This window comes from Asterias amurensis, chromosome 9 (assembly GCF_032118995.1).
Source record: "Asterias amurensis chromosome 9, ASM3211899v1".
In the NCBI taxonomy this organism is placed as follows: domain Eukaryota; kingdom Metazoa; phylum Echinodermata; class Asteroidea; order Forcipulatida; family Asteriidae; genus Asterias; species Asterias amurensis.
In genome coordinates this window covers 21,696,776-21,978,146 of record NC_092656.1, presented here as the reverse complement: position 1 = coordinate 21,978,146, position 281,371 = coordinate 21,696,776, and the positions used below count along the sequence as shown (strand labels likewise).

General features: G+C 39.6%; 11 protein-coding genes across 18 annotated transcripts in view; 3 read left to right on the top strand and 8 right to left on the bottom strand.

Moving 5' to 3' along the window:
- Positions 1–7,816: 7,816 nt before the first annotated feature.
- On the bottom strand, positions 7,817–72,111 carry LOC139941470 (chondroitin sulfate synthase 1-like). The gene is made up of 2 exons (XM_071937990.1): positions 70,660–72,111; positions 7,817–11,383 (listed from the first exon to the last, which is right to left on the bottom strand). The coding sequence occupies exons 1-2, from the start codon at positions 71,458–71,460 to the stop codon at positions 9,755–9,757; spliced, it is 2,430 nt and encodes an 809-aa protein (XP_071794091.1). The 5' UTR covers positions 71,461–72,111; the 3' UTR covers positions 7,817–9,754.
- A 2,835-nt stretch (positions 72,112–74,946) lies between these two features.
- Positions 74,947–87,605, bottom strand: LOC139941738 (uncharacterized). The gene is made up of 10 exons (XM_071938355.1): positions 87,177–87,605; positions 86,196–86,325; positions 85,612–85,712; positions 85,120–85,184; positions 84,595–84,721; positions 83,138–83,313; positions 82,276–82,396; positions 81,496–81,594; positions 81,098–81,217; positions 74,947–79,994 (listed from the first exon to the last, which is right to left on the bottom strand). The coding sequence occupies exons 1-10, from the start codon at positions 87,382–87,384 to the stop codon at positions 76,990–76,992; spliced, it is 4,152 nt and encodes a 1,383-aa protein (XP_071794456.1). The 5' UTR covers positions 87,385–87,605; the 3' UTR covers positions 74,947–76,989.
- Positions 87,606–89,912: 2,307 nt separating this feature from the next.
- On the top strand, positions 89,913–115,199 carry LOC139941800 (SHC-transforming protein 1-like). The gene is made up of 13 exons (XM_071938421.1): positions 89,913–90,130; positions 94,132–94,395; positions 97,180–97,250; positions 100,443–100,500; positions 101,415–101,534; positions 102,707–102,760; positions 103,256–103,307; positions 104,466–104,592; positions 105,512–105,662; positions 106,097–106,292; positions 109,787–109,981; positions 110,249–110,730; positions 111,190–115,199. Exons 2-13 carry the CDS (start codon positions 94,237–94,239, stop codon positions 111,337–111,339), a joined length of 1,815 nt encoding a protein of 604 aa, XP_071794522.1. The 5' UTR covers positions 89,913–90,130; positions 94,132–94,236; the 3' UTR covers positions 111,340–115,199.
- A 954-nt stretch (positions 115,200–116,153) lies between these two features.
- Positions 116,154–157,538, top strand: LOC139942355 (leucine-rich repeat serine/threonine-protein kinase 1-like). 3 transcript variants are annotated; one of them, XM_071939201.1, is made up of 26 exons: positions 116,154–116,370; positions 132,289–132,422; positions 132,751–133,016; positions 133,472–133,547; positions 134,716–134,892; positions 135,744–135,889; positions 136,319–136,557; positions 137,690–137,838; positions 138,438–138,604; positions 139,260–139,475; positions 140,204–140,280; positions 141,338–141,562; positions 142,755–142,971; positions 143,379–143,528; positions 145,003–145,185; positions 145,509–145,790; positions 146,359–146,524; positions 146,751–147,021; positions 147,934–148,170; positions 148,903–149,132; positions 149,698–150,719; positions 151,156–151,491; positions 153,022–153,186; positions 153,984–154,103; positions 154,732–154,962; positions 155,340–157,538. In XM_071939201.1, exons 2-26 carry the CDS (start codon positions 132,377–132,379, stop codon positions 156,198–156,200), a joined length of 6,255 nt encoding a protein of 2,084 aa, XP_071795302.1. In that variant the 5' UTR covers positions 116,154–116,370; positions 132,289–132,376; the 3' UTR covers positions 156,201–157,538. The 3 variants fall into 3 exon arrangements, with proteins under 3 accessions (XP_071795302.1, XP_071795301.1, XP_071795303.1); XM_071939200.1 differs by lacking the exon at positions 116,154–116,370 and adding an exon at positions 121,990–122,172; XM_071939202.1 differs by lacking the exon at positions 116,154–116,370 and adding an exon at positions 129,595–129,667.
- On the bottom strand, positions 116,384–124,389 carry LOC139942357 (zinc finger CCHC domain-containing protein 9-like). 4 transcript variants are annotated; one of them, XM_071939208.1, is made up of 5 exons: positions 123,986–124,389; positions 120,241–120,758; positions 119,821–119,971; positions 119,191–119,355; positions 116,384–118,294 (listed from the first exon to the last, which is right to left on the bottom strand). In XM_071939208.1, the coding sequence occupies exons 2-5, from the start codon at positions 120,640–120,642 to the stop codon at positions 118,158–118,160; spliced, it is 855 nt and encodes a 284-aa protein (XP_071795309.1). In that variant the 5' UTR covers positions 120,643–120,758; positions 123,986–124,389; the 3' UTR covers positions 116,384–118,157. The 4 variants fall into 4 exon arrangements, with proteins under 4 accessions (XP_071795309.1, XP_071795308.1, XP_071795306.1 ...); XM_071939207.1 differs by lacking the exon at positions 123,986–124,389 and adding an exon at positions 121,766–121,873; XM_071939205.1 differs by lacking the exon at positions 123,986–124,389 and adding an exon at positions 121,722–121,852.
- On the bottom strand, positions 157,530–167,631 carry LOC139942356 (uncharacterized). The gene is made up of 8 exons (XM_071939204.1): positions 167,460–167,631; positions 166,235–166,449; positions 165,504–165,610; positions 164,867–164,911; positions 164,565–164,737; positions 163,743–163,801; positions 163,014–163,135; positions 157,530–162,577 (listed from the first exon to the last, which is right to left on the bottom strand). The coding sequence occupies exons 2-8, from the start codon at positions 166,420–166,422 to the stop codon at positions 162,075–162,077; spliced, it is 1,197 nt and encodes a 398-aa protein (XP_071795305.1). The 5' UTR covers positions 166,423–166,449; positions 167,460–167,631; the 3' UTR covers positions 157,530–162,074.
- Positions 167,632–178,327: 10,696 nt separating this feature from the next.
- On the bottom strand, positions 178,328–220,926 carry LOC139941839 (serine/threonine-protein kinase ATR-like). The gene is made up of 62 exons (XM_071938464.1): positions 220,815–220,926; positions 219,905–220,089; positions 218,749–218,843; positions 217,683–217,880; positions 216,321–216,491; positions 215,229–215,341; positions 214,733–214,824; positions 214,480–214,594; positions 213,785–213,918; positions 212,358–212,521; positions 211,773–211,924; positions 211,252–211,487; positions 210,891–211,026; positions 210,314–210,638; positions 210,053–210,120; positions 209,823–209,913; positions 209,333–209,427; positions 208,402–208,505; positions 208,163–208,261; positions 207,232–207,407; positions 206,405–206,537; positions 205,729–205,887; positions 205,366–205,462; positions 204,888–205,079; positions 204,339–204,431; positions 203,842–203,943; positions 203,200–203,295; positions 202,352–202,525; positions 202,037–202,194; positions 201,775–201,894; positions 201,096–201,315; positions 200,474–200,542; positions 199,797–199,934; positions 199,357–199,511; positions 198,359–198,548; positions 197,551–197,688; positions 197,219–197,402; positions 195,956–196,134; positions 194,775–194,880; positions 194,284–194,434; positions 193,258–193,414; positions 192,423–192,538; positions 191,737–191,934; positions 191,314–191,382; positions 190,655–190,754; positions 190,128–190,250; positions 189,018–189,196; positions 188,153–188,342; positions 187,763–187,873; positions 186,910–186,978; positions 186,235–186,321; positions 185,961–186,079; positions 185,429–185,558; positions 184,157–184,246; positions 183,486–183,593; positions 182,700–182,788; positions 182,237–182,305; positions 181,798–181,893; positions 181,421–181,574; positions 180,698–180,849; positions 180,103–180,208; positions 178,328–179,504 (listed from the first exon to the last, which is right to left on the bottom strand). The coding sequence occupies exons 2-62, from the start codon at positions 220,000–220,002 to the stop codon at positions 179,331–179,333; spliced, it is 8,202 nt and encodes a 2,733-aa protein (XP_071794565.1). The 5' UTR covers positions 220,003–220,089; positions 220,815–220,926; the 3' UTR covers positions 178,328–179,330.
- Positions 220,927–222,668: 1,742 nt separating this feature from the next.
- On the top strand, positions 222,669–230,243 carry LOC139941673 (ileal sodium/bile acid cotransporter-like). The gene is made up of 3 exons (XM_071938270.1): positions 222,669–223,834; positions 226,581–226,788; positions 227,561–230,243. The coding sequence occupies exons 1-3, from the start codon at positions 223,506–223,508 to the stop codon at positions 227,963–227,965; spliced, it is 942 nt and encodes a 313-aa protein (XP_071794371.1). The 5' UTR covers positions 222,669–223,505; the 3' UTR covers positions 227,966–230,243.
- A 3,334-nt stretch (positions 230,244–233,577) lies between these two features.
- LOC139941853 (sodium-dependent organic anion transporter-like) lies at positions 233,578–238,168 on the bottom strand. Its single transcript, XM_071938482.1, has 3 exons — positions 237,287–238,168; positions 235,621–235,828; positions 233,578–235,181 (listed from the first exon to the last, which is right to left on the bottom strand). Exons 1-3 carry the CDS (start codon positions 237,634–237,636, stop codon positions 234,768–234,770), a joined length of 972 nt encoding a protein of 323 aa, XP_071794583.1. The 5' UTR covers positions 237,637–238,168; the 3' UTR covers positions 233,578–234,767.
- A 2,110-nt stretch (positions 238,169–240,278) lies between these two features.
- Positions 240,279–269,453, bottom strand: LOC139941578 (stAR-related lipid transfer protein 5-like). Of its 2 annotated transcripts, XM_071938143.1 has the most exons (6): positions 268,996–269,453; positions 264,869–264,892; positions 262,881–262,930; positions 255,032–255,164; positions 251,876–252,090; positions 240,279–246,171 (listed from the first exon to the last, which is right to left on the bottom strand). In XM_071938143.1, exons 1-6 carry the CDS (start codon positions 269,269–269,271, stop codon positions 246,024–246,026), a joined length of 846 nt encoding a protein of 281 aa, XP_071794244.1. In that variant the 5' UTR covers positions 269,272–269,453; the 3' UTR covers positions 240,279–246,023. The 2 variants fall into 2 exon arrangements, with proteins under 2 accessions (XP_071794244.1, XP_071794245.1); XM_071938144.1 differs by lacking the exon at positions 264,869–264,892 and having other exon boundaries at positions 268,996–269,450.
- Positions 269,454–274,440: 4,987 nt separating this feature from the next.
- The window catches only part of LOC139942135 (uncharacterized), a 25,106-nt gene continuing 18,175 nt past the window's right edge, over positions 274,441–281,371 (bottom strand). For both annotated transcript variants that reach the window (XM_071938857.1, XM_071938856.1), the window contains exons 5-12: positions 281,346–281,371; positions 281,177–281,233; positions 280,718–280,787; positions 279,969–280,013; positions 279,343–279,557; positions 277,792–277,848; positions 277,296–277,368; positions 274,441–276,692 (exon numbers count right to left, since the gene is read on the bottom strand). The exon at positions 281,346–281,371 is cut by the window's right edge and continues 72 nt beyond it. In XM_071938857.1, the coding sequence (XP_071794958.1) occupies positions 276,241–276,692; positions 277,296–277,368; positions 277,792–277,848; positions 279,343–279,557; positions 279,969–280,013; positions 280,718–280,787; positions 281,177–281,233; positions 281,346–281,371 (995 nt within the window). In that variant the 3' untranslated portion in view covers positions 274,441–276,240. The remainder of the gene's footprint in view (positions 276,693–277,295; positions 277,369–277,791; positions 277,849–279,342; positions 279,558–279,968; positions 280,014–280,717; positions 280,788–281,176; positions 281,234–281,345) is intronic.

The following is a 281,371-nucleotide window of genomic DNA, read 5'->3' as shown; positions in this document are numbered from 1 at the left end:
ATATGATGTGGTTTACAGCCTTTGATATACCCAGATAAACATTTTCTGCTCTAGTAAGCGCTTAGCATACACAGGTCAATGTGAAAAGAGAATTGGTCTCATATACAAGAAGTATTCGCACATTTTCATTTTTTTTAATTTCTAAATTGACAGACACTATAAAAATATGATTCTCAATGCAATGGTATTTATACAAATACACTGTACAGGAATAATACAGATCAATGTTTAGACAAGATTACTTTCATAGAATTAGTTTAGTAGTTTAAAGTAGAATAACTCTATATGGCTAAGAAATTGTGATAAATTACGTTTTACTTGACAAATTTAACATTACTTGATCAAAGATTTTTTATCACCAACTTGTTCATAAAATCTGCTGAAGTAAGTAGAAATATTTAAGCTTAAGCATGTAACATGGACCATTTAAATATTAAGCTCAAAGGCAGTGGACACTATTGGTAATTACTCAAAATAATTATTAGCATAAAACCTCACTTGGTAACGACTAAGTGGGAGAGGTTGGTAGTATAAAACATTGTGAGAAAAGGCTCCCTCAGAAGTGAGTAGTTTTCGAGAACGAAGTAATTTTCCACGAATTTGATTTTGAGACCTCAAGTTTAGAATTTGAGGTCCCGAAATCAAGCATCTGAGAGCACACAACTTTGTTTGACAAGGGTGTTTTTTCCTTTCATTAATATCTCGCAACTTCGACGACCAATTGAGCTCAATTTTTCACAGGTTTGTTATTTTATGCATATGTTGAGATACACCAACTGTGAAGACTAGTCTTTGACAATTACCAATAGTGTCCACTGTCTTTAAGTAGCTAAGCACAACAAATTGTCCTCCTTTTGTTACAGGTTCCTGGTTTGAATGTGTATACCTAAAACACACACACGCACACACAAACCAACAACATAAAACTTGCACAGATTATCACATCTTTAAATCTTAAAAACAAAAAACAAGATCAGAAAATGAAAATATTTATATTGGAATAGAAATCCTACATCAATGAAACTCAAAACTAGTATAAGAGGAATATTACTGAACACTCACACTTGTAAATATTTTGAAGGGTTTAAGCATTTTTGAGTTAACATGTTGACATTTTCTTTTGGCATTTTCAAATTACTTTCATGAAAATACTGATAGGAAAGAATGGTGCAAAGTTGGTTTTAAAGACATTGGACAAATTGGTAATTGTCAAAGACCAGTCTTCTCATTTGGTGTATCTCATGCTTTTAATGCTAATTAAATGCTAATAATTATTTTGAGTAATTACCAATAGTGTCCACTGCCTTTAAGGAAGAGTACATTCGTTCAACTCGTCTAGCTTTCCAAGAAACCTTAGATCAGTTTATATCGCAGGTACCTTGCACAAGAAACGACATTTAAAAGTTGGGAGAAATTTACTTCAATGACCGATAAACCAAAGCGTTTGCTGACACATCTTGTTTCTAAAAAGACACAGTTTGACCTTGAAGTGGTAACTGTCAGGACATAATAATGCTTGTGATGTCATTATGCGTGTTAATCCCCCACTTACTACAGCGCAAAGCTAGGATGTGGATATAGTCTTGCTCCAAGGTGTTGTGAAGCTGATCCTAAGTCACAAGTCTAAAATCACCCCCAATAACGTCTTGAACAAAGACTAATGTGGATACTTCGTGGCAAATCCAGGAAGGGGGAGGTTTTAGGTCCTTCCTTTCCATTTCCTCACTTGCTTAGACTGTTCTCTATCCACATGTAACTTACACCGTCAATCCTATTTTTGTGTGGATTTCACAATCAGAATGTTAACAATTGGACATGGTAGTTATATCCCATCTGTAAGTGTCACTTGCACAGTAAAGCCTAGCCCTGGCGGCCTTACACTTTCGTATTATACTATAGTGTACAGCACAGAGGAAGAGTCCTATAAACGGCTAAATAAAGCCAACACACGGTCATTTCACACAATCTGGCTCAGTGCACCCATTTGATAATGCAGTGAACAGGTTTGTCTGTGAACAGAACACAAAACTTGTTGAACTTGCCTTTCACATTCATTTTGCTGTAAAGTCTCGGAATTATGAGTTCTGTCATTGGGCAATGAAACAAGTGCTTTTCCAGTACAGTTACATACAAACGCGTGCCAGCTTTGAAGCAACGACTCTAAATTGTTGTAGTCCAGTCCAGAACGTAAAGTCCGAGACCTCCCCTATTGTTCTGCTTGTCAACTTGAGCACAGAGCCCAAAATCAGGGAGATGCTTAAAAGGGCAAAAGTTGCTAGTAAAACAGAATTATGCTTACCTGAAATAAGGTTACCAGCCATAATACCAAATCACATTGCACTGGTATGGCCAACTGATTATTGATTAGCAGAAAACTATTAAGCAATGTTTTCTGCTTCAGCAGCCTTATAAACAATTGGGCACAGAACTTGCGACTAATTTGGCACAGAACTTGGGAGTACCTGATGCAAAGGAAAGCATACATCCCTTTGCACATAATATAACTCCTAGGTACAGTTTTTACAAACAAGATGGCCTCTAAAGTTACATAAACTGTTCACTTGATTTATAGTGTGCAAAGTGTCATCCCCCATTCAGGGACATGGATATTCCTTTGACCTGACCGTGTCATTCCATTATGCAGCCATCCTGAGGCAGCAGACACAATAAATTTATCGATTGTCGCTTCCCAGCAGGTAAGCGGACCCACCAGGCAAGTACCGAATAAAATTCCACCATTCCTCAACAGTTAAAGTTAAGTCAAAGATACCCTTTCCCAACATATCTGATATCATTTTACACGCAGCTTTGTTTCCGCCACTTTCGTGTTTCATAATTGCTCGAGTGCCGGTCTTGAACCCTTCTCGGGAGGAGTCCTATATTTTCGTATTTTGTTTCAGTTACCAATTAAAGAGAAAATATCCCCTCAAAGCTTCCTTTCTTTTCTAGAAAACTTGGGAACTTATATGATTTGTATAGTTCTGGGACCCCTACATAATGAAAATTGAGCAACTTGAAGAGCTACAGAGTAGAGCAGTACGCATCGTATGAGGAAACTACCAATATGATGCAAGCATCACCACAAAGATACTCAAACTCCCACTTCTAGAGGAAAGATGCAGGCAAGCTTGCGTAACACGCTCTACAAAGCCATGTACGAGCAAAATGCCTGGTAACCAATCTCAGACTATATCCAGCCAAGGCATTGCAAAACCCACCCAACAGCAACAACACCGATTCATACACCTTAGATCCAGATCTGACAGCTACAGACAAACATTCTTCCAAAGAAATCCATGTGACTGGGATGCGGTCCCCAAGAATATGTGCCCTCAAGTAGAGCAGTTCAAGGGAGCCAAAAGTGCCTTAAGTCTTTTTGACTTGCACATCCTACTTGCACAGCATAATGTTACGAGCACCTTGCACAAGCGTCCACCATTTAAAGGGCTGTGTTGTCATGATCATAGCAAAAAACTGCTTTCAAAGAGCTGCAAAAAGGAGCTTAACACAACAAAATTTTGCTTACCAGAGTAAGACTACCAGCCAAACCCCATGTAACATGGACCATTTATGACTGGTATCCTGCTCATTTCTGCTTAGCACACAGTTGTTAAGCAATATTTTCTGCTTAAGCAGCTCTATGAAATCGGGCCCAGGCCTATGGTGGCTGTACATGGAATTATGAACTCTTACCCAGGTAACTGCACACGCGCAACCTCCCTTCGTATACTATCTAAAGAGAGCCTGCGCACGCATGCAGTAACTAGGTTTAGAGTTCATAATTCTGTGTACAACCACAGGCCTTCTTTGGTCACGACAACAGTCACCATTTAAGGCATCATGCCACAATCCTGGATAAGTTGTTGCACAGGCTTTCAACAAATACCAACATACAAACAGAAACTGTAACGAAGTACTCTTCCCAAAACTAAATGTTGCACCATCTGCGGGTTTTTTTTTCTGAAGAAAAATCTAAGTAATGTTAAAACGGACAAACAGAAGCATAAAGACTGTGAGCATTTTAAAGGAAGAAGATATCTGTTTTTTATTTATATTTAAAAAAAAAAGGGAAAAAACATTTGGAGTACTTTTACAGGAAGAAATTAAAAGCACCATGTATCTATTTACAAATTGATAAACTGAAGTTGGCAATAAACTTAAAACTTTGGAAATCAACTTGACATGGATAATGAACATCTTTATAGCTTTACATATTACATGTAAGTACACTGCGACATCACCATCACACTCTCCCCTCCCAGCCTACATCTTCCTCTAAAATCAATAAAACTTCCCACAACAAAATGTCGCTGCTGACTGTACACTTGATTAGAGCAAAAACTCTTTATTCTAATTCAAACAGCTGCATCCATGTTTGAAATTTGAAAATTTGTTCCTTCACATTTGTTCCTTCGCGTTATAGAATACATAAAGCCCAATTCATAACTTCATGTAAATCGCGAAAGCGAAAGGAGTTTCCCCGCATCATAATCGGGAAACAAGGCATACTTGATTGTTTGCATCACGTAATTCGCTTCACAATCGCTTTTACATGTACATGAAGCATGAACTGTGCTCTGGATGCATTATCAGTAAATGTGCGTACTTTTGCGTGGGTGGTGACAAACCCTCGTACACACTTGCGTTGGTTTTTAAAACAAACGCAACTTGGCTGAAAAATGAGCATGTTCTTTGCCCATCAGAAGACAAAGCCTTCAATCCCAAAAATGCAAAAAATATTTTGTGTACAACAAAGAATCAGTCCTTTTGTTAATATATTCAGTTCATGTCGCACCATGTTTATGATTTCGTAAATAATTTCTTACCGTCCTAGTTATATCAAAATAAATAAATATTTATAAAACATAAAGATTAACTTTGACTATTTTGAGATGCACACATGATTGGTTTTCTTTTTTTGTAATTTTTTAGAATGATGTTAGTTTTTATTATATTATGTACATACATAGGTTTTAATTAAGAAAAACACATAAAAATACAAATTTGTTAATGACTGTCATGATTATCTCAAGACTCAATGGATGTTCTTTATTTAATGGAACATTACAGATTTGGTTTTGGCTGACAAAACAGTTGCTTGCAGTGTAAGCACTTCATGTAATCCACCATATACATAAAATGACAAACCAGTAGAAGTTTGAGATCGATCGACCATCTGGGTCACGAGAAAATACTGTGTATAATAAAGTTTTATGTAAATCTGTGATCTTAGACGATTCTTTTTTCCTAACCAGTTCTGTAATGTTCGTTTAAACACAACATGGTATCCTACAATTCTACACATGATTCAATCAGTAACAATATTAGCCGTGAAATTGGGCCATAATTTGTTTACATAAGAAGAAAAAAAGAGGGGGAAAAACCCTCTACGCTACAAAAGATATCTCCATATTTTTTTACATGTAGATGTTAAATTAAAATTTGCATTTTGGTCAAGAATATGATTTGGCTTAATACCCAGACACCGATTTTTGTAAGGCACTGTACTTTCCCAAGTTGTGTGAGTAAAAACAAATCCACAGGCATACATGTATAACTCAGGTAGGATTCGAACTCTCCACTTTTGCCATTCTAGAACAAATCTCTTACCGCTAGGCCACCGAGATAAAATGGTAGCTAGAGGCAGTTTGAACCCTACCCACTGCTAACATATAGCTACCGAGTAAATATGCCTGTACTTTTTTTTTTTTAAGACTTGGAAAGTACCAAGTTCTTTAAACACATCGGTGTAAGGGTAAAACCAAATAATAATATATCGCCATACTGTTGTTGCACTTCAGAATGTAATTGTACAAAATTTAAAAACCCACAAACTGAGAAAACAGTGTTTATGTTAAACCCTTTGCATCTTCAGAGGACTTTCCTGACTCTGCAACACCACAAACAAATATATAAAAAGAAAATGAAGGTTTTGAAACAATACGGGGTATCTCTTTCAACCCTTGATGGTAAGTTTAACTCCTTCAAATAAATATGTGAAAGGTCACTAAATCGGGGAGGGGTGGGGGAATGAAATAACAGGCCTACTTGTTCAGCGCTTTCCCTTAACAGTGGTCCGCTTGCCTAATACCAGTTAAAACACCAGAGGTCCAAACCAAAGTGGTCCACCGGCCTGTAAGCTTCGTTTTTTTAAAAGCAAGGGCACCAAGGAATTTTCTCCTTGGTGAAGGGCACCCTATGAGGAAAATTTTAAATTTCTACTGTATAATTTCAAGGGCACCAAGGCTATGACCAGGGCCCATTTTCATAGAGCTGCTTAAGCACAAAAGTGTGCTTAAGCAAAAAAATCTTTGCTTAGTAAAATCAGATTACCAGCTAAGACTCCACTCAATTGTTATGCTAAGTAAACAACAGCTAAATACCAGTCACAAGCAATGTATGTGGCATGACATTTTTGCCAGTAGTATGTGTAAAACAAGCAAGCTATTTTCGTGCGTAAGCGAATTTTTTGCTTAAGCAGCTCTATGAAATTGGCCCCAGGAGGCATGGAGGCAATTGCCTTCGTTGGCACTGTGAAGTACAAGGCCTGGGTATACCTGGCTAGTTCAGTGTTGGAAAGCATCCTTATTTCATTTGATTATGGACTTGTTAAAAAGCCATCGGACTAGAGAAATGACAAGCTAGCTGGTCCTGATGGCTAGTCACTAAAGAGGTTACTGGGTTTAACCCTGGTGTGTGCCATGATAAAAGAACACAAGGATTAAATATGAAAGGTATGCAATATCATTTTTTTAAATTGGGCTAAGTGATTGTTAGCCCATGGCTAGCAAAGGTGAGCTGTCATGTGCACTGATTTAGCTTTTGCTGCTACCAGAACGCCTACACACACAAATTCTGCAGTTTTCCTTTTTTCAGAGGGGAAAAAAAATTTAATTTGGAATAATGTCTCTTTGAGAAGAGCCGCGCAAATTATCTCTACTTCATGAAATCTTTTCAGAAGGACACAAATTAAATTTTATCTCTTTGCTCACAGAAAATGGAGCAATGAAATTAGGTCACACTTGATAAAGCCGCTCAACAACAGAACAAATTCACAGCATTTTTTTTTTAATTGTTCGCTTTGGCAGAAATGGGTTAACAAACCACAATACCATGTCATGGCTATTGTTTGTCACTGGCTCCTTGTTTGCTCCCACTTCATCTAACAAAAAGTGAGTTTGGTTCCACTTTTTTGTTTAAATGAAAGTTAAGTTCACATTGGCCAATCAAATAATCCCAATTTTCACTTTGACAAAGTAATGACAAAGATTGCAGAACAGCCCTTCAGAACTTTGAACACCTTGGTGTAAACAAAATGGAGTCCCACTAGAAAAAAATGTCATAGATTGAGAACATCTCGACTTTGAGCAATTGCTTTGATATTTGTGCCGTCAAGTTTTGCATCAGCTTTAAGAATTGACTGGCCTTGAGACACCTTTAGAGTGGAGACACCTGCATATTAGACTTGATTCAAGTCCCTTAATTGTGCGAGGTCCCTAACACACACGGTACACACAAGCATGGAGCCACAGTACAGACATATATTCCTAGTGCGCCCTCACCGACAAAACAGAGCTATTGCGGTCGCGGAACAGGTTGGGGAATGCAGAGCACAAAACAATAGTTTTCTGACGATGAGGCAAGGAATTAGGACCTTGCACGGGATAGGGACTTGAGTCAAGTCTACCTGCATCTCTCTAGCAGTGCCCCTGGACCTGGCTCGATCCATATAAATTCAGAGCACCATCTTTCATTAAATAGAATATCATACCTCAGTAAACCATGACAAAAGGAGTCACAACCCCCCCCCCCCCTCCCCCCCCCCCTTCCGCCTCTGCGTAATGATTTCTCTGAGGAAATTGTTCAATGGGACATCTGCAGAGAGGGAAGCGTGGTCAAATAATTGTGCACACCTCTGCAAAATGCAGTGAGAACAGAAATTGCTACTCGCACAAAAAAAGACATCTGCCATCAAGGTCTATGGGTGAATGCAGCACCAAACTTGGGTATGGGAAGGCTTACATCATTGGCCCAATTTCATAGAGCTGCTTAAAGGAACGTTGCAGAATTGGTAAGAAACAAAAATTGTGAAGATCACAGAATACATAACACTTACAAGGTCTAATGATGATGATAGTTGCAATATTTCTGTCTGAAATGTCATATTTGATGAGAATACGTTTGGAGTGTATCACTCAGAGAGCGTTTTATTCTTTTTTATTTCGGCATCGATGCAATGCAAAGTTTGTAATCAGTTTTTCACTATTCTCTCGTGACCCAGATGGCCGATCGATCTCAAACTTCTACAGGTTTGTCAGTTTATGTATATGGTGGATTGTACAAAGTGCATACACTGCCAGCAACCAGTTCTGTAATGTTCCTTTAAAGTCAGTGGACACTATTGGTAATAACTCAAAATAATTATTAGCATAAACTTTTCTTGGTAACGAATAATGGGGAGAGGTTGATAGTATAAAACATTTTGAGAAACGGCTCCCTCTGAAGTGATGTAGTTTTCGAGAAAGAAGTAATTATCCACGATTTTGATTTCGAGACCTCATATTTAGAATTTGAGGTCTAATTGAAATCAAGCACACAACTTCGTGTGACAAGGCAATAGTGTCCAGTGTCTTCAAGCACAAAAAGGTAGCTGAACGAAACAAAATTATGCTTACCATAATAAGGTTACCAGCTAAACTACCATATCACATGTACAATTTGTGAATGGTATTCTGCTTTGAGGCAGCTCTATGAAATTGGGGTCTTGGTCCCTGAGATTTGGTGCCCCCTTAAAACATATTCCAATTGGCAAATTGATCATCACATGATCCAGTCTTCTAATGGAATTGCCCTTTGCTCCAGAAAAAGTAGCTTGCCCTTTTAGGAAAGTCAAATTCCAGGGCTGAGGTTTTAAATAGTGTACATGTACGAATAAAACACATTTTTTCGCAGAAGCAGACTAAATTGGTTTTGATCAGCTACGGGTTGATTCTAAACAAGAAATAAAACTCCTTCACAGTTTCATTTCTTCTAATAAATAGATCGCCTCCCCCCAAAAAAATAAAAAAATAAAAAAAATAAATAGTTAGTGGCCTGACGTTTCAACCCTAGCAGAGTCTTTCTCTGTTAAGCTTTCGAGGAAGACTCTGCTAATATCAAAACGCCAGGCAACTAGCTGTTTTGTTGTTGCATAATAGCAAAGTTCCTTTCAGTTGGTTAAGCAGTTCGCAAAAGCTAATTCTATTTTCTCACAAAGTAATTCCATCTGGATACGTATGAAGCATGTTTCAAGGTTAGTTTCAAGTGATGATTTTGTTATGTGAAATATATCTATGCAGTAAAAACAAGAACTTAAATTGATTTCTTCCCTAATTTAAATTTGTCTTTAGACTCCTGATTTTGTAAGAACACAAACAATAATGGTTAGTGGCCTGTTCGACGCTATCAGAGTCTTTACCATAAGGCTATAAGATTTTTTTTGTGAGAACACGTCAAATTCGCCATTGTAGTCTGTCATCATACCCTCCCACTGTCACGCTCACTTCCTTGACACTGGTTCACGTAAATTTTTGATAACAATGCATTTGAACAAAACCTCAACACGAATAACAAACTTTTTTGTGAAAACAAAAAACTTGGGCCTTGGTGATCATGAGACGATGTCATGACTAAAATGACGAATACGTGAACTCAAAAGACAGTCACACAAAAAATATGTAATAAATAAGTTATTATCTACAACAGAACACCAGCGTTATCGCATCCGGCTTTCATTAGTGCTGTTCTCCTCGCTGGAATCGGTCTCCTTCTTTTGTAAAATCTTTGCCAGGTTTAGAGAGCTCCCAAACTGATTGTTCCTCGATCCGATACACATCTGGTATTTCTTAGGTTCTAGGTCTAAATCACACACAACAGGATGGTACACATGAATGAGCGAGGGATCCGGCGCGCGTAATATTGTCACGTTACTCGCGGCGAATTTCTGGTACAAGTCGACGTCCTCCATCCCCCATCCGATGATGCGAGTGTCCACCCCACCCGACTCGATCAGGTCGCTGTTGTACATACAGGCAATCCCGAACCCATAGCTACGGAAGAAACCTGTTTCCTTACTGATGGCGAGTTTGGATTCGGGTTTGACATCGACTCCGTACGTCACCTCTGTACTGTACTGGCCGAAAACAGCCGGGTAGTAGACCTGCTTCCCTCGGATCGTGTTGAGTCGACAGCGTGTCAAGAACCCTGGGGAGATGTGCATGTCCACGTCCACAAAGAACATCAAGGCCTCTGGCGGAAGTTGAGAAGCACCAAGGTCCAAGGCAAGGCCTCGAGAGAACTCCCCGCTAGCACTTAGTATACTCACTCGAGCTCTGGGATATTTGAGCGAGTATTTGCTCACGACTCCCGCGATGGCGACCGAGGGGTCATCTTGGGGGAGTTTAAATAGCACAATAAAAAGCCGGACGTTTTCGCCGGGTATGAAACATATCCTTTCCATGTTGGCCATGAAGCGTTTGAAGATTTCTAACCTGCCTGCGAGGGGCATAATAAAATTGATGGTCTCTTTAAGTTTTTGGCTTTCATGGAAAGCTATGACATTTGTTGTGCTTGTACCCTGGTCTTGCTGAACCCCGAACAGCGACTTGGATATTTCATTTTTAAATTTGGCTACACCACTCTCCACATTTGGCTGAGGGTCCGCATCCTTTGCAGGCGACTGTGCGCCTTCGACCACGAGTTCTAGCTTGCCGAAAGATTGCTGCAGATAGGCATGCCGGCGTACGGGTAACCGTTTACTCTTGCCTAAGTGCTTCTGGTACATGAGAAGCAAATCTAGTACGTAGTCGGCGCCATATGGCGGAACGACTCGCGTGTAACCGTACAAGATTTCCTTGAAGTCTATCGTTCTGCCCACTTTCATGGAATTCGAATTAATAATAGCCATCACTTCGCTCGCGATGCGGTCGAGGGCGGCTGTCTGATACTTTGGCATGCCTCGTTTTGGCGTGTTAAAATTTGTTGTGTACCAGTACTTCCCAAAGAAGTTCCACGTGATCACATCCTCGTGGCTGTCCGGGACATACTTTAGGAGTCCCGGTTGGAGCCCGAGTCTCTGGACGTGGGGATCCTCCTCCGAAACCGACCGGTCCTCCGCGTCCTCGTTTAAGAGTTGTTTCATTTCTAGGATGTGTCGGTAGTGGTTCATGGTTTTCATCCGGTAGTCCTTGATTGCCGTGGACTGTAGGTAGTTGTGTAGACGATACATGTAAGGTGTTCTCTTGATGGGGTGTAGGGTGATTGCGTTGTGGACATCGGATGACTCCAGACTACCAGTGTATGCTGTGTCCGACTTACTGTAGTTGTTGTAAAAGAGGGTTTGCATCTGCAGAACAGAAAAGAAACAAAGGAGTATGTTAACATTTTGGAATGAGGAATTTCATTTTTAAATCCTTACACCAATATGTGTTAAGCACTTTAAACCCTGTGCTTTCCCAATGTAAATGGCCCCCAAAATCCTGTGTAAATGCCCTCAGACAAATTACTCAGCTGGGATTCAAACCCACGACCTTTGACATTCTAGAGCAGATGTCTTGGCACTAGACTACCGAGCTTGTTAGAGGCAATGGACCGATCCGGCCTGTCAATCGAACTGTGCGCGTTCACCCATTTTGACCAATCTCAGCAATAATTGTGGTGCGTGCGCGTATATTTGGCACGCGCGGCAGAATCGTGCAGAATGTCATTGGGAGTGCTTGTACACGTGTCTTGCTCACGTGCGCGGTGGGCGGAGCTTAGTGGAAAGCCGGAACGGTCCATTCGAGTCCTATATACACTACCATTTGTTAAAACAGTACATGATTGGTCATTTTCAATCTAAACGACCACTGGTCATGAAGTTCATACCAGTGCCCACCCTTCAGTTAAATATTACCTTCTAAATTTAAATAAAGTTCATGCCAAGAAACTAAATTGAGGACCCCCAATCCCAGACGAAAAGAAAACTACCAGGTGGACCCAGGTGGATCCTAAAATGTACAAAGTATCAATTTGATAGTTTTGAGGCAAGTAAAAATGTTTCACATCCTCTAAAAACATTCGTCATTTCCATCCCATGGTACATATTGTTTAAAACTTCCTCCATGAATAAAGTATTCTTAGGAAGGCACAGAGGGGTCATGAGGTTAAAAGATAAGGGCCATCCAAAGTTTACAACATTTAGTCAAGAGCCAAAAAAAAGTACATCAGGGGGTCAGAGGATGTGTTCGATTTTAAAACATGCTTTAGAAAATGTTGACAGTTCTACAGGACAAAAAGAAGGGGGGGGGAGGGAGTCAAACAAGCAATCATGTTGATTATGCCTTGCATGGTGGCAATGTCTTCACAGGTTGATTGATGTGAAGAGGGAGACTGTTCCAAAAATGAGGTCCAGCAAAACCGAAAACTAAGTTGAATATAAATAAACACATCACTGGGGCTCAGACAGGATGTTTTGGGCTGCAGGACATTGATTGCCGGGGGGGGGGGGGGGGGGGGGGGTCTTGAGGGTACACACATTGGGTTCCAACATTTTGTGCGAAAGGGATAAGGATTATCAAAAGAACCTGTTGGTGGGGATGGTGGAATAAATTGTATGTATATGGTGGATTACATAAAGTGCTTTTTTGCTAGCAAAACCAATTCTGTAATGTTCCTTCAACAAAATAGTTTGATATTTAATAGCTCTGCATACCTTGTAAAAAAAAATAATAAGTGCTTTGAGATGCCCTGGAGCATGACAAAGTGCTATTCATAAGAACTGCATATTGTTAATGTTATTAATATTAGCAATCTCAGTAGCGCATTGTTTGAATTTTTATGTTTATTTATCAAAAGGTATAAATTCCCATGTTTGGTTTTCTGGAATCTGAGTGCATTCACTACCATCATCATGTTTCATCAAACACCATAAAATCAAACTGAAAATGTTTCCTCAAATTTGGTAATCCCATACACAGGTCTTGTAAGATTTTTTATAGCACCATAACTCTCCAGGACTAACAATTGTTCTTTGTATTTTAGTATTTGGTTGAGGTTTTGTCGTCGCTGCAGGTCGCCCCGACTCAAAGCGGCCGGGCGCTGTGGTCTTACTAGTAGGTATTTTGAGCCCGGATAGATTACCAAGGGAATGTATTGTTGTCCGTCACAAGACCAATGTTGTACATTTACCTGTAAAGTTGTCATAATCTTACCTCCAAGGAATGTTGACAATTGACATCTGATATGAGTCAACAATGTGCGTGTTATTTTGTCAACTATGCCCACATGAATGTAAACAGGTTACTATGGATTACCAAGGGATTGTATTTTTGTCCGTCACAAGACCAATGTTGTACTTTACCTGTAAACGTTGTCATAATCTTACCTCCAAGGAATGTTGACAATTGACATCTGATATGAGTCAACAATGTGCATGTTATTTAGTCAACTATGCCCACATGAATGTAAACAGGTTACTAGAGTCCTTATTGTGATCAAACTTCAAATACATGAGTCGCAGTTTCAATAAATGAAACCCATGGATAGATCAGAATGAGATCTGGTACAGGTTTCAATGGCGAAGCTTGCTCCCAACGATTGTTGCCAAACAAAAAACACTGTATTGGATTTCAGCCTGAGGAATTTACATGTATCTTGGAGAAGATTTCTATCTCTCTACTTCAAGTTCACCACAAATCAAATCAAAGGTTTTGGAAACAGAAGCTCTACATGTGGGTCTTTCTTGCCTTCATGACAACTTTTCCGTTGAAGGGGATATCCCAAAGGGGCATCATATATCCCCATAAGGGACATTTAACATCACCATATCCCTATTGGGTACCAATGATATCCTAACTGAGGCACAATAGTATCCAAACTAGAGGGACAAATATCCTAATCGGGATATTCAATAAAATCATTGGGGAACACTTATATATGACCCATTGGGGGACACTGATATCCCCATTGGGTACCACTGATATCCCGATTGGGAACACTTATACACCCATTTGGGAACACTTAAATACCCATTGGGGAACACCGATATCCCCATTGGGACACTCAATATCCTCACTTGGGAACACTTAAATACCCATTGGGGAACATTGAATATCCCTGGATTGGGCATCACTGATATCCTTATTAGGGAACACTCATATACCCATTGGGGAACAAACAGATTTGAGCCTCTGATATCCCAATTTGGGGACTCATTAGAGAACTCCGATAGCCCATGGTAGGTTTAATACTCCCACTGTGAACCCTCTGACACCCCTCATTGGCACTTTAATATTCCCCATTGGGGATATCTACACCCCATTGGGATAAGCTAGTTCAAATCAGAGTAAAATGGCCCAAATTAGACTAGTTCTTTATCACTATCCCCAATGAATACATTGGGAACCTCCACCCATAGCCAGACAGCATTTAACCTTACTGAACCCTGAAGAGAAAAGTTACGAGTTATTAGTTTTTTCCTTCGCAGGTTTTACCAAACCATTTAGCCGCTAATTGTCCCTGGTTCTAATCAGCAGAAGGCGTATGACGCATAGACTCAAATTGACGAGGGGGGTCACACGCTAAGCTCCAGGCTAAGCTGAGCTTACATAACATGAACCCACAATGTCAGTCATTCTGGGGACATGGTCGGCTTCTGTCTAGGAGTGCACATTCTACAGTCAGTTTTCAGAAAGAGTCAATTTTGAACAAACCACTCCCAACACAAAACAGGTCCCAATTGTATAAAGCTGTCCGGCAACAAAGTTTGCTCAGCACAGAAATACATTGATTTGGGTTGAACAAAGGCAAGTTTACTTAGAGTAAACCTCCGAAAACGTGCTGTTGCTCTACCTACTGAGCTATCAGTAACCCTATGTTGGTGATCTCCCTATTTTGTCAATATCTTTAATTGTTAGAACATTGAGTGAGAGAAAACTGGCACCCAGCCAACATAGCATGTACATCACATTGTTTCTATGACTGGTGCCCTACTACTTTTTTCTGAGCTAAAACAAAATATTATGCTAAACAATTTTGTAACAGTAAGCTCTCAAGAGGAAAAAACAATAGGTTTTAATCCAAGTTTTGAAAGAGATTGTTTGATGTTCCGAGATAGATAGATCCACATCGTAACTGCATAAATGTAAAGGGTACGCCCCGCCCCGCCCCCCCCCTAAAAAAGGATGAAGTTTAGGTGCATGAACACAGAACTAAGAATAAAGAGATAGAGCTTGCATTTTAAAGGCAGTGGACACTATTGCTAATTACTCAAAATAATTATTAGCATAAAACCTTACTTGGTATCGAGTAATAGAGAGAGGTTGGTAGTATAAAACTTTGTGAGAAACGGCTCCCTCTGAAGTGGAGTAGTTTTTGAGAAATCAATTTGAGTTATTTCCACGAATTTGATTTTGAGACCTCAAGTTTAGAATTTGAGGTCTCGAAATCAAGCACCTGAAAGCACACAACTCCGTGTTACAAGGGTGTTTTTTCGTTTGTTATTAACATGTATCTTGCAAATTCGACGACCGATTGAGCTGAAATTTTCACAGATTTGTTATTTTATGCATATATGATGAGATACACAAGTGAGAAGACTGGTCTTTGACAATTACCAATAGTGTCCACTGTCTTTAAACAGATTGTCAAAGGGAGATTGCATATTTAAGGCTTTACAAATCATCGAGAATTCCTGGCAGAGCATCAATTCAATTTATAAAAAGCTGTAAGAAGAAGGGCCCCAGTGACTATTGAGCGAGCAGAACACTCCATTGTACCAACAGCACCATGGCAACAAACCTAGGTCTCCGCTATAAAACACCTCATTAACTTCCCTTTTAGAACAATTTCACGATAATCATTGTTTTTAATGAGGGGCCTTCGGGCAGAACCCATTACTCAGTAATCATAAATGAATAATATCCACGTCGCAAAACACGTCACATTTATAATTACGAGTCATTAATCAAAATCGGGGCCCCCAAGGCCAACAAGCAGCGCATTGAAGAAAAAAATAACACATAAATTCACGCTGTTAATGATTTTCCCAAGAGAAAAACCAATAGATATCAGCGAGGGAAGTTGCAAGGCTGAATTATTAATTTGTTTTGCGGTGCAGGAGAAGTTACTCTGATATATATTATAAGTTATCACACAAGCGCGAGTGGAATACGGAAAAATAGCGCTTCTGCGTCCCATATCCAACGAGGCCGAAGGCCGAGTTGGATATGGGACGCAGATGCGCTATATTTTCCGTATTTCCACGAGCGCGCGTGTGATAACGTATTTATCTTCAAGCAAACTTGGCGCGTGACATAGAACACACAAGACGCATGGTAGAGATATTAGCCGTGCAATATATGTTTTTTCACCACTCCATTCTGAGAATCTGATTGGAGGATTAGCGCGTACTTGAAGATAAATATTTTTTAAATCATACTTTAAAGCAAAGTGTGTGTTCCTACAAATGCAAATCACAGAACTGAACAAAGTTGTTACTTTGGGATTTGTTTTCCTTTTTTTTTTTTTTTTTTTTTCGCGTTGCTTGCACAAGACTTCCTGATTTTGTTAAAAATGACTCACACTTTACTACTTAAAAACCTTCAAACTGATTACCGAACGATATTGAGCAGCGCATCTCCTAGTGAACATAAATGAGGGGCATTAGCCATTTCGAGGCATGGCAGAACAAATAACTGCGTCAGTATTTGGTTGGGGAAAAATTGGAAATGAAAATTCGTTTCGAAATCAAATTCGTGCAAAACTACTTCTTTTTCGAAAACTATATTACTTCAGAGGGAGCCGTTTCTCACAATGTTTTATACCACCAACCTCTCCCCATTACTCGTTACCAAGTAAGGTTTTATGCCAATAATTATTTTGAGTAATTACCAATAGTGTCCACTGCATTTAACCCTACACCGACACTATGGGACCTACAGCTTGTTAGTTTGATTGTATCATTAAAAAAAAGAACCACCTTTCTCTATGATTGTATACATCTACATTTACATACATGTAGGATTAAAAACAATTGAACAGTACCAAAAACCAAAGGTATACTTTGCCAGAAAGACCAAAGTCTCCAAGCTGCTCTTTGACTTGACAACAAACAACGCTCATTCTCTGCCAAGACACACACACTGTGACATGAACTTTGCCTTAGCTTTTAGGGGTTCGAGAATACTTTTTAAAGTGCTGATTGAATACTACTCCCACTGTGAACTTTGAATGTTCCAAAAATAAATAAACAGAAGACATCATTGTTTTGGAGAAGAGTAAATTAATTCAAATCTTCTGCATGGTTTTTCGATCAACAAAAATGGTTGATTCTGTCCTTTCTCTTTGATCACCCATAACATGAACACAAAACATGAACACTGTATGCCACTACATGTATGTACACATACATTGTCAGCTCTACCAATCATACATAACACATTTAACAAGTGAAGGAACAAAATAAAGTGCATTTATTTTTACAGTCAAATCTGTGTGGTGAGACTTGCACAGTCTGTAGGTCATAGGTCACTGGTCAGTCCAGACTACATGTGTCAGACATGTGTCCAACACAGAATTTCTCTGCATTCTGATAAGGCCTACCATGTTGTTTATCTTGGAAAATGAGGGACTTTCTGGTCTTGCATACAACTTCTCAACTAGGGGGATAAGTTTCACCTTGTTTTAAAGCAAACAAATAGTTAAAGGTCTGACGTTTCAACACCAGCAGGGACTTTTTTTAGCCTTCACGAAAGACTCTGCTAGGGTCGAAACAGCAGACCATTAACTATTTGTTTGCATTTATACCATAGGTCCTTTTAGTTGGTACAGCTAATTCTATTTTCTCTTTTTAAAAGCACTTTTATGCAGGGAACAAATTAATTTCTTTTGAATTTTTTTCCAAACGGGCACCACAGAAAGGGACCCCCTACAGGCAAATTGACATGAATGTTGTTGTTGTGAATAATTTCCATGCTTCGGTTCCCCCATGGATTACCAGACTAGACCCCAAAGTCTTGTAATTGAAAAATCACTTCCACTAGAGAATCCATATGAACAGAAAGGCGATTAAAGCTCCGAGGACTTCTTGATCAAATCATTATTTTTATAATAATAACTATGGCTTCTTATATGGCCCTCACATCAGTCACTCAGTGATGCTCAGTGCGCTTCGAAATTCAGCATTTTCCTGAAAGGTATTTATGATTTTGAAGTACGAGACCTATTCCTTCACTCAACATCATGTAATGGTTTAAAAGGTGCTGTGGCGCAATACGCAGCCGGTAAAATCAGGAACACCGGGCTAACCACTTCTCTGAAAGGGCAAGGGCACCAAGGTGTTTTCTCGTTTGTAAAGGATCCCTCCCTGAGGAAATTTCTATTGGAACAACACTTCAAGGACACCAGGACAATGACCGGGGGCAACGGAGGCAATTACCTTCATTGCAACCATTAAGTTCAGGCAGCGGCAGCGGCAGCGACAACATATACACATACAAGTCGTCGGACTACACTGTTCATTTTCTGCAAAAGCAGTTGTCAACTCATATACAGGATAAAAGAGGCAGCTTTTGGATTTCTCACCATTTCACAAATACTACGAACTTTAAGCAACAATTTGCTTCATGATATAATATGAAGTTGACCAGACCGGGCCAAATTTCATAGAGCTGCTTAGCACAAAAAGTCGTTCCTCCAACCCCAGCAAAACATTATGCTGACAAGAATTCACCAAAAATGCCAAGCCCCACCCTCAGTGACAGGCATCCTACTTATTTTTCTCCAGGCAGACAGTTTTTAATCAATATTTTCTGCTTGATCAGCTCCATAAAAATTACCGATATTTCTCAACAAGACCTTTCAATAATGGCCGACAAAAAATAAGATCTTAAGAGACGCTTTTTGACTCGAGACTTTTACTCTCACCATTCCTTCTTTAAATTAAACATCCATTAAAACGTCTTTACTGTCGGCCCTACGCGCCTTAACAAGAGATCGAAATGCCATTTACTACAGCCCAAAACAACCAGTGAGCAACTGAGTGTGAAATCCAGCATGGCTGCCGAGCAATTGATCACACGCTTCACTGATTACCAGTCAGAGTCCCCAGGGAAAACTTTCCAGAGCTTTGATTTCCTGAAAAGTACATAGTACGATCAGAACACCGAGTACCGAGAGTGTCTGCTGATCAACTTGATACAACGAGTATCTTGGAACATGTAGATGGCGGCCATCTTATCTGGTTGCCATCTTGTTTATCTACAAATGAGATTAAGGAAGGCCGTGTTGAAACTGGTGGCTTTGGCTATGGCTATTGCAAATGGTGATTTGCTATAGACCTTTATCAGTGTGTGGTCATCTTGATTTTACTCCATTCCTACTCATGTAAAACCAAACTGAGGCTGCGCAATGTTAGCATTCATTGCTGTTATTTGAAGCAAGGATTAATAGTTTAAGGATTAGTTGTTTTTAGTTGACTCAAAGTCAACATTTTTTTGAACATCATTTCTTTCTTTAACAGATTTTTAAAGGCAGTGGACACTATTGGGAATTACTCAAAATAATTATTAGTATTTTTCCACGAATTTGATTTTGAGACTTTGGAATTAGATTTGAGATCTTGAAATCAAGCATCTGAAAGCACACAACTTTGTGTGACAAGGGTGTTTTTACTTTCATTATTATCTCACAACTTCAACGACCAATTGAGCTCAAATTTTCACAAGTTTGTTATTTCATGGTTATTTTTAATGCATATGTTGAGATGGATACACCAAGTGAGAACACTGGTCTTTGACAATTACCAAAGGTGTAGTGTCTTTAACAAGTGATATTTAACAGTGACGTATTATATTCACTTGAAAAACATACGACTGCTGGTGGACTTGTCGGGTCATGAGTTTGATGGACCTGGGCTAAAATCGGAGGCCGCTAGCCTGAGATCTAGTAGCGCGCCCTGTTGTGACAAATCCAGGAGAGTCTTGAACCAAGACTAGTAGCAAACTCGAGCCCTGCAAAGTACCAGAACCGATCCTTTACACAAATATTCTCACCTGAAAAGTCCTAGTCAAGAAAACAGCATTGATGAAGAACCCTCAAACCATCAATATCATTTCTCACTGCTTCAAAAATGAAATAAGCTCATTACAATAACCTTCTTACCCCTTCAAAGATTTTCCACAAGCGTTTCAACTGAAATGCCCAATTGCAAAATCAAATCAAATTTGCCTTGCCCACTCCAAAAGCTGATATTCCGGGCCAGTAATGATATGAATCTGGTTTGACTCAATCAACAGTTCCAATCTGGCCTGTGAAATATCTAGGTTATATTTATAACCAGCACCCCCCCCCCCCCTGTCTTGTGTCTGTGAACTCTGTCTGACCTTCAAGTTCAACACACTTTTGTCTTCTTCTCCTTCCCCGCCATTTCCCTTCTGGTGTTATTTTTTTCAATTTCATTTTTCTTTTTTGAGTTTCCTTTTTAAGGCACACTGGACACGCTTGATAATTGTCAAAGACCAGTATTCTCACTTGGTGTATCCCAACATATGCATGAAATAACATTTTTGGGCTCAATCGGTCATCAAAGTTGCAAGAAAATGATGAAAAGGATAAACACTCTCGATGTACAAAACTTGTGAGCTTTCAGATAGAAATAAAAAAGGCTTTGGCTGAAGTCTTTTAATATTTGAGCGAGGTTTCTCAAAAACTATGTTGCTTAAGAGATGTTTCTCACAATGCTTTATACTATCAACATCTCTACATTGCTTGTACCAAGTAAGTTTTCTATGCTAACAATTATTTTAACATCTATTGAATTATTTTGAGTTTAACAATAGTGTCCAGTGCCTTTAAATTTTGCATTTGTAGGACATGCGCTTCATTTTTTTTTTTTTTTTTTTTTTTTAATAAAACAGCATCAGCCTTCCTTTAGTTTTTATTTCCACAGCCTCCTTGTTTCCGGCAGCCATGTGACACTTTTTTTTAAGAGCCCTCGTGGACTGTGATGCACATCTAACAGTTATAAATTGTTTGCACAAGATTGGTAGATAGAAAATATAAATGTTCGCAGATTTGCCCGTACTTGGTACAAAGATTTCCATATTATTCTCATGTATTCTGTCGTTCTGAGGGAAGTAGCATTTCCTTTGGGGAAAAGTGGTTAGCCATGTACACATATCCTGGCACAACACTTAAATGTCGGGCTATATTTAATGAACGCATAAAAACCACATGTATCGCGGTACCAGAAACATACATTTCCAATTTGGTGAAACCTTTATGAGACAAGGAAATCTAAAACATTAGTATCGACGCAATTTTGACACTATCCTAAAGCTGAAACAAGTTCCGATCATCCTGAGTTCTGTTAAAAATTAGATGATTTTTAGCGATCAGAAAAGAGGAGGCTGTTTTATTCATGAAAAGTACGCATCTCAAGCCCGCAGTCCTGTGTTTCATTTGTTGACAAGTCGCTATTGGTCTGTCGCGGTGATAGTCAAGTCGTGGTGGTGGTGTAATGATTAAGGTTTTCCATAATCGAATACTGCTCTTGCAACATCACTGCTCTCCCGCAAAGCTGCTGACTGCACAACATGAAACAAGTAGTCATGCGGGGGCAGTCTCGCGAGGACATCGCCAGTGTCGCGTGAATCGCAGAAAGAGACGGAACGCTATCACCGCGACAGACATTTAATTGTCAACAAGTCTATACAAAGAGAGGTTCTAGCCACCATCTTTGAAAGATTTTAAAAACTAGCATCTTTAAGAAAGTGATGTATGGAAACTTCACTTGAATTTGAAAGGATGATGTATCTGTATTCGTATAAAGTGACAGTTACTTTTACAAGTTAATTAGAAGAAAGGGCTTGAAGGAAAAGACATGAGGCGTGGGATGCCTTCATTTCCTATGAAGAGTTAACGACATGATGGATTACTGTATGGAAATTAGCAATCCGGAAAGTCATACAATCAATAATAATAAAAATGTAGTCTTATATAGCACAGGTATCCACCGATAAGGTGCTTAAGGCGCTTGAACAAAGAGCAACACTTCATAACTTTGAAGTTTTTGTAATGGATGAGACCGATTCCTGTAGCACCTTATATGGATTTACAATGTGCTGTGGTGCATTCAGCAGCCACAGCTAGAAACACAAGGACGTACCACTTCTCTTAACAAAAATTGTACTCGAATATTTAGTCTAAGAACAGAAAACCATTCTCAACTTCTTTTATGTGAGGTCATCGACCCCATGTACAAACTTATTAGCTCAAGTTAATTTGTTCATAAATTCAATACGTTTGTTTGTTCTGGGTTTTTTCTTCGACAAGCCTTGGCTTATTACTTTAGGATTGTGAAGTTTTGCCTCCGCAATATTGTACTTTGCAAGATGGAAGTAAACGAATTGAATTGAATTGAATTGAATTGAATTGGTGCTCAACAATTAACTGAACGCCATATGGGAACAAAAATGAATAGAGGACACTAGGGGGGGAAAGACAGGAGAGAAGAACTGCAACAACAGTTAATTGGACAAAATAGAGGCATTTCAAAACATCATACCGTGGCCTTCAATCATCCAGCAGTAGATCGACAATGGCCAGAAAAAAATCAAATCAAAAATCAATCTTGCCATATGTATGTGAGGAACTAATTCACTTAGCTTTGATTCAGAAATATTAAAGAAAGATATAAGCTTGTGGAGGTTAGACTTTGAATCTTGTGAAAAGGCCTTCAGGCCGTGGCAGGTACCATTTTGTTAAAAACACAAAACGTTGTCACTTCCTACACATTGGAAGGCTCTCTGATTGACACGCAGTGTATACGTACATGGGATTTGGGAAGAAAATACAGCAACATCTTTTGATTTATGGAGGAAGGAACACTTGCCCCCGAGTTGTCTAAAAACAGAGGCTTTCCTTCAAACTTTCATCTTTCTTTCCCCCCCCCCTTTTCTTTTACAAAAAACAGCTCAAAAATTTACCTCATGTACTTGTACATATAGTATACCTGTAACCTTTAATAGAAATGTAACCTTTAATACGATATATCTACAAAAAGAGCCACAGAGCCTGGACTTTCTACAGGCACAGTGTACATCACTGAGCTCAGTACACGTAGATTGGAAGAAAAAACATTAGAGATTCAACTTATCAGTTTGTATCAGAAATGGGGTTATTACATGTTTGTGCATAGAAACAGCCTCTAAAACTAATGGATATGAGACACAAGATTGCATTTAATTTCAGGGGAACGGTGGACCGATTCTGTAAAGTTTTTTTTTTTTTTTTAGTTTTAAAGACTAATGGACATAAGATACAAGATTGCCTTTGGCCTAAAGGAATGGTGGACCGATTCTGCAAAAGTTTGGTTTCTGTTCTTAGAAAGACTGATGGGAAATAAGACACAAGATTGCCTGCCTTTGGCTTCAGGGGAAATGGAGGACCGTTTCTGTAAAGTTTGGATTCTGTAGTTTAAAAGACTGATGGAAAGTAAGACACAAGATTGCCTTTGGCTTCAGGGGGACAGAGGACTGATTCTGCAAAAGTTTGGTTCCTGTTCTTTCAGTGACTGTTCCTGTCCAGGTGCATCAGAGTCAATACCACTTGACATAACCGGAACATAAACAGCAGGTCTGATACAGTGTACGATTGTACAACAGGGGGCGCCTCCGAGCCCCCTGGTCATTGCCTTTGTGCATCCTCAGAAACCCCATTAGTTATGCATGGTAATAAAGCCACACATACATGGGTTTGCCCTTAACTTTCTCAGGACAAGTTACATGGTAAGTTAAGTAGCTGTGGCTACAGCTTGCTCATCACGTAGACAAACACTGGGATGCCCATAGCAACATCCTCAGCATCAACCATATAGAATGTGCAGCCGTACCCTCCAATTCGAACACTGTCCGCAGAGTGCAATGATTCCGTCGACCAGTTGTTTTCAATTGACCAAATTTTACAGCATATTTTTTTTCAATGCTGTTCTTTGTATGGCACTTCCAAACTCGTATGCTTCGTTTTTGATTGAGCCAGGGCACCACGGCATTTGCTCATTGGTAAAAGGCACCCTATGAGGGAAATTGTAAATTTCCACTGGAGAATTTGAAGGGCACCGAGGCAATAACCAGAGGGCATGGGGGCTTGGGGCAATTGCCTTCATTGCTGTCTCTATTAAGTTTCACTATCAGCCCTGGACTTTAATTTGAGACCATAACAATCTGTGCAGGCAGTGATTTTACACAAAGTGGAATGTAATAAACAAGCCAGCAGGATGTAGTTCTGACTGGTATGGACCAATATTAAAATGGCATTTGGCCAGCAGACCACTTCTACAATGCTGATGTCATGCAAACATTACGTATGAACCAAACAGGTGTGACAGTGTTACTGTCATATCCCATAGCCAGCCTTGACAAAACAGAAACAAAGGCCTCTACTATCTTGTAAGAATAGACTGTGCAAATCTCGCGCAGATTTGAACTTCCGGGACCATTGTGGTCCCAACCTTATGGAGTTTTACGTTGGGGAGAATTTGTTTCGTCCATTACTTTAGTCTAATGTAGTTTATGACCATAAAAATGACATATGTTGTTAAAAATGTAATACTAATTAACAACATATATAAAATTAAAAATAAAGTCAACATAATAATGAAGAAAAACCGATAATTAAACTTGACCTCAGGTCAGGTTAGTTGTAAAAAATTAAGAATTGTGCCCATCTCCGATCAAGAAACTTACACAGACGCTTGTTTTGGCCGCGCGGGGTGGAAAGCCTTTTCATTGGTCGCTTGGGCGTCGGCTTCCTCTTTAAAATGCGTCACGCGTTTATCTAACGCCCTTGCGACCATCGTGCGTCCGCGTATAAACCAGCTTTTAGTAGTTTCACATTCGGGCGTAGATTTACAAAAGGGGTTTCAAAACATTTAAAATCAAACAAACATCCTTTTCCCAGAGTTTTACTTGTGTCCATACATAGACTTTAACCGATAATTGTGTATTTTGTTTAAAAAGATAAAACTTATTTAAGCTGCTCAAATGTGTATTTTTGTTGTTCAGATTCGGCATTAAGAATAAATTAAAGCAAAGATTTGATTCACAAAAAAATAAAGTTCTTCAGTTGTCGTGTTTTCTCGCTCCGGTGCGCGCGAGACTTGCACAGTCTATACCCAGTATTGCCCATGAGTTTTCATGAATAGGAAGTTGCTAAATTTGTTATCAAAGGTCAGTATGTCAGTGACCGGTAACAAATGCAAAGCTCACATCTGTGTGTACATGTGTATGTATTTTAGCATTTTGTTGAAAAGTTCAGATCAGGTGTGTGTCACAGGACAGAGAAAGGACCGCTGCTGTTACAGCAGGGAGGAAGGATCCAGCCGTCGATTTCACCAAACTTTTCCTTACTTAGGTCCGGATTAATCTTAAGACTAAACATGTAAGACGAGTTAAGTTCTATATCCATAGATGTTAGGACGCTCTAAACCCATCCTAACTTGAGATAGCGTTTTGTGAAATCGGCTGCTGGTGTAGGTCGTAACCTCCAACAAACTTTGATAGTCTGCAAAGTTTACAAACCTGTTTTTGAAGGAATAAGTATTTCTTGCTCAAATGTTTATTCATGGTCATATAACCTAGAATTACTTTTTTTTTGCAATTTTGTGCAACAAGGGTGAATTTCATGTACAAACATTTTCATGCAAAGAAAAGCCCGCGTTTTTACAAGTTCGTTATTTTATGCAAATGCTAGAAAACATCAAGTGAGAATACTGATCTTTGACAATAACCAAAGGCAAGCAGGTCTACGAAACTGGGTCCAGTTGAGCCATATTATCTATGGCCACTGTGAACTCTGCATTAACCCCAGCCCTCTACCTCCCCTATTTTTTTTTTGGGGGGGGGGTGGCTTACAATCTAATCATTTCTTAATCACACATCCTAAAAACACTCCAAACTTCAAGGGTTCTTACATGTACAAATGAATGGGGCCTATCTGCTTTATATCTGCTTACATTTAGGTTTAAAGACAATAAAAAAAAACAGCTTCACCCCTATCTGATGATACAAGTGATGTATTTGTTTTTGATGTTTTATCAGACCCTCATCCAGCTACTTTAACAATACATAAACTGTTCCTGGTCTGATCGGCAGCAAATTGCGCCACAGCACCTTTCAGAAAGCTTTCAGACTTAAAAATGCAATGGACACTACTAAAAAATAATTCTTGGTTAGCATAAAAACTTACTTGGTAATAAAACATTGTGAGAAATGGCTCCCACTGAACATAGTTTTTGAGAAAGAGGTGTTTTCTCACTGAACCTGTTTTTTTTTTTTTTTTTTATTAGTCAATGGAAACTTTGATGACTAATTGGGTCAAAGTTTTCACAGATTTGATATTTTATGCAATATGTTTTGGATACACCAGATGAGAATACTGGTCTTGATAAATTACCAAAGGTGCCCAGTGCCTTTACACTTGAAGTTTAAAGGAACACGTTGCCTTGGATCGGTCGAGTTGGTCTTTGAAAAGCGTTTTTTAACCGTTTGTTATAAAATCGATATGATTAGAAAGATGTTGTAAAAGTAGAATACAATGATCTACTTAAATATGCCTCGAAATTGCGTGGTTTTCGTTTTACCTCGTTGACAAACACGGTCGGCCATTTATGGGAGTCAAACATTTGACTCCCATAAATGACCGACCGTGTTAATGAAAACCGTGCAATTTTGAGTGATACTTGTGTTGATCATTATATTCTACTTTTAAATCATCTTTCTAACCATATGCATTTCATAACAAACGGTTTCAAATGCTTTTCATAGACCAACTCGTCCGATCCAAGGCAACGTGTTCCTTTAAGTTAACCCTGTACCTTTTACTGATAAAAAAGCCACCATGGCACAAAGTTACACCTATCCTATGATGCGTTATGATAATCTATAGAGCAATACAAACCATGCATTGAATCCATGTAGACACATCATGGAGGATTTAACTGTTTACGTTTGCGTGTGGCAGAAATAACACATTTCCTGTTGCGGCAGGGAAAAAAACTTGACACAGCGTGGAACATGACATCACTGTATTGAATTATGGGTTCAGGAGGACTCCCTAAGCCGTTGCATTATTATCACTACTTTAAGCCTGTGGTGACTGTCAAAAGAGTCAACAGTGTATAAAATAATGTCTTCATAAAAAAAAACACCCCCAAACAAAAGCAAGGTTGAATTTCCATCATGCTTTTAAAGCACTAGCAGACAACATGGGTAATTTTCAACCATTATTCAAGTGACCAAACATTATACATGAAATATACATGAAATAAACCTGATATAGTTTTGAAGCTCAGTTTGTTTAAACTGAGCTTCAAAACTATCTCAGGTTTATATCACACGCAATTTTGGTTGGTTACCTGCTGGTAATTTTTCAAGCTTAATAAAATTGTGCTTTTTTTATCAAGGGTGAAATAAGACCAAGATGTGAAACAGCTTGGGGGAGGGGTTACGACAAAGGAGAAGGTGGGCCCAGAAATTGCCCTTAACCTTTTCAGTGACTAGCCAGCAGGACCAGTTAGCTTGTCATTTCACTAGTCCATCTTTTTCACTGGTCAATTGTTAAATTGAAATAGAGATCTAATGTTTTTCAACACTGAACTAGCCAGCTTGACCACTTGGAGTGAACTTTGACTGGTCCTCATGTGTTTTTAACTGGAATTTGGCCAGCAGACCACTGTAAACGGAGAACACTGTATGGTCATCACAACAAAACATAACTAAAAAGTAAAAAACACAATTCTTGTCCATTTTAGTTGAGAAACCAAAAAGTTTGTTCCCCCATACAATCATTGTTGTTTTTGTTGGCTACAAATGACAGGAAATCAAATTTATCACTTTGTCTGGGAACAAGACAAACAATTAGTACAGAAACCCAAGTTCCAACACCAACCGAAAACCACAACACCCACCACGGGAAGTGTCTGCACAACTAGTAACAAGATATCAAGCACGCAACGATTATCTTTTACATTATGATTTAATTATTTCATCTTTGGAAGGGCAAGACCATTTTCATTTTGCAAAGGGCACTTCCATTAGAAAATCTTTAAGTCTATGGGAAAAAGTTTTGGAGGGGCACTAAGGCCAGGACATGGGGCAATGCAGGCAATGGCCTCAATGTAATTTTTCCTGAAGGGATATTTTTCTGAAGGGATTTTTTTCTGAAGGGATTTAAACCGGTCACCAGCGACCGGTCAGCCCATGGAAGGATTAATCATGAACGAATGAAAAGAAGGAATCGGAACAAACCCCCAAAGTGCAATGTACACATGTGTTTTATGTACATACATTACACATGGAACAATACAAATTACGTACAAATGAGCAGCTTGGTTTATCTTTGCTATACCTGCTTGTCCAGTAATTAGGTCCTCGTTGTGTGTGTCCCTTTCCAGCACGACCAACTTCCTCTTGTAAATTATCTTAATTGATAGGTCGTTATCTAGTGTTACCCTTTGTACCTCTGGAGGTGTTATCACACTGGGCACCTGCTAGTTAGAGATTACGATGTGCAAATGGGCAAATTAGAAAACCCTATTTGATGTAAATGTGCACATTAGAAAACCCTGCTTCAAGCATTCAAGCAATGCTGTTGGTTAGTGCTTGCTCTATGGTTAGTGCTTGGAGGTAGAATTGTGTGTGGGTGTGAATACAATATCATACAGCAAGGACTAGTACTGTGTACATACATATTCAAACCACAGACATACCGTAAAAGAACACAGTTGGGGAAATGTCCCCAGTTGGAAAGTGTAGTAAAAAAAAAAAAATAAGAGCTTCCGCAACAGGGTCCACTGTTGGGGAAATGTCCCAATATGGAAAGTATAGTACAAAACCAAATGAGAGCTTTCACAACAGAGTCCACAGTTGAGGAAATGTCCCCAGTTGGAAAGTGTGTTCAGACAAATGAGAGCTGTTGCTATAGAGTACATGTACAAACAAAAGAGGTGCAATAGGGTCCCCAGTTGGGTAAAAGTCCCCAGTTTGAGAGCAAGTACAAATCCAATAAGAGCTGTTACTATAGTAATGTACATGTACAAACAAAAGAGGTGCAATAGGGTCCTCAGTTGGGTAAAGGTCCCCAGTTGGGTAAAAGTCCCCAGTTTGAGAGCAAGTACAAATCCAATGGAAGATGTTGCCAAAGGGTTAAGTACAAAAAGGTGTTAACAATAACAGTATTTTGAGTGTGCATGAATTGCTGAAACCAGGTTATAAAGAGGTCTGTAAAATTTGTTTTAGAGCAGTACAGGCCTGATACTTCAGGGAGGCAACAGAGGCAATTGCCTCCGTTGCCCCTTGTCATTGCCTTGGTGCCATTGAAATGCTCCAGTGGAAATTTACAATTTCCTCATAGGGTGCCCTTTTCCAGAGAGAAATTGCCTTGGTGCCCTTGCCCTTTCAAAAACGAAGCATACAGCTCTGGCAGTAAATTAATTCTTTCTCAGTGCCTGGCAATTTGTGTTGGCTTAAAATGCGGAATCCTTGACTGGGGCAGTATTTCAGAAGAAGGGGGATTAGTACAAAACGAACATGTGTACAGTATATAAATGACGAATAGAGTGTTGTATTTTGCCTGCCAGGCAAAGCCCTGGAAAATACAGGGTCACTCTTTTTGAGAACTAAACATCAAGTCAAATCAGAGAAGGATAGTTGAGTACCCTTTAACTTAACCAGCCAAACTTTTTACATAACTTCTTAATTTTCAATGTCTGATTCAGTGACCTTGAGACCCCTTACCAGACAGCTACAGAGTAAAACGTTTTACACAGGTCAGCAATACGGGGTCAGCAGGGGTACTTCCTCTTGGGAACAAGGTTGACCTTCTAATAAAACTCACACCTGGATGGAATATTGTTAAGATCAACACTTTTTTCAATAAGTCATTTGCGAGTTTTTTACGACGTCTGGTAAAATGACTTGCTTAGTCACAGTGTACCGTTTACGTTTGAATTCCTCAGAAAATAGAGACAGTTGACAAGCATACAACTGTAACTTCACAAAAAAAAATTTTAAAAAAAAATTACCAAATTTAAATGATTTTGTATGGTATTTTTTTTTTTCCATTTTGAATGGTAAAACTGAGAATAATCAGAGGAAGTCAGCTCATCAGAGGAAAAGTTGCATGCCTGAGTTACTATGTCATGGTTCAGAGCAAGCTTTTGTAACGCAACCTCCAGATGAGCAAACCTTGGTACCATTGTGCCTTACACATCCATTCAGAATTGTGTATTCGGCGTCTCTTACGTAACTAAGCAAAAGCTTGCCCCTAAACTTGTGACATAGCAACTGTCTCAATAGTCTTAAGAATTCAGATTTAAGTGGTGACTCGCGATCGAGCACGTCATCATACCAGACAATATTCAAATCTAAAACGCAATTTGCTTATTTGCTGTAATCTTTTCTCGAACATGCATCGCAAGACCACAAAGATCATAACTTTCTTGATCCTTAGTATTTGATCTGCATATTGCAGTTCAAATATGAGCAACGTTTGTTTACATATCACAGACTGTTTATATACACAGAGTCTTGAACTTTCTCTTGTGTAAAAGAAGTTGTATGTCGGTACTTCAGTACTTCTCATTTTATAGCCCACACTAGTCCGGTCCAGCTGTCGCTGAACTTGGTATGGACTGCTGTTTTCCCGGGCCCAATTTCATAGATCTGCTTTTAAGAGCAGACAATATTCCTTGACACCTATCTGCTAACCAGAAAGGAGCAGGAAACCAGTCAAAAATTGTACATGTGACATGGTAGTTTGACTGGTAACCTTATTCTAGTAAGCAAAACTTTGTTAAATAATATAACAAAATCCCCAAAATGATGTGACTTAAAAACAGGATAAAGACAGCATGAAAAACTTTTTTTTTTCTCCTTCTCTTTATTGCTCTTACTTTGGCAGTATGAATATTGGATATAAAATTGCTTTAAAAGCAATACTATCCACCAGCTATACCCTCGCCGAGGTGTCTGAACCCATTGACCCAAAAGGGCAATCTAGCAGGTCTCTCTCCGTAAATAAACTGTACTTGGTAGATGCATAAAAATTCCCAATGTTATGGCAGTCTAATCCGCAACCTAATTGATCTGCCATGCAAAATATAATTGCAAAAATAATATTACACTCCCAAGTCAACCAAGTAAAAATACAAATTCTGAGTTGGTCCAAGTACACTATAAATATATTTGAGTTTTTGATCCCTCATGCCTTATCGCCCCCCCCCTCCCCTCTAAAAAGAGAGTTGAACTTGTAGTCTGAAGTCACATGTGATTTCATGTGTCACCATGGTTCAGTGGTTAGATTCACAGGACTTGCAATTACAAGGTTGTGGGTTCGAATCCCTACCAAGCTAACCTAAACCGTTGATTTCACAACGACCGGTTGATTTCACAACGACAAGAATAAGTATTGTCGTGTAGCTACTATTGATCACAATTTCTTGATTTGTGACATTCATAATCATAGATGTTAAATAAAGATTGGCTATTGCCAGCTTTGTGTTTATATCCCCTTGTGGGGGCTTGCCGAGTTCCCTCGGCGGGAAGATCATCTAAACAAACCGACAACAAACAAACAAACAAGCAAACAAAACAACGACATGTGGCTTTGCCCAGATTTAAGCTTCAATATACAAAAGGTTATTAAACCTCTCATTAAAAAACATGAGAACTATCTTTCCCGTGGATTCTTCCCAATTAGTGCCATGAACATTGTAAAATTGTGCACTTTCTATAAGTTTTCATTATTATTTATTATTATACAGTGCACAACATTAATAAAGCTGGGCCGGGTCCAAACAGAGAAGGAACATGTGATTGCTTTATTCCTGACGGCGCATCGCCCCAGGCAATGGGTGGGTGTGGGGGTGACAGGGGATGTCTCATCATTAGTAACTCATTCTAAATCCATAATAAAAACATCCCAGCAGCTTTAAAGAGATTGGTGAACATGCGTCACAAGAAATAATAATCAGCAAAAAATCACCGCAAAATGACCAGAGGAATAAGGGAAAAGAGGTTACAACCAAATATTTTTATTGAAATCAAAAGTTACATCCCCTACACACAGTAACCCTTCTCAGATTCAAACTTTGGGGCATCAAAACCGATATCTTTTTTACATAACCACATCACTTCAAAGTGAAATGTTTCTCAAATTGTCTTGTTTTATCAAAATCTGCTATGGGCCTCAAACCCAAAGTTTTGTATTGCCTTTAGTTTTAATAGTGGTTACAAAACGTCAGACCTGATACTTCACAGCTAGGCAACAAAGGTGGTTGCCTCCATGCAACGAAGGTGATTGCCTCCATGCCCCCTGGTCATTGCCTTGATACCCTTGAAATGCTCCAGTAGAAATTGACATTTTCTCACCAAGCAGAAAATACTTTGGTGCCCTTGTAAAACTGAAGTATACAGGCCTGAAACGTAAACCTTCCCTTTAAACTGAGTTGGCCTATTTTCCTGGAAGTTCGGAGTTCCTCACACGCATTTGCTAAGGATGATAACAGCCCGATACTGCGCCCTAGGGATCCATGTTTTCTCCTGAAGGCTGCGAGATATAACTGCACTTGACATTATAATCTTATGAGTTCATTCGGGTTTCAGGGAGATGAGACCTCCGCATACAAGACCGCTTGAAAAATACTTTTGGGTGAATGTTTCATACTCACAGTTTGCCGCCACCATATTGGCAAAATAATGTAGGCGATTTGAAATGCTCACTAACAGTGCCCAATTTCATAAAGCCTGGTAGCATAAAACAAATTGCTTAGCATAACAAAACTTTTTCTTGGCAAAAACATGTCGCCAGCCACAACACCACACAGTTACCATTGCTGTGACTGGTACCCCGGTCATTTCTTGCTCAGCCAAGAAATTTTCTAAGCAGAATTTTCTACTTCACGAAATTTGGCTTCGATCGCTTGAACAAAAATTGGGTTAATCATCTCATACAGCAGGAAAATATGAACAAAATTTCAGTAAATTGTACACTCTGAGAGACAGAAAAGTTCAAGAAGGTATTTTATGAAAATCCTGAAATCAGGAAAGCTCCTGAGAAACCAAACGCTTGGTAGAATGTTTAAGACATCACATCATAACATTGATGTTTTGTTGTTTTGACTTTTGGTCCCTAAATCTTAAAAACGGATGCTGTAAAATCACTTGAGACACTTCTGCAGGAACTTAAGCCCCTCGGAGACCGTTAAATTAAGTTTAATAATCACCATTGAAAGTAAAATTGTTGGGTTTTCGAATTCACTTAAAAAATTCACTTAAAAAAGAATTCATTTAAAAAAATTTAAATTCAGGACATGAACGTCAAATCAGGACATGGACTTTAGTATGAACTTCTTGGCTGATAGAAAGAAGGTTAAACCGCTCTGTCGTTTGTGGTTCAAGCCGCTTTGGACTCTACCTAGGGTTATCAACTTCAGTGAGTGCATGTAAGTATTCACATACTGAAGCTACTGAGAAAGGTAACACTTGGTACAAGATGTGCTGACAGGGGGTTTGATTGAAGCCAGTCATGTCTTTCTTACCAGCTTCTTTAAAGGCAGTGGACACTATTGATAAATACTCAAAATAATTATTAGCATAGAACCTTACTTGGTAATGAGTAATGGGGAGAGGTTGATAGTACAAAACATTGTGAGAAACGGCTCCCTCTGAATTTGATTTTGAGACCTCAGATTTAGAATCCGAGGTCTCGAAATCAAGCATCTGAAAGCACACAACTTCGTGTGACAAGGTGTTTTTTCTTTCATTATTATCTCGCAACTTCGTCGACCAATTGAGCTAAAATTTTCACAGGTTTGTTATTTTATGGTCTTTGACAATTACCAAACTTGTATCCAGTGCCTTTAAGGAAAATTATAACTTTGGTTTATGGAACTGCTCGATTGTTTTAATCCTACAACAGTTTCATTTTTTAATAATTGCCGAAAACTAGGGAGCGGTTATATGTCCCTGCAGGAAGAGTAATCTGCAATTGGATTACACTATCATTCAAATTTGTTGGGATAAAAAGAGATATTTTGTCCATAACTGGAGTACTTCAAAGTGAAAAATACATTATACTCTCCAAATCTGCTGTACTTCATACCAAGTAAAATTTTGTTGCCATTAATTTTCAGAGACATTACCAAACAAATACAGGCCCTTTAAGACCAACATTACATTGTTCCAGTGCACTATGGCCTGGGGTATGTGTACAGTACATGAGCATGCAGTATTCAGCTGAACATCAGAAGGTCAGTGAAATCGAAGTATAAATGCAGGTCAACCTTTGGGTTCAGTGTTCAGGCTCATATTCTAAATTCAATGACAGTTTATCTTGAAAATCTGCCGACACTTTTCACAAAGACCGTCATAAACTCGTACGAGGGATTAATGCTTCTTCCCCGATGGTTATGTAGGTCATATGGCAGTCGAGGCAAAAAATATATTCAATATTTGAACATATGCAGAGTAACTTTTAAAATGTGGTCAGGGCTACACCTTAAGCCTGGCGTACTTTGCCTAGTCAAAACTGCCATTGGCTCATAAACCCCACTTCTCAACTTCCAATGTACATGGTACTATCCTAATAGAAGCTGCAACTGAAACATACTGTACTTGTTATAAGATATATATTTGTTCCTTTTCAAATGTGAATAATAAGTATCAATATGTTTTTGTGTGAGGCGAGTGCAATAAACTGGTTTTGATCGCTACCAGTAAACTATCTGAAAGATTTAAACTTTGACAATACATGTTTAAAATTTGGGGTGCTAAAACTTGTCGGGAGGGGGGAGGGGGGCCAAGTACTTAATTCGACGGTAAGCAGAGTCTCGTGAAATTACATGTAGGCCCTGACAGTAAGCACAACAGTAGGATGGATCAACATCACATCATCAACAGCTCTAGTTTTATATCAATATCCGTCGTCATTTTCTGTTTTGTTGGGGAGGGGGACGGGGGAGGGTGATTAGAAGTTCAACGTCCGAACATTTGTGCCAAGCCAGGCAGCTGTCATAAAAGGGTGTGGCTATGATTATGAACCGCAATATTCTAGATTCTAGAATGCCAAAATATGATGCAGTAAGCGAACTGATGAATGAGTATCTGCAACTGCGATGATTGATGACCCATGCGCACGGCTGTGAGCAGTGTACGGGGATACATTCGTGTTCATTATCTATTTTTCATGAGGAGTGATGATATGAAAATTGAAGATGACAACTAGCTCGGGATCAAAATTAGGCCGCTAGACTTGTCACCCCACTACATTCATTACTGACATTTTGTACCACTCCATTCGTGTGCCATCTTGCTGTAAACAAAATTTCAACATTTGGTTTTATTAGACTCACGGAGGCAACAAAAGCAATTGCCTCCATGCCCCTGGTCATTGCCTTGGTGCCCTTGAAATGATCCAGTAGAAATTAACAATTTCCTCATATAAAGGTACCCTTTTAATACCAATGAGAAAATGCCTTGGTGCCATTAGCCTTGCCCTTTCAAAAACGAAGCATATGCACATGTAAGCCTGTCACAAGATCCATACTTATTGGTGTGCTTATTTCTCAACAACTCTACCATTTTGAGCAAAACTATTTCAAGGGAAGTTTTCCATCATTACTTTCTTCAAACCATGTAACTTATGTGCAAGCATGAGCATACATTTTGGCAAATCTTATCAATGATGCGCATACCCCTTAAGAGACAAAGCAGTGAACAAACGCAAGAGGAAAAAACACATACATACTGGGGAAGGGGAATATTTGTTCAAAGTATCAAATTTCAAGTGAATCACATTTAGGAGGATCAGGTTAGCTTGCCCTTCCTGTCACCTCAGGGACAGGACAAGGACCCCCCCCCCCCCCAAATCATGCATGTATTGGAGCCTTACACATAGGGTTTCGCACGTCCCTACCTGACTACTTGAGTTTTTCAGTCCTTACCTGACGACACAGGTTCTTCTATTTCTACCTGACAACACAGGTTTTTCAGTCTCCACCTTACTACTTAGAGGAACACATTGCCTTTGATCGGACGAGTTGGTCTACAAAAAGCATTTGAAACCGTTTGGTATGAAATGCATTAGTTAGAAAGATGTTTTAAAAGTAGAATACAATGATCCACACAAGTATCACTCAAAATTGCACGGTTTTCCTTAGTTTTACGCCGCGAACTAACACGGCCGGCCAATTATGGGAGTCCCATAAATGGCCGACTGTGTTAGTCGACGAGGTAAAAAGAAAACCACGCAATTTCGAGGCATGTTTGTGTAGATCATTGTATTCTACTTTTACAACATCCTTCTACCCATATGCATTTTATAACAAGCGGTTACAGACCGCTTTTCAAAGACCAACTTTCAAAGCCAACATGTTCCTTTAACTGTTTCCCTATCACAACCCTTCAATCAGATGTAGCTTTGTAATTGCAAAAAAAGGGGGAAGGCCGATCACACTTAACTTTTGTACAGTGTTTTTCAGATTTCTTTGGCAGTGTTTTGAAAATAAACAGAGGAAATCAGCTGATCAGCTGAAAAGTTGCATGCCTGTTCGATAGGGGGGGGGGGGTGTCTCCCAATCCACACAAACACTCAAGGTCCCTGGAAATTGTACATTACACCATGTACATGTTTAAACATCTGTATCAGGACACATTCCAGGTTAAATGAAGTACAAGTTCCTATCAACCTGCTTTTGTGCTTACCTCTTACCTCAAATAACTTCACAGACGTGACTACTACTAGTACAAACATGTCTGGGAAAAACATGTAAAGTATACTATTAAATGCATATCATATTTTAATAGTGTTAAAACACTCATGACTTTAAAAAAGACATCTTTTCAACAATACTTTGACTGTTGTGCTGAATTTTTAGTGACCTGGTTTTTGACAAACAGTTTTGGAGGGAAAAAAGTAGAAATCACAGAGCAATGTTTTCAGGAGAGTCGCGTAAACACATTGTACCTGCTAAAATAATTTGGTCTCTGAGACATATCACAAAAATTATTGTGACATTGATTTTGTAATTTCTCCAAATCTACATCACCTTGGCAAGTAATGTTTCAAGGGAAGTTTTCTACAATCATTATCTTCAAATCGTGTAAATGTAATGTAAATCTGTGAACATTGTGTTTTGTGTTGTACAAAAAATACCCAAACCCTTTAACAGCTAGTCAGCACATGCATGAATTCTGTCCTTGAAGCATGCAACGTTTTCCAAAGTTACGCCACAAAACAATTTCCACAGGTGAGGCTTTCACACTCATCTTAATACACGCAGGGGGATGATTTCATCCGGCAAATTTACATAATGAAATATATTCCTACTGAACATGTTTTGCGCACACTTGAATGCTAATACTGTGCAACAAATTATAATTGGGTTTTTTAAGTAGAAACTGTGAATTTCGTGTAGATTTTTGCTATCACTTTAGAACCTAGAAATATGAAGACAGACAAAATTTCTAACATCATCGTCAACAATTCCGTAATCTGGCAAACAAATTACCGAAACAAAAAGTCCTGATGATTGATCACTGTACAGCTTGACACTATTGAGCTTTCACTTACAATTTCAAGTCACTCTTGACATTACCTGCTGGACTCTTGGTCAGAATTGAATAATTTCATTTTACAACTTGGCCACTTTTCTGGTAGTTTAAAAAAAAATTGTAATGATTTTCATGTGAATAAATAAATCAGAATTCAGATAAAAGTAGGGAATAATATCAAGGCCTGTCAAACTAAAGATGATCTTTTTGTCTCTCCATTGTATGACAGTCTTCTAGCCTGTTGCGTTCTCAAGTACCTTAAATCCAACTTGTCTTTCAAGAACGGACAAACGCACGATCTCAAAGTATCCTTTGTAGCAAGAGTCCAGAGAGTGTTAGTAGACGCTCTAAGAAGTTGCCTTCCCCCCCACCCCCAATCATGTGACTTAACTGGAATTACTTGTAATAATAAGCAGAGGCCATTCGGTATGCAACATGGCAGTCTTGTCCATAATCTCAACTCGCTCTTGCGAAAACATTGCCCCGTTCCCAACCAACCCCCTATGATAATTCTTGATTAATAAACACAAACAAATATGAGACACTCCTCGTGCTCTGTAGTCTTGACACACACATGAGACACAAATTCTGCCATCTGTGTGTGGATTTTGACGCCCCCCCCCCCCACCCCTTGAAAATCTATTTGCAAACGTTATAAGTCATGTCTACATACCAGACCATTTTTAGAGCACATTGCAAACATTCAAATGTATTTGTTACCCATCAATCACTGGTTCATTACTGTAGACTTTTCAACGACAACAAATCTTGCCGATACTTATTGGTTCAAGCACCCGAAGAATGTTGTTTTGTCGTTAAAAAAATCTTAACGTTTTTTACAAACCAAAAGGTAATAACCCTAAAGGGAAACGAAATAGGTAAATTTCAAATAATTTGGTGTTGAACAAAGACAAATTGACTAGGGCAGGATGTGAACCAATGATCTCCAGATTAATGTGCCCCCGCTCTACGCTCTACTAACTGAGCTATGTATCTAGCCCTTTATATGGGGTCTTGCGTCGATATCTTTGTACTGGGGGGAGGGGTGCTAGTTGGAAGCTATACAAATTTTTACTGCCAGTGACATTCAACTTGACATGAATAACAGGGTTTACATACACACTGGCGTTGACAAAGTACACTTTTTTTCACATGGATATTTTACACTGTAAAATAATGTTAACCCTTTAGATACCTTAGAAGCCACAAGAGAATGTACTTTAATTATGACAGCTGGGGGTAAAAAAAAAACACGTAACTACACGCATGACCTTCCTCAGTTCAACCAAAAATTGAACACTTATAGACAACTGAAAAGGCTGGGAGGGTGATGGAATGACAAGCGTATCAATCATCCTGCCTTGAGGCTGAAATACACGAGTTGACATAAAGGTCTGAAACCAGGGCCCAGTTTCATAGAGCTGCTTAAGCAGAAAATATCGCTTCACGAATTTCTGCTAAGCAGAAATGAGCAGGATACCAGTGAAAAATTGTATATGTGTCATAGTAACTTGGCTGATAACCTTATTCTGGTAAGTGTAACTCTGCTTAAATTTACACTTAACAGACCCCGAGCATCACAAGAAATAAAAAAAACTACAGGTTTGGACACAATGTTGACTATTTCTTTCTTCCCTTGGTAACTGCTTTTAAATTACTTGAGAAGGTAGAACTAGTTGCAAACAGCTTTAAAGCCATTGGACTTTTTCTGAACAGAACAAAAATTAAAAGTTCACCGATTTACAATTAACTTTCAGGGTTTACAGTAGGTAATTGTGAAAGACTTCCCTTGAAATATTATTCCATGAAATGCTTTACTTTTTGAGATAACATTAAAACAATTATCAATTCTCGATATCGAGAATAACAGATTTATTTTAAACACATGTCATGACACGGCGAAATGTGCGGAAACAAGGGTGGGTTTTCCCGTTATTTTTTCCCCGACTCCGATGACCGATCGAGCCTAAATTTTTACAGGTTTGTTATTTTGTATTAAGGTGATACACGAAGTGTGGGCCTTTGGACAATACTGTTTACCGATGTGCGATTGCTTTAAACCGAAAGGACCTAGGCCTACATGTTTACGGTAAGATTGCAAAAACAAAAGTTAATAGCCTGACGTTACAAGAGTCTTTCTCAAAAGCTAAAATTCAACAAAAACTCTGCTAAGGTTGAAAGAACAGGCCATCAATTATTTTTGAGAAAATGTCCCAAATCAGGGAAAAAAAACTATGTAAAAAAAATTTGAAGATCAAAGGAGATTTTGAAAAAATCCTGAGAATCCGGGAAAGAAATCCTTTAAAAAAATCACAAGCCTGGGACGGTACACTGACACTGACAGCTGGCTTTCCTTTCCTGAGAAACCTAATGTCAAAAAGATTGTTGCATGTATCATGATGTCTGGCGTGATGAGAATTTCATACACCCAAGGGTAAGAAAGAAAGCACCTGAGCAGGGAAACAGAAGTACCCCCAAGGTGTCACCCCAGGTGCCTTGACTGGGAGCCATCCCCTAGGGTCAAATACGTGCAACAAACCCCCGACCCAAGAAAAAAACAAGACGTATGATTGATTATGTTACCATGGTGTTACTTTAAGATTGTATTGAAGAATGTTGTTTTATTGTTGTACACATTCATGAGTCTAGCAGAGGCAGAGGAGGAATTCTTATAACTATTTTTTGTCTGAGAAGTGTCACTTCGTTACAAGACTGCAGTAATGGTATATAACCTAGGATATAAGCACAATTTTTGAGCTTTTTGGGAGCTTTTATTTTTCCTCAAAAGGGCATGGCAATGCAGTGTTATTCCTGAAAGACGGGCTACAAGTCCAAGGCCAAATCCATCTTTTGTGATCCACTCATTTCCCGATAGATAGAGTTTTATTATTTTTATCAATAATACAATAGAATGGAGAGTGAAATCTATACTTGATTTTATGTCCATCTCTTCAGGGAAGTAAATTTGATTTTACTTTTACTTTTGTAAGTTGCATCAACACGGACTTAAATTTGATTTGAAACTTTGCATGGTGGAAATACGATCTAGTAAGGTTTGCGGTAACACCATGTAATGACTATCTCTAAATGAGTTGGGGTGGTTCTGAAAAGAACCGTCGGTTTCAACTCAACGTTTTGATCAGTTTGCTCTGATCATCTTCTGGAGAAAGTTGGACTCTGATCTAATTAGCTCGTGTCTAGAAAGTCCACCTCGTTCCAACAATTAGACAAACATTGTACAACAATGTTTGTGTTTGGATAGTTACTCTTTTTTGTCAACTATTGCATTTCTGGTTATAAAGCCCTTAACGGCAGTCTGGTCAAATAATAAAAGGCAAACAATTTGAACAGTGGTAAGTCTGAATGGCCACTTGAGCTTCTGAAAACTCACTTCACATACTGAAGTGAAAAATGTCCTGCAGTCCTGATCGGAATGTACCCTAAAACATGAGAGCCCAGACCAGACCAGGGGTCAATTTCACAAAGAAGGACTAGTCCTAACTTACATGTAGGACTGGTTCTAGATATTAAAATCTTAAGACAATTTTAGGCTCAGGTCCTTAGTTAGGATGAGTAACTCCTCCCAACTTGAGATAAAATGAACTCTTTGTGGAATTCACCCCTAGGGCCCAATTTCATAAACTGCTTCAGCAAATAAGAATGCTTTTAAACATTTTCCGCAAAGTGTAAATAAGCAGGATACTACTAGTCACAGATTGAAATACATGTAATATTTTGGCTGGTAACCTGGTAAGCAAAATAAATATTCTTTTTCCCTAAAGCAAATTTTACATCTATTAAACCTCATATTTCTAAGCTACTTTTTTTTCACTTGAAAACACTGGACACTATTGGTAATTGTTATTATTAATATTATTGATTGGTTTAATTTATAAATCTGAGGTCTCCAAATCAAATTCGTGGAAAATTACTGTTTTCTCGAAAACTACATTACTTCAGAGAGAGCTGTTTCTCACAATGTTTTATACTATCAACCTCTCCCCATTACTCGTTACCAAGTAAGGTTTCATGCTAATAATTATTTTGATTAATTACCAATAGTGTCCACTGCCTTTAAAGGAACACGTTGCCTTGGATCGGTCGAGTTGGTCTTTAAAAAGCGTTCTGTAACCGTTTATTGTAAAATGAATAAGGTTAGAAAGATGTTTTAAAAGTAGAATATAATGATCTACACAAACATGCCTCGAAATTGCGTGGTTTTCCTTTTACCTTGTCGACTAACACGTCGGCCATTTATGGGGATCAAAATTTTGACTCCCATAAATGGCCGATCATGTTAGTTTGCACAGTAGAAGGAAAACCACGCAATTTCGAGGCAAACTTGTGTGGATCATTGTATTCTACTTTTAAAAAATCTTTCCAACCATATGCATTTTATAAAAAACGGTTACAAACGCTTTTGTTTTGACTAACTCGTCCGATCCAAGGCAACGTGTTCCTTTAAGCAGCTCTGTGAAACTGGGCCTAGTTGAAGTTGAACTCTTTCTTTGGCAAAATTACAAGTACAGGTATGCATCACAAAAGCAATCTGTGCTGGATAGATAATTCAACGGAGATAAAAGCAAACTATAAGATTATATTCCACTGATAAATGATAACGTTACATTCCATAGACCATCACTGATATCTTGTTCAATGCATAGAATGTTATGTTCTGTGACTTTTTCCAATCAAAGTTTTTTTTTTTCATGATGGGCGTCCCTCATGTACATTATGCTTTTGGCTTTTAGAACTGAGCGATTGTTGTAATCCTATTATATGAACGAAAATCTTATATTTTCATATTGCTACATTAAAGAATTTGGGTACTTTTTCAAAATGTCCATAGATTTACATTAAACTTACAGGGTTTGAAGATAATGATAGTGGAAAGCTTCCCTTCAAATATTACTTACTGAGGTGCTGTGGTTTTTGAGAAATGAGTAAAACAATGTCATATAAAATAATACTTAAAAAAATGTACGTCTCATGAGACGAAAGTTATTCTCATGACATTGTTTTACTCATTTCCCCAAAACTACAGCACCTCAGCACGTAATACTTTCAGGGAAGCTTTCTACTATCATTATCTTCAAACTGTGTAAGTTAAGTGTAAATCTGTGGACATTGTGTTTTTTGTCCTACAAAAAGTACATACACCCTTTAATTTGAAGTGAAATATTTCTCAAAATGCTTTATACTTTGAAAGCTGCAGTATGCTTCTTCTTCTAAAACCCAGTGTTTTGTTTTTATTGCCATTAATTTTGCGAGTGATTACCAAACAGGTACCATCCCTTTAAATGCATAGAATGTTATAAATGTTTTTTTAACCAAGCAAAGGTTTTTTTCCACGATGGGCATCTCTCTGTCTACTTTAATGAGTTCCTTGCAAATTTCAGATGATTAGAAAGAGTGTGTGCACGTACATTACATGCCATGTGTAGAGGCACATACTGTAGAAGTCATCCAAAACACAATACTTCTATTGAATATGACACTAAAACATACACACATGTATTGGGTTCAATCAGGAAATAACTAAACAAACTCTAATTACAAAGTGGGTTTTCGGTTTCATCTTAATAGGACATTGCTAGGAGGCTCTGTTACCTCCTGTCGAGCCTGATTCATTACACTGTGTGTGAGCTTCCTCTAAAACTTACACTTATGATGGTAATAAGAGCAAAAATATCCAACCGCACTTGTATATAATGCATATCTGACTTACTACAGCTGCAACCACAACGCAGCCAGCTTAGATCATCCACATCTTCCCATCAGTTTATTGTGCCCAGAACCCATGCTGGGTCATTTGCAGATCACTCACTCTGCTATTCTGGACCAAAAGAATGGAACACTCTCCCTTACCACATCAAGTGTTTTCTATTCGAATAAGTGTATCAAAATTAATTTCATCCAACTGTCTTGAGCGCCTTTGAACAACTTTGGTCGATTTTGGCGCTACATAAATTCCCTCTGATTGATTGATTGATATCACTGCTAAGTCTCTATAAACACAAGCGGGTCTGGAATTACATTGAGGCTATGGCCTGCATGCCCCTGATCTTGGTGTTGGTGCCCCTCCAAGACTTTCCCATTGACCTTTAAGTATCTTCCACTGGAAGTGCCCTTTGCAAAATGAAAATGGCCTTGCCCTTTCAAAGATGAAATTCCAGGCCTGAACAAGATGTACACAAAAATGTGTGGACAAGTAAAACAAATTTGCTTCACTCATGAAAAAAAATAATAATAATGGGAAACCCCAACCCCTGATAGATACAAAACACATTTCAACGACGACGTGTTTATGCCACACATCACACAACTACACCAACCTCATCAGTCATAACACAACCGGAATTCATTAATTGCACCACTGGGGAGAAAACAGACAGTCAGTGACGACAAAAATGCTTCATATTTTCTTTTTTGCAAAGCAAGCTATAGGGACCCTTAAGTTCCCCAATGAGGCGTGAATGATGGATTCCACAACTTTCATATGGTATAGAAACGACACAATGTGGTACATTTGTACCTAATGTGGTAATAACAATAATAAAATAACGCCCTTTTTGGGTCCCACTGGCCCGTGACTGGAAACTTCATAGCAAACACTACATAAACATACATGTACACCCCCATCATAGCAGTAGTCGATGCTGTGATAGTTGAAGGCACAAGTGTGCTAAACTCAGAAAGTTCACACTTTCTGGAAAAAAACCTTGCCGTCCAAATAACACCATATGGCTCCTATTGGTAAAGTGGATGTTATTATTCATTGTTGGCACTGGATACAAGGCGCATGCCCAAGATGGTGGCAGCATGGCGAGGTGCTAGTTTTTGGTAACTTAGTGAGACCAAGGACACAACAAAAAAGGTGAAAACAAAAGACTCCATAAGGGAATTCTAAAGAAACCGTTACTCCACAAGAAAATTGGTGTACATAGCCAACAGGATAACTGTTAAGTGCAGGCATGGAAAGAACAAAAAGAATGCTCAAGAAGGCATGCATTTTTGAGAATGCCTGGTCTATAATTAGCGTAGCCCAAACAAATCACTCGGCTGCAGATGCTGTGGGCGAAATACACAAACACACAAAAAAAGCTTGATACTGACTGACTTCAACCCATTTACTTTAATTCCGCTTGAGGGGTAAACATGCTCCCATTTCCCATTTAAACCTACGTGGTGTGGTACTGTACTTAAAGGCAGGGTATACTTTAGGGTAATTGTCAAAGACCATGCATCCCAACTTGGTGAATCCATACATGTGCATGAAATAACAAACCCAGAGAGAGTTGCCAGGCTCAGTTTGTCCTAGAAGTTGCTAGAAAATAACAACAAGGAAAAACATCACCTTTGTTGCATAGAGCTGTGTTTACAGATGCCTAAGAAAGGCTTCACGACTGAAGCCTCTTTCAGATTCAAATTTTGGGATGAACAGATACCTTTCTCTAAATCTACAATGCAGGCCTTGAAATGACCCATGGCAACCACAGCAGTTCCTTTCAGGCAGGCGAGATGCTACACTGGTCATGACAATCTGGGCCGTATATTTCCCATATATACTCCAAAGATGCATTATAAAATTACGGCTGTACAAGTTTTAAGATTATGTCCCCTTCTTCCTATCAAAAGTTGATAAAATCGGACAGTGCAATCTACATAAAATGTGAGATTTGATATTTTCTTCCAATGAACTACATGTACATATAAGTCCAGGCTCTCTTATTCAAAATTAAGACTCATATGGAGCCTCTTGCTGTCAGCCATCAAGCAATGACCCAATATTACAAATTGAACATAAATGACATCATCACAAGCTCGTTGTGACATTCTGCACTGTCAGCCAGTGTGGATATGAGTTTGTAAACCCCTCCCCCCTCTCCCCCACCTGTTGCCGAGTAAATGTTGTGCTGTCAGATTGGCAGCTGGAATTACTAGCGATATATTTTTGGGTTTATTTTTTATTTTTTTTAGTACACATAAAAAAGTACACGAACATGAAACAGTATCTTGACGAAGACTAGAGCAAGCTATTCAAAACTTTGAGACCTCAAACAAGAACTCACTCCGCGGTTGTGAAGTTAACGATCCTCTATAAATTAAAGTAGTAGTCCCAACCAGCCGGTTTTCTACCTTCCGCCCAGGTAGTAGTTTTAAAAAGCAGGACAGTTCTTTTCAAAACTGAGAAGTCTCCCAGATTCCGAACATCTACTCCGCGGTAGTAGAATACAAAGCAAGACAGTTCTCTAAAGAAGAAAATCTACCTGGCAAGTAGAAACACACACATGGTGTTACCACAAACCAAATACATACTGAAGCAGTAGCCCTCAGTACATGTTTATTTACACATCGGCCTCGCACATGTTCTAGTGAGATGAAAGAGGGTACCAATCGCACCTCTGGCTGCAGCATTCAACAAACGGACACCAACCATCAGAAATCTAAGAAATGATTCAGGCATGAATTGTTTCTCTTACTCAAATTGTGTCACTTGGTAGGGAAGTCTTTCTCACAAAGTAAGTTTATGAATCTTTGGTGTGTTTACCAATCTATGACCCTAAACACAAATGTACCTTTGAAGCCCACATTTAAAAAAACAAAATGGCGGAGCCTAAGCTGCAGCCAGAGCCAAACTCAAGTTCCATTGCAAGTGACCATGACATAATTTCAGTTACACGTGATTTTTTTTCTTTTCTTCTTTCCACTACATACACGGAAGTGGCAATTTTTTTTCTCCAATTTGCAATCGGGAAAAAAGGAAGTGAGACTCGAAGCTTTACACAGTGTGGAAAAGTATCAGTTTTGTGACAGTTCCAAGTGGTTTTGACATTTCTGACAGTGTGTTCCGTTTGTCTCGTCAGAAAGAGAGAGAAGAAGAAAGTTCTTAACACGCAAAGTGAAATGTTCCCGAATTGATTTTTATCTCCCATGATTTAAAAACCAAAACATCTTCATCGCACAACAGTCATCACTTGCCCACACTGTACAAGCAAAAAGAGCCAATTATTAAGAGTTCAACTCATCACATGTGACAGACAAGGACGAATTTATCAGCACGACCTTTCCTGGACCAGTTCTTTTTCATTAAAATCTTACGCCTTCCATGTGAAAAAAAAATTGTTTTCTGAAACTACATCTTGACGAGAGGGTTTTGTTGACATGTTGGACGATACAGGATATTGTGTCACCACCAGTTACCCACTCCATTGTGATAAGACTGTCCACCAATTCATCGTCAGTGGGTAGAAGTTTCTTGAATCTTTATTAATCTTCCAATACAAGGGTGGGGATCACAGTACGCAGACTTGCATGTCCAATCTTACAACTTTTCGTGATGATATAGATTTTTATCTCAATTATGTCAAGCTTACGTACAAGTACATGGGTGCCCTAAGAGTGTCTTTATGCAATGGACCCCACAACAGAAGTTGTTGGTTAACCTGGACCCCACAAGGGAATTCCTTAGAAAAGTGAATAAGAGAACAACAATAGCAGGACCCAACAAACCTGATCCGTAAGGTTCTGGGCAAACAGAAGGGCCCCTTGTGGCACCACTATCTATAATCCCTCCTCCCAGGCTTTGAGTTTCACTCTCAAAGGGGCACAGTAAAGCCAGGTTCATACTTCCTGCGAATGCGAATGCGAATTTGACATGAATTTGACGTCGTAACCCTCGTTTCGCAGCGATATTCGCAAGTGAGTTGAGCAGAGTTGAACTGCTACGAATTATTCGTTGCGAATTTATGACGTCAGCATTTGCTTCACATTCGCATTCACAGTAAGTATGAACCGGACTTAACTTTCCTCTAGTAATTTTCGTAAGGGGCACTTCTACGAGGAAAGTTAAAATTTAGATTGGAACTTTGCAGAGGGCACCATAGCAAAAGCAGAGGGCACCATAGCAAAAGCACAGGGCACCACAGCAATAGGGGACTTTTGGGAGGCTAGGTGGCAACAGACTTACCAGGTAAACTCCATTGTTCTCGGTACTGTGTGCATGCTCAGAACTACGTAAACAATGGACTTTACCTGGTAAGTCTGCTGCCACCTAGCGTCCCAAAGTCTCCCAATGCTGCCGCCGGTGCCATGGGTTGTAGTTTCAAGCTATGCCCTCCTGTCTTTAAGCATGAGTGCCTCTTTTGACCATTCCCGTTTCAGGGCAAATGGCTATCTGCACTTCAATGGCATAATCAACTCTAAACACAGCTGACTTCATCCGGCCTTCGTGCAAATTGAGGAATAACTTATTTGTTTAGTGAGCTCAAAACATATGGATATTCGGACTAATCTAATTTCTGAGCACTCACGAATATGAAGGCAAGATTTCCCCTCGGTCTGGCGACCTGATTGTCTCTTGATTTTGAATTTCACAGATTGGTTTAGGGTATGGATCACATCAGGGGCTCACCTGAAGGGTAATTGTCAAAGACCAGTATTCTCTCTTGGTGTATCTCAACATGACATGCATAAAATAAAAAGTTTTGGCTCAATAGGTCATTAAAATTGCAAGAAAATAATGTGGAAAAAAAACCTCATCGCACAATTGTGTGTGCTTTCAGACGTCTGAAAAAGGGGCATTTTTTCAGATTCACATATAAAAATTAACCTCTTTCTCAAAATCATGTTACTTCAGAGGGGCCACTTTTCACAATCTTTTATACCATCAACAGCTCTCAGTTGCTCGTTGCAAGGTAGGCCTATAAGTTTATTATGCTTTATATTATATCTTGTTTAATTACCCAAGGTGTCCAGTGCCTTTATGCCTGGAGATGAATCTTAGTGATTATATAACAGTGCCAGTCAGCATGACACAGCCTCTTGGCAACAACAGGGACAGATACAAATCCATTTTTCAAGACAGCCTTGTGTTGTCAAGTTGCATCCCCAGAGGCAAAGTTATGAAGCAGACAATCATTTAGGGCGTGTACCCCATTTGGTGATTAGGCAAATGAGCAGTAAAAGCATACATGTACCTTCAGTAGAAATGCAAAGAGTAAAGAGTAATTGACATCCTCGGACCATGAGAAAGAACAAACAAGCATTTCAAAGAAATTATTCGAGTCTTCTTTCCAAGCTGGATAAAGCGGGAGTCTTTTATGTCTGCCCCCCCCCCCCCCCAATTTGAATTTGAAATCTGGACCTCCGAGATTAAACATTTCTACTATTCCCCCTATGGGTGGGTTTTGAACCAGGGTCCATCGAGTTGAAAGAAGCCAATGAGCGGACCTGATCCCCACATATGTTTCTACCATGCTGTGCTTTCAATAGGTTTTTTATAACGTTCAGCACTGAGCTTTTGACTGTGTGTTATGAGAAAAGGCAATAATAATAATAATAAGAATAATAACAGCATTTATAAAGCGCCATAATATTCCCCAAAAATTTGCTCAAAGGCGCTGTACATTAAAAGGGCAAAAACACATCAAACATTATAATAGCAAAACGTAGCCAAAACAGAAGAAATTGATAAAACAAGGCAATAATTTTTAAAGGATCCCCACATATGAACAATGATTCTACCATGCTGTGCTTTCACTAAGGTTTTGTGACATTCAGAATGGAGCGTTTGACAGTGTGTTATGAGAAGAGGCAAAAGGAGACTGCTTTCCTGTACCAATTGCTCAAATGCAAGGCTCCGAGTTTGCGGTGGGATTCGAACCAAGGTCCATAGAGGTGAAAGAACCCACTGATCCCCAAATATGAGCAATGATTCTACCATGCTGTGTTTTCACTAGGGTTTTGTGATGTTCAGAATGAAGCGTTTGACAGTGTGTTGTGAGAAAAGTCAAAAGTAGAATGCTTTCCTGTACGCCAATTGCCCACATGGCTCACATATATCAAACCACACTGCAGCTCAAGACAAGAGAGAGTTCCCACGTCTCAGGTGAGACAGAGTTCGTCTGGGGGTGGCGGGCGATAGAATCTGTGGACAGACCACAAACTCAACCAAACCCTGATTTGGGGCATGGGGGAGCTCAGTGGAAGGTCTGCTACCAGACTGCAGGCCAGACAAAACCTTGAAGACATCACAGAGGGGGGTGTTTTAATGGTGTTGCAATGTGGCAGGAATAGTGATATAATAACCTACAAAGAAGTGCCACGGATCCCCATAACTTTGTAGGCACAAATTATTCAAGTATGCCACTGCAAATTATAAGGATGGCAGACACAGCGAGAGTTGGCAACTGCATTTTTGATCAATTTTCAACAGCACAGCTGTGAAACCAGAAAATGAGGGAGGGAAATTGTTCAGCTGATCAGCTGAGAAGTTGAATGTCTTTATTATTTGTAGTCCTGGCTCAAGATGTCAGTGATAGGTAGTGAACTGTGTAAGTACACTCATAGCCTTGAACAAAGCCAGTGATGGAGATAGTTTTATTTTCTATGAAAGGTTACTATTTTTGTGACTAGGCAGTAGGACCAGTCAGGCAAGTTCTCATTAGTCAGTCATCTTTTATACATTCAATACTTCAAATGAAATAGGGATGCTTTTCAACTTTGAACGAGGTAGCTCAACGATTTTCGAGTGAACTTTTACTGTTCCTCATGTGTTTTAAGCGGCATTTGGCAAGCGGACCACAATTGAAGAAGAAAAAATACTACATGGTAAAGGTACATTGTGTAGCTCTGCGTAAACCCAGTGCGTAAAAACTGGTTCTTTAAAAGCTGCAGTTCATCCGAGTGGAATAACAGCCCACTTCTACATGTTCAACAGTGTAACTAACTAACTGGGGATTAAACAACCTATTGAACATCCCCCACCCAATATCTCAATAAAGAAAAACCGCTAACACATGTTAAGTAAAAATAGCTACTTGTTACTTAAAAGAAAATCACAGACTCTTGGGCGGGCGAACAAAGAGAGGATTTCTGCTCAGTTGGCTCAGATGGAAGAGATGGTAGCCGGACTATTGTACATGTATACAAGCAAAGGCTCTTGGTGGGTTACCCCTGCAGGGTCACTAGCATAAAGAGACCAGTGAAGAGACTGAAGCCAGACTGTTGGCCATTGTTGTGGTCATGTAGTCCTATTATCATGATGAAAGTTCTCAATTCTAAATCAGGATAATGTGATTGCACTCTAGTGCGGTTTAGAAAAACTAACATTCATTTTCCGTTTTTGTTGATAACTCAGCAGGATTCCTTAAGACAGGACGTTTGCCAAGGGTGCTTGATTGTTGGTGGAGTGCAGATCGGACACAAAAATGCTGTCATAAACCATCCAAACTTTGAGAACTGAAACTTGTGAAAAAGCTGAAACAAGACAACTGGAACTCATGGTGTGGGGAACTAGCGAAGTGCGAGTACAAACTGTGCGAGTAAAAACTGGGTAGTTACTTATACTATAGCCTTGATGCAAGTCTTCCCCTGAGATTTCAAGAGGTCGATTTCACCACAAAGATACATGTAGTTCTAACTTAGGACCAGTCCAACATGTAGGACTCTTTAGGAGTTATTAAAAATGTAAGGCTTGTCCTCAGTTTGAATGTACGACCATGGTAGGACGAATAACTTTTCCTACCAATCTTAGCAAAATCCACCCCCAGGCTGGCTAACATAACATTTACATACCCATTAATCAGTCATACCTTCATAAAATTCACAAATCACTGCCCTGTAATATGACTGGATTTATGTAAAACGAAACATCAAATTGTGCAAGGTTTGGCGTTAGGCCTACAAGGTGCTTCAGGGGGAGGACAAAATAACAGTAATCACTCTGGACAAACAGCTACAGGTTTGAGGACAGAAGGATCTTGAGACCCTTTTGACTGAAGTGTCTTTGCTTTTCTTCAGATGAAGGATGTGTACCGGAAGCCCCGTTACATAAGCATGGAGGCCAGTAAAGGAAACTGCTTTGTCATCACCAGTTTGTCACCAGGGCCCAATTTCATAGAGCTGCTAAGCACAAAAATTTGCTTAGCATGTACTTTTTTTCTTGATAAAAACAGGATTACCAACAAAATTGCTATTTATTGCATATATTGCTTGTTACTGGTAATCAGCTGTTGCTTGCTTATCCTGAAAATCACATGGAAATTTGGTTGGTAATCCCGTTGTTATCAAGGAAGAAATTTCATGCTAAGCAAATTTACGTGCTTAGCAGCTCTATGAAATTGGGCCCAGTTTGTTTGTGGGGACTTGCTCAAGTTCCAAGGGTACACAGTAGCAACAGTAGTGTAGCAACAGAAGTGAAGCAGTTTATACAAGTGCAATCTCATTGGTTTGGTGCAGGCAGGCAAGGGCCACACTTCATAGCTCTGCTTACTGTAAGCAAAAAATCTGTGTATTTCACAAAATAGAATTAGAAGAGAATTTTGGCCTGTGGGCGTGCCTACCCCCACGTTACTAGGCATTCTATATTAACAAATGGTTGTTATACGAAAGCTTAAGAAGTTTATTTATTCAATTAGTTAAGTGCTTCAACAACCTTCCTCATTCCAAAGAGCCAAGAACGATCCGCAAAGCACTCTTTAAACTGCTAAGCAAAGTGAGATGTCGCAATACAAATCACTATGGTAATACTGTCAACATGTCATCTTAAGATGAAGCTTAGCACTTTGTTGAAATCCAGCCTTGGACGCCGTACATATTTGTTGTTGGCCATCTTGAGACTGAGAAAGCTTGCAAAGTCTAGACTTTGAAAAAGACCTACAGACATTTTTATGTTTTCAACCACTCATCAGCCAGGATTTGTGAGTTTGGGTGTTGTATTGATGGAATGTGAAGAATCGCCGAGTACCACGTGTACAAACATAGGGCAAGGACCACTCAACGCATAGAGGAACAGAGGCAATTGAAGTGCACCTAGTTATTGCATTGGTGCCCCTTAAAAACGTTCCCAGTACAAAAATACTGATGACAATTTCCACACACTGACAAAAACACGACTGTGGTACATGTACACAGCCCCGCGGAGGCCCCAGGACTTCTTTCACCCCACCGAAAACCCATGGCACTTTCACACTGTCCCTCCATAAATGACACGCATCCTTAGTGATTTTCTTCTACATGTGAACGGAGCTTCGTCAACATGAAATTGGATCATCAGCAGGTCATCCATTTCTATCACATAACGACAAACAACATTCAAATCCATTACCAAAAGATTCACTCTTTGCTCGGATACACTGTTTAAGAAAATCTTACTGCAGTCCTTGGGAAAAAAAGTAGGATAATTGAGCACAAGGCCTGACCTAAATGTATGGTACAGGATTCTGGCTGTTTAATCATACTGTTGCCGATTTGTCCACAGGAAATCAGACATCAGATTTCAGCAGTAAGAAGACTATCATGGATGTTACTGCAAACACTGGAGAAGATACAAACTTACTGCATACACAATAAATACTGTATGTGCTTAATATATATACAAACATGAGTGCTTGACGTGTGTTTCCTTCCTGAATGAGTGATTTGAGGTCTTTCAGCGGGTATCAAGTTTTGCACTTTTGAATATACAGCATAACGATAGATACTCCACCAAGCAGAGATTTAAAACACTTGTTGGAATTTGTTTTGACTGCCAAACATTCAATTAAAAACACATCTGGACAATCCTATTTCTGTTTTAAAAGAAAAAAAAGAAAACAAACCTCATTCACAAACACTTTATACAAAGCACTGTCTGAAATGCACGACTAACCAAATAATTTCAAGACTTTTGTTTGTTGTCGGGCACCAGGCTCAGTTGCCACTGTGGCTGTTTGTGGCAATGAGTCAGGGCACCCCGCGGAGATCTGGCCCACATGTCTACCCGTGGAGAAATTGTGTTACTGAACCGAACAAGGACAAAATAATAATAACAAAATAATATTATAACATGGCCACCTTTGCAGCACAACTAAGAACACTGCCTGTGCTTAGTGTGGGGGGGAAAGGGTCTTTTGGTGCGTGCGCAAGAATGTCTTATTACAAAGGTTATGGACAACTACAGAAAGGTTGAAAGTTGAGACCAGGGTTAGTAAGTGTACTGCACTTTACCTTTTGAGAGTCTTTATATTTGGTACACACTGTGTACAATCAGTGTTCTTCCTTATAATAACAGTGGTCTTCCTTAACAGTGGTCTGCTTGCAAAATGCCAGGTTAAACCATGGTTTTAAACACACCAATTCCATTCAATAGTTCAGCTCCCAATCTTTTTTCTTTTAATGACATATAGATCGAAAAACAAACTGGCCGACTGCTGAAGGGGTTTGTCCTTAACATTTTCAGTGACTAGCCAGCAGGAACAGTTTAGTGTGTCCTTTCACTGGTCCTTCAGTTTTTACACTAGCCCATACTTAATATTAAATATGGATGTCATTCAACACTGAACTAGCCAGACCACTTTGAGTGAAGTCTGACACTGGTCCTCCTAGAGTTTTAAATAAGATTTGCCCAGCAGACAACGAAAGTTAACTTGTCCTGCTGGCTAGTCAACAAGGAGTCAACATGGAGGAAATCCAGCTTCCTCTTAAAAAAAAAAAAAAAACACAAAATCTGAATTTGATTTTTAACTTTCCATAACAGATACAAGAAACTGGTAAAAAATAGTTGTAACTTGTAATTTGTTATAACTGAATAAGAAATATATCACATTCCCTGTCCACTCATTATGTTCACTGGCAAGCTCCTCCAAAAATTAATTCTCTCACATTGCATACAGATTACAAGAAGTGAACATGCACTTCACTTCAGTCTGAGTCAGTGAATTCATCAAAATGTCATGTATGATTGTACTTAGCGATGTCATATTTTTGGGAAGATTTTTCTTTGATAGGGTGACGCATTCTTATCTCTAAAAATAACTTGACCTTCTCGAGGGAAAAAACATCTTACCAAGATGAAAGAAAATATACTTTGATCATATCATTGCATTCATGTTTAACCTGAATTTTCTTTTTAGTTTAAGAAAATCTTTTTAGTTTAAAAACCTGTGAAAATTTGAGCTCAATAGGTCGTCGAAGTTGGGAGATAATAATGAAAGAAAAAAAACATTGCCACACAAAGTTGTGTGCGTATAGACGGTTGATTTTCAAATTCTAAATCTTAGGTCTCGAAATCAAATTCGTGGAAAATTACTTCTTTCTCGAAAACTATGTCACCTCAGAGGGAGCTGTTTCTCACAATGTTTTATACCACCAACCTCTCCCCATTACTTGTCACCAAGTCAGGTTTTATGCTAATAATTATTTTGAGTAATTACCAATAGTGTCCAGTGTCCTTAAAGGGTTTTCTAGTTTCTTGACTACTTTGATAGTAGTGATAATTTTTACAGCAACATCTCATCACAGCTTGTGTTTCCCCATGGCGATCAACATTGTGAAGACCAGGGGAATCTGCAGAAGTCCAAAACACAAAATTAATCATATCCTACTTTGTCTAGGTTTGGTTCCAACAGGTCACATTATTCTACATTATGAGAACGACAGACAAGCCCAATAGCATTTTTCAAAAGCATTTATCGGTTAGTACCACTCTTCCTGGCTCTACCACACATTGTTAATAAAAATGTATACCTATGCAAGTGAGTACAAAACAAATAAATGTTTTGAAAAGAAAATCTCATTAACTAAAGACACTGGACACTGTTGGTAATTGTCAAAGACCAGTCTTCTCACTTGTTGTATCTCCACACATGCATTTAAATTAACAAACTGTGAAAATTTGAGCTCAATGGGTCTCGAAGTTGCGAGATAGTAATGAAAGAAAAAACACCTTGTCTCACGAAGGTGTGTGCTTTCCAATGCTTGATTTTGAGACCTCAAATTCTAATTCTGAGGTCTCGAAATAAAATTTGCGGAAATATACTTCTTTCTAAAAACTACATTACTTCAGAGGGAGCCGTTTCTCACAATATTTTATACTACCAACCTCTTCCCATTACTCGTTACCAAGTAAGGTTTTATGCTAATAATTGTCTTGAGTAATTACAAATAGTGTCCACTGCCTAAAAAATTAGCAAACAAACCACGGAGGTAGAAATATTTCTACTCCCTTGAACCATCATGAAGCTTTATAAGGGACAACTTTATTTTAAAAAACAATAGAATTCTTTGAATTCTTGAACAAAGATGCAGAGTGCCTCTAACAACGGAGGTGTTTGGCCCATGTTTTCTGTTCCTCTCGGACAGTTCCTATTGGACAGTGAAGCATGAAGGCGCAATTTCAAACACCATAATTCATGGCAAATGTAAATCCGTATTCTGGCAAATGAAAAGTCCCTATGTCTATTTAAAACCATTTGTGTAACGACAGCTTAAGAACAGACTACCGTGTACTGTACATTGTACACTACTGAAGCCTCTGAAGGGTAAACAAACAGAATGAAACGGGATTGGAAAGTGGACAATGGACAGAAGCAACCCAAAAAGAATCAGTCGTTGGAGAGTATTTGTCGGCAAAATGTCAAAAACTCTTCAGCAAACAAGTTGGCAGTTTTAACCCCCTCCATAACTACCAAAGTTGTTTTTGACATAAACAACCTTGCTTGACCATTCAAACATAACTTTAGAAATATCAACGGAAACTGACTAGGTGCATTTTTTTAAATTTGTAATGAACAAGGACAAACTGACTAGAGTGAGATTTGAACCAACGACCTCCAGATTAACGTGTTGGTTGGAGTTACCCCAATTTTTCTTTCTTCAACCCCAAATTATTTAAAACTCGCAGTCAGATTCCCTTTGATTTTTTTTGATTTTTTTTTCTTTTTGAGGGGGGGGGGGGGCTAGATATTTGAAACAAAAATTATAAAAAAGTTGCATCCCTTTTTAAAAGGTGATCCCCTGGATGCTGCTTCCCAGGTTGTATTGTTTGTATACTTGGGTTGGGATCCCTGGCTACAAGGCAGCTAAACAGTAAACACTACACAGTTGCATGGCTTCTGACTGGCAACCCTGAACAAAGATGTTGACAAAATACGGAGATCGCCAACTTAGGGCTATATAGCTCAGTTCTGTAAAAGAGCTACATGTAGCATGGAGGTCCTTTTTCCAAATCCAGCCCAAATCATATGAAGATATACTAATCATACCAATCATATTTTTAGGCTTTAGTACCCAGACAGGGGGAAGATACAGTTTACTTGGATTGGAATGGAACCCCTGACCGCCGCACTCTAAAACAATACATAATATAGCTATAGCTACGTGCATCTGTTAGACCCCCAAGTGTGTCCTATGTTGAGAGGCAAGGACACGCCTCCCTTTAACACTAGGCCTGGCTCACAGTGTCTAGTAGAAACTGCAATGACCTTGTAAACACAACCCCTCAAAGTTGCCCTGCGGGATACTAAAAAAAACCTGTGAAATCAACTTTATTTATAACACTCAACATTTCTTCCCAATACAGATGTAAGTAAGGATAAGGAACCACTTTTCAAAAAGTGCTAAATGATTTTCAGGTCTGTTAAATAATTAACCCAATAATTTATTGCAACCAGTTTATTCAGTAAACTGGTTGCAATCGCTAGCCACTAGTCAGAAAGAAACATTTATGACAATACATGCTTAACATTTCTGGGTTACTAAAACTTCACGTGGGCAAAGTGCAATGAACAATTGACTAGCCCAGTTGGCTACTTTACAAAAAGCTTTAAATGCCACACACCTGGAGAATCACTTATCAAGAAACAATTTAATAGACAAGTAGGCTATCTGTCCATCTCCTCATGTGTGCACAAAGCATACCTACAAGTTCTCTAATTGCACACACTGTAGAAAGTCTACATGAATAGCAACTGTACACATAAACTCCATGCAATGATGTTGACCAACATTTGTTGCCTTCATGATAAGACGATCAAAATTCCTAGAATGTCATTTGAGCTGTTCAACAGGTGTCTGTCCCTGTTGACCCCCCCCCCCCCCCTTGAGTAAATGATGATAGTGTGTGTGTCTTCAGGACAACTCTTCCGTTGGATTAATGTGGCTTCTCATAGTAAAACACACAGTTCCAGTGAATCACGCTTTATAAATGAAGGATATCTGAGTGCAAATAAGAAAAACATGTGCTGAATTGTGCGGCAGGATCTGCGCCATGTTTTATTAAAAAACCGATAACTCAGAAACTTAGAAGGATTTATCTTTTCATTTCCTTAGTCACAATAGTCCATTATTTTGCCGGCTTGGAAGCAACCGTTGCTGTCTCCTTTATTAAAGGACAATGTTTGTTGATCCTAACAATAAACAGGGAGTTTTTGGAGATGTTTTGAGTAATCTTGATTGTAAAGAAAACAAGTTTCGAAGCACGAAGAAACATTGAGTACTTGGAAAGAATCAAGCTCTAAATTGTTTCCAAAACACTACAAGCACATAACCATGACTACATACTCAACAACTGTCACTAATTAGCATTAGCAACTGCTCATCTTTTCACCACTTAATGTGTTAGTATTGTTTGAAGCTTTGGTGTTGAGAAATAAGAAGGGACTATACATAAATAGTAAACTTGCGGGTACAACCATGAATAAATCTCTGCTGAGTGAGTGTTGGCTCTGAAAAGAGCCGGTTTGGTATCGACGCTTCGAACAGTATACTCTGCTCGTCTTCAGGAGATTTATATTTATATTTATTTATAGTTCCTTCTTACTTTTAGTTTTTTTTTTTAAAGTTATCAGACAATATTTTTGAAATTACAAGTAGGCCCTATATCAAATTTAGCCCGTCAGTTTCCCTCTGAGTTTTATACAAAATATTTTCTGCTTGACAAAGCTCTAGCCTAACAGAAATAGAACCTAAGCTTGGGCGATACTGATTTATTTTATTCACGATATATCGCCGACAATATATCGCGATATTCGATATAATTGCGGTTAATTAAATTTGACATCATCAGTCTTCAAACTCCCAGTGAAAGTTGTAGAAGAGACAGTCATAGCATAAGAGCGGTGTTCTAATGACCTATTCTTCTGGTTTTACTCCTAACCTATGGGGTGTAAGATGTCTCAGCTAAGAAATACATCGCGATATTGCGATACTTAGTCGATATCACGATATATCACAATATATCACTATTTCGATTAAAACCAAATCGATCCGATATCAAAATCGTTTCTAAATTAGTATCGCGATACTCGATAATATTGTGGTATCGCCCAAGCTTAATAGAACTCATTGTCACAGTTGAATGGGGAAATAAAAACAACTTGTTAAATGTTTACAAAGGGATTATAAACCATGCATAATTATTGTAATACTAGTAGCATTTGTTCATCTGTTTGGGAATACATGTAAAGGTGAACAGGTCACAGTGGAACCATTTTACAAGAAAAACAACAAAAGGAAATTTAATTCCCGAGTGTCAGGAAATTGGTTATTTTAAGATTTACCCTGTGCACACAAGCACATACGTTAGTGCAGTATCGCTGTACAACGGATATTGAGACACAAAGGAGCATGTTGGCACCATTTTGTTTGCAGTGATTTTTTACAGGTAAGTAGGCCTAGGAATCAGTCAGTGTTTGCCTGCTGGCCAGCGACTAGTAAGCTGGTCATTTCACTGGGCCATCACCTTTTTCACTGATACATTTTTCAAATAAACTAGGGATCACTTTTCAACACTAAACTATTCTTCTGCATCTCAGCCACGAAAAACGCCCCCACATTATTAGCTATCACACGCCCTAACTCGCAATCTAAGTAGGCTGAAAGATGGAGGTTGATCACAAGAGGGCGCTGTTTGTAGCGGCTATCAGGACGGGAAAAAAGCCACAATCAAAGACTTGGAACCAAGTCTACACTGAACTAGCCAGCCACACCATTTAGAGGGAGTTTTGACTGGTCCCCTGGTGTTTTAAAACTTGAGTTTGGCCAGCGGACCACTGAAAAGGAAAAACGCTGTATGTCTGACAACTAATAAGTTGTTGGCCAAATATTGGCCAAAGCATAGAGCAGAGAGCAGGGACCAGACTTTGGTCAAAGCAATATTTGTTTAGCATTCACAGAGGGTCAAGGGGATTCTTTCTTTTCCTCTGCTTTCAATGTGCAGTCTACAACACATTGAAGATTGTGAGAATATGAAGGGGAAAAATATTACACTAGCATTAGCAATTAAGTTATGTCCAGGGGTCCTTATTGGTCTCACCTTGCTCCATATGGACTGACATACCATCACCACCAACTGGAATTGTACCCTCTTACCCTGGGCTTTCCACCCATGGGAGTTCCAATCCTGGGCTTCCTACCCCCTGCTCTTACAATCAAGCCCCACCCATCCACCCACCTATCCCAAGGACAGGTTTAGCCACTGCAGCCATTTCAAGAAAAAGAAGAAACAAAAATGTTGATTTTATTGGACCCAATTGTGATGGGAATGCAGTGTACACATGTTCCTGAGCTTCCATCTTTTATTAAAGCCATGATTAGAAGCTACAGCTGCAGATGCTCCTGTATCCTTCACCTGTCTGGGACAGTCCAGTAACACATGCTGTACCTCCTGGCTGCCTTAAAGACACTATTGGTAATCGTCAAAGACCAGTCTTCTCACTTCGTGTATCTCAACATATGCATGAAATAACAAACCTGTGAAAATTTGCGCTCAATTGGTCCGTCCAAATTATCTCTCTCTCGAAAACTATGTTACTTCAGAGGGAGCCAGGTCTCACAATGTTTTATACTATCAAACTCCCCATTACTCGTTACCAAGTAAGGTTTTATGCTGATAGTTGTTTTGAGTAATTACCAATAGTGTCCACTGCCTTTGAAGTCTTTTTTATTAGAGCCTCATTGAAGGCAACTTTACAAATGTAGTTGTAACCTGTAGTAATTCTTGATGATCTTCCCAATGTATGGCGTAACCATTACGTAAATTTCACTAAGTGAATTCATAAACTGCATTCATATTAGTTACCAGCCATCTCGCTGAAGAGTGGTTCACTGGTCAAACACCACATTGCCAGTTACAACACACCTGAGGGCCAGTCAATAATCACTCTACACTGTATTGTGGACCAGCTGGCTAGTTCAGTGTTGAAAAGCATCTCTATCATATCATTTGAAATTTTGACTGGTAAAAAGCTGAAATTGACAGAACAAGCTATTTGTCCTGCTGGCCAGTCACTAAAGAATTTAAGGGCAGACCCTGATAATAACGTCAAGAAACACGCTTGAGGTTAGAAAGTGGGGAACTTGATAAAATCACAGTTATTATTTGCTCTCATGCTCAAATTACATAGTATTTCCCAAGTGAACTCTTTTGTCACCAACCAGTCCAATTTAAAGCTGCATAGTACATGCAATGTTTTAGACAGGATTTAGTAAAAAGGGTATCAACATTTGCTGGAAATGTATAAACTGGCTGTCCAAATTGTTCGCTTACATTACCATAAATTTACATGCAAATGACAGAATAGAAATAAGTGTCCAAATTCAAAACTAGGTGTCCGAAAGACACCCTGCACCCCTATGTCTAATGAACCGCCTTGCTGTTTAAATGCCTGCCTCCAAACTCCATGAACTCCCCTTGCCATCACCCCCTTAGATACTTAAACCCTGTATGTTTTGTCAAGTATGCCCTTAGAGCCAGTAACCATGTTTCCATATACTAACACCTCCTGTAGCAACCACTAAACAAATCTCATAACCCCCCCCCCCCCCCAGGTTCTCCATCAAAGCTGAGCCTGCTTGAGGAAACCAAGATGAGGATATTTACACAAGAGACAAGAATGCACAGAGAAGCTAATGAAATCACAACAGTAAGCGAGTTGCCTTGTAATCTTGGTGTTAGTGTACAATCATTGAGGTGCGCACAAAAGGGCTTTTCTGCTTCTGTACATTTTTTTAATCACTTCCCAATGAAGCGTCACCTTATAATAAACTCGGCCGGGAAATCCAGGTGTGCTTTGGGAGGATGGGGGAGGCGGGAAAGAAGGCTTGTCTCTTCTTTCTCCTACACTAGACAAACAGTGACCTTAACACTGTATAATTGAACATCGGACACAGAGGAACGTGAAGGTGTAAATTAACCACACAGCTGCCAGCCAGACAACATTGCACATTATTATGATAGTGTTACAGACTTATCTTTGTCATCTACAAAGAAATTTAGCTTCTCAAAAATTTTACTGGACCAGATTATATTTACAAGAGACTAAAATTAAAATTGGAAAAATCATGACAGTCTACACAATAAACTGTTTTGACCAAGCACTAAGAAGACTGATTTCATTTGTCTTATGCGGAAATAAACTTTGATACAACAGAGTTGAAAGGTACTTACAGCAGTGAGGTATAGACCATATTATTCAATTGAAACAAAAAAGTGTGAGAAAAAATACATGTTAAAAAAAGTAATTCACATGATTCGTGAAGCAGTACTCTTTATTCTAAAGAAACATGTTCACTCTTTCAATGTTTCAAATCTAAAAAGACAAAAAGTGAAAAAGACATCCGTATCTGCATGTACCAGCTGGCAAAACTTATCATCATCATCCCTCCCTGGTGGTACTCACAATAATCCAGTTTAAGGTGGATCGCCAAATTGTTGGTCCTTTTAGTACAGAGAGCAACAATTTTGACATTTACAAAAAAAGAAAGGTATTAAAGGTGAAACGGTCCCCGCTGAGAAGAGGTCAAAAGTGGAAACAGGGAAGTTGCCCACGTCCTGTGTGCCAGAAGGAGCAAGATCAGATTGCCTCAAGTTGACTCAAAAGTCAAAGTATGTCTACACGTAGTTGAAGTTCTAGTATTTGGTATTTACTTGCAGTTTCTAAGCCGACCTGACTGCTTGTGCCTGTTAAACAAGGTGCAACACACTATTAATAGTGAGAAAAATGCACGCCAGACCTCCTAAATAATTTGTAGTCTTGCAACTTTTATGTAAATCAAAGATTGGAAGGTCATGGCTTCTAAGGATTGCTTCCTGACATACAGGCCTGATGTGTACTCCTCTCAGCTTGGACTGGCAAGGTGTTTTTTACTTTATTTTAAAGGGTACAGAATCTGTGAAGGAAGTATTGCTTCTCAAACATTTCAAAGGGCACTGAGGCATTGACCAGGGACAATGCTACAGCATTGACCAGGGGCAATGCTACAGCATTGACAGGGGCAATGCTACAGCTTTGACCAGGGGCAATGCTACATAAAGTATGGCATCAAAGATAATAGCCACAACTTTTATGGGACTCACTGATTTTTGAAAACAGGCTTTGTAAAAGAAATGTGATGTCATGGAACGTTTCAAGGGGCACCAAGGCAATGACCACGGGGCAATGCTTAGTATGTCATCAAAGGTAATAGCCACCAAAGAAGAAAATTTTCTTGGAGTCACTGATTATTATTATTATTATTAATTACGGCATATAACAGGACCCAGTTTCATAAAGCTGGCAGAAAATACAGAGCTTGACAAGTTTCTTTGCTAAGCAAACATTGAGTTGAGCACAAGCCACAACAGTGCACCCAACCTGTTTCTTGTTCCTGGTAACCTGTTTCTTCTAAGCAATGCTATTCTGTGCTTAGAAAGTTTTTGAGCTTTCAGGCTTTATGAAATTGGGCCCAGTCCTAGCCTGGAGTTAGAAGGCCCTGGTCTCTGTTGCCCCTAGTCTAATGGCCTTGGTGTCCCTTCAAAAGCTCATGAAAGACTTGAAAGTTCTTCCGAAGGAAATGCCCTTCACAAAACTTAAACCTGCCTTGCTTTTTCAAGGTAAAATTCCAGTTCTGTTGTTGCAACCAAACCAGTCTTCTATGAATTTTCCTGACCAAACTTAAAACGTTTTTCTACATTTTTTTTTTTTCTACTTCTCTCAGCAGAAAACAACCGAGGATCAAAGTTGTTTATTTATTCAGTGTGTGCATTTGTTCTATTGTTTTAGTAGAATGATATATTTGTGCGTCCTGTGTGGGGGAGGGAGGAAAAGGACAACGGGTCAAACGGGTCAGGGTACCTCCCTTAAGTTGTATAATGTGGTGTGGTAATAAAATATTACAGCCGACAAGTTGCAACTTTATAAGAAAACATGCGGCAAAAGTTGTGTTTAAAGCGATTGGACACTTTCGGAACAGAAAAAAAAATAAAAGTTCACAGATTTACAAATAACTTACAGGGTTTAAAGAAGGATGGTGAAAGATGTCTCTTGAAATATATATAAATCCATGAAATGCTTTACTTTCTGAGAAAACACTAAAACAATATCAATTCTCGACATCGAGATTTACAGATTTATTTTAAACACATGTCATGACACGGCGAAACGTACGCCAACAAGGGTGGTTTTTCCCGTAATTTTCTCCCAACTCCGATGACTGTTTGAGCCTAAATTTTCACAGGTTTGTTATTTTATTGTGATACACGAAGTGTGGGCCTTGGACAATACTGTTTACCGAAAGTGTCCAATGGCTTTAAGAAAAGGGGAGTCTAAAAAGTAGGTCAGTCAATGGAGGGAGGGTGTCTTCTTGGGCCGAGTGGTAGTTTCACTTCAGTGTTAACAAAAAAAACAGCCAAAAGATAACATCAAAAACCCAGTAATAAAACCAGACCTGAAAAGTATACAAGTTACTTCCCCTGAAGGTGTCTGGAATAAAAGTCATTCTCTGGGGATGTAATTCCTGTCAGGCCAGAGTTCTCTAGTCTGGTGGCATGTCATGTTGTGGTACATTTCTGGTACAGTTCAAGATTTTTATCTGCAGGACTTTGTTGTACTTGACAAAAATGGTAGGGGCGTCACAGATTTAAGATTACGAGCTGTTGTGGGATGGGTGCAGCTTCCAAACATAGTATATAGTGTTGTGTCTCTTTTTGGAAAACAAGGACAAAAATTATGCCTCAATGACAAGACAGAAAATGATTTGATATTTGAGACTTAAAAGCACAGGTTGGATACCCACGGGAAGGTGCAAGGACAAAGCGTAGGGACTGTTGGTTCTCAGTCAGATCTTAAATCTTATGGTCAGAATTTTCTTCGTAACAAGGCAAAAGCTAGGATACTGGGGACTGGGGTGCACATCCTGGCATCTAGGGCAGGTGGTGAGTTGGGGCATGTGTGGTTGTTAGGGGACATTGGGTGATAGTTGGGGACCAGGGTGGAGAGTGACTGGGGTACATTGGGACAGCATCAGGATAAGGCGTGTAAGCACCTGGTCACCTATTGATGGTCTACAAGGTGTCTCTGGTACCCTTATTCTTTACACACAACTATCTGCAAATGCAATTGGTCATTTCCTGACCTGGAGATGACACCCAGATAGTAGAAATTATTATGTCCAGGATGCTTATGTAACAAAGGATTCCACTGTGGCTTTTATCATGTACTTACTACTAGCAATGGTCCACTTACTGGTATTTAACACAAGCTGCCCTTTGTGTAGTGAGGACAAAACTCTTTTATAAAGTTCCAAAGAAAAATACAACAAGGTTTTTGAGGATGCGTGCAGATTTGGACTGGACCAGTTATCACTTCATGTTGAAAGATTCATGTTGAACGAGCACCTAGAAAAACAAGTCAGGGTTACAATTGCTATGTCCATCAAGCATAGCACAGAAAAAAGGAAACAAACTATCTAGAGATACATGTATGTTATGTAACTTTTACTAGAGACAGCGGAGGGACCCTGGGGAACTAAGGACTGACAGCCCATTACAGCTGACCTTCCTATCAGTAGACATTGTGTCACCTGATATGACGATGCTGAAAATTATGCTGATGATTGACGGGAAGCTTTAGATACAAAGGGGATTTTCTGGAATGCGTTTAGTTTGGCCATGGTTTAGCTTTAAAGGCCAAATAACAAATTTAAAATGTTTAGCGTCCCGCCTGCTACCTTTTTAGAAGCCGCCTTTTTATTTTATATTTATTTTTTATTTTTTTTAATGATTTTTTTTACTTTAAGAAAAAAAGATACAGTTAAGAAAAGAAAAAAAAAGATCCTCATCATTCCTTTTTTCAAAAAGGGAGGAAGCTAAACATGTTTTTGTTTTTACTTAGCCTTAAAATTGTTTTTTTCTTTTCTTTTAAAATAGTTATTAAAATTAAAAAAACATACATGAAATAAGGTCAAAACATTACCGATGCCAGCAGAGATAGCAGAGATATGTGATTTAAGTAACTTTTAGTTCACTGTTGGCGGGACAGACGTATCCCCATACTTCTGTTTGGGCACTGGCCTGGTGACCAGTCTTTTTTCTTTGTCTTTTTCTTCCACCCTATACTTTTTAACACGTGTTCTGCGCCTTTGATCATTTTGAATGTGTAATTCTGCGGGTTTCCCGCCAGGTTTTTTCAAAACTTTGGGCCATTCTAGACCGATTTTTGTGCAATCTACTGCATTCATATATAAATGTTTTTTTTCTTGATAATTTGGTGTTGCTAAATTCAGTGTGCAAAATTCAACAAGGCCAAATCAGTTGTATACAGTAAGGGGGTGTACAAGAGTAAGTACACTTGATTTAAAACTTTTTTCTTCCAGTACTGTGTAGGCCTAAACTTCACAAAAAAGAGGATATCTGTACAGTATAACTCTAATGTAATGTAATGTAATGTGCGCCTAGCAGGCTGTTTATGAAAACCAAATCTTCACGTTTCAGTTCGAAAATCGGCGGTCACATTTATTGTTTTACAAGAACAATGTAGTTTTGTCCTTTTTTTAGTCCAACAAGCAATTTTATTTGTAGTATTACTTTGTAGCATACCCCCTTTTTTTTTACAACAACCCTTAAAGGAACACGTTGCCTTGGATCGGTCGAGTTGGTCTTTGAAAAGCGTTTGTAACCGTTTTTTATAAAATGCATATGGGTAGAAAGATGTTGTAAAAGTAGAATACAATGATCCACACAAACATGCCTCGAAATTGCGTGGTTTTCCTTTTATCTCGTCGACTAACACGTCGGCCATTTATGGGGGTCAAAATTTTGACTCCCATAAATGGCCGACCATGTTAGTTCGCACAGTAGAAGGAAAACCACGCAATTTCGAGGCAAACTTGTGTGGATCATTGTATTCTACTTTTAAAACATCTTTCCAACCATATGCATTTTATAAAAAACGGTTACAAACGCTTTTGTTTTGACCAACTCGTCCGATCCAAGGCAACGTGTTCCTTTAAATAGACCAATTTATATAATAACAAGGGCCAAAGGTTCTAACAAAGTCGTACCTTATGGCCTTCACTGACAAAAAAAAAAACTAGAATTGAAAAAAAAAAACTGACACGTTCGTAAATTGTAACTTTGAATCAAGCAGTTAGCGAACAAACTACCCAACAATAGAAGAGCATTGAGCCGTGAGGCGTGACAATAGCTGCACTTGTACCAGTGTTATAATAATAACAAGTGAGACTTGGGCATTGGGGAGCAGACGTAATGTTTACTCTCCCATACAGTAACCAATGAAATGTGTTTACATAAAGTACAGTTGACTTTGAGTTGAACATATAGGATCACATTCGTGGCCTTGAATCCTTGGGGCATACATTATTATAAATGTAACCAAAACTTTGCACACTGCTCTACACTACCCATAGAGTTATATATAAGAACTAGAGCACACTAGAGATGCTTCGTGCACAAACGCCACGGGACCGCAAGATGACAAGCGCGTCATTCTGTACGCGCGTTGAATATGAAATACACATTTGAGTTTTTTTATTGAACGCTCACGCGATGCTGTTTGTTCAACTTACAAAATGGCCGCACAAACACACGCAGTGAGATAGCTGTTTTGTCAACTTAGAAAATGGCCGCCTGCGCGCATGCCGGGGCGCGTATATAGGCCACTGCGCCCTCTAGTTCTTATGTATAACTCTATGACACTACCACACATTTAGAATAGCCCAACTTGTTTCATCCTATGCAGGTTCAAAAATGAAATCGAAGGCCAGAACTTTCAGTCTGCGTTTATACGTCAATGTGGTTTTTGGTTAAACAAAGAAATTAGCCACGGACAATACAGCTCACACCTGCACAATTCACCAAACAAAGAGTGGTTTTTTTTTCTGAAAGTTTTTTCATGGGAGAGTAGTTGTCCTTGCACAGATATGGTCCATTGAATAGATAATGTACCACTTATTTACAGAACAAAACAAATTTCTCTGAAAATGTGAAATTTAGTTTCGCTTCAAAAAAAAGTTCCCTTTCAGTCACTCCTGAAAGATAACAAGTCAAGCGGAATTAAAATCCTGGAATATTTGGTACCATTTAAAAAGTTCTCCTCATGTTATTCTACCCCCTTCAAATATTTTCACCGGAACTGCCGATTATAGTACGTGCCCTTACACAAAATGAACACATTCAAGTTTGCTGCAACTGGGAAGAGCCGGGGGCAATCGTGCACATGAATGAACGCTTTCTTGCAAACTGCATAGATTCAGTAGTCCCAATTATCGTTTCCCCTGAACTGATTTATAATAAAATATATATATTAAAAAAGAAAGTGCACTTTAAAAAAATAGGTGTGTTTTCAATAGGATATCCTGTCTATTGCATCAATTCATGTGATTTACATTGCAAGTGTTGGTACTTCACTAAGCTCTCTTTCCGCTCACAGAGCTTCAGTAAATCTCTCCAAAAATAACGGCTCAAAATTAATTTCTAATCCAACAAGATGCTTACAGTTAGGAAAGGGGAAACAAGTGCATGGTATTGCTGTAAAAAGGATAATAATAGTGCTCCCTCAACATCATGATGCTCCATTTTGAATGCGTTTTCCAAGGGCTGGAAACCATTGATAACTGGAACAGGAATAGGGATGAAATTTGTTGTATCCCTTTAAAATCCCTTGTGGGAAAAATAAGCTGTTATTACTGGTGCGATGACAGCAAGTCTCTTACTTGTATGGTAGCTTTCACTTCCTTTTAACACTTGCTTGACGTTGGAAAAGCATGCTAGTGATACATCAATGATAAGTTCCTAGAACTCCTCTTTAAAAGTAACAAATCTTGACCTATCCCATAAATGTTCACCATTTGTCCTTGTAGACAAACAGAGGCAGCAGGCCTGGACTGGATGGGAGCAGCAAAGGTCTTGCCTTGGTGCCCCTTGAAATGTTTCAACAGAAATATACAATTTCCTCATTATACAATTTACATGAACAATATACATTACATAGCTAAGCTAGGTGCCTTAGGGAGGAAAGACTAAATTTTCACTTTTGAATGATGGTAACTACTAAAAATAATTGTTAGCATACTTGGAAACAAGCAATGGAGAGCTGTTGATAGTTGATTGTGAGAAACAGCTCCCTCTGAAGTAGCGTAGTTTTCGAGAAAGAAGTAATTTTCAACGAATTTGATTTCAAAACCTCAGAATTAGAGTTTGAGGTCCCGAAATCAAGCATCTGAAAGCACACAACTTTGTGTGACAAGGGTGTTTTTTCTTCCATTAATATCTCGCAACATCGACGACCAATTGAGCTCAAAATTTTCACAGGTTTGTTAGTTTGTGCATTATTATGTTGAGATACACCAAGTGAGAAGACTGGTCTTTGACAATTACCAAAAGAGTCCAGTGTCTTTAAAGTCACTGGACACTATTGGTAATTGTTAAAGACTAGCCTTCACAGTTGGTGTATCTCAACATAAATGCAAAAATAACCAACCTGTGAAAGTTGAGCTCTATCGGTCGCCGAAGTTGCGAGATAATAATGAAAGAAAAAAACGCCATTGTCACACAAAGTTGTGTGCTTTCAGATGCTTGATTTTCGAGACCTCAAATTCTAAATCTGAGGTCTCAAAATCAAATTCATGGAAAATTACTTCTTTCTCGAAAACTACATTACTTCAGAGGATGCAGCTTCTCACAATGTTTTATACTATCAACCTTTTTCCCATTACTCGTTACAAAGAAAGGTTTTTATGCTAATAATTATTTTGAGTAATTACCAAAAGAGTCCAGTGTCTTTAAGTGATCCTCTGCAGGCATGATGTTTCATTTTTGAAAGGGCAAGGTAACACTGAAGGTAACCAATGTGTGATCTTAACCTTTACCCCCCCACCCCCGGCGTTTTTTTGTTTTACTGCTTTAGCCTACCCTTTCTGAAACCAAACTACATTCCAACACTATGACAAGTACAAATGAGGTAAAAGCTAACCACATGATGTCAGTGTTCTTTGTGTTCAAGCTGACATACACAAAGAATGTTTGTGTTTGACCTGCAATTTGATATTAATTGAACTTGAAGACTTTTTAGGGATGCAAGGTTCAAAAGTTAAGAGAGGGCACAAGGTTTGCAACCACACACCTTTAATTTGTAGGTCACTGACCCATTTGGAAGACATCAGTATTCAAAACCTCTTATAAAAAATTCTACATTGAGTTACATAGTCACAAAAGAGGAAACAAACATGCATTTTATTGTTGGACTAATTTTAACTTTGTAATGGCTTTGGAGCCAAGATACACTGACCCATTTTGGAATATTTGGTATGAACTTAAAAGTTAAAAACCTCACCATAATTAAAAAATGTCTACATTAAGATGGTCACAAATAAGATCACAAACGTCATGTATTTTATTGTTGGACTAATTTTAACTTTGTGATGGTTTGGGGGGTTTCGGAGCTGAGATGCAGGGTTCAAATGATAAGGGGCGCAAGGTTTGCAACCACAAACCTTTGATTTGTTGGTTACTGACCCATTTTGGAAGATATTGGTATGAACTTTGAACCGCTTCTCCGCATAATAACAATATCTACATAAGTTGGTCACAAATAAGAAAACAAACAACTTTGTCATGTTTTTTTATTTTTTCAAGCCATGGCGCTGTGGTGGGGTTGCAAAATCCAAGTGTATTATTTTTTAATAAACAGCCCTACAAGTAAGTTTAGTACATAATATATACAATACATTTTGGAATACTTTGCTCTTAAGTTCTTAGTTCTTAAGTTTTTGCATTTTTATTATTTTATTATTTTAATTTTTCATCTGACTTCGCTATTTTAAGGTTGGGTGTCATCAGAAAGGGATATCTTTGAAATATTTTATTTCCTGTTAAGTAGGCTAATACCGAAATAACTCAGGAAATCCTGCAAAGACTAAATACGGTTAAAACAACAAACTTTACAAATTTTAGTTTCAGTTTTATCTTTTGAAGAAGAAATAAATGGTTTATACAAACCTCATAAGCCCACGTGCAATCGATCTCAGCGAATTTCTTGATACACCTTCCAACTTCCACATCTTCGTGAATGCTCCACATATTCTTGAGGCAGTAGCTTATATGCGGCACAACGAGGCGAAGAGTTTCCCTGCTAAAAATCATTCCGGGCCCGCCCATGCAAAAATTGTCCCCCGTTTCCAGGTTCAATAGACCGAGTTCTTCTTGCTTCCCGAGTCCCGCCTGGCCGATGAACAGGCGCTGGCTGCTGTTAATGGAGCGAAGAAAAGTTTCCAACTTGTCACCTCGCACGTAGACGTCGTCGTCGGCGCGCATGAACCATTCAAACTTATCGATGTAATGATCGTGCATGTGTTTAAGCAAGAGAAAAGACTTTTTCTGAGGAGGGTACGAGTCGTCGACCCCTTGAAGTCTCACGAGCGGGAGGTTGAGTCCAGGCTCCATGAACGACGTAGCGCTTGAATAAAAACCCACTTTGCCCGGGATTGTCTTTGCCCAAGTCCGATTAACAGCGACTGCACGCGTCGAGAGATATTTCTCTGCCGTTATAACACCAACATAAATTAAATTCTTTGGAGGCGAAGGCGGCACCGTAGAGTCCTGGGGTGCCGCCCTTGGATTTACAGCTGCATTGCATCTTTTATTCGCCATTGCTATTCTACCCATGGCATCGGACTCCAGGTCCATACCCTGGCGAACACGCAGCCATGTCGCTAACATAAAACCAAGAATCAGGCTCAGGAAAACTGTACCCAGTTCCTGTTTTCCTATTATGCGGCCCACTACACGACGAAGGGACATGGCTGGTTAAACCTCTCGCCTGGGCAGAGGATTCAAAACACCGCCTCTCCACGTCGGCAAAGTTCACTGGGTTCACCACCACGACGACGAAGTCCACCAAACACAGTCCCAAAACAGCAACATTCACACACTAAACACACGCAGTTTTCAAGCCCGAACTGAAACCTCGTAGCTTCGTCGTCAACTAGAAAGCACATACATGTTGAGAACTAACATGGTTTTTAAACTAAAATAAATCAAGGCAGAAGAAAATATTGAAAGTCCACGCTACAGATAGTTTTCCGGGGTTTAACGTTATCAACAACCCCGTCCGCCGCTGCAGTAATCGTGTACAATCACCCAATACACACTGCACGTCGTCGCTACACTACGTTACTTCGTGCACTTCCAAGTTCCAATACTTGAAGTTTTAGTTTGCAAAAGTTTGTAGTGTTTTTACGTACGGTTTGCAGCGTTCGTAAACAAGGAACATCGCGTTAAATCCCCTACCTGTGTCGCTGATATCAAACAGAATCGTAGTGCCACCACTGTCATCCGAACTATTGTCCTTTCCCGTCATAAACTATCGCCGTTTTCCCCTACAAAAGTGTGGACGATCTCTTTACACCGGCCGCTACTCTTTCAGTGGGCCGGCTGCGGTGACTTCCATTCAAATTGCTCAGCCAACCCACCGCGTACAACATGCCCATAACATCCTACACATGCCTACATTACATCCATATCCTGCGGTTGCCTGCATGCCCAAAACAACCCTGTGGATGTTCCATGCCTTTAGACACATTTTACGGCAGGTCACCTGACTAATTTACGTGTGGCACTGCTGAGTGTGGGGCTGTATGCTGCCCTCTATTTCACTAGGAATTCACTAGGAATTCACCACGAAAAGTGATTTTTATAGGCCTACAGCTTCCTTTTTATAGTTTTATTAATTAGTATATGATTAGCCTATGGCACGACGGGAGGAGGAGTCTGTTCCCCCCGCCCCTTCTCATTAAATATAATGTAGCCTTTCGGGATTTCCACAATAAACCAATAAACCACGGAAACTGACTGGGTATGATGCCCTATGAAATAAATAGGGGTAAAGACAGTCGACTCGAGCGGGAAGATTCGAAGGTTTGAAAACTACCCTGCAGACGGTTTAATTCCTTGCTCGATAGTAACTAATAGGTATATCATTCAGCGTTGAAAACAATGTTCTGTTGAAATAAATAGACAATAATGCAAAGTAGGCGAAGCACATAGGTAATCAAGCAATCATTGAACGTGTAAAGAAAACTGCGTGGAGGCAACTTAGACCGGGAGGGGCGGATTTCCTTTGAACAAAGAAAGTGCACTAAACAAACCTAATCCTAAGAGCAAACATAATCTAAAGGGACAAACAAAACTCAGACGGCTACTGAAAACCTCAGGAGTAGCAACAACTAGGCCTATAGAATAATTAAGAAACTATGTCACATAATTGGAAATGAGTGACTTTTTTGTAAGATTTTTTGAAGAAAAATGCAAAAAGCAAACGTGCACAAGAGCTAGAGTTTTCATTTGTCATAAAATTCAAACAGTTAAACAAAACAAAAAACATTTCAACCTGTGAATCAGCATGTCAATTAATTTTTCTTATTGATTGAAAACACTTAAATTTCAGCAAAGATCACTAATGTTGTCCGCGTTTTCGTTCAATTAGGTCGCCACTATTGGTAATTGTCAAAGACTAGACTTCTCAACATAATTTTGTATGCATACAATAACAAACGTGTGAAAATTTGAGCTCAATCGGTCGTCGAAGTTGCGAGATAAATGAAAGACTAAAAACACCCTTGTCACACGAAGCTGTGTGCTTTCAGATGCTTGATTTCGAGACCTCAAAATTCAAAATCTGAGGTCTCAAAATCAAATTCGTGGAAAATTGCTTCTTTCTCGAAAACTACATTACTTCAGATGGAGCCGTTTCTCACAATGTTTTATATTATCAAACTCTCCCCATTACTCATAACCAAGAAAGGTTTTATGTTAATAATTATTTTTGAGTAATTACCAATAGTGTCCACTGCCTTTAAAATTTGCCCAACCAGTCAGTTTCCCTGTGGTTTATTGTTTTTAATGTTTGATATTTAAAAAATTTACACACAAAAAACACAGGACATTTTGAGCTTTTTAAGTTCAGTGTAATCCATACAAAAACACTTGTGCATGATTTAATCCTCTTGCAACAACTGGATTAAAAATAAAAATCTCCAGAACCCTTCAACAATTTCAGAAAAAATCAACTAAAAAAAAATACTGTATTCCATTCTAAAATGTCTCAATACAATGTTTTTTTTTAAGTGGTTTTTTTTTTTTATACAGTTGCTAAGCTTCTGTTCACGTCACCCCAACACCAGGGTTATTTTGAAGCCTCCTCGAAACCACAGTCCCCACATGGTAGTAACTCAAGATCCAAATACGTCGATTTCACAAAACTCTTCCTAACTTAAGACTAATCTTAGGACTTAGGACGAGTCCCAACCCTGCACTGTAGCATGAAGACCTTAAGATTAATCCTAAGTTAGGAAGAGTTACTCGTCCTAACTCGAGATAAGACGAGTCCTAACTCTTTGTGAAATCGACCCCTGGACTCTCAAATATAAAGTTGTGTTGCTGAGCTGTACCACAAACAAATAAAAATGGAAAAAAAAAAAAAAAAACTTTAATTTGCATTTAATGGCAATGATTATACATGAAACAAATTTGTGTGTAGTTATGATTTTTCAAGGATACTTAAAAGGTATGCAAAGATAAACTTGCTATATTTATATACCTATGCTGCCATCAATGGCCCCTGTTGTCTCTAGGTTCGGCCTTGGTACCCCTTCCAAAGTTTCCCATTAACTTTAAGATCTTCCCCAAAGCCTGCGAGCATAAAAACTTGCATAGCACAAAACAATGCTTGCTATTAGAAACTTGGTTACCTACCAAAATGTCATCTGGTGCCCACTCATTTTTTGCTTAGCAAGGAAACTGGGTGAGAAGTATTTCCTACTTAACAGCTTTATGAAATTTGCCCCTGGTTACAACTGTTAAAAAGGATGTCCAGTGGAATTGATACACTTTAATGTCCACATCAGACATAGAGGGCGCTACATAGCTGACACAGACAATGTTTCTTTTCTATGGCAAGCTTTTTGATTTGTAGCAAGGTTATCTTTCACACAAGAAATCATGGACAGCTTGCTTTAAACTAACATCACCCCATGCCCAATCAACTATGGCATGACAAGGGCCCAAATAAATAGAGCTGCAATGGCACAACAAGTAGCCAAGCACAACAAAATGATGCTTACCAGCCGACCTGTCACATGTACCATTTGTGACTGGTATCCTGCACTTTTTTTGCCAAGTCGAAAGCATTTGAGCATGATTTTCTCATAAGAGTCTAGAGTATAAAGAGAGCATTATTGTACATGTTTTCCTATTTAAAAAAATGAACATCTGGATTACTGCACGTAATTGATCATCTTGCAACAAAATCGTAAAGATTTTATTAAATATTATTCAATAATTTTTCTAATTGCTTGACATTATCACAACTGTGCCTGTCTTTAGAAAATATAAAAGAAACCCCCCCAACTTAAAAGCATTTTAAGTTTTCTTCAAAACTGTTCACAAACAATAAAGCGAATGTTCACATATAAGCCAGGTAATCTTTTTGAAACAAATGCTGGACTGAACTTCTGTTCTCATGAAACACAGTATAAGAACTTTTAATTTGAATGAATATTCCCTTTAACCTCTCATACCTACTTAACCAGTTCGCTTTGGGATTAAAAACAATTTATCTGTAACCCAAATTTGCTTAACAGAAACTGGTTACCAGCACTCATTTCTTGCTTTAGCAAAGAACTCTGCTATGCAGTATTTCCTGCTTAACAGTTTTATAAAATTGGGCCCTGGTAATTTTTTCCCTCATAACTAGGTGCCAACTATTTTGAGTGACTGCTCTACTTCAAGTCCAATTTTCAAACACATTTTTAGTATTATTTTGCGATAAACAATTTAAAATTGTTGCATGCACCATCTTTTGTGATTTCACTAACCCAATGTCTACCTCCACTGCCATGCTCCTCAAGTAAGATAGTTGGGGCCAACTCTGGGCTTCAACAACATGACAGCATGAGTTGCTCAAACTTAAAGACAGTGGACACTATTGGTAATTGTCAAAGACCAGTCTTCTCACTTGGTGTATCTCAACATATACATAAAATAACCAACCTGTGAAAATTTGAGCTCAATCGGTCGTTGATGTTGCGAGTAAATAATATAAGAAAAAACACCCGTCACACGAAATTGTGTGCTTTCAGATGCTTGAGATCAAAATCGTGGAAAATCCTTCAGAGGGAGCCGTTTCTCACAATGTTTAATACCATCATCCTCTCCCCATTACTTGTTACCAAGTCAGGTTTTATGCTAATAATTATTTTGAGTAATTACCAACAGTGTCCACTGCCTTTAACCGAGAGACCCAGGATGGAGTTAGGAAAGCTTATCCAATGTACCACCAAGCTCCAATGTGTCTGTAAAGCTGTTACCACCCCACCCAAACTAAAATTACCAGCTACATAGAACAACAAATCAACACGGGGTCTTCTCAAAACCCTGGCTTGGGTTCGTCTCCGGCTTGGGCTTCGCACACTGCATGCAGTGGAAACGCAGCTCGGCCTTTGGGTCTTTACTTTTTTGGAGAAGAGTTTATTTTGCGCGCGATGATGGTTCGAACATCAGAGAGTGTATGGAACCAGAGCCCAGGTTTGAGAAATCGCCCCATGACTTGGAAAAACCAAAATGTGAATATCTGCTGCAAATAAAAATGGCCAAAGTGTCTTGATTGACTGTGAAAATTAGGACGAATAAAAGTAACTAGAAACTTAAGTAAAATTTACTTATAAGGGTTTTTCATTTGGTTTAAGCTGTGTTAAACAACAGAACGAGTTGAAAATTGTTAAAACAGAAAATGTGAATGAAATTTAGCTACAAGGGAAAGCTTTTAATAGCATTTGAAATATGACACTTGGTTTCTTGACAGTTCCCTAAAAGAAATAGGTTTTAAAAAATGTTTAAAATGCTGAATGAATAATAATTCTAATAATAATGATTGGAAATAATTACATACTTTTTTCATTTATGATTTTTAAAGACACCAGTATAGGAGTCGCAATTGTTTTGAACACCCCCCCCCACAAAAAAAGCTTTTAAGTTGCCTGCAAAATATTGCCCGTTTAACAAGTCCTTCCAGTTCCAACAAAAGGGTTCCTCGTTTCTCATTTTGAAAATGGCAGTTATTAATTTAGAGATCTCCGAGAATGAGTAACAGTTTTTCTCTCTCTGCCTTGGGCCCCCAATCTTTACTACAGCATAAACCCAAAAGAATAAACCTCTACATTTCAGCAACCCGAGCAGCTTTTAATAAGTGGCTTTAGGCAGTTTTCTTTTGAGCAAAGTATAAACCGTGATACAAAAAACCCCAAAACAAACCCTCAAACCATGATAAGTAACTCAGTATCTGTAGTAAGGTGGAGGTCGCCCTCTCTGTGGTGGTCCAGGCCGTTTGTGAGATCCTCCTCGCCAGAACTGGGGCTCCTCCCTTCTTGGAGGACTGTAAGCACCTGAATGTCTCTCTCTGTCCAGCCTGCCTCCTAGCGTTGAGATCGGAGCACCTCTTGGTTGAGGAGTTCCTCCTAATTCACTAAGAAGTTCCTTCTCTATCAGCTGCTGGGTGCTCCTGTAGTCGGGGTCGAGATGAGGACGTCCAGGAGGCTTCACCTCATAGTCCCGTTCGAAGCTGCTGCGACCGTACCCACGCCCTCGACGCCCGAATCCTCTATCCCCATCAGTTTGATATGTTTCATGCCGGTTGGATTCCATCCTGGGAGGAGGTGGGTACCTCTCATGACCACCGCCTCTGTATCGGGGCTCGGAACTCCGAAACGCAGGTACATCGGTCGGACTACAATTTGGTGGAAACCTATCTTGATAAGGGGTACGATTACGATCCAGTGTTTCTATCGGCCTGTTGTGAGCATAATCAAATTTCTCGACGTGAGGCGAGGAAAAGTCGTTGTAGCGGCCGGATGCAGCTGGTGATCGCGGCGAACGCTGAGAGAAAGGTCTTTCCCACATGTCTTTGGCTGTTGGTGCTTGGCCGAGAACGGGGATGCTACGCTCAGAACTTGCCCCAAGCACAGATATGGGTGAAGTGGGTTGAGGGACGTGCTTGTGGTCCGTGTCTTCATAAGAGAGTGATTGTTCATGTTGTTCAGTCTCATTAGAAGGGGTCAAGTCTTCAGTGTCGCGCATAACAGTCTCCACGGGAGACATTGGTATAGAGGTCTGCTGTGCGGTTAACGCAAACACAGGGTTATCTGGCATTGGTTCTAGCGGTGACACAGATGGGCAGTTTTCCACCTCGGGCGAAGTTAAATCACTTGGTGTAGGCATCCTCAGTCCTAGAGCTCCCGCACGCTTAGCATTTGGGGGTGGTGGACCTGGGGGAGGCGGTGGAATGCGTACAGGCATTCTAAGCGTTGTGTTTCTTATGGTAGGAGACAGAGCAGGCACGGGGGATGGGATGCTGTTTAAAATCGGCGGACCAGCAGAGGTTGCTGGAGTGTTGTTGACAGAGGAAATGAGTGGCCTGATCGAGAATTGATGAGGATGGCCAACTGGCATTTGGGGATGGGGAACAGGCAGAGGCAGAGGTTGAGGTTGGCCACTTTGAAAGGGGGGTAGGCCCCTCGGGGGCTGGGATAGACCACTTTCCGGAAAGTGTGGACCACTTGGGGGAGGGGGAGGACCACGAGGAGGGGGACCACTTGGTGGGGGTGGTAGTGGTGGGGGCCCACTTGGAGGACGAGGCAGGTCAACTGGAGGCGTGGGTGGACCACTTGGGGGCGGAGGGCCTCCTGGAGGTGATGGCCTCCTTGGGGGTTCTTCTGCTTGTGGAGGTGGCGGAACGTCATGATATTGTTCCTCCGGTGGAGGAGGGGGTATGCCACCATCGACATCTTCAGCTTTCTCTGGTGGCAAGGGGGGCGGTGGGGGTGGCTCCAAGATAATGGACGCAAGACTTGTAGCTGGGGGTTGCGGGGCATCCACTTGATTTATGGAGATACTTGTTGGGGTAGGCGCTGCAGGGAATGCTGGTTTGGTGTACGTCTTATGCTGCATGAGCCGTGCCATGAGGGAATGGGAACTGGCTGAATCATCGCTAGGTGTCGGAGATATTGCAGGCGGGCTCTCATCCGGTTCGACGGGTGCAGCAGCCGAGTTGGAGGAAGGGGTGTTTATCAGCTGGCACAGTGGTACCTTCTTTGATTTTTGATAAACTGTTGCCGTTGAGGGTGTGGTTTTCCTGATGGGAGGAGGGGGTGCACCTTCTGCTTGAAAGCTGCTGATGAGAGAACCGACAGCGAATGGTACACTAGGGTTGTTGTGGTTCTGCTTGATGTCTGAATGCTGTTGATTTACGCTATGTGTTTGAGGAGCTTGCTCTGTCTTAGCAGTGCTCTGTACAGTTTGCGTTAACATACTCAGACTACTGAGGAACGAGGAGGAAGGAGCTTTACTGCCGGTCGTCTGCCTAGAGCTTGTGATGATTTTTGTTAAGAACTCGATAGGGTTGCTTTTTGCTTCCTTTAACATGGGGCTGTCTTCCTGGGTCGGAGGCGTGCTGCACTCATCCCGGAGAGGGGTTCCCCCCGGTTTATTGCTGTTGCTAGGTTGGAGGTTTGATTTACTCTTGGCCAAAGATGCTTCTGTGCTACCCTTGCTTGTAGGAGCATTTGAAATCTGATTCTGGTTTCCCGAGGCGCTGGAGTGGTCGCTGGATATTGTCGGGGATTGGAAGCCTCCAGCCAGGGGGATGATACACGACGACTGCGGCGGCTTCTTCTTCTGCTCCAGAGGCATCTCCAGGAGGTAGTCTACCATTTCCGGATCGTATAAATCATCCTCGTCCAAAGGTACGGGTGGTTGCTGGACCACAGGTACGGGCGCCATTACCTTGGTTTGCGTCGGGGTATAATAACTCATCGTCGCTGGTTGACTCGACTGCGGTAGCATTTCATCTTGCAAAGTGTACGGATCCTCGAAGGGGTTATACTCTTCCGAGGCAGTATTTTGAGGAGGTACTGGCGCTGGAACAGCCGGGGGAACCGTTATGATCGGGCTCACCTGTTGCTGAAAGGCGTCCGAATTTGGCGCATAAGATGGGATGGTCACAGGGGGTAGCTCAGACGAGCTCTTGGATATGGGCTTTGGCGAATCAAATAGTTGTACGGGAAGCTTTGGAGCGTCGTGCATGACCTGAAGCAGGCGATCCTTGATGCTGCCGTACTCCTCCTGTCCGTCATCTGTTGTAGAATTCTTGGTGGAGTTCTGAGGGGGAGTTGGTATCGGGTCGTAGTCTGCCGAGGGGGAGTAGCTCGCGCCGGGAGGCGATTGATTGGAGAAGGGGGAGTAACTCGCTGTAGGTTGACTGAATGTGTTACGAGATCCCGCACCTGCGATTGAGAACAAACAATAGAAATGGGTTTCATTTGCAATTCAATAGAACATTTCATTACAACATTTATTTCCCAACGGATGCGGCATCCTAAAAGCCAAGGCTTGTGATGTGATGTGCCCTTTTGCGCCTTTGTTATTTTTATTGTCTGGATCGCCTTTAGATAGTGATAATTTTCGCTTTTTGGTTATCCGCAGGCTTGTTTTTTATTGCCTATTCTTTGTATGTTCTATTTGCCTGGAAATAAATAAATAAATAAAGTAGAATTTAAACTCTTAATCGAAGCACCTCAATTTTGTTTCAGACTCACTCCAACTTATTCAGTTGAAGATCTAAATGTTTTTAATCGCCTAATAAAAGAGGAATAGAAAGATAAGGCGTGCTTAGAATTTCCTTCTTAAAGGGGCACACCAATTTTCCTCTGGTAAGGGGTACTTCTACGAGGAAAATTTAAATTTGCATTGGAACTTTGTAAAGGGCACCACATCAAAAGCAAAGGGCACCACGCCAATTGCTGTGGGTACCGTGGGTTATTCCGATGTTTGGTTCCATTTTAGGTGATCAACATTGCTGACAAAAAAACGGAGTTTGTAGAAATTGCCTTCGAACAAAAGCCTTCGGTTGTTTGAGAATGCATGCTTCACACTTAAGTGGTCAAACAAAGCGGTCACAAGCGCTTGTTTGCGTCCCAAACAATTTGGTATTGAAAGGGTTAAAGGAACACGTTGCCTTGGATCGGTCGAGTTGGTCTTTGAAAAGCGTTTGTAACCGTTTGTTATAAAATGCATATGGTTAGAAAGATAATTCAAAAGTAGAATATAATGATCCACACAAGTATCACTCGAAATTGCGTGGTTTTGCCTTTTACTTCGTCGACAAACACGGTCGGCCATTTATGGGAGTCAAATTATTGACTCCCATAAATGGCCGACCGTGTTAGTTCTTAATGTAAAGGGAAAACCACGCAATTTTGAGGCAAATGTGTGTGGATCATTATATTCTACTTTTAAAACATCTATCTAACCATATGCATTTAATAACAAAGACCAACTCGACCGATCCAAGGCAACGTGTTCCTTTAAGCACTTGTGACATTCTTACCTGTAATGGTACTGATGTGACTGATGACTGGTGCAGACGAAGCAGACGACGATGCAGCATTCCTACTTCTCATTGCTGCTGAACGAGATGCTCTGGAACTTCTGGAAAGTGATGGTGCAGCTGTAGGAGAAAGAGTGGATAGGTTCAAAGTCAGATTGAGAATGTAGGTAAACCGTACTGTTTCACCTCATTGATTTAGTTTTCCACATTTGCCATCTTTAAACTTTAATTTTACCTCTCGAACACGTTCAGCCACAAAGTTACCAACCGTGCAATTTGACTCCCAGAACAGCTGGCTAAAAGCAGGGTCCAATTTCACAGAGCTGCTTAAGCACAAAAAAGTAGCTAAGCACACCATAACTGTGCGTGATGTCAGTGGCACAGATGTAAATACTCACCTACGATGGTGCCACGATGCCTGTCTTCACCTTCATCAGACAGCTCCATGTCTTCGACTTCAACGGTATCTAAATTGGGATCTCTCGGTGGAGTGGCTCCTGCAAAAATCAAGTTTTCATTATTAGCATAATTACATTTACTACATGGTATTTTAGGCATTGCATGAACCCGCACTCTTGAAAACACCAGAGCTTGAGACCGGTGGCCTAGGCCACCCAGTTCAACACTCCATTAGCATATGCACGTACTTTAAGGCCAACCTTGCAACAGAAAACAAAGTGCATGTTTTCAAGAAGGCAAGACCCTTTCCCAAATTGAAGCTACACTGTGGAAGTGTTGTGGCCGACCGATTCAGAGCACCGAATTCAAACTCTGGTGTTTCTGATCAGCAGAGTGTGGGTTTGAATCCCCAGCCGTGACACTCGGTGTCCTGAAGCAAGACACTTAACCATTGCTTCGTCCTTTGGATGGGACATTAAGCCGTTGGTCCCATGTGCTGTGTAACGCATGTAAAAGATTACCCAGTGCACTTAGCGAAAAAGGGGTTCGCCCCGATGTTCCTGGCTGTGGTTGCTGTATGCGCGGTAGCACCTTGTAAACCCTTGTTAGGTGCTACATAATTGGGTCTCACAATTCATAACTTCAATAACCAATATTTCTGTATAATATATATACTAAGCACTTTGAGTACCTTGTTTGGTAGATAAAAGCGCTATATAAGAATTCAATATTATAATTATTACAAACATGTTGCATTGATGCAGGACAACATAACTTACCTGGTGATGGAGCGTCCATTGTTGGTGATGGCATGGGACTATACGAATCTGGCAGCAACAGCTTATGTTCCTCGAGTCGCTTCTTAAGGCTTGCCACTCGCATTCCAAAGTTTGTGTAAGCCTGCAAATAAAAGTTGTCTAAGTCTCAAAGGGGTCAAGTCTCAAAGGGGAAGAAAATCTTGGATTTTAAAGAAAATCTAAAATTTTAAAGAAAATCTCAGATTTGAAAAGACAACATAAAAAGACAATCAAGCATTGATTACTTTGCTATTTTCTATTGGTGGAAAATAAATGTAGTCGTCTGACAGTATAAACCCCGCCCCCAACTAATGGCACCGACAAAATGTGGTGAACCTAGTTTTTAGTTTGTTTGACCTCATTTATGGAACACTCTCCCTCTTCATACCAAACAAGCCACTACCATCTCACATTTCAACACTCTTCTCAAAACACTTCTGTTCAATTCATCGTATATGTAATTTTCCTTTTGTTCTTCTGAGTGCTTAGAGACGTTCTTCCGAGTGCATAGAGACTTCTTCAGACAGTGCTTAGAGACTTTCTTCTGAAGATGTTAGGTGCTATATAAATACACCATGTGTGTATCTACTTGCAAGGTAGAGTTTGTTCTTAGAGAACTGTCTTTCTTTATTCTACTACCTGGGCTGAAGGTATAGAAAATTGGCTGGGACTTCTACTTTAGCTTATAGGATCCTAATTAACTGCACTACCGCGGAGTCAGTTCTTGAATTGGTCTCAACGTTTCGACTAGCTTGCTCTAGTCATCATCAGGAGACAATAGTCATTGATACCTCACCATGCAATGCCTCAAATCCTATATAAATAAATACAGTTTGCAACTTACGTTTGCAACAATCTTGGCCTCTCCATACTGGGCCTCGTAGAAGATCTCGCTCTTCTGTAAGAGGTCAAAGAGTTTCCGCCGAAGCTCTACTTCCTTGGTGAGGGAGGCGACGTAACCCTCAAGCTTGACGGCAGAGTCTTCAAACTGCTGGGAGAAACGCTTCCCTCCTGCACGATCTAAAGAAAAACCGTCAAGGAATGTCAATGAATGCATAGTGTAGAACCAATGCGTTAAAGATAGGTTGGAGCCATAGATAGAAATAGAACATGGACAACGTTGAGAGAGTAATTATGAGTGTGGTTTCGTTGTGAGACCATTTTTATGGACGCGCGTACGTCTTTTTTTTCTTTGTGTGTATGGCAAAATATTTTGCCATACAGTAGATGTCACATTGACCAATGAAAACACTACAAACGGTTTATGTGCAATGCCATCTTTCCATACACGCATGTCACGTGATGCTCATTTTCTGCATACACGCGTGTCAAGCAATGATCATTTTGCCATACTTGCGTATTGCACAGTATCGATACGCCGCGTCCATAAACGACACAGAGGGCGGTCGAGCTCAGCATTCTCCAGGTTCTATTTCTACGATGGGATCTTATCTCAGTCAGGAAATAGTGAAAATAAATATGAAAAGTCATCCTGATCCACACATCCATTCCCCGGCAAAAGATAAGTTGCAGGACAAGCTCTTATCAAAACTATATTCTACTTAGGGGCCGTTCAGAAAGGTCAGTGTTCTCTACAATAATGCAGTTCAGAAGGTTCATAGGCTCTGCATCACCAGAAAAACAAAACTACAGGTTTTGACACATTGTGGACTATTTCTCACTCCATTTAGTGACTGCTTTGAAGGCTCAAGAGGGTTTTGAGAAAACCCGTAACTGACAAAAACAACACGCCTGTTGTAAGCTTGGGCGATATCACGATATTATCGAATATCGCGATATTAATTTGGAAACGATTTCGATATCGGATGCATTTGGTTTTAATCGAAATATCGATATATCGCGATAATCGCAATAATCGCTATAATCGCGATATATCGCAATATCGATTAATATCGCGATGTATTTGCTAGCTGAGACATCTTGCACCCCATAGGTTTGGAGTAAAACCAGAAGAATAGGTCATTAGAACACCTCTTTTATGCTATGACTGTCTCTTCTACAACTTTCACTTGGAGTTTGAAGACTGATGATGTCAAATTTCATTAATTGCGATTATATCGAATATCGCGATATATTGTCGGCGATATATCGTGAATAAAATAAATTGATATCGCCCAAGCTTAGTCTGTTGTATGGTCCTTGGCAGGGCCTAGGCGTAGAACTTCCTTGTAAGCAGCGCTATCAAATTGGCTTAGTAAATAACAAGCAGTTCTTGCATTGACACTACAAACAAGTCCCCATTTTCATTGCTAAACAAAATGTTTTTGTTGATAAACATACCTTTAAGTTGCATAATGGTCTCTGTGCTGGCGACATCGACGCTAAACATCCCAAGCTGTCTAAACTTCAGTTCAACCTCTCCCTCGAATCTGGCAAGTTGCTCAATGACTTCTGGTACTTCCTCATGCTGTGGAAATTAAATGTAAACGAATATAAACAGGTATTCAATTACTTGTGTCATTGTTGACAAACCCCACTTCTTGTAATGGTCAGTGTATTGGGTTCTTTTACATTCATTACAAAAGACAAAGGGACCACCTGCTTTACATCCCATCAGAAGGGTGAAGCAATATTGGTCAAGTGTCTTGCTCAGGGAAACAAGTTCAACGGCTGTGACCCGAACCCACACTTTTGACAACACCAGAACTTAAGTCCAGTACAATAGATTGGTCATCCTTGATACTCAACATGTGGCGAAAAATCCAAATGTGTGTACCCTACTTTTTTTTATGCAAGTCGACAGACACACAAGGCCTGAAGGCCAACACTAACAGCAAGAGAAAAATATTTGAGGTGAAGACTTACATTGAACTCTGCCAGAAGCTTGGGATCAGGTCTTGGCTTCTGCGGCTTTGTTGGCTTCTTGGCAACTGTGGATGAAAACACACATAAATAAGATGATCTCAGTTTTAAATATTCCGAGCTTAAAGGGTCTATGTACTTTTTCCTTACACAAAACACACTGCCACAGATTTACATTAAACTTACACAGTTTGAAGATTATGATAGTAGAAAGCTTCCCTTGAAATTTTACTTACTGAGGTGCTGTAGTTTTTAAGAAATGAGTAAAACAAATAATATTTGTCTCAGTTTTAGCATGTTAAAACGTATTAACCAGTTATTCCATGGTTTTGGTGTAATATCATAACTGGTTAATGGGATTTTACACGCTAAAATAATTTTCGTCTTCCTGAGACGAAAATTATTTTGTGACTTGTTTTACTCATTTCTCAAAAACTACACCACCTCAGTTTTAGTAATATTTGAAGGGAAGCTTTCAATTGATTAGTTTCCTACCTGTTGCACCCTGTAACTTGTCACAAAACTCCTCCGAGTAGACGCTCCTTTCTCCCCAGATCTTGAAAATTCTCAGCACATTCTTCCGGATGGCTTCCTCCCTGTTGTGAAAGCAAGGAATTAAGACAATCAATGGTGATAACAAGCTAGAGCAAGCGAGTCGAAACAATGAGACCAATTCAAGAACTCAGTCCGCTGTAGTGCAATTAATAATGATCCTACAAGCTTAAGTAATTGTCCAAGCCAATTTTCTATTCCTTCCGCCCATGTAGTAGTTAAAGAGCAGGAAAGTTCTTTTCAGAACTGAGAAGTCTCAAAATAGTATTAAGTATTTGAGTAATACATCAATGGACAATACGACCAATGCAAGGGGGCTATTATTAGTCTTTGGAATTGTTTAAAAAGCCTAAATGAATACATTACAAACAAACGACCCTTTTTCAGGCCTGTATGCTTCATTTTTAAAGGGCAAGGAATTGTAATTGTACATTTCCACTGGAGTATTTTAAGGGCACCAGTGCAATGACCAAGGGGGCATGCAGAAGTATCAGACATGCTGTTTCTGCATGGCGTATCGGCCTTACCTGCAGAATGTCGCAGCTTCTTCCAACACCTCAGCAAAACAGTCTAAGAATACGGTTGCCCCTTTTCTCTTACTGTTTTGTATGATGTCGTTAGCTAAGTAGAACAGCGTCAGACACATGGGCGGTTTAACTGTAAGGAAAACACAACATTTAGCATGAAAAACAAATAACAAACAAAGGTAAGTTTCAACAACTTCTAATTTTACTCTTTAGCCTTTGAGAAAGATAGAGCTATTGTTGAAATGTAAGGTTTACACCATTTGTTGTTTACGTAATTGATTATTATGGGTCTTTTTGATTGGTACTATTTCTTTTTTTTCCCCACTAAAAGCAGGTGTACTTTTTCAACATCGTACCACTCACTGAGGAAGACAATGTTATTTCTCCATGATCATACCCACATTGTAGCTCATTTATTTGATGAGCCTATTTATAAACCCAGTGTTGAAATTTGGCAGGAAGTGCTTGATTTGGGGTTTAGAGCACCCACATGTAGGTAGGCCTAGAAAAACAACAAAGAATAATTTTGTGTGGACCATCAGTTTGAAACAATTTAAAATGTGGACATGTACATTTTAAATTGTTTGAACAATTTTGGGGGCATCGAGGCATTTTCTTCTTGGTAAAGAGCACCCTATGGGAGGATGAGGAGATTTTTAAATTTCTACTTAAGCGATAAGGGCATCAAGACAATGACCAGGGGGCATGGAGGTGGAGGCAATCACCTACGTTGCCTCCATGAAGTATCAGGCCTGAATTTAGAGTTTGGAAAAGATGGTTAAATTGGAGTCTCTGGACCATTAATTTCACTCAATTTGTTTTTGTAAATCAGGTACAATTTTATTTCATAACAATCGGATGACAGGATACGGACATTCTTCCCAATTTACCAGCCCCCCCCCCCCCCCTCCAATAATATTATTATTATTTTTATATTAAAAAAAATCAAAAACAAATATTTTCATCTATTTTTATTTTTACCTTCTCTCACACGCTCCATCCACATCTCGATGATATTCCTGTAGTGATTCTTGTGGTGAATAATCCACAGAGACAAAGTTTGAATACTGTCCTGCGTGTTGTTCAGAGCCTGGAACTTTCGTTTCAAACTCTCCACATTCAAGCTCGCCATCTTGCCGTCCGCGGGGGCACTTCCCCTGCGCCGGCTCACTTTACCACTTGACTGCATGCACGCTGTGTTCGTGTGTTCCACAAAATATTATAAATACAAACGTTCAGTCGCGATTTTATACAACCAACGAGCTCTTGGTAGGCTAGTTTCTACATTTGTTATTTCCTAAGGCTACTGGGGGTGTGATTTTGCCTGCATATTTGAGCAAAGCTGAATGCAACTTGCTGTAGTTTGAAAAAAACTAGTTAAGTTGCACACGAGCACACGGCATCACGGCACAGTCGCCATTTTGAGATATGTTATTGTTAGAGCGCATGCGTAAAATTCTTTCAACAAATCCCAGCAGACAGACCATGCTGCAGCAGCACACATAAAGATCGGCTTCTCGTTATTTTTGCACTAAAAAGTCAATGAAAATGCTACTACATGCCGAACGAACAAGCACACCATCACGTATGGTAGCCATTGAGAAGTCAATAAATTATTCCAGGTATTTTTTTTGCACAGAAAAAAAATCTCTCCTATCGATAACCTTTGGTGCACGTACACGTTGCATTGATGTACGTACACGTTAGCTAATCTGTACGTACACGATACGTTTAGGTAACTTATCGTGCACATTGTTTGTGTGGCAGCAATAGGCAGGTGCTTCTACTAGTTCAGAATTGACCTGGGATCCAAGTCCCAAGTCCCACTTTAAAATTATCTCAAACCCTTCATGTTAAAAAATTACAAACATTTGTGTAGAGTTAAAAAAAAAAACCATTTTAAACAAGTTTTCAGGGTCGGCCTAAACACCTAAGTCCCAGCGGGATCGTACGAACCAGGTAGCTCGAGCCCATAACAGATACTCGCTCGTCAATAAAAAGACTGAGAGTTTTGGAGTGTTGCGGCCGCTCCTAGCAAAAATACCAACTCATGGGAAGAATTTTGGCCTATGGATGTGAGTAATATTGTTTCATTATTTTGACCCGATTCCGTTGACACTTTCGTCCCTTTTTTTGTGGCTTATTAACTCTGCTTGCCTTTCTTCTCAAAATTTCATATTTTTTTTTTTTTTTTTGCACCAATAGACTTTTTTTTTACAATAATGACCTTATACAAAGTTGAACAATTTAATTTATTTTACCAATACGATATAAAAAAAAACACAGACAGACCTCTTGCACAATGCGCGTCTACCATTTCAATCATTATCATTTTTGGGAATAAAGTTACTTTTTGTTACTCCCAAAAAGCTAGACACACGTGCGCGTGTGTAAAAGTGCATTGCGCGTTGAGCAAGGGGATCTATATTACAAACCCTCCATCCATCTGCCTCTCCTGATGACGGTGCCAGAATCGCAAAATAAAATCCCGGCTCCATCCTCGCTCGTCGTCGTCAGGGGAGGATTAAAGATGCTATGTCAGATTTTTGGCCCAAAACATTAAAACATATATTTTTTTTGAGTGAATGGTATTTAAAAGAGTATCACCCGCTCTAACGAAAAAAAGTTTAACTTTTACTTTTAATGGTCAGGAACCATTACAAAAATTTAAAACGTTTTTTATTAAACACATAAGAATTGGTCACGTGATATATTGTCGGGATCCCGGCAAAAAATGACTAATTTTTAGCACTGGCCCAAATGACAGCTTGTAACTTTCTCGATCCCCCATCAAAATACCTATTGAATTTTAAATCAAAATTTTTGGGTAAAATCGGCCCAAAATCTGACATAGCAAACGCCCTCTGTTGTCAAGGGACCACTTATTACATACAAATCAAGCCTACAGGAAAGCTGTGTATTCGTTCCATCCACAAACTTATGTGAAAAAACCGCTTATTGAAACTGTTTTTTTACTAGCTAGTAGTAGTATTCCCTGCCTACTGAGCTGAGATAAAGAGCCAATGTGATGTCACCAATGGCTGCTAGGCAGTGCATACAGTGGCTGACTTCTTAAGAAGTTTTAGTAGTATCAGGGCTACTTTTCCAATACACCCATAACAAAGTCGGCAAATTGATTAAACTACCGTCAAATTTTATTGGCTTCCATTAGTCCTCAAAATAATACTTCAAATCTGAAAAATAAGTCTCCATGCATATTTATGATGTCGATAATTATCAAGCACACATCTTGGAACTCAAAAATTTATGAAATCTATTTTCATTATTTAAGCCTTTAATTTTATTTTATTTTAAAGATGACAATTTAAAGCTTATTGCACGAGAGATGACTTTTCACAGTGTTTCGTTTGAAGTTTCAACTTTACACATTCTTGATCTCATCATAACGGCGGCGAAACTTTTAAAAGTGGGGGGGGGGGCAATATTTTTCTTATGTGTTTGTTTTTCTCTTTTGCACAATATGTCATGTAAAATGCACAGGTTATGTTGGCCCCACAAATTAGAAAAAAGAAAAGGTAACACTATCGATTTACATATCAAGACCCATCGTTTACTGAACAATTTTCTCAGCGAAAACTGGTCAACCATCGGGAATGTTATGGGGGTGTCTCCCTTTTTGATAGTGGGTGTTTCTTTACGTGTCAGTTCATTGACTCCAACTACACGTTGTAGGAGATAACCGAAAGCTGAACTTACTTCCTGTTTTTTTTTTTACGTTGCGTTGGTCTATGTGAAATTTTCGCTCTCCTCTCATCATGTAAACGGTAGGAATGTTCTACACACACTACTTCACAGTACACACATGCACCGAGGACATTGCGGTTGGTTGCTAATTCTAAATCTTGTATTCCATTTTCCAGTGGAATTTGTTCTTATTGTTGTCGTGTGAATAGCCTACTGTCATACATTGAGTGGTAAGTCATTTGCTTTTATTATTCAGTTGTTTCACTATGGAATATGATTGATTTGATGACATGGCCGATGAAGGGCGGTTTTTGACGTTTTCACGTCGGCGTTTTTACTGGGATACTGGTTTTATTATTACACCAATCTGATTTGTGTAGTGAGGATGAGATTGAGATGATGTAGTGCATGGTCCATGTACAAATTGTTGTGTGTTTTGTTTGTATTTTGTAGGGGATTAATTGTACCTCCATGATAAAAACACAAGACCACAGTTTGTGTTTCTATAGATAGGGGCCTATATATTTTTTTCTCTCTCAGAATCTAAATGATATTGCTCTAGTCTAGTAAAGTGAATGATTGATGCTACTAATTAATAACAATAACAATAACAATATTTTTATTTATAAATATAAGTGCAGCTGCTGCACATCAAAGGGTAAGTTTTTGCATGGCGCCACCACTTATTCATTCGATATGAAATAATAATAATATAGTATCTAAATCTAATTTACCTCAATGAGATATCCTTTTTTATAAAAATGAGTGAAAGAATGGTGGTGCCATACGGAAAGTTATCCCATCAAAGACATAGGCCTAAACCCCAAAGCACAATAAATATTAGACCCAGTAACTGCTGGGGCGCTGTACTCCTTTTTTTGAAGTTTTGTCATTATCGATATTTTGTCATAATCGGTATGACCGACGATTATGACAAAGCTTCGAAAAAAGGAGTACAGCATTGTACAGTGCCCCAGTTACTGGGTCTAAATTAATATTAAATGTTCAGGAGAATAAAACTATTGTTTGCACTTGACCATCTTTGTAGAGTCAGTGACTTGAAATACTAACACAAATTCGGGCATTGAAGGAACGCACTAATCGAAAGACCAACCTGTTTCTGTCTTTGTGGAAGGACCCTTTATAAATAATCTTTTTTAAATTAGGGTTCCTAAAGATCAACAATAGTACAGGCCTCAAAGCCGCCTGATACTTCAAGGAGGCAACAAAGGCGATTGCCTCCATGCCCCCTTGTCATTGCCTTGGTGCCCTTGAAATTCTCCCAAAGAAATTTACAATTTCCCCATAAATATATGGTGCCCCCCCTTTATCAAGGAAAACATGCCTTGGTGGCTTTGCCCTTTCAAAAACGAAGCATGCAGGCCTGTATATTTTGTGTAGTGCTGCTGTGCATCAAAATCATAGGCCTACACCCTACCCAAAGCACAATAAATATTAAATGTTAAAGCCATTGGACCCTTTCGGTAAACAGTGTTGTCCAAGGCCCACACTTTGTGTACCACAACTTCTATATCAAATAACAAACCTGTGAAAGTTTAGGCTCAATCGGTCATCGGAGTCGGGTGAAAACAACGGAAAAACCCACCCATGTTTCCGCGCATTTCGCTGTGTCATGACATGTGTTTAAAATAAATCCGTAATTCTCGTTAACGAGAATTTATATTGTTTTACCGTTTTCTCAAAAAGTAAAGCATTTCATGGACTGATATTTCAAGAGAAGTCTTTCACCATTACCTTCTGTAAACCCTGTAAATTATTTGTAAATCTGTGAACTTTTTTTTTTTTTCTGTACCGAAAGGGTCCAATGGCTTTAAAGACAGTGGACACTATTGGTAATTGTCAAAGACCAGTCTTCTCACTTTGTGTATCTCAACATATGCATAAAATAACAAACCTGTGACAATTTGAGCTCAATCGGTCGTCGAAGTTAAGAGATAATAATGAAAGAAAAAACACCCTAGTCACACGAAGTTGTGTGCTTTTAGATGGTTGATTTCGAGACCTCAAATTCTAAACTTGAGGTCTCAAAATCAAATTCGTGGAAAAATACTTCTTTCTTGAAAACTATGTCACCTGAGAGGGAGCCGTTTCTCACAATGTTTTATACCATCAACCTCTCCCTATTACTCATTACCAAGTAAAGTTTTATGCTAATAATTATTTTGAGTAATTACCAATAGTGTCCACTGCCTTTAAGGAGGAAAAACCTTAATTCATTAGAGGACAGCCCTAATAATAATCATACAAATTGTATGATATTGTATGATTATTATTTTGGATGTTTTGAAACCCATATTTAGGTGTCCCAGACTCAAGGGGCGGGTGGCCTTGGGAATTGAACACAATGTGCTGTGACATGGTTTAGTGAGCCTTTTGTGAAATGACTGGAATAGCTGGAGTGTGGTTGACGTCATTACAAGTTCTAGGGTTCTATTATGCTATTGTGAATACATGTTTTTGTGGATTGTAGTTTTCATAGTGTTACGTTTAAAAAGGGTTCACGTAGTTTTGACTTCCATATATGGTTTGGGTATAATATAATAATAATAATAATAACTTTCGATTTATATAGCGCCTAATAATTAACACTTAATTCTCTAAGCGCTTTACAAAGAAGTACACTATAAATCAACAACATAAATATATATATATAACAAATAATACCACTACAAGCATAACGATACAACAATACAAGAACGTAAACTATTGTAAGAAAAGGTGCGTCTTTAAGGCACTATAATATGGTATAGTCTTTGATATTTATTATTAAATAGGCTTCTTGCATAAAAGGTTCATGTAATTTTGGATTCCATATAAGGTTTTGATATAATGGTAAAATCTTGGATTATAACTAGTCTTGTTGCTCACTTTGGCTACATGATGGAGCAATAATGGTTATAAAAATTCCTCGAAATGAAGAAAGTAGGCCTACTGGCTTTATTGATTTCTGTAAATGTGGGCGATAGCTACTGTATCACAGCAGTGAAGGTGCATGTATCATTTATATATGGTAAACAATATTCTGAATTATCTCAAAGATTCAAGCAATTAGGACGCTTGGCAGATGGGAAAATGTTGTGCTGTTCAGATTTAATACAAAAGTGAAGGGGGTCTGTCGCCATGATCATGCTGTAACAGTCCTGTGGCTGTACTTGGCAATTTTATAAACCCTAACCCAGTTACTGCTTGGGAGTGTGCTGGCGGTATGCAGTAACTGGGTTGGAGTTCATAATACAGCCACAGGCATGCTGTAGCATGATCACAGTCCCCCTTTTTAAAGTTGTGATATTATTATCATGAGAGAAATTTATCAGACTGGTACATTTTCAATTAACAAAACAAAACAAAACAAACCAAACCCAGCCAAAAACCTTCATAATTTTTCAACTAGTCATCCTTGAGCAGATCAATAATTCACTTGTCAGCCTAACTAGTTGTAACATAAAGGAACAGTTTTTGCTGTGGTCAAACAAAATAATTATACAAAAAATGTGAAACAAATTATTATTATCCAATATAAAAAAACCCAAAATGAACTGTTGAAACTGTTTCACTCATTACATTTGACAGCTGCTATGACCACTCTGTACATGTACACCAACTCGAAGTATTAGCCACGATTTGGAAGAAGGTTGTCCAAATTTAAAAATTGTGTGTCAAATTGTTTTCACTTTTACATAAAATGACATAGAAACAGGGCGTTCAAATTTGAAAAAGGGTGTATCAACTGAATGTAAATCGGAAAAAGAAGGTCAAGGTTTACAACAATTGTTAAAATGGAATGTACGCTCCTTGAAAACCAGTCCATGTAGAGTCACTGAGGAATGACAGATTATTTCCTGAAATACACGCTAGGAGGGGTTGTCTCTCCCTGTTTATGACATTGTTGTTTTGTACTTGTCAACTTCCTTTTGTTATCGGTAGTAAAAAGGGTCCGATGTGCTTAGTGCGAACACTGAATACAGCTACACAGTAAGTGCTTCTGTTCTGTAATGACTGTTTGGTAAAGTTCAGAGTTAATTTTAGATTCTGAAATCATAATTTGTATTCTTGGAATGGATGCTTTCTTTATTTATTTATATTTTTAGTGAGATTACCAAAGCTTCTCTACTTTAGTTCAAGCATCAAAAGCAAGTTGAAGTCTAAAGTTTCCCACATCAGGTACATTAAACATCAGTTGTAAAATTGTTACGTTTGTTTCCTCTTTCAGGACACGTGGCGTTTTTCAAATCCGATTTGCCCCACCAGCGACGCTGTAAATAACCGCGCTTTGCTGGGGGACGTTGCCGGAGCAACAACAACCACCAACGCCATCATGAATCATTTCAAGAAGAACAAAGGGCCGAATACGGTCGGCCAGAGGCCGAATGAGGAACTGTGGACGAGAACGGGAACGTTTGTCAATAAACCCCAGAAGGGGTGGCTCCACACTGAGGAGATGGTCAAGAAAGGAGGAGTGTGCTACGGAGTCAAGGTAAGGCACTCTGCCGTCTCATTCTTGTACATTTTCGAGAGGGGCTCCAAGATCTGTTTCAGTTTTGTGGTCCGCTCAGTTTCAAGTAGGCTCAGTTTGAGATACATGTATAGTGGACACTACTATGACACTACATTTTATAGGTTTGGGTAAATATGTCTGTATATACCCAAACCAAATGAAGCACTTCTACGAGTAAAGTCTCCACCGTACTTCAAAAAAGGGTTATAAAGAGAGTCCATGAAAATGTCAGAAAAAATTACAAGTCTCTAACCTAACTTAAATGCCACTGTGTTTGATTCTATTCAAGTGCAACTTTTGTCAACATTTAGTTCCCATTGAATCCCATTGAGTCCCATTGGTATTTTGAATAATAATAATAATAAAAAGTTCTTATAAAGCGCACATATCCTAGACTCTAGATCAAGGCGCTGAACAGGAAGAGAATAAACAATAAACAAATTAATGGGCTCTGGGGTGGATTTCACAAAGAGTTAGGACTAGTCTTATCTAGAGTTAGGACCAGTTACTCGTCCTAACTTAGGACTATCCATGCAATTTGTATATCTCCTAGGACTAGTCCTAAGTTAGGACGTTAGGACTAGTCCTAACTCTTTGTGAAATCCACCCCTGAACAGTTCGGTCTTCAACAGTTTTTTGAATGTCATGATTGAGTCAGACTGGCGGATTTCTGGGGGGAGTTGATGGGATTCAATGGGATGGGATCCCATTGGATCCCATTGAATATATCCTAAATTCCACATCAATCCCAATGATACCCGTTGAGTCCTTTTGATATTACCAATAGTGTCCACTGGCTTTAAACTGTGTAGAAAGAATGTGTTTACTTTAATTCTCGTTGTACATGTAAGTCTGTTGAATGTTTGAGAAGCTACCATACAATGACCTGCTGTGCCCTACATGTATCATGTTGGTATTTGGGCAGTGATCAAGTAGTAGAACCCTTGCTAACGATAATAACTGTTGCAGTCGGACATGTATTTCATGCCCCCCCCCCACACACACACATGGTTTACAGATTACAATTATTATAATGTACACATGACATTGATCAAATTCATCAGACACATTCATGCCTGCAAATGTGTGCAGTATGTGTGTGTGACAAAATTGCTCCTAGTTGTCATGAAATCGCTTTGGTGATGTGTTTTACCGTGAGGAAGATTTTTCACCAGCAGGGTATACCCCATGCACAAAATAGTGTAGCAGGCCAATATGTGTGATTTTTCTGATTCTCAAAAAAGGATTAAGTCAAAACTTACTCAGTAGAATTGAAAGGTACTCTAAAGTTATTATTTGAATACGTATTTTGTTGGTTCAAGATGTTACACATTAAAAAAAACACTAGACCGCTGGACTCGTCCAGTCAAATGTTTACTGGCCAGAACACCAAAACTACTGTGCTAAATTTCATAAAGCTGCTAAGCACACAAATTTGCTTAGCATGAAATTTCTCCCTTGATAAAAACAGGTTTAGCAACCAAATTGCCCTGGGGTGGATTTCACAAAGAGTTAGGACTGGTCTTATCTCAAGTTAGGACGAGTTACTCGTCCTAACTTAGGACTAGCCATGTGTTTTTTATATCTCCTAGGACTAGTCCTAAGTTAGGACTAGTCCTAACTCTTTGTGAAATCGTACCCAGCACACGTGTACACAATACATGTACATGTAGTCTGGCTATTGCATGGACTGCATACAAGTGTTAATTTACATGTTTTGTAAGTGTTGTCACTTGTCCGGTCAAAAGTTCACTGGCCAGAACGCCAAAACTACTGGCCTCATGGCCTGTTGTCAAGTATAAAAAATTTGAGCCCTGCACACATGTGCACAATACGCAGTACATGTACATGAACCATTCCTCTATGCATGAACTACAAAAGTGTCTGGCTACGGACTGCGTTGGTCATTTCAATACAGCACAGCATTGTGCTTGTTCTTAGCCGTGGCTACATTTTGACAAGTTCAGTTGGCATAGAGATGACCGTGACCTCATCAGAGTTTTATGACGCATTGTGACCGATCACTGTGGGATACCCTTAAAAACAGTGTCACTGTCAGAGTATTGGTATGTGAAGAACTTCAGGCATTGGAAAAACAGAAGGGAGACAGGTGAAATAGTGGTTTTGGAAGAGTCATGAAAATCTTTAGATCGGTTATCGAGAAACAAATCATAGGAAAACTTAATCATGGTTGAATCGCTATGGGTAGAGGAAAGATTAAGATATGTAGCTTGTTCTGTTGCTGTAGGGTAGGTGTATTCCCCCATCCCAGTTAAAATATACATTAGAAAAAGAACAAGAAAGTTTTTGTAAATCACTGGTCGCAACTCCTTGAATAATTTGCCGGCTTGTAAAATGATAATTTAAAAAAAAAATCCTTAGAGCTGAAAGTTTCAGTCAGTGACTCTGATTTTTTAATTAGGTTGGCTTGAGTGGTTTCTTACCATGGGTTTCACACTTTTGTGGACCCCTGTTTGAATCCCTCCTCGGACAGTAGCCTTGCATGTGGATTGGGTTTTGCTTCCTTTGGCTGTGAGTGTTCAAGGTTCTACACGTCACGATTCTGTCACCAGCACTTTGTGCGGTTGGACATGTAGTGCTTAATTACTAATAATAGGCTACAATATAAGAAAAATCAACAATAAGGACATCAGTACAAATTTATATTTATATGTGACATTTGAAAGAGCGTTGAGTGTATTTATCACTTTTTTTAATACAGTGTATATTTTGACACACTTTGTGTATCTTTCTTTATCTCAGTATGTAGGTTGCATAGAGGTCAAGCAGTCCATGCGGACACTTCCATTTGAAATGAGGGGTCAAGTCACAAAGTAAGTTGAACCATAGTTACCGTTTTCCAGAATTTAATCTTAATCTTATTTGACCCCCCCCCCCCTAAAATATTTGCCTTTACATTTTTAAAATGAGAAATAAAACATTTTGCATGTTTAAAGGAAAAACAAAGTAGGTTCTGTCCTGCTGGGTTTTTATTTTGTTTTGCTAGTCCCTTACTTCATGGTCTAAAAAAGTTGTGGTCAGTAACAATATTGCTTAATTACTAACAGGAGAAGAAAAGTGACGGTCCGATGGTTTGACATTTTACTCATACTTAATTTTACTCAATTCATACACGATTTCCCCCTTCGGGTGGAGCCCCCATCTTTTTAGGAGGGGTCATGGACTCCATTTCCCAGATTTGAGAACTTCCTTCCTTCGCAGCCTAAATGAAATTTTACTCCCTCAGTGTTTCGGCTTTAAAGTTGCGCATTTAATTCACACCCTTATTGGTAAAGACATTATCACTTGCGCAAGTAAATGGATACCAGTGTGAATCCTTTTGATGTGTCACTCGCCTGGTCCTTTTTTTAGCAAGGACAGGAACCAGTGTGAATCCTTTTGATATGTCACTCGCCTGGTCCTTTTTTTAGCAAGGACAGGAAAGACAAGAGCTTTGTAAATTTCCTGGACTAATCTCTGATATGGATCTTGCAAATTGCCAATCATGTTGTGTGTGTGTCGTGGCCTAGCGGTTAAGAGCACTGGATGCAAGCTCTGGTGTTTATGCTGATCAGCAGAGTGTGTGTTTGAGCCGTGATGATGGCACTTGTGCCCTTTAGCAAAATACTATTACCATTTAAATGATGTGTCCTTCTAAACCATTACGTTGTGTTATGCAAAGCAATTGGTCTCACACATGTACCTTAAAAATGTAGCTCCACAATAACTTGCAAGAAAATACTGAAGTGTTGAAGCACCTTGAGCATCACAGAGTGACGATAATGAGTGCTATATTCAATTCAATTTATCTCACTTAAGTTCAAATTCAATGAAACAACTATTTTCAACTCACAATATGATAAGACAGAATCATTTATGGCATTAGGATATTAAGACAAAGAGTAAAAATGACCAATGATAATAATACTGTCAAAAAGTAACAATATTGGAGGAGGGTATTCAAATAACCTGCAAGGCTTTTGAGGAAAAATAATAATAATAATAATAATAATAATATCGAAGTCTTATATAGCGCACGTATCTACCAAACAAGGTACTCAAGGCGCTGAGATTATACAAACTTTCAGAAAGATAGGTAATTGCAGTGATGAATTTTGAGACCCAATTATTTTGCACCTTATATAATGGTTTACAAGGTGCTACGGCGCATACAGCAGCCACAACCAGGAACACCGGGGCGAACCCCTTCTCTTTTCGAAAAGTGCACTGGGTTCTTTAACATGCGTTACACAACACATGGGACCAACGGCTTTACGTCCCATTCGAAGGCAGAGCAATGGTTAAGTGTCTTGCTTAAGGACACAAGTGTCACGGCTGGGGATTCGAACCCACACTCTGCTGATCAGAAACACCAGAGTTTGAATTCGGTGCACACACTCGGCCACAACACTTCCACAGGAACAGCTATCTTAAACATCAAGTAGCCCTAGAGACATACCGGTAATACAAACACAATAAGCAGAGACAATAATATAAGAAACCAATATTAATATTATTAGTTTCACTCCCTGAGATGTTTTTTTTCTTCCCTTTTCTAATCTCGAGAAGCTTTGATATGCCTGATATCATCCTGTATCACATCATGTCATGCGTGTGTAAAAACACCCCCCCCCCACTTCATCAGTAGAGTGTATGACGATGTAATCTGTTTAACTCCTCAAATATGTAATCCTGCTTATGTAGAGGTCAGAGTTCAGACATTAGGATGGCTTAAAGAGGGGCTCCAAGGTCAAATCTTTCCTCACGTAATCTTCTCTTTGAGCATCGGACAAACACAAAAAGTAGGATACTGAGCCTTCTGCAATGCGGGCTCTGTGGAATTCACTTCCTGATAGCTGCAAATTGCTACTATAATAATTCAAAAATTCAAGCACCTAAAAGCCATTATAAACTTTCGGTACAGAAAAAGAAATTTATTTTCACAGATTTACAAATAATTTACAGGGTTTACAGAAGGTAATGGTGAAAGACTTCTCTTGAAATATTACTCCATGAAATGCTTTACTTTTTGAGAAAACAATAAAACAATATCAATTCTCGATAGCGAGAATTACGGATTTATAGTAAATACATGTCATGACAGGGCGAAACATGCGGAAACAAGAGTGGGTTTTCCCGTTATTTTCTCCCGACTCCGATGACTGATTGAGCCTAAATTTTCACAGGTTTGTTATTTTATAGATAAGTTGTGATACACGAAGTGTGGGACTGAAACAATACTGTTTACCGAAAGGGTCCAATGGCTTTAAGTACCTGAACCTTAATATGGGCATGTACAGTGTAAATACGTGCACTATAGTTTTAGTATCATTATTACATGTATTATATATCATAGCGAAACAAATTTATCTACAGATTGAATCTTTCTGCTAGTCCATCTTGTACATTGAGACCCCTTGTGATCAATAAACTCCATTTACCAAGAGCTCTAAAATATCTAACAAAAATCCATACAACTTGAAATGAGGACCTCAACCGCGCCAATGGTGTATAAACAAACTACTCCAAAAAGCAATGCCAGGTCTAGAATTTCAGCTTTGAGAGGGCAAGGCCATTTTCACTTTGCAAACATGGCAAAGGGCACTTCCATTGGAAAATCTCATAGTCTATGGGAAACCCTTGAATTTTTTTTTTTTTGAAGGGGCACCAAGGCCAAGACCAGGGGCAACATAAGCCACGGCTTACATGTAATTCCAGGCCTTCTTTTTAATTTCCACTCAATTCAATGTGCTGTACCTAAAAAGAGGCTAGAGGGCAAAATAGTCGGGGCTCGTTCTGTTCTTATGAAAAAAAAACCAGTTGATTACTACCTTTGCACATTGGGGACATGCCAAAGTTAGAATATGGCAGCATAATAGGTAAAGCTAGTTTATCTTTGCGTACTGTTTCAGTTTCCTTGACAATAATCATAACTTTCATATTCATGTACCCTCCCTTTAAAATAAGCTTTTCAACTGTGGTCATAATTTACAGAACATGTTCTGTCACTTTCTTTCCTTCCCCAGAGAGGCGATATTTCGAGTATGCGATGCAGCGGGCTTCAGGTACAACAGGAAGAAGAAGGTGATAAACAATTATCTCGCTTACATGTAATAAGATCCTGCTGTAAAAACAAAATCCCATGGTGACGGATTTGTTCAGTGTTGGAAGTGTACATTACATATATGTAATGTAGTGTCAGGAATCAAATTTGGGAGAAAAAAAAGACTAAAATATAGAAAAGTAAAAAAAACAAACCCATGGCGACTGACTTGTTCAATGTTGGAAGTGTATATTACATATATGTAATGTAGTGTCAGGAATCAAATTTGGGAGAAAAACAGACCAAATAGAAAGTTAAAATAACCCATAGTGACAGATTTGTTCTATGTTAAAAGGGTACATTACGTATGTAGTGTCGGGAATGAAATTTGGGAGAGCGGTATGAAGTGTAGATTACAATGTAGTATCAGGAATCAAATTTGGAAAAAGAAAAAACCAAATAGAAAAGTAAAAAAAGAACCCATAGTGACAGATTTTTTCAGTGTTGAAGTGGACTTTACATGTACATGTACTTGTAGTGTCAGGAATTAAAACTGGGGGAACAAATCTAAATAGAAATTCCATGCAAAGTGAAAGTACAAATGCTTGAGGTTTGCAATAAGGGAATCAATGTGTGGTGAAGAGGTTTTCAACTAGTGGTTTAATCCCAACGAGGCCTGGTTCTTGATAATTTTACCGAGACGAAGTCAAGGTACATTATCAAGAACTGTCCCGGCCTTTGCTCTCGACCAATAGGAATGAAGAAACTGTCTTATTAGCACATGTGCAAGCTCGCGTGTCACGCCCATGTTTCAACACTTTTTACTGGTCATTATCAAAGGTTTATACACCCCCAAGGTGATGCGCTCTCCACCAATAGGAGTAGAGAAACTGTCTGAGGTATTTATGAATGTTAGTTTAAAATAAACCAATAATAAGTCGTTGTATCATTCCAGGGAAGTAAGAGTATAAATAAGATCCTTGGGGAGACGCCAAACATCCAGTTTGGAGGAGCTAACGTCAACTTGACCATCTCAACATCAAGTATCACCCTAACAATCATGGAGACTGGGCAGGTAAAGTACAACACCCCACCCCCCCCCCCCCCAAAAAAAAAGGGATGAAATTGGCTATTTTCGATTTCAGTTAATAAAGTTATACTGTGCAGCACTTTTTTAATGAAAGCACATGTTCATATAGAATGTTCCTCTGATGTAGTGTATGTAATCCATGACTCATGCTGGAAAAATTCAAAAAAGTACCCATACTGGAAAAATTTGAAAAAGTACACTGAAATACATACGTACACTTTGTGTAAATTTCCAACTATTTTACAGTATAATTATGCTGCGTAACACCTTTGTATTGTTTCTTGATGTGTAGTTTTTAAAGTTACGGAGTAGATTTTATCTAACTCTAGTCACATTTTGTATGACTCCAAGTCAGGCTCGAGGATTGAGGACTCGAATGCACGTATGCTAAACTGGTGAAATTGAATCACTCATTCATTCATTTTCAAACGAAACAAAATCTAACGATCAGGTTTTTAAATGTTGAAATTGGCGGGGAAAACCTATACTTGATATTTGTGCGGTTTTCAATCTTGTTTTTTTAAAGGCAGTGGACACTATTGGTAATGACTCAAAATAATTATTAGCATAAAACCTAACTTGGTAACAAGTAATGGGGAGAGGCTGATGGTATAAAATATTGTGAGAAACGGCTCCCTCTGAAGTGCCATAGTTTTCGAGAAAGAAGTAATTTTCCACGAATTTGATTCCGAGACCTCAGATTTAGAACTTGAGGTCTCGAAATCAACCATCTCAACGCACACAACTCGTGTGACAAGGGTGTTTTCTACTTTCATTACGATCTCGCAACTAACTTTGATGACCGATTGAGCTCAACTTTTCACAGGTTAGTTATGTTATGCATATGTTGAGATACACCAACTATGAAGGCTAGTCTTTGATAATTACCAATAGTGTCCACTGCCTTTAAGTATGCCATTGCACATGTGCTGCTTGTCCTTGTGTTGTATCGAACCTACATGCGTTTTGGTTGGGCGGCTCTGGCTGAAAGGCCCCCTCTTTTTGATTTTGTTGAAAGGAAGCAATATGTACGCATGAGTTATCGTACAGTGCATAGCACGAAACACAGGTGGTTTCTCAATTACTACATGTACATGTAATAGCACCGTGGCAATATTGCTTAATAATTTTATTGTAAATAATGTTTGTGTGTGTAGATTATTGCCGGCCATCAGATGCAAGGCATATCGTTCGCTTCAGGAGGCGATGCAGTAAGTAGAAGATCCTTTTTGCTTTTTAAAAGGGTTTTGGGTTTTGGGTTTTGGGTACGTTTTGCGTTGTTTTTGGGTTTTGGTTTGGGTACTTTTTGTTGCACAAAACAGATCTACAGATTTACATTCAACTCACACGATTTGAAGGTAAATGGTGGTAGCAAGCTTCCCTTAAAATATTACTTGCTGATGTGCTTCAGTTTTTTGAGAAATTAGTAGAACAATGTCACAAAGTAATTGTCGTCTCAGTGAGACAAAAATTATCATAGCATGTACAAGTGTATTAACCAGTATTGATATTAAATACTTGCTAATATTCTACCATCATCGAGTAGATTTCCGAACAAGAACAATCTACATATAGCGAAGTAAATGTAGACATTACAACATGGTGTTGATACCTCACCATGCACTGCCTCACAACCTAAATACATAACATGAACATGTTATCCAAATTTGATTTCAGTTGAAATGTTCTTCCTTATTTACCCACAGGAAACGACGGACTATGTTGCTTACGTTGGAAAGGATCCCGTGAACGGCAGAGGTAAATACTACGTCCCATTCTAAAAATAGCAAAACAAAAATCAGCAGAGATCAGTATCATACAGACAAAAACTGCTCAACATAAATCTGCTCAGGAAAATTATTGTTGGGAGCCACGTCCGAGTCTAGAATAAGCATAACTGAAATAAGCAGGGATCAGTATCATACAGAAAAACTGCTTAGCAGATAAATCTGCTCAGCAAAAATGTTGTGGGGTGCCAGCCATGATCAATATATATTACGTAGTATTTTGGTTGGTAATGTGTTTCTAAGATTTGTCTATGCTTAGCACATTTGGGAGCTTTGCAGGGCTCTGAAGTTGACCCCAATATCCCGTGATTTCTGAACACCCTCTCCTTATTTATCTTTTGTGCATCGACTTCCCTTAGCCTTTGACTATGAACGAATAGAGAAAACAAAATTGTGAGATGGGTTTTATTCAAGCATCCTAATATTATATTTGTATCAAAAGTGTAAGGTTAAAGGCACTGTACACGTTTGGTAATGGTCAAAGACCAGTGTTCTCACTTGGTGTATCTCAACATATGCATAAAATAACAAACCTGTGAAAACTTGGGCTGAATCGGTTATCGAAGTTGCGAGAAAATGATGAAACAAAAAAACACCCTTGTTGGACGAATTTGTGTGCTTTCAGATAGGAGTAAAAGACTTCTAGCTAGAAGTCTTTTATTATTTTTAGTGAGAAATTGCCTCTTTCTCAAAAACTACGTTACTTTAGAGGGAGTTGTTCACCACAATGATTTATACTACCAACAGCTCCCCAATGATTGTTACTAAGCAAGTTTTGAAGTTAATATTTGTTTTGAGTAATTACCAAACGTGTACCTTCCCTTTGAAGGTATTATTCAGGTGAATTAGAGCTGACATAATAGCCACACAATTGTGTTCATGCTTTGGGTGATAAACTTAAGACAAAGGGTTTACCAAAAGGTAGAAATGTCATCACCTAAAATTTAGATCCTAGTTGCCCCAATCATCTAACTCTAACCCCCCCCCCCCCCCACCCAGCCTTACCCTCCCCAAAAATCTAAAGTGTGAACGCAAGGTCTGACTAGATGTGGATGAACTGTACTCTTAATTATTAAAATATAAGTAACAATGACCATGTGTGTGACCTTGCATTCTCCTTTCCCCCCAGCCTGCCACATTCTGGAGTGCATAGGGGGTCTAGCTCAGGACACAATAACCACCATCGGGCAGGCATTTGAGATCCGCTTCAAGGACTACCTGAAGAACCCCCCACAAGCCGTCAGCGCACCTGATAGGTGAGTAGGGACAAATATTTTTTTATTTTTTTAAATTTGTTGTTATGCAAGTTTGCCCAAAACAAGGCTTAAAGCCACTTTAGGTAAAGGGCTGCAAAATATTGGGTTGGGGAGGGGTTGGGGAGGGGTTGGATGAGAAAGGGGGGATGGGGGGTGTAAGGGAGAGTCTTGAAAGTCTGAACGTTAGACAAGTTCTAATTGGAGCGGATCAGCCCATGCACGTGGACTGTCAGAATGCTCCATTAAAAACATTCAAAGCAGTAATGCACAGTAAAGGGTTGTAGGCGTGTGCTTTGGGAATGTTCTTTTGCGCATAGATTAATTTGCAATTGCAGCTGCGCATGTCCGTTACTGCTGACAATGCAATTTGTTTCTCTCCCGTGACATTTTGACAATTACCAGCGGGTATTGTCAAAAGTTCACGAGAGGTAAACAAATTGTGCTGTCAGCAGTAACGGACATGCGCAGCTGCAATTGCGAATAGGCTTATGTGCCTGACTTGTGAAACACGTGTGTAGGAGGTGAGGTTTGTTGAAACCGTTTCTATATTTGTAAGCAGGCATGATGTTTAAAAAAACCCACACGCATAAAATATTCTTTATTCCTGATGCAAATTTAACATCTTCCATGATGTAGTAAGACCTATTGTTATCACTTTCCTGTAACACAAAAAGCTGATTTCGCGCAGAGCTAGTGTGAAAGTGACACTGTTTTGTGTCCATTTTCAAAATTTTACTGTTTTGACACCGGTCAAAAGACGATAGTGTGAAAAATGACTGAGGAAAATGTAACTTTGTATTGGAACTTTGCAACCGGCACCACAGCAAAAGCACAGGGCACCACGGCAATCTCTATGGGTGCTGTGGGTTATTTTCGAGGCCTGAAAGCTTGAACGTTCTCTTCCTTTTGGTTGGTCCAGGTTAGCGGAACCCATTTTTGGTGAGGAGGAATCCGCGTGGGGCGATGACCCCGAGTATTACAACGACATCCACAAATTCACCAACATACCCAAAGAGTCGTACCCTCCACCGCCACCTCCTGGACAGTACATGGGCTGTCAAAACATACCGGTAAGCCCCTTACCTTTTGTCACACCCTGCCCACAATTTGTTTAAGATCAACTTGAACGAAATTGCTGAAACTAATTTGACTATACAATTTTGTTTTATTCAGACACCTTTGTGTATTAAGCACTGTATACTAAGTACTTTCCCGAGTTCTATGAAAAAAATCTACAGGCATATTTATTATTACTTATGGGATTTGAACCAATGACCTTTGCGATTGTGCTGCTTTATTAGTTGATTTTTTTGTGCCATCAGTCGATTTTGACGTTATTGGTCAATCCCACTGCCACCAGTTGAATTCCCTTTTTTTCAATAATTCTCAAAACTCTGGAGGATTTTATTTCTTCAGGTAAATTCATTATCTTGAACCATTTTACCAAAAGAAGGACAAAATATAAATCGCCCATCATGTTATTTTCCTTGTTTGTGGTGTTCAGGATGACCATGCGTACCAGCCGCTGGCGATTAAACCCACCGCACCACCAGTCTACGACAACAGAGAGGGCGCCCTCTTCGAGAGCAGAGACCAACATCTTGTGAATAACAATCAGCGACAGCCAGCTGTTGGTAAACTCCTCGATATAGACGATACGCCGCACGCACCGGCGTTGGACAACCCCCTCAGTAACCAACGTGAGTAGAAACAGATTGGTTTTATTTTTCAATTCGGATGTCTCTGTTAGTATTTGAAGCTATTGGTCGACGGTTTTGGGGGTCTCGTCACCATTTACATTCATACTCCTTTGTGAATAAGATTTAGGAGCAAGTTCGGTTGGCTAGAGTCGACTAGACTTGACCATAGTTGATTTATTGATGTTAGTGGAATGCTGAGTGGTTGACTAGCGGGCGATGGATTATGTGCTTTACAGGGCGCTGTAAGTACAGAATTCTGCGGTAAGCAGAGCCGTATATTTGGGGGCCTGTTCTACCACTAGTCAGATTTCATTTAAAAGTCATGGCTCTTGTGTCCTTGAGTAGGAGATTTTATTTAGAAGTCATCAAGGCATTTTCTCCTGGTAAAGGGCACCCTATTCCACTATTTCTACATTTTTACATTTCAAGGGCACCAAGGGCACCAATGACCAGGGGGCATGGAGGCAATCGCCCTTCATTGCTTCTGTGGAGTATCAGGCCTGAGAATAGAGGAGTTGGAAATACCAGGAACTAACAAAAGCTAGTTTCACATATTAAGGAATGGCAAAGTCAAAACGAAAGTAGTTTGCAAAAGTTAAACACTCTTAACTCAATAAGGAAACTGTCCAGTGTAAATATTTGATGTACCCGGTACATACGTTAACTGTTGTGATTAGTAAGGTTGCTGGATGGGGGTCAAAACTGGGGGCGTAAAGTTCAGAACTACCTGGGAACAGGATCTACTTCAGTCATTTACTTCTTCTCTACATGGCGTGGCATGGCAGATTAGTTTGGCAAACTCAAGCTCTGGTGTTTTCTGATCAGAGTGTGGGTTCGAGTCCCCGTCATAACTTTTGTGAAGGTGACCCACAAAAAGGACACCCACAAACCTCAATTTAGGTAGTGCCAGAAAATGTTTCACAGGTTACTTGTATCTCTCTTGACAATTTGCATTACACTGGCAAAAAACATTCCACAAGCCTGCAGTTGGAATTGACAGCCTCCCATACATGTAACATCACACACAACATCTCTCTCTGCTCAATCAGCATATTTGGTTTGATTAATTGCTTGCATCCATCCAAAACGCATTCTTCTCTGTATATCTTTCTCTGTCCTCCACTCCTTTTGTCCCTTCGTTCCTTTTCTCTCTTTCCCCTTTTCCTCCTACACCCCCCCTCCTCCCCCTAAGTAGTCCGCAGGGTACACAGCCACCAGAGTAGTAGCAGCTCAGAAACCAGCTTGGAATTATTTACGTTCAAACCGCCGCCGCCTTGCGACAAAAAAACAACGTCCCCCAGTAAACAATTCAAACGTTGCACCCCGTTGTTGTATGACAACCCCCCTCAGAGCGTCGTCGTCGTCGGCGACAAGAAGATCAATGAGTTGACCAGGAACAAGAGTAATAGTAGCCAGGATTGGCGAGGGATCCTCGAAGCGGGATACGACAACCTGAGAATACCTTGGAATCGGAGCCGAAAGAGCAGCAAAACCAAATCTTCCCACAAAGGTCGTCATTCTCTCTGTCTCTATACGCCTCTTTTCATATTCATGCATGACGCTACCATTCTAACCAAAAATGAGTCCATCGGCTCACGTCACACCTAACAGTACCAGCAACCCTATCCTAGGTGCAATGACTGCGCCGATGGCCATGTTTTCGGGTTAGATAATGGTGACGTCATGCATGAATATCAAGAGAGGCGTATGTGTCTTGACCCGATTGGCAACATTTGCATATATGCATGAGATCCAGCAAGTTTCAACACCATCCCTTCCCCTCTCCTGTCTCCTGATTGGCCTCGTTTTACAAATGCATGACATGTGATTGCAGTTTATGGCATCTTTCTCTTTGCTGATTGGCCTCATCATTGAGCCTCGTTTGCATATATGCATGATATGTAAATGAGGCCCCCATTCTAGCTTAACATTCTTTACTCCTCTGTGATTGTGGCTACACTACAGTTCCATGTTTTAACCATCTGATGACATGATGTACTTGCTGTGACCTCAGTGTATCAGTAGCGTTGCGTCTTACGCAAGGGGTCTATTAATTCAGACGACTCTCCGAGGCTGTTAAGAACTAACAATGTCATGGTTTCAGTTCGCAGGATTGCTTGTGCATGGACTACTTAGTGTGCCTGTTTGCCTGTACTAACCTTTAATCTAGACTGCGGCCATCTTACTTCCTCTTTCAAACAGAACCATAGAAAGAACAGAGAAGCTTAAGAATGCTGTATTTGTGCGCGCTGCCATTTGAGATGTGTGGCCAATTCTAGCTTTCCCATGGTTTGGTGGTTAATGCTTTGGCGCGATTGGAGTTTTTTCGTGTTTTTTTTTTCATTATGCAAATGAAATTCAGTACAACATTTTTGACTGGTCCTGCTCAGTTGGTCCTGCTTCTTTTGGCTTAGCAGACATTTGTTAATCAAAGTTTCCTGCTTGTAATAAGTTGTATGAAATTGGGCTCAGGCGCCATGTCTCAGGATTGCATCCCCCCTTGCTGACTGTAGTCCTACGTGTCCCATTGCATCTTTAATATTAACACATTAATCTTTGAAGCTTTAAACATAACAATCAAAGCAATTTATTTGAAGTCAACTTCTGGTTCTAACCAGTAGACGTGTAAAAAAAAGCTGTCTTCATTTTCCTGTTGATTTAGGGCGATTTATTGAGACTTATTTAAACAAAACTAGGAAATCATTAATTTGATGACTATCAGTTGCAGTTTGTTAAGGTGGGCAGATAAAGAAAAGATTTAAAATAAAATAATTGTTGAACAAATTCAACAAAAGATCCATTTATAGACACCCCTCGCACAATGTGCAATGCATCTACACGCGCCCATCCTGTCTGCCACTTTGGGAGTCAATTTTGGAGTCAAATGTACACAAAGGAATTCACTCCCAAGAAGGCAGAAATGGTAGACACGCATTGTTCAGAGGTGTGTTCTGCATTGTGCAAGGGTTCTTTACATTTCGAAAAAGTAAACAAATTAATCATCTGATCTTGTTCTTTTTGTAATTTAAGTAAAACCAATTTACAAAGATGAGTTTGTTAAAGCCATTGGACACTTTCGAGAAACAGTATTGTCCAAGGCCCACAATTTGTGTATTACAACTTGTATAAAATAGTAAACCTATGAAAATTTAGGCTTAATCGGTCATTGGAGTCGGGAGAAAATAACGGGAAAACCCACCCTTGTTTCCGCACGTTTCGCCGTGTCATGACATGTGTTTACTATAATCCGTAATTCTCGATGTCGGGAATTGATAATTGTTTTAATGTTTTCTCAAAAAGTAAAGCATTTCATGGAATAATATTTCAAGAGAAGTCTTTTACCATAACCTTCTGTAAACCCTGTAAGTTATTTGTGAACTTTTTTTTTTTTTCTGTTGCGAAAGTGTATAATGGCTTTAACCTACATGTATGCAGGAAACAAAGCCAAAATTAAATATTCCAAACTCTTAACTCCTAATCTTTTCTCTCTGCAGCTGAAACCTCAATTTACGACGAGCCAAAGTTCGATGGGGCTAACTACGACAATCCCAAGATGCCTTTGGTTTCACCGGATAAGGACTTCCAAGAAGGAATATACAACATCCCTGCGCACAGTCAGCCTCTCAACATGGGCGTGTCTCAAAACGGTCAGCCACACCCTTCCCCCACGGTGGATGCCTTCGATATGGGTAAGAATGGTTCCACATGGGTTGTTGGGTTGGTGTTTATTGTTTTCCTTTGATTTACGCCATCTTTAATGGGGTTAAACTAGTGGGTACTGCTACATCTTTCGCAGGAGTTGAGCACAAGTCAACTGATGTGAATTAATCGTTGTGAGTTTGTTAACGTCAAAATTCAGTCTTCACATTCTTCACATTTGCAGGAAGTATGAACATGGGCCTAACAGAGGAAGCTTTAACAAATTGCCTCTATTTTTTTATATATTTTTTTTTTAGAACCCTTCAATCCAGTAGCCCCATCACAGAAAGACCAAGGAGCCATTTCTCCGCCTTCTCAATTTGTAAACAGCTCCGCTCCTCCAGTCAAGGCCAGGGTGTCCCCGCCCGTTCCACAAGCCACGCCCCCTCCCCCACCCCAATTCCAGTCCAAGACGGTCGTGCCCCCGCCCCCGGCTCACAAACCACCTCCTCCTCCCGGAGCGAATCCCACAACCAGCCCCAGAGCCCCGCCTCCGCGTAACGGCCAACCCCCAAAGGTTCCGCCGCCCTCGTCAGCGGCCCAGACCCCGGTGAAGAAGACGATTCGAAATGAGGAGTGGTTTCATGGACCGATGACGAGGAAGATCGGGGAGGCACTGTTGGAGGAGGATGGGGAGTTCTTAGTGAGGGAGAGCACGACGACGCCCGGCCAGTACGTACTCAGCGGGATGTTGAACGGACAGCCGAAGCATCTTCTCTTGGTTGATCCTCAGGGGAGGGTAAGTCTCTTGTGTAGACTGCTTCGTTTTATTCTTCAGATAAAAAGAGCCTTGAAAAGGGGTTATCATTCACAGTATTTCAGTTGATGTGACAGGCCTGGAATTTCAGGGAGGCCATGGGGGTACGGTGTGTTTACTGCCAGGGATGTGGAATCTGATTTCAGACCTTTATCTGATTTCAGACCCTTGTCTGCTGTGTGCTCAGATTTTTAAATTTTTGTTAAACACTATCAACCTCTACCCTCGCAGGTACCCATTTATATACTGGGTGGGCAGAAGCAATTATAGTAAAGCATCTGCGCAAGGACACACAACTGGGATTCAAACCCACACTCCGGTGACTTAACCACCAGAACTTGAATTTGATGCTCTTAACCACTCGACTATGACACTCTTCAGTGCAAAGATTCAGAATGCACTTTTTATCCATCTCAAATGGTTTTGTTCTCCTCTTTTCAGGTGCGAACGAAAGATAAGGAGTTTGAGAGTGTAAGTCACCTTATCGACTACCATCGTAATAACAACCTTCCCATCATATCAGGAGGGAGTGCCGTCTACCTACAACACCCCGTCTTGAACGCCCAGGCTGCAGGTCAGCATTACAACTAGAAAAACAATTCACCCCCCCCCCCCCAAAAAAAAAAAAAGCCTTTTAAAAAATGAGGTATTTTTTATTTATGCTGCTGCTCCAAAATTTGAATGCAAACTGCAGAACGGATCAACATACTTAATCAGCTTACAGTTTGTAAAAAAAGAAACAAATTTTTTTTTTTCCTGGAATCTTTTGAACTGAGTAAACAAGAAAGGCATAACCAAACACATCATATTGGCGTACTACGGCAAGGTACACCACTGATTGACTTCAAGGGTTTGGAGTGCATGTCTCACCAGCATTGGACAATTTTTGGGACCAATCCGTGCACTTAAACGGGTCCCAATGTTTTGGAATAAGTGCAACAATTGCACGGTCTGTCCTGATCACCACTTTGAAGTGCATCGCCACTTGGTCTTTTCAGAGTAAACTCAAAATAGGACCACCAGACATCTCTTAAGATTAATTTTTCTTGGTGGATCACTGGGAGAAATAGTCAGATGGATTAAGTTTTGGGAGGAAATTTTTTTTTGGTGATGAAATGAACCCTTGCCAGTGGGTCACTTTAAAAGTCAGGCAGGACCTTATATTATTTTTGTTGTTTATGCAAAGTTTTTAAATTGTTTTATTCATCAGTTATTATATTTGAAAGTTATATTTTCCAAATAAGAAGACCAAAAGGTTTACAACACTCATGTACTTACATAAAAATAAAGCAGACTTTGTACTAGTTTTCTTTTCATGAATTTCCAACTTCTTGCAAGGATTTTAGCCCTTTTTCAGCTCAGTCTCCTCCTACAAACAAGAGTCACAAGTTATGTACATGTATTTCATTGATTTTGTTGACTAGATTTGACTATTTGTTCAACTTGGCTTGTTTTAGCTGAAAAAAACTGACCATGCATGTATGACTCAAATCTCGAGTTGAAGAAAGTTCAGCACCCTTATTTGCTTTTTGTGAACTCTGACCCAAGATTCAAATTTATATACAACGTCTGTGCTTTTGTTTTTTTTACTTTTATACCACATTGTACATTCGGCAGATTTGTAAAAATTCAACATCTTCCTTGGAGAATAATGTCATTAAGTAATCCCGTAAAGATTAATCCAGATATTATAACGATAAAATCTTTAACAGAACTAAGAGGTTGTTTAAATTTTTGTCTTCAAATTATCTGCAAAAGGTCAAACAAGTTTTTCGGTTTTGTAATTGCAATGTTCTCAGAGTTTTGTTTTTTAGGGTTGATTCTGGGAAAAAAACTTGTGAAAAAATACACAAAATGTTATACAGTGCAAAAAGGACAATTCAGAGTTAAAATAGTATGCATTACAGATTTGACACACATCGGTGTATGGGTAAAAAATCAAAACTAATATCCTTTATTCCCGACGCAAATTTAACATCCATTACAGATTTGATACCAACAACATGCTATACAAGCTATATCAGTAACAGAATTTTTGTTACATGAATTAAAGTATCAAGTGTTCTTTTTGGTTTAGTTTTGAAGACATAATGCCAATGTTTGCATTCGGCAAGTAGGAGAACAGTAATGCTGAACAAATTGTGCCTATTTTTGTTGTTGCGTAATACTCTATAACATTGAAAAGCTGAAAACAAAATATTTAGAATGGATTTTGAGAAGTTTCCTACCAAGTGGTTCTATTAACTTGTGCCCAGATGCTGCAGCAGTGTAGAACGTAGCTGGAGTTGAGAGTAAACTGGCTCTCTCAGCAGACTTGTACTTAGCATTGGAGATACAAATCTGGGCCCAATTTCATAGAGCTGCTCAAACACATAAAGTTGCTAAGCAGCAAATACTTATGCTTACCAGAATACAGTTACCAGCCAAAACACTATGCCTCATGTACAATTTGTGACTGGTATCCTGCTCATTTCTGCTTACCCAAAAATTGTTAAGCAATATTTTCTGCTTAAGCAGCTCTGTGAAACTGGGGCCCGGTTATCTCTTTTCACTATAAAAATATGTAAATCTATTTTCTTCCTGAGTGTGTATAATAATGTGTAAAATATGAAATAATTGGATGTGGTATATTTTAAGATCAATAATTTATGCAAAGTTTATAGTATAAGTAAAAGATTGCTTGTAAATTATGCAACTCAAATCAACATGGGAGCTAAAAAAAACCTAACTGTGTCATCTTTGTTGGCAAGGGGGAGTGTTATGGCACACCAAAATTACTCTCACAATAAGAGACTGGTGCCTTTGCACAGGGCTTTTGCCTCACACAGATTCATTTTTACTGTAACTATAAGAAGTCAAGTGACCAGACTTAGAATATGTTGAATGACCAGGGGTCGATTTCACACAGAACTTGGGACTAGTCCTTACTTAGAACTAGTCCTAGGAGATATTGACAGCTTGAGGCTAGTCCTAAGTTAGAACGAGTAACTCGTCCTAACTTGAGACAAGACTAGTCTTAACTCTTTGTGAAATCCAACTTGCGATTGTAAGCCATTTTCGGTACAAAAAAACCCTCATGTGGGATGCCAGGCAAGACTGCACATTGGTTTGTGCTGCATTTGGACAGAAATTGGCGTAGAGCAACCATGTGACCACAGAAAACTGGTCCCTCACTGTCTGTCGCAATTCTTTCAATAAAGGGCTTTGTGCATGATATGGGCAACCAGACCTCTTGTATATACTGCTGTTGCCGTGTTCAACCCAATGGAAAATTGTGCTTGTCTTTAGAACCCTGCGCAGCTCTCAGCCTTCTTTTGACCTCAGCGAGGGCGCTGTTTGGACTGATGTCGTTCGCAATGTTCTATTTTTAAAAACTTTTGTTAAAAACAAATATAATGGTGGGATACCAAGTCCCAAGAATTTGACATGTTTGTGATTTTTCCTGCCATTTTACGTACTACACAGAACCAACCCGTTATTATGAATTTGTTTTTCTTTTGGACAAATTATAAAACTGTCTTAAGAGTGATATTGCCATGTAATTAAAATTATTAATCAGGTTCGGAGTGTCTGGTTTGTATATTTTATAAAATTATGAAAAAAAGCCACTAATCAAAAATTTTCTTCTGGGTTGAATTTTGTTGTAATATCTTTCTGGTAAGGATACTAAGGGATTGTAAAAGGTTATCCGTTTCAAGGCAGACGCTTACATTCTTTGAAGGTTTTGGACCTGGGTTGATCAAGTGACTGCAGGCAATTTTCAGATGGAACAGAGACCCTTATCTATTACAAAAAAGAAATGTTGTACATTATTTGATAAGTTGAAGACCTAAAGGAAGTTGTTTAAAGTTTACTCCTACTACCTGTAAATTAAAAAGCTTATTTGTATTTTCACTGTGTTTTTTGTACTGTAAAGCATTTATCAAAATGTCAATAAATGTAAATACTTTACCAATCAAAAGAAAAGTGTATTTTTTGTTAATTTTTGAAAGTTTATTTCTTAAAAAACAACAACAAATGAATTATTAGATGTTAAATTTGCATCGGGGATAAAGAATATTAATTTTGGTTTTTACCCATACACTGATGTGCGTTAGCACTGTATACTCAGTACTTTCCAGAGTCCTGTGAAAAAATATCACTGGCATGTTAGTATACAGTGCTAACGCACATCGGTGTATGGGTAAAAACCAAAATTAATATCAAATGAATTGTTCTCGGCTCTTTATTTTTCACAAGTAGGTCGTGCAACAAACAAGCATCTTGACACCTGGTAAAGTCCAATAAAATATTGATGGCGTTCTTGGAAACTAAACTCAATTGCAGTTGATAATTCTGTGTAAATAACACTTACTGATAAGGTTTATATAGCTTGGCAACATTGTTAAAAACTTGTCCCGTTTTGTCTGGAAAAAAATATGCAAAATTGTTGACACTTTTGGACAAGCTGCAAGGTACAGATCATTCTCTTCGAAACAGAAAATTGGTGATGTGAAATTTGCTGCCAAGCAATAGTACACACAGACTCAAGCTCTGGCGTTTCTGATTAGCTAAGAGTGTGGGATTTAGGCCATGGTGCTCAACTTGCCATTTTACTGTAATTGGTTTGTCCTTCACATCAGGCATAATAAAGCTGTTGGTCCTGTGTGTCATGTACTTAAGCTTGCAAAAGAACTTGTTTTGGCCTACTTATGTCTGGAAGAAAGGGTTGCACTGGTTTTTCTGCCTCTTTCTTTATTCCTTCCAATTGACTGCTATCTTTATTTCACTACTTGCTTATGGATTTTTTTGGGGGGCAAAGTTGGCTTGTGTGAAATCGCTTGCCTCTCACCAAGGTGACCCTGGTTTGGTTCTCTGCTGATGTGCCACAAGGGTTTCCAGACCATCCAGTTTTCCTCCCTCGAGAAAAAATCAAACACTTTCGATAGTGGCTGCACTCCGTGGTCACAAAGGGTTGATGTTGCTAGCTGTCAACAGGTGTCCTTGCATGCCTGCTTCTCGAACACAATGTAGCCATGTCCTTCTTAGTTCAGCTCTTAGCTTGCCATGAGGATGATTAGCCCCCAAAATTATTATGTTTTATCCTTCAAAGCTAGAAATTAAATATCAGGACGTACGTTATCTCTTGTTTTATTTAATTTTAGTCAATTATATCAAGGGTTCTTTGGATTGGAAAGCACTTTGCATCAGCTGATCATATTTTCAAACTATCAGATGTATTTAATCTCTCTCCCTGTAATGAGTTTCATGTGATCAGATGCAATCCGAGATTTCCCAGTCTAAGTTCGTATCAATTTGTTCTTTGTACCCGTCTCATATCGCCAAAGATTACGCTGCACGACCTCGTCGACCTATAAAGGCAATAGGTTGTTTTGTTTACATTTATGATAAGGTGACCTGTGTTTCTGTATTTAATACTTCGTTCCGGGTTGCTGGCAGTTTGTTTGTGCGCGATCGTTTCCCAAAGGCGGATGTAGCGCAACGTCTGGGATCAGAGTTGGCCAACCTTTGACTTTTTTTCAACGACTGCCAGGACTCTTGTTATTTAAGGAGAGGTCAGCTTCCAGCCTTACACTCATCACAGCTAGAGGAAAGAGTTTATCAGAATTACTCATTTTAAAGGTGAGTGTTTTATTGTCATGGCAACAACAAAACTGGTTCCCAGTCCGATTCCTACACTGGTTCCAAGTTGAAACAAAGTTAAAATTGCCATAAGAAAAACACCAACGTTTTTTATTGGGAAAAAATGATCAATAAAATGTAAACATGTGAATGTAGTTTGGTTTGTCTGGAAAAAAAAAAAAAAAAAACAAGAAAAGAAGCATAAATTTATGATTTTGTTTTTGAATAAAGTAATGTAGAGTCGACAAAAGAATCATTAGAAAATGTCAGTTCAGGACATGACCATTACTTTTAGAGTTTGGTTGAGTAGACGTTGTCCACTTAATCTTGTTGCAGTTTTTGGGCACTTTTGGTACAAGAAGCTTGCGGTCGCTAAAGACGATAGCGGCTATGGTCGGCAAATGTTAAAGAAAATAACATCTATTACAACATGCCTGTAATGTCTAAGATGTTGATTGCAGGCCTGGAATTTCACCTTTTATGGTGTATCGTGGCCGAGCACTCTACTGCATATTGCTGAATCATTGGAGAGTGTGGGTTCGATTCCCCGTCTTGACTTTTGTGTCCTTGAGCAGAGCTCCTAACCATAGTTGCTCCTCTCAACCCAGGTGTATAAATGGGGAACTCAAAAGGATGAGACAGTGTATTGTGTTGCAATTGCTCCCAAGAGGGTTAACTCAAGTAATTTGAGGTTGTATGCTTCCAAAAGAGTTGGAAAACTTTAGAGATATGGTCCAGGTGTGTCCGATAAGCAGGGATAATAATGCTGTAAAGCGTCTTGATCTAGCTAGTACGATGTCTGCCCTATAGTATAAGAACCAAACTGTATTGCATTAGATTTACCCCTAAGAGCCAATTTAAAGGCACTGGACACTATTGGTAATTTACTCAAAATAATTGTTAGCATAAAAACTTACTTGGTAATGAGCAATAGAGAGCTGTTGATAGTATAAAACATTGTGAGAAACGGCTCCCTCTGAAGTAACATACTTTTTTAAATTTTTCATTAAAATATTTGAATTGTATTCGAGACCTCAGCTGAGGTCTCAAATTCAAGCATCTGAAAGCACACAACTTATGCGACAAGGGCGTTTTTGTTCCATTATTCACTCGCAACTTTGACGTTCAAATGTTCACAGGTTTGTTATTTTATGCATATGTTGAGATACACCAAGTGAGAAGACTGGTCTTTGACAATTACCACTAGTGTCCAGTGTCGATAAGTAGCTTCTAAAGGGTTGTATGCTTTCCAGGGAGGTCAGAAAGTTAAAGGAATGGTCTAAAAAAAAGTACACCCGATGAACAGGGCTATTAATTTTGTAACGCTCCTTTAGCATCATTGTTACTCAAACATCACTATTTTAATCAAAATTGATTAAATAAATTAAGTTAATTAAAATGTACCCAGTTTCCGTTGTGGTTTTATTACATGATATTTGAAATTTAAAAAGTTGCAACCCCTTTAATGGCACAGGTTGTATTGTAAACTTGGGTGTGATCCCTGGCTTGACTGCAGTTTCAGGTGTTGTATGGCTTCAGACAGGCACCCCGAACAGCGATATTGACAAAATCGAAAGAGACAACCAACATTAGGGCTACATAGTTCGGTTGGTAGAGTACCTGCACCTTAATCCAGAGGATGCAGGTTCAAATCCTGCTGTTATAAATTTGTCTTTATAAACCCCACTTCATAGCAAAATTGTCCGACAGAGTTTTTCCCCTGACTGTCAACAGTAGACATGAGTCATTTCCTGTAACTGGCTGATAGAATGTCACAATTCAGTTGGTCAAAACTTGACAAATTTTGGCTTTTTCTTGGTTGGAGGTCTCTGCACTGTCGGCTTAGGTATCATATCATCGTACTCTGCATCGGCACTCCAGCCCGCTGTGCTGGCTAGCGTTGGAATGGTCGTCTCGTCTGGGTCTGTACAGGAGAACAACAATAAATCAGGAGTTTTTATGGGGGTTTAAATTTGACTTTAAATCTGGGCCCAATTTCATAGAGCTGCTTAAGCACAAAAATTTGCTTAGCATGAAATTTCTTCCTTAATAAAAACAGGTTTACCAACAAAATTTCCATTTGTTGCATATTGCTTGTTACTGGTATTCAGCTGATGTTTGCTCATCCCTAAAATCATGTGAAAATTTAGTTGGTAATTTTTTTTTTATCGCTCTATGAAATTGGGCCCTGGGTAGATAAAAGGCTTTGGGTACTCACTGTAACACAAAACACACTGTCCACAGATTTACGTTGAACTTGCATGGTTTAAAGATAATGGTGGTAGAAAGCTTCCCTTAAAATATTACTTGCTGAGGGGATGTAGTTTTTTGAGAAATGAGTAAAACAAGTCACAGAAATAATTTTTGTCTCAGTGAGGCGAAAATTATTTCAGCAATGTAAAACGTGTTAACTGGTAAACACATTTAACTTGCTACATTGAAAAGATCTTTTTTTGGGGGGGACATTGTTTTACTCGTTTCTCAAAAACTACAGCACCTCAGCAAATGAAATTTTAAGGGAAGCTTTCTACCACCATTATCTTCAAACAGTGTAGGTTTAATGTAAATCTGTGGACGTCGTGTTTTGTGCTTTTGCTCACCTAAAAACCCTTTTCTGTTTAATGGGTGATACTCAGCAGGATTAACAGATATTTGTGAGACTCAAACCCAACAGTTGAACGAAGATGATGAATTGAAAGAAAGACCACTGGACTTTTTCTGTCTTGAGCTTACTGGCCAGACGAGGAAATCACTGGCTTGGAACCGGCGGGCTAGTGTAAAATTTGAGCCCTGATTTAACAAACAAAAATGTGTCCATACCGATTTCCACCCTCAGGTCAGGACAGTTGAGGCTCTTGTGCTCCACCGAACCACATCGTTTACATCCTCCGCCCATCGGATAAAGGCCACGTGGATTGTCGGGGCAGCTCTTTGACAAATGCCCAGTCTCTTGGCATATGTAACACTTGGCGAAAGGGAATTCTCCTGCAAGCGTACATAATATAAGGGGTTAGTACAGACAATGTTAGGCATTCCCCCAATCCAAGCCTTAATCGTAGATGTCATTATTGGTAAGCTCGCAGTCGCTCGTTACTCAGCTCCTCAAGCCCCTTGCCCCTGGTTTCACCACTGGGGGTTTTGAGTAAGGAATGTTCTTAGTGAATATATTCCAAGAGCTAATGTTGCACAGTTTTTTTTCTTTCTTTTTTCTTAGTCACTGCTGACAAAAAATGCTTGAAACTGGGATCCAGATTTTAGGAGGTACATTGAAATAATGGCATTTCCACATTTTGATAACCCCTGGAGTTATAGATTCCAAGGAGCTTCCAGGAGCAGTATCCTCAGTGCTAGAAGTTTGGAGAAAGGAGCAGCAATTTCTTTCCTTTACTAGGCACACTTAAAAAAGTCTGGGTTTAGATAAAAGTTTGAAATTTCTCATCCCTGCCTAACCTTGTCCAGGGTCAACTCTGGCAGTGCACTTGTGCGCTTCATGCTCGGTCGAACCACAGCGGAAACAGATTCCCGTGCCCTGCTCCACGTCGAGTAGAATCTTAGGGCAGTCGGCCACACCATGGCCAGCCTCACGACAGTTGAAACACACCTATAAATAACAAAAATAAATCTATCTGAATTTGTTCTTTCTTTTGATGGCATTCAGTCTGACATATTGAAACTTTGGAGGCATTACACAAGGGGAATAATTAAGAGCCCTGATTAAGAATTTAAATTGCCGACAACTTTAAACTCCATTTAACTTTTCAAGTACCCAAAAGGGCAAATGGCTTTGAACGTTTTTTTTGTTTTACTTTTGCCTTACTCTGGACACAGCAAACAAAGAACTACGATTTTAAATAAATACAAATTACCAACCATATTATTTGCTTTGTTCTTAATCCTCTTCACCCGCCTCTCCTCTCTCTTCCTGTCCTTCTGGCGGAGTGTTGTTTTGTCGTCCTCAGACGGGTCTGTACTCTGAGCCATCGCTGTTAGTCTCTCATTCAAGCTTGAACTAAATCTGCTATCACGTTCCTTTATGCGTGAATCAGAGATCACGTGACCCTTTGAGGTACTTGGTTCATCTTCGACAAATCCCTCGTCCTGTCTTTGTTTCCTTTTCTTCTTACTTCTTCGCTTGACTGGGTTATCCTCGTCTTTGTTTGAAGTCCTCGGATGTTTCTTTGCTTTGTTCGTCTTCTCCTTGAGTTCATCCCAGGAAGATGCCTCATGGGGTCTCTTGTTGTTCCCTTTATTCCCACGGGCCCAGCGAGTCATGATTAATGATGATATTTAATTGTCACGTTTAGAGGTTCCTTGCAAAGAGTCTTGGATCTTTTGTATGACGGTGAAAACTTATTCTGCAGTAGACACTGGAAAACACTCACACCTTCCTGAATAAAACAACAATTTTGAAAAAGAAGAACAGTATAAAACGATTGTTTAATTTGAAGTACACATGGTTTGGTGTATGGTGTTCACTCCACTATTGGACAATAGTTCTAGGAGTAGGTCTAATGACACTGGTGATACTGTAGTGTATCTTTTGCACTGGGAGGTACTATTACTCTCATTCATAAAAATCATGGTGTATTTTAACTGGATATTTTCGACTTCTTTTGAGATGTTGTATTGTAGCATTCTTTGTATTGTATTGTATTGTTTATGACTGACAACTAACTGACCATGCTGACTGATTAAAATTTGACAGATTAACGTGATGATTAAATGGTGAACATAGCCCTAAAATTCTGTGGCAAATGCCGAGAATCTAGGACACATAGCCCAGGTTGGACTCCTCCGTTGCATGCAATGCGACAGAGTGGCGCTGACTGACGTCCTCCTACCAAGTACACCAGGGCTACCTAGACTAGAGTAGACACACAGAAGTGGGGCTATACAGTCTAACATTTGAACACACTGTTAAAATAGTATCCTTCTACTTTTCTAGAAACTCTCCAATCACGGGAGCTATTTCCGTTTTACTTTTTAGTTGTTAATAATAATAATAATAATATATTTCCCCTCTGTCTGTAGCTTTGAAGATAAGACTTCCCGTATGGCGCCACCACTTTTGGTTTTGCACTCATTTTTACAAAAAGGGATATCTCTAGCCCACCTTGTTAAGCTGTTAATGGCTCCGCTTTTAACATCGGTCTCATCACTGTGACTGTGACAGTGATTAGACCGATGTTAAAAGCGGAGCCATTAACAGCTCAACAAGGTGGGCTAGGATATCTCATGATTGAGGTAAATTAGATTTAGAATTAGATACTATATTATTTCAGTCTTAATCCACTAAATCTTATCTTTATATATACATATATCGCCCCACGCCGCTATTTCAACATACTGACATCACATCTTGTTCTTGATTCTTGCTGCTCAATATATTAATTACCGGTAGTTGCTCCATCCCTGTCTGTCTACGCAGAAATTAATACCGAGTGTTGATCGTCGTCACTCGAGAGTCGACTGTGATGTTAAAACTCTGCTGTACTTTTGAGACTTTTTGCACGTGTAGTATAGCGCCCTCAATCGACGAACTTGCGCGATCGATAACATCAAACTTTTCGTGCGGTCGGTGGAGCATGTCATTTTTATGTCAGACTCAAACAAACAACAGACTTCGTATTCATTTTTTTTGGGGGGCAAGTGGTAGTATCGGATAGTGAAACTTGGTGTTGTAGATATGTAGCGCAGTCAATTCAATTCAATCCATCGTCGCAGACGATGGGCGGATACAATAATTTCAAAGTTGAAAGCCAACATGAAGACCGTCAACCAAGCTCAATTTATAACAAGAAGGTAAGTCTGCTGAGCTAGCTCAGTTCACCTTTTGGGCCATTTTACTTCGTAGCATGTATCATATCATGTCATTCAATCAACTTAAACTGAATTTGTTTCACCATTTCTGAGCGGGGAGCTAGCTGAGTAACGAAACCGAATCCAACGCCTGGTTTAAACTCCGGCGGGCACTGTAAGGGAAATTCCGCTTTTTAATGCTCGGTAGGAAATCCCAGCTCAGGGCTGTTCCACAAACCCGACCGACTTGTTGTCGTTTTCCGGAAGTTTGAAAGCCATATTGTCAATTGTGTGTTCAACAATGGTGAATGAAATGCTTTTAAAGCAAATTTACAAGGCAAGCGTGGCTCTTAAATTTAATACTAATTTAGAATAATATTTATTAAATAACTTATTTAAATTATTTGTTTAATGATTCCCATTATTTGAGCTGCAGTTTTTCTTCTTTTTAGTTTCTCACTACGTTGACGCGCAAAAGAACATTTTATTATTATAATTGTTGTATGTGATAATTGTTTTCAGTTTGTCATTGCCCTTTCGTGTTTATAAATATTTGCAATTAAAAAACTTTTTTATTGAAATTATTTTGTAGAAATTGTGATGGAATAGCACACAATTTAATTGGGAGACATCATTCAATAATTCATTGAATTAAATTGAAATATGATTTAATTTTTAACTACATCAATGCCATCGTTAAAGAAGAAACAACCAAAAAGTTTATCTTTAAATTTGATGATATATATTATTGATTTACACAGTTGAAATCGATACAATTATAACTTTTGCTTTAAAAAAAAAAAATAGTTCAGGTGATGATGGAAAAATATGGAGAGCTATTATGCAAAAACAGATAGCCATAGTTTGTATTGTAGTAGACCCAGTAACTGGGGCGCTGTACTCCTTTTCAACAATTTTTGACTTTATCTGTCGTACTACGACAGATAAAGTCAAAAATTGTTGAAAAGGAGTACAGCGCCCCAGTTACTGGGTCTAGTATTGTAGCAATATTTACATGTAAATACACAATTACCTTTTTATAGTGTTTGTGAAGTGGATTTTCTGGACTCAATAAAAAGATTTCATGAAAAAATAAGCACAACAAAATAGTGCCGTGTTCATAATCGGAGCTGGTGGGTACGAGCAGCATATTTGGCCAAAACAGAACCATTTTAAAAAATACTTTTAAAAAAACAAAAACATGTTGATCTTCATGGAAAGGCATCAAGGAATTTTACAAAGCGTTTATAAAATAATTTAATTGTTAAACTTTCTACATGGTTCGCTTGATGGCGACGCACCTCTGTTTTTTCGTTCCAATGTTGTTTTTTCTTCTTCACCACCTAAAACAAAAACGCACTTTTCAAAGCTCTCATTTTACAGCACTGAAACTGTTCATACAATGTAATATTGTAAGATAGTAGTTGTAGTAGGGGCCATAGCCCGACACAGACATTCATCACCAAATCTTGAAGTAGCTACTAGCTCTAAAACAAAAAATCCCCTCCCCCCCCCCCAAAAAAAAAAAAAAAATTAAATTGAGTCCAGAAAATCCAAGATAGTACAGTCCTTGAAGACTAAACCAAATTATTTCAATCTGCAGAAATGTTCACCTTACATTCTTTTTTTTAAGTAAAGCATTTCATGGAATAATTCAAGGGAATTCTTTCACTATAATTACCTTCTGTAAACCCTGTAAGTTATTTGTAAATCTGTGAACTTTAGATTTTTGTTCTGTTCAGAAAGTGTATGTCCGGTACTTTTCCCACACACATTTCCAACTCCTAAGAAACCAGGGCTACGAAGAGCAACTTACGTTCACAGGGCAACTTGTATATTTCTCGTACCACCAGAAAATCAGGAGACAGAGCATTTTCAGTTGCAGGCCCTAGGATGTGGAATTCCCTTCCAAACTCAACCAAAAGTTCTAGCTCTGTTACCATGTTCAAAAGGTCTCTGAAAACATTCTTTTTCAATCAATAAATCTCGCCTTGCTTGGCCTGCAGTTCTAGTCAAAGAGAGACCGGGACTTTCTTGGCCAAGTGTCGCAGGCTTTGCCTAGTCGTGGTTCTCATCTTGGTTTTTGTTTGCACTCCCTTTTTTGTTTTGTCCTGTCATTCTCTGAGTGCTTTGTAACCTTTGGAAAAGGCGCTGATATAAATGGTACTTTTATTATTATTATTATAAAATGGCTTTAATTTATTGCTATTCCTTGTTGGAAGCACTTTAATATTTATAGGCCTAATGTTGACTGCCACTCAACTAGCAGTCTAGCCCAACAAAGTGGTGTGAAACACCCATAGCAAATTATGCTAACTGTACTTAATACTGTGTTTATATTCTCTTATTTTTATTGGTCCCTGCACAACTTGCATTGTTTTCTTTGCAAAAAAGACCTTTGTACTTCATACATGGGCCTTGCTTTATTCTTTGTATGTAGGCCTACAATGTATGCCACAAGTCATGTGTAATGACAATGAACCAATGCCTTGTGTGACTCCCTGGTTGAGTTTGCATATTTATTGAGGTGTGCCATATGACTTCCTGCATACCAAAGAAGAAAACAAGAAAAGAAATAAATGGTATTACCCGCCCAAAGCAAATCATTTAAAATTTACAGTATTACCCTGTCAGTTTCCCTAGTGGTTTATTATTTGAGTTTTGTTGGTATTAATTCTTGTATCTACCCAGACTTGAATCTACCTTGTATGTAAATTAAAGGTACTAATTGGTAACTACTCTAAATAATTGCTTCTAGTATAAAAACTTACTTGGTAATTAGCAATTGAGAGACTGTTGATCACATTATGAGAAACAGCTCCCTCTGAATCTGAAGTAACACATTGTTTGAGAAAGAGGTATTTTCTCAATCAAATATTAAAAGACTTCAGGGGTCGATTTCACAAAGAGTTAGGACTAGTCCTAACTTAGGACTAGTCCTAAGGGATATCAAAAATGTACAGATAGTCCTAAGTTAGGACTACTAACTCGTCCTAGCTCGAGATAAGACTAGTCCTAACTCTTTGTGAAATCCACCCTAGGTCTGAAGCCTTTTATTTTTCAGGTAAAAGCACTCAAATTTGTGCAACAAGGGGGTGTTTTTTTTTATTCATTATTCTCTTGCAACTTTGATTACCAATCGAGTCGACATTTTCAGAGATTTGTTTATTTTATGCATTGTTGGGAATACACCAAGTGAGGATTCTGGTCTTTGATAATTACCAAGCATGTCCAGTGCCTTTAAGAACCACTCTGTATAAACTTTAGACACCGATCTGTAGTTTCAGGTACAGAGAGTACAGTATCTTGCTGTGTTGAAGTAAATGGGGGTTGATATCTTATAGTCACAGAAACTGAAAGACTTCAAATTAGGGAAAAGTCCTGATAATTTTGTATCCACTGAGACTTCCTTCTGCCTTAAAAAAAAAGTGTGGTACTGTGGTTAATGGCCGATTTTTTCACTGATGAGCCCCCCCCCCTGAAACCACATTTCAGATTCATATCAAGCAGAGTGATAAAATCAACATCAAGTTGTTGTATTTGCTAAAATTGTTTAAGGAATATTGTAAATGGCTAAATTTACAAAAGTGAAGTGGCATAAAGTTAAACAACAATATGTAATTATCTAAGACAAGTGCACAAAATATTAAATGGCCTGACGTTTCTGTTGTAATACTACTTTATAAAGTTTGAGCATATCACCCCAGTTCTTAAAGCATTACACTGGCTCCCTGTTGAGCAACGCATCATCTTCAAACTCCTTTGCACAACATACCGTTGATGACAGAGACTTCATCCCCGTTGTACTTGCAGAGGCTTCTCCTGCCGTATAAGCCCGTTCGCCAGCTAAGGTCCAGTGATGCCACCTTGCTTGCCGTTCCACCTTCCATGTTGAAAACCTATGGGGATAGAAGTTTCTCGGTTGCTGCCCCCCGCCTGTGGAACGACTTGCCTCTCACCCTTAGATCACAACCTGACATTTCTTCATTCAAATCCAATCTCAAAACTTACCTCTTCAGTCAAGCCTACCATTAATTTTTCCCTTGGTCATATTTTAGCGCAGTGAATAGTTTTCTAGATACCAGCGCTTTATAAGATTTATTATTATTATCTATACTATTAAAAGCGTAACCTGCGCCATCTTGGATTGAAAATTAGAAGGTCCAGTGGTATGGCATCCTTGTGGAATCCAACACGGTTGTTTGTGTGGAATTCAATACGTTTGTGTGGTTTCAGACGTCGGGTTGCAAGTCTGCAAAACCCGGATCCAAACTCGCACTTACAAGTCATGTGATTGGAGGAAGTTTGGGCGGCGACCGTGCGTCAACCACTGGTCGATGTTGTTACCAGACTTCCTAGAAATCTTTCTGACAGGCGACTCATTGGACAGTGTTTCGCAGATGGTGCTCCGGATTGGTTCATTCATTGCCCCTTGAACGCCCACCCGCCGTTCGATCCGCCCTTTTTGGTCAGGTTACTTTCGTGTTGTACTAAGCATGGTTCTCCGGATTGGTCCATTCATTGCCGCGCAGGGTCGAAAGGGTCGAAGAGGCTGGGTGCCAGGACAAATCCGAAACCAATCTCACGAATTTGACCGAATTTGCATTGAATGGATTAAGTACCGTAGATTGATGTTTCGCAGGTGACCATGTGTCAACCACTGGTCGACGTTGTTATCAGACTTCCTAGAAATCCTTCTGCGGGTGACCCATTTGTTGAAAAGATTAAATGGAGAATATTTATAAAAAAACATTCACTTCCAAACGGCATGAGAATTATCATGATGAACAAGGATGGGATCAAACGGAAGCTTAATAATTTGGAAACATTGGGTAGGGCCGGCTATAGGTTGGAAGGTGTCTAAGGGAACTTTACAATTAATAACATTTTGGGGGTGGGGGGGGGGGGCCTTACACAAAGAGCCATTCTGGTCAGTGTATTGTGAGTGGTGTGTTGTCTGGTTTGAGACAGGCCACCTGTTGCTTGGTGAAGAAGGTCGCCGTGGGACCACTTTAGGTTGACAGTGGGTTGCGACCTTGGACCTTTTGCCAGTAAACTCAAATGGGTACATGAATACCGTTTTAGAATACGGTCTGTTCATGGAGGTATAATGTTGCAGTTTCAGAGTTTAACCATGGCGGTAGAATTGTGAAACCATTCCTTACTCTATGGTGAAACTTATACACACACGTCAAAGGCTGTTTTGAAGCTGTAAAAAAAAAGAACTTTGCTTTGCATTTGGTCAAAGTTGTTAAGCAAAACGACATTAAGTTTCCTTTTGAATAAGTCCATTCACAAAATTGGTTAGAGCAGTGTGTCGGTCAGGTCTCAGAATGTACATTTTGCCAAATCCATTATGAAGATTAATTTAGCCATCGGCCCGTCGGGTTGGTTACTGATGGAGATAATATTAACAAAAGAGACCTCGTGCGGCTGAATGGGGTACATTTTTAGGAGTTTGTCTATTGACCCAAACTGGACGTAACAAACCCTAAACATGACTTGACATGCTTTCTGAAAGTGAAATAAGTTAGAGAAAATTAAGGAGTGGGGACGAGTGTATCGTTTTTATTTAGTTTGTACGATATAGGGTTCCAGAGATATGGGATGTATGGAGGTTTGTTCCTAGAGCAGCGTGAACATGAACGCGGTCAGAAATTGTGTCGTTTGTCGTTCAAATTTCGCGAGATGCAATAAGCCCAAGTGACAATAAAACAAAACCAGACCTGCCAAGTCTCACGCATTAGGCGTGAGACTCACGCATTTGGGCTCTGTCTCACGCTCACACGCACATCAACCATTATTGGGGCGAGATCGGGAAAAAAATTAACGACATTTTTTGTACAAAATTTGTACAAACAGAGCGCAAATTTGCAGATTGCGCACGCTTTTGCTCATCCAGTAGGTTCAGCTCAAATTCGGCAGAGCGCAAAACGCTTATTGCGCACAAGTTTGTTCCGATTCTTTTAGCAAATTCGTTGAAATGCGCTCCACTAGCGAAGACACAACAGGCAGAAGAAGTGAGCGATTGATTTTGGACATCATTTTTAGTCTATTTTTTTTCAAGTTTGGAAGGATATAATCTGACACAATCGAACCTCCACATTAACCATCAACATCTCCTGTGTACCTCAAGTGAGTTTTAATTATTCTGAGGAGGCTTTTGATGCCTTTTGAAACACTTTTTGTCCACCATTAAATTTCACATTGTTTTATTTGTTTATAAAAAAAAAATAATAAAAAAAAAAAAAAAAAAAAAAAAAAAAAGTTGGGCGGCGATTTAAAAAGGCCTTCTTAAACTGGCAATTTTTTTTCCGGGGGGATGGGTGTTGAGCTTTGAAAAATCTCACACATAGCTAGCCTCTGGACTTGGCATCTCTGCCTGCAAAACACTTTTTTGACGTTCACGTTAAGTGCTCCCGTTATACATGCAGCCTATTGACCAGAAAGTTTACAAGACCAATTCAGATGAGAATAAACTAAAAAGAGGCCTACGCTCTTACCACTCCCGCCCCCCCCCCCCGAAAAAAAAAACAGTAGTTAAATTAGATTTGTGGCACACAGCATGTTCCAAAAACTCGCTTTACTTATAGTGCTGTAGCAACGCTATGTATCGTGGGACGTAAACATGTCATTTTTGACGATGTTTTTTAAAAAGGATATGCAAGCATTATGAATGTATATTGAGTGTGTGGAGAAAGTTTTGGTAGTGTAGTACAAAAGAAACTTTAGTTTATGCTGGCTAACGGTCAGTTTCACCTATCAAAAAACTGATTTGAAAAACGTGTAACGTTAGGGAGGCCCAACATATTAGACCCCTATAAGGATCACGGGGGAGCCTTATAGTTTCTAGATGCATAAGGCATCCCGCTAGTTATTTATTAAATGCTGTACGTCAGGGAAGCGGCATCTACTGAGACCTTCAAGTTCCAACTCAAAACTCACCTATCTCCAAGCCTGTCATCTGTTTTTGTTCTATTCTTCCTTTTTCCTTTCCTTTTTGTTTAAAATTCTGTTGTTGATTGTGAGGCGGCTGAGTTCTTTGTAGTTGAGGTACATGTATTCGGCCTATTTATTATTAATATTATCATACTTGGGATTTAAGGCATTGCATGTTAATTAGCAGGACGGTTCTTTTCCGCACTGACTCACTGAGAAGTCACACGATCGAACTCCGAAAGAATCTACTTTGCGGTAGAAGAATATATATATTAGCAAGACGAGTTCACAAAACAACATTTCTAACCAGCTTCCGCGAATAGGCCTACACATGCGCAAAACAAATAAACATTATTTATTATCATGTGTGTATGATGATGACTTTGGCTGAGTTTTATTTACACACTGGATACGTAATCATACTAGGTTTGGATCGGGCTAGGAGTAATATACTTGACCTCTTCCTCTTTTGCTTTGCAACCACACCAAATGTAAATGTTAGTTTTAGTAAATATGTTGCACGACTCAAAAGGAGCGAACAGGAATATCGACATCTTTTGTAAGTAATTTTTGTAGTATAATCTAACATGTTTCAGTTGTATTTGTATTTGTATTTGCACACATTTATTTCATTGTTGCCCTACATGTACACTTACACATTTTACAAAGTTTTATAATTATATTCAAATTATGAGTAGTTTACAGTACTACTCAGTATCTTAGGATATGAAAGTTTACAATGATTTAGATAGTTATATATTAGGAAGCTTTTTAAGTAGGACAACAATTAGGTTATAGGGTGAAGCAGTAGGCTTTTGTGCCTTAACCTATGGACAGACAAACAACATAAAATACTATACAGAAGACAGAAAACACAAGACAGACTAGACAAACAGAATACACGACAGAGGCTAAGTAAGTTGTACAAATGTGATGTCAAAGGGGCATAATTAACAGCAATTTCTGCATTTATTTGTGGAAGGTGTCTGGAAGCCAGTTTGTCGTGTAACTGGGACTTTATTGATTGTAATGGGGGAGGGGGCAGCCTCGCTACCATGGGCAGCGCGCCGTATCAATACCTCTCGTCACTAACCCCTGGGAGGGATGTTGGGAAACAACGCTGATTGGCTCAGGAAAATGGTTAAATGCATTAGATGTCAAGTGCATGCGCGTAGTTTTAAGATTATTTGTATGTTGATCACGCCCGCGTTTTTTATGACACAAACACGTTTTTTAAAAACAAAAACAAAAACATTCTTTTAAGATGAAAGACATGCAGGCGCGCGTAGAAAATAGTGAATAAGGAATATGTACGCTCATTAATGGCTCATTTATATGTGCTAGCATATAGCACATTTAAATTTGCCAATTCCAGGAGTAATGATCGAGCAAGGCATGCTGGGAAAAAAATGGCGCGGTGAGACCGATAACCCCTGGGAACGAGGTTGGGGGAGGGGGTGTTCCAAGAGTTGTATTGTAGAGGCAGGTTTTCTGACTTTCCTAGGCATTACCATTGTACATCATTGACCCGCTGTATGACAATGTCATAGCCAAAGCAACAAGTGATCCAATGAAACTGTATAGCAAAGTCTGGGTTTCATAGCCCCGCCTCCTTCCCCCTCCCCCCCCCCCCCCCCCCACCACTGAAAGGAAGTGCTAGTACTAGTAGGGAAATTGAATACAGCATATCCATAGACAATGCCCTATAGCTACGCACTCCCCCGCTGATTAGTAATGATATGGGGGGGGGGGAAACTGTCATCGGACGGAACTCCCAGGGAGTATCCTGGTCCAAATTTCACTGGCACTGGACACTATCTTGGTAATTGTCAAGGACCAGTCTTCTCACTTGGTTTGTCTCAACATATGCATTTAAATAACAAACTTGTGAAAATTTGAACTCAATTTTGGCCGTCGAAGTTATGAGAGAAAAATTGAAGAAAAAACACTCTTGTCGCACAAGTTGTGTGCTTTCAGATGCTTGAATTCGAAACCTCAGCTGAGGTCTCGAATTTGATTAATACATTTAAGTGAGAAATTACTTCTTTCTTAAAAACTTCGTTACTTCATCAGAGGGAGCCGTTTCTCACAATGTTTTGTGCCATATCAACAGCTCTCCATTGCTTGTTACTAAGTAAGTTTTTATGCTAAAAACTATTTTGAGTAGTTACAAATAGTGTCCAGTACCTTTAAGCACAAAAAGTTACAAAGCACAATTTTGTGCTTACTAGAATAAGGTAACCAGCCAATATGCTACTATGTCCAGGTGCAATTTGTGGCTGGTATCCTGCTTATTTCTGCTAAGCAGCAACTTCTTAAAGCATTGTCTGATTAAAAACAGCTCTATGTAACTGGGCCCAGGTTTCTCTTTGTATACTTCGCTTTCTACAAGAATTCAAATTTCAACATCAATGACATATAATAACCATGTAGGCCTACTCTGGAATGTACATGTACAATGGTATAAGGGGATTAAAACAGGTGTTAGTTTGTAGGTGTCCGACTTCCGGGTACTGGGCGTTTAGTTCCAAACTCTCTGTGTCCATTCAATTAGTTCCTTTCCACCCTGACTGATTTAATTGAGCATCTACTAACGGATTATTTCCCCTCACTGTTCTATTGTGGAATGGAAGATCATTCCAAACCAACACTTAGATGCTGCTAGAACAATCCCCAAGCTTTAGAGGAATACAGATTTCTAGAGGGTTACAAGTCAAAAGTCTTACTTCTCATCAGTGCCCGCCCTCGCGGCTGAAGGGCATGTCACCCGAGGCAATTTACAGGCAACCAGTTCCAGGCAGTCTTCAAGGCGGAAATTCGTCTCAGTTTTTGTGTTATTTTCTTGAGTGAGTTACAGCTAGAAGATTGCCTCTTGTGCTGCTGAATTAGTTTTCCTTGTGCATGCAGTGCAGTTTGTTATCTTCAAGCTGTAAAAAATGTCCTGTGTGGCAATATCTTAATTACTAGTGCACAATCGTAAACTTCATGAATTTGGAAGCTGTGGGAGGTGGAAACTATATGAATTTGGAACTTGCGTGAACTTGGAAACTTCATGAAATTTGGAAATACTTTGTACTCCTTGCAGGGACACCGAACAATATTGTTTTTAGGACGCTAGCAAACGTGTGAAACAAAGTGAAACAAAGTGGTTCTGATGATTAATGTTGTTTGATTCTCTAGGTTTACATGAGTGGAAATTATGTGACAGCAGATCCCTTCTGGCTGTGGTGACCTCTGACATTACTTCAATTATCCTGAGACCAGCACAATGAGCGAGCCAGACCCTGTCGATATCACGCCCAAAATAATCGAAGGTAATTAAAGGCACTGGACACTGTTGGTAATTACTCAAAATAATTATTAGCATAAAACCATACTTGGTAACGAGTAATGGGAGAGGTTTATGGGATAAAACATTGTGAGAAATGGCTCCCTCTGAAGTGACGTAGTTTTCGAGAAAGAAGTAATTTTCCACGAATATTATTTTGAGACCTCAGATTTTGAGGACTTGAAATCAAGCATCTGAAAGCACACAACTTCGTGTGACAAGGGTGTTTTTTTCATTCATTTTATCTCGCAACTTCGACGACCAATTGAGCTCAAATTTTCACAATTTTCAATAATGTTGCTCTCCCTGTTTAGTTGCCTCCCTGGCTCTCCTGGAGAACATTAAAACCCAAACCACATCCCATCTCGCGGCCTTTCTTCAAAGCCTCACAGATGACGTCAAAAATCACCTCTTCCCCTTCACAGAGGCAAACAAGGAGCGCTTTGGGGAGGGTGAGTCAGGCTCGTTGTGGCGTGACTTCACCCACCCTTTTTTGCATGCAGCCTGCAAATATGGGAACGTGGGTGACGTCTGCTTGCTGCTGTGTTCCGGTGTGGATGCAAGGCTCTGCACTGAAGAGGTATGAAGTGGGTGTAGAACCCAGGTCTGGAATTTCAACTATGAGAGGGCAACGGCATTTTTATTTTGCAAAGGGCACTTCCATTGGAAAATCTTAAGGTCCATTGGAAATTTTTGAAGGGGCACCAAGGCCTCCATGATTTTCGTAGAACTGTGTAGAAAGGATTAACTTAACTTGCAAGCATGACGTCCAGGATGTCTATATAGTATTTATGCCAAAGTGAAAGTCTCCCAGGATGCTAGCATGGTGATGAAAGGGTTTTGAAACTTCACCGTGGTTTTTGTAAAATAACACTATTTGGTTACATCGTATAGGATCCTGTTGTATAAGGAAGTGCTAATCAAAAACATTTTTGGTGGTTTTCTTAGAAGAAATAATGGGAAGTTATTAGTTCCATATTCAAATTAAGTTTTTTCCTCTCTCTCTGTTATGGTGATTATATTGTGCAACTGTAGGAAGGTACAGCGCTAGATGTCGCAACTTTTCATGGCAGACTGGATATTGTGGACAAGCTTTTGGAGTGGGACCCAAGTAAGTATGGTTCGTAAACAAATTGTGGTAACAAGTCTCTTGGTTTGGGCACCTGTTCGTGTAAAATTAATAAGAAATCTGGTGAACTTTTAACCACTCCGCGTCAGAAGATGACATGTCTGTCTGCAGATTTTGTTTTGAAAGACTTATGACGGAAGTTTTGAAATGCCCGGAACAACTCAGGATTTCCCTATTTTGTTTTTTTTTCTGGCGGCTAACATTTGCATCCACCGGGACTTTCCAGTTTGTAAGTTTTACAGGCAGCACCTACCGCGATACATTTTGTATCAACCTGGACAAAAAGCACAACAACAGGTCCTGGAAAACATGCCTTGTAAAATCCCTTTGCTGTGGTTATTGTGTAACAACTGATCTGTTGGTTTGCAAAATGTGGCATAAAAGAAAGAACAGACTGCCACAATTTTTCATTTTTGTATTTGACTCAATGGGAGGTAAATCTGAGATTCCAGTATACCATGGGAGACGTTTCAGCTGTGGCTTACTGTCGAGGTTCTGCGAATCATGGTGAGTGCCCGCTCACCAGTCCTGTCTTTATATCTGTTTTTAAACGATGGAAAATATTTCTGTTCATCCTGAACAGGATGCCAGTTCATCGCAGATTACACCCGAGGTTTCTTCTGAGTGCTTACTCCGGAGTGTGTGCTCACTAGTCCGGTGTTTCTATCCGTTTGTGTTTATATCTGTTTTCATTGGCACTTTAAACGATGGAAAATATTTCTATTCCTCCTGAACAGGATGCCAGTTCATCGCAGATTACTCCCGAGGTTACTCCTGAGTGCTTACTCGGAGTGCAGGCTCACTAGTCTGGTGTTTATATCCATTTCCATTGGCTCTGAATGACTTGGGATATTGTCTATTCCCCCGAACATGATGCCAGTCCATCATAGTTTACTCCCCTGCTCCTGCCGATACCAATCTTTACTCCCAAGTGGAGAGAAGCAATCGTGATAAAGTGCCTTGCTTAAGGACACAAGTGTCATGCCTGACCAGATTCGAGCCCACATTCTGTAAATTACAGAGCTTGAGTCCACCGACCTATAGACCCCTCGGTCACGGCGTGCCACCAACTTCATATACGCTCAGTATAAAATTTGATGCTCACTTGTCTTGTAAAATTAAAATCGATTTTTGTTTTTTTTCCCAAAAGATATGATTGAAGATGAAGAAACGGTGAAATGCCTGTTGGCAAAGGCTTGTCGAGCGGGACATCCAGAGATGGCTAAATTATGGCTCGACAAACTGGCTGAGATGAAGGCGGAGGGTGAACGGCCATGCCCAGAAGACTTTGTTGCTATGAACGATCCATTCATTGCCGCTTGCCAAGGTTGGTAAATAATAACGACAACAACAACAACAACAACAACACCATGTATCTCTTAAAAGCACTGGACACTTTTGGTAATCGTCAAAGACCATTATTCAAACTCGACAAATGCATAAAATAACAAATCTTTGAACATTTGAGCTCAATTGGTCATCAAAGTTCATTGAACAGAAATTTATGAAAGAAAAAACACCCTTGTTGCACAAATATGTGTGTTTTGAGATGCCTAAGAAAAGACTTCAGGCCTGAAGTCTTTCTCAGATTCAAACATTTTAGTGAGAAATTATCCCTTTCTCAAAAACTACGTTACTACGTTGTTTCTCACAATGAGTACAATAGTACCAACTGCTCTCCGCTGCTCGCTACCAAGTAAGTGTGTAAGTAAGTAAAACCCCAAACGGGTCCAGGGGTGGATTTCACAAATGTAGTCCTAACTTAGGACTAGTCCTAGGCAATGCTAAGAGATAGGACCAGTCCTAAGTTAGGACCAGTAACTCATCCTAACTTAGGACTTGTCCTATCTCTTAGCAGTGTCTAGGACTAGTCCTCAGTTAGGATTACCTTTGTGAAATCCACCCCAGTGCTTTTAGAGAAGAAATAAGTTTGTTTATCACTCTTCTAAATTAATGACAATAAAAACTGTTGGTAAGAAGACTACAGCAGCTTTCGATAATATTAATCATTTTGAGAAAAATTTCACTTCGAAGTAAAACCTTTGAAATAATATGTTCACATGGTAGTTTTATTGTAAACTATATCTTCATTTGTAAAAGATTGAAACGAGCGAACGGTTCCAAAAATCGAAGGTATACATTGCCTTTAAGTGTTTTACACTCTGGGTTTTCTTGCAGGTGAACAGTATGAGCTTGCTTCGTTCCTAGTGGAAGAAAAAGTGGTCACCATAGGGAGTGAGACTGCCCTCAGAACAGGCCAGAAATTCAGTGAAGTTTTGAGACTTTGGTGCAAATCTGAGGAAGAAGAGACCGGGGAATTTGAGGTATGTCTGCTTCCCCTGTGTGGAAGTACCGTTTCACACTAAATATTTAATTTTGGTAAGGGTACCCGACTATTACAGCCAAGTTTATGTTGTCTTAGTAAAAAAGAAAGAGTTAATAAGGGCGGTAGCCGGCGTGCATGTTGATAAACCTGGGCCCAATTTCATACTGTTGCTTAAGGACAAATAGTAGCTAAGCACAACAAAAATTTGCTTACCAGCCAAAATACCGCTTCCTATGTACCCTTTGTGAATGGTATACTGCTCTTTTTTTGCTTAGCAGAAAGTTGTTAGGCATATTCGGTGCTTAAGCAGCTTTATGAATGGGTTTGAAACTTGGCATGGTTGGAGTATTTTTAGTCTCTGTTGTAGAATTCTTGCACGGAAAAAGAAAGAAAAAAACTTTTAAATTTCTACCCACTTTTCAACAAGGAACTTGTAGCCAAATGGAACAACAGACAACTTCATGTGTTTGACAGAAACTGGCTGGATTCGTCCAAGACAGACCTCTGGCATACGTTGATCAAAATCAATCTATCCCATAACTCAATCAAGACGATTCCGGAGATGCTGCTGTGGGGACTGCGCCATTTAGAGAGACTTGATTTATCTCATAATCTGATCACAAAGCTACCGGAACCGAAAAGCATGGAGAGACTGACAGGCTCAAGGTAAATGATTTGTCATATTAAAGAAGTTGACTATTAATTTGGATATCTACCATAAAAATAGGAGTGGCTTGATTGTCTACTCTTGTTTAATACAACCAGATATATGGGAGTGTTGTGGCCGAGCGGTTAAGAGCACCGAATTCAAACTCTGGTGTTTCTAATCAGCAGAGTGTGGGTTCGAATCCCCAGCCGTGACACTTGTGTCCTTAAGCAAGACACATAACCATTGCTTCGTCCTTCGGATGGGACGTATAGCCGTTGGTCCCATGTGTTGTGTAAACGCATGTAAAAGAACCCAGTGCACTTATCGAAAAGAGAAGGGGTTCGCCCCGGTGTTCCTGGCTGGATTGGCAGCATATTGTGCCATAGCACCTTGTAAACCATTACATGGTGCTTAAGGATTAGGTCTTATATCTCAAAATTCGCCCCACTCCTTACAGTAATAATACCTGGCGCTTTGTATCCTTTGGCAAAAGGCGCGTTATAAATACCGTTATTATTATTATATTATTATTATGTCTATGGACCACAGTTATTACTTTGCTTTTGTTTCTCCAAGCCCAACTGGAAGTATCGTTGATTTAGTTCAATAATTAATAACAATAATGATTAAAGGTGCAGCTTTTCAATAACCTGGTTTTGCTGGTAAATTTCCAGATTGATGTATTTAATAATATTATAATAATAAAAAGATATTTATAAAGCGCCAAATTGCCAAAAAAGGCCTCAAAGCACTAGATACAAAGGTAAAAAGCAATTTCCAAAATACAACATTACAATACAGAGGGTTTTCAAAGAAAACAATTTAAAAAGACAATTACAAAAAATGCTACGAGGCAGTTTGAGAAAAAACCCAAATCTGAAGGTATTTATTTTCAAATCTATTTGAAAGTTTCCAACAACAAACATGTGGGGCGTCAGGTCTACGGACGAAAGTAAAAACTTTTCATTTTGTTTCTCCTAGCCCATCTGGAAGTATTTTTGTACTGTCTTGTATCGTTACTGCCGTGTAAAATAACAATGCAAGGAATGCCATGCGAGCAGTGACCGATGGAATATGGTTCCATATAAATGTTGTGATTGATTAAAGGAGCAGCTTTTCAATAATCTTCTTTTGATGGTAAATTTCCAGACTGATGTATTTGAAGGTTTCCCACAACAAGCTTCACTTCCCTGTGATTGAGCTGTTCATGTTACCACTCCTGGAGCACCTGGATTTATCCAACAATGACATCACAAGCCTCAACCATAAACGCTTCCCGTCTACGCTGGTCAAACCAGGTGATTATAAACCCACACTAGCTGGTCAAACCTGGACCCAATTTCATAGCACTGCTAAGCGGCAAATTTTGCGCTTACTGTGCAATTTCTATTTCACAGCGCTGCTAACCGTAAGCACACGTAAAGGCATGCTAACCTTCCGCTGCTTACCGCACGAAAATAAATGACGTCACAATGCAAATCCACAGTAAGCACACAAGTTTGCTTACCGTTAAGCAAACTTTATGAAATTGGGCCCAGGTGTTTATACCCACCCTAGCTTGTCAATCCCATTTGTTTGCTCTAAAAGGGTCCTATTTTTGTGAGTCAACAGATTTTTACATAGAAATCTGCTGAGCAGATTGCTGAAAATCTGCTAAGCAGATTAAAAAAAGACTTCTATTTTCGTGGGTCTCCTATTTTCGAGGGTAACCTATTTTTCGTTGGTCGCCTATTTTCGTGGGTGTCCTATTTTTGTGGTACCTATTTTCACGGGAAGCGTATTTTCTTTGTAACCTGTGTCCTTTTTTGCCGAAAAAAAAAAAATATTGATAATATTCATAATAATCATGTAATTTTACTTTAAAAAAAAAATTAAAATACTTGTTTTTCTGCTGCAGAAAAAGGGGAAATCGTTTGGGAGTGCAGTAACCTTACGTCACTGAACGTTTCGGGGAATGACATCCTACAAATACCCGAAAGCATTACCGCTGCAAAGAGCTTAAAGAACCTGTGCATCAACAATAATAGACTGGCCAAGCTGCCATCAGCATGGGACTGCCCGTTGGTAAGTCAAGTCAATTTGCCAATAGACTGTACAAGTCTATGTGATGAGCTGGGCTGCTGTGCTGTTTTAAGGCAGTTGCTTTGGTGTTTGGTGCTCTATTGTGTTACGGTGTGTTGTGGCTGAGCAGGAAAGTGCACTGGACTCGAGCTCTGGTGTTTCTGGTCGACAGAGTGCGGGTTCGAGTGGTGGTCTTGAGACACTTATGTCCTTAAGCAAGACACTTAATTATGATTGCATCTACCTTTGGATTATGTGTAATGCACAGAAAAGAACCGAGTCACACTTATTGTTCAGAGAAGGGGTTAGCCCTGATGTTTCTCACAAGGGCTTCTGAATGCACCACAGCACCTTGTAAACCATCACTCGGTGCTACACAATGTATGTAAAATGGTCTCGTAATTATACCCCCTTCCCCCGATTTTCCTGTTTAAAAACAAACAATGAGCTCTAAGATACGCCCTAGGGGTTTGATAAGGCTCTGTATCAGAGCCCAGAATCATCATTACAATAGAGGGGTTTTATGATTGTTGGTTTATCTACAGACACCATCTACTAAAAGGGAAAACATTTCTGATAAAAATTTGTTATCCTACAAGTTTATCTGCCGCAGCAATTTCATTCCCTGATAATTGTGTTTTACGTGTTGACCCCAAAGGTCAAGCTCAACGCCTCGGCGAATTCCATCAAGGAGGTACCAGACATGCACGGCCACTGGAGCCGTTCCCTGGTCGTCCTGAACCTAAGCAGTAACAACCTGACGGAGATCCCCTGGACGATATGTCAACTGACTGCCCTGCATGATCTCAACCTGTCTAGTAACCTCATCACCCAGCTCCCGGCTCCTACGGATTGGAGCATCTATAGCTTAAAGGTAGGGTCACAGAGTGGTACATACTCCAAGAAAGTAATAAGAATAATTTGGGGTGCTAATCATCCTTACTCGCAGCTAAGAGCTGAATTGCGAAGGACGCGGCTACAACGTGTTTGAGAAGCAGGCATGCAAGGGCGCATTCAGCTGCCAGCCACATCAACCCATTATGACCACAGAGCGCAGCCAAGATCAAAAGTGTTTGATTTTTCTGGATAGTCTGGAAAACCCTCGTGGCACAGCAGAGAACCAACGCACAACTCAACTCACATATGGCCCTGGCCGGGAATCGAACCGGGTCACCTTGGTGAGAGGTGAGCGCTTTACGCACAAGCCAACTGTGCCACACAATATAATGACCATTATATAAACTCAATTGAGCCCCGTTTTCACACTGTACATCTTATCTCCGGGGAATACAGCCCAGGGGATGCTCCGAGATTTTGTTCACCCCATTCTCCCCGCTTCATGTAGGTCCTTATTCCAGTTGTACGTTTCAAGTACACCCCAGGGTTTTACCGCTTATCCCTACCCCATAGCAGGGGTGGCTACTCCCTGGTGTATGCCCATTTGCTGGGGTAGATCAGGGGTAGAGCCATCCATGTGTGAAAGGGCTGGCCCTCATTCCCTGGGGTGGCCCTCATGCCCAAGGGGTTAATACCAAGCGTGTGAACAATACTACACTGAAATAAATAATGAGAGTAATTTTGATTGATTATTCCTCATTAAAGGAGCTGTGCCTGGCCGATAACCGACTCCTTCACGTGGAGAATCCTGGATCTCCTGGGATCAGTCACAAGAGAAAAAGGTTGGTTGCCGCCATTATTCCCCCCCCCCCTACTTGACCAATGTTCAAAGAAAAACTTCAAGGTCAAATTCAGTTTTCTGAACCACTCATTTTCCTATAGATTCCTTATGAAAATGGAAAGAAAACATACCAGTCGAGTCTCTGACCTCACATTAAAATGGTATAAAATGCTATTGTGTGTGACATCCTTCAAATGTATATTTTGTGTATATTTCAGATATAAATGTATTGTCTGTTGTTTGTATACAAAAAAAGAATCAGTTTATTTCTGTATTCTGTGGATGGCATTCTATTAAATAGCATTGAATTTGGCCTTTTGACTTGCCAAAATTCAAGTTTGGAATGTGAAGACCTATTTCTTTGTTAACTCAAGTTCTATATAGTTTACAGAATGTGGGTTCAACTCCTGGCCTGGTCAGATGGGATACTTGTGTCCTTGAGCAAGGCACTTTATAACTATTGCTTCACTCCACCCAGGAGTAAAAATGGGTACTGGCGAGAGCTGGGGGAGTAAGCTGCGATGGACTGGCATCCTGGCCAGGGCGAATAGAAATATTTTCTAATGCCAAGGAAACCAGAAATTTAAAAACAATATTTAGAAAACAATGGACACAATTGGTAATTGTCAAAGACCAGTCTTCTCACTTGGTGTATCTCAAGATATGCATCAAAACAACAAACCTGTGAAAATTTGAGCTCAATCGGTCGTCGAAGTTGCGAGATAATAATGAAAGAAAAAAACCACCCTTGTCACAGTTGTGTGCTTCCTGATGCTTGATTTTGAGACCTCAAATTCTAAATTTGAGGTCTCGAAATTAAATTCGAGGAAAATTACTTCTTTCTCGAAAAACTCTGTTACTACAGAGGGAGTCGTCTCTCACAATGTTGAATACTATCAACTTCTCCCCATTACTCGTTACCAAGTAGGGTTTTATGATAATAATTATTTTGAGTAATAACCAATAATATCCACTGCCTTTAAATACCGGTTATGGGCTATATTGGCATGGAACAGACTATTATTTTTTTATTGTGCTGCATTCTCTAACCCATCTAGCTTCCCACTGTTCAAGAAGAAGCTCAGCATGGAAGCATTAACTTCAGGATCCCCAGGGAGCACCTTCTACTCGGCTGGCTCGTTCAGCGAGCACGCCGTCCTCCTCTCGTTTCCTGAGGTCTTCGAGGACAGCCTGTCCACCCTTGATCTCAGCGATAACCAATTGCAGGTCATTCCGCCGAGCGTCTGCAACTTGTACAGTCTTCAGAAGCTGGATCTGAGTGGGTAAGTTGCACCAAACCGTTGGCTCAGAGCCTAAAGGTCGTTGGTGGCGAGTGTTTTTTATTTCAATAAAATTGGTTTTGCCTTTGTTGGAGCTAGCCCTCAGAGCTTTAAGGTTGTTGGTGGCGTTTGTTTTTTATTTCATAAAATTGGTTTTGCGTTTGTTGGAGCTAGCCCAGTAACAGGAGTTTGTTGTGCGAGAGGGATCTCCAAAGCAGTTGTTTGGAAAAAGTTACTTTAATTTTCTGAGAAAAAACATTAATTTGTGGATTTTGAACTTGTTTTCATCAAATTTCAATGGCCCTGGTTTGATTGGATGCATGGTCCACCACAGCATTTACAGACCATAACAGGGCGCTGTATAAAGGGATGAGTCTCATACTTCAAAATGTAGCTCAGCATATCTACTGAGTGCTTTGAAATGCACATCAGGGCCCAATTTCATAGAGCTGCTAAGCACAAAAATTTGCTTAGCATGAAATTTTTGCCTTGATAAAAACAAGGATTACCAACCAAGTTTCCACGTGATTTTCAGAATAAGTGAACAACAGCTGAACACCAGTAACGAGCAATATGCAACAAATGGACATTTTGTTGGTAATCTTGTTTTTATCAAGAAAGAAATTTTATGCTAAGCAAATTTTTGTGCTTAGCAGCTCCATGAAATTGGGCCCTAGTGTGTAAAGCGCTATACAAGTATTACTGTTGTCATCATTTGAGGTTGGAGCCCCTCCTTAAAGCCATTGTAAACTTTCGGTAAACAGTAATGTCCAAGGCCCATACTTCCTGCATCACAACTTCTATATAAAATAACAAACCTATGAAAATTTAGGCTCAATCGGTCATCAGAGTCGGGAGAAAATAATGGGAAAACCCACCCTTGTTTCTGCACGTTTTGCCGTGTCATGACTTGTGTTTAAAATAAATTTGTTATTCTCGATGTCGAGAGTTGATATTGTTTTAATGTTTCTCAAAAAGTAAAGCATTTCATGGAATAATATTTCAAGAGAAGTGTTTCACCATTACCTTCTGTAAACCCTGTAAGTTTTTGTAAATCTGTGAACTTTTTTGTTTTTTCTTTATCGAAAGTGTCCAATGGCTTTAATTCTGAATCGTTTTTTTACTGAACATTATTATATTCTTGTTTTGCACAATTTCGAGCATTGTTATAAAATGCTGATTATTTTTTCATCAGGAATAAGGGTGTAACGAGACTCCCCGATGATTTAGCACAGTTAAGGAACCTTTACTACTTGGGATTGAAAGGGCTGGAGATCAAGGAGCCTGAGACGGTAGCGGAAGTCATGAAAGAAGAAGGGATTCAGACCAAGAGCATCTTGAATAAACTCAACGAGAGACTGTTGAAATGTCGACCGTACTACGGGATGAAGCTCATGCTGATTGGGCCGGAGGTAATCGTGATTCTGCCTCTTTTGTTCTTTAAATATGACTTTTTGGAGGCTGATATATAAAAAAAAAAACCAAAAACCCACAATGTTCTTTCTCGCCGAAGTGTATTAAAACAAGCAGTGTTTAGGAGCAGTATCCGCATTTTGACTTTTACAACCCAACATCATTCCACATGAAAAAACAAACCTGTGACAGGTTTCTAGCTCAGTCGTAAAAATTGCTCAAAACAACCAAACAGTGAACAAAAAACTTGTATTTTTTTACTGTTTTTAAAGATTGGGTTTGTTGACTCTTGAGATAGGGATGTGATTTTTACTTTTTTTTATAGGAAATCAATTTCTTTTTTTCTCACCCACCCCCCACAAAATTAAATAGAAAAATATTTGTTTTTTTAAATTTTGTTGACCAGAGATGCGGCAAGTCGTCTTTACTGGCGTGTCTAACCAGGGAAGAATCCAACAATGACGACAGCGGGATAAACATCGGCTCATGGACTCTACATGATCCTGTCAAGCATAAATCCTCGTTCAGGGAGAGACTCAAATCTAAAACCACGATAGTGAGTTTTTTATGTATTGTTTATATCTTACTTTTGGGTGGACAAAGGAAACAGATGAGCATATGATCGCCAAATTAATGTGCCAGTGCTCCACCAACTTAACTATGTAGACCTACTATTAGTGCTGGGCGAATAGTGAAATTTTGTTATTCGGATACCGCTGGCCAACTATCCGAAATTAACCGGATATTCGAATAGTTTTTTTTCGCCGCTAGAGGGCGCTATTTAAAAAAAAAAAAAAAAAAAAAAATATTAGTTTCAGACAGTGTCGCTCGGTTCATTCATAAAAATGACCGGATCTAATTTAAAGATGGCGATTTGCTTTTTCTTTTGATCGTGATTGACTCTACGTGAAGGAAAACTTTTGTAATCTTTGAACAAATTACGTCAGAAATGTCATTGTTTTAACTCTTCATGGAGGTAAGCATAGTTAAATACTTAATATATGCTGTTTTATGTTGTCTTAATAGAAGTTTCATAAGGATTCAGACAAAACATTCATATCAGTTGTCGCCCGACGTCCGCGGATATTCGGATATTAAAGAATATCCGGTTACTCGGTTGTAATTACAGAATTATCCGGTTTGTGAGTAGGTATTCACGCCCTATGCGGATATCCGGTTAAGAAAAAAAAGGCATTCGCGGTTACGGATAGGAAAACCTATTCGCCATTAACCGGATATTCGAATAATTCGCCCAGGCCTACCTACTATCCTATAGCCAGGCGTCATGCCCCCTGACTATTATACAACCAGGAAATCTTCAGTATGTTTAATTTCGCATTTGGGAAAAAAGTTGCATTTTGTGAAATTTCATTTCGTTTACTGTTCATGGTGGTTTTTTTTGTTTTGTTTGTTTGAGGAATTCATTAAACTCAACAGGAGAATTTAAAGCCAGTGGACACTATTGGTAAATGTCAAAGACCAGTCTTTTCACTTGCTGTATCTCAACATATGCATTAAATAACAAACCTGTGAAAGTTTGAGCTTGATTGGTCGTCGGAGTTGCGAGATAACTATAAAAGAAAAAAAACACCCTCGTCACACGAAGTTGTGTGCTTTCAGATGCTTGATTTCAAGACATCAAATTCTAAACTTGAGGTCTCAAAATCAAATTCGTGGAAAATTACTCCTTTCTCAAAAACTACTCCACTTCAGAGGGAGACGTTTCTCACAAAGTTTTATACCATCAACCTCTCCCCATGATTTGTTACCAAGTAAGGTTTTATGCTGATAATTATTTTGAGTAATTACCAATAGTGTCCACTGCCTTTAACGTAACATAACATAACATAACAATTACAGTTTATAAGGCACTATTTCATCAAGAGACTATACATATATTGGGTAAATCACCACTATTAACCTAAGTTAATTTGAGGAACAATGAATTTACCCAGTCGAGCCTGGTTTATACTTGTTCTTGTCACTTTATGATCGGTTGTTGGATTTATACGTCTTTTTTATGGATTTAGGGTACGCCCAGTCATCAACAGAAGGAAATAGAATTCTCCACCTGGGATCTGAAAGGAGGCGAGATGAACTGCATCATCCATCAGTGTTTCCTGACCCCGAGGGCGCTTTACCTATTAGTCTGGGACGTCAGGGATGATCTTGAAGGAGTTGAGAAGCTCTGCCCCTGGTTACTCAGTATTCAGGTGAGTTCTTCGTCACTCTCAAAACATTGCATTTTATTTTCTTCCCTGGATGTTCAAAACCTTGCACATTTTTTGCTGACAAAATTGACAAAATCCTATCTTGAGTTAGGACAAGTAACTCGTCCTAACTTAGGATGGGCTCGACGTCTATGGATATGGAACTTAACTCGTCCTAAACCCTTAGATTGATCCTAAGTTAGGAAGAGTTTGGTGAATTCAACGGCAGGACTTGCAATTACTAGGTGTGGGTTTTTGCCTTTTCAAGAGACAATATTCAAAATAAATGTGCAAAGAATAATAATCGGTTATCTTATCAATCACAGTCGAGAGCATCATCTAGTATCGTCATCGTCGTTACAACACACATCGACAAACTCAGAAAGTCTCAAGACCTGGAAGCTCTCCGAGTGGAAATCTGCAAACGGTACAACCGCCAGGATGGCTTCCCGGAGATCGCTGGCATCCTTGAGGTGACGGCAACGAGTCCGGAGGGTACGGGTATCGGACAGCTACGGGAGTTCATCTATCACAGTGCAGTCGGGATGCGGATCAAGAAGAAGACGAGCGGTGGCTCGTCGACGAAGGTTCCGTTCATTGGCAGAATGGTGGGTCGAATTATTCAATCTCTTACATCTCACAGAGCTGCTTTGTAACTTCATTGGAAAGATTTTGGATCGAATGAAGAAAAAATTACGAGAGCGGGATTTGAACCAAAGACCTGCGGACTACTTCCGGAGATTTTCTGATTTTCCTGTAATTTCCTGAATGTAAAGCATTTTGAGATGTAAAATGCCATATTAAGACCAAATTGTTATTATTATTGGTAACATGCAGGCGCTCCACTAACTGAGCTATCTAGCAGTAGTCTGCCTCAAACAAAGATATTGACAAAATAGTATTTAAATTAGGGTCTTAACCAAAATTATGTAAGCAGGCTTAGCGCTCTCAAGGTTTCACACTCACATGCTTTCAAAACAGTTCAAGGGTGGATTTCACAAAGATAGTCCTAACTTAGGACAAGTTCTAGAAGTTGTAAAAACTTAAGGCTAGTCTAGGTTAGGACGAGTAGCTCGTCTTACCTCAAGATAAGACTAGTTTTAAATCTTTGTGATATCCATCCCAGTTTTTCGTTCTTGAACAGCCTTTCACCGTCATCCCTACCTTTGGTTTTAGGTTCCTCATACTTTCTTCATCTTAAAAGACATCATGGCTAATGAAAGTGAGAGACTCCGAAGATGTGTTCCTCGACTCCCTCCGATCCTGAAGGAGGCAGAGTTAGCGAACCACATCAGGAAGATACCAAACAACAAAATACAGAGCACTCAGGATATTGAAGAAGGTACAGACCATAGAGTTATATATAAGTCTTAGAGGTCTTAGAGGCGACAAACGAGAAAAGATGCCACTGCGCCAAATCCACTGCCCTAAATCATGATTATATTTAAAACACTTCCTCAGGGTATGGAGATTATTCTGTTTTCAAAATGAAATTAATACAATACAATGTAATGACTGTAAAGCTTTTAGAAAAAAATTGTTTCAATCTCTTTGACTCTCCCTCCTAGCTGCTGAATTCCTCAGCTCCTGCGGTAGCCTCGTCCACTTCAACGACCACCTTCAAGGACTCAACAGCCTCTACTTCCTGGACCCAGTCTGGCTGTACGTCATACTCAGTAAAGTCACCAACATGAAGAGTGCGCTGGTAAGGGAAGGGCGTATACATAAGACGAGCCTTGCCGCACTGTGTGTGGAGAGTGGCTTCGGTGATAACCAGATTGAGGAGTATTTGCAGCTGCTGCAACGGCTGGAGATACTGCTGCCCATCAGTCGCACAGAGTAAGTACTTGGGGTCGATTTCACAAAGGGTTAGGACTAGTCCTAACTTTAGGACTAGTCCTAGGAGATAGTAAAAAGTTAAGGCAAGTCCTAATTTAGGACGAGTAACTCACCCTAACTCAATATAAGACTTGTCTGCATTCTCCAGAAGACGATCAGAGCATACTGATCGAAACGTCGAGTTAACCCAATGGTTCTTTTCAGAACCACCCCAACTCATTTAGAGATTGTTATTACATGGTGTTGCTGCAAACTCTTCTATATCTTATCTCCACCATGCAAAGTTTCAAATCCTACTTAAGACTTGTCTTAACTCTTTGTGAAATCCACCCCTGATGATTAAAGCTTTGCATGCTGTGAAGAATAAGGATGAACTATAAATAAGAGTAAACTTGCGGGTACAGCCATGTAATAAATCCCTTTGGAGGGAGTGTTCAGAGCCGGTTTGGTCTCGACGTTTCAAACAGTATACTCTGCTCATTTTCAGAAGACACCCTTTAGGAGAGAACCATTATCTTTTCTCCTGAAGACAAGCAGAGTATAGTGTCGAGACATTGAGAGAGACATCAAAACGTTGAGACCAAAACTGGTTCTTTTCAGAGCAAACACTCCCTTAAAAGAGATTTATTACACGATTGTACCTGCAAATTCACTTTTAATTATAGTTTATTCTTAGAGTTAATACCCTTGAATGCTGCCTGATGCATAAACAATTACTTGGTCATGAGTAATTGAAAGCTGTTGATAGTAAAAAACATGATAAACGGCTCCCTCTGAAGTAACATAGTTTTTGAGAAAGAGGGAATGTCTCACTCAATTATTCAAAGACTTCAGGCCTGCAGGAAAATGAAAGATCTAAATATGAATACTTAATTCATAAATACCTTCCCATCTCCTTGACTCCTTGTTCAGGTTCCTGATCCCGAGTAGACTTCCCAAGGAGCAGCCGGGACAGGATCTTTCACCGACTCTCCAAGACGAGAAGTTTCTCCAGACCCTGGAGCGTGTCTACAAGCTTCCTTACATCCCACCGGGATTCTGGAGTCGATTGGTCTCAAGGGTTTACGTCTCTCTCAAGATGCTGGACACCGGGGGTCTGGCGGCCACCAAGGGAGGGAGGTCCAGGAGGACACCCAGAAGGAACTCAGGGTAGGTGGTTCCTATTTATTGTACATAGCTGCCAATTCTCCCTGATTCTACTCAAGCTCTAGTGTTTCTCAGCAGAATGTGGGTCCGACAGTCTTGACACATGTGTCCTTTAGCAAGACACTTGTTGCTTTTCTTTGGATGGGACGTAAAGCCGTTGGTCCTGTATGCTGTGTAATGCATGTAAAAGAACCCAGTGCACCCAGAGAAGGGGTTCGCTCCGGTGGTCCTGGTTTGATTGGCAGCATATTGCGCCACAGCACCTTGTAAACCATTACATGGTGCTATTATATACAGGAATAGGTATTCATACTTATTTTTATACTCCTATTGGTGGAGAGCGCGTCACATGGGTGTGTTTAAACGGTTGATAATGACCAGCTGGACTCTGTTTATAACCGGTTAGTCTTGGTGCAAGACGTTTCTTGTTCTGGGCGATGTGAGTGCTGTCGATGAGTTCAGTGCGCTGTGTGTGAAAGGAAAACGGTAACAGCTAGCATCAGGACTACAAAGCGCACTAACGGATATGTTAACAATGCAACACACGGACGTCGAACGCACAGAGCTCAAGCACGTCGGAAACAGTTAAGTTTTACAGAGTTACTTACTCTATTAGGCCTTTTATCCAAAAAGGGATTTATGGCTCGGGGCCTTTATCACACAGCAACGACCCTGCCTGTTGTAAACGGCCATTGAAGAACTCGTCACTACCCTTTAATTCCCTTATAATTACAGTATGAACCAGAGTATAAGAGTTGGTGTGACGTTGAGTCGAACAAACATCATGTACTGGCAACAAGGAATCTTTGTTCTTCACGAGACGGGTCGGATCTTTCTCACCCCTCTGACATTCAAAGACTCAAAGCCGGGGATCTGCGTTCGCATCCACTGTCTGGAAGGGGTGTTCAAACCCATGGGTTTCATGGTGGACCACATCGAGAACCTGATAAAAGAGTGGTATCCGGGTAAGTTTTTTGTTGTATTTGTGTAGACACCGGTGCAAGGCTCGCTCGTATCAAAGTAAGAAAAAAAACAAGAGAACAACTCAAGCGCAGACTATAGTTTTGTGTGAAATCAAATCTACGTAGATTTTAAATATTTTTGTTAATTTTGTTGTTAAGCTTCTTTTTAAATTCTATTTTAACAAACTCCATAAAAAAAAATCAAACAATTCATGGCCATTTTTTTTTAAACGGCAATTTCAATTTTGTTATCTCCCAAATTAATAGCTTGTTAAGATTAACTGTGAAACAAAATTAGACTTTGGACGAGGGTGTTTACTTTTTTTATAAACCCAATTTGCCAATCACGCCCTAATTTTGTGCAACCATTACATAGGTTTTATGATATCAATGTTAGATGGGCAAAATTTGTATTTGTTTACAAGAAACCGGAACCGGAGGATAAGTTTTAATCTGAGGTTTATACAGAAATGTGTAAGTTAACACTGTAATGCACTGCGAGAGGCCTGACGGGCTTCAAAAGTCTTTTTAATACTCAGTATTATTAATATTTGTTGAACTTTTTCAGGTTTATTGGACGTTGATGAATTCAGTGGGAAAAATCTCATCCAGAGGTTGATTCCTTGTCCAGATTGCACAGCAGCAGAGATCAAAAGGGATAAATGGCAGAGGTCGCCGCTTACAGGATGCGAGGAAAACATTCATTATTTCTCCGTCGGTCAGCTTTCCCTGGGCGCGACAGTGGGAGGGTCCGAAGAGGTGGAGTGTCCAAGAAATCCAGGCGTGAGCTTACCGTTGACGAGACTCATACCTGATCTTCTCCTGTTGGACCTCCCCATCAGGGCTCTGGATAAAACTCTCTTCGACTTCGACCCCAAGAAGAGCCGCCGCCTCGGAAGCGGTGGTTTCGGAGAAGTCTTCCGCGCAAAATTCCGCGGACAGAACGTCGCAGTGAAGATGTTAATCGGATCGACCTTCCTCCGGCAGAGCACAGACTCGGGCTTGCAGTCTGGGGGTAGTCAGAAGTCCAGTGTTGGTAGCAGCTGCGAGTCGGATCGCGGCACGCCCTTTTCAATCTCCAGCCAGCGCTCCGGGAGCAACGCCGATTTCACTGCGGAGCTAGTCATCAACGGATTTGCAAATCTCCGCAGCGAAGTCGCCACGATGGCCAAGCTAAGACACCCGTGCATTATCCACCTCATTGGGATCTCGATCCAACATCTTTGCTTCGCGATGGAGCTTGCCCCTCTTGGTGACCTGGCAAGCTTCTTAAAGAAGGAGCTGGATAATCGGAGAGAGGAGTTGAACCAGAAGGTTTACCATACGATCTTAGACCGTACCCTGACGTACAAGATCGCTCTTCAGGTGGCGCATGGTGTCTTGTACTTACACAGGAAGAAGATCATCTACTCGGACTTAAAGACGGATAACGTGTTGCTGTATTCACTTTCTGCGGATGCTTCTGTTAACATTAAACTTACGGATTATGGGATAGCTCGGCATTTGGACCTGCAGGGCGCCAGGGGGATGGCTGGTCCCATGGGCTTCTGTGCACCAGAGATTCTATGTGGTAAAACATTCACAGAGAAGGTACATGTTCTATTAGTTAGTCAGTACGTGTACATTCAGGGGCTTGCGAAGTAGCAATGCTGTATATTTCTGTGCGTTGTTTACGCCATGTGTTTTTCGGTGAGGCTGGTGCATGTTTTTCTCTTTCATGTCGGCCATTTATTTATTTGGCCCAGGGTCCAATTTCATAGTGACTGCTTCAGCTTAACAAGTTTGTGCTTAGCAGAAATGAGAAGGATAACAGGCACAAATGGTTAACAGGTTGGGGTATATTTTCTGACTGGTAATCTGATTCTAGTAAGCACACTTTTGCTGTGCTAAGTTGATTTTTGTGCTTATAAAAGCAGTTCTATGAAATTGGCCCCAGGATTGGCCAAACAAGTTCAGTCTTTCAAACACTGATGGATGTTGTTTTTATACATTTTTTTAATATAAATCTGCCTGTTCCCATGCCCAGGTTGATTGGTTCTCATTCAGCATGCTCCTCTACCATCTCATCACCGGTACCTGGCCCTACGAGAACCTCAAATCAGCCATCGAGGTCCGCAGCGCCGTGGACACTGGCATCAAACCCGCCTTTGCGTATCGGGACTACACCATGGTCCCCATGTTCCCGGCCCTGGAGCGACTGATGCAAAGATGCTGGAACGACAAACCACTGGAGAGACCTAGCGGAAATGATATTGCTACCGTGCTCAGGAACGCATCGTTCGTCTGTCTGTATAACGTGATACCGTTGCACACTGCAGGGAAGATTACTTGCCTACAGACGGGTAACGGTCAACTACATGAGGTAAGGATGGCCATAAGCCAGTTTGAGATTATGGTGGATAGGGTTTGCGTTTAGCTTTTTAATAATAATAGTAATAATAATAATAATGACAATTTATATTGCGCATGTATCCACCTAAAAAGGTGCTCTAAGCGCATGAAAAGAAGAAAACAGAAATGAATCAACAAAAGGAAGAGGGAACATCGGGAACACAAAAGAAATAGACTGCTGAAAAGCAGGACCAGTTTGGCCCAGTTCAGAATCCGAAAATGCTTTCGTAGAAGTTGAACATGGGTCAACTGTTGCAAATTATTTGTTGCAAATTTGTGACGTAAAAAACTCACCTTTTTCAAGATGTTGTTCAATAATTGCACTGACAAAGTTTGTTTAAATAATATTTTTCCTTTTTAGGACGGGATTTGGTGATTTGCAGTGAGTTATCAATCTTTCGGTTCAAGCATGGTTTCAATATTTTGTGTGTACTTTTAAAAATACTATTGTGTGTAAGTTTCTTTTAAGATGGTATTGTTCTGGTCGTGCTCATGCACTCTTTTTGTCTTCAGGCTTTTGATTTAAAATTTCTTTTTACACTAATGTGTTTTCACTTAAGACTTTTAAAAATGTTTGATGTGTGTGTTTTGCTATTGCTATTGCTCTCCTATGAACAAATTTTTATCGTCTTAGTGGTAATGTTTTTTTACCAGTTGTTTTGTAATATTATTGTAAATTTAAGAATATTTTTTTGTAATGGTCTTGTCTAACCATTTTTGTATGGATTTTGGTATTTCCTGTCTTTTTACTAATTTATTTGTGTTCTTATTGTGTAATGTAATTTTCCTGTTTTCACCCTGTTATCACTGTCCCTTTTTTATCTTATGATTGTTATGCACTTGTGTACACTGTATGGAATGGGGGCAAAATATATCAACAATAATGTGTAATTTTTATTATTTATTTGGGGTTTAACAAAGAAAAATTGACTAGAGCAGGATTTGAACCAACGGACTCCAGATTAAAGCGCTTCAAATCCTGCTCTAGGAAATTTGTCTTTGTTCAATCTCACAAATCGTTGTAAAAAAATTACCGCATCAGTTCCCCTTGTGGTTTATTAATTATTTTTATATTGGTCAGTTGTTTCTTCATCAGATTTCAAGGGTTTGGGTACTTTTTGTAGGACACAAAACACATTAAGATTTCCATTAAATTTATACAATTTGAAGATTATGATGATAGAAAGTTTCTCTTAAAAACATTACTTGCTGAGGTGCTGTAGTTTTTGAGAAATGAGTAAAACAAGTCAAAATATTTTAGCATGTAAAACAGATACCATATCTGTTTTTTTGAAATGATAAAACAGAGAAGAAAATTATTTTTTGTGGTATTGTTTTACTCATTTCTCAAAAACTACAGCACCTCATCAAGTAATATTTTAAGAGAAGCTTTCTACAATCATTGTCTTCAAACTGTGTAAGTTTAATGTAAATGTGAGAATGTGTTACAAAAAGTACCCAAACCTTTTAACAAATCCCACTTTTTCTTTGACTCTGACAGAACTCAAGTCGTCTTTGGCTCTGGACTGGTGACGGTGCAAATCGTCAAAACACAAAAATTCATATCAAGTACTACTCCGATGGGGAACTCTTCCAAAAACAACTCAATGGATCTCAGGCGAACTGTATGGTACAAGTTGGACACTCGGAATTTGTTGGAACGAAGGTAAAATGTCTTCCCTTATTTCTCCCATCCTACACAATCTAAACTGGCTACCCATAAAAAAGCCCTGTTTTTGCGAATGCGATATGAATTCTGAACGAATAATTCGCGTCGGTTGACTTGTGCTCAACTTTTGCGAAACATTCGCTTCAAAAACAGTTCAGTGATGTCAAAATTTGTATCCCATTCGCATTCGCAAGAATTAGAACTGGGCTTTAGTTATAGAAATCAGTACAAGATCAACCTCCTGAAATTCAAAGCACTTCATGGTTCAGCCCCTCCCTATTTACAGAGAGCGTGCTTCAGGACTGGCATGCCAGGCCAGGTCTGAGGTCATCGGGCAGCATGCTGTTTGTTCCCCGGACTCGCCTTGCCACTTACGGTGATAGGGCCTTCACAGGCTTATAAATTACTCAGATGGGAACCCACAAGTAATATGTTTTTTTTTTTTTTACAGAGCGTGGGTAAGTACCAAGTTTACAGTGCTCACACACATCCGTGTATATGGGTAAAAGTCAATATTTTGATCATGACTTCAGGTGAATTGGGTCAGTTCAGGGAATCTGTCAAAAACAACCACAGGTATTGACCCAATTCACCTGACATCATCAACAGAATAACCTTGGATGCGCCATACTGGTGGGCAATGTCACTGTGTGTTATTCAGTGAAGTGCGCATTTTAGGTGACGCAGCAATTATTCGTAAACTTATTGCCCACTAAAATGGTGAGCATGGCACGGTCAATTGTAGATGAAATTGGAAAATACTTTTTGACATAGTTTGTTTTACTCTGAAATAGGATAACTGTATCCAGCTGTATGGGCCTCCTGCAGTTGGTCCTCAACTCATCGGCCATCAGAAAGATTTCCGTGTTGATTCTGAGGTGTTGTGTCTCCGCTATCAACCAGTCAACAATAAGGTATTGTTATCAAACAACTCCAAAGAACTCCAACTTACACATTTTCAGTAAATCTCAAACTTTGGCTTAAAATTTGACTTTGGACCAAAAACTCAAACTTACAAAATTCTCAATGAATCTCAAACTTTTGCTTATTTAGCCATTCTACACTGGTAAAATGTCTTCATTTGAAACCATAAATCACCAAACATTTTTTGACCCACAATCTGAAAATTATGTGATGCTGGCATTACAGATTTTTTTTAGATTTTGGACCAAAAACTAAAACTTACAAAATTCTCAATAAATCTCATTTTTGTGCTTATTTCACCCATTCCAAACAGAAATGTCTTTAGTAGTCCCCTCTGTATCATTTGAAATCATAAAATCACCCAACATTTTTTTACCCAAAATCTGAAACACAGAGTTTGTTTTGATTTTGGACCAAAAACTAAAAACTTAAAAAATTCTCAAAAAATCTCAGACTGATGGTTTTTGTGCACTGTTCCAGGCATATGGTTAAGTTTTCATATATTTTGTTCATTCTGAAACAGCATCATCTGTCAAAATTCGTTCAGAGTAAAACTGTTTTAAACTGAAAAACACTTTTTTCTCTGTTATGATCAACTCACAATCCATTCTCTCCCAGGACATTCAAGGGCATCTGTTTGCGGGTCTGGCCGATGGTCATGTGATCGTCTTCAACCACACTTTGTTGTCGTCGTCGGCGGGGAGCAGCGCCAACCGACCGGGGATGATGTGGTGTAGGTCAAAGGTCTTGACGATGGAGAAAAGGCAGTGCAACGTCCTGGAGCTGGTACCTGAGCGGGAGGAGGTTTGGATAGCGTGCGGCAATCGGCTGCGCATCCTCGGCACAAAGGTCAGTTTCATAAAGCATGTAAGCAGTATTTTTGTGCTTACAGAGCATCCCTTAGCAGAATTTCTATTTCATGAAGCTGTTTACCCTAAGCAAGGGAAAATTATAATAATAATAATATCAAAGTCTTTTAAAAATAGCGCTCATACATGTATCTACCAATTTGCTAGAAAGTATTATTATAACGATTCTATGGTTAAAATGAGGAAAGTCATCATAAAAAAAAGTTTCTGAATGCCTTATGTGACTCATGCAGTGAACTTTTCAACTTCGGTTGCAAATTTCAACATCAAAGTCATTAGTATACATCAGAAAACATTATTTTCCAGTTAACAGTATCTTTTCTCTCCCTGTTCCCCCCCCCCCACCAAATGGTTTAGGTTATGCTGCTTGAGAAGCAGTCCATCACCGTGACAGCTCGAGCTGAGCATGGCATCTTGGGTCTAGCTCATCACCACGATAATCTTTTCTGCATCGCAGAGCAATCCTCCAGAGTATTACAATACAGCATGGCGGGACGCCAACTCGTACAAGTCTTGCAATGCGGTAAAGTCGCCCTACAATGCGGCGATTGTTTGGTATGGTCCGAGGACAGCAAAGCCGCACAGGAAAAAGAAGAGGAGGAGGTAGTGGTGTCCCCGGGAAGAATATCCTTCGAGATGACCGAGACGCTGCAAGAAAGCAAGGCCGAGAGCCCCCCCAAAGACGACGAAGACAATTATATTTCATTTCGGAATTCACACTTCGGCGGACAACATTCAGCCACCCTGTCTGGTGCATCCACTCTCAGCTCCAGATCATTCCTGCGTCCACCAATGGATATCCGACGGCCATCATCGGACGGTTCGGAGAGTCACACCTCTGGCGTTGTTTTTCCACAAGTTCAGTCACTGTTAACGGTCAAAGATACACTGTGGGTTGGGATGAACACTGGCGACACCCTAGTCGCCTTTGTAGATTCCGTAAACTGCGGCAGGTACGACTTTGGGCAGTTACTCGCTCAGCTGGGGCCTTCTCATGAGTTGGGAGAGCAGAGTGGGCCGGTGAAACAGTTGTTGAGGGCGGGGGAGGAATATGTAGTAGGTTGTCAGGAGATACAGCCGGCCCGCAATGCAGACAAGTCAGACACCCCTTGTCATTACCAGCTCCTGGTGTGGCAGGCATGGGGGGCTGATGATATCTGGAATTTTGATCACATTCATGAGGTGTTGAATGATGCTGTAGAAGCCATGGAGGAATAACTGCAACAAAATGTTCTTTCCAACCTGGGTCCAAAAACTTGCTTAGCAGAAACAACTTTTGCTTAGAAAAAATAGGCTTCCATCCAGAAAACCATACAGTTACTGTAGGTGTGTCTGGTACCCCTGTCCTTTCTTGCTTAATTAAGTTAAATCGTTTTTAATGTGTTCAAATTGAAACTTCTCTTTGTAAAAGAACATGATCTTGTGTGATAATTGTCTGAAGCTGTTGATATTCTGAAAAAATGTAATACTGAAATTGATTATATTTCTATTTTGTACATATTTTATTTTGAGCTGTAATTTGTACATATACTTGAGATATGCCAAAGTTTGATTATCTCTTATTCTGAATGTATTGATTTACTTGAGGGCTGTATAAAAGTAGAACCAAATTATGTATTTGATGACAAAGCTATTTTAAGACAGGCGCGAACAAAATGAAGTGTTAGGAAATGAAAACTCTGTTGTTCCGAGCATTATATTGCAGGGAGGAGAAATTTCAGACTTTTATCTGAATTCAGACTTTTTATTGACCCAATTCACCTGACGTCATCATCGAATAATTTTGGATGCGCCATAATGGTGGGCAATGTCACTGTGCGTTATTCAGTGAAGTGCGCATTTAAGGCGACGCTGCGTTTACACGTAAACCTATTGACCACCAAAATGGTGAGCGTGGCACAGTCGCCGCATGTGGCGTGCGTGCAAGGGGTCAATAGTCAGTCTTGGGAAGAAAAATCAGCTGTTGTTTTGTCCACGATAGAGTTATCCTACTCTTTGATCTGTTTTCTCTGATGCTTAGGACACTTGCTTTAAACTGTGTGAAGTATCAACCCAAGGAGTAACATGTACTAAAAGGTGGAGATGCCAACATTTCAACATAACCTTTCTAAAATTTTAATCCTAGTTTTAGAATCTTTTCTTGTCAATGACTCTCACCCCTGAAACTTCTGTTGCTTACAACTCTTGGTTGGCCCTCAATATCTGTCTGATGAAATTGTTTTGTACAATAACTTAATTGTATATGATCATGTCCTCAGATCCCACACCAGGGCCAAATTTTGTATAGAGCTTCTTAAGCACACAAATTAATTTTCCCCTTAGGAAAATTGCTGTGCTCCTTCAAGAGCTAAGTTCAAGCCCTGAACACCTGGGCATTTTTTACCACCTGTTGGTTAGAGCAGTTCGCGATTTCCCTTGTTTTAAGAAACTACTCTAATACATAAAATGTATTGTACAGAAATATATATATATATAAAATTTAAAAATGTACCCAGTCAGTTTCCCTTGTGGTTTATTATTTGAGATATATATATATATATATATATCAAATAATAAACCACAAGGGAAACTGACTGGGTACATTTTTAAATGATTTTGGGTTGAACAAAGAAAAATTGACTAGAGTGGGATTTGAACCAACGACCTCCGGTTTAACGTGCCGGCGCTCTACCAACTGAGCTATCTAGCCCTATGTTGGTGGTCTCCCAATTTTGTCAATATCTTTGTTCGGGGGTGCCTGTCAGAAGCCTTTAAACCGCAAACTGCCGTGTAGCCAGGGATCACACCCGGGTAACGATACAACCTGGGAAGCGGCAGACAGGGGATCACCTTAAGGGGATGCGACTTTTTATATCAGATATCAAATAATAAACCACAAGGGAAACTGACTGGGTACATTTTTAAATGATTTTGGATTGAACAAAGAAAAATTGACTAGAGCGGGATTTGAACCAACGACCTCCGGTTTAACGTGCCGGCGCTCTACCAACTGAGCTATCTAGCCCTATGTTGGTGGTCTCCCAATTTTGTCAATATCTTTGTTCGGGGGTGCCTGTCAGAAGCCATTAAACTGCAAACTGCCGTGTAGCCAGGGATCACACCCGGGTAACGATACAACCTGGGAAGCGGCAGACAGGGGATCACCTTAAGGGGATGCGACTTTTTATATCAGATATCAAATAATAAACCACAAGGGAAACTGACTGGGTACATTTTTAAATGATTTTGGATTGAACAAAGAAAAATTGACTAGAGCGGGATTTGAACCAACGACCTCCGGTTTAACGTGCCGGCGCTCTACCAACTGAGCTATCTAGCCCTATGTTGGTGGTCTCCCAATTTTGTCAATATCTTTGTATATATATATTCCCTGCATTGTTATCGAACAATGCTTTTACCACTTTTAAGGTCCAGTAACCCATACTTTCATACTAAACATCCTTTTGGTTCATAGCCAACAATTGTTTCTGAAATAGAAACTTTGATTGGCTATAATTTTCCCGCTTCTTTCTTGGTCCTTCCCTTAATCCCTTCCCCTCTCTTTTTCTATAAATGAATATGTATTTGTTTGTACTTGTTTTATGCCTCTGAAGAAGGTCCGGTTTGGATCGAAAGCTAAGGCCATCTACCCTACTCATTATATATATAAAAAAATAATAAGAGTACCAGTACATGTTAGTTTTAAAAACTCATCATCAGGTGCGAAATATAAAAAAAAAAATTCATGTTTTATGTTAATCCAATTAGTGTTTATTTTAATTTATATATTTATTTGATTGGTCTTCTTTTTGCGTAAGGCAGGTGCGCTCAGCCTATAGACCGTATTGAATAACCCTTTTTTGCTATGAAAAGTCGCCATCTTGTAGGGCAAACAATATGCGCGTCCAAACGCTTACAATATCAAACATGTCGCAGCACGCAACATTCCTGTTTTGATTTCTACGGCACATGCATGCACACGTGCACAGAAGCCATCTTGTAGGTCAGATATTTGAACAGTGACGTCATGTTCAATACGGTCTATAGTTGCATAGCAAGGTTTACATGGTTATTACATCAAGGGTGTAATGCACATTTTCATGAAGACGTGGCTTTGTGTATTCTAGGGCATTTTTGGCAGGCAGGATAGATAGATTGATTGACAAATGCCTTGTTTACCAAATTAGTGATTTTGTATATTCCACTGCATTTTTGGCAGGCAAGATAGATAGATTGATTGATACAATGTATGTAAGATACTCTATGTTGTCTTGTTTACCATTCGATAGGCTTCGTTGTTCCAGAGCATTTTTGGTAGGCAAGAGCTTTCCTGAGCATTTTTGGCAGGCAAAATAGGGCAAATTAGTGATTTTGTAAATTCCAGGGCATTTTTGGTAAGCAAGATAGATAGATTGATTGACAAATGCCTTGTTCACCAAATTAGTGATTTTGTATATTCCACTGCATTTTTGGCAGGCAAGATAGATAGATTGATTGATATGATGTGGATATTTTATGTTGCCTTGTTTACCTTTCGAGTGGCTTTGTGCATTCCAGGGCATTTTTGGTAGGCAAGTGCTTTCCTGAGCATTTTTGACGGGCAAAATAGGGCAAGATAGAAACAATACTGCAAAATACATGTATTGTTCTTTTCAACAAATATCTTGTCAATAATGTGTCAGTAAACATATCATAAACCACTTCACGCTGTTAACCAAATTAGGTGAATTTTGCTTTCATGGGCGTTTTGGACAGGCAAGTAATCGAAAGCAAAATGGAAAAGTAATATTTTGCCAATGACTGTTTGAATCCACTGTCTGAGGGTGTTTTCTGTGTGGTACGTGACTTCCATTAGAGGTTAGTTTTCATCACATAGCGAGCCTGTGAATTTTGTTTGAATGCCTCGGGGGAATACCCAGCATACAGTGCTTTCCATACATTTGCTGAAGCTGCTTTAAACGAATAACTGTATTTTCATTTTGGTGATGAAATAAAATAATGGCCGGTTACTTCAAAAATGTAATTATTGTGTCCGTGTTACGATTGAGTTTGAACAAAAGAAACATTGAAACAATTTCTTAAATAGAGTAGTATTCAACTTTATTTGTTACCACCCAACTCGAAGTAATTTGTTTTTGTAAAAAGATATAAGTTGTTATGTCCCAAAATTTGAATCTGAGAAGCGTAAGTGGCAGTAATGCTTTTCATACGGTGTATTCCCGTTTGAAATTATGATTTTAAAGGATGATTCAAATACACAGCAAGAGGACTAGTCAGGACTAGTCAAAGGAAAAAAAGTAAGTGCAAGGCCTGGGATCTCTTTTAAAGGCACTGGATACTATTGGTAATTACTCAAAATAATTATAAGCATAAAAACTGACTTGGTAATGAGCAATGGAGAGCTATTGATAGTATAAAACATTGTGAGAAACAGCTCCCTCTAACATAACATAGTTTTTGAGAAAGAGGTTATTTCTCACTCAAATACCCAAATACTTCAGTTGAAGCCTGTAATTAGGCAGATGAAAACACTTGTGGAACAAGGGCGTTTTTTCTTTCATTATTCTCTTGCAACTTCGATGACCAATTGAGTCCAAATTTTCACAGATTTTTATAACTTTTTAAATTATTTAATGCATAATTTGGGATACACCAAGTGAGAATACTGTTCTTTTTAATGCCTTAAGACCTTTTCATTTTCAACATAAAGTTAAAATGTACAGGAGTCAGAAATAAATATTGAAAATATTAGTTCATGGGGCAGGAATTATGCATGTATGAGTTAAAAAATAAACAATGAAACTATATAAATAAAGTTCACTTATTAATAAATAAAAAAATAAAAAAACAACAAAACAGCCAAGTATTTGTATAACAAAATTGTATTGAGAATTTTTAAGCTGCTTTCTTTGAACTTGCAAAGCAGTCAACTAAAAACCTTTAGTGCAAGATCTGCCCTGCTAATAAGATGTAGAAAAGTAGATTTATTTTTTTGTTAGAATTGTTGCATACACAATTGTAGTCCAAACCCGTGATAAAATAGTGAGACTTTAACATTATGTTCAAAACATTTCATAAGTACATGAACATTACAGTAGAACAAGATAACTATTATAAAAATATTAATTTTTCAACAGAGGTTAGTGAAGAGTTTGTCTGAAATTTGAAAGGGATGTAAAAAAGATGGAATTGCGTTGTAGCTACGGTGGGCGGTGCTGGGCGGGCCTGCCCAGAACTTACAGTTTTGCTTAGCATTCAGAGCAAAATACACGTGTTTCACCCCTGGTTGCATTGATGGCTCCATATCTAATTATTAAAAATGTTGTTGTACCACTCTCCATTGGTGGACTAAATTGGATTTTAGAGCTCACTGGTCTAGCTACAAAACTGCACCCAAGTACATTCTTCACTGACTGAGCTGCACGAGAAAAGTCAGACACAGTTCTTAAATTATTGACAAAATGATTCAAGCATGCTGTCCATCACACCACGAACCAGTGTATCCGATACTTTCGACAAATTCATATTTTAATTTGAGTGTGGACTTGCTTGTCAAATGTGCTTTCCAATGACTCAAGGTCAAGTTAGAATCATTGGTTTTTGTCTTTATAAGTTGAAATCAGGATTTAAAATCCTTTTCTCATTACTATTTTTCAGCCATCAATTATTTCTTTTGTCAATGAAACTTCAATTGGACACCCGTCTAAAGACAATTTCTCATAGACATTTACAGATATTCTTGTCCTGTATTTTTGTTTCTTTGTCCCATAAAAATGAACAGAGTACACTGTTTGAAACTAATCTCACCTCTGATTCTTCTCTGATCCACGTCTTTCTTTCAAGAAGATTATTACATACTTATCTCCAACAAATTAATTCACCTATGTCTCACTTTCTACACCATGCAAATCTTCAAATCTCACTACATTGATTTCTAGAAGGTTGCTGGTCGGTAAGCTCTCTAAGGGAAACACAAATTATCTCCTTCGATTCCAGTTAAAAACAAACTGCAATTTCCAATTACATTCAATCTGGTTAATTATTTTTCAGTCAAACAGGGCAAAAAATATTTCTTAATATATAATAATATTTACAAGTAACCGCCAGCGAGGATCATATTTTAGTTAGGTTCAATCTGTACGCAATATCGAGAATACTTGGCAACGACGGCTTGCTGATGTTTCTATTGCTAAATGCATTAACTGGCGCTGGGGATTGGACAGGCCCTTCTCTCGTTAGCCTTTTAGAGTCAGTCTCGGGTTTTTCTCTCATGATCGGCGTGTTGTTACTGGCTCCTAGTACATCGTCGTTTATTACTTGCGGCTTATTCCAGGGTAGCTGCGTCGTTATCTCCTCTTGACATGAATCCCCTCTTGCCGACGTCGAGTTTGTCTCTGTTCTGTTTGCAAAGTCTCTCTTCCCTCTGTGCTGCCTGCTGTTTTGTCTCTCTGTCCCGTTGGACGGCGCCCTACTAGAGGCTTCGTTGCCGAGACTAACCCTAACCGTAGCTTCCTCCTTGGGTAGCTTGGCTTCTTGTTTCTCCTTCGAGAAACTGTAGAAGGCGTTTTTCCTGTCTTCTCTGGGAGCACTTGATTGTGATTTCTTGTCTGTCCAACCTACAAGGCAGATGAGAACAAACAAAAACAGGTCAATTACAATTAAAAGGAAGAATAAAAAAGGACATGGACCTTGAGTGTCACGTTGACGATTCCTGGCCATTTCTTGGCAGGCAAGATAGTACTAATATTTTTGGGTTTGTATGTAATCAAAGCGAGTTACAACATTAAAATAGACCCCTTGCACTGGGCTGCAATTGTTATTGCGGAATGCTAACATTGGCCGAGTCTTGCGCAGCGCGTACACAAGTGTACTTTTCCATTTTTAACACAGATGTTAAATGGGGTGGATTTCACAAAGAGTTAAGACTAATCTTATCTCGAGTTAGGATGAGTTACTAGTCCTTACTTAGGACTAGCCTTAAGTTTTTTAACAACTCCTAGGACTAGTCCTTTGTGAAATCGACCCCTCATTTTGACGAAATGCTTTTCTTACCTCTAGTTGTTTTCTCATGAGCCGGGATAACACAAAGATGCATGTCGCCAAGCCGGTAGCCGTTAAATTTAGCCATAATATCACTTGCCTCTTCACAGCTTGAGTATCTTAAGAATAAATGTCTGTGTAAACAAAGAGAACACAGACAAACAAGTTTCAGTTAAGGCTATTTTTATCTGGTGTTAAGGCTATTTTTATCTGGTGTTAAGGGCGAGTTGGTCGGGGTGAGTGGGGGGGGGGAATGGATGCATTATTTTCCGAAAAATTTTGTGTTCCTTTTCTTGGAGATTGCTTAGAACTGGTTGCCTGTAAATTGCCCCAAATGACATGGCCCTTAAAGACAATGGACACTAATGGTAAGTGTCAAAGACCAGTCTTCTCACTTGGTGTATCTCAACATATGCACAAAATAACAAACCTGTGAAAATTTTAGCTCGATTGGTCGTCGGAGTTGCGAGATAACTATAAAAGAAAATGCTTGATTTCGAGTTTCGAGACCTCAAATTCTAAACATGAGGTCTCAAAATCAAATTAGTGGAAAATTACTTCTTTCTCGAAAACTACGCACTTCAGAGGGAGCCGTTTCTCACGATGTTTTATACTATCAACCTCTCCCCATTACTTGTTACCAAGTAAGGTTTTATGCTTATAATTATTTTGAGTGATTACCAGTAGTTTCCACTGCAATAAGATTCTGTGCTTGACAAACTTCCAAGGATAAAAACTTACGCTGAAGTTCTGCTTTCCTCTTCCTGGGAAGCCACCTCCCTAAAAAGCTGAATCACTTCCTAGAAACCAATCAGACATCAATAGTTTAACCGTCAGCTCAATACAAATTGGCTTTTCATACCAATTGGGTCTAGCATGCCAATGGAAAATGTTAATTTGGTCCAATATTTTTTGTTTGCCCCTCTTGTTTGAGTAAGAGTAGTTCAAATCTTGCGGCCGCTACGGGCTATTGGTACAAGCTGCTTGCAGCCGCTATGGTCCCTACAAGGCTGGGTCACACCCAACTAGTTTTGAAAACGTCCGAGCCTGTCCTAAACAAAATCATAAAATGGGTTTTGTCTGGCTAGACTGTATAGCTTTGGCTAGACAATGTCTACAACGTGACCCTAGTTAGTTAAAATTCTGGTAATGAGTTGGGTCTGTCTGTGAACGAGATGCAGGTGCTACAGACAGACCCGGTCTGTGTTCACAACACTTTGGCTAGCATATCCCTAATACAATCCAAGAACGACATTTTTTTTTTAAGAGTGTTCTAAATGGAAAGAAACCACGCATTATAATTTCTCGCAGTCGCATTGTATACCTGAGTTCTGTGAGTAGGTAGGTTTTGCACACAGAGGCTATACAATCCCTTCATGTTTGGTACGAGCGCTTCCCGGTCTACACGTATGTTCACCACACTTTGGCTAGCATATCCTTAATACAACCCAAGTACAGCAGTTGTCTGAAAAATCTTGAATATTTTTTGTTTTGTTTTTGTTTTTTGGAGAGTGTCCTAAATAGAAACCACGGGTTATAATTTCTCCTGGTTCCGTTGTATACCTGAGTTCTGTGAGATGGTAGGTGTTGCACGCAGAGGCTATATAATCCCTTCAGGTTCGGTACGAGCGCACATCCCTTGCTTGATTCCCCGTTTACCGCAGGGCGTGGAGTTGAGTTCCTGCCAGCGGACGAGGACTTTTTGCTTCTGTGCTGGCCGGTAGAGTCATCAGAATCTGGTGATGATGGAGACAATAAAATAATCTGTACACTGAAAAAGTGTCCATCTTCTGTAGTCTACTGTTAAAAAATTAAACTTCTTTTCTATCAATTGGGAACGATATAAAATTAAATTTCTAACTGACCTGATGACTTCTTCTTGCCATTTCGTCTCTTTCTAGTACGCTGGTCTGAAATTAAAAATAGACTGAGAATGAGCGTCACAGAAAAAAGGAGGAAATGACTTTGAATACATCTTAAGTCACACTTTGAGGCTTGTGAATAACGCCAGATTTCAGGCTTAAGCAATTATCAGGATCCTTCCAGTTGTTTTGCAACCATTCACACGGCGAGATTTGTAGCCTACAAACACATGAACTCGCAATTAAATTGAAAAAAAATACTAATGTTATTTAGCTACTGCTTCTGGTCATTTTGTTTGTAAAATACCCCCCCCCCCACAACATTACATACATACATTGTACACTTTCGCAGCAGCAGATGATTAAAAAGTTCCTGCTGACAATCACGTCACTTCAGAGCAGACCAATCATAACAGCAACTCTATGGAATTTGACCACTCTGCCACGACTTGCTAAAAAACACTGCCCGAAAATTTTCTGCTCACCAAAGATAAGCAGGGAACCAGTTGCTCACAGTACTCATGACATGGTCTTTTGGCTGGTTACCAATATCTGGTATGAATGTGCTTCCGTAATTTGTGAAGCTTCAGCAGCTGTATGAAACTTAGACCCTAGTTTTGAGTCTTTACTTGAGACTTACTGATAGGTTTATCCGGAGTGAACTGCGCTTTTATAGCCGGTGAAGACATGAACGAGTGATCATCAGCGATACCAAATAACATCCACTTCTCGTTCGTGAACTCAAACCTGAAACAAAATGAAAATAATCCCTCATTATAGTCTGCCAAGCCACCTGAACCCATCAAAATCCAACGCCATCTTTTATAATGCTGTACTGAGAACTGCACTAAGTAGGGCCTAAAGCAAATGCTTCACATAGGGGTGGGGGGGGGGGCAGCAGAGGCCTACCAATATAATTGGTTTTGAAGCCAAGGGACTCTCACAAAAGCGCACTTAATCACTATACTAGCCAAGAACCCGATGGAGAGAAGACAAGGAAAGAAGTTTCAGTTTTCGAAAAACCTCAGAGAAATATTCCAGGGGAAAACCCTCGCAATCAGGTAGGGACTGAAAACCAAATCCTGCTGTCAATTCAATAATCATAATGACGTGTATACACTGATTGAGTCCTGGTCCGGAGGTGTGACACTTGTGTCTTTAAGCAAGACACTGGAAGCTGTAGGTCCTGTGTGTTGTTAAATGAAAACTATCAACGCTCGTAAAATACCCCAGTACACACTTTATCGTACGGAGAACTGGGTCGCCGGGCGTGTCTGGCAGTGCGACTGTCTTCAATCATGAAGGCTGCACTAGAAAGGAAGAAAGAAAGAAAAAAGGAAGATTGTTCCACAGATTTTTTTAAGCCCTCACCGAACAGTGTCATCCATACTCTCCAGGCAGGAGCGAAGATCGTTAAACCCAAGGTCCCTGTACGGAAACCGATTCCCAAGGAGTTCTTGATAATCTCTGTTGAATTTGTCCAAGGGAACACCCCCCATCCTTGACAGCAGGACTCCCCTTGTGTCTTTCTTCACTTGGGCTTGCAAACCGTCCGCCATGGTTCTTGTAATGTACCACGACCCAATCTGTGAAAATGAATGAAAAGGCAAGTTATAAACAACATTGATACAGAATATAATTTGATTTTACCCTTAGTATTAAGAACGCAATGAAATGTTAGTTAGATGTGGGTAGAAAACTCCAAAGAGAGAAAACCAGCGCAGTCAGGTGAAGACTGGTCACAGTGGTCTAGTGGTTAGACAGCAGGACTTGCAACCACAATGTTGTGGGTTCAAACCCTACCAAGGTTACCCCTGATGTTGCAATAAGTAGCTATAAGTAGGCCCTATCGTCGTCTAGTTAATGAATCACAATTTCTTGTGAGATTGCCCGTTGCCAGCTTGACGTTTATTTATCTTTTTATGTGAGTTTGCCGAGTTCATCTGGAAGATCATCTAAACAAACAAACAACAAACCAAATCCACAAGCAATGCCTTCTTGGCTGTACGGGAAACCACGAACCAGGGTCCAAAGTTGTGGAAAGGCAGCTAAAAAGAAACCACTGCGCCAACCGGACTGAAACAAACCATGACATGGTCAAATGTCAAAATAACTATAAACAAAAAGCTTTATTAGTGAAACATAAAAATGTGAACAATAACTCTGCAATGCAATAAACTGTTTAATTGTCAATGATTGCCAACAAACATCATCAAAACAAATTGGTTAGTTGTTGATCATTCAATGGTTGATATAAAATTATAAGTCATGGAATGGAATATGGATGGAGGTAGGTTCTTCCTCCACGATTAATTCCCAATCGCCCCCAACAGTCACAGTCACACACTTGGAGGAAACGGCATATAAATAAGCATCCAGCAATTAAAGCAATAAACACCTCCATTTTAACCACGTCACATGTGTTCCTTTTTACTTCTCTTAATTAAAGTGTACATTTTTGTACATGAAGTGACTGTGTGTGCATGTGTAGTTAGTTAAATTATTATGAATTGGTAAAAACTCCATTCGTGTTAATGATGTAGATAGGCCCTAAATTCACTCATGTTCCCCTGGAAATTCTCTTTCACAACTGTACCTGCGATAATCGTTGTTTTTCCTCCGAGATCTTCTGAAGGATCGACCACTCGAATTTTACGATAAACACAGCCAGGCTAAACTGCAATGAAAGTTACGGTAAAATGGCTGAACCTCACACCACAGAGTCGGTCAAATGCCGCACATGGGGTGTACTTTAGGGGATGTACCATTAATATTGCAATAGTTGCACTAGACTTGTTTTCTAGTCCTTCGTACATTCAAAATGTTGAATGTGATGCAGAGGAGGGGGAGGGGCTCAATCAGCAGAGGGAGGGTTCAACCACTTTTGTTCTACCACAACATTACCAGGTCAACAAATAATTTGGTTAAATTTGTGTAGGCCCTAGGCCTACTTTTTAAAAAGTATTATTGTAAGTCGGGTTCATGGTTTTGCGAAATTTTGGACAAACTTCCCCATTGCATGCTGAGTATTGCGGGATGGGGGAACCTTACTATAGGCGATTTTTTTTTCAAACAAATATAAGTGCAAATTCAACAAGGCTTAATTCCCTTATAAAACCACAATGTGTACAAAATAACTTTTAAACTAATGAAACAAATGGAGAAAACACCACGATGGACGTTCCAAACAAAAATGCAATGTGTAGGAAAAGCTATTGGAATAGCTCTTTTTCTGCATTTCAGCATAGCGACAACATGCAGGACAAAAGTCTGGAAACGGTTATATAAGTATTTATTCACGGGTTGAATTGAACGATTCAGATGCAAATTGTAGGAACAAAGTGGCCATGGGAGGTGGCGGAAGCGTTGGTGAAGTCCCATAAACTGCATACGGCAATTTGCATATAACCGCCATTGGGGGGTTTCTACTTCAGAGTTAGCCTTGTCTCAAGGCTATGAAAGCACCCCGCTTTAAATTCATCTGCTGGTTTTTCAACCTCGTACAACGAAACCCATCGGTTATCAACGTCCTTGTCTGAGATTGAAAAACTATTATTCGACCCCACCTTTATCTGTACATAAAGTACTGGTGAATTCAAAGCAGGGGTGCTTGCGTAAAGAACATTGAGACAAGGCTACACTAGAATAGGCAATGTTGGTGGGCGCTGTTTTCGAACACCGCATGGCTTTTTACAGTACTCAGGTCCACAACATAATCCGACCACGGACTGGACACAGCGTTTCTCTGCAGATAGGGCGGGATTTTGGCAACAACTCTTTTGAAGAACTGAACTGGTTAAATTTGTCAAAAGAAGAACCTTCTGAAGTTCAGGCATTCATGGTCAGTGTAGGAAGTATATTTTACTTCAAATATGCAGAAAATTCAAAACAAATTCACTGTGGAGCCTCAGTAGGCCCAGTGGACATTGAGCACGTGAGTGGCTGGGGAATAGATTGCATGAGTCGAAGCTTCAAGACTAAAAATCCAGGCTGACATTATGATGCCGAACACAGCTCACATTATCCAGCGACCTCTTTTACTTGCTGGGAAAATGTTGGAGAAAACTACAGAGAAATTGCTTAATTACACCCAACTTGATGAACTGTAGCATTTGGTGAGGGGATGTTTTCTTCAAGTATTGATACGGCTGAGCTGGTCAACGGCGAGCCATAAAAGCGACAGGTAATGAATGAATAAAATAAAAGCAATGGTAACAATGTATTTATTTAAGTATTCTACAGGATTGTTGGATCCTCATGACAAATATTATTGTCAGAATTTTCACAGGTTTCTTATTTTATGCATACTATTGAGATACAGCACTAGTGAGAAGAGTGGTCTTTGACAACTACAAATAATGTCCAGCGCCTTTAACTAAACCATTCATTAGCAGGGCGAATATGGGCAAATCGTTTTCACACTCACAGGTTGCACTTTGATTGTTGATTGTGATGACAACATTAGCATAATAGGATAACTTTCCGTATGGCGCCACCACTTTTTCACTCATTTTTACAAAAAGGGATATATCAATCAGGTAAATTAGATACTATATTATTTTATTTCGAATGAAAAAGTGGTGGCGCCATACAGAAACTTTTCCGCATAATATTATAGTTTTTGAGATACACAAGAGGTAGCCCCTCAGGTTTTATTTTGTTGTAGATATAGGCCTATATTGCTTTCCCTTTGTATACATTTAGTTCCATGCTTGAAACTATATAATTTGTGGAGTTTAAGTAACTTTTATTGTTTTTATTAACCTTTCCAAATAATGCTTTTGTAATTATCTCTTTTAGGAGCTCCAACTACCTCCTGCTGACTACCTCGTGTGGACCTAGACGAGGAAACGAGGAAACCGAAGACTTGTGAGGCAGTGAGGTATACAGGCCGCGGTACAGCTGGTGAACAGCTCCCGCATTCAGCAGAGGGAGAGATGCAGTTGTCTATGGATTGTGTGGTTTCTGTGGATGCAAGAGGACACCAATGGACCAAGGTAGGGGCAAATTGCTGTATCCGACCGACCACTTTTCAAATAAAACCTGTAAAGATTATTGACTTTGTTGAGAAGAAAACAACCAAAACAAAACTTTAGAAATTAATGACCTTGATGAGAAAAAAAAGCCTTTGAATACCATTGACTTTGTTGAAAAAAACAAAAAAATACCTAAACCTTTAAGGACCCATTGACTTTGTTGAGAAAAAAAAACTGTAAAGATCAATAACTTCTTGTTGAGAAAAACAAATAAAAATCTCAAGCAACCGGTACCAAATACAACAATTATTGACCTTTCTAGCAATCAAACAAGATGTAAATAATGACAAAATTTAAGGCGGTCGGATACCCCAAGTTTGTCTAAAAGGAGACAAGACAAAGAACAGTAAGAAGACTGCAAAAGGTAGAAGGAGATCTAACCCGTTCTCTTGCAGAGTCCCACCCCTGTTGTAACTCCCATGTCCACTACAAGATGTTCCAGAAACTTGTCGATGTTGTCCCTCATAATACTGTCAAGGTGATGTCACAATGTCTCAGGCTTTTTCCTTGAATCGCATATTGGTCGAAGCCAATGATGCTTTTTAGTTAGAAGACTGGTCAATCTGGAAATTTTTGTTAGGGTTGAAACTTCAAGTCGCCAGTTGTCATTTTCAAAGTTAATTGTCATGATTTTGTAATGCTAGCAAAATATTTGTAGGGCCTCCCCCCTTAAATAATGTAATTCCTTTGATTAGGATTGAGCCAAAAATGATTAAATAAGTGAAAATAAATTAAACATGGTTGAATTTATCAATTTTCCATAAGAACCAAATTTCAGATGAGTACGCTTTTAGTAATCTCACACAACCTGCCCTAAAAATATCTTTGCCCAAGCTTCATTCATGTTTTTGATCAATGTTTGATTTAAGAATAATGAATAACCAATTTAGTAAAGCTAAATTAGTATTTCATATTTCTGATATCAGCATGACATCAAATTTTGAATGAGCTAACTTTAACTTAACATAAATTAACATAAAGTTCCGAACGATTTAATTTAGAAGACAACAGAAAACAAACTTTAATATTAAAAAAAAATAAAAAATTAAGTGGCCAACATGAGTGATGTAGTTTTGCAAAATTCAAATCTGCTTTAATATCAAATTTTCAAAACCGCTAAACCCATTTGGCAGTGCTTTATACGAAGTAGGAAAAGAAATTTTAAAAAGGCGAGGGCGGCAAAGGCAATCAAGATTCAAGAATAAAGACTCAAGATTCATCTTCTCCATGGGGAAGCAGAGTGATCAGCCACAAGAAAGAGGAAACAAAGCAAGACGTAGGTTTGTATGGGTGGTATAAGATAGTGTTAGCCTAGACAGGGATAGAGAATGTAGGCCTAGAGATAAGACTAACTTTACACCCCTTCAAGTAGGCTTACATTTATCCAAGAACGTAGGGGACTCGAGTGGCTTAACTATTTCACATATTTTTAATTTTTTTATTACCAATTTGCCTTCTATTTAAAGCCATTATACACTTTCTGATCAGAAAAAATAAAAGCTCACAGATTTACAAATAATTTACAGGGTTTACAGAAGGTAATGGTAAAGACGTCTCTTGAAATATTATTCCATGAAATGCTTTACTTTTTGAGAAAACATTAAAACAATTATCATTTCTCGACAACGAGAATTACGGATTATAGTAAACACATGTCATGACACGGTGAAACCGCGTGATACACTATTAAAGTGTGGGCCTTTGGACAATACTGTTTTAATTTCAGATTTTAAATTTACGTAAAATTGTTGTAATTCAGCCTTCGTGCTGCGATGACAGTTTTTTAATAAACCATTTTTTCTATCTATCTATCTCTCTAGGGCAGATGATGACGAGTGTTTCTTTGATGTCCTTGATGCATGACCGGAGGTCATCAGAGGTCAATTTCAAAATCAGGTTAAAGTATCTGGGAAAGTATGAAAGAACAAAGCCTGGTTCATATAACTTCCTGCGAATGCAATATGAATGTTGACGTCACATACTCACAGTGAATAATTCGCAGCACAAGAGCTGTGCTCTTAAGTTTTGCGATACATTTGCTTTGAAAACAGAGTTGTGGCGTCAAATTCACTTCAAATTCGCTTTGCATTTGCATTCGCAGGACGTATGAACCGGGCTTAACCCTCTCTCTACACAGCAATTCTAACACTTCCCATTCAGCTTTTTAATTTGTTTTTCCTTTTTCCACAGTCTATTGTTCTAAAGCAGCAATTGTGGCAGGCTTGCGATGGTAGCAACTATATGACACCGCAACAGTTTGGTAATGTATCAGAGTTGTGAAAAATTCACTCTCTTGTCCGAGTGGTGTCAGTTTCGCTTTTTGGAGGTTGAAAGTCAGTCCGTGTCACTTTTTTTGAGTGAAAAGGGTATGAGCTTCACTCTCAAATGTGTTGAAAGTACCTGTCTTTCACTCTAAAAGAGTTGTCCGCCATATGGCTCTTTGCAAGAGTGGTTTGGCGGACAAAACTAGGGTTTTTGACCTCACTTTGGCTTGAGATGAAACCAAATGCTAACCTAGTTGAATTTTCTTTTTCAATTATAATGCAGGTTATGTTTTCTTCTGAACATGATGAGCTGGTCTAACCACTCACATCTTCAGCCAAGATGACTCTACTAGCTCAGGTCATGGCTATGAAGGCAGAACATGAGCAGATGACAAATTCTCTCTTTAATGACTTTGATGCGTGACCCGAGGTCAGCGAGGTCAATGAGTTCATGTGTTTGCAGCAAGTCTTAAAGGAACACGTTGCCTTGGATCGGTCGAGTTGGTCTTTGAAAAATTCATGATGAGAAAGATATTTTAAAAGTAGAATATAATGTTTCATACAAGTATCACTCAAATTGCGTGGTATTTCTTTTACCTCGTCGACTAAACACAGTCGTCCATTTATGGGAGTCAAATTTTTAACTCCCATAAATGGCCGACCGTGTAAGTTCGCAAAGTAAAATAAAAACCACGCAATTTTGAGTGAAAAATACTACTTTTAAAATATCTTTCTAATCATATGCACTTTATAACAAATGGTTACAAATGCTTTTCAAAGACCAACTCGACCGATCCAAGGCAATTTAATCCACACCAGTCTTTACCTATTTTTTCTTTTCCACAGTAAATCCATTTTCCTAAAGCGTTGATGTGAAGGTGATTGTGCGCATTGCTGACAACTGATCTCGGAGACCTTAGATGATGACAGTTTGGTAATCCTAGGTATCGAGGTAATCTTATGGTAATGGCTTTACTTGATCTGACCACTGAAAGCCAAACTTACCAGATAATCAGAAAAAGCATAAAAAACAAGTAATTTTCGAACATATCAAAGGAATCTTCTGTTTGATAACAACATGGAAGTTGTCTTACCCCCATTGTTATAATCAATGGAAGATATTATTTTATTATTCGCAATTCAAAATCATCAAGATTTAATACAGACAATAAGGTTTATTGCCAATAGCAAAATATCAAAAGAGGGCGCTGTTGAACCCACACAAAGATATAGGGGATGCGTGCCGAGGCGTGCGTGACAACATACATCGCATAGCAAACTGCCCCATATGTCTTCCCACAAAGCATTGCGGTTCTGAATCGCGATAAACCTTATCAGTCTACCAATGGGCAAAGCGAACATCTCAATATAAGAGTTGAAAGTATTGTTTGTCTTTCAGCAATTAAATACAATTGCCAAATTCTTGAAATGATATTCAGCTTGTTTTGCAATTGTCAATGCAGAGAAATTAATTGTTCTGGTGCTTGTTTATTTTTCTTCTGTTCAGCTGTCCTGTGGGGTGATGAGTACAGCCGGAGGTTGCGATGATCTTCAGTGGACAGCAGAGAAGTCAACAACAGACCGCATGGTAAATTTGTTGTCAAATGTTCTGTGAAGTTCAGCCTAAAGTTTTGGTAAAGAGATTTCTCTTCAGAAATCAATCACTTTTGAAGATCTAAAATTGTCAAAGTAAAAAAATACATTTCCTTTGATCTATGCCTATTGCCAATAAAAAATACAATCAACTAATGTGTGGAATCTTCATTGAAATTTGCGCTCACAATTTCAAAAGAAGAAGCAAAAACCAACCCCCTAAAAACAAACAAATTAGATAAGTATCACCGATCTGTTAAATTAATGTCAAAAAGTGTTGTGTATCCCTGCACTCTCGCTCTTGAACATTCCTCCGGATAACTGATCTTACATAAAGACATCAACAAGATTATAAAAAGTTTCATTTGTGATTAAAGATGAGTATTTTTTCCCTCAGTTTGAGAGGCTTTGATGTTGATGCCAACCAATACTTGGACTGTGCAACCAGCTGAAGAAGGACTGTGTCAACCCTAGACAGGTGATTCTCCACAAGGTCAAACTATTCAAGTGGCTCAACTGGACCATGATGGCGCCCTCTACTGACTGTATGGTGACACCCGAGGAGAAGACTATCTTGAGCCCGGTTCATACTTCCTGCGAATGTAATGCCAATTTGACATGAATTTGATGTCACAATTAGACAACCCTGTTTCCGCTTGAGCACGACTCAACCCACTACGACCTTCGTTGCGAATTTGTGATGGCAACATTCCTTTCGCATTTGCAGGAAGTTTGAACTGGGCTTTAGCATAGATATAGAATATAACACCTAGATCAGCCGCACAAACATAAGCGCCATAAGCCGTATTCAAAATTTTGCGTACTTCAAGGATGCGCTAAAAAGTCACATGCTGGTGGCAACGCGCAGAAAATGAACATGGGAGATAGCCTTTAACCACACTGTGGACGCCATGTCATGTGCTGGTAGAAGATACACGTTGCAGATAGGCTATAGGCTGCCCCCATGCCGGAACCCACGTATGTCCGCGCGGCCGATCTAGTTATTTAATTCTATATCTATGGGCTTTAGGGCCTTTATACCAAACCTCAATTTGGGTTTCAGCTCTGGCTTCAGGTTCCATTTGACCTTTGAACCACCACGCAAAGTGTTTCAAATATTTACAACAGAGCCATTGACAAGCCAGAGCAAAAGCCTAATACTAGGTTCAGTAAAGGCCTTCAGCTTAATTTAAGTAGTTTAAATAATTAGTTCCCTGACTGCATCAAAATCCAAACCAAATATTGCAACTCGGCATGCACATCAGCTAACTGCATAAACTGGTATGACTGTACTCATTTATTTTTGAGAATCAAATTCATCACATTTAAATGCAGATTATTCCCTCGAATTTTGATGGATTCAGTGAAGATAAGAGTATAACTTAAAAGATGGAACAGCTTTGCTAAATATATTAATTAAAAGTTGTGTGGACAAAGTTTTGTCGAAAATGGGCTGAAATTTGATAAAATCACAATGGGTACCCCTTGAATTTTTGTCAAAAATGGGCTGAAATTTGATAAAATCACAAGGGGTACCCCTTGCATTTTTGTCAAAAATGGACTGAAATTTGATATGATAAATCACAAGGGGTAAGCCTTGCATTTTTGCCCAAAATGGGCTAAAATTTGATAAAATCACAAGGGGTAAGCCTTGCATTTCTGTCAAAAATGGGCTGAAATAAGATAAAATCACAAGGGGTAAGCCTTGCATTTTTGTCAAAATTTGGCTGAAATTTGATAAAATCACAAGTGGTAAGCCTTGCATTTTTGTCAAAAATGGGCTGAAATTTGATAAAATCACAAGGGGTAAGCCTTGCTTTTTTGTCAAAAATGGGCTGAAATTTGATAAACTCACAAGGGGTAAGCCTTGCATTTTTGCCCAAAATGGGCTGAAATTTGATAAAATCACAATGGGTAAGCCTTGCAGTTTTGTCAAAAATTGCCTAAAATTTGATAAAATCACAAGGGGTAAGCCTTGCATTTTTGTCAGAAATGGGCTGAAATTTGATAAAATCACAAGGGGTAAGCCTTGCATTTTTGCCCAAAATGGTCTAAAATTTGATAAAATCACAAGCGGTAAGCCTTGCATTTTTGTCAAAAATGGGCTGAAATTTGATAAAATCACAAGGGGTAAGCCTTGCATTTTTGTCAAAAATGGGCTGAAATTTGATAAAATCACAAGGGGTAAGCCTTGCATTTTTGTCAAAAATGGGCTGAAATTTGATAAAATCACAAGGGGTAAGCCTTGCATTTTTGTCAAAAATGGACTGAAATTTGATAAAATCACAAGGGGTTAGCCTTGCATTTTTGTCAAAAATGGGCTGAAATTTGATAAAATCACAAGGGGTAAGCCTTGCATTTTTGTCAAAAATGGACTGAAATTTGATAAAATCAAAAGGGGTAAGCCTTGCATTTTTGTCAAAAATGGGCTGAAATTTGATAAAATCACAAGGGGGTAAGCCTTGCATTTTTGTCAAAAATGGGCTGAAATTTGATAAAATCACAAGGGGTAAGCCTTGCATTTTTGTCAAAATGGGCTGAAATTTGATAAAATCACAAGGGGTAAGCCTTGCATTTTTGTCAAAAATGGACTGAAATTTGATAAAATCACAAGGGGTAAGCCTTGCATTTTTGTCAAAAATGGGCTGAAATTTGATAAAATCACAAGGGGTTAGCCTTGCATTTTTGTCAGAAATGGACTGAAATTTGATAAAATCACAAGGGGTTAGCCTTGCATTTTTGTCAAAAATGGGCTAAAATTTGATAAAATCACAAGGGGTAAGCCTTGCATTTTTGTCAAAATTTGGCTGAAACTTGCTAAAATCACAAGTGGTAAGCCTTGCATTTTTGTCAAAATTTGGCTGAAATTTGATAAAATCACAAGGGGTTAGCCTTGCATTTTTGTCAAAAATGGACTGAAATTTGATAAAATCACAAGGGGTAAGCCTTGCATTTTTGCCAAAATGGTCTAAAATTTGATAAAATCACAAGCGGTAAGCCTTGCATTCTTGTCAAAAATGGGCTGAAATTTGATAAAATCACAAGGGGTTAGCCTTGCATTTTTGTCAAAAATGGGCTGAAATTTGATAAAATCACAAGGGGTAAGCCTTGCATTTTTGTCAAAAATGGGCTGAAATTTGATAAAATCACAAGGGGTAAGCCTTGCATTTTTGTCAAAAATGGACTGAAATTTGATAAAATCACAAGGGGTAAGCCTTGCATTTTTGTCAAAAAATGGGCTGAAATTTGATAAAATCACAAGGGGTAAGCCTTGCATTTTTGTCAAAATGGGCTGAAATTTGATAAAATAACAAGGGGTAAGCCTTGCATTTTTGCCCAAAATGGTCTAAAATTTGATAAAATCACAAGCGGTAAGCCTTGCATTTTTGGGCTGAAATTTGATAAAATTTGATAAAATCACAAGGGGTAAGCCTTGCATTTTTGTCAAAAATGGGCTGAAATTTGATAAAATCACAAGGGGTAAGCCTTGCATTTTTGTCAAAAATGGACTGAAATTTGATAAAATCACAAGGGGTAAGCCTTGCATTTTTGTCAAAAATGGGCTGAAATTTGATAAAATAACAAGGGGTAAGCCTTGCATTTTTGTCAAAAATGGACTGAAATTTGATTAAAAACAAGGGGTTAGCCTTGCATTTTTGTCAGAAATGGACTGAAATTTGATAAAATCACAAGATGTAAGCCTTGCATTTTTGTCAAAAATGGGCTGAAATTTGATAAAATAACAAGGGGTAAGCCTTGCATTTTTGCCCAAAATGGTCTAAAATTTGATAAAATCACAAGCGGTAAGCCTTGCATTTTTGGGCTGAAATTTGATAAAATTTGATAAAATCACAAGGGGTAAGCCTTGCATTTTTGTCAATAATGGGCTGAAATTTGATAAAATCACAAGGGGTAAGCCTTGCTTTTTTGTCAAAAATGGGCTGAAATTTGATAAACTCACAAGGGGTAAGCCTTGCATTTTTGCCCAAAATGGGCTGAAATTTGATAAAATCACAAGGGGTAAGCCTTGCATTTTTGTCAAAAATGGACTGAAATTTGATAAAATCACAAGGGGTAAGCCTTGCAGTTTTGTCACAAATTGCCTAAAATTTGATAAAATCACAAGGGGTAAGCCTTGCATTTTTGTCAAAAATGGGCTGAAATTTGATAAAATCACAAGGGGTTAGCTTTGCAGTTTTGTCAAAATGGTAAAAAATTTGATAAAATCACAAGCGGTAAGCCTTGCATTTTTGTCAAAAATGGGCTTAAATTTGATAAAATCACAAGGGGTACATGTAAGCCTGGCATTTTTGCCCAAAATGGGCTGAAATTTGATAAAATCACAAGCGGTAAGCCTTGCATTTTTGGGCTGAAATTTGATAAAATTTGATAAAATCACAAGGGGTAAGCCTTGCATTTTTGTCAATAATGGGCTGAAATTTGATAAAATCACAAGCGGTAAGCCTTGCATTTTTGTCAAAAATGGGCTGAAACTTGATGAAATCACAAGGGGTAAGCCTTGCATTTTTGTCAAAATTTGGCTGAAATTTGCTAAAATCACAAGTGGTAAGCCTTGCATTTTTGTCAAAAATGGGCTGAAACTTGATAAAATCACATTTTTGTCAGAAATTATGAATAGTTAAACCATAGAGTAAAAGTGAAATCAAAAAATAAGATGTGATGTTGCTGAGAATTTATTTTGTTATATAAATTTATATCAACTCTTCAAACAAGTTACAATATTCATGTCATAATATTGTTAAAACTTTATAGTCACCAAACCTCCCATCAACTGGGCTTTGATACTTTCACATATTTTCCTCATCCACATGAACTTACTCTTTGAACCAATCCAAGGCACATTCTTTTTGTCTTTGTTCTCACTAAGTTTATCCCAACATATTTTCCATAAAATAACAAACCTGGGAAAAGTTACGGCTCATTTGGTCATCGTAACTGCAAGAAAATAATGAAAGAGAAAAAAAAACCTTGCTGCACAACAAATTTGCATAGAATGCACAGCATTCTATTTATACCAAATATTACAATATGTACACTCATAGAAAACTGAGTCAAGTAATGAATGCTCTTATGGCACAAGGAAATGCAAATAAAAAATAGGACACTTGGTACATGGTGAAAAAATAAACTATGTCTGGAAATGACCAATAATGACTGCACTAATGGCTTTATAGTTCTGAGCCAATGACATGACCCTCAATGAATAACAAGAGGTTACACTCTACATGTAAGCTGCCCATCCATAGTACATGAGGCTGAGGTTAGTCTCTGATGTAGCCTCCTGGATCAGATAGTGTACATGACCCTCAATGAATAACAAGAGGTTACACTCTACATGTAAGCTGCCCATCCATAGTACATGAGGCTGAGGTAAGTCTTTGATGTAGCCTCCTGGATCAGATAGTGCACATGACCCTCAATGAATAACAATAGGTTACACTCTACATGTAAGCTGCCCATCTATAGTACATGAGGCGGGGGTTGGTCTCTGATGTGTAGCCTCCTGGATCAGATAGTGCACATGACCCTCAATGAATAACAATAGGTTACACTCTACATGTAAGCTGCCCATCCATAGTACATGAGGCTGAGGTTAGTCTCTGATGTAGCCTCCTGGATCAGATAGTGTACATGACCCTCGATAGATAGAGGGAGCCCTCTTGTCTTGTTCTTATTCTTCAAGATTCCCTGGAGTCTCTGCTCAATGTCGCGGACGTGAACCAGGGCCTACAAAAAGAAGAAAAGTGACTTAATCCAGGAAACTGCAAGAGTTAATAAATAGCTGGCTTCTTCATCTTCAAAAATAAATGTTTCAATGTCCAGAACTTCGCAACTTGTGCCCCCATGTGTATTTGGCAAACTTGGACTTTCAGGATAGGTGTGATTAAAACAGCAAGGTATCAAAAAAACATTGAATGTTTTATTCTTGTTCGAAAAAAACATTGGATAACTTTATCCTGTTCGTAAGTGGAGTTTATGACTCGATGCAAACAATGTCAACTTCACATAAACTGGCTACACTGACTAACAGAACTCGAAGGAATCAACGGATAGCACCCTCTTTTGACTTGAAAATGTCAGGTCATGTTCAAACATTTCTAACTGTGTTCGTATCACCCGTTTAAACATGGCCAAGTGATATCCTCTCGGCCAATCAGAATGAATAAGAGAAGAGGTACAAAATTAACTGTCCCAGGGGCCGATTCCACAAAGCAATAAAATTCATCGTAAGACAAATTTTCAGTATTACCATAGTAATTTGTATTGTGACATCAGACTTTACTTTGTGAAGACCGCCCCAGGTATTTATGAATACACTATGTACCTTTTCGTTGTTTATCTCTCCTGATTCACTGAGGTGTGTTGTTCGGGTTCCTTTAGCTGGCTTACTCCACTCGACCAGGGGATCGTAAATAAACGTCTTCAATACACTGGAAAAAACCCGAAATGGACCAACAATTAGTGGCCTTGTCAAAATTAATCCCAAGCAGGTAGTCAGATTAAACACAAAGATATTTCATGCCCCAAACTTTGACTCCGAGAAGCTATACTGTAGTTATTCTTCTCTGATTGTGTATTCCTAATAGCGTTTATTCTTCCTGTGTGGATGTATTCACTCACTGGAGATATCTCAAAAACGGCACCAACTTTTGAAATGAAATTTTCACATTTATACATTTTATTGTATACATCTACATTTAGATAGGATCAAAACAATTGAACAGTTGAAAAAAAACAAAGGTATACTCAGCCTTAAGCAGCTCTTCAAAATTGGGCTATGATTTGAAATTTTCAGGTTTTTAAAAAAATTATTTTTAAAATTATTTTTTTAATTTCATATATTTATTATTATTTTTATTTTATTATTTTTTAGGGGGAGGGGAGGGAGAGGGGAGGGGATGGGGACTGACTGACTGTACCTCATAAGGGGTTCTCTTTGGTCCCTCATGACCTTCATGGTGACCTCACAGGCTCGTCTGAAGATCCCTTCTTTCCCCATGGGTCCCATGGCACACTCCATGTTGCGCGTCAGACGGAACGGAACTCGCTCAGGGCACTCAAAAGTTTGACCCTGGAGGAACGGAGGAAGAAGGTAAAAGATGTCAGAGGTGGGATTCATTATTGTGGTGTAACAAGGGTCCAATTTCATATGCCTGCTAGCATTACTAAGCATACAAAACCCTGCTTAACATAAACTTGTTACAGATTTTTTTTTTTTTTTTTTTTTTTTTTTACATTGTTGCATGTGGTGCCCCACCAATATTTTTGCTAAGCAAAAGAAATACAGTGACAGTTTTTGTTTTCTTGGCAAATAGACACTGTGTTCAGCTGAAACATTTACAGGTGACTTTTATTCAATATTTCTTTATAAGTTTGCATATAAGTCAGCATTTTGCTCACAATAACCGACCATGGTATGTGTGACGCCTTACAACCTTGCCCCCATACATGTAGGTGTACAATCTTTGCTCAATCATAACCCCTGGAATTTACTCTTCTTGAATTTGCAGTCATCAGGCTCTGGGGCAAAACACAAAACTTTGACGGCTCAGGTCCCTAACAACCCTTCCATTGTGTTGATGGTTTAAAAAAAAACACTGCTAAGCCAAAGTATTCTGTTTAGCGGATTGCTGAGTTCTTACCTTGTTGAAGAGACAGTTGAAGTCCACATGAACGCAGTCACCTGTGGTAGAATCGTACAAGATGTTCTCACCATGTCTGTCACCCAGACCCAAGATATAGCCAACCATGGACATAACTGCTGATGTCCTTGCATACGCCAGTCTACTCAGGTACCTGAAAGTTCAATTATTATATAATAGTTAAATTGCTCCTTAACCTTCGTGCTTTGAGGGCCGGAATTCGTAGAGCTGCTTAAGCACAAAAAGCAACTAAGCTTAACAAAATAACACTTACAAGGATACCAGCCACTCTACCATACCACAAGAACAATTTGGGACCGGTATTCTGCATTTCTATACCTTTACATAAAGATTTTGGTTGTTTTTTTGCGACTTACCAAGATGTAGGATCAGGGAATGTTTTCAGAAACCACTCGCTGAACACCGGCGGAAATTTGGGCAGCAATTTGGTCCTGAAGTTGTGCAACTGTTGTCTTAAAAATAAAAGGAAACAAAAAGGCAGTTTATACTTTCCACAAAAAAACAACAGAGGATATGGGGGGCCTGTTTAATATATTTAAGTAATTTTTGGTTGACCAAAGACAAGTTTGCAAAGATATTCCTGCCACAATTGCTCTACCCATGATCTACCCCGGGAATTAGCCACACATGCTCTGGATATAATTGAAAAGTGCAACTGGAACCCAGTGGAATATGGACCTACCTAGGCCGGGACAATGTGAAAGTGTGCCGGGACCTCCCAAGGGCTGTATTTCACAGTGGATAAGAGAATACAGGGAAAATGGCTGAAGACTTGATACTTAAAATTGAACTTACTCAACAGGAGCGCCTTTTGGCGGGATGAGGTTCTTCATTTCCCTTGCTGATACAAACAATCCCTTCTCTCTGTGTAGAGCAACAAATAGCACATAGTAACGCTAATTTAAAAAACAATTTGGATAAACAATCAACAGTTTGCTACTCAAATCAATTCAATTTCAATAAAAATATCACAAAATACACGACAGAAGTTAAAAAGACTTAAATTGGCGTGTTACAGAAGAACTATCAGGTTTTCATTGAATTTTATATTTTGGTTTAGGATTCGATTTCAGGCTCCGTTCTCTCGTCTGAAGCCCTAGCCCTGAGCGGGTATGAAAAAGCACGCGCAGTTGTCAAATCAGCTGCAGAGCTAAGCTAAACTGAGCTGAATCTGGAGCCAATGCCGTGGTTTTCGAAAAAAGGGCCGAGGATACTTGTCATTTGTGGTTGCTTGTCATACTTTCTATTTGTGACTTACTTGTATATCTTATGTAGGATGTATCTCAAGCCAGCTGTGTTAAGAATCCACTCGATTAAACCACACTCTTCGTTCAATGGGATTACAGCCTGGAAAAAAAGAAAAATCAATTGTACTTATACATTGGTTGTAATATGGTTAAAGACACTGGACACTATTGGCAATATTGTCAAAGACCAGTCTTCTCACTTGGTGTAACTCAACATCTCAACATATGCATCAAATTAACAAACCTGTGAAAATTTGAGCTCATCGGTCATTGAAGTTGCGAGATAATAAAGAAAGAAAAACCACCCTTGTTACACAAAGTTGTGTGCTTTCATATGCTTGATTTTGAGACCTCAAATTCTAAATCTGAGGTCTCAAAAACAAATTCGTGGATAATTACTTCTTTCTCAAAACTACGTTACTTCAGAGAGAGCCGTTTCTCACACTGTTTTATACTGTCAACCTCTCTCCATTACTCCATTTACCAATTTAAGTTTTATGCTAAAAATTATTTTGAGTAATTTCCAAGTGTGGACTGCCTTTAAGAATAGGGTTGTGCATCTACTTCCTTCCTCATCTTCTCTCCATTTGGTGCCTGGCTAGAGTTCAGCGACTGAAGTTCGCTTTTTGAGAGTCCTTGGCTCCACAACCAGAATACATGAAATGAATTACATGTACATGTCCCATTGATGAACCCTTCCTTCCGTGAGGCTCGGTAAAAAAAACCTGTGCGATTTAAAAAAAACAAAAAAAAAACAAGCCTTTGGTTTTTTGAGAACGTGGTGAGATTCTTCTTACGTATGTCCTGATGTGGAGCTGTCTGCGTCTGGACTCGGCGTCCTTCCTCAGACATTTATTGACAATTCCGTTGAATTCCATCAGGCGATTGTCTTGTCTCAGATCGTCCTGTTCAGAAGAATTAAAAATAAAAAACCCATTTAAAAACAATTCTTTTTTAATTTTTTTATTTGATATGAAAGTTTACCCCCAAACAAGTTTAAAAGCCACTATTGGCAAGGGGCTACAAGAAGAAAAACAACTCAATGCAATGAGCCATGATTTAATGTTACCATTGCTCCTTTAAAGCCATTGGACCCTTTCGGTAAACAGTATTGTCCAAGGCCCACACTTCTTGTATCACAACCCCATATCAAATAACAAACCTGTGAAAATTTGGGCTTAATCGGTCATCGGAGTCGCGAACCACCCTTGTTTCCGCGCGGTTCGCCGTGTCATGACACGTGTTTAAAATAAATCCATAATTCTCGTTAATGAGAATTTATATTGTTTTACTGTTTTCTAAAAAAGTAAAGCATTTCATGGAATAATAATTCATGAGAAGTATTTCACCACTACCTTCTGTAAACCCTGTAAGTTATTTGTAAATCTGTGACCCTTTTTTTTTTTTCTGTACCGAAAGGGTCCAATGGCTTTAACCGTTGGATGCAAATTTAAGAAGGTTTTCCTACCTTTGGTTTACACATCATGACGTAGACCGTGCCGTCAGAACCTTGGATGCCGATCTTTTTAGGTCGCTGAAGAGACGGCAAAACCTCCACCTGTGGACATATAAAAAAAGGTGTGTCTTAAAGGGAAGGTGTGGGTTTGATAATCACTCTTTAAATCAATGGCAAAAACAACCTTTGGTTAGAAGCCGACAGCAGCTTTCAATAGTATTAAAGCCATCGGACACTTTCGGTAAACAGTATTGTCCAAGGCCCACACTTCGTGTATCACAACTTATATATAAAATAACAAACCTGTGAAAATTAAGGCTCAATCGGTCATCGGAGTCGGGAGAAAATAACAGGAAAACCCACCCTTGTTTCCGCCTGTTTTGCCGTGTCATGATATGTGTTTATTATAATCCGCAATTCTCGACGTCGAGAATTGTTTTAATGTTTTCTCAAAAAGTAAAGCATTTCATGGAATAATATTTCAAGAGAAGTCTTTCACCCTTACCTTCTGTATACCCTGTAAGTAATTTGTGAATCTATGAACTTTTTTTTTTTTTCGGTTCCGAAAGTGTATAATGGCTTTAAGCATTTTGAGAAACATTCAATTCAAAGTAGTGTGGTTATAAAGAGATGATAGCTTTCAGTTTTATTTAAATTTGAATCTGAGAAGTGTTACTGTCAGTACGATACACCAGAATGCCTGACGGTTAACTGGCCTGACATAAAAACTACTGGCTTCTGGCATTGTGAGATTCATTTCACTTTGTGAAAAAAGTGGTGATGTAAAAAGATATGTTTTAGTGAACTTTGAATCTGAGAAGTGTTACTGTCAGTAGTGGGTCTCAAATTGTGTGTGTTCCTATTATAACGGATTATTCTTCAGGCAGACAGGCCCTCAGTTCTTCAGTTTGAACCAACCGCAAACTTATTTTATATCTATTTCTAACATGAGGACCCGGGTTAACAGGGTCGGATTATTACACTTAAAAAATTTGCTGGTAGGGATTCACTAATATTGTATTATGAAACAGACGATTACACCTGTTCGAGAGCATCACGTTAGATTAGGGAAAAGCTCCTAGGCCAGTCCTTTTGGAAGGGTGCATCATTTTTTTATTATACAAAAAGAGAGAATAAAAAAGATGTGGCCCCCAAAACGTTGCGGTCGGGGCAATCAACTGTTTTTTCTTTTTATTTGGCCTAAAATTATAAGCTGTGGTGGTTCTACAAAGATCTGACGCGAAAAATTTCCTAAAATGAAAAGGGAATTTGAGATATATTTACCACATCATCAAAGCTGCTAATGAAGATCTGTGCCATGGGGAACGGATCATGGTCACGGTGGGCACCCTGACTGCTTGGTAGCGTCACTGTCATCGCTGACTGAAGAGGGACAATGATGTCACTGAAATGACTAAACAGGGACAACAATGACATCTGTTAAATTGTGTCATTGAAATGTGTCTACTAGGGTGAATCTCTGTCATTGATATCTGCAGTTGAAGAACTGATGTCATTGCTTTTACTAGGACAATGTGACATTATCACAAAAGGTTGAATTTTGTCACTGTCATCGCTGACTGAAGAGGGACAATGATGTCAATGAAATGACTAAAAAGGGAAAACATGCTTCTGTACAAGAGACAAATTGTGTGTTAAAGTGTGGGGGGATCTATGCCCCAACATTGTGCATGGAAAACCCAAAGATGCCCAATTGATTAAATATTGACCACAACAGTCTGGTACCTAGGATACCCAAACAAGACAGCAAATTAAATAAACTCTAAATCCATCTTAAAGAATCCAGACTCTTTACCTGTCGTCTACCAGTCTCTTGAGTGTTCTAAAGTCATTATTGATGCTGAGAGTTGTGCATCCATGATCAACCTGCTTGTTGCACAGCTCCAATAGTCGGTCCGTCAATCTTGTAGCATCCTATGTAGATAACATATAAAATAACATTGTGTCAAATATTATTTGTAAAAAAATTGTTTGTAACAGTTGTTAATTTTGCATGAAAGGGTTACTTTAAAATCTTAGATAAAAAAAAACACAATCAAATAGATGGTTTTTGGTATAATATTACCTACCTGAATGAATTTGTTTAAATTCTTTTGGAGAAACTTGGCCCGGGTGAAGATCTCGTGACAGCGTTTGGTTCTTACTGTATATGAGGACTGGTGAAGGGAAAAAGACAATGTAATTGTTACTCTGTATTCTCTTCAACACAACATGAATAACCTCAAAGATCCACACAATGGAGAAAGGAGCCATAGAGAGTATATCCATAAGCTACATGACTTAAAGGGTGTTGGTACTTTTTGTATTTCAATTTTTCGATGACATGAATCCCTACTCACAGTGAATGAACATGTACATGTATGTAACTTAATTTACATGTAGAAGCTTCAATCTCATTAGTCTTCAAGTTTTTAAGAGAAAAAGAGTGGGAAAAAAAACCAGACAATTTTTTCAGGAAAGTCGTATAAATCGGCTGTACAAGCAAAATTATTTTTCAACTCATTGAGACAAAATGTTTTGTGTGTACTTATTTCTCACAAACAATAGCACCTCAGCAAGTGCAATTTTAAGGGGGAGCTTTCTATCATCATTAACTTTAAACCGTGTGTAAGTTCAATGTAAATCTGTGGCTATTGTGTTTTGTGTCCTACAAAAAGTACTCAAACCCTTTAAAAGGAATGTTACATATGGTCTCAGTTGTATATTAAACCAATGGAAAAGTGGCTAGAATAATTTGAACAAACCTTGGACACGGCCATGGACATCCAAACAGCTTGCTGAGGAAAGACTACCAGAACGTGGGCGATTATCTCCTGCAAATACAAACAAAGCGAAGTAAAGGGTGCAATCAAGTTAACATTCTTCCTCCCTTAGTACTCAGTGCAACACACAGAACAATTCATGACGCTCATTGTTACAGTCACTGTGAGGCAGTTCCTTTGTTCTGTACACTTATTAAAAAAGATTATGAGAAAATGAGATTATGAAAAAAAAAATCACCCTTGTTTCATCTTTGTTTTCTTTCAGGTGCATAATGAAAGGCTTCAGCTGAAGTCTTTTATGATTTGAGTGAGAAGGTACCTCTCCATTGCTCATTTATCAAGTATAAGTTTGTATGCTAACAAGTGTTTTGAACAATTACCAGTTGCGTCCATGCCTTTAAAGGCAGTGGACACTATTGGTAGTTACTCAAAATAATTATTAGCATAAAACCTCACATGGAAACGAGTAATGGGGAGAGGTTGATAGAATAAAACATTGTGAGAAACGGATCCCTCTGAAGTGACGTAGTTTTCTTGACTAAGCAAGAAATGACTGCAGTCAAAGTCGTGACAATGGTGACCGTATGATGTTCCAGCTGGTAATTTTTTTTTGCTAAACAAAAGTTTGTTGTGTGCTAAGCAGGTTGTTGTGCTTATGGGCTTTACGAAGTTTGGGACCAAACCTCATTTCGTAGCTCAGCACAACAAAACTTTGCCTACACGATATAGATTACCATCTAAACAACTATCTCACGTGTATAATTTGAGTTTGGCATTCTGCTCATTTCTGCTTAGCAGAAATTTGTTAAGCAATGATTTCCTAACCCATCTTTACCTGCAGCTGTACAAAGACTTCCTGGTGTGCATGGCAGATTCTTGAGATGAGTTGAGAGAAGGCTGTGAGGAATTGGTAGGGTGCAAGCTTGGCTGTCAGCTCAGAAAGGATCTGAGTATAGGGGTCAAAGTACAAAGGTCAGAATACATCGTCAGGTAAGAGTTACCAAAGCCTGACCAAAGTAAACCCAAGTCTTTAATTGAAAATTTTACCAAGATTATCAACAGATTATTTCAAATGATGTTTCGTGCTTTTCATGTTTTTTTTTTTTTTTTTGGGTATCGTCTTAGATGCGTCAAGACATTTTGACATTATGCAGAGTAGACTGATGACTGGAAAAAAGGATGAAAAAAAGCAGCTCAACTCAACAAACAATTTCTTTCAACTGACCTCATTCAAGCGGCCCAGAACTATCCGACTAGCCGCTGTCTTCTCTGACCTCTTTCCTTTTTCTAGTTCCGAGACAAGAGCGCCGTAATCCAACCACAGCGTGAGAAGTCGCGGCATGGACTGGTAGATGTACTGGTTGCCGTACATCAGTGATTTGCCAAAGTTCTTGACCACCATGAAGATGAACTCCCTGATTGGTCAAAATAAAAAAAAGAAGGAATGTCTGATAATGTCAAATCCCTTATACAATAATAATAATTATCTTCAAAGACACGCTTATCCTTCAATCAGATTTGGAGAATGGAATGGTGATATAAACCTACATGTATATTGCACGGCCCATAATCTAAGCATTTTATGTAGCATTCTTACACAGAGTCGAGTTGCTGTTTGGTGCCGAGTGCTGGATCCCCCCTAACCAAGAGACTGGATGGAGTCTAAACAGGGCTGTTACATACAGCATTATGACAAGACCACAAAACAAATTATCAGATCAACAGAAATATTCCACTGGTATCACAGACCTTACTCCAAAGGTGACTGAGATTCAGTAGGTACTGCTGGAGAAGCAAACAAGAGACGGCTCAACTAATTTTACTCTGGGAGCCTCAAAATGGCAAAAGATCAAGAGGGAGCCCTGCAACATTTGTGGGACTAATAACAATAACCAGTCTTTGTACAGTGCTTTATACACCTGAAGGGTCGCTGGGCCATTTAATTCATTCCTTAAACCATCTCAGCTCCCTGGGGAGTATACAGCTAGTGACAGGCCTGACGTACCAGGGTCCTGCTGACTAGTCACTTAAAACTTAAGGGGCAAATCTCAGGGCTTTAAAGCGCCTCCCCTCTAGCGTTATCTACCCACCCAGATTTCTCCGGTCTGTCCGACAGCGACAGCATGAGTCTATCGTAGTACTTGGCTAGATAGAAGTGTCCGTCTTCCCATTCAGGATTGACCTCCAAGACGTCCTTGTATTGTTTCATCACCGAGTTGCTCTCAAACTTTGCCGTCTCCTCCATGAAGCGTCCAACTAGAAGAAGTGCCTGGAGGAGTGGAGAATAATAAATTATGGATGAAATTGCAGACTTCCAATTTTGTAACTATGTCCAGCTCGAACTAGGGCAAGTCTATGAGTGGCTGGTTGACTGGTGTGTGATGAGCGGGTGACAGGTTTTAGAGATTACAACCAATCTGCATGTTTGTGTGAAATGGGCGCGTAGCAGACAGTGGAATTATGTCACACTTGCTAAAAGAATCAATGTGGTGGACTAATTCACACAATGCAAATTATCTTTCAGTTTGGTGCGCCTGTTAAAGGCAGTGGACACTATGGGTAATTACTCAAAATAACTATTACCACAAAACCTTACTTGGTAACGAGTAATGGGGAGAGGTTGATAGTATAAAACATTGTGAGAAACGGCTCCCTCTCAAGTGACGTAGTTTTCGAGAAAGAAGGAATTTGATTTCGAGACCTCACATTTAGAATTTGAGGTCTCGAAATCAAGCATCTGAAAGAGCACAACTCCGTGTGACAAGGGTGTTTTTTCTTTCATTATTATCTCCCAACTTTGATGACCGATCGAGCTCAAATTTTCACAGGTTTGTTATTTTATGCATATGTTGAAATACAGCAAGTGAGAAGACTGGTCTTTGACATTTACCAATAGTGTCCTGTGTCTTTAAAGACTGACCATTGTTATTTCATTTTGAAGACTTTGTTTACAAATGAAAGGCTCTTGTCACATGAGGCAACTTTGTCAGGCAACTTGGAGGTAATGAACTGCAGTGCATCCTATAGGATCACTTTGGTAGCACATGAGTCATTTTTCAAACAATGGTTTCAGTCCCCAAGATTAAAATGTGAACATTCAAATATGAATGGATTCTCTTTTTTGAGATTGCCTGGATGTGGTTGCCTCGTGTGACTTGACCCTAAGATGGCCGCCTTTGAAAGGTTTGAGGGTTGCCTACCTTTGCATGCGAGAGTTTCTCAGCCTGCACATCTTGGGACGAGTCCCTCCTCGATCGAGCCCCCACCGAGAAATGATCGGCAACGCCCTTCTGGAGGGTGATCAGCGCCTGGTGCCCCTCACCCTGGTAACCAATGTGAAGGAATGATATAAAGAGTAACAATAAAAGATTCATATTGCACGATTTCCACAAAAATGATCAACTGTGTGAGGAAGTTTGTTTCTCATTTTGATGCTGGTCTTTTAAAACTATTGCTGGTCAAGTATTCGCAGAGTGATATACAAGCCCGGTGGTTTTGTGGATTTACCATCCCTCACCACCCCCCCCCCCCCCAAAAAAAAACAATCAAGTCCAGGGCCCAGTTTCATAAAGCTGTCCAGCAGAAAATACTGCTTGGCAAGTTTCTTTGCTAAGCAAAAAATGAGTGGGGCACCCTTTGAAACAATGTAAACTTGATAGAATTTGGTTGGTAACCAGTTTCTATTAAGCAAGATTTTCTGCTGCAAGCATTTCTCCTGTTTGCTTACCTTACTCCAAAGCCACTTGGCCTTTTCAATGCAGAGTTCTGGTAAGTTGAAGAAGGAAGCGTTCAAGATGGAGCTGTACGCTGTTTGAAGATGACCTGCCCTATAATGTACAAATAAAAAGTATAAAGTACATGTAATAAAACACAAGGGAGACTGACTGGGTAAATTTCTGATTAATTTGGGGATGAACAAAAGAAAAATTGTGATCCCTCTGCTGCCACTTCTCAGTTTGTATTGTAAAATTGGGTGTGATTTCTGGTTATACCTCAGTCATAGGTTGAATAGGATGCAGGCATTGGTATCATCCACTAGGATCCTGGTGGGTAGAGCAGAATGCAATACATTCCCAACTTGTCTACAAAGCAATTATGGTCAAGTGCCTTGCTCAAGGGCACAAGGGTAATGACCGGGATTCAAACCCATAGTCTGTTGCTGACAACACCAGAGCTTGGGTCTGGTGAACTAGACTGCTCAGCCAACGACAGGTGAGACGGAAGGGTTAAGTGTCTTGCTCAAGGGCACAAGTGTCATGACCAGGATTCGAACCCACACTCTGCTGCTGACAACACCAGAGCCATGGGTCTGGTGAACTAGACCGCTCAGCCACGACCTGCCACAAAATAAAAGGTTTGTTTCTGAAAAGATGAAACACGACTTACTTCCTGGCCACCTTGGCGCTCTTCAGCCAGCACAGACCCACATCTTTGTTCTGATTACCCTCCTCAGGTCTACGAAAAAAATAAAAATAATGATTGATCAATATTTCAAAAGTACAATCAACAAAGTATAACAGCATGTCGGTAGATACCAATTGCATTAAGGACATGCAGCAAAGGACAATTTTTGATAATTTGTCAAAGACCAGTATTCTCACTTGGTGAAAGGCGTCAGGCCTGAAGTCTTAATATTTGAATGAGAAATTACCTCTTTCTCAAAAAACTACATTACTTCAGAGGGAGCCATTTCTCACAATGTTTTACACTATCAACAGCTCCGCATTGCTCGTTATCAAGTAAGTTTTTAAGCTAACAATTATTTTGAGTTATAACAAATAGTGTCCATTGCCTTTAAACATGACTCACCCTTCAGACAGCCTGAGTATAATCCTCTGTAGGCACAGGATAGGTTGCTGGGCACGGAAGGAGGACTGTGTCATGTCTAGTCTGGCTTCCCAGTTGGTCAAGAGCTCGGAGCGACTGGTCTGATCATCTGGATTGGCCGAGGATTTCAACCCGCCGAGGCAGCGCACGCCTCGTTCAAGATCACGGAGCATGTGCAGTCTGTGGTAATCATGGAGATAGTTAGTACGTTAACAAATCTGAAATTGTCCCATATCAATTGTTTTCCCGCCAAAAAGCTTTGTTTATACTTCCTGTGAAATTGCGTTCTGTGTTTATCATTGGGAAAGTGGTGCATTAACAAACCTTATTTTTTGTCCTGTACAAATTGTTTTCCTGCCGTAAAGCTCAGTTCATACTTCACACGAATTGCAAAAGCGAACCAAACTTCCCTGCATCACAATGAGAAAGAAGCGGCGCGTCCTTGATGGCTTGTGTCACGTAATTCGCTTTGCATTCGCTTTCTTTTTCTAGAAACAGAACCTCAAAGACCTTGCATTCCAGAGGTGTACAGAGTCTGTGCATTACCAAATGTTGACACACAAGTGGACTATTTTCTTTCTCTTTTTGGTGCCTGCTAAATTTCTTTCTAACAAATTGAATTGCTCAAAGGAGATTTTGAGAAAATCCTGATATAAAAAAAAATATACCTTGTGATGTATTCGTAGCCTCGTTGATACGATCCGCTCTCCATACTAGCGGCAGACAGAGGACCCATCAGAGCACTCCGCACATTCCTCAACTGCCTTTCAAATTGTTCCTCGTTCTAAACAGGATTCCACAAAGAAGAGAAGTTCAAAATAAACTGCATACTTGAGTGCTCACATAGAGTGAAATCAGCCACAGGTCTAGTTGAAATTAAAGGAACACGTTGCCTTGGATCGGACGAGTTGGTCTATAAAAAGCGTTTGTAACCGTTTTTTAATAAAATGGATATGGTTGAAAAGATGTTTTAAAAGTAGAATACAATGATCCACACAAGTTTGCCTCGAAATTGCGTTGTTTTCCTTTTACTGTGCGAACTAACACGGTCGGCCATTTATGGGAGTCCAAAGTTTGACTCCCACAAATGGACGACAGTGTTAGTCGACAAGGTAAAAGGAAAACAGTGCAATTTCGAGGCATGTTTGTGTGGATCATTGTATTCTACTTTTACAAAATCTTTCTACTCATGCATTTTATAAAAAAAACGGTTACAAACGCTTTTCAAAGACCAACTCGACCGATCCAAGGCAACATGTTCCTTTAACAAGCACAATTCTTCACCAACACTACATGTAGGTTTTATGAGCAAGCAGTCTGTAGCGGGGCAAGATTGATCACCCCTGGGAAGGAAGTTGAGTCCCTACCTTCTCCTGAAGACAATCAGAGCATGCTGATCGAAACGTTGAGTTGTCAACCATCGTTTCTTTTCAGAACCAACACTGGTGCTACCGCTAACCACAAATTATACTCCCAACATGCAAAGCTTCAAATTCTACTTACCTTTTGCTTAGCAGCCAGGAGTATCTTCCCTAAGCCTATATTCCAGTCTTTGGTGTTGCTGGTCTCTGTCTTCAAGTGGGTCTCTAGAGTATCCCACTTCGCGAGTTTCCAGCAGGCCTCCACACGGTAAGCATTTAACTTCCCGGTCCAGTCATGACTGCATTAAGATACAAAGGTAACAATCAGTTTTGGGAATCGACCAAATCCCAAATTTTATGAAGCCTTTCAGTACAAAAACTGGCTAAGCACAGAAAAATAATGCTTAGCAGAAAGTGGTTATGGTAGGCATTTAGCTTCCCGGTCCAGTCATGACTGCATGAAGACACAACGGTAACAATAACTTTTGATATCGACAAGGGCCCAACTTCATGAAGCCTATCAGCACAAACACTTGCAAAGCACAGAAAAATATTGCTTAGCAGAAAGTGGTTACCAGCCAAAAGTCCATATATTACACATTGTTGTGACTGTTGCCCCACCCATTTTTTGCTTAGCATAGAAATTTCCCAAGCAGTATTGTCTGCTAAACAGCTTTATGAAACTTGGCCCTGGGCAAAAAATCATAGAGCTGCTTAAGCATACAAAATTGTTGAGCAAAAATAAGCAGGAAACCACTTACGGATGGAATAATTTTCAGCATGTAACACAATGGCCTAAATATGGTCGTAGCTGTTGCGTTTTTAAAAAGTTTTCCGATACAGCTTCTTCAATGAGACTTCACTTCAGAGGGAAACATTACACAGATAAAAAAATGGTCTAGTACGAGCTTGTATCGTCCTGTATAAAACCAGGGGTCGATTTCACAAAGAGTTAGGACCAGTCCTAACTTAGGACTAGTCCTAGGAGATATACAAATTGCATGGATAGTCCTAAGTTAGGACGAGTAACTGGTCCTAACTCGAGATAAGACTAGTCCTAACTCTTTGTGAAATCCACCCCTGGAATTACTTCTATCTCTAATATTAAAAGAACACTTCCTATATCAAAAACTGTGTTCCCCAACCCAGCTACCCTGAAACGACTTACCGTTCTGCAAGAACACCGTTGACGTGAACGAGGGCGGTATTGAGTTGACCCAGTCCCATTAATGAGCGTAGCAGACCAGCGTGATGTAGGGGCTCATCTGCTTCTAGCTGAATGGCTCGCTCATAACAAGCGGACGCATCCCGCAAATTACCTACAAAAAGAACATGTTACCAAAATACATCAACATCAAGGAATATATGGAAAACAGTCTCAAATGGATTCCACAATTTTTTATTTACTAGTATTCTTTTTGAAGAGACCTTGTACAAGTTAAGGCTTCTTGTCTGTGACCTCCCCAAACTATTATTAAGTTCCGATCAGTAGTTTTCCCTTAAAATAAATCTGAAAACCTGAAACCACATTTATTTATGTCATCATGTTGTCCGAAGAAATACAACACAAACTATGATGTGTTATATTTTGTTTTGGAGTAAGATATCTTAATGCATTGGAAGTCTTTTGCTAAGAAAGTAGTTTATCAAGAACCTCACCAATGCTCTCGTGATTCAGTATCTGTTCATGAAGTGACGGTTCCTCCTGCCTGATGGCTGAGACTCCCCTCACACCGTCCGGTTCATCCAACACAACGTACAGCTTCTGTAAATAAACAAGTTCATGGCAAAGACAAAGTAAGTTTTGGTCTTTAAAGGGTCTATGTAACTTTTGTAGGACACAAAACACAATGTCCACAGATTTACACTAAACTTACACAGTTTGAAGATAATGATAGTAGAAAGCTTCCCTGAAAATACTACGTGCTGAGGTGCTGTAGTTTTGGGGAAATGAGTAGAATAATGTCATGAAAATAATTTTCGTCTCATGAGACGAAAATTATTTTAATCATTTACAAACGTATGTTCATGACATTGTTTTACTCATTTCTCAAAAACTACAGCACCTCAGTAAGTAAGATTTGAAGGGAAGCTTTCCACTATCATTATCTTCAAACCCTGTAAGTTCTATTGACCTTTTGAAATTGTGAAAGACTAGTCTTCACAGTTGGTGTATCTCAACATATGCATAAAATAACAAACCTGTGTAAATTTGAGCTCAATCGGTCCTCGAAGTTGCGAGAAATTAATGAAAGAAAAAACACCCTTGTCGCACCATGGTCACACGAAGCTGTGTGCTTTCAGATGCTTGATTTCAAGACCTCAAATTCTAAATCTGAGGTCTCAAAATCAAATTCGTGGAAAATTACTTATTTCTCGAAAACTACGTCACTTCAGAGGGAGCTGTTTCTCACAATGTTTTATACCATGAACCTCTCCCCATTACTCATAATCAAGAAAGGTTTTATGATAATTATTATTTTGAGTAATTACCAATAGTGTCCACTGCCTTTAAAGGCGGTAGGTAATCACTATCAGAGTTAATGGATTATTCTTTTTGAGTGGCATATTCACTCTAGATTTTTGGCAACATCTGAAGAAAAAAACTACCACCTTTTCAAAGGAAATTTTCCAATGTTAATTTGATTGTATACATCTACATTTCAATACGATTGAAACACTTGTACGCTTCCAAAAACCTAAGGTATACCTTGCCTCTAAATGTTTTCATAAAGCATTGAATTTCAAGAGATGTTGCGATCTGAGCTTTTTAACACATCAAACTCTAATGCTTGAGTCATGGGTTTCGTAACATGGCTTTGTAATCGTTTGTTTTTTACCTGTAAGAAGCCAAGCTGTTGTTGTAGATTGTGTTTATTCTTACTGATGAAGGCTTCGCAGTGCATGAGGGACCTGGCGTAGGCTTTACACTGGAACGACGCCCTGGCCAGGACGTCTTGGGGTATCTGCTCCAGGAACCGATGGACCTGGAAGTCTGTATCGACACCGGGGTGAAGATCTGCAAACAAAACATCAACGACAACAATTATTAAAGGGAAGGTACATGTTTGGTAATTACTCAAAACAAATATTAACTTAAAAACTGACTTGGTAACGGGCATTGGGGAGCTGTTGATAGTATAAAACATTGTGGAAAACGACTCCCTCTGAAGTAACGTAGTTTTTTATTCCTATCTGAAACCAAACAAATTCGTCCAACAAGGGTGTTTACTCCTTCATCATTTTCTCGCAACTTCGATGACCAATTGAGCCCAAATTTTCACAGGTTTATTTTATGCTTATGATGGTATACACCAAGTGAGAACACAGGTCTTTGACAATTACCATTGTGGAATTCTCTTTAGTCTAGGAGGTTCACCGAGCTCAGCCCAACTTATTCAGGGCCCAATTTCATAGAGCTGCCACAGCAAAAAATGAATATTAAAAAAATACTGCTTACAAAATCCCTGCTTAGCAATAAAGAGCAGGATACCAGTCACAAATTGTACCTGTGACCTGGTGTTTTGACTGGTAACCTTACTCTGGTTAGCATTATTTTGTTTTGCTAAGCTTATTTTCTGTACTTAAGCAGCTCTATGAAATTGGGCCCAGTTCCTGTTTCTGCCTTTGCACAGCCGGCCGGCACAGCCGTACCAGTTAATTGCCTACGAGGCAGTACTTAAGCAGCAACTAGCAACAGATTCAAGCATTCTCCTGAAGATGATCAGACTGACGATTATACTGATCCCACGTGGGTTGGATTCGAACCAACGACCTTTGCATTTCTTACCACTAGACCACCAAGCTAGTCGGGAAGTTTCTGCTAAACAATTTCTTATCAAATTGGGCCATGGTCCATTCACCATAATTCTGTTAGCCAAAACAAGAATTTTTTTTGACGACTAAAACAGACCAAGTCAATGTGCAGATTTGGTTTGGCCGATGAAGCAGGAGATTCTTTCCCCCATATGGCAAACTGTGTACGAACTTCTTCTGATAGCGCCCTCTTTTGAATACTCCTCCTCCAGCCTATGTTATTTTCCCATTGGGGGACAGACACTCCCATGGACAGAATTCCCTCTGACACCGACGCCAACACTTACTTCCACTTTGAGATTTCTTCTGAGTTCTCGAGGCAGACAACATCTCCACACGATGGCGTTTCCATCGGGTCAGATAATCCAGGACGGAGAAGACTGTCTGAGCGCTCATGTGACTCACGTCACCTGACCTCTGGTCCTCCGTCTTCTCTGCATGTGTCAAAACGGCGAGAACTTCTTGACGAATCTAAGACGATAAAAAAACAAACCAAAACATGGAAGCACAGGAAATCATTTGTGAATTCAATGTTGATGAGCTTTAAAATAAAAAAATTGGGCCTTATTTCATCATCTTTTTAACCCCCCCCCCCCAGATTTGAAGAATGTTCCTATACCTCGTCATTATTCTCCTCTCTGCCGTCAAGCAGCGCATAAAGGAGGATGATGGGCAGAAGAAACAGTGCAGTCTGGATGTCATGCTTGATGATGACGCTGCAAGACTTGAAGATGCGAGATGCAAGAGAGGACTGGACCTACATGTACGAGAGGAAGACATCAGAGTAGAAATCGTTCAATAATTATAATAATAACTAGTTCTTATCTAGCGCATTTTACAATAACCGTATCCATGCGCTTTATATTAGTGCCCTGTTTTTTGGGCCAATTTACCCCTTGCATAACGCAAAATGCTACACGGACGCTGAGCTCATGTTCACGTTTTTTACGCACACACAATGATCTTCCAATCACTTGCCTCCTTAGACCCCAGTGAGGGCGTTATTTTTAGTGTGTATGATGTCACATGCAAGGGTATTCTATAACATTATTTCTTTAGTCTTTCCCTTCATAATAAACCATTATTGAATTGAATTGAAAGAAATGAGCAGCAAGTCAATTGCATAACAATATTTTTTAAAGGCAACGCTAACAATTTCAACAACGGTCATGACGGTAGTAGAATAAAGCAAGACAATTCTCCAAGAACAAACTCTACCTGGCAAGTACACACATGGTGTTACCACAAACCAAACATACATTGATACCTCACCATGCAATGCCTCAAGTCCTATATACATTCAACATATTAAATAATAGGGACAACAGTTCCATAACCAAAGAGCTTTCCAACTCATCAGAACATGGAATCAGGGAGGGTTGGCAACTCTTGATGATACTCAAGAGGAATTCCAACTAAGACGTTACCTTTGTAACTAGGTATCCTGTCCATGCACACACCCAATCCTTGTAGGTCTTGCCTTTCTTACTCAGGTAGATTGGTTTGGGGATGTTAGTCCATGATGGCGATGAAGCAGGGACGTACTTAGCATCTAAGAGGGGCAGAAGAATCTCCTTGATGTGGGCTGGGAAACGTCTCCACAACTGACCCCCAAATCTGTAAGCAAAATTACCAAGACAAAAAAACTGTTTTGTACTGTCCGGTGATAAAATGGTCAGTTCGTTTGTTAGTGTCTTTGTTTGTTTAGATGATCTTCCCGTCAAGGGAACTTGGCAAACTCCCACAAGGGGATATTCATTTTATTAATTTATTTCTTATTTACCCTGGGGAAACCTCTCAGTGTAACACTGTTTCTCAGAGGTGCCCAGCAAACTACAAATACATTAAAATTTTATGAATGCCAAGCTGGCAACAGCCAATCTCTCTCATACAAACATTGGTTTATCGTCTATGATTATGAATTGCATAAATCAGGTAATTGTGATTCAGTAACTAGACGACAATACTTATTCTAGTCTGTTGTTAGTTTAGTAGGATTCAAACCCACAACCTTGTGATTGCAAGTCCTGCAGTCTAACCACTTGACCAAAGGACCTCGGTTTGAAAGCCTGTCATGAGCAGCGGGTACTGTAAACAATTGAATGAATACAATTCAGCAATTATTGGCTGAACTTTCTAGTGCACCGGACTCAGGTTCTGGTTTCTAAAGGCCCGGTCACACAGGCCCCGATAAAGAGAACGATAACGAGAACGATAAAAATACGCGCCCTCGTTTGGTTGAATTGCTCCAGGCAGAATACGCCCATGCTTATTCAATCAATCGAGGGCATGCATTTTTATCGTTCTCGTTTTCGTTCTCGTTATTGGGGCCTGTGTGACCGGGCCTTATGTCATCCCGTATGCGGGTTCGAATCCCAATCATGAAAGAAAGTGCCGACAGGGAGTGAGGAGTGTCTTTACTTACGACTCTTTTGGCATTTCCCTACAGCTATAGATCTGTAGTAATTCCTGTATGGCATAAGCTGAGCAGTCCTGAGACCTGGTATCGGCAGCGGCCAGAAACACCCTCGCTAGCTCACTGATCAGATCAAAAGCAAAGTTGGAATCTTCTACGCCAGTCTGCAATGAGGAAACAATGTTGAGAGGTCAAACTTGCAGGAACACCTGGATACAAGTTTTACAAGAGATTTATGCCACTGAAACCTCCTGGCAAACAATTCATAGACCATTGTCAAACATCATTAAACAGGAATGCGAGTTCAAGAAACTTCAAGTACTCGAGTGCTACCACTGGCACTACTGAAACTATTGAGCAATTATGCCCGGAAGTAGGACGTTATAAAAACCTCTTTTGCAATATGAAGACAATTCTTCAAGGGAGTCTTAAACAAAAAAAATACTGACGTGGAATTTGGAGAGGTCTTCCTTCTTGTTATTGGTGATGATCTCCAGTTTGCCCGGATCGACAGCTCCTAGCTCTCCAAGGCATTCCCCAAACAGGCTCTGTGCTTTGATGTCCGAATCTCGACATCCACTCAGTAACTACAAGCATAACAAAACACACCATCACATGTCATAGATATATCAGATACATGTACTTCTGGAAGTGTGGAAGTGTCGTGGCCGAGCGGTTAAGAGCACCGAGTTCAAACTCTGGTGTTTCTGATCAGCAGAGTGTGGGCTCAAATCCCAAGCCGTGACACTTGTGTCCTTAAGCAAGACACTTAACCATTGCTTCATCCTTCGGATGGGACAAAAAAACGTTGGTCCCATGTGTTGTGGCTGCTGTATGCGCCGTAGCACCTTGTAAACCCTTATAAGCTAACTAATTGGGTTTCAGAATTCATCAATACAATAATCTTTCTGAAAGATTGTATTACTCAGCGCCTTGAGTACCTTGTTTGGTAGATACGCGCGCTACAATGTATATAAGACTTTGATATTATTACTTTTATTCTCTATTCATCAGAATGGAGAAAAGAACATTTCTGAGTTATTTTCTGCAGGTTTTTAACCCTTTTAACCCTTTGCACAAAACCAGGCTTAAGCTAAAAAATGAATGAATAAATGATACCACTTACCACAGATATGAGTTCAGTCACCGTTAGATCCACAGTCTCGTTACCTATAGCATACTCATGGAGTGCCGACTAAAAACACAAAAGCAAACAAACACACATCAAACGTAGTCCCAAATACCTTGCAGGTAAATACTAAATGTTTGAGCGTCACTGAGTGACAGATATTAGCGCGTATACAGGTAAGAAGCCACTATTATTATTAAATACAGTCAAACTAATAGTTGTTCGCACGCAACAATGACAAAAATGGGGTTGAATTCTTGGCTTATTTACTGGTCGGTGTCTGCCAGGCACTCATCAAACTATCTGCGTGATAAAACATGTAATTAACTGTGTGTAAACTTCTGTTGGCCAGGAACCCGCCCGATGTGTGCGATGCTCTGCCGGACATTCGCCAGGCATCGACCAATTTATTGGTGATCAGTTTGAGATGCAAAATGTCGCAACAGGTTTTACAACCGAGTTAAAAGTAACTTGATGCCTGCCAGATTCCATAAAATGACCTGGCAGTCGCCAGGTGTCCTGGGGGGCCTAGGCCGAGAATGTCTACAAATCCTTCGCGAACTGTACTCACTAATTGCGACTGGGGTATAGGACTATTACATATTTTCTCAGCTCTGACCTGATTCCTATGGAGCAAGTCTCTGAGTTTCGACAAGGCATGAAGTCTGACGTCCAGACTCTCGTGGGTGACACCCTTCATGGATTGCCTGAGCTGGGTCTTAAGGTCCGGCTGACTAGATGGATCCTCACGGTGTTCCTTCAGGACCGAGTTGACCTCGATAAGCTCCGGAATGTCAGGCATGAAGTATAACTCATGGAAGTGTTCGCTGTAGGAATCTCTGCAGGGAAAATATGAAGATATATATTTGGTTTACGGTAACACCATGTGTGTGTCTACTGACTAGGTAGATTATAATTTTTTGAGAACTTGTCTTGCTTTATATAATCTACTACTCTGGTGTAAATGTTTCAGAGTTCGAGAGACATTTCTACTACCGCTGAGTAGATGTTCTGAATTCTGGAAACTTCTCAGTTCTGAAAAGACATGTCCTACTTTTTACCTCCTTCATGGGCGGAATCGGCCGGGCTTCTACTACTTTCCTTTGACTCAAGTTTGTCAGGCTACAGTTAAACACTGTGACTATATTTATATCGCGAATTTAAACATAGCCGCGTGATCTCTCTTTATCAATCTGAACAGATAAACTGTCCAAGGTATTTACGAATACTCGGTAAAAACTAAAGATAGTCATCAAGGTACCCAACAAAACATAGATATGATTTCAAATGAATGTTACCTGTTTTCAACGATGAGATAGTTGTAGATTTTGGCGACCTGCTCGGGGAGTTGATGTAGCAGAGGAAGCAGCGTCACAATAACCTGACTGATCATTGGTCCGAGAGCCGACGGCTCAACGCTGTGGAAAAATGAAGTTTGGATCGGACATTACGGGAAGGCTCCATTTAAGAAAGAGGCAAGAATAAAAACATCCTTTTCCTCTGGCAACTCACACCTGTTATCTCCATGTAATTCCTTTGCAAACAGATTATTTACGTTACCTTTGCACAAAGCAGTGCCATGCGCGACACGACAGCAGTGGAAACCCGTGGTCCTTGTAGCGTAGGCCTATCTTGAGTGTGGCCATAATCTTGAGGCGGACACCGGTGATGTGCTTGGTACCCATCAGCTTCATGATACACACAAGGCTGTCTAGTGCCTGTCAAATGAGAATAATGATAAAGGAGAATAATTATTCAATAAATGTATTTCTTTGAATGCGGCTTTATTTCACAGAAACTTTAGCATTGGAGCCAATCTTCTTGAAAACAAACACGATTTTCCACTCAACATAAATCATCTTTCCTGAACTTTACCAGTTTTTTGTCTTCCACAGCGATGTGAGAGTTTAAAAGCTGCGAGTCGAAGAACGCCAGAATACCCAGAAGCCCCGGCTGCAAGAAGTCTGCCATGTCCGCCGCCTCTGTGATGGGTTTAGGCCCTTTATAGGCAGCATCCTTAGAGGCAAGCATCGCTAGACCGCTAAAAACCTAACAAACAAAGACAACAACAAAATTTAACTCATAGATCTTAATTCATACAATGAAAAAAGAAATATTGGATTTTATAGAACATGGTTTTCGTTCATTTTCCACAATCAAAAGCCTTTTTCACACTGCATCGAATATCCTAGTGGAAAACAGCCCGGGGAGGCCCCAGGAGTTTTTTACCCCATGGTTACCCCTGCGCACCTAACACTGTCCCCACCTAGGTCCTTATTCCACTGGGTTCAAGAATACCCAAGGTTCTACAACTTAATGTACCCCTACTCCAGAGCAGGAGTGGCTATTCCCGGGGTATGCCCATTAGCCAAGGTAGATCAGGGCCCAATATCATAGACCTGCTAAGCACAAAAATTTGCTTAGCATGAAATTTCTTCCCCGATAAAAATAGGATTATCAGCCACATTTCCATTTGTTGCATCGTGCTCGTTACTTGCATTCAGCTTTTGTTTGCTTATCCTGAAAATCACATGTAAATTTGGTTGGTAAACCTGTTTTTATCAAGGAAGAAATTTCATGCTAAGCAAATTTTTGTGCTTAGCAGCTCTATGAAATTGGTCCCAGGGGTAAAGTGACCAAAGCATGAAAGGGCTGAGGGCTGGCCATTAGAGTAGTGTGAAAAAGGCTTATTTGACCCCAGTAGGACAACCATCAATTTGTACCTGGGTGTAGTTCTCACTGAGGTGTAGCAGTAGCTCGTTGTGTAGACTTTGGTAATCCATCCTCATGAGACTGCCGAGCTCTATATCCGTCTCACTCTGTAATCCAATAATAATGTAATAATAATAATAATAAACATTTATATAGCGCATAATACTGACTTTTCTAAGTGCATTAACCTAAGATACAAAGAGATGACAGTAAAACAATATAAGTTCTCGTTAATGAGAATTATGGATTTATTTTAAACACATGTCATGACACGGCGAAACGCGCGGATACAAGGGTGGGATTTCCCGTTATTTTCTCCCGACTCCGATGACTGATTAAGCCCAAATTTTCACAGGTTTGTTATTTGATATAGCAGTTGTGATACACGAGGTGTGGACCTTGGACAATACTGTTTACCGAAAGTGTCCAATGGCTTTAATAGAAATTTGAATGAGTCAGTAGAGGTAGCATGACATATATTCAAATCAATGTTACCAAACTGAGCCTGGAAGAAGAATTAGTTTGGGTCCTTTTTGTGCCATGAATATTAGCATCCATTGCTGCGTTGGATACAGGGAACATGACCAAGATGGTGGCAGCTTGATAAAGGTCTATAGTGGTGGTGCAGCTGAGGTGAATAAACAGCCTCTTACCCGAAGGTAGAGCAGTGCCTTCTCCAACTCCGCCTTGTTGCAGGTCCGGACGAGATAAGAGAAGATGTAACGGAAGCATTCAACCAACATCTCACGATAATTCTGTAAAAAAAGTTTTTGGGCAAACACAAAATGAATTGATACACAAGAGAACCCTTGGGTAAGGGTAAGTTTCAACTAACTTGCGGTTGACTTGAGTATAAGTTTTACCCAGTCAGTTATAACTTGATACTTTGAACTAAAAAGCTGCATCCCCTCAAGGTGATCCCTCTCCTGTCGCGTCTCAAACTTGGGTGTGATCCCTGGCTGCACGGCAGTAACAGGTTGGTTGAATGGCTTCTGACTTCCTTTTTCAGGAAAAGCAGACAATTTTGCCTAACGATTTGTCTGCTAAGCTGCAATGAGCAGGATACCAGTCACAAATTGTACATGTGGCAAGACAGTTTTGCTGGTCGCCTTATTCTGGTAAGCAGAATTTTCTTGTGCTTAAGACTCACCATGCTTAGGGTCTTGGCAATAACCTTGAGGATCGCTGAGGCAACGGGCGTCGCCTTCGCTAAGATTCTGGGCAGGAGAATCTTCTGAATTCGCTGATGGGAGACAAGAAAAATAGAAGAACTTTCAAAGATTGGTTATATAAGTGTTTATGATCAGGAACAAAATCTTTGAAAACGAGTTGCTACAAATACAAAATTTGTCTTGACAAATACTTCTTTCTGAATTTTTTTAAATTTTATATTTTCTCGTGTAGGAACGCTCGTGTAGGCAAATTCTTTTGGAAAGTACCGCGGGACTGAAAATGAGCCTGTGTTTGGTTGAACCCTTGAAGGGGCGCGATGATAGTACTTAAACGCTCATGTACATGTATTTGGAGATGAAAATGGCTGACCATTTATAGGAAGACTTGGCGGTCCACTAGAGTTGCTGGCATATGGCCACAGGAAGGTTCCTTAAGTATGCTCTGATCGTCTTCAGGAGAAACTTAAGTCGCCTGCTCCATGGCCGAAGGATGATGAATATTTGTTCTTTGAGGTTTCCTCACTTACCGACAAGAATGTCTCTTTATCCTTGAACTCAAAGACGTGGGCCACCTCGCTCATGACGTGAAGGCATCTTGCGCTGGTTGTGTTCTCCTCCGAGAGGTGCAAGGCTTCCACGAGGAACTGACAGATGGGCTGCTTGAAGCGAGTGAATAGGGCAGACATCTTCAGCTGCTTGGCTAATGCAACATCTTGAATCTGGAATAAATGTGGGAAGTAGAAATACTGACACGTTGAGACCAATTAAGAACTCACTCTCTGCAGTGGTGAAGTTAGTAGCGAGACGTCCCCCGTACAAAGAAATACCGAGTTTATCACTGAACGGAGCAAACATTAAAAAAAGAAAAAAAGATTATGATTGATCGCCTAACATCACAACGCAGCCACTTCAAGGTGAAGGCTACACTTAACTGATTTGGGCAGTCGATCAAAATCAACTACCACCAAGAGGCATGTGTATCATCTACCAGGAGCCTTATCTTACCTTGACATACGCAGCAGCTCTAACTAGAGCTGACTTGGATAGGAGCGACTCCAGGAGACTGATGATGACAACGAGTAGCAACTCTCCCTCAGCAACCCTGTCATAAACACGGTGACAAACACGACAAATGTATATTGAGAACAAATCGGACAGTTTAGCCTCAGCTCACTTCGACTCTGCGTTGAATTTCTATGCAATGTGTTGAGCATTGAATAGCTCCCCGCCCAAGCTTAGGGCTTGTGATGAATAACCACAGAGGGGAGTATTTTGTAGGGCATGGAGGGGGGTCTGATATGGGAGGGTCTGCAGCTACAAGAGGTTAAGGTCGGCGGAAAACAAAAAAACCAACAGGATTTGACTTACATCCCTAATTCTGCAATGGTATGAACCACCGTCTCCTGTAGTCGGTTGATCCCAGAGGCCTTTGCGGCCAAGAAGGCTGACTTGAGCCGTGCCACCACGGCTTGGTCGTTGGCGTTGTTGGATCTATGCCCACAACCAATCAGATACTTGATGTTTTTGCTGCAATGGGGGGAAAAGACAAGGGGGTTTATAATTATTGTTAAATATTTTTGGGAATAAAACCGGGGATGCCTCATAAATGAACTTGATCACTGTAGCTTGCAAGCCTGAGGAAACCTGTAAACAAGAGTGCTTGCTATATGAACCAGAAACACAAGAGTTAACCCCTACTGTTTTGCGATAAATGTTCCGCTTTTATTTTACATGCACAACCAATCCTAGTACATCAGACCTAGGGCCTGTTGTCCAACCGAAAGAAAAAGCAATTATGAAGAGTAACTTGCTCAAGAACACACGTTTCATGACCAGGACTCGAACCCACACTCTGCTGATCAAAAACACCAGAGCTTGAATCCGGTGCTCTTAATTGCTCAGGCATGGCATGCCACAAGTTTTCAATTTGTTAACTGATACTCTTTTTGATAGTAAGACTGCATGGCTCCTTCCCTTCTGAAGTGAGTTAGAAACAAAGATTTCTGGCACTGTTTATGACATCCTCATTTTTTAGAATCCTCACCTAAACTCAACTCTGAGATCGTAACTCCTGTCTTCGATCAGGTCCAGGCAGGACACCAGGAATTTAGTGACGGCCGTGTTGGGTCTTAAAAGATCGAGATGGTTGAAGATGTGCTGGAAGCTTCTTAGGAATGCTGATATGGGAAATCAAATATAACTCTCTCAGCTGTTAACAGATGCAATTACAGTTTACAAACAAAGTATATATTTACAAAAAAAATGTTTACCTTTTTTTTTTACAAGGATAGCCCCCGGAGACATGCCCGCCTTTTCATGCTCTAATCGCATTACCCCCACCCATTTGCCCCTGCAAATGGGCATTACCCTGGAAATAGACACCCCTGTGCTGGAGTAGGGGTAAGCGGTAAAACCCTGGGGTAAGTGGCAAAACCCTGGGTTATTCTTGATCTGTGCCGTCCCAACCCTGTGGAATAGGGACACAGTGTAAAAGTGCACCAGGTTAACCGTGGGATAAAAAAAGTCCTGGGGTCTCCCCGGGGCTGTATTTACAGGGATAAGACCATAGAGTTATACATGTTTATAAGAACTAGAGGGCGCACTGGCGCATGCGGTCACTTTCTAAGTTCACAAAAACAGCATCTCACAGCGTGTGTTTGTGCGGCCATTTTGTAAGGTGACAAAACAGTATCGCGTAGCGTTAAAAAAACACAAATTCCAACGTGGACTTCATATTCAACGCACGTACAGAATGACACGCGTGTCTCCTTGCGGTCCCGTCGCGTTTTTGTAAGCAGCATCACCAGTGCGCCCTCTAGGGATAAGACATGCAGTGTTAAAAGGGCTACTGAAGCATTAGTTCCTACTGACCCTGTTTGACGGTAATTCCATGAGACAGCAAGGCAAGGTAAGGCGTCACTACAGCCAGGGGCAAGACCTCATTGGATGTGGATTCTCCGGCGGGACACAGTGGGTCCTTATGACAAACGTTACAGCGTAGAGTCAGGATACTAGACAGGGGCTTTGTTGCGTGAGGGTCATCCGGCCTGATTAGAATGAAAAGAAAAAAATATATATAAAAAAGATCTTTTAAGAGCAATTGTCAAACGGATTCAGATGCATATGGCTAAATTCCTTGGCTCTGCTTATGGAGTATTTCTGCCCTTATGAAGTATTTCTGCGAAATAAAACTATGTGTCTTACAAGTGCTGTAGGCGCAGAATTTCACGGTATTAAAGCAGAGTCATGAAATTGAGCCCCAATTGTCTATCAGTATTACAGTAAGAGCTTTCACAGTAAGCAGAGTCATGAAATTGGGCCCAAATTGTGTATGAGTTTTATAACAGTTTTGGGGTTGAGCAAAGAATTGACTAGAGTGGGATTCGAACCAACGACCTCCGGATTAATGTGCCGGCGCTCTACCAACTGAGCTATCTAGCACTACTCCAGTTTCCCTTGGAGTTTTATAACAGTGAGAGCTAATTGCTTTGCCCATCTCCAAGACCCATCTTGCAAGGTTTGGCCACATAGTGAGAATGGAAAACAGCAGACTTCCAAAACACAACCTATGGACCTGTCTAATGTTGGTAAATAAAACGCGCTGGTTGGCATAGAGGTTGATATTGTGTATGAAAAAGCCACTCAGGCACCAAGGCAGCACAAGGTTGTATTACTTCCCAGGGGGCTGAGAAAGATTAAATGAATGTTATTAGCCCACTAACCAGGGCACTAATGTAAAGCGCTTTGAGATGTTGTGAAATGCGCTAAATAAGAACTAGTTTTTACTATTATTCTTACATACCTGTGGATAGTGACGCTTCTACAGATGACACATGAGATTGCACCGATGCTTCTCCCAAGCTCTTCAAGAACATCCACAGACTTGTCCTTCAACATGCCACTGTACAAGTAAGAAAAGCCAAAGATAGAATAAAGGATGTTGGTTTAAAAAGTGTGGGAGTAACCCCAGAAATTACACAAATGCAGGAAGGGTCCACTTGTTCCAGTAAAGCCAAAAAGCCTCTTCGGTGATGGACTTACTGGACATGATCATGAAGAAGATGTTGTGAGTTCGCTCCTAGATTACTCAGAAGGAATGGGAAGGCCTTTACTGCAGTCACACGTTGAGGTACTTTATTACTCCCCTGAAAAACACAAAAACCAATGAGAGATTAAATTTAACATTGTAATGTCTAAAGACATAGCACACTATTGGTAATTGTCAAAGTCCAGTCTTCTCACTTGGTGTATCTCAACATATGCATAAAATAACAAACCTGTGAAAATTTGAGCTCGATTGGTCGTTGGAGTTGCGAGATAATAATGAAATTCCCTCTTGTCACAAGACTTTGTGCGCTTTCAGATGCTTGATTTCGATACCTCAAATTCTAAACTTGAGGTCTCGAAATCAAATTCGTGGAAAATTACTTCTTTTTTCGAAAACTACGTCACTTCAGAGGGAGCAGTTTCTCACAATGTTTTATACTATCAACCTCTCCCCATTACTCGTTACCAAGTGAGGTTTTATGCTGATAATTATTTTGAGTAATTACCAAAAGTGTCCACTGCCTTTAAGCTTGACACAGTAGTTGCTGATTCATACATGTAGGTTGGTTGGTTTATTGTGGTACATGTCCTGCTTCATGCATACAGTACAATGGTATAATGTGCTTATCAATGGGCTACTGTTTTAAAGATACAATCATTGCATGGGATGGTGGTCTCTATGCAATATTCATTAGTTAGGCTGGGTCATGATTGGAATGTTGGTGAGGAAATGTCTAGAATTGGGTAACTGCTAAGCATGTAGTGTAAGGATACTACAAGCATCACATAGCCAAATATCACTTAGCAGTTACAACACTAGTCATTCGATTGGCAATGCAGTGTGCAAATAGGCAGTTGGCAAAGTCATTGACTGTACGTTTCCATGTGTTGGTTTGAAGATACTTCCCCAAACTGCAAGACTTACCACAGCTGCCTTGAAGATATGAATTCTCCACTTGGACGCAATCTCTTTTGGGAACAACGAAAGGTTGAAGAGACAGAGGGCTTCCACTTCATCATCTGAAAAGGTTGTCCACAACATTCTTATTGTTATTATTTATAAGATAAGATAAGAATGTTATTATCCCACACTGGGGAAATTAAAACTGGCCTTGGTTCAAACACAACAACTCAAATGCAAACAAATCAGGCAAATCGGAGAACTATAAAACCAAAACAGTAACAAAGTAAGAAACATACATTAGGCCTAGCCAAAGAGACACACAGAGTAGTGGCCAAATGAATTGCAGGCGTGTACCCACAGAAGTGTTTTTTTCGCGCCTATAATGCGTCACTTTTGAGACGCTCTCGTTACCAAATGTTTACAAAGGAGGTCATTTTTTCAAAACGCGCCCTGTGGTCTTGTGGTTTCCCAAACAAATTTGAGCCCTAGTTAAAAGATTGCTCAAGATTACCTATCTTATCAGCCAGGCTAGAACTAAGATCAGCCACCTCACGAGACGTCATCTCTCCTACAATTCTAAGATCGAGCCAGTTGGAATCCATCTGTAAACAGCAACAACAACAATACGCGCCATTGTTTAGTGGATTATGATGTAAATTAATGGTCAGACCGCAGGAGGGTTTAAATTTTGTCATTTTTTAAGGTATAAATAGTCAAATAATCATAATCAGTGGTACTTACTGGTAACCACGGAATCGACAGCATCCAAACAAAGGTGTACAGCTGGGAACCAGGCAGTTTTGTCAGATCTTGAAATCACATTGAAAAAACAAAAAACAACATTCTTATAGTACACAAAACAAAACCTCATTGCGAGACTTGCACGGTATTTTGCACTGTTGGATGTTTAATGAAATAAACAAATGAAGTGTTTTTTAATGTGTATGTTTATATGAGGCATGTGGCCAAATATTGCAGCAGCAGTACCGGTTTCATACCTACCTTGTGCAGCCAGCAGGGAACCGATGATCTGGATGATTTTCCTGAGGCCAATATCAACGATCGTCTCTTTGCAGTTGGCCAAGATCTGCAGAGCGACCACCAGGGAGGCGCAGAGCTCCCTCGAATGTTCGGCCGTCAGCCAGGCAGATAGGATATCCGGATTGCTGCGGGCGACTCTGCTGCGAAGCTTAGACGACCTGGGGGTTCGGTCCGTGGGGTTCGAGGGAGGGTCTCTCGGGGGCTTCTTTAAGGCTACCAGAGAGCAGGATCGGAGGACGACCTCTAGGGCAACGCGGATTCCTTCTAAGATGTTTGGAAGCATTTCCTGGAAGTGTCGTGATCAAAGAGAAATGGCAGCGTTATTTTTGAAACAATGATTGAAAGTTATAACTGGGAAAATTCAGACTGACTTGTGGACCACACACTTGAAGTTAGTGACATTGTCAAGATTAGTCTAGGACAACCACCGGAAAAGTACTGTCCAGAACAAGGTTTTTTCCCACCTGAAGTGGCCATTCACCCTTATGAAATGGGTGATACCTCAAAAATCTAAACAAAAAAAGTAATAAAGACTTACTGCTTGAGCTGAGACTACACACTGGAAGAGGCTGATCAACTTCTCAATCAACTTCTCAATCACCTCTTTCAAGGTTGCCGAGTTCACAGCGTTGGTCGACGTTTCCTCTTCAGCTGAACTACTACTCGTTGCTTCCCTGAACATTGTTTAATAAGATTCCAAAAGGTTCAAAGTTAGATCAACCAAAACAGAAAAGTTATAGAGCACTCTTACACTAGGTGGTACCACAGTGAAAAGGGTGACATGTAGACAAGGGTGCTTGCTTTGTGAACCAGAAACACCAGGGTTACTCTTACTCTTCCAAGATAAGTGTTCTGGGTTCTTTTACCACAACCAATCCTAGTACGCGGGACCTACTCACTCAGCCTTCAGTAACTTCTTCCCTGGCGTCCTGTGCAGTGTCAGACGCCTGGTCTTAGCCGGCCTCTCATCCCCGCTGCTCATGCAAGAACCAGTGGTTTCCATGGCAGCTGTTGCTAGGGAGCGGATGGCATCTTTCCTGGTGATGCAACTGACTGACGAGGGTGCCAGGGTGGTTGGGTCGTGGACGGCTGAAAGTTCCTTCTGGATGGTTTTTAGAAGCGGTGCTACGATAAACTACACCGGAAAACAAACAAATCTAAGTTAAAAAGGCTGGATAATTTCTTTGAGCAAGTTTTCAGGCAGATCATTGGTGCATATTTTTTATATTTTGTCAAAGATTAAGTGACATTTGTTAGTCTCAAGCCGGGGTCAGACTTCACACGAAAGCAAAAGCGAAGCGACTTTCCTTGCCTCAAAATTAGGAAAATATTATTGCCATCACCCAAATTTTGCTTTCGAGTGAAGTATGTAGCAGGCTCAGCGTGACTGTAAAAATTGCAGGAAAATCCTTTATTTTACCTGAAGTTCCGAACTCTTTCCTAAGTTGCCAATGAGGGCGCTATTGATGACTTTCGTCTGTCGTTGTCTGATCATGTCCATAGACAGACGACGAGGGGGTGGCTGATTGTAGACGAACACAAGAATCTGACAAACAGCTTCTCTTAGTTCCACTTCAATCAATAAAAGAAAAATACAGATTTTTTATTTCAAAATATTTCTTGAAAGGAAACAAATGCAACCCAAATCGTGAGCATTTGGATGGATATTTTCTTGACCCCTCCTACTTTTGGTAGCATTTTCTAGCAAGTTGACCTACCATTTGTAAGCTTTCACTTGTGCAGATTGTGTAGGGTGGCACAGCTGTGCACCAGTGGTGTAACCAGCCATTTTCATTTTGTTAGGGGAGGCAAAGGTACCATTTTTGAATTATTTTTTAAACATTTTTTTCCATTTTTTTTTCTTTTTTTTTTTGGGGGGGGGGGGGGGGGTTGTAATTGCCATTTTTTTACAAATATTTTTGATCAAATTTTAGGTCAAAAATGGTGGTCTTCACTAAGGATGTAGCTCAGTGACTAGCATGCGAATAAACGTCTAATCAAGTACCTCTCTGGAGTGAGGAGAGTCCACCAAGAGGCAGATAGCGAGCCATGGTTTCCATGGTGACATTGATGACAGACGATGGGAGGCAGTAAGTCCGATGCTCCAGGCTCAGCGGGTAGATCTCCATCAGGCATCCAGCCATGCTCAACTCCAGGCCTTGTATGTCCCTTGTTAAAGGCAGTGGACACAATTGGTAATTACTCAAAATAATTATTAGCCTAAAACCTGTCTTGGTAATGAGTAATGGGGAGGTGTTGATAGTTTTAAACATTGTGAGAAATAGCTCCCTTTAAAGGAACACGTTGCCTTGGATCGGTCGAGTTGGTCTTTGAAAAGCGTTTGTAACCGTTTTTTATAAAATGTATATGGGTAGAAAGATGTTGTAAAAGTAGAATACAATGATCCACACAAACATGCCTCGAAATTGCGTGGTTTTCCTTTTACCTCGTCGACTAACACGTCCGCCATTTATGGGGGTCAAAATTTTGACTCCCATAAATGGCCGACCATGTTAGTTTGCACAGTAGAAGGAAAACCACGCAATTTCGAGGCAAACTTGTGTGGATCATTGTATTCTACTTTTAAAACATCTTTCCAACCATATGCATTTTATAAAAAACGGTTACAGACGCTTTTGTTTTGACCAACTCGTCCGATCCAAGGCAACGTGTTCCTTTAAAGTAATGTAGTTTTCGAGAAAGAAGTAATTTTGATTTGAGACCTCAGAACTTGAGGTCTCAAAATCAAGCATATGAAAGCACACAACTTCGTGTGACAAGGGTGTTTTTTCTTTCATTATTATCTCCCAACTTTGACTACCAATTGAGCTCAAATTTTCACAGGTTTGTTATTTTATGCATATGTTGAGATACACCAATAATACAAGTGAGAAGACTGGTCTTTGCCAACTACCAAAAGTGTCCAGTGTCTTGTTGAGGTCTCCTTACTGGAAGAGAAGTATGGTCGCACTTGGGCGCCATTTCCAAATAGTAATGGTTATAGTTATTTTACTTTAAAAAATAAAAATTACGATTAGAGGATTTGCAAATGGCAATTTCTTTAAAAGTCTTCATGTTCGCCATTGTAATCCCTTCACATCAAGTATTTGTACCTGCCTTTTCTGAACTAGCTTACAAAAAAAAAGATTATCTCATATGTATACAAAAAGAGCATTGGCGGCGATTTTACACAGATATGGAAAGGTTTGCGGTAACACCATGTTATAACTATCTCTAATGAGTTTTGGTGGTTCTGAAAAGAACCGTTGGTTTCAACTTGACGTTTCGATCAGTATGCTCTGATCGTCTTCTGACTGGTGTTACCGCAAACCTTTCCCATATCGATTTCCACCATGCAAAGTTTCATGCACTGATTTTATCCCCCGAAGAGATTATCCCTCCGAGCTAATCTGGATTACGTATTCTACTCACTCATATCCCTCTAATCCGTCCGCAGAGAAGCGGAGGGAGAGCAGACACATGATGTACTCCAGGAGCTTATCCAGAACGTCTTGAAGGGGAACGCATCCCAAGGTGAAGAGCTTAGCCACGACGTCCATGGTAGCCTGATGGGTGGAAGGAAATTTAACCATCAAATTACTCTACATGGTTGGTAATGATCCTAGGAGGAAAAAAAACCTTAAAGGCAGTGGACACTATTGGTAATTACTCAAAATAATTATTAGCATAAAACCTTACTTGGTAACGATCAATGGAGAGCTGTTGATAGTAAAAAACATTGTGAGAAACGGCTCCCTTGAGAATGTAGTTTTTCGAAAGAAGTAATTTTCCACGAATTTGATTTCGAGACCTCAGATTTAGAATTTGAGGTCTCAAAATCAAGCATCTGAAAGCACCCAACTTCGTGTGACAAAGGTGTTTTTTCCTTTCATTATTATCTTGCAACTCCCACGACCGATTGATCTCAAATGTTCACAGGTTTATTTTATCCATATGTTGAGATGCACCAAGTGAGAAGACTGGTCTTTGACAATTACCAATAGTGTCCACTGTCTTTAAAGGCCTGGGCTCAAGTTCATAAAGCATGTAAGCACAACAACTTGCTAAGGGGGTGTAAAACAAATTTAAATACTTTTCACAATAATTTGGTTTTCCAACCTGCTTACCTGCTTAACTTCATACTGTCCAGCATTGAACTGTTGTAACAATGTATTCCAAATGCCACGTTCTTGATGACATGGTGTGATGGAGAGATCAAATACCATTTCACCCAATATCTTACTGCATCAAAGAGAAAGAGGAAAAACAGAGCATTAACTTTATATTTTACCTCGACTTTGTCTCTGTAAAATTATCAAGAACCAGGCCTCATTGATTCCCTTATTTATAGACCATTATTTATGTTTTGTTCAAACTTACGTGAGAGCCAACTGCAGCAGATTGCAATTTGTGAAGTACTTCAAAGTGATACGTTTAGGGCTGGTGTAGATGCCAGACATGTCTTCAATATCCTTAAAGTGCAAAAGAAATTTGGTGGAGACTCTGTTATCATGAACCAAATAAATACAATGAAATCACGCTAAAGATTGTTCAAACCTTTTTTTTATGTAGGTCTGCCCCAAACAAGGCTAAAACCTAAAATGCCAAACCCCGAAAGGCCTGGTATTAATAACATTAATTAACAAGGTTACTGTTTTATGAGATATCGCCCAACATCACAAGGCCGGATGGGCACTTCATGTTTAGGGCTACACGTAACTGATTTGGGCTGTCGACACAAATCAACTGTCACCTGGGGCATATTGCGACCTACTTCTGGGGCTGAAACAGGGTTACCCCTTCACAGTCCAAATGTAAGCATGAGTATCATCTACCACTCACGCCACTGATTTATCAGTAAGAGCATTACGCATACCTGTAAGCTGCTTAGCTGGTTCCCGTCGACGATGAAGCGTTGGATTTCCAGTGGTATGTCAAGTTCATCTCTCTCCCCTGCAGAAAAGTTGTGTTTGACGGCAGTTGATACATCTACGACATAAAATATTATTTCGTGAATGGAATTAGTAGATCCACACAGGGGTTCAAAACAGGAATTCTAGTTCAAAATAGGGAATTCTAGTTCTAGAATTGTGGCACGAAACAAGAAACAGGGCCTAGTTTCATAGAGCTACTATTAAGTATCAAAAGCAGAAAAGCTCAAGAGCAGACAATATTGCTTGAGAAGTTTCTGCTCAGCAAAAAAAGAACTGGATACCAGTCACAAAATATGTTACATTGTGACACAGTATTTTGTCTGGTAACATTCATCTGGCAAGCATATCTTAGTAAGATTATCAGTAAGTATATTTTGAAACTTTGCATGGTGGGAGTATAATTAGGTGAGGTTTGCCGTAGCACTGTGTGTCAATCTTTTTAAGCAACGTTGGTTCTGAAAAGAACTGGGCCCAATTTCATAGAGCTGCTAAGCACAAAAATTTGCTAAGCATACAAATGTCTTCCTTAATGAAAACAGAATTACCAACCAAATTTCCACGTGAATTTCTGGATAAGCAAACAACAGCTGAATACCAGTAACAAGCGATATGCAACAAATATAAATTTTGTTGGTAATCCTGTTTTTATCAAGAAATAAATGTAATTTTCGTGTGCTTAGCAGCTCTACCAAATTCGCTGGTGATGCTCCTGCAAACCGCACCTATTTATACAAATTTTCAAATTCAACTTTCTATTACCATTATAAATAATAACAAAGTGCAAGGGTGGGGAAGTGGAGTAATCTGCGCCACGCATCTTGAACTCTCTACAACTCAATCTTAGTTATTGTGTTTATACCACAAAATTTAAATCTCTCCTCAAAACTTATTTTAAGTCACAGGTTTTCAAGGACTAATTTAGTTGTGTCTGTTTTGTTTCATTTATTTTTTGGTTTTCTAGCGTCTTGAACACCCAGCACGGTGGATATGTGCGCATTACAAGTCTTTATTATTATTATTAATATTAATCTCACCTGCTGCAAGCTCGCAGAGTTCATTCAAGAGTTCCGTGAAGGACGGCGGGTCTTTGTACTTGACGGCCTGCAGTAGAGCAACAATGATCTGGATGACTTGATCATGGAGGGTTAGGCAGAAATAATCGTTCAGGATTCTCATCAGACGGGACAGAAGCCACATGTTCAGTCCTGTGCAATTAGAAAGAAGCGAATTATTCAATAATAATAACAATCATAATAATAACTAGTTCTTATATAGCGCATTTTACAATAACCGTACCAATGCGGTTTCAATTTTTTTTTTATATATACAGGATTACAGCCCGAGCTGCCATGCCTTCATAAAGCTTTTTCATACACAATATCAACCTCTCTACCCTCGCAGGTACCCATTTATACCCCTTGGTGGAGAGAAGCAATTATAGCATAGCATCTTGCTCAAGGACACAGGTGTCACAACTGGAAATTCGAACCCACACTCTGATTACTTAACCACTAGGGCCCAATTTCATAGAGCTGCTAAGCACAAAAATTTGCTTCGCATGAAATTTCTTTCTTGATAAAAACAAGATTACCGACCAAATTTCCATTTGTTGCATATTGCTTGTTACTGGTATTCGGCTGTTATTTGCTTATCCTGAGAATCACTTGGAAATTTGGTTGGTAATCCTGTTTTTATCAAGGAAGAAATATCATGCTAAGCAAATTGTTGTGCTTAGCAGCTCTATGAAATTGAGCCCAGAACTTTATTTCTATGCTCTTACTTAACCACTTGGCCATGACACCCTACAGCAGCAATTAGAGCCAGTAAAAAAACTTGGAGCTATGAGCCCTGTGGTCTTTGTTGACATGTTTACTGACAAAATTTGATTTACAGAAATGAACAATATTAGCAATATCTGGGCATTCAGTGATGTTCATCATTATTATTTATTATTATTATGATAATTCAGAAATGAGTAGTCTTTAAAAGGGTCATAACACCAATCTCAAAATAAATATTGGCATAAAACCTTTGTTGGTGACGAGTAATGGGGAGAGGTTGATGGTAAGAAACATTGTGAGAAACGGCTCCCTCTGAAGTGCCATAGTTTGCGAGAAAGAAGTAATTTTCCACGAGTTTGATTTCGAGACCTCAGATTTAGAACTTGAGGTCTCGAAATCAACCATCTAAACGCACACAACTTTGTGTGACAAGATTTTTTTTCTTTCATTATCATCTCGCAACTTCGATGACCGATTGAGCTATTGAGCTCAAATTTTCACAGGTTTGTTATTTTATGCATATGTTGAGATACACCAAATGTGAAGGCTAGTCTTTGACAATTACCAATAGTGTCCACTGCCTTTAACACTCAGGTCTGGCATCCCGTCTCCTACCTTTGCATATGTAGTACTCTGGATCTTGAGGGGCCTGTAGCTGAGGTCTCACTGGGCCCATGGTTTCGTTAGCATTGAATGCTGCGACGCTGTTTCCCACAAACAGACGTGGAAACTTTTGGATGCAGTGGTTCACAAAGTTGAGGACTGACACCGTGACTGGGGTGCCGCTCGTTTCCTTTGACAACTCCAGAGATACTATGACAAGAGAACAAACATAAATTGCACGGTTACTTAGTAAATGGTTTAATAATAGTTTACAAGAAGAATAGTAGCTTCTTACAAAGGGCTTCTAAAACTAGTAAAGTTTACTACTCGACTAGTCGCTCTTCAATACTAGTCGAAACTTATTTTAAAGGCAGTGGACACTATTGGTAATAACTCAATATAATTATTAGCACAAAACCTTACTTTTTGACGTATTTGAAGTATGGGGAGCTGTTGTTAGTATAAAACATTGTGAGAGAATGGCTCCCTCTGAAGTAATGTAGTTTTTGAGAAAGAAGTAGATTTCCACGAATTTGATTTTGAGACTTCCAGTTTAGAATTTGAGGTCTCGAAATCAAGCATCTGAAAGCACACAACTTCGTGTGACAAGGGTGCTTTTTTCTTTCAAAGTTATCTTGCAACTCCGACGACCAATTGGGCTCAAGTCTTCACAGGTTTGTTATTTTATGCATATGTTGAGATACACCAAGTGAGAAGACTGGTCTTTGACAATTACCAATAGCGTCCAGTGTCTTTAAATTCCCAAATAGAATTGCGGCACAATGTTTGCCACAGATGCAATACAGTAAAATTCACGCTGAAAGAATTGAAAGATTGTGTCTCTGATGTTTGTGTTTCATAAGTAAATTATGTTGTCTTGAATAGTTGTGAACGACACAATTGTTTCACCAAACAGGTAGTGGTATTTTTGTAGTAGTCATGACTAATTTTTTAGTAGTCGAGGCAGCACAATTAACCGTGTAGTTGAGAAATGGTAGTCGCGACTTGACTTAGCAATCAATAGTTGCACTAGTCACCCAGGCCTAATAACAATTAACAAGATGCACAGTAAACATACTTCTCTGTAGGTCAGTATTCTTGTCGACGAGGTCACAGATGGTTTTACGGATTGTCTTCAGAGCTACTGTCTGCTGCTGCTGCGTACATGATGAGCTGATCAGATAATAAACAATAACAACAAGATAAATCAGCTGTTTTTCATAATTTCGGCCATTAGGCCGAGTAAAAAAACAAAACATGTTTCACGTCCAGGTTTTTCAAAAAAAGGAGGAAGAGGGGCTTTTTATTTTCTATTTCAAGATGGCCGCCATTCTTTGTTAAAATGTCAAATATCCATTGTTTTTTCTACTGCTGAAATACACAAAACATAAATGAAACAATTTAGTCGAGGCATTCAGACAAGACATTCAGATTGTTTTTGCTGAGATCAATTAAAATAACCCTATTTAAAAAATTAAAAAATAATAAAAAAGAAGAAGAAAATGTGCATTGAAAAAAGGGGAAAAAAAGGAGGCGGCCTGTAAAAAGGAAGCGGACGGGGACGCTAAACATGTTTCTTTTTTTTACTTGGCCTTAAAGACAACTGGAGTAAGAGACAACATAAGGACAATAAAACAAGTTAAATGAAGATGGACTGGACACACTGCCCGAAGAAATGAAAATAGACGGATAACAATAATAATGGATTGCCAACCAAGGACAGGGAAAAGGAAAAGAGGTAAACAGAAACTATGATGACACAAGGGCAGCTAGAACAATGAAAAATGAGTGTATGAGGGGAGCCTGCAAGTACAAGAATTTAGTCTGGCATAAGGACACACAAAAAAATACCAAAGAAAAGGACAAAACATTACTATGCGGGTCATGGACAACAAAAGTAAACTAAATCACTGTTACCCGGAAGCATGTTGTCCAACACATAGTAAAAAATGAAATCTGGAAAAGAAAAAGAAGCAAAAACAATCAGGGAAAGGGGGAAAGATCAAGTTCCAAACCTTGATGGATTGAATTAATTGATTAGACCCTGTGCATAACCCAAAATGCTATATGTACACAGACGCTGAGCTCATTGCATGTTTTTACACACAAAGAACAGCTATCGTCCAATCAATTGTCTCCTTTGACCCCAGTGAGGGTGTTTATGACCCCAATGAAGGTGCTTTTTGAGGATGTGATATCACATGCAAGTTGTCTTGTGAGTTTTTCCCACTTACAATTGTGTGTCTTTCATGATGTCTAGAGCAACTTGAAGGGTACCCAAGTTAGACCCAGACATCCCTGGTGCTGAATTTGAGGATGTTGAAGCCATCATTCTGAAAGACTTGAAGAGGCACGGCCGGCTGGAGGCAAGACCTTATCAGCTACATGTAGATTAATCTGTACGATGAGCAGCCTTGCCCTTAACAATAAAAACATAATCCAGTTGAATAAAAAAGGCAATAAAATATCAGAAATTGTTCATTATTTATATAAACCATTCTTCAACTAGGCCTACACAGTGTACAGTGGTAAACTTATCATGTTTTTGTAGAGCGTAATAACATGACTAATAAAACTACAACTGAACCTCTCAACAAACTAAACTCTGTTCGTAATAGTGATACCATATCAAATTTAACATTAAAGAAATCCGAATAAAATGTTTTTGACCTTCGTCCTTACATTAAAAAAATAAGGAAGGATTTTTGTATTCGCTACCACTTTTCAATTTTTGTTTTACAAAAAAAAGGAATATCTCATTATTTATCATTTTTATTTGTAGTTGCGATGTGTACGTAACCCTCTTGCCGTACGTTATTGCAACTAGATTCATAGTCTTAATAAAGTTAAGAGTAAGATTAAGAATAAACAAATGAAAAAGTTGTTGGACTCCAAGTTGTGGCACTGGCGGTAGGTTGCCGGGAGATTTTTACAAATAATAATTAGTGTTAATATTCGGAATCCGGCGTAGTGTTAGTACTGCAGTACGTTTTTAGTACAGTGTTTACTGTGTTGTTGGCTGACAGAGTGTCTGACTCCGACAGTGACGGTGTGACACTGACATGGCCGGAAATAAGGAATGATTTACACAAGAAATAACTACTAAAAACCGTAAACAAAGTGCTCATAAAGTATGAAACTTACAGCTCTTGTAAGAAGACTCTTAATTCCTGGCAAAGTTGGGACATAAAACAGATTAAACTCATGGAAGTGGAGAGCAAAAACTCAACTTCACAAGTTTTTGTTGACTTTCGCGGCGCATGGAATATTAGGAATGGTACCTGCTGTCCGTGCCACAGTTTGGTACAAAAATAAAAACTGTAAAAGGAGCACCAGACTAAAATAGTGCGCCCTCTAGAGCCGTTTTTCTTAGATGTCAAACCACTGTTGCATCGCTTTAGGAACGCATTGTTTTCAAACGTACAGCGCCCTGTGGCGAAACTGATCACTGAAATTGTCATTATACAGAACTGCAGTTAGGAGTATTCTGTGATGAATTATAGCTAAGCTAATCTAGACTAAGAAGAGAATTGTTGTTATGATTTTTATGAATTCCTTCAAGCAAAGTTTTGTCTGTTTGTTTGTTTGTTTTATTTCCATTCCCCCTAATATCATTCCCTAATGTATTATCAAAGACCAGTGTTTTTACATCAATTGGTTATCGAATGAGAAAGAGAAAAACTTTACTGAACAACTTGAGTGCTTTCTGACAATATTACCAAAGTGCCTTTGAGTCAGTGGTCTACGCATACGGTAGCAGTGCTAATTAAATAATTAAAAGACCAGTCTTCCCACTTTGTGTATCTCAACATATGCATAAAATAACAAATTGTGAAAATTTGAGCTCAGTTGGTGGTCGAAGTTGCGAGATAATAATGAAAGAAAAAACACCCTTGTCACACGAAGTTGTGTGCGTTCAGGTGCTTAAATTTTGAGACCTCAAATTCTAAATCTGAAGTCTTGAAATCAAATTCGTGGAAAATGTCTCCTTTCTCGAAAACTACTCCACTTCCGAGGGAGTTGTTTTTCAGAATGTTTTATACCATCAACCTGAGCGTCCCATTTACTCGTTAGCAAGTAAGGTTTTATGCTAATAAATATTTTGAGTAATTACCAATAGTATGGTCCACTGCATAAACCTAATTGAGGCTAAGTTTTTCTTGTTTTGTCAGTCAGCATAAACCTGTATAATATTCACAACAATTAACCGTCCTTTGAAAATGGTAGGCCTTACTAGGCTTTTCCTGATGCTGGGCGAAAACAAATTTCGAAAAAAATGAAAATCGAAACATAATGGACTATTGATTTTCTGACTGGGATTGGTCTCAGAAGATGCCTCCATTTACAAAACTTCACACAGGCGTTTGTCACCGATTCGTTTTTATTGCTGCACTTTTGTCAGTGCGAAAGTCATTGAAGTTTTGTGATCGCTAAAGCGACCGCCTTGTGCACAAAAGGCTCAAAGACCCACCCGCATAAATTGTTTCAAATCCATTAAATTTGTATGGTTTTGGATGATAACGTTTATCACCAACATGCTTTGAAACTATTAACAATCATCATACATTATTCTCTCGTTGTGAATATAGGGTGCTAACCAATTTTACTCTGTTAGTTTTATCCATGTCGCTCCAAGAGTCGGCTTGAACCTGACAATAACCTGCAAAACACACGCACTTCGACAACACACTTCTCAAGGCACTTGACACTACTGGTAATTACTCGTTTAAAATTGTTAGCAGAAATTCTTACTTTTAGTAGAGAACAATGGAGCGAGCTGTTGATAGTATAAAACATTGTGAGAAACGTCTCCCTCTGTGAAGTCAACGCAGTTTTTTAGAAAGAGGTAATTTCTCACTCAAATAATAAGGCAAATTGCAGAAAATAACACCCTTGGTGCACAACTTTATGTGCATCTGCACACACATACAATTGTGCAACTAGGGTGTTTTACTGTTTTTTCCTGGTAAAATGACCAATTGGGCCCAATAATGTTCATAGGTTTGTTATTAAATGTATGCATTATGCTGGGATACATCAAGTGAAAATCTGGTCTTTGACAATTACCAAACGTGTCTATAGTGCCATTAAAAATCCAAATAATGAGTTCTGCTGTCGGGCCTTCTGTTGTTTGTCTCTGGAAACGTGATTATCCGGGCTCGGTTTATTACAGTTGAGTGGTCCTGAAGGAATCTGTAGGATAGTCAGAGCACACAATATGGAAGTATTGTCCGACTGTGCAAGGCCGACCGGCCGTTGCTGGGGCCTGGGGTTTGAACAAACCATGAATATGCACAGAAACACAAGCGAAGTTTGAACAACTGTGGAAGTTGTCCGTCCCTGCAGCAGGAACGTCTACTGAGAACGAGAGAAAGTTGTTGTAACAGCGAAGGAAAAAAAACCTGCTAAAGTTGCGCAGCTTCCATGAGACCGGAAAGGGAACATAGCTTTAATGACGATTGGTGTTCTTTGACTATCGACTTGTTTTAACAACGCAGGAACAAAGTCAGAATGCTGATGTTGCACCGCGGCTTCTCACGAAACCTGAACGAGGAACACAAATTTTGATGACAATAGTGTTCGACCATCACTTGGGAGACATGGGAAAAAGTGAACTGCTGAAGTTGCACGGTTTCCATGAGAAATGAACATAGATTATAATGACAATTGGTGTTATTTGAGTATCGACTTATCGGACAACGCAGGGACTGCTGAAGTTGCACTAGAGCTATTCACGAAACCGGAAAAAGGAACATATAATGACGACTGGTGTTATTTGAGTGTCGCTGCTTTGGAGAGTAATTTTGTTCCGGACATACATCATTTTCGTCAAAGATGGAAGTGGAGACAGCGAATCTGCCCGAGTACGAAACGGTCATCAGGATCCAGAAATTCTTCCTCCATGTTGTGATAAGCACTGGCTCCATGGTCATCGGGTGTAGAGTCACCCCGGATGACTTCACGAACTGCGTCAAGAAACCCACGGCGCTTTGGCTGACCACTTTAGCGGTGGTGTTCGTTGCACCTCTTAGTGCCTACGTCTTGAGCTTAGCTCTGCATCTGCACTTTTCGGATGGTATCACCATTTTGGTTGCATCGTGTTGTCCGGCTGATATCCTGTCGCCCATATTCGCCTATTACACCAATGCGGATGTGACTTTATGGTGAGAATTGAACTGGGGCTGTGTTCGTTGTTGTTTTACTTATAGCGATTCTGTTGCAAACTCCCTTTTAAAATTGTCTATTACAAATTGTATTCACTGTCATTGAGGATGTCAATATGAAATAAATGTCCAATTGAATTGAGTTTAATTAAAGTAGGCAGTGTGAGGTTTTGGGTGGCCTACTCTTTGTACACAAAAAAACCCCACAACGTCCACATATTAAACTTCAATGTTTTTTATTTAAGAAAATTATGGTAGAAAGCTTCTGTTACCATATGACTTGCTGAGGTGCTGTATAATTTTTAGAAATGAGTCAACAAAAAATCACGAAAATAATACTTTGGACTTACGCGAATTTCCTGAAAACATTCTCTGTGATTTATAATATTTTCCAATAACTCGACGTATGAAGCTGAAACTTCTACACGGGCCAATTTCATAGAGCTGCTTAAGCAAAAAAATTGCTTAAGCACGAAAATAGCTGGCTTATTTTACACATGTTACTGGCCAAAATTTCATGCCATGTACATTGCTTGAGACGGGTATTTAGATGTTGTTTACTTAGCATAACAATTGAGGTGGGTCTTGGCCGATAATCTGACTTTACTAAGCAAGGAATTTTTTGCTTAAGCAGAATTTTGTGCTTAAGCAGCTCTATGAAATTGGGCCCAGGTATAAAAGTAGATTAAGATGATACTTCTCTAAAGTAGTTTTTGAGAAAGAAGTAATTTCTTATAAAAGTGAATTGAATTCGAGACCTCAGTTGAGGGAAGTCTCGAGTTCAAGCATCTCAAAGCACCTAACTTGTATTTTTCTTTTATTATTTTGCAACTTTGACGACCAATTGAGCTCAAATTTGCACAAGTTTGTTATTTTATGCACAACGTTGAGATGCACGTTGAGACATGCGTCCAACCACCACCCATCAACAGCTTTAAGATGATGAGGATGTTTTTCCTCGCACTTTGTAAAATACTGCACTTTCACGACCGCGCAACACGAGCACCCCTAAACCACACCTTGGACAATCAGTTAGCTTTCTAGGTGGTTATTCATAAAGCATCAAGCATGAGACAAACTGGACTTTGACAATTACCAAAGGTGTCAGGTACCTTTAGAGTCGAAACTTTGACGCCCCTGCAGTCTGTTATACGTTTCCGATCGTTAGTTTGTTTAGAGTTCATTTCAATCCACAAAGTTGTGTTTAATTTTTTTTTGGGCAATCTTCCAATAATCATAATCATCCAATTACTTTTTTTTTTTTAACGTTTAATCTAAAACTGATGGGCTGACTTTTTACGACAGCAATGGTGACTCACTGCTTTTGATACACAAAATATGGCAAAACGTATACAGAAAATATGTAATGTCACGTTTTATGACAACATTTTATTACCCACCTGCATGAACGGATTATACATATCATGAAAAATTATAATACTTATAAGTCTGTATGAAGGAAGACAGCAGATAGTTATTATGAGTGTTTTTTCTTCTTCAATTTTATAAAACTTAAAGCCATTGGACACTTTCGTTACAGAAAAAAAGTTCACAGATTTACAAATAACTTACAGGGTTTACAGAAGGTAATGGTGAAAGACTTCTCTTGAAATATTATTCAATGAAATGCTTTACTTTTTGAGAAAACATTAAATCATTTATAAATTCTCGATATCGAGAATTACGGATTTATTTTAAACACATGTCATGACACGGCGAAACGTCCGAAAACAAGGGTGGGTTTTCCCGTTATTTTCTCCCGACTCTGATGACAGGTTGAGCCTAAATTTTCACAGGTTTGTTATTTTATATGAGAAGTTGTGATACATCCTTGTATCTCATCCTTGTGCAAGAAACTTTTCCTCTCACTATCAGATTTTATTTCGATTGGCCTAATATTGAAATACACACATAATGGCGCAAAAACATGAATTCTGTCCCGACACAGAGCATACTCAATGAAATGTCGAGTTTTTGCACTATGGATTAATTCAAGAACACAACGTATATGCCTTTATCAGTTGGTCTTTATACATTTTGGTCTTTTGTAGATTGTATCCCACCATACAAAGTTTCAAATTCATACTCATGTGCATGGTGTTACCGCAAACTTTAGATTGTATCTCGATCATGCACAATTTTAAATCTCCTGTAAATTAATTATGTTACTGGAAACCTCAGTTTACTAGATTGTATGATATACAATGTTATGCAAAGTTGCATATCCTATTCACACCCAAACCAACTAGGTTGTATCCCCATCATGCAAAGTTTCAAATCCTAGGTCCTACATGATGTTACTGCAAACCATAATTCTACACCATGCAAAGTTTCAAATTCTGCTCATGATACGCAATGTAACTGCAAACCTTATATATCCACATTCATGCAAAGTTTCCATAGTTATCCTACTCATGTACATGCAAGGTGTCACCCAAAACCATACTAGATTGTATCCCCATCATACAAAGTTTCAAAACCATACTCATGCATGAAGGCTTACGTAGATGTACATGCACATACGTGTGCATGTATACATGTACGTGTACATGTACTTGTACATGTGCATGATGTTATCCTAATCCCCTCAAATTTTTCAAATCCTAACTCATTAATACATGTGCATAATATAACCCAAACGTAGCCCACCATGCAAAGCTACGAAGTTTCAAATCATATAGGAGGCATATATTGTGTGTTTTCCTTCTAAATAATGTGATGATTACTTTCATTCTTTACTTTTCAGCTTGTCGGTCATCGTGCTCACAACCGCCATGTCCGTGGGCATGATTCCGCTGGGTATTGTCTTCTGTTCGTCGGCATTCTCGGAGCTCAACCTAGTCGAGATCCCACATGACACCATCGTCTTGATCCTGATACAGTACGTGATAGGGTTATCCATGGGCATGGCGTTGCGAAAGTACAACGAGAAATGGGCCAACCATACGGTTAGGGTAAGTAGGCGAAAGATGAGCAAACCAAACCACAATTCTACGCCATGCAAAGTTTTAAATTCTGTTCATGTACACGATGCAACTGCAAACCTTACTATACTAGATTATATCCACATTCATGCAAAGTTTCCACAATATTATCATACTCATGTACATAGTGCCACCCAAAACCATACTAGATTGTATCTCCATACTAGATTGTATCTGGTGACTGTATAACAAAACCCCTTATGTTCAGACAACCATGTTCCGAAAAACACATAACGATTTAAGCCCGGTTCATACTTCTTGCGAATGCGAATGCGGAGCGAATTTGACGTCACACCCTCCTTTCGCAGCGATATTTGCAAGGGAGTAGAGCAGAGGGCAACTGCTGCGAATTGTTCGTTGCGAATTTGTGACGTCAAGATTTGCTTCGCATTCGCATTCGCAGGAAGTATGAACCGGGCTTAACACGATATGGTTAGGGTTAGGTTCCATCATCATCATCATCACTATCCTTCGGCAAAGACTTGCGTCCATAACCGCCCCATCCTCACTCCTGGAGTCCATGTAGATGGCAATGTGCCCATGGGACAGTTCATTTGGGTCGAAAGCTCTAAATCTGTTAAGTGTAGCCCTCACCTTGAAGTGGCCGTCATGCCTTGTGATGTTAGGCGATCTTACTTTAAAAAAAGTTATAAAAAAGGAAGACAAAAAGAAGAAGATGTTATTTCCCCACTTTGAATAACTTGATCATTCTGTTTTCCTCCCTTCTCTACTTTCAAAACAGTTTCTCAGCTTCGTTCCGCCTCTTCTCGTCATAGTAATGGTCACCCTGACGACTATACAGATCCCAAGGTCCATACAAGCCTCGTTGGTCGGAGCATTCTCCGTTCTCATCTACCTCCTCCTCATGGTAGCCGTGACCTACATCATCGGTGCGCTGTCCGGGCAGGAGCACGCTACCAGCCGGGCAATGGCACTCTGCGCGGCCAACAAAAGCACCCTGCTTGTCCTGACCATCGTTCACAACTCGTACCCGGGCGACGTCCTGGCCGAAGCCCTACCCGTGCCGACTCTGTTGGTGCTCGTGTACATCGCACTCGGCGTCCTGCTGTCGGCATTACACATAATTTACACTAATGTGAAAGAAAGGCAGTTTGACACCACACTTTCCACCGAAGCTCGTGCATAACGCCAGAGAGTGGCCTCCAGCCCCCACGTCCACAATCACCATTCATCTACATTGTATTTAACACGGGGAAAGTGCATGTGCCAGACGTCACTTCGGACCAATAAAAACACATGGAAGGCTTACGTCACTGCACGTTTATCCAATGAAATTGTTGTATTCAATTAGCGAACTTTCAAAACACATCCTTCTTGAAACGGTATAGACGGGGTATAGGCCAAGAGGTTGTGTAACTGCTATTATTGCTAAACAGCACCTTCTTCCTGGAACACTGACGAGCGAAAGATCAGGAGTGAAGAGTCAACATTCACATGTTAAAATGGTGGTATGACGCGGGCTATGGCCTCTTTACCCCAAGGCAGGCCAGCTTGCAGGCGACAGCTATAGTTGGCCGTCTACATGTGAGATACAGGTGAGATTTGTGAAGCCAGCGTCCTTCAGAATCAGTATTGTGCAAGACTGATCAGACTGGGTTACAGTGAGTGACAAGACTGGTATCATTGCTAAACATCAGCGTCTTCCAGGAACACTGAAGAGCAAAAGAGAGACAACAGCGCCTTGAGTACCTTGTTTGGTAGATATCGTGCGCTATATAAGACTTCGAAATTATTAACAGCAGAGTGGAACTTTGTAGGGCCAAAAAAGCGCCCGGATAATATGTTGCAAGATTTGTTGCGGAGAAGGGGAGAATCGACGCAGCCATTTTTGTGTTTTGTCTTCTATACCAAATGCAGCGTGAACCCAAAACGAGACTGAATGTGACATGCAGTCGGGTTCCCTGTTTTTATAAGTGGGAACTATTTCTGTTAATGTATTACTGTGTACATGTAATTATTATGGGTGTCTGCCGTGATGGCAATGTCATTGTAAATAATGATATACTTGTAGTCTGTATATATATAGTAGTAATTATTCCGTCTAATAATTGGTCTTTGTTATGTTTCATTTTACACATTGAGAGAAAGAGAAAAGGACACAAAAAGAAGACGACAACAACTTTACCCGACACAAAAAACAACAAGCAAAACAGCTTCACACCAAGAGGGGGGCCGTGGTTGAGTAGCATAGTGCACGTCCCACTAAGTTGTACGGTTGAGTTTTTTTTTAACCCTGATTCATCTTAAACACAAAAAGTAGCTTAGCACAATACAATTATGCTTACAAGAACAAGGTTACCAGCCAAACTATCATCTCATTTGTGACTGATATCCTGCTCATTTCTGTTGAGCACTATTTTCCGCTAAAGCAACTCGTAATGAAATTTGGCACATGCCCAGCTAGTCATTACATTTTATTCCCCTTTATCTAGACTCTTAACCATAATTGCTTCTCTTCGCCCAGGAGTAGTTGGGGGGGGGGGGGGTCACTGTAATTCATCTAGCTTGGTCTCACAGTGAGCATTACAAGATTCACGCTGCTCAGTGAGCCGCGACTGGTTTGAAATAACTGGTTCATCGAAACACTTTACGGTGTAGTGCCCATTCATATAGACCTGCTTCAGCACTAAAAGATGCTTAGCAGAACAAAATTATGCCTACAAGAACAAGTTTACTAGCCAAAATACCACGTCACATGTACCATTTATGATTGGCATCCGGATCATTTCTGCTTAGCAGAGAGTTAAGCAGCTCTATTGGGCCCAGAATTGAACGAGATCCCGGTCGCGTGGTGCCCGACTCATTTCGGGGTCAACGTGACCCCGAATGAGTGTCAAAATGACCCACAAATGGGTCATACTGATATAGATTCGAGATTAAAACCCCTTTTAAATTTTTTTCTTAGGACTAATTTGTGTGTGTGAAAAATTACCTCTTTCTCTAAAACGTTATCACTTCCAAGTGTCGTTTCCAACAATGTTTTACTTGAATATCGGCAGCCAGCAGCCCTCCACAGCCTTTTTGTTAATCTTTTTTATCATTTAACTGGCATTCGTACAGTACTACATTCACAATAATAACACCACGAGTACATTCATTTTACGACATTGCCTCAGCCTCAGGGTTGTTAATCGTGCTCATTTTTATATCGAGAAGTACAGCGCACTTGTCAATCAGTAATAAATGATATTGCCTATAACAATTTATTGGTTTTTAACCAGTAGATGTTCTTCTTTCGCTTTTATTAATTGCGTTTCATGGCCCGTCGGGATGAGTGTATAAAAAATTAGACATTTGTGAAACCCCTTCTTTGTTTGTTTGTTTCTAACCAATCAATTGACAATAGTTATAGGAAAATGATCAACCAACAACTGCGTTGTTTTGAAAGAATTTGAAATGGTATTAAACTGCACACTCCTTTATTGAATAGTATAGTGTATTGTTATTATTATTATTTTGTATGGGGTCATGGGTCATCTGACGAGCCATTGTTTCTGAAGGGAGACTTTGGAACGCTAAGTGGCAGCAGACTCAACAGCCCTCAGGTAAAATTTGGCTCAACTGGTCATCGAAGTTGCAAGAGATTATGACAAAAAAATTCACCCTTGTTGCATCTTTGTTTTCTTTCAGGTACATAATGAAAGGCTTCAGCTGAAGTCTTTTATGATTTGAGTGAGAAGGTACCTCTCCATTGCTCGTTTATCAAGTATAAGTTTGTATGCTAACAAGTGTTTTGAACAATTACCAATAGCGTCCATGCCTTTGAGTGGACACTATTGGTAATTACTCAAAATAATTATTAGTTTAAAACCTTTCTTGATTACAAGTAATGGGGAGAGGTTGATAGTACAAAACAATGTGAGAAACAGCTCGCTCTGAAGTGACGTAGTTTTCGAGAGAGAAGTATTTTTCCAAGAATTTGATTTCGAGACCTCAAGTTTAGAATTTGAGGTCTCGAAATCAAGCATCAGAAAGCATGTTATTGCAATGTTATTTCATGCATATGTTGAGATACACCAAATGTGAAGACTGGTCTTTGATAATTACCAATAGTGTCCACTGCCTGTAAAGCCATTATACACTTTCGGTAAACAGTATTGTCCAAGTCCCACACTTCGTGTATCACAACTTATATATAAAATAACAATCCTGTGGAAATTTAGGCTCAATCGGACATCGGAGTCGGGAGAAAATAACGGGAAAACCCTCTCCTGTTTTCGCGCGTTTCGCCGTGTCATGACATGTGTTTATAACAAATCCGTAATTCTCGCTAACGAGAATTTATATTGTTTTACCGTTTTCTTAAAAAGTAAAGCATTTCATGGACTAATATTTCAAGAGAAGTCTTTCACTATTACCTTCTGTAAACCCTGTAAATTATTTGTAAATCTGTGAACTTTTTTTTTTCCTGTACCGAAAGGGTCCAATGGCTTTAAACATGACTGATACAAACGGTTTGCATTTGGTGCGCGTTTACACCATCCTGAGAGGTCATGATTTGAACTACATTAGCAACAAGGTTTTCTTTCTACATGAATTTACCCTGATGACAAAAGGAATCCTTAAGAAAAAGCAACAATGGAACCAACAAGGGATGACCCCGGTGTGTGAGCAATGGCGGTGATAGTAAGGGGCGGGGGTTCAGAAGCTATTGGTGGTTACTGTATCTTCCAAAAGAGGGTCACCGCAATGGGCCCAATTTCATAGAGCTGCTAAGCACGAAAATTTGCTAGCATGAAATGTTTTCCTTGAAATAAACCTCAAGAATTACCAACCAAATTTTGTTGCCTGAAAAGTAGAAACCAAAACAAATTTACGGTTGATGAAAATCACTGGCACTGGCTAAATACCTCTTTGTAACGTTAAAGTACAGTTATGGACTTCAAAACAAAGAAACATTAGACAGAAATGAGATTCGAGACTTCAGAATGAAATCTTTATAAACAGTTATCTTTTACAAAGAGGAACGACTGTGTATATAAATTATATAATTTTGCACAAAAAGATAAAATATAATTAGCTGTTGCAAACTGCTTACCAACCTAAAGGATCTATGTTTGGTTATGGTCAAAGACAAGTATTCTCACTTGATGTGTCCCCAGCAAATACATATAATAACAAATCTGTGAAAACTTGAGCTCAACTGGTCATCGAAGTTGCGAGCAATGTGAAAGAAAAAACACCCTTGGTGCATCTTTGTTTTTCTTTCATCTGCCCAATAATAAAAGGCTTCAGCTAAGTCTTTTATTATTTGAGTGAGAAATTACCTCTTTCTCAACGACTACGTTACTTCAGAGGGAGCCGTTTCTTACAATGTTGTATACTATTCAACATCTCTCCATTGCTCGTTATCAAGTTATTTGTTTTTTGCTGAGAAAATAGAATCAGCTGTTGCAAACAACTTACCAACCAATTGAACCTATGGTATAAATGAACAAAAATAGGTAATGGCCTGACGTTTCGACCCTAGCAGAGTCTTTCTCGAAGGCTAAACATTTTTTTAATGCTATGAAAAGGTGTTTTGAATAATTACCATAAGTGTCCATCTTGTGCCATTAACACGACTGATACAAGTTTGCATTTGGTGCGCGATATCATACTGAGAGGTCATGATTTGCACTACGTTAGCAACAAGGTTTCCTTTCTATATGAATTTACCCTGATGACTAAGGGAATCCTTTAGAAAAAGCAACAATGGAACCAACAATTGGGACGACCCCGGTGTGTGAGCAATGACAGTGATGGTAAGGGGCCGGGGGGGCTAAGAAGCTATTGGTGTTTACTGCATCTTCCAAGAGAGGATTTTAAAGGGATTTCCAAAAAAACAAAGACAGAGTCAACGCACTAGGACCAAATTTCATAGAGCTGCTAAGCACGAAAATTTGCTTAGTATGAAATTCTTCCTTGAACTCCCCACTCTATGATCATACAACCAAATTTTGTTACCGGTATTCAGCTGACATGTTGTTTGCTTACCCTGAAAATCACGTGTATATGTGGTTGATAGTCCAGTTTTTATCGAGGCAAACATTTCATGCTAAGCAAATTTGTGTGCTTAGCAGCTCTATGAAGTTGGGCCCTACACACTACGACCTGAAGGTACTGGCAGAAGTTGGTATGAGTCTGGAGGATTGCAAGCCCCCAAATTGTCTAGTTCAAGTTTAGAAAGTTGGAACACTGTTTTGTACTCGAGAAGTATTTGGTTTGTTTAGTTGTAGTCCACTTGGTTTTTTGTGCGCGCCACTCAACACAAAAGTTAGGGATTCTTTTTCTTCTTCGATTTTAGGGAACTTTCCCCCCTAATAATGGATGATGGTTTTATTGATGCGGACAATCAAATTAAAAGCACAGCGACCCATCATATTGCGTTTTTTGTTTGTTGCAGGTGTCATTGAACCAAGAGTGACCGTCCACGCATGCAGTTAGGGTTGTTCTACACATAAAAATAACTAGCACGAGGTTAAGTTGGCATAATGTCATTGATCATGTCACGAATATGCAAACAGGTGTATATCTGATTATATTTAAAGGCATGAAACAGGATTGGGAAAGGATTTTTTTTGGAATACAGAGTCTGAGTAAAGTTCTTTTTGTTTGGGGGGGAGGTGGCGTTTTCCATAACCTCTTCGAAGTAAAAACTTTTTCATAAATGCATGTGTCTATCAACTGCTGTACTTCTTATCAAAGTTTTGATTGCTATTCATTTTCAAGTCATAACCAACATCAGTATTTTCCTTATATTGCAGCAATTGGTACGCAAGCCTGTTTGTTGACAGTGGCACTCTGTGCCAGACTATAACAAGGGTTCAGGGGGGGGGGGGGGGACGTCCCTTCTATTGACTGTGCATCATGTAATGTATGTTGTGTATAGTGAAAAACACTGGGGTTTCACCTCGCATTGTGTTCTCTCTGAATGGGAGAAGCAAAATGGCACAGGTTGCCCTCGCCTCGTTTGTCAGCGCAGGCACGATTATTTGATACCTGCAATTTTTAACAACACATTCTATCTCGGTTTTCTGGAGGCCCTCCCCCCCAAAAAAAATAAATGGGAAATCAGATAAAAATAAGGAGAATACAATGCCCGATTTGTTGCGTTGTTTCAATATCCAGTCATTGGTAAGGTGAAATATACACAGGTTGGCTGAACGGCTCCCTCATTTCTTTATCGGGGTGGGTTGATGGGTCACACGCGATTTTTGTGATTATGGCGGTGCTAAATCATAGCTTCTTTAGTCAATGTGTCTAGATATTCATGTTTGAATCAATGGTCTAGGGTTCTCAGCCAATCTGACCAGTACCAGTGAGGCAAAGTCAGTGTCCGAAAGGCTTGAAAGAGGCTACGGCTTCACAATTAAAAATGTAAAGTTCTTCAACAGTTTAGCCAACGCTCATAGCCGTAGCCGAAGTCACTTGATTGGAGCTTGACCTAAAATAAGATTGTTAGCTTCTCGAATCATTGTTTCGCACACTCAAATGGTGTGCTTTTGTTTGCCGCAAGGATCCATTTTGGGGCCTCTACTATTGACCTTTATCTCCCCTTGGCCGCATCACCCTTCCCCATGCGTTTTTGGAGCAAAAATGGCCTCTCATCGCAAAATGTCGCAACTCTCTCCACATCATAGAGGTTTGTTATAGAACTCATGCTCAAAACACAGCCCTTACTACTGTGACCACAGCTCTGACTGTCACTCTCGAATACTGCCCTCTATTGGCTTAAAATATAAAAACAAACATTACACTTTAAATACCGCACAACTATGTCTACTATACAATCCAACAGACAACCCGTCTCAAATAGTACGTACCAAAAGAAAGACTGACGGTTGCATTCAATTTCAGCACCTTAAAAAGCGTAAGGTGCAACATCAGTTGGTCTCACAAAAAAAAAAAAAAAAAAAAACGAGCTGTCGAGTTTTTCGACACTTGCCTCATTCATTCTCCGCACCAACTTCTTTTTCAATCAAGTTAATTAAACTCGAGTTCTTCAAATAATTGAACATCTGATAAGCAATTGATAATAAACATCCGAGTCCGATAAAGACAATTAAAAGAAATGTTGGTTCGGGCAGAGCCTCCACGAGAATGTGCCCCGAGTACGAGTCGTGGATAATTGTGAGTACGACGATGGAACTTTTGTTGCCCGCGCAAAACGCCATCGCACGGCATTTATTTTGCCCCTGTCCGGTCAGTAACCCGAGAATATACGTTCCGACGAGTACCACGAGAAGGTATATAGTAACGGCAGTTATCTCACCAAGTGAAGCATGGAGAGAGTGAGGGACCAGTATGCCGTCCACCACAATCATTGTGATGACGGGAACCAGTGGAGTCCAGCTGAAAACCTGAGATGAAAAAAAAAAACAGGACAAAACGTGACATCTTCATAAAAATATCGTTAAAAGGCAAAGTATTCCTTTGGTGAATGGAACCGTTCGATTATTTTTATACTACAATATTGTGTATACAACAAAACTGTATCAACATTTCATTTCTAAAGGTGGTCGCGTTTTTGAGATATCGCCAAAATGTTGAAAGAATATGTCCACGCAGCAAGAATACTAACGCTTCTCAGATTCAACGTTTGGTATAACCACATTACTTCGAAGTGAAATATTTCTCCAAATGCTTTATACTAACACTGCTGTAGGCTTCTGGCCAAAAGCTTGTGTTGCAATCAATTTTGAGGAGTCACTACAATTTATTTAGTTGGTTTCGTTGCTTGTAAAACACCACGAGTCTACCCCTCGTAAAGAAACAAAATCGATTTCTATCCACACCCACCTTAACGAAATTATCAGCCCAGTGTTCCTTGAACTTTCTGAAGGCCATTCCAACACCGAGGCCGGCCACACCCTCCAGGAGAATGATAATAATGGTATCGTATGGTATCTCGGCCAGACTGAGGGTAGGAAAAGCGGACGAGCAGATGAGGACCCCACACGGTATAAAACCCACGGCCATGGTGGTCGACAGCATAAAAACCGTAAGGCTATGACAACAACAAAAACACAAGAATAAACTATAAATAGTAGTACACTTGAGAGTGCAACGATGTAATCAATCTTATTTGAGGGAGTGTTGGCTCTGAAAAGAGCCGGTTTGGTCTCGAAGTTTCGAACAGTATACTCTTAGTAATCATAACTCTAACTCCAACTCTAGAGCTATCGTAAACTCTAACCATCTTAATTTTGGGTACACAAACGGTCTACGCATCTCATCAGACTCTGAACAAGTCAAATAACGGTGCAGTCAAAAATACACACCGTGTGTAACGGTTATTTCATAATGTAACTTTACGATCACAGCAGTTATTTATTTCTGGTCTGAAGGAGTTGGATAGTAGGTTCAGTATCAACAACAAAAACATTACATTTTTGGCATTGGCTTTTTTCCAACGTCTGTGCTAAAGCAGTCGACCGAATAGTTGTTATTACAAGCGGTAATACAAACTCACAAAAACAACCTCTTTCAAAAGCCGGGACTTTCTTCATACGTGCTGTATTGACATTATTATAATTATGTGTTATACAACTGCTTTCAGATGAGTTGCACGTACCACACCGTCACGCGCAATTGCCTATAGTACAAGATGGCTTTTTGCAATTACAGTAAAAGTAATTTTTGTTATATTGGATATTGGTCATTCACGTAGACTTGTAAAGTGAATGTCTGTCCTGTACATTGATATTGGACATTGTACATTCACACGTTTGTACAGCGAATATCAATGTTGCTTTTTCGATATTGGACATTGGACATTCACGTAGTTTTGTACAGTTAATATCAACATTGCTTTTTCGGTATTGGACATTCACGTTGACTTGAACAGTGAATGTCTGCCCTGTACATTGATATTTGACATTGTACATTCACATAGGTTTGTACAGTGAATATCAATATTGCTTTTTTGATATTGGACATTCACGTAGGTTTGTACAGTTAATTTCTGCCCTGTACATCGATATTGGATATTGATGATAACGTTCGCTGTACAAACCTATGCGAGTGTCCAATATCCACTATCAAACTTAATTGTGTTTGCCGTCGGGTTCAACAACTGAAGACTTACCCCAGCCCAACTGCGAAACTTCCTTCACACACAGAATCCTTACCAAGTCCACAAGCATACTCATCCGAGTTGGTGAAGTAGGCAAACACGACAAATTGCCTTTTCGATAGTGGACATTGGACATTCACGTACGTTTGTACAGTGAAAGTCTGCCCTGTACAATATAGAAATTGGTATATTGGACATTCCCGTAGGTTTGTAACAGTGAATGTCTACCTTGTACATATGTTTGTACAGTGAATATCTACTGTGTACACCGATACTGGCTATTGGACATAGGTTGTAGTGAATGTTGGATATTGATATTCGCTGTACAAACCTATGTGAATGTCCAATATCCAATATCAACAAATGTAGACCGTCCCACAGAATCCTTACCACAAACATACATCCGAGTTGGTGTAATAGGCAAACACTGCAGAGAGGATGTCCGACGGGCCAAACGCCGTGATCAAAAGGGCGATCCCGTCCGTAGAGTGGAGCTGCATGGCTACCGTCAAAATATAGGCCGTCAGGGGAGCGAAGAACACCACCACAGACATGGTCACCCAAAGGGCGGCGGGTTTCTTGACGCACTGGGTGAAGTCATCGGTGGTGACGGCACACCCCATGATGAGCGAACTGAGGCCCACCGCAGCGAGGAGACATCTACGCTGGATCGCGGAGACGTCATCGATCACTACGAAATTTGCGACCTCCTCGGACGAGGACAGAATATGGGAGGTCATTTTAGGGTGCCAAGATCACGATTACATACACAAGATTAGGACACACTTTCGAGATCTTCAGGCGATCAAATACATGCCAGCTTAGAAACTATTCCAGAAATCAGAGAATCATTCTTCGTATAAAGAGTAAACTTAAAAGTAGATCACTGCATCTGGGTAAAGACTGTCTGAACCCTTGCTCATGTGGTTTGACAATCTTGTCAAGAGTTGACTAAAAAATAGCTTACTACGTCCAGGTATATAGAGACGCCTAGTGACGTCTATGATTTGACAAGCACGCAAAGAGATTACAAAAACAACGTTTATTACAATCCATCCAGGTAAAGACCGTTTGGTCTTTGCTCACGTGGTTTGACAATCTCATCAAGAGTTGACTACAAAGTTGCTTACTAGGATCCGGGTTGAGACTGTCTGGTTCTTGCTCTATGGTTTGACACCCTCCTCCTCAACAGTTTGCACGGCTTAGTTTATGAGCTTGATTCGGAACAGTTTTTCGTAACTCCAAGCCAACCTTCGGCGAACTTGAAGTGTGTTCAGCACCTGTAGCACGAACACACATTTTCACAGATTGTGATGGTACGATACCCCTATTCAAAATACAAGTGTTGTTATTGCGAGGTGCGTATACGAGGGGAAAACCAACAACTATATTTGGCAAAGAATGATTTGTTTGGGCCCTTTATGTTTTTATACAATGCCTGGTTTAGAAAAGGTCGCTGCTCCTGGTTCAATTTCACATTATTACTTCAGACTCACTAGTCTTGAAAAGGGGAGGTATTACAAACTTAAGGTAACTCCAACTCGAAATAAGACTAGTCTTGTGAAATCTACTACCACTTTGACCCATCAATGACACAACGAAACGCACAAAGGACTAAAACCTACTTTCTTAAACTATGTCCTGAAACTATTGGAATAGTTTTTAAACAAAACAGATTGTTGTAATATATTTTAAGAGTTAAGTTGACTTGTGGTTTTCAAGACGACTTTATACCAAAAGGAAGAACTTGACTAAGGCCAATAATGTTTAGTACATGGACTAGAACATGGACTAGAAGGCCCATCGTGCCGTCAACTGACTTGTGAAATTCATCTTGGAACTTCCTCCCATTTGATTGTCCTCAAACACCCCCCCCCCCCCACGCACACAATCTTGTTAAAAGCCCACTTTGGGAAATTGTCAAAAAACTATTCTCCCTAGGCATATCCCAACATTGTAATACCTTCAAGAGAAAAGCAGCACATGCGAATTGCTTGCACCTGTTTGGATACCTATAGCGCCCCCTGTTGGCATGGCACTCGTTCGCTCGGACTTAACCTGTTTATTGTGGATGGGGTGCACTCCAAAATAGGGAGAAAACGGAGCGTCGGCATCACTATTTTATATTATATCTGAGACAGATTTGAGAGTCAGTCCAATACAAGGGCTACAGCGTTACGAGTTTGCTCAATAATGTGACTTCCAACTTGAGGTAATTTAGGTGACACGATGCCCCGAACACTGTCCTATCATTAATGCCGAGAGTGATGTACTCTCGACCCGAGACTCAAAACCTGTGAGGGCGTTTTCCATTTTGATGGAGAAACTCGACTGGGCTGTCTGGACGGGATGAGATCTGGTTGATTGGATGAGACGAGAGGGCCGCATTGAATAATAGATAGATAGATAGATAATATAGCATTTATTGTCCACATGAACAAAAAGATTTCCCCTTGCAAATGGGTATACAAAATAGACGATGTGACCTGTGACATCACATGTTTACAAAAGAGCCACAGAGCCTGGACTTCCTGCAGGCTAGAACAAATTATAAAATCTTATGGAGATTGCACTGTCTAATTCTTATCAACTTTTGATATGATGAAAGGGGCACATCCCAAAACTTGCCCAGCTTTTACTTTCTTAACTCTTGGATTAATATGGAAATTTGATACAAAATGTCAACTTTTCCATATGAACTGTTGTGCAGTATTGTGCCTGTCAGAATACTCAAAGAATGTACAAGGTCACACTGATTGTAAACAAAGTTCTCATGGTCTGTAGGATGTATATAATTGATTAATTCAACGTGCCATAATCTAAACATGGGTAACATCGTTTTGTAGCGTCTCCGTGGCTTCTACACTCCTTGGATTAGAATCAGACACGCATTGACAACCAAGATGCAATATAGCACACAACTTACTGAGTGCAGAGAATCTGAGTGCAGAGGATAAAGGGACACTTCTTACCAGTTTCATTATCTTAGCAGTGTATAAATACATTGGACATTTGACAAAAGACAGTGCGTACAGCGAACATTGGACATTTGACATTGAAAATTTGACCTTTTTGACATTGGACGTTGGTCATTGGGTATTGGAAAGTTGACAGAGGATAGTGTGCATTGGCCATTTTGGACAGTCGACAGTGTGAGTGTTGGACATTGGACATGTCTGCTGCCACCTAGCGTTCCAAAGTCTCCCATTGATTTGGCAATTTAAGTCCAGAGCCCCTCGTCTCCACAGTAAGTGTCTTAGCTACGTCCCCGATTCCATCATCCAGACAGAAGAGTCATGGATAGGACAACGTGATGATGACGTCAGAGAGATTGAACGCAAATAAAAGACAGATTGAACGCTCCACACAGGGTGCATTTGCATAATTTATTTTAATGAAGCCACATTTATTCAACACTGCCATTGCAAGTATCAGTACATGAAGTGATCTAGCTATGATCTCTACGTACGTACAATTATGTCATTATTTTAATATTATGAGTTTAAGATTAGCTTGCAGGTAAGCTATCATTAAATAGACAAGAAATAAAATATAAAAATAATAAATACTAGAGTATTTGACTTTAACTTAAATACCGTTTAACGTTTAGAATCCGTCAAGCTATCATTCCAAAGTTCGATAGGGTATCATCCAAGATATAAGTGCAAGTTAGGGTAAAACAAAAATTATATTATAATCTTGAAATCTCCATGAAACTATTCCATCAACAAAATATATACCGATGATACTTTTCAGCAAAGGCGTCTTCAGCAAAGGCGTCTTCAGCAAAGGCGTCATGGGACGCCATTACTTATAGTCAGCAATACCGAGAGGGAAATCGCTATGTACGCTCTTCGTAAGCGTACGTGTATAGAGTACAGTCATGTTTATGTACAAACATGCTCGCTATAAGACTTAAGGTTCGCGCGGTTTCGTGCAAGTTTTTAAAACTTAGGGTTACCACGTGCTTTGTTTTAAGGTGAAAGAACTTCAATCTTGCACTTTCACAGGTCCCAACGTTTGAGTGAAAGCATGAGGCTTACACATGTTATATTTGACTCATTCTCGATGATGATGGGGAAATAATTGACAAATTTAAGTTCTTTAAAAAAAGGCAATTTTTGTTTATACAAATAAAATATTAGAACACGAGTTAAGCTGAACGGGTACTGGGAAAATCGGTAATGCAATTTATAATAAGTGCATTTGTAATTGAGTGAAAATAAGATCAAAGATATGTTAATTGCTATAAATTTGCATAATGCCGGTTATAATTTGCATGAATTTATCACATCGATTTACACTTAACACTACAGATCTTTATGCTGCGGCCACCTTTGTCAAGTTCCCTGTACACAATACCCAATTTCTCCATAATGCAAACTGAGGTACCCGACTGTTTCCATTCTAACATTGGTTACACCGAGGGTGTCCGAATCGATGGCTTAGGTAGGTGGCTATCTGGGCCCCAGTTCAACAGAACTGCTTCAAGCAACATGCAGCTAAGCACAACAAAATATACGCTTACCATAATTACCAGCCAAACTACCATGTCACATGTACAAATTGTGACTGGTGTCCTGCTCATGTGCTTAGCAGACAATTACCAGGCAATAGATTATGTTTTAACAGCTTTATGAAATCGGAGCTGCTTGACTGCACAAAAGGTAGCTAAACACAAAAGCAATTTGCAAACCAATGTAAGGTTACCCGCCAAACGACCATGTACAATCTGAGACCGGTATCCTGCTTTTGCTCAGGCAGAACATCGTAGGGAATGTTTGCAGCTTAAACAGCTCTATTAAACGAGGGCCCAGTATGCCGAAAAGGCAATTGCTGTAGTCGAAGTTTCTTGATTTGGATTGAATTGAACAAAGATGGCCGCCATGTTATAAAGACGTATCGACCCCAAAGGTCACTACCACATGTATCTACGTAGATGATTACATCAACCTGTTTAGCTAAGTTCTCTATTACCAAATTTAATACCACTACGAGTTTATAATAATTGTTCCTTTGGAACTGCCAGTCAATGAGCTACAAATCCGGGGAACTAAGTACCCACACATTATTATAAATGTATATAGTGTCAGTTTCGCGCACATGTTTATAAAATAGTTTGGTCCAGTTTGGCGCGCATTTTTCCTTTCTGTTCCAAACGAGAGCACATTACAAAGTTTTAAAGCGAGTCTCCAAGACCCTTTCATGTATATACGGACATGAAGCAATATTTTTATAATAATGATTTATATACAATGCGAATTAACCGACAGCCACTGTCGTCGCTCGCTAATAAAAAGGAAGGAAAAATAGTAAACGGGGTCGGTGCCACTAAACTGGAGGAGAAAACGGAAGCATATCTTGGAGGGGCTGGAATGTTAATTAAACAAAGTCAATCTCGAAGGGCAGACGGGTAGGTAGTGTGATGCAAACTGGCTGTCAGTGATGGTTGATGCGGTTTTTGTGTTCACTCCTCGCGCGGCCGGACTAAAACAATTAGCACAGATTTCGAAGCGATACCTTACTCATCACTCGAGCCAGCGCCAGGAGAGAAAGATGATGACGATGAGGAGAATGAGCGAAGGCGAGAGAATCAGCGATCAATCAGTATAGATCCAAGCCGGGTTCGTTAACCCCGACCGGCTCTCAGACGCAGGTTCACCCCCGTGAGTTCGCACACCACCACCGCAACTGTCGCGCCTGCTTCCGCTAAAAAATATGTCCTGCATTTCGTCGTGAAGCTCTGACCGTGCATTCCCTTGAGGGGGTTGGGTGCCGGTGATTTTGAAAAAAATCGTTCACAATAACGGGAAGAGTTTTTTTTTTAAATAAATCTGAAAGCTAATACACAATATTGTTAAATTGTAATGAACATGACCAAAGATGGGATGATCAGAAAGAGAATTTCCGAATCTGAAGAATTCATGCTAGCGACTTGGGAAAGACCCTAAATGAAGCTGTCACTGGATGGGGGAGATACTATACACAACTGTGAGCCCGCTGAGACGGCGCTGAATCACTGAGACGTATGGCAACTTAAAAATCTAATTCCTTAAACTTACAAATTGTCAGAGATTGTGAAAGCAGTGAAACTCTCACAAAAAAATTAACGTTTTAGTTCAATTACCCTTTCATCAAAAAGTGTTTGAAACATCACAATAAATGAAGGTTTTGTTTTAATTACCGGTTCACCATAACGTGTTGAAAACATCACAAGAAATGAAAGTTTTGTTTTAATTACCGGTTCGACACCAACATGTGTTTGAAATAATATCACACAAGAAATTAAGGTTTTAATTAAATTACCGGTGCACCAAATGTGTTCCACACGTTTTGTCCCCCAATACACTCTCTGACTCAGAACATGTTACATCATCACAATCAAAACAAAGATACGTTTGAACCACAAACACAAAAAGCAATTACACCGACGGAGTGAAAAATTGCTTGACGGTTTCGTCGTCTGGCGGCAAATGAAAAAAAAAGAGGTGATCGATAAGACTCAATGTCAAACAAAAAGACAAACACCCACAGTCGGTCAGAGCGAGTTGAGAGAAGACCACGTGGGTGGAGTATGTCTCATCAGTGTCCCTAACTTTGTGGTCATCACCCTCTGTAAGATATCACACCCTGAACAGACTAGGGGAAAGTCTATGGTTTTAATCCGTGGTCCTTTCTTACTTTATGTTTGAACCGTGCATTCTTTGAGCGGTTTTCTACATTTTTTACTGGAGCATAGATTTCATCTGACTAGAAATTATTGTAAATACATCATTGAAGAAGACGACTTTCAATAAATAAATACCTTAAAAACAGGATAATACCTGTGCCAAACTGCTTGCCAACACCAACGGACCTATGGTGTGAATGCAAACCATAGTTAGTGGCCCGATGTTTAGACCATAGGGTCTTTCTCTAAAGGGGTAATGAATATGTAAATACACTATAAAAAATCACCACATTTTTGAATGGTCATCTGAGACCGCTAGAGGGCTCTGCCCGGAACAGATCGCTACAACTGAATGCAATTTGGTTGGTCTATTTCACAAGGTGCTTTGCACACACACATATTTTTATGGAATAGAGTTCCACTTTAATAGCTCCCACTCCGTTCTTTCACCCCAACTTTGACGATGTATCATTCTCATTTAATCTTTCCAAAAGACATAAAAGAAGAGCACCACCGAGCCACATTTTAAGACTTCCAATCACAGCGATATTCGAGAGCCGTCTGATGGGTTTCTCGACACCCCTGCACCGAGTCACTCTGGGCGCGTGTCCTGCCGTCGCCACAGAACCCCGTCAAGTATCGCTCCAGGGGCGACACTGATATCATTCCGGATGGCCAAGTACGAGTGAAAATACCGGGTGAAGATGAGCCAGAACTGCTGACAAGTAGAAAAAAATGTTTTATAAAAGGTGTTACATGGTGGCTGGCGCGTGGGGTCTCGCGGCTTGCGTCATATCCTATCGGCTGTACTGTAGCTCATTGCATCAGCACGGTTGTCCCGTTCGCAGCGCCGCGGCCGCCGATCAATTTAACTTCCTGCCGCGTCGACTGGCGTACCACGTGGTGCTCCAAGCACGCAAGTCTCGCCGTCTAAACAAGGGTGGCGGCAGTGCTCGCTAGGAGCACCTCCTCCCGGAAAATATTTCACATATTTCGAAATGAAAAACTTTCAGTTGGTAACTTCCATCATCACATCAACTGCTTCTTTTTTTTGTAAGTTCGCAAAATGTCAAACTGGATTTGCGGTTTTGTCCCACGGGCAACAATCAAGCGTTCGCCCCTAACATATTTACGATCATAATGTGACCCTTTAATTGGCTGCGGAATCTCTCAAAACATCTTCTGGGACTTCCAGGAGGAGATCCACGTGTCTTCGTGAATAGAAAAGAAAAAGCCTTAGTCACATATTAATCACAAATCTTTCATTTCTTGTCTGGCAACAGACGATTCATCTCTCGCAGGAATCAGACGTTATTGTCTGACAGTCTACGGCTGCTCGGTGATACGCGAGGCATTTCTACGCCAATCTCCCTAATTGCTAGGAACGCTAACAAGACTAGCCCCCCGGAACATACCACTAACGGCCTCTGATTAACATCGGCGATAACATACATGCAGGAAAGAGATATCAGGTTTCCCTCTCGCATTAGTTTGGATAGACTTTAGATATGAAACCAAAACCTCGGATCAACTTTGCCATCATTGCTTCCTAGAAATCGGAATTTCGACGACGAGTAAGGTTGTATTTTGAGAAAGATTCGTCGTAAGAAGTCTACATGATTTGATATCTCCTTTTTACATCTGTTTTAAATAACTGTCAGTTTTAGGGTCGGCTGTCCCCTTCTCGGTTTTCACAGACAAACCTGTCAGGGAATCCATGTTTTCCAGAATCATCAATTACACACCATCATAATGACTACTGTCCTAAACAGAAGTTTTAAATAATTTTGGATGGTTTACTGTTATGGTTAGTGAAACATACACTTTAATGACACTAATAAAAAGGGAACACTTTTGCCAAAACTTTCTTGTTGGTACGACCACAAAGGTCACGAGATACACTTTAAATAATTAAATTCCAGTCGAGCTTATTACTAAAAAATTCTATCGTTTGTTTAATTCGAGTGTTACATTCATTATTACTGATACAAATTGGTATCTCTTATTTTCATCGTATCACACAAGAACATCAATTTTAAGGCTTCCCATTGGTGTCGTATACAACTTTATTAATAAGATGTTTCACTTTTACAAGACCAATAACGTCGGGCAACGTGAAAACCAATAACGAATTTTGGGGTACTTATTTTAAATACATTTAAAAGTTGGCTGGTCGCCAGCCTCGCGTATCAAATTCGCGCAACAATAGTTTAACAGGATACCAGCGAAAGACTGTCCTCCTCCTCCCCTCCCGAACGCATTTTTTTCTGTACATCAAAATTGCCACTGCCGTAAAGTGCTTTCCAATGGGGAATTTTTCTTTTTTCTATTGAAAAAAATGGCAATCTCTAAAAAACAAATATCAGGATATTTTTTGAGGATGGCAATTCTAATGCACAGAAATCTTGTTTGCGTCCCCGCACCATAACTCCAAAATGGCCGCCGCTATGTCGGAAGTTATTCTATATTGGACTTGAGGGCGATTTCCAAGTCAATGAAGAAGTCGATGAGATTGCTCGGCAGTGCGGAGTCCACAAGGGTCTTGGGTAGCATACCTCCTAGATCTGATTGGACCATATTCACAACTCGGGTCATGTTGCTCTCTCTGTATCAAGGAGGGAAAAGGGATAGAAGAACAAAAAGAAACATTGTGAATTCGACAAGCAAACACTTGCACTGCATCTATTATTCAAGAACTGACTCCGCGGCAGTACAGTTAACCACCATCATATAAGCTAAGTAGTAGTCCCAGCCAATTTCTTTACCATCCGCCCAGGTAATAGTTAAAGCCATTATACACTTTCGGTAAACAGTATTGTCCAAGTCCCACACTTCGTGTATCACAACTTATATATAAAATAACAATCCTGTGGAAATTTAGGCTCAATCGGACATCGGAGTCGGGAGAAAATAACGGGAAAACCACTCCTGTTTTCGCGCGTTTCGCCGTGTCATGACATGTGTTTATAACAAATCCGTAATTCTCGTTAACGAGAATTTATATTGTTTTACCGTTTTCTCAAAAAGTAAAGCATTTCATGGACTAATATTTCAAGAGAAGTCTTTCACCATTACCTTCTGTAAACCCTGTTAATTATTTGTAAATCTGTGAACTTTTTTTTTTTCTGTACCGAAAGGGTCCAATGGCTTTAATAAGCAGGACAGTTCTTTTCAGAACTGAGAAGTCTCCCGAACCTCCGATTATCTACTCCGCGATAGTAGAATTAAGCAAGACAGTTCCCTAAGAACAACTCTACCTGGCAAGAAGAAACACACATGGTGTTAATACCGCAAACCAAATATATATCTATTATTCACTTAACACTAACTCTTGAAAAACTCTCGGGTCAGAATTGACTCGGTTCTGTAAGTCCCAGGGGCCTGTCCCACATTGTTTTATGTTGAACAATGTGCGCATTGAGGGTTTCACATTGTGGCATTTGACACCGTTCTAACATGAGGTTGCATAATAATGTTTCCCACTTTCATCATGAAGTCTTTTTCTATTATATGAAAATGGGCGGGTCAGAAAAATGAGTTTGACCTGTGGGTGCCTCTTTTAACATCAGACTTCGAGTCTTGATTTACGATGGCATGACGCCATTTTTTAAGTACTCCCACATCACTATTTTAATCTGTAGTTAAGATTTACTCTCCCAATTATTCTCTCAAGAGGTCGTGATGATTTACAATCTCGAGATAGTTATACCCTACTCCGTACTTGAACAATCTCCATCAATTTCGCCATCGGTTCCCGGAACTATAAAACTCATCACAGTTGCCCAAAGGCGCGTTCAAATGTTACGAATGTTCTCTCAACTACCCCCCCCCCCTCTCCACCACAGGGAATGAAAGCAAGATAAACGAATGGCTCCACGTGAAATATTATCCCATCTCTCTCTCTACCTCGCTCAAACCAGACAATAAAAAATTGATGAGTTTATGTTCGTGCTGTATGACCAGGAACAAGTTATGGCGGGTTTTTGCTTTCAGACGAGCGTGTGTACAGCATCCTCTGATGCTGTAGGCGTTACCCAACACCGAGACGAGACCGACTCGCAGACGATACCAGAGACGAAACCCAACACCGAAGTTAAATATAACAATTTATATCGCCATCCACTGAGTGGATTTTAATGTGAAGAGTGAACAAGGTTGCATCATATCAATTTTTATAAAAAATATATTACAAAAATGGGAGAACAAATCGAGAGCATTTAACTCGTCTCTGACTACAGTACTGACCAAAACTATTGTCTGCTCACGGTTGACGGCTCGTTTGACCGACACTTGATATTATCGTGAGCTTAGATTTACGGCACGTGCGCTAACAACCCCATCCAACATTTCCACGTGGCACCTGGAGGTCGCCAGACGCTTTCGATTTCGAGTGCAGACATGTCGATTTGTCTCTCTCTTTCTCCATGTTCTTCTTTAAAAACTAGCGGTGTTTTTTGTTTTCACGAACAATAATATTTCAGTCCCATGATACTCTTTATCGATACAGTGCCTTCTTTAAAAAAAGACTCAATAGAACACAAGTTACAACAAAGGAAACCTTTGAGAGGTTAAATCTACAAACCAGTTCCTGTTAGAAAAATTATATACCCTTAGGCTATAAACAAGTACCTTGTCTTTCAGAAATTATTTGTAAGAAATAATCTTAGGCCTATTAGAAAAGCTTCCAGCGGTATTTGTTTTAAATATTTAATCTCAATTACACTTAATATATGATTCATCTATAAGACGAACAACTTGAGACAGCCCCCAAACATTATTAATAAATATCAAAATCCCAATCGCCCTTTCTTATTAGTCTAACTACGAATTAGCTAACCGTTATCTAGCGGGGATCGAAGACCGTTTAATGCTAGACGTGGACAGGCGAGTGACGGCCTACCGTCAAATGAGAACTAGGGCCGGCGTCCCACATCCACAAGGAGCAACCGTGGAGGTGATGGCTTAATCTTCGATTTCAGATTGACCAAAGTGATCTAATTTATCGCTAAGTGGACTGCCATATTCACCCTCGGGCTAGAAGCGTGATGAGGGTTGCCCAGGTAGAAAGAAAGAAAAAAAGTCACAGCGAACGGGCGGTACTTTTTTTTTTAATGTAGTTTAGATTTTTTTTTTTAAATCGATTTAGAAAAGAGAAAATTCCCCATTGAAAAGCATTACGACAGTGGCCATTTCGTAGTGCAGAAAAAAAAATTCGGACTTGCCAAATTATCTCTTTAAAACAGGAACGTTGTTATATGAGGACGGCAAAACGAAGAAAGACAAGTGAGGTTTGGGACTACAGAATGTACTCTTTAAAACGGCTTTAAGAGGCGACAGAACCAAGAAAGACAAAGCAGAATTGAGATTTGGGACTTCAGAATTCACTCTCTATAAGCAGATTACCTCTTGATAACGCCCTCTTGGTGTCGAGGGTTAACTGTGCATGTTTTGCCGCTTGGTAGGCCCCGTGTAGGAATAATCACTTTGGTCTATATCTTTAAACTTGGTCCCCAAAAAACATTCAACTGAATGTAGAAAGGTAGAAATGTTTTCAGCTTCACACTTGATTCACAAAAAATATATTAGTTACGCTCATTCTGCAACGTAAATTTGGATTTCATTGTTAAATACATGTAACCATCGCTCAATTCATGAATGGATACCATTCATTTAAATACATTCTACCCAAGCCTATAAGGGGTAACCCTGTTACAGCCCTAAGAGTAGGTGGCAACGGCCTCTGGAAAAACCCAATTGTTGCCCACACCTTGAAGTGACCTTCAGGCCTTGTGTGTCTGGCGACTTGCATAACAAAACAAAAATCTCATGTGTCTTACAAAACGAGAACCGTCCCTCCTCAACTAACACACATCACATTATCACATTCTCATCATTATTACAATAGGTTATATGTTAACTCTTGTACTATCCTGCATTAATATAGGCCTGTCATTTCTAATTATAAAAGCCGACGAAATGCATTACACGTCGTATCCATTCTGCCTTTTGTTTCCTGGCAGCAAAATGTGATTCGTTTTTTTTGTCTTCGCTCGGGTGAACGAGATCATCTTATATCATTACATTTTATATTATACCCTCTGAAGTTTTCAATTAACACATCAAAGAACCAAACTGTGAATATACGGTGGTCACAATGCAATAATAAACGCTTCTCTTCTCAGATTCAAATTTTGGGGCATCAAAACTGAAAAATATTTTTGTTTTTGTTTTTTACATCACCACATTATTGCGAAGTGAAATGTTTCTCGAAATGATTTATACTATCGCAAGCTGCTGTAGGCTAGGCTTCTAATCAAAAGTGGTTATTGTCATTCATTTTAAGAGTGATTACAAAACGTACCTTCCCTTTAAAAGGGCTTTCCAATTTGTACTATAACAGAGCGTTGTTAGGCTGACTGTGATGATGTTCTCCACATTATATTTTGTGAGTGCTGTCAGTGTTATGTTCGCTTCGGGTGCTATACATGATTAGTGGCTTGCCTTCGAGGTAGACATTAATTATGTATTAAGTAATTACCGCTAGGCGTAGGTAATACGGATGACAGTGATGAAAGAGAGAAACATGAATGTTGCATGTTATTAAAAGTGAATACAAACCAGTAGACTGGCGTATATTATCTCGATATTGAAACGTGAGAGTGGCCTCTGTGTACAAACGTTGGCGTTTTAAAGGCACCGGACAAATTTGGTAATTGTCAAAGACTAGTATTCTCACTTGATATATCCCACCATGAATACACAATAACAAACCTGTGAATATTTTGGCTCAATTGGTCAATAAATTTGCAAAAGATTAATGACAGAAAACAACACCCTTGTTGCATTACTTTGTGTGCTTTCAGATGCATAATAAAAGGCTTCAGCTGATGAAGTTTAATTATACTTTTGTTGATCCTGGCCATCACATTAGGGTTGTTTTATAATTTCCTGTGCCCTTATTGTTTTTCTTGCTTTGTATTTACTTTTGTACATGTACTTATATTATCTATTTGACAATACTGTCTGCTTGTATTTGTAATTGTTTATTGGCCAAATAAAGAATAAGAATAAGAATGAAGTCTTTGAGTGACAAATTACCTCTTTCTCAAAAACTACATTACTTCCGATGGAGCCGTTTCTCACAATGTTACTTCCAACAGCTCTCCATTACTCGTTACCAAGTACGTTACCAAAAGTAAGAGTCCTCGACTTCACAACCAGATTAAATGAAATTAACCTCGCTGCACTCAAAGTAGGCGTAAAAAGCATCCAAGGATCCAATGAAGTTACATAAGCCTATTAAAACATGCTTCTAAACTGAGGCATCATCTGCCTACGTTTGAAAATGATTCTAGATCAGAAACGTCTTCTTGCACTTTTGAGGAAAGGAACTGCCGGGACTCTGGCACGTCATTCTCGCCCAGTGAATTCTCTTGTTTCTTCTGGATGACGAATTCGGGTTGCGTGACATCTTTTTTGCTTCCCCCAGAAATAATGTGTCGATCTGCACAGCTATGTAGCTCTAGTCCTATACACAGAATGTGCTCTGGCGTTGCCGGTTTATTACTCGCATGGCCTTCAGTTCGACACGAATGCTCCGATAGTGCGGAAGGTGGGGGTAGTTTGGCGAAAAGGCAAAATAATAAAATGTGCGCTGTAAAAATGTCCATGGCTGGGATAAATTAACACATTACTGTAGAATCGCATGAGTGGAAGAAATGATGAAACTGCATCCAGCATAAATATTTCATAAATATTGACCTCGCCTAAAAGTACAAAAGACCTGTTCTGTCAAAATGACTCATAAATGGGTCAGATTCACACAGAACAAGAAACTCCCTTTTTAAACAAATACCCCTGATCCCAAAATGGGTCAGGATCCCGAAATGGGTCAAGATCCCCAAATGGGTCAAGATCCCCAAATGGGTCAGGATCCCCAAATGTGTCAGGATCCCCATGATACCCATAATCTGAGTCAAGTCTGACCCCGGAATTTTTAGAGTGTGCTGAACAAAACACAATACTACACAGTTGACACCTTTGTTACCTTTGTAATTACGGTTCAGAGAAAACAATTTGATAAGCAAGCTTTTTAAAAAGGTTTGCCTTTAACAGTCTCATAGGTTATGTATCACAAAACACTGCGTTTATATCTGTAGTACAGTAGACGTTTTTCACAACGTTTTATACTAGCAACAGCTCTCCATTGCTCTCGTTACTAAGTAAGTTTTAATGCTAACAATAATTTTGAGTAATTAACAATAGTATCCAGTGATTTTAAGAAAACTTTAAAACAAACTTAAACTTACCCATCGACCGGTACGCAGAAGGTGCCGCCATGATAGTTGGTACCCCGTATGAAGCCGTCTCGAGTCGAGCAGTCCTTGCGTTTGATGCTCTTTGAGTGGGTGCACACCATGCCGTTGGTCGGGTACCGCTTCACGTAGATCAGATCCAGGAAATCTCTGGACGATATGAGACCCATGGCTGCACTGTGTGTGGCCGATCTCGCTACGATCAGATCCTGTTAAAGATGGCGGCCATTTTGGTGTGGGATGAAACAACATAATTAGTTAGCAACTATTTGATGTGTATAATATATCTACGCAAAATGAATAACACTTCAGACCGACCGGCTGCGTTTTGAATTGTAGGTACCTTATATCTTAACGCAGTGCTTAGTAAGTTTATGAATTTATGATTTTTTTATTTAATTTATTTTTTTTCCCTGGAGGGGGAAATTTATTCAAGTTTCTTCAATGTACAAAGCTACACAAACTACCGGTAAAACCAACTACTTATAGAACGATACTTAGAGAGAAATGGCAAAAAATTATGATTTTTGATCTTACAATGAATCCTCTTCAAGTTTCAACTTGCACAGTCTCGGGTAAGAATTGGACTTGAACCTAATGTTCAATTCGGTACCGTTATTTCATTCAGTCCGGTCTGTAATTATGGTCAGAATGAGTCCAAAATGCAACGCATGATGTCCTGAATTTCAGGATTTGCTCAGGACCAGCTAACTTGTCTTTCACTAAAATCCACCAATTTGATCACCGGTTCACATTTCAAACGAAAAAATTAATGATGCTTTTCAATACTGAACTATACAGCCAGCTGGACCACTTGAATTTTGACTCACTGGTCCTCGGGTGTTTTAACTGGTGTTTGACCAGCAGACCACTAGGAAGACCCCTACTGAAACTTGGGGGTGAATTTAAACAGAGAAACGGGTCATGCATCGTGCTCTTTTCGGAGTTTGAAGTCAGCCTCGTGATTTTTATGTAAACGATTTTCATTTCAAGGCAACCATGTCAGTTTGTTCTCTCTACTTCTTCTTCTACGCATCAAGCCCATCCAGACAATTTCCCCGAGGCAATCTGCCAGTCTGAGCCATTTATTAACTGGTACATACGGACCAAGCCAAGGTCACTAGTAGATGTATTCCATAATTACACTGTGATTAAAAGGGCGCAGCCAGGCTACATACATGAGAAAATTAATATAACTTGCTAATTGCAAGCCTTTTTTTTGGTTGGCGTATATAACAGGATTACGGTGGAATCGTTGTGGGACTAATCGTGACTCATCAACGGTTGCCGATTGGTGAGCTGCAAGGGTCGGCTGAACTTCTTTCTCGGTGTTTATTATTTTGTATTATGGACTGATATTAATAATTACCATACGGTGATGATGGCTAGGGATGTTTTAGAAAATAAATAAATAAAAACAGTCTGTTTTTTGTTGACATCAGAAGACGCCGACAGGACTGCATTGTTGGTGACTCAACGGTCTGGACGACAGAAAGTCCATGGCCCTATTTTATATAGTTGCTTAAAGGGAAGGGTACACGTTTGGTAGTTAACTCAAAACAAATATTAACTTAAAAACTTACTTGGTAACGAGCATTGGAGAGCTGTTGATAATATAACACATTGTGCTGTGGGAAACAACTCCCTCTGAAGTAACGTAGTTTTTGAGGAAGAGGTAATTTCTCACTAAAATAATAAAAGACTTCTGTTTTTTCTGTCATCATTTTCTCGCAACTTCGCTGACCGACTGAGCCCAAATTTTCACAGGTTTGTTATTTTATGCTTATGATGGGATACACCTAGTGAGAAGACTGGTCTTTGACAATTCCCAAACGTGTACATTCCCTTTAAGCAGAAAGAAATAAGTGTGCAATCAATTTATTCCTTGACAATTTTCTGCTAAGCACAAACATGAGCAGGTTACCAGTCACAAATGATACGTGTGAAATGGTATTTCCCGGGTAACCTTTCTCTGTTATTAAGCAATAATTTGTTGTACTTAGCTACTTTTGGGCTATTCACTAGAGTATTTCAAATCAATCTTTCTCATGATGATTACCATGCACTCGGGTTGGCGTACAGTATAGTGTTATCTTGCCTTGCCTTCCAACCTCTGCAACCACAGTGTCAGATGCAATTGTGTCCGCCATGCAATACTGTCCGCTCCGGACACTTTTGCATAATATGCAATCGTGTCCGGGCGTGTATGTGCGTGCGTAAGCGAGTGGCATGCACTGAACCTACGTATTTGCAGCATGCATATTCACGTATTTGTGATTGCAGCGAATACCCAACGGCCGAACATTTCCCAATGTCATTCATGACATGCACTTAGCTTATAAAAAATGGTGAACGTGTTCAGTCGACCAATGGCGTTTAATTTACTGCAAGGACGGTTTTGCACGGGGGCGGACACAACTGCATATGCAAATGTGTCCGGGCGGACACAATTGCATTACGCAGCAACGTCCAGGCGGTCACGATGGCATATGCAAAACCGTCCGGCGGACATTATTGCATATGCAATACTGTCCTCCGGATAGTATTGCATAGAGGACATAATTGCATGCGACACCGGTTCAAATATTTGAATTGGGTTTTCATTCCCTGCCTGACCTGTGTCGGTTTACCCGGGAATAGTTATCTTGGGAATTGCTCCAACATCTAAAACTTAAACTTCCTTCATTGTCGTCTCACCTTGGGGTTCTTGACTAGTACAGCGATTAAGTTTGCTTTTCTGAGAGTCATGCTTTCAAAACAAGAACTAATAAACGAAGTATATATGATATGTAATCATGTACGTCAATGCACTACTTAATTGAAGAAGAAGGACTTGTACATTTGTCAGCTACTCGTATCGCAACACGCTCTGAATTACCATACAAGAAAGAAGCCATGCACACAGCTACAGATCATCTTGTCAAGTGTACCTGCCTAAAACTATGGTAACTGAACAAACAACTTAGCGTCTTGACCCGAGGCTACTTACTCAGCCAACAACGAGTAACAGCAAACCAAGTCAACCCATCGTCGCCTGCATGATAACCTACATTCCAGCCTGAGCTGCCTCCCTCTACTCACAAAATAAACTCCCAGGGTCAAGTCCTCCAAGGGTCAATTCTGAACCATTCGAGGGGGTTACGACCTCACCTTATTTATGTGCTCAATGACCTCTGATTCCTTGACGTTCTTGTCCCATTTTCCCCTCAGACCCTTCGGGGATGGAAGTATGTAGTCGACGATTCGGTCTGGCGATGCTGCTAGCGTGCATTCCGCTCTGTATCTGTTAGAATTATAAACCATTTTTAGAGTGAGTTAGAACTTCTTTATTGCTTTAGGTTGGAAACTATTGTATATTAATCAGATTAGCCTCCGTCATTGTTAGGTATTAAGCCTAGAGAAATGTTACGGTCTGTCGAGCATTACCGCATCAAGACATGCAATTTGTGGTTACAGCGCGTGTGTATAATTTACTTTGTTGAGTGAATTTGTTCTTGGGGAAACTTTCTTGGTATCTTCTGCCGCGGCGTAATTTTCAGAATTCGAGAGACTCTGAAAAGAACTGCCCTATAACCTGGGGAGTTAAGATATGGCAACGCTTCACTCAGTGGGTCGAGTGGAATTCAATATCGCGGAATGAGTTATGAATTGGTGTTGACGTTTCAACTAGCCTGTTCTATATTCATCATTTGGAGACATCGCTCATAAAATCCGCCAAACTTATCAAGAGTGAACGATGTACCACGTTGGCGTGACATCACATTGCGGCCATTTTATTTGAACTCCATACAAACGAACGTAACCATACCGAGGCCAAACAAAAAGTCTGACTCAAACACATACAGCTTCTGTTTGGCAAAGGACCCATCACACTTTTTTCATTTATTTAAGGATGAGGAGTTATTTAACACCTTGAAACTAATATTTTCATTTTTATTTTCAGACTTGCACGCGCGTCTTTCACTGCAGAAATGAAGCACATCGAGACGCACGAGTTAGCCCAAAGCCCCACCCACCCCACCCCCATCTGGGGGTCATATATTGGAGCTAATATGTATACCAAAGTTCTGAAAATTTACTCTTGTAAAATATTGTTTAACATACATAAAATAATTGTGCAAAGGCAAACGTGATGAGTAAAAGACAGCATACCACGTCAACTTCGAACACACCAACGCGCTTGCGCATGCGGCACTCTGAGGACGTCAGTAAATTAAATGGACAAGCCTTCACTTCGATTAGGAGTCACTTATAAAGAAAAACAGTTATTATTTTCTGTCAACCGTTCCCAAATGCATCCTTCGAATCTACAAGACGCCGCCAATTTCCCCCAAGAGAGTGGACAAAACAATCAAGAATTTGATGGGAGCGAGACCATACGAGACTGTGTGAGGGGAGACCGTGCGCAAGTTCAGGTCAAGGCCTAAGCGAGGTGGCTGAAATACCGGCCGGGGGTACTCCACGGAATTAACCGCTAAGCACTAGCCTCGGGCGGGGAATTAATATTACATGGACGGAGCAGACGATGATGATCTTCCAGCATCAGCGTGGTGTGTGGTGCTGGTGTGTATTAAGAGAGTGTGTGATGGGGGAGGGCTTCGGGCTGACGTTGCGTTGTGCTGACAGGACTCGAGAGTGTTTGGAGGTTTGGGGTGGGGCAAGGCTTGGACCTCGAGGTAGCTGAACTTGATCCGTCAGAGGTGACTGACCGTCAGTGTAGGAACAACACCCTTTGATATCTAATGAATTTGATATCTGTTTTATATTAATCGATGTGTGATGTTCCTGGTTTAACTGGCTGCATATTGCACCACGTCACCTTGTAAAGCATTACATGTTAAAAAGGAGTAGGTCTAATAATTCACAGTTTTAGCTCCACAATACCTCGCAGGCAAATACTGAATGTTGAAGCGCCTCGAGCGTCACTGAGTGACGAATTTATAAGAGCGTTATGTTTAAAGGAACACGTTGCCTTGGATCGGACGAGTTGGTCTATAAAAAGCGTTTGTAACCGTTTTTTATAAAATGCATTGGTTGGAAAAATGTTTTAATAGTAGAATACAATGATCCACACAAGTTTGCCTCGAAATTGCGTGGTTTTCCTTTTACTGTGCGAACTAACACGGTCGGCCATTTATGGGAGTCAAAAACTTGACTCCCATAAATGGCCGACCTTGTTAGTCGACGAGGTAAAAAGAAAACCGTGCAATTTCGAGGCATGTTTGTGTGGATCATTGTATTCTACTTTTACAACATCTTTCTACCCATATGCATTTTATAAAAAACGGTTACGAACGCTTTTCAAAGACCAACTCGACCGATCCAAGGCAACGTGTTCCTTTAAGAAGCCATTAATATTATGTCTGGGTACTGGCAGTGTACACAGTCATTGACTTGAAATATTATATATTGCAATTCAAACGATTCATACGAGAAAAAAACTTATAGCTCGTCAGACGAGCGAACACATGGGATGAAAAAAATGAATGCAAAAGACACCCCGAGTCGTCTACAATCCAATGCGAGTTATAGGCCTATGAGTTCTCTGGCACATGATGTTTTGAAAAATGTGTGTATGGTATTTGCATCTCCCAGGGAACTCTTTAACATTCCTACAGAAGTAGGTAAGGCTTAACTTGATATCAAAATGGAATCACACACACGTGAAGTTATTTTGCTGTTATTTTCATAATTGTATGAATTTGACAGGTATAGCCATAAACATGTCACTCACAGTCACTGTTTTATTTATTACCGTCTCGGTTAATATTTATTCAAATAAAATTCAAATCAACGAGCGCCCTCCACGTCGGGTTTCCCATAATTCTCACACATATATTATAACAATGACATGATTCAAGGACAAATGCACCCGTGGTACCAAGAATATTGAGGCTACTACGGTCCATCTTGGTACTTTTATTCAAAGAAGATGGTAGCATAATTCATCAAGGAGCACAACGAAAACAAACAAAGCATGTATTAATTTTCTGCAAAACGGACGCATCACAGAGTGACTGGTCATTATTTTCCCGATCATCAGTGTAACACGTTGCACAATGCAGGTGTAGTAACATGGCGTCCTTTAAATAGGTAATGGTCATCTGCTTTATATCATAAAGCAAGGAATCCACAATTTTTAGTTTTCCTTACTCCATGGTTTTTACTACCCGATGTTTAACATGATATTGCCGGTCCTTCAGAATAATCATGCATATCATGGGAGCCACAAAACCATGACGAAAACTGCCTCCAAAATACTGCTTTCAACACGTAGACACAATTTAAATTGGCACATGACTCGTGAATACTGTGTTGAGATTAATTCTGTCAGGAATTCCTGCAGAATTCTTACCAAGGTAGGGTGCCTTTCCCCCCGAGGTATAATCGAAATGTTGGATTCGTTACAGGAAATCATTTCCACAGTTCTGTACAAAAGAGTGACCTTGAGAATTCCAGAGCACTGTCTGACAAACCAATTCCGAGATGTTCATTGTGTTCTTTGCCTGCTGTATGGAAAATGTTGCCAAAAAAATTACACATTCGGTTGTCATTTCGAAGGGGGTGTTTTCTTCATTTGCGTGTGTGCATCTTCTGAGATCGAGGTTGTCAGACGTGACGTCATAATGAGATTTCGGCTCAATTGCCTTCTCATTACTGTATCATACGGCTTGTTTAATTTTGCAAAACCCAATTTCTACCGCCTTCTTTCGCTGTGTAGGCGTAAGGCGTAAAGCCTACTTCGGTCATTAATTGCACAGTTATTTTGTTACAACTCGGGCGAAGGAATACGACCCAACCGCGTTACGAAAAAAAGGCCGGTGAAAAAATGTTTGCTTCGGTCTTTCATCCATCTTTCAGATAAGAAGATCAATTTAGGACTTTAATGGACTAAAAACTAAGTCGTTAATGCCTTAGATGGAATAATTCACAATCCCATTTTAAGGAGACATGTCAGGGAAAGTATAAAGACAAATCCTTGTGACGGGAAGCAGTCTCTGCCCCCACACGTCTTTGATCATGCCGGTCACACCATATCATGACCATTGAAGCTCAAGGGTGTAGTCTCTCATTTCAGACAGATAACCAGCCATCTACCAGATTTCAAAACATGGACACGTTTGGTTATTGTCAAAGACCAGTATTCCCACTTGGTGTATTACAACGACTCAAATGGTCATCGAATTTGCAAGAGAATAACAAAAGACAAAACACCCTTGTTGCATTTCTTTTTGTGCATTCAGAAGTCTTTTATTACGAGTAAGAAATTAACTCTTTCTAAAAAAACTACGTTCAGAGGGAGTCTCGCAATGGTTTATACTTACGCTCCCCATTGCTCGTTACCAAGTAAATGTTTATGCTGCCAACAATTATTTTGAGCAATTACCAATAGTGTTCAAAGCCTTTAAGCATCTTGACGTTAACTTTAAATATAATCAGGACTGGAATGTGGTCTTTGAGAGGGCAAGGCCGTTTCATTTGTGTTTCTCAAAGGGCACTTCCATTACAAAGTTATAAATCGATAAGAGCATGTTTATGAAAAACTGGGCCACATGAGCTGCTTTCAGAAAACAAAATGCTTCCAAATGTTATGGCTGCTTATCAGAAATTAGGAGGATACCAGTTAAAAACTGTACAAATGTGTCGTAGTTATTTGGCTGTTAACCTTATGTTTGTTGTGCTTTCCTTTTGTGCTTAAGCAGCTTTATGAAATTAGACTCAGTTCTTTTAGCGCCAATGGCAAGAGCGTAGTGAATAATAAAAAACCCGTCTGCTGTGAAGTTACTGTGGAATTTTCCCGCCAGACTTCGAGACCACGTGGAATTAGTTGAATAAACGAACTGTTGAAACGTCTGCCGGCGAACGACGAGTGCATGTAATATCTTCATTAACGTATCAACGGGTGGGAATTTGAGCTTGTACATAATAACCACACGATCAATTTTTTTATTGCAAGGCATGTAGAAAATATAGATATAGATATTCTGTTGCCTGTGAAGTAGGCACTGGACGCGAGACTGTGTTCGTATTCGGTTTCATCATGGATGTGTTTTTTTAGCATGTGTGTTGAATGCTTGCATTACAGTTATATTTAATTCGGTTTTGTGATGGGGTTGAGATTTGTGAGTGTCTTCTCGATGCTTTGGGGTTTGGTGTAGGACCGCAATGGAATGGACGAAATAAATATGAACAGAATGTTTTATTGGTGAAGTGAAAGTCAGGAAATCTTCCTCGTGTTTGGTTTAGATGCTATGATAAATTAATATTTCACAATCGCATAAATATTTGTATAGTATTTTGAATGATATACTATTTAAAGCATCTATAAAGCACCGTGATATCATATAGTCAGGTTTAGAAGGTGTTTAGGCGCGACTTATCACCGGGGAAAATATGCCCCAGAAACACTGGGGCAAACCTTTTATAAACTTTTATGGTACTATTTTTGTTTCATCTGGTACTTTACACGACACACGGTTATCCACAATTTGCCCACCCCTATCGAGAGACACACGGTTGGGCTAGCCACAATTTGTCCATCCCATTCGAAAGGCGTAGCACTCGCTTTCACGAGTCTTGCTCAAGAGGAAACAATTGCCACAAGTTGGACCCGAACCTTCACTCTCTCTACTTATAATACAACATTTTGGGTCCAGTGCCTTAGACCGCGTCTCAGCCACGACGGTCCCAATGTGGTCCACTTTGAGATTACAGGAAACTTCAGTCCTTTTGGTAAACCATGGTGACACCCTTGAAAGAATAAAGAAGCTGTGAAATCTGCACCAATTATGTCTCGCCAAATGGCCAACATTGATTACCATACCTGTAATAATAGTTTAAGTGTTTGTAAGGTCAGAATTGCATAATTAACGTTGTTCATTTTAGCCAGACACTTATTTGCATTTCTAATGACCGGCTGAGTGGAGAGGATCGAGCGTGGGTTGAAGTGGCCCTCTCGAGTTTGATGACTGGGGGATCGATGATCGTGTCTGGCCCATTGTCTGGAAAGCAATTAGCGAATGACTGTTGTGTTTTATTAAGGTAAGAGCGATGGCATTTTGGTTGTCTTTTCTTGATCACTTAAATTGTACTATTTATAACGAGAGTGGAAGGCATTGGTATTCCCCAGTCGCCTTAGTTCACCACCCGACCGTCACAAATCCTTAAAAATCCACCGTCTTCCTTCAACTTGAAGGGTTTGGTGAATGAAGAAAATCTACCAGACAAGTGATCACACACACATGGTGTTACCGCAAAATATTCAGTACATTTATTTCAATGCTGTCATACAAAACAATAATACAATAGCGTACATTTATGTCAAAATTAAAACAAGCAATATAGTATGAGGTATGATTAGGTACACAATACTTAAAAAAAAAAATAAACAAGTAGTATTTAAAGACAACATTTAGGTGTAAGGTTAAGCAAAATGCTTTTGTGCCCTAACCTATTGACAGACAAACATGATACCAAGGAACACAAACAAAGACAAAGACAAGGGACAACATGGTCAGACGATAGGTGTAGGCCTACAAACAACACAAAGGCGAGTCATCATTAAATGGACTCGTACTATTAAAGTCATGAATTATAGGGTTATAAGGAATATGCATTTGAGTAGTAGTTTTTGTAGTTTTTTCGAAAACAATTATCCTCACCAGGCAATGCCCATTGGTGAATGTACAGTCTCTGTTTTTGCTCTTTCATGCATTTCCGCTCTATTCTCTTTACAGGATGTGGCAATACAAGACCAACCCATGCAATACCAGGGTTCTAACAATCATCAGGTATTGGGTTTAGCATTGGCTGCAGCATTTTCAGTGGAATTGCGTTCCGTGGTAATCTGGGCATGACGTCATGGATCCACTTTCACGGAGCTTCCAAGTTCCACACAATTTCTGATTTCAGGTTTTCTTGTTGTCATCGGATAGTGCACAGAACTTTGTCCGTGTGGGTCTTCCGCAGTGACTGAGTTCATCTTTAATCGTCCATTTCGCCTGAGAGCCAGCTTTTTTTAACGCTGTGTTGACCGCGTAGTGGCTATAGGGTTTGATTGGCGTTGGGGTGCCTTTGTCTGCACAATACATCAGCAACATGAACACGCGGTGACTGTTGTGTCTGAGTGAGATGCTTCAATGTTGTATCGCGGAATTGAATGGCGTTTCTATCTAGTTTGGCATTTGTCCAAGTGTCACTTTAAAGGCGTCATATCGTGATCAGTTTTGAGTCAAAGAAAAGCGAAACCACTGACAAAACGTAAATTACCATTCTGCGTTATGTTGCAAATTTTCACGGGTTTCATAAACAAGATGGTTGGCTATATAGAGCTGACAAAACGGTCGCAGACGGTGCTCATGTTTGATTGATCAACCATTACCGTAATTTTCGGATAATAAACCGCGGTTTATACGTTGATTTTGATTTTTTTTAAAATAAAATATTGAAATGTAGTCTTAATCCGTTGAAAAACCATTCATGATAATTTTTTAGTCTGTAAACACATTATTCTTTTTTTGGAGTTGTAACAACTAAATTCGGCTGTGTTGGTTTTATGAGTGTGTTTTCAAAAAACGTTTTCTCAAATATGACTTTATTTCAGAGGGAATTATATCACAGATAAAAATGGTATATGAACGTTATTATCAGTATAGTAAGCTTTCAGACTAAAATTAAACAAAATCCAGTGAATCATTTATTTCATTTAGACGGGCAATTTTGGTTTATATTTCTTGATGTACGTAGTAAAGCTCTTCATCTACATGATTTAGTGTTGGGTCGTTTTCATGAGGTTGCATCATAATGTGGTAAAAATCGAAATAATACGTGTCAATGAACCGGGCTGAACATAACAAGATTCCAATCGACTCTATTGTTTTAACTCATCTGAATAAAAACGATGTCACCTTACGATCAATAGGCTTATTTTATTCCAAGACAATGGAGAACATTAAGTATTGTTTTGCAGTGTTCGATTTACTCTTCCAATGTTACTTACATATAGCCGTCGAATTCACTGGATTTCTTGTAGAGAACTCTGATGTCTTTCTGCAAAGGATGAATGGTTTTCAGAGAAAAAAAAACATAAGAATTACAAATCTCCATTGAGGTGATAAACGCATTACAAAAAAACCAATGTGAGTAGTACAAAGTTACAAATCACACATGGATAACTGAACACAATTATAAAAACTGAATTGAACTTTCACAAAGGAAAGAAACTTAATCATGCGGATACAAAACTGTATAAAATAACGACATCTAAATGAAAAGTGTCAAAACAAGAGTAGACTTTTTGAGAAAAGAAAACTTTAAGTAAACACCAATTGTTAGCAATGAGCAGTTCGATCATGCTTTCACTACGGAATAGAAACAAAAAATAAATTTCATGTTATTAGAGTTTTCTGCAAGAAGACACTTTTTTTGCTGTTTTAGCCGTTGAAGCAGGTTGTGAAGTCTCGTTAAAAATGCAGAGGGTTTCCCGATTGGGAGATACAAGTTCCGATGGGGGTACTTATGTATAGCCCAAACGGGATATAGGGTGAAGACTTCAAGAGAAGCTTCATTGAGGTATTCTCATGTCAGAGTCTCCCGATTGACGACCACTTAGTATGTCCTCAATGCGAGTATACATTGCTCTGATCGGGGCATACGTTGACCCCAATCGGGCTAGTTTAAAGCCCCTTTCACACGAAAGCAATTTAGCATGGGTCCCTCGCTGAACATTGTTGTAACATTAATTGTACAAAATGTACCTCGTGTGAAAGGACAAACAAATCTACTGTCAAAGTTCTCTTGCAGAATCGTGTAAAACGTTGCTACATTTTGCAACCATGCTAAAATTATGCAAGGGACCCTGGTTAAATTGCTGTCATGTGAACAGCACTTTAGTGAAGTGAAACACATAGTACAAAACGCAAAACTTGCAATTTATTATAGCCATTTGTTCCAGGTTTTCCATATACAATTGATTAGAAAAAACGCGGGTCAAAGATTTATTACTTATACTATTTATTTCTACATAAAATGCAAGATGTCTGGGTCATTGCTGTAATACACAGATTATACTTAGTAGGAAGTAAGCATGTTGAGCTTTTAAGAACTCTTTACAAAATCAAACAAAAGAAAGTACCAAACACCTCTATCGACGGTTTAAGTATACGGTCATGTCAAGATCCAATGTTTTTTTCTTTTCTTTTCTATAAACCATGCGAGGCCGGGTTGTATTTCTATAAATTTGGGCATCCAAATGCTTGACTCGCTCACAAAAATATAAGCACTTACGCAACAAATCTATGATGTTTACAAATGGACGGCATATAAGTTCCTTTCTCTGTGATTAAATACAAAAAGCTGCCGACTGAAACTTTGTTTGCAAGTTTGTGCTGTAAGGGCAATTAATCGAAAAGGAAGTTGCAACAATTTTGACAGGCTACCTCAGTGTAAAGTAGAAGTCCCGATATCCTATGCAAATTTGTTTTGAGCTTAGCTTATTGCTGAGGAGATTTTTCTTTCTGCTATAAAGAAAGCAAGCAGCGCAATTTTGGCGGGACCCATATTTCTTGTAACGATATATTGTTTGTGCTTATGGTTAAATGCTGTGTGACTTTTACTGCTCTGTACATGAGGCAAAATCAAAGACAATTCAAATAGTGTTTCATTTTGTTTTATTGAAAACGACAGTTCTGATTGGACCCGTGGCGGTCGCCCGAGCCGAACACCTGGAAAGTGTTGTAATGAACAATACAAAACAGGTTTCCACACAGGTTTTATTTTACTTCACTGTCAAAATATAACGCATGCAACAAGTCACACTCAGCGAGACAAGGAAAACGCCAGACGACAGGTTTAAAAAGCATTCAACAGCTGAAATACACCTGTCCTGCGTTTAAACCAATCAGAGGACAGCTCTCACAGCAACATAGGGGAGGGACACATTATAAACATTGTTAGTCTCTGTACACCACCGGTCACCCGGTCACTCACCTGTGTCTGTTCGATTGGAATATCCTGTCAGGTTTACAGACAGTGAAGAAATGAAAACACGAAGGAAGGTTAAGAGACATGATGGTGAGGTTTTCGGGGTCAAAATTACGCAATGGTAGTGTAACCATTATGGAGCTTTATAACCGTAGGTGTAATATCAAGAGGCCAATAAAAATTGACCAAAAAGTTACAAGTTTCATTTTGGTTGCATCGCCAAAACCATTACCTTTTGTTTTACATTCCATAACAGTAGGTGTAACATTACAGTAACAAGCAATTACAAGTTGACCAACAAGTTAATACACGGTTCAAAACTTGTTGCATCGCAAAAACCATTACACTTTTACGGGTTATTCAAAACATAGTTTTTGAACAATTTTTAACGTAGGCCTACACACCGGTGTACGACGACGAACCCGGTGGAGTACTGCACACCAAGGGGCGAAAAGGGATTATTCCCAAGTTTTTAGGACTGTCTAAATTTTGACAAAATTTTACCCCAAGGCCCAATTTTATGGCAGTGTTTGCCATGGAATTATGTGCTGCTTATGCCAAGTCATGTGTAGTGTATTTTTCTAATGGGCTGAAGTTGAGAATTCCGCCGATAAGCAGTGCCATGAAATTGGACCCCAAAAATGACATGAACCAACAAAGAATAATAATTGAAACTTTTACAGTTTGGTTTCCCACGATGCCAAAGTTGTTGACTGATAAGCTGTACACTAGAACTCAACACCCAAAACCCTCGGTGGTTGTAAGCGATGCCGAATGGGACCCATTATTGGGTTAGTGTCAGCACGTACTTTTATTATTGTATTTTTTTTACGAAACTTGGGGGCCTTCTGGGTCACGACTTGGGGACCGCGGGAAAAGAAAAGCCTCTCTCACTTGCAGTCTAAACATTGATAAGTTGAAAATGTGAACGCACTAAATTCATAGCAAGGGGTCGTTACCCTTCAAGTTTCCCCCATGTGCTCCGAGTTTCGAAAGTTGACTTTGGGAAATTGTTTTGTAACAACAAACACGTGGGGCTTTTTTCTTTCAAATGCTCTTTATTCTTTGCATTCACGTCTGGAGTTTAACGGACTTTACGCGAGGTCAGACGGCGCATGTTTCAGTGGCCAGACTGTCAAACCCTGCAATTTTTGTTTTTCAGGAAACTGTTTTGTGTTGATTAATGATAGTGGAACAAACATTGATAACACTGATAGGTATGGTGGATGTCAGTATAAACATACAAATGTTTACTAAAACTGAACAAAATACAAAAACCATTAGGAGTATGAACAGATGGCTTTGACTGTAGGGGTGAGAACTGAGATTGATACGCAAACAAAATAAAGAAAATTTGATTAAACAGTTCCCAGTCAGTTGGTGTGTCGATGTAGGCCTTTGGGTGTAAAAGCTGTTACATTATTTTGAGAGATTTAAACATTGTGGAAATGAAGCTCATTCAATGTGCAGACTGTAGCAATTTTAAAGGTTTACAATTTTTAAATGCCGTGACACTGTCCGTGCACATCATTTCAAATATATTTCTGGAGGTGTTGTCTTAAGTAAGGAGTAGGAGTAAGTCTTTTTCATCTCTGTGATGGCAATTTGCTTCTTTCAAGAAAACTTGAAGGTGCGGGAGATTGGTGAAAAGACCCGACAATACATGCTTGTAATACAGATTGCGTGAACTCTCACAGAACACTTTGCGGATGTCTGGGTGGACTTTTTCCAACAGGTAATAATGGTATTTCAGAATACAATGGACAATCGTAATGTAATAAAAGGTTGATATTTAATACCATCGTGTACCTACATCCACCAACCTTTGCAATACACCAAATACATCAATCAATGTCGTGTAATATATTGTGTTTTGATCCGCACAAAAAACACACCAGAAGAAAACCCAACCTGCACTCTCTATGCCTAAAACATGTGTAACCATATACCCGCGGGTGTACCAGCTCGGCTCACACCATTCAAAAGAGCCAATTTGTGGTGACCCAAATTTCGACCAGCGTGAGGCCTTTTTGCAAACATTCCTCAGGGGTTGACAATCCTTCGAAACAACTTGAGGACAATGAATCCGCCACCCCCCTGGTGTAGGTAATCCCAAATTTTAAGAAGTTACCGCAGTTTAGAAAGGCCATACATAAGGCGACGTGTACTTTGTAATTTCGCAACTTGCTCAGAAGGCGGAGTTGTACCCGCAAAATTATGATGCATATCGCCTTGGTAGGGCCAGAAATTGTGTGGTTTCCGTGACACATTTCTTATTTTTAATACAATTTTGCTGTTTTACACTTGATTTGCTTTCAAGCCTTGACAGCAATAGTATAAAAAAAAAAACCACCTCAAAACATGAAGCGTATACTTCGGGCAAAAATGTACAAACTTCAAATATCTGTTTGCAATTCTTGCAGCGCCTCTGGTAACGAAAGTCTTTTCATGCAGCATCAGACTTATTTTCTCTCAAAATCGGAAGGTTCAAAAAACAAAAAATCATCAAATTCTAAGAAGTTGCACTTTTTCTTAGAATGGCCACCGATGGCCACACCCCTTCCCCAGCTGCCCGAGATCATGCCCGAGCTTTACTCGAAATGCCCCTCTTTCTTCTGACTTCAATTGGAAGAAAGTTATTATATACTCATGTATTGATTTTTAATTTCTTTATATAAATGTTTTCCACCAAATTTTAATTAAATATCTCGTGAGATTTTGGTTCTGTAAACATCATTATAAATAAATACCAGGTAAACTTTTCACGGAACAGCACAAATCAAAACAGGTCTTAAATATAAAAATATTGTCGGCCTAAATGTTCACCGATGAGAAAATGGTTTTTCTTGCCTATTTATAGGTAATTTTAAGCTCTTTGTTCTAAAGCAAATTTCAAACCCACACCATCACGGTTCAATGAACGACGTTATTTGTCTAAACCCTAAACCTCTTTTGTTCACACAACACAAAACACGACGTGAAAAAACATCCTGTGTGTGGGTTTGACAATAAAACAAACACATCTTTGACTTGACGTACCAGAAAAACCCTAGCAATATCTCAGCCCATAGGAAGTGACTCACAGATGTCTAGTGTTTTGTCGATTCTAATGTTAATAGAACACAGAGGGCATTCACTATAGTTCACCAATATGGATATTGAATAGCACAATGATAATCTTGACCTTGGTTATACTTCAGTATGAATCTTTTGATTTGTATGATTTTAAATTAATTGGTTTATTGTTAAGAACACATTGCAGCCAAAGGCTGAATTACATGCAATTTACAAAGTTGACAAATACAACATTAAAACTCAGGCAATCTGAGACCAAATTTGACGATGATTGAACCATTCATTGAAGATTGAACATACTGAATACATTTATAAATAAATTATCATCTTTTGTCAAGTCAACATTTTTTTTATATAAAAGACCATTCATACTGCAGGGTCCCGTCACTTTCTTGATAAAAACTAACTGAACATGGGTTGTATGCCTTCAATAGATGGTTTTAAGGCTTAAAATCCATTTCAACTATAGGGGGCAATATCCGCAGTCAACGACTTCGTGTCCTTTGTAATACGGCAATACCATAGAGAGAAAGGACAACTGTCAATGGGTCTTTATTCTGTGATACAAGACTTATTCATTGTAGCATCATAGAGCAAGGAATTGTCTGATTGTAGCTCATCCCAACAAGAGGCTTATTTTGTCCTTGGGTGATCCAGTACCATGTGCTGTCCATAGAGTGTGTAAGCATGGTCTTATTCTTCCATGGGACCCATGGAAGAATAAGACCATGCTTGTACTGCAAGTGCATGCCTTGCTCTATTCATGGAGGAAGGAATGTATGGATGCAGTGCTGGTGTTAAGAATGATAACTTCTTGTTCACATTTTGAGTAATGGTTTGAGTACAATGTGTATGAACATTGTAGTTTAAAAAGCTCTTAATGAATGGAGGTGGGGTTCAAAGAGGTCCGCACAGAGCCCCGCCCCTTAAAATTCCCTGCCCAGTGGAGTAAGGAATACACACGCAAAGAAACGCAAGGTAAAGTTTTATCACAACTGGAAAAGCAAGATATGAAATAATATCAAATGAATATGAAGTTATCACTTAAAAAGTCTTACCGAAGTTTTGGCGACTTTCCATTCTTTGTCGTTGTACATTTCATACACCCGTTGTGCCATACGTTCTGCTTCTTGGTTATAATCCATTGTACCACCACTGCTGGTCTTGGACACCGTGTTACAGTTACTATCACCACCACTACAATGCGCTGATGCAACGAAGAGCTTCCTCACAGCAGACGACACACTGCTTTCCACCGGTGCTGGTTTGCCGCTTAAAATACCCACACTGACAGCACAGACACCTAGCGTCACCGGCGCCAAATATCTGAGCATAATTTATGCACCGAATGCAACCAATAAGGACAAGTTATCGACGAACACCAATGGTATGATTGGTGGATAGACCTCGGCTGGATAGACGGTGTGGAACTTGAACTGGCTTGTGTTTGTGTACGATTAAAATGAGACACGACGAGTGTAATGCGTTTTGAGCTACCTATAGCTTGACATATCGCTAGAGTGTGCTATGTATGTGGAGAGTTACCGGAAATGTCCCATGCGGGTATAAGTACTGTGTATCGGATTACCACGATGTCTCGACACCTGCAGACGTACGACATTACACGCACGGCGGCACCTAAACTGGTAGCCAGCTGAGCGCTTGCAAGATTTGTTTGGTCTGTATGCTACAACTGACGTGTATTATTAAAGGGAAGGTATGCGCATAGAGAATGCTATAGTTCACGTAATCACTCTCAAAGGGGGTGGGGCGGGGGTTCAAATAATGTAATAATGGGAAGAGAAAAAGCCCGCCCATGTTTACACCCAACGCGGGTATTTTGAGAAATTAGTTAAACAATTAAATAAACGAATACTTTCGAAAAGCGTTTTTTAAAATTCGTTGAATGCTGCCCTCTTACATCCAATAAAGACTCACAATGGTTCATGTCAATGTTGCACAAATTGTTTTTCAAATATAACACAGACAGTACGGATTATATCACCCAGTAAGCTTCGAGATGAAAAAGAGTTATTTATTTCTTTTGTCTGGCTTAAATTACTAATCAAATATATTTGAAACATTAGTATATACACAGAGCTGTACCACGCCTCGCTGACTAAATCTACACCCGCTCGAAATCCCTTGAGTGAACTGCTCTACAAAATAAGTCTGGTGGGATAATCAAAGCCTATTCGCAACACTGGTGTCAGAGAAAGATAATTACATATCAAAATAGCCACATGCATCATGGTAGAGAGTATACAAATATTGAGTGGCTCAGAGTGGCATGGGAGGAATATTATCACAAGGTAAAATTTGGACTGTGAAATGGAACAGTCAAAATTTTACCGAGCGATAATATTCCTTTCATTCCACGAATTAAAGCCACTCAATATTTGTTTTATTTAACTGACATATAGATATAGAAGAGTTTGCGGTAACACTATGTAATAACAATTGTTATTACATGGTGTTACCGCAAACTCTTCTATATTGGGAACAAGGTCTTTTTTTAAATTAATAGTGAATGTCACGTGAAGTAAGTTCCACCAATCAAATGACAAGGATCTGCAAATGCTTACGTTTGATAATCACTCTTGAAATGAATGGCATCAAAAACGTTTGGGTTAGACAATCGGTTTTAACTTATTCAACAGCTTTCGATGGTATCGGGCATTTTTACTTCGAACATAGAGTAGAGACTAGTTGTCGTAGGTTTAGAGAGCTGCACTATAAACTCAACTCAACTCAACAACAATGCATTTTATTCGAGTCCATAATATTACTCTGAGAGTTCTTTTAATATTTTTCAATTTCCGACTGATTTTACACATCCGTGCCTTGTGCATTTAACCGTATTTCATGCCATCCCCTCAATATTCGTAATTAATTCCGTTATAACGCCCGATGCCTCAAGCTAATTAGAGGACTCTGTTTTATTTCTTTGACTTTGCTGTCCCCACCACGTCGAGGTCACCATTTTTCCTTCATAGAAAGGGAGCAGAGCGAAAAGTACGGAAGCGTAATGTCACCACTTGAAAAAACAACAATTTCATCGTGTACGTACACTATAAGACGGATTGTACGTACATGACAGAGCCGTGTACGGCTGGTACATGATAAGTGGTGGCGCCCTCTTGGGTTGCACTCACTACGTTATGAGCACTGTTAAATCTGATGACATGTGGTGATAAGGCACAGCTCCACCTAGCCACTCAAAATTCCGAACAATGGGGAACGAACAATTAACAAAACGAAAACAAAGTACTCGATAAGTTATCGTGTATGTGTACGAAAAGTTTGGACTATAAGTTAAGTTTTTTGGACTTTTAAGTTTTGACCTATCGTGTACCTCCACGAGAAAATTACCATGTGCATGCAAGCACACACTAATTTATCGTGACAGTACACGTAAAGAGAGATTTTGTTTATTGATGTGGCGGCAATACGCCTCCGTAGAAAATGACCAAACAGTCTCAAAAGTACTTCCTACCTATTGACTTGAAAAGTCAGCCACCGCCCTCATTCCGTCACCCCCCCCCCCCCACCTCCTCCGAAATGACCTACCTTCACGCGGAAGTACTCGTTTGTTCGAGAAGTCCTTCAACCATTAAATGTTCCCGAGTTTGGTAATAATAACCAGCTTGTAATTAACGCTTGAAATAATTGAATCCGAAAGAATTCTAATTGGACCAAGGCCCAATTACATCCTGCGGTCTAATTTAGTCGAGTGCATAAGTTGTTCAACTTGGTGGTAGTTTTGAAAAGTACAGTGGGGTCACCCCGTCCCCCGGCCCCCCCCCCCCCCGAAATGGGCTCGGGCAAAGCAAGACCAGGCATGTGATTTAACGGTTTGTTATCAACAAGCCTTCTTGAAAGAAGTAAACTAGTCACAAAAGGGAGAAAAACCACATTGTGGCCAACTGAATGATGATGCCTCGCAAATTGTAACACCATGGAGGTTTTGTGTCTAATGTGAGGAGGAGGGGGGGGGGGTAGGACCAGTTCCACATGGTAATTCACAGGAACTTTCACATTCATTACGCCACCACCACGACTCAACTATCTCACCGCGACAGACCATTAACGACTTGCCCACAAGTCTAAAACCGAACACTGCTGCAAACAGCCACAGGTCCTTGCCACTTACTACGTCATCATGAGTAACTTCATGCCACCGGGATACTTTCCTTAAATATGACAGGCCAATATAATCACCAAATACCGAGGACAAAGAACATGCGTTTCTTGTCTCTCCATGTTTCGCCGGGGCCCGCCAGCGCTCTCGACCGGTAAGAGCGTGTAATTACACGGTGTGCCCCTCAGCTCAGCAACCCTCAAAATCGATACCCACGCAAAATATGAGAACCGCAATTTTTTTTGTGTTTGACGACTTCTATGTGCATGACTCATTACCATCTCCATGGACGGGTCTTAAAAAACGCAGAGATTTATTTCCATGTGGTGCGGGGTAAATTTCTTATTATATTAAAACATGGAGTGCCAATAAAACCATCAATGTGGCGTTGAAGCTCTTGATGAAAGAGACACCGCCAAAGTCCCTTTGAAAACCATTTCAAGTCGTAAACAAAAAACCCATTTCAGGAGAAATATATCACCAAGCCGCTGCAACTCGTAAAAGACATTTTTCAGATGTAATTACTACCAAGGCGTAAATCATTTGCATCAAATCGTTGTTGCAGTGTCGTCTCATCATGACAGCGAGATAGGCATAAATAATATAGACTCTCGACTTGATTTCGAGTCAAATTAAAGACACTGGACACTATTGGTAATTGCCAAAGACTGTTTTCACAGTTGGTGTATCTCAACATACACGTAAAATAACAAACCTGTGAAAATTTGAGCTCAATCGGTCGTCGAAGTTGCGAGTTATTAATGAAAGAAAAAAACAAAACACTTTTGGCGCACCATGGTCACACGAAGTTGTGTGCTTTCAGACGCTTGATTTCGAGACCTCAAATCCTAAATCTGAGGTCTCAAAATCAAATCCTCAGAAAATTACTTCTTTCTCGAAAACTACGTCAATTCAGAGGGAGCCGTTTCTTACAATGTTTTATACTATCAACCTCTCCCCATTACTCCTAATCAAGTAAGGTTTTATGACAATAATTATTTGGAGTAATTACCAATAGTGTCCACTGCCTTCACACGAAACTTTCCTGTGATGAATCACAAAGTCACAGATTGGGGCCCACATTTTTGGTGCCGCACATTCAGACAGTCTTTTTATTTATTATACTTTATTCAAAACATCTCAGTTAATTTTAGACTTGTCTTTAACCGACTCATTAAATTCTAACAGACATGGATCGTCCAATGCTGGTATACATTTCACAAAACAAATATTTACAAAAGTTACAAATATACTCAAAAAATATAATATGATGAATGAATACTTCATCTGAACAAAAATGATGATCTGTTGATAGTTTCTGCCCTTAGTGTCATTTTCAAGACAGTGCCAATATAGTGTTACCCCTTTGAATTTTAAAAAGTTATCTACTTTTGATAAAAACACTATCTTCAGTTATTATATTTCAAAAAGCACAAACATTACCGTACGACTAGTCCAAAATGTATAAAAGAGGACTGCTTCCTCAAAAGTGTTTTAGTTTTGCAAGACATTGCCACATCGCCAGGGCCTGTTTACTTTGAACTTTAAAGGGATTGTATACGTTTGTTAAAAGGAACCAAATGTCTACTTCAATCCTATAATCATATGTAGCTGTATAGATATTATGTCACCAAACTAACATGTGAAAGTTTGAGTTTAAATGTGGTATCGTTTTCGTGATATTACCAAAAATCATGAGCGGGTGGTTATACACACATGAAGAAAAAAATCTGCAATTGGAATACACTATCTGTGAAAAATTACCGCTTTCACGCTTTTCAGATTTAACATTTTGGGGATAAAAAGTGATATCTTTTTCCACAACCGCAGTTAGGCCAACTTCGAAGTGAAAACTTGTACAAAAGGGATTTAAACACCAAAAGACTCTTACCACAGTAACTGCCATCAATGTTCAGAATCATTACCAAAAGTATACATACCCCATAAACCTACTTTTCATACACATGTATAGACACCATCTTCAAATACTATACTGCACGGCAAAATGCACAAAAGGAAATTAAAGAAAGTGTAATTAGATAACATCACAATATCGCCTTATGATACATCAAAATGTAACAAGTTTAATCAATAAGAACGGACGCACCGACGCGCAAATATTTTTAATATCCGTAATAAAATTGCCCGTAGTAAATCAAGCAGCGGTATCACTCATGTGCTGGTTGAGCTTGTCATCTTATAGAGAGATCCTTGGAGTGTGTTAGACTCGCCACCTGTCCAGACAGGCTGCAATGACGATGTGATGAATCCATCACTCCTTCATTAGCAGACATGATTGTGACTAATATCATGAAGATATGTGTTGCCTTGTATGAAACTGGAATGACACGTTTTACGCAAGTTTTCTTTTAGATTTTGACTTAGTCGGTTGTCATTTTCGCCCAAATGACGAAAACAGTTATCAAGGTGAAAGTATATATCTTCGATGCCAATCATGAGTACTAATGGTTGGCGTCGAAGATGTATACTTTTCCGTTGACTTCTTGTTTACGATCGATACAAACGTCATCTTGCCGCCATCTTAAACGCAAGTTTTCTTTTAGATTGTGACTTAGTCGGTTGTCATTTTCGCCCAAATGACGAAAACGGTTATTAAGGTGAAAGTATACATCTTCGATGCCAACCATCCGTTGACTTCTTGTTGACGATCGATACAAACGTCATCTTGCCGCCATCTTCTACGTCTTGCCATACAAGGCAACTTTTCCAGGCAATTTGGAGGCAAACAGCTGCAGTGCGTGCGACATTACCACTTCGGTAGCACACCACATGTAGTAATTTTTGTCAAACGCTGGCTTGCGATTCCCACGGAAATTGTGAGAACATTCAAATATGAATGGAATCTCTTTTTGGGAGATTTCCTGGAACTGGTTGCCTATAAATTGACTCAAATCCAACCTTATTTTTGCATATTATGTGTAGTTACCATCGAATGTATCGCTAACCGTAGTTTTCCCAACACTGGTTGGCAAAAACTCAGGCTGTGACGATGCAATATAACGGTCTATAGGTTTGCCCCCCCCCCCCCCCCACTTCGCCAGCTTTGATGTATCATCCCTACATCTTTTCTTCTGACTGCCTCTGGATCTTTGTCTATTTCTTGGTTGTCATTTTGTGGTTCTTCTTAACCATCTGTTGTCTGTATAGTGCCTCGTCTCTACATGCCTTGCAGCTTTTAATTTCATTGCGTAGACATTATGTCGTGTGTCTTTTAAATTTCTTTTTATATACAATAGTTGTTTTTATTGTGTGTGATTAATACAGAAATGGAAATCAAAATTTACAACAATACCCCACGTGCAATCTTAAAGCTATTTACAAATTATATACCTTCTCTGATTAACCAACATTTCAGACGTGTTTGATAAATTACCACAACACGCAAGACTAGGTAACATTAATATCTATCCTTGCGTCGAAAGATAATACAAGGTGTAAATTTGTCATAATTATCAAAATTCATCACCAACTACCCACATTTCACTACATGTTTTTTTTTACTGCCGTTGTGGCAGGAGATTATGTCCCCCATATGGCGAACTGTGTACAAACTTCTTCTGATAGCGCCCTCTATTGAATCATCCACCTTTAACCCATGTTAATTTCCCATACTGGGGCAGAATCCCAGACGGACAGAGTTTATGGGACACCGGCCAAGCCATCGTATACTGGCACATTTTCTTTGCAATTCCAAAGATGTGTTTTTGAACATGTATGCTGGAACATCACTGAAAGTGTGTAACATTAAACATCGGGACACATTCTTTGATGGGGGTGTTTGTTAAGATGATCTTCATCAAAAGGGAACGTGATGCACACAAGGGGAAATAAGTGTCAACAGCAAATTTCTCACATACACATTTTGGTTTAACGTCTATCAAAATGAAGGACACAAAATACAGTAGAAGTGTGACTCAATAACTAGACAACAATACTTAATCTTATCATTGTGAATTCAGCGGTTAGCTTGGCCGGATTCGAACCCACAACTTTGTGATTGTAAGTCATGTAGTCTGTAACCACTTGTTTTGCCCCTTCTTTTATATACCTTGGTGTGTACATGAATAGCTCCATTGTGAATGCAACTGAAGGGCTCTATGGTTCGTTGTAGAATGCACAAATGATTGCTCTTTTTAATATCTTAGGCGGGTGAAGTCGTCGTCTTAGTCCCTTTCTGCGCACCCTTCGTGTCTGGTCTGATCGCAGCCTCTTTTGTCGTCCTCTCCTTCAAGAGATGCAATACGAACAGGACCGCAGCACAGATTATACCTATTGACACCAGGCAGGCAGCCACAGCAATCCCCGCCGTCTTCGACGAAGACACCGCCTTCTCCCCCACGTGGTCTTTGGTCGTCGACCGTGTCGTCACATCTGGGAGGCGAGTTGTCTCCGTGTTACTCGTCGGTTGTTCGGCCATGGTGCCGGTCAGCACGTCCTCGGTCATTACAGTGGCATTTATTATGTTCAAGTTCCCGGGACTAGGTGTGGTCGGTTGTTTGACTGGTGGTGGCTTGGGGGTTACTTTCTTAGGAGGAGTGGGTGGTGCAAGGGTAGTCGGAAGATCCATGCAGATAGAGAAAGACGTCAGCGCACCTGTAGGTGAAAATTGGCAATTCAAAACGAAACAAAATGACAATTTTAAATTTGAGAAAGATTAGGCGGATAGTGCACAAGTTTTGGTTCGATTCATTATATTTAAAAAGCCCCATGTATTTGCCCCGCTTGCCCCCCAAATGTCATTGTACACGAGGGAGAGGAGGGTGTGTAGTTTGCGCCAATTAATCTGATTGTAATTGAAAGCCTACGTCGTAAACTAATGGCTTGACGCATACAGTGATGAAATGTATATGGAGCAAAGTTTGTGATAACTTTGTAGAGGCGAAGGGGCTGGGCAGCTTAGCAGAAGACGCGGTTATAAACAACAGAGGGCGGTGTTAGGGCCATGCAAGCAGGGGGCCGATTTCACAAAGAGCTAAGATTGATTTGAACTGCAAATCAAAGTGTGGTGTCACAATACAAATCACCATGGTGATACTAACAATTTGTCTTACGGTGGATTTCATTGCTTTGTGAAATCGACCCCAGAGCCGTACACAGGTCTGCATGCAACCACGCAGGCACCAACTTGTAGATGGAAGAAAAGTACCATGCCACCATGGAGTGTTCTTTAATGAACGATAGACGTATATTACTCACCGGTGGTCTGAAAGTTAAGCTCAACTTCTAATCCCTCATTGAAACCGCCATCTTGGACTACAAATGCTGAAATCTAAAGAGAGAGAACGACATTCCGTTATAATACATTGACATCTTTGGATGCAGTCTCTCGATCCGAATGACTGTGCTACGATGTCACCATCTTGGTCATGTTCCCTGTTTCCAACAAATGAATGCTAACATTCATTGGGCATCGCACCAGACTGTTATTACGTCCAGCCTCAGTTTGGTTACATGAGTTGGAATGGAGTATTAAATCAAGATGACCACAGAGTGATAAAGGTCTATCAAGGGCGATCTGTGCCCCGCTGCAGTTAGTTTGGGGTGGGGAGGGGGAACAGTTGGTAGGTTTGGAGCACCTTGGTCTGTAAAATATCTTTACAGTCATGTTTGTCAAATGCAATTTCTGCAATTAAAAGGTTCAGTTCAATACATTCTCTATAACTTAAATAAAAGACACACACAATTTACTTACCAGCAGTGTGTAAGACGTCCCAGTTGCCAAATCAAACAGCTCACTGTGAACCCTTCCCTTAAAATAGATGCAAAAAAGTGTTACAACTCACGTCTTCATCCCAAAAGAGTCTTTCTCAAAAAACAAATTTATCCAAATATATCAAATATTTATAAATAGGCCTACGAATATTATTTTGGGCATAATATACCTGTAACTAAACTATTAACTTTAAAAATCAAAAGTAGGCCTACGTTGTGAAGTTATGCCTACGCCAAAACCAAGCACTTCGATGATGGCATGGAAAACTGGTTTTGAACATTCTGTTTGCAATCAAGTTTTGTGTAGGCCTAACTACTCTAAAAATGTAATCGGTAAGAATTAACTATGATAAATTACTCTACAAATTTTGCAAATGACATATTATACTCTTGAAATCTTGCAAATAACATATTACGCTTTGTATGTTCTTCAGAATTAATTATTGTTTTCAGTCAGTTCTGTAGTTTTAGATTTGTCTTTAGATTTTGTCAGTTTGCATTAGAGTTATTATTACTATTATTTTGCAGTTCAAAGGCTGACATGCACAGTGCTTATTTCTACACACGAATATATTTAATACACAATTAAATACAAATCGACAAGAGCATAAAATCGAGAAACAATGGAAGGAGAAACAAAAGAAAAATAGTAAAATAAAGCAAACACGAGACACAATTTAACCACAATGCTAAAATTATGTTTGTCTCTTCTAAAAAATGAATAATTTCAAAATAAAAGTTAGAGTGGCAAATAATTAAAGGATACAGTTCAATATATGACCCGGGATTAATAATTCACAAATGTAGGCCCTATTATTTCAATTAAGGTTAAAATATACAAACAAATTAGTTGATTTGGGTGACAAAGAATGTTGCATAGAAAAAGGGCAAAATAGTTTTAAAACAATATAAAACCATCCAAATATTACAAGTATAAATTCAAGCAAACAATTTCAGAACAAAAAGCTGGACAAGCCAGCTACATTCTTTAACTCAAATTTAAGAAGTTATTAACACCAATGCAAATTTGTCTCATGCTGAAAAACTGCAAGAGAAAATTGCTACTTATCCAATTCTTATTTCCATAAGAACCTAATCAACTTATACACGAAAATAATAAAAACACTTGTTTGGTGTTTTCGTACAAATAAGTGAACGCCAAATTTAATGACATTTTCATAGATTGGTTGCATGAAATAGTTTTTGAAGTTAAGTGCACTGGACCCTAATGGTAATTACTCAAAATAGTTGTTAGCATAAAAACTTACTTGATAACGAGCAGTGGCTAGCTGTTGATAAAATAAAACATTGTGAGAAACGGCTCTCTCTGAAGTAAGGTAGTTTTTGGGAAAAATAAAGGTATATCCTCAAATAATTTAAAAAAAGACTTCGGGCATTCATTCTTTTTTATTTTATGCCGATGAATTGGGATACACCCAAAAAGAATCCTCGTCTTTGACTATAATTACCAGGGTTGGCATCACTTTAATAGCCTGGTATAAGAATACCGGAGCGTCCGGAACGAACTTACCCCTTCGGATATATCGGGCATTGCCGTTGTCACCTCCGGTAGGGTTCCGGCCGGAGCATCCGCTTGTGAATATTGCATCTTGTACGCCGTAACGAATCCTTGTATCTGTATGGGTGGTTCCCATGATACCTGGGCCTTGATTGTAGAGCTGTTTGCCTGCTTCCGGCAGAGGGCGTCTAGGCGAGGCTCGATGGGTGATCCAGCAAACTGTACCTCTGTTGAATTTGAAGTTGAAACATGACATTAGAAACTATTAAGTTTGGAGGAAAACATGCAGGAATTAAAGTGATTCCAAACGGGGTCTGTACATCGTGAACCACATGAAAGATAAACAACATGCCAAAACAACCCGATCCTCCACATTATAGTATGTGATTAATAACTTTTATTTATGTAATTTTTCGATTATTTGGGAAAATTTCATCAACAATTTAGATCATTGTCTTCAAGCTTAACTATTTGTAGATATTCGCGTATCTGTACGTTCTCTTACTTTAATATTCTGAGTTTATTCATGTAAAGAGAGGCCAGGTACTTCAATGATTCGGCGGTTAAATTAATAGGCCTGCTTCTCTGACCGCCCGTCTACATTGGCGCCCTCTGTTGATTATAATCGGCTAACTTACCAGCAGTTCGGCAAAATTCTTTGTCCCCTGTTGCCTGAAAGCAGTCTGCAAAACAACAAGTAAATCAAACAATTTAAATACATTTTATGGCTTTAATACCATCCTACACAAACATAAAGATCAAACAGAGTGTAATTTTTTTTAAATTGTATATAAGTAGAGGCACAGGAAGAAGGATGGTCCTCTATGGAAAGGACAAGCATTCACTAATACTACACCAAATTCATACAAAATTCACAGCAAAATTCACACTCCTGCACTTGAATTGATTCAAATCCTCAAATCAATAACACATAATACAAATAACACAACACGTTACCTATGTGAAGGGCAAAAGGTCATAGCAAGTTTACAATACCCGATTCAACTAGCCCTAAAATTCCCTGAGAAAAGGGATGGCTAAAATATAATACACATCGAGATCATTAGGACATGTAATCTCCGACAAGTAAACAATATTCAGAGCATAGAAAGTGGCATCAGGCTCCCTATAACACAGAGAAAAACACCAAAGTACATGTGCTCTCCCCCTTGCTCAAAGCTAAAACAGAAAAGAGGAAGGTCCGGCGGCTTTGCAGAAACAAACTTTAAATTGTTAAAGTAAAAAGTGAATGCACACAAATATTAGAAAGTTTCACCAGGCCAAGTGTAAGATTGAGGGCGCCCTGCATTCACTATAATAGTCTATTGTTAAAGAGTAGAAGACACATCATAAATAAAGTTCAGGAAATGTGGAGAAGTTTTCTCACCAGATGTACCGAATCCCTTCGCTACGACGACCAGAGACTTCGAGAGAGCTGTGCGGTTGACTACAAATATCTGGAAGTGAAAAATTAAAGCAAAAGTAAACTCCTAGAAACACAACGCATAGAAAACGAATTGAACTACAACACAATGTTGTTGTCCCCTTTTTTAAAAGGTGTATTCCCTCCACTTCCCGCTTATTTATCTCACTTTGAAGTATAAATAAAATATGCTTGATATGCTGTTACACAAAAAGGGGACAAGAATCCTCCGGTACATAAGTTATCCTCTCCCCCAGATCAGTACAAATAGTACTTTCCACATCTGCCCCAATATACGATTAAAACAGCTAGAAATTGTAACAAAAACGATGCATCGTTTTACGGGTACGAGGATCAAGACACTGGATGAGAGAGCGGGTCAATCACTCGTATGTCCCCGCAGAGCGTTCTCGTTTGACTCACCCTGAACTCGTACAGAAACCCGAAGTCCAATCCATTGAACACAAACTCCTCTGGCGTCTAAACAAAAAACAAAAAAGAAGCAAAATTAAAATAGCAAACATTGTATTGATGTTGAAAAAATATTTGGTCTCATCTCAGAAGATAATTTTGAGTATAAACTACAACTTACGACAACAGTTTCTGTGGTCTCAATTT

Bases quoted from the DNA above. Each gene is read 5' to 3' on its own strand.
- LOC139941800 (XM_071938421.1), top strand. From the start codon at position 94,237: ATGAATCATTTCAAGAAGAACAAAGGGCCGAATACGGTCGGCCAGAGG. The intron at 101,535-102,706 runs GTAAAGTACAAC...TTGTGTGTGTAG, and splicing joins CAATCATGGAGACTGGGCAG to ATTATTGCCGGCCATCAGAT. The intron at 105,663-106,096 runs GTAAGCCCCTTA...TGTGGTGTTCAG, and splicing joins TGGGCTGTCAAAACATACCG to GATGACCATGCGTACCAGCC.
- LOC139941470 (XM_071937990.1), bottom strand. From the start codon at position 71,460: ATGTCCCTTCGTCGTGTAGTGGGCCGCATAATAGGAAAACAGGAACTG. The intron at 11,384-70,659 runs GTTTGTATAAAC...TCTGTTCTGCAG, and splicing joins ATTGCACGTGGGCTTATGAG to ATGCAAACCCTCTTTTACAA.
- LOC139942357 (XM_071939208.1), bottom strand. From the start codon at position 120,642: ATGACTCGCTGGGCCCGTGGGAATAAAGGGAACAACAAGAGACCCCAT. The intron at 119,972-120,240 runs GTTGGTAATTTG...TGTTATTTATAG, and splicing joins AGAACAAAGCAAATAATATG to GTGTGTTTCAACTGTCGTGA. The intron at 118,295-119,190 runs GTATGGACACAT...TCTCCTGTACAG, and splicing joins TGACCTGAGGGTGGAAATCG to ACCCAGACGAGACGACCATT.
- LOC139941839 (XM_071938464.1), bottom strand. From the start codon at position 220,002: ATGATGGCTTCAACATCCTCAAATTCAGCACCAGGGATGTCTGGGTCT. The intron at 197,403-197,550 runs GTATAGGAACAT...TTATCGTCTTAG, and splicing joins GAGAGGAGAATAATGACGAG to ATTCGTCAAGAAGTTCTCGC. The intron at 182,306-182,699 runs GTAAGTCACAAA...TGCTCTACACAG, and splicing joins ATCCTACATAAGATATACAA to AGAGAAGGGATTGTTTGTAT.
- LOC139942356 (XM_071939204.1), bottom strand. From the start codon at position 166,422: ATGGCGGACGGTTTGCAAGCCCAAGTGAAGAAAGACACAAGGGGAGTC. The intron at 165,611-166,234 runs GTGAGGGCTTAA...ATTTTGTTTCAG, and splicing joins AGTATGGATGACACTGTTCG to GTTTGAGTTCACGAACGAGA. The intron at 162,578-163,013 runs GTAAGAAAAGCA...TCTGCCTTGTAG, and splicing joins TCATGAGAAAACAACTAGAG to GTTGGACAGACAAGAAATCA.
- LOC139942355 (XM_071939201.1), top strand. From the start codon at position 132,377: ATGAGCGAGCCAGACCCTGTCGATATCACGCCCAAAATAATCGAAG. The intron at 136,558-137,689 runs GTAAATGATTTG...GTAAATTTCCAG, and splicing joins GAGAGACTGACAGGCTCAAG to ACTGATGTATTTGAAGGTTT. The intron at 146,525-146,750 runs GTACAGACCATA...TCTCCCTCCTAG, and splicing joins CACTCAGGATATTGAAGAAG to CTGCTGAATTCCTCAGCTCC.
- LOC139941578 (XM_071938143.1), bottom strand. From the start codon at position 269,271: ATGCTCAGATATTTGGCGCCGGTGACGCTAGGTGTCTGTGCTGTCAGT. The intron at 264,893-268,995 runs GTAAGACTTTTT...TAAACCTGACAG, and splicing joins GGAAAGTCGCCAAAACTTCG to GATATTCCAATCGAACAGAC. The intron at 246,172-251,875 runs GTAAGTTTAAGT...TCCTTGATACAG, and splicing joins TTCTGCGTACCGGTCGATGG to AGAGAGCAACATGACCCGAG.
- LOC139941738 (XM_071938355.1), bottom strand. From the start codon at position 87,384: ATGCAGTCAAGTGGTAAAGTGAGCCGGCGCAGGGGAAGTGCCCCCGCG. The intron at 84,722-85,119 runs GTAAGTCTTCAC...TAATTTCCACAG, and splicing joins AGCTTCTGGCAGAGTTCAAT to CATGAGGAAGTACCAGAAGT. The intron at 83,314-84,594 runs GTATGTTTATCA...GTTTTTCTTTAG, and splicing joins GACCATTATGCAACTTAAAG to ATCGTGCAGGAGGGAAGCGT.
- LOC139941673 (XM_071938270.1), top strand. From the start codon at position 223,506: ATGGAAGTGGAGACAGCGAATCTGCCCGAGTACGAAACGGTCATCAGG. The intron at 223,835-226,580 runs GTGAGAATTGAA...TTTACTTTTCAG, and splicing joins AATGCGGATGTGACTTTATG to CTTGTCGGTCATCGTGCTCA. The intron at 226,789-227,560 runs GTAAGTAGGCGA...CTTTCAAAACAG, and splicing joins GGGCCAACCATACGGTTAGG to TTTCTCAGCTTCGTTCCGCC.
- LOC139941853 (XM_071938482.1), bottom strand. From the start codon at position 237,636: ATGACCTCCCATATTCTGTCCTCGTCCGAGGAGGTCGCAAATTTCGTA. The intron at 235,829-237,286 runs GTAAGGATTCTG...TTGTTGTCATAG, and splicing joins AACTCGGATGTATGTTTGTG to CCTTACGGTTTTTATGCTGT. The intron at 235,182-235,620 runs GTGGGTGTGGAT...TTTTCATCTCAG, and splicing joins GGGCTGATAATTTCGTTAAG to GTTTTCAGCTGGACTCCACT.